The sequence below is a fragment of the Oryx dammah genome, unplaced genomic scaffold (assembly GCF_014754425.2).
Source record: "Oryx dammah isolate SB20612 unplaced genomic scaffold, SCBI_Odam_1.1 HiC_scaffold_24, whole genome shotgun sequence".
Taxonomy (NCBI): domain Eukaryota; kingdom Metazoa; phylum Chordata; class Mammalia; order Artiodactyla; family Bovidae; genus Oryx; species Oryx dammah.
The window spans coordinates 10,479,487-10,767,844 of record NW_024070208.1 but is presented as its reverse complement, the minus strand read 5'-3'; the positions used below and the strand labels follow the sequence as shown (position 1 = coordinate 10,767,844).

Genomic DNA, 288,358 nt, shown 5'->3' with positions numbered 1-288,358 from the left:
TATTTGTCTTTCCTTAAAAAATAAAAAACACTTTATTGAGGTACGACTGACATATAAAAAGCTGTATACATTTAATATATGCAAGCTCCAAGAATTGGGGCATAAACATACATCTTCACAACCTTCACGGCCATCAAGGCCATAAATATATCCATTGCCTCCCAAAGTTTCCTTCCACTTCCATTATTATTATTATTTGTGGAAGAAAATTTTTATCTCACAATTACCCTATGAAGTAAGTACTACTGTCACCATCTAGACTACGGTGAAACTGAGGTTCAGGGAGGTCAGGAACAGGCCTCCAATCCAGCCAAGGGCAAAGCCACGCCCCCGATGGCACACGTGCGCGTGCTCCCCAGGGCGCATGCTCCTTGGACCCGCCATGGCCCCCATGGAAGACTGTGGGCTTTGTGCAGGAGGATGGGTCCTGCCAGGGCTGAACCCGGGTAGCGGGGTACCCGGGCCAACAAGAGAGAGCTGGGATGCTAATGCTGTATGAACCAGGAAAGAGCTCTTTTCCTGCCCAGAGAGAGGGCGCTGGGGACCGGGTGCCCATGGGGAGCTGGAGGACCCTCGGGGCTCCTGTCCCAGCCTCGGTACTAGAAATGCTCTTAACCACAAGATTTGCTCTATGGATTTGTATTGGTATCATTTTCAAAGCACTGCATGGGGTGTTAGCTATGTGACTTTCAGAGTTTGAATGGGATTTGTATGGGGGTGAGGCAGCATGATTTAACTTGGTGTCACCATGAATATTTTTAGAGACCTTTTGAATCCTCTGTAATTACACTATCTGTGCTTTGGGCCTACTGTTATTGTTCAGTTGACAAAATACTCTTTGCTAATTACAATAAACAAAGGATTGCATTTCTCTTAAAAAAAAAAAAAAAGATTCGGAAGCTTTTCATTGCTTGAAGCAGCCTGAAATACCTACCCGGATGTTTAAAAATAAATGGCTAAGACAGGCACATCCAAGACAATTTTTATCACAATTGCATCTGTATTGCTTGCAAACAAGGAAGCCTTTTTTCACACGTTTCATCTGAGTGTGTCAGCAGAGATAGAGTGGGTCTGTGTGCAAAGTTTAAACTGAAGCCTGGATTCTGTATGGCCGAAGTTCAGTTCAACATTGTTGCCTCCTGATTTCAGTGTGCAGTGTAGATGGAATCCTGGGGAGTTTTCTGAGCTTTAGTGGAGAAGGAATTGCGGGTTGTAGTCTTCCATTTCATCGATGAGAGGGCCGGAGGAGACAGAAATCACAGGCTGGTGGAATTTTAGCTCTGCCATGTGCTATGTGACCAGTGGCAAGTCACCTTACCTCTCTGAGCCTCGAATGCAAACTGGAAAGAATGTCAGTAACCTCCCTTCCAGCATTGTTGGGAATGGATGGAAAGCACTCAGCACAGGGCGAATACAGGGAGTCTTTATCTGGAGTTGGCCATTATTTTTTAAGATGTGCTCAATAAATATGTGGTGAATGAATGAAGAATATCTGTTCTGATCGCAAGAGGCTTCAGGCAGCATTTTCAATTTTAAGTTATGCTAGGAAGAAAGCCTAATGAAATGCCAGCCTCCCCGAGGAACCTTGTAACTTCTGATTGTCTCCAGCAAGGCTGGCTGCGATGCTTCCTGTGTAACTGTGGCTGTCTGCATTTTGCAGCAACAGCAGCCGGCAGATCTGATGTGAGTGGAAGTGGAATTAGGTGGGGCTGATCGAGCAGGGCCGCAGGGGGCTGGCAAGTGCGTCTATAGCTATTCATAATGGATGCTGTTTGAACTCTCGCCACCAGGCATCGTTGTAAATGTTTGGTGCTTACAACCACAAGCCTACCAGCAGGCACTCTGATTATTCCCATTTTACAGATGGAAAAACCTGGGACAGTTTCAGTTAGGAAGTATCTTGAAGTGCCTTGGCTTGTAAGGGATTGAACTGAGATCTGAGCCCAGAACTGGTGTCTAGCTCCGGCTTTGGCCCTGACCACCGTGCTCTGTGGCCTCGCAGGTGGCGTTAGTGGTAAAGAACCCTCCTGCCAGTGCAGGAGATGAGGATTCAATCCCTGGGTCGGAAAGACCCACTGGAGGAGAACATGGTAACCCACTCCAGTATTTTTGCCTGGAGAATCCCATGGACAGAGGAGCCTTGTGGGCTACAGTCCATGGGGTTGCAGAGTCGGACACGACTGAAGCGAGTTAGCGCGTGTGCACACACACACACACACACACACGCATGCATTGTGCTCTATGTCCTCCCTGGAGCTTGCAGATCTGAGAATGCCTTGAATAGGATGGATGTGATGAGTTGGAAGGTAAATTGAGAAGAGGCTATTGGTTCTCTGATCCATAGAAGCTTTGCTAAGAAATGGACCCAGAGCAGAAAATTCAACTTGGTGCCAGGAGCTGGCCTCATTGAGACCTTCTGTGTGCATGGTGCATGTACACACACACACACACACACACACACACACACCTATTTATCATGAGGAAATAGAAAGAAATAGTACGAGGACTGTAGGAAAACACAGCATCACTGAACTAAGGAATTTGGAAGACAAGGAAATGCTGGAAGGCTCTCACAGATCCATCTGATCTCCTTTTACCCGTAAACATTTTTTCAGGCTTTCCTATCTGGGGAGCGGATACAGTCACAGTCTTTCCTAAAGTGTCCATCTCCCCTAGGAATGCGCTCCCACCTTAGGCGAGGACAGCTGACAGTCAGAGACAGACTCCAGCTCGTGTCCTGGTCTACACCCTCCTGCCTTTCCTCCTGGGAGCCCAGGGCTGTGTAAATCAGCCGCGAGGAGAGTTTAGCAATTAAGGAGCCTGACACCTGGGTGATTGCTCCATCCCTGGGGGTTTCTGAACCTTTTTGAGCCGTGAATCTCCGTGTTCAAACAAAATTCTACCCAAACACCTGGCGTGTGAGGCAGTGGGAAGCAGAGCTGCTCTGGTGGAAGCTGGGGGTGCTGGAGCCCTGCCCCCCTCCCACGGTGAAACCCTGGAGTAAAGAAGAGCGGTTTGAAAGCCCCAGTGAGCAACTCCCAGCTTTCCTTTGTAACCTGGAGAACAGCTTGTCCTTCTGCCATCCTCCGTCTTTCCCATCCTCTGCGTGATGGTGATATATTGGTTATGCGTGTTAGTTGCTCAGTTGTGTCCGACTCTTTGTGACCCCATGGACTGTAGCCCGCCAGGCTCCTCTGTCCATGGGATTCTCCAGGCAAGAATACTGGAGTGGGTTGCCATTCCCTTCTTCAGGGAGGATTGAGCCTGGGTCTCCTGCAGCATAGCAGGCAGGTTCTTTACCGTCTGAGCCACCAGGGAAGCTCATTGGTTATAAACAGGCATAACTAGAACACAGGGATCAAAAGGCCGTTTTAAACGACCAGACTTAACACTCATTCTGCTCCAAACTTCCCTAAGAAATGAAGGATGGTGTTAGAAAATTACTGAAAGATAGAATAGTTTAGAGATTGGGAACATGGATCGTGGAATTGGATTGTCTGAGTTCAAAGCCTAGCTTTTTTACTTGCTCCCACTGTGTGACCCTAAGAAAGTTTCTTAGCCTCTCTGTGCCTTAATTTTCTCACTTGTAAAGTGAGGATTAAATAATAGCAAACTCTCTCATTGGGTGGTTGTGAGACTTACCTTAACTGGTAGAGATTATCTAGAACAGTTACCTGAATTGATGGAGATGATTCATGGGAATTGCTCAATGAATGTTGGTCGTTTTTATTTCAATAATCTTTTCTCTTTTCCCGTGGGTGAACTCCAGTGTATCCTAAGATGTAAATGACAGACCTTCTGACAAGCAGGCTTTTTTGAGAGGAGGAAGACCAGAGAGGCAAAGGAAGAAGGTTGTCAGGGAGGGCACAAACACTGCAGAAAGGGAATCCTGTTCTGTGGAAGCTGTGACCCCCTTCCAGCATCCCAGACCGCAGGGCCTTGGGCAACTGAAGAAACGGGACAGAACCTCATACACACAGAAGGGAACAAAAAGACGCATTGAAATTTTATATGACAGCTTTGTTTTATGAACCAGCGCTTCTTCACCCAACCATTTTATAGCGGTAGTTTTCTTTCTCTTGCTTTTGGAGTTGGACTCCCCTTTATTATGGGAGATGCTGAAATATTTCGAGATATTCCAAGTCCTGTAGCCTTGCTGCAGAAGCTGGGCCAGGAGAACGTCACATGTTCTGACTGGAAGACTTCCCATGGGGTTCAAGAAGGCCGCGGGGCAGGAATGCCAGGTTACTCTGGAAATCACTAGCTGGCTAAATATAGCGGGTGCTTATGCTGTTATTCCCTTGATTTTTTTCTGATCACAGTTTACTGGAGGCTGTAACCTTTACAATTCTTAACAGCTGAGGGGCTGGAAAAACAGTTCTGGTATCTTCTTACATGAACATCTCTAAAGAATAATTAAGGGATCGATTTTGTAGAACCAAGCCTAGAGTGTAAGTGCTTGGTGTCCAGAGCCAGGCAGTCAGGAAATGAACAGACTTCAGGTGAGCTGAAGCAAAGACACTGGTACCCGGGGAACCTGGAGTCCAAGCTGGGCAGCACCACAGATAGAAGGGAGCCAGACTAGAAGATGCTGCTCATTAATCCTCTGATTTTTAAGAAAGCTGAGTGTATTGAGAGTTAAGTACAACATAAATGTAACAGGGTCTGGTGTTAGAATCTAAGGAAACGTTGGCCATCTATAGTCATGGGATACATATAATCATACATTGGGCAATGATAAATACATAAATCCAGGCCATCATAGGAATAATTATGATTGAAAAAGTGATAAATAATCTGCAAGGGATGTATGATGATCTAAAGATATATTTCTTTCCTGTTCCTCTCAATTTTGACTTTGACTGGACTTTGATTCCAGGGTCTGGTGGTTAGATAGCATCACCAACTAAATGGATATGAGTTTGAGAAAACTCTAGGAGATAGTGAAGGACAGAAAAGCCAGGCATGCTGCAGGCCATGGGCTCACAAAGAGTCGGAGACAATTTAGCAACTGAACACCACCAATAACGTACAATAGCCACGGGGAAGTGGGTTTATTCTGACATTTCTCAGTCTTATGTTTCCAGATTGGAGCACTGGGCTGGGTCCCCAGCCTAAATCCCACTGTGGCCACATGTTGACGTATTTGCCCAGGTCTCAGGGCAGAGAACAGGTTGAGTGAGGGGTGTCCTGTTAAAACCTCACCTTTTTTTCTTCCACGTGGAAATCTCACCTGGGCCTAGGGGACTTTACTCTTTGTCATAATTTGCTGTGTTTCAGGGGCCATTGTGCCTGAAAGAAATGAACTTGACAGTGTCGTTCCACTGATCACTCTAGGGGAAGAAAAGTTCAAGGGGGCAGTGAGGAGCCCGGCTGCCCGGGTAGCCCCTCTCAGCATTGGCTTCAGAGCAGAGGCAGCTGGCTTAGGTAATTAGACTCCGAATCCTGACGGAGGTACTTTGTTCAAAGTTCAGTCACAGTTCTGGGATAGAAAGCTCTGCAGGACCGCTTCCTTGTTAATAGCTTTGCTGACCTTCTCCAAAGAAAAAGTCATTAGAATGTTGAGTTATGATCTGTTTCTTGTAAAATCTCGCCAGTCCCCCATTTATAGCCCTGTATTTCAACCAATTCTAATTACCTCTTAGAATATACTTCTCGCAGCCCTTGGAGAATATTTCAAATCCTGATCTAAGCAATCAAGCATACTTCTGGGTTAGCAAGCTCACTGTGTCCTGATGCCTCGGAGAGACTCTTCACCTCTTTCTCAACAGCCACACCATCCTTATCTCCAGGGCTCCAAAGAGCTGGTCCTTTGGTTTCTTAACCTTGGAAGATGACCTTTCATGGAGGAGGCTGGGTGTCAGGAAGCTAATGAGGATGAGAAAAAAATTTTTTTTTTTTTTTTTGCCTTTTGCAGTCATTTATTGCATCTCCCCAGGGAGGTTCTTTTCTTTCTCTCTCCTTGCTGACATCATGTGCCGTCACTGGCCATCCTCTTCCACCGATGGAGAGTATGCTGGCTCCATTTAGAGTCCACTGGAGAAGGAAATGGCAACCCACTCCAGTGTTCTTGCCTGGAGAATCCCAGGGACTGGGGAGCCTGGTGGGCTGCCGTCTATGGGGTCGCACAGATTCGGACACCACTGAGCGACTTAGCAGCAGCAGCAGCAGCAGCAGGGGGGACCCAGATAATGGAGTCCTTGCCTCACTTTTGCTTTATTCCTGCAAAACGCCCACAAAGTGTAAAAAAAAAAGTCTCTGTTGGCTTATGAAGTCAAGAGCTCCTTGGTACATCTTGAACTTGGCTATGTCGGGTGTATTTTCTCCAGTGATGTATTAGGTTCTATCATTTCAGGCAACAACTCAAGCGACAAAGATTTTTGGATGTCTCTGTTCCTTTTAGGCTTTGAATGGGACTGAACTCACCAGCACTGCTGAGAGGAAACGTTTTTATAGACTTTCTAAATCTCTCCACTGCCGAGAAGAATTAAAAAAAAAAAAAAAAGCATTTCTCTCCTCTCTTTATTTCTAATCACTTTTTGTTTCTAACGGGACTGAAGCACCATGAGAAATGGCGCTCTTTTACGGCAAGGACTCATTTGCCCATAACGAACACTGAGTACAAAAGCAAATTAAAAAAACCCAACCCTATGCTTAGAGAGACCATTAGGAACGATTTGACATTTATTGAACAACAGATGGCGATTAAAAGCATAAAAGCTAGATTGCCTTGCTGGAAACAAAGGGTAGTTCTACTGAGGAAGTCTAACGTTTCAATTAAAATACCTCTCAATGTCAATTAAATCATATGAAGATAAGACTGAAAATGGTTTCTAGCTGCACTATGATCAATAGTGCGGTTAAAACCCTCATCAAGAAGCACCCAAGTTTTTAGTTTGACAGTTTGCTAAAAGATTAGCCAAAGCTTCAGGAAGCCATTTCCTTCAGCGTATGGTTCAAAAGGTAAACATTTAACCAGGAGAGATTCATACGTATTAAACAGATTTATTCCATCGCTGAGGAGGCTGTCTCCCTGCCTTTGCTTTGTTTCAGGTCTCATCCACTTTTCGGTATGGATAAGGCATTAGTGAGGTGTGGAAAAATAACCCCAATATTTCCACAGCAAATGTTGCTTTAATGATGCTTGTGTTCTGTAGGGAAACAGCGAGTTACGGTAGAGAGAGAAGTGGTTCGGTGGTGAGACAGACCTGGGTTTGACTCACAGCTCGGTCACGGTGAGCAAGTGTCTTAAATTGTTCACAATCTCTTTTCTCATTCGTAAAACTGTCATCACAAGATAACCTTTCCTGGAGTGCCTGGTACGTTCCTGGCTCTCGGTGAATGAGGGGAGCTATCTTTATCCCTCTTTTGGAAGAGTCTTAGACTGTAGAATCTCTTCTAGTAGGTCTTAACAAAACTGAGTTCAGTGGGATACTTGTTCTGCCAAAACATTATTCTCTGTTATAGGCTGAATTGTGTTTCCCTAAAATTCTTATTTTAGGGAGCCCTAACCCCTGGTACCTCAGGATGTGAGTTTATTTAGCAATAGGACTGTTGCAGATGTAAGTAGTCAAGATGAGGTCATATGTAGTAGGCTGAGCCCTAATCCAATTTGTCTATTTCTCCTTTTTATAAGAACAGACATCCACACAGAGGGAAAGGCCATGCAATCATGAAGGCAGAGATAGTGGTGACTCTACAAGCCATGGAATGTCAAAGATAACCAGCAAACTATCAGAAGCCAGTGGGGAGGCATGGAAGAGATTCTCCCTCACAGTTGTTAGAAAGAACCAACTCTGTTGATGCCTTGATCTTGGACTTCTAGCCTCCAAAACTGCAAGGCAAAAAATGTCTATTGTTTAAGCTCTCTTGTTTGTGATGCTTGGCTATAGCAGCTCTAGAAAGCTATATCAAATGCAACTGGTAAAGAGTGGTACCGCATCTTGCTTTTGAAGGTTCATAAAGCAGTTTACCAGAGTCAAGTCTGAGAAATCTTGACCTAAGAATTCTGTGTGTGTGTGTGTGTGTGTGTGCATGCGCTCAGTCATATCTGACTCTTTGGGAAGCCATGGACTGTAGACCACCAGTCTCCTCTGTTCATGGGATTTCCCAGGCAAGATTACTACTGGAGTAGGTTGCCATTTCCTACTCCAGAGGATCTTCCTGACCCAGGGATTGAACCCTCATTTCTTGAATCTCCAGAATTTGCAAGCAGATTCTTTACCACTGGCGCCATCTGGGAAGCCCTCAGGAAGGTAGAATTATCTCTACCTGTAACCCAGTGTTTCCCAAACATCTGACATTGAAGACTTTTTTGTCCACATAAATAACCTGTTTATATAATTTGAAACTCTGTTGGGCAGGAATGCTCTGGAATGCTTGCCTTTAACCCCTCCTCCTAGCTTACATCACCCCTTTCCTCTACCTCAGCTCCAGGACTTTCACTCCAGGTCTTGCTTCTTCACCAGCCACTACCCATCACCTACTTGTGTTCTCAGTACCATCCAGAAGGGCTCCAGCCCCTTAGTCATCACTGCGTCCCTTGGCAACCTTGCCTGATACTCCTACCTCCCTTTCTCACTTCTACTCTTGCAGGTGTCAGATGTTGCTTGAAAAAGTAATGAAACTGAGATAAATGATGACTTTGGATTTGGGGTGGCGCAATGTAAACTATCTCAAGCTGAGTCTCCACCTCTGCTCAGTCATCCTTTTTTCTTGTATTGCTTATTCATTGCTTGCACGCCTTCCTCCATGCCTGCATTCATTTACCTTCTAGTGTGTAGCCCACTATAAACCAAGTGCCATACTAGTCACAGTGTAAGTAGAGGAGCAAAGACAATGAATCCCTTCCTTGACTGCTGTTGATCTAGAAGAAGAGACTAGCTAATATTCTCTCCTAGAGAAAAAGCATTCACAGAAATAGTTTCATATTGAACAGAAAACCAGATATATTCAGGAAATGTTAAGTTCTCACCAGAGGTTGGGTTGCTAGATGGGGGAGAATAGAATGTTAAGCTAGAAAGGAGACGGGGATAAAAATATTACACACTAAGGCATTTGCCGTTTATCTCCTGGGGAAACGGGAGCCATTGATCAGATTTTCATTTAAGAAAGTTCACTGTGGGATTATAGGTGACTAATTTTCATTTTGTATTTTCAAAATTCTCTGCCTGTTTGCTTATGGGCAATATCATATGTATTGCAGGAATGCATTTTTACTAAAAGGATTAAAAAATTCAAAGATAGAGAACATCCCAGGTTTTCTTATCACTCTCCCAATCAACTTACAGTCCCTCCCAGTAAGTTTGGTTTATTTTTTTTTTTTGCTTCTCATTTATCTTTCTATGAAATTGTGTGTTTGAATATGTGTGCACACATATACATATGTACATCCATATGTATATACATACACACATTCATACATACACATGTGACTCAGATTTGTTATTTAAAAGACATGAATACAATCATGCTATGCCTCTGTTTGGTGACATGTTTTCTTCACGCTTGCAATGTCCTGGAATTCTTTCCACATGCAGGTTTATCTCATTCTTTACAATGCTTTCATAATATTCTGTAGGATAGATGTAGTTTATTTTAACCTCTCCCTAATTTTAGGAAATTGGTTTTATTAGCAGTATTTCAAGGGTATTTTGTACATAAATTTTAATGCACATGTAAAAATATTTCTTAAGACTCCTAGAAGTATTAGAATTGTTGGATCAAAGAGTATAGTATTTACATTTTTGAAAAATATTGTCAAAATGACTTTCAAAATGGGCTCAGTGATTCACTCTTCTGTTATGTTTTTAGTGAATGAAATTATCAAAATTTTAAATTTCTTCCAGTTTAGGGGGCCAAAAACTTTACTAAAAATAATTTTCTTCTTTATTATCAATGAGGCTGAGGATCTTTTCATATGTATGTTGCCCTTTCTTATTCATTATAAATTGCCAATTTTTATCTTTGCCCATTCAAAACATCGAAATTCTTTATCTCATTAATTTCTGGAAGCTCTTTATATAACTTGGATATTAATCTTCTGTTATTTTAATATGTAATATTTAAAACTTTCTTCCAATCTGGCACTGAAAAGATAAACTTTACTTATTTTGACTTTTATTTTAAGGCAATTTAAAATCTCTATAAAATATTATTAAGCTTTGATAATTATTTTTCCATGACTTCTAGGTACTGCACCTTGCTTAGGAAATATTTTATTTTTAAAAAACTTTTATTGGAGTATAGTTGATTTACAATGTTTTATGTGTACAGCAAAGTGAATCTGTTATGCATCATATATACATATACATATCTATATCTATACACCTTTTTCAGATTCCTTTCCCATATAGGTCATTCCTGAGTACTGAGTAGAGTTCCCTGTGCTATTTCCTGCCATTTGTAGTCATCTATTTAAAATATAATAGTGTGTATATCAATCCCAATCACCTAAAAGACACTTACTCCTTGGAAGAAAAGTTATGACCAACCTAGATAGTATATTCAAAAGCAGAGACATTACTTTACCGACTAAGGTCCGTCTAGTCAAGGCTATGGTTTTTCCAGTGGTCATGTATGGATGTGAGAGTTGGACTGCGAAGAAGGCTGATCACCGAAGAATTGATGCTTTTGAGCTGTGGTGTTGGAGAAGACTCTTGAGAGTCCTTTAGACTGCAAGGAGATCCAACCAGTCCATTCTGAAGGAGATCAGCCCTGGGATTTCTTTGGAAGGAATGATGCTAAAGCTGAAGCTCCAGTACTTTGGCCACCTCATGTGAAGAGTTGACTCATTGGAAAAGACTCTGATGCTGGGAGGGATTGGGGGCAGGAGGAGAAGGGGACGACAGAAGATGAGATGGCTGGATGGCATCACGGACTCGATGGATGTGAATCTGAGTGAACTCCGGGAGTTGGTGATGGACAGGGAGGCCTGGCGTGCTGCGATTCATGGGGTCGCAAAGAGTCAGACACGACTGAGCGACTGAACTGAACTGAATTTATCTCCTCCCTGCCTTCCTCCTGGTAACCATAAGTTTGTTTCTTAATCTATGACTGTATTTCTGTTTTGTAAATAAATTCATTTGTACTATTTTTTTTTTTTAAGATTCCACATGTAAGTGATATCATATATTTGTTTTTCTTTGTCTGACTTACTTCACTCAGTATGACAATCTGGGTCCATTCATGTTGCTGCAAGTGTCATTCTTCCTTTCTCTTTTACAGTTGAGTAATATTTCATTGTATATATGTACCACACCTTTGTTATCCATTCCTCTGTTGATGGACATTTAAATTGTGTTTTTCTTTTGGTGCCTTTATAGATTTAGTCTATAATAGAGTCTACTTTTTTGTACCATGTGACATTAGGATCTAAACTATTCTTTTTATTCAAAAAGGTTAACCAATGTCTCAATACTGTTTATTGAATAATAATTACTATTGTAATCAGAAATAAAGTATTTAAATACATATTAATTCAATACCATTTTACAAGAAGGATTAGAAGGGATGGAGAGGAACAATTAGTAGATGAAAAAAATACAACCTTAGTTGTTTAAAATATAACTCAGAGCCCCATGGTTTGTTACTACAGAGAAAATTTTTAGATAAGGAAGTCTGGTAACTTAAACTAAGGAATTATCTTAGTCACTGTAATAGGGTGACTGACAGAAGTGGGCATGAAATTGAGAGATCTTTAAGAACAGAACAGATAGTGATGTGTAACTGACTGAGGAAGAGGGATCCTGTGTAATACCCAGGTTTCAAACTCTAGTGACATTAAGTACCAAGGAATTTCCTGGACATAAGAATAGACTGAACACAATAAATATGCTTCCCAATCTATATTAATAAAAATGCTGGGTAAAACATTAAAAAATAGAAATTAAAAGAGACAGACATAAAAGCAAAAAAGAGATTTTCAATGCTAAACACAAAAAAGGAACCCAAAGTGGTTAGTAGGAAGGCTCACCTTGCTCAGCGAGGCCTGGAGCCTCCAGAGACTTCAGTGGCTGTGTTTTGAACGTCATCTTGGGGATGGAGTAAAGTCCACAAGCTCTGGGTTGGGGTGAGGGTCCCAGAAATTGAATGCCCTGTTATGGGGCTTTGGGCTAGAAATGTACTTCCCATTCTTGCTTAGTGAAAACAAAACAAAACACTGCTCACTACACAGATTTATATCCTGAAGCAAGCTTGCTGCTTATGCTAGGAGTGGAAACCATTGTACCAAGTCACAACTCCAGGATTGCATTATGTGCAGATAAAAAGGGTCCATGTTTATATATGTGGAACAGGAAATCTGAGACCATAAACCAACTTAAAAAGTGGTTTGAATTGGTCAATCCCATGGGGCTTGAGCAAAGAAATTGTAAAATAGAACAGTTGAATGGGTATGATATAGAAAAATAGAGATAGATAGATGAATGGATAGATAGACAAACTCCACACCTAGACTTCTAATAGTCCAAATGCAGAATATCAAGTGTAGTTAGAAATCCTGACAGTCCATGTGGGACAGGGGATGAAAAGGTTAACTATAATTACACAGTAATAAGATTGGCAGCATACTTCTCTTTGGCAGCAATAGTTGTCATCGGGTAGTGGAATACATTTCCAAAGTCCTAAGGGCAAATAATTGGGAACTTAGAAATCTATAATGAGCTGATCTATTATTTAAAAATAAGGCTTTTTGTACTTCTTGAATTTGTATCAAGTGCTTGTTTTGCCTGTTCAGAAAATTAGATAGAAGAGTGAAAGTAAGACAAAGGCACTTTAAGCTAACTAGGTGTCAGAAAGTTTACTGTTCACAGTAACTTAAATAGATGACATTCACTAAAAAGATTGCTAAATGATGTACTTTAGTTTGAAGAAAAATGTATTTGAGGAAGAAGTGGGATGCCAATAACAAAGGGAATGAATAAATTGTGGTGATGTAATCTAAATGAGAATTGAGAAGAAGAGTAATAATCAATGAGACTAATAATATTGTCATAATGTGTGCTTAAGACAAAATGAACCAAACATCAAACAAACTAACAAAACTAAGCACAATAGCAGGGGAGCTGGGTGGGAAAATGCTGAAGGGAATCAAAGTGTGCAAAGGTCCTAGTTCGATTTGGAAGGAAGGCAGATATATGTGGTACCTTTGATAGAAAAAAATAAATTTGACTCTGTATCTCTACATCTTTATGAATTACTAAAGAAACAAACATAGACTGCTTAACGGTAAACGGGTAAAGAAAGAGAAAGAAAATGAAGGAAGTGTGATTAATGGACACAAACTAGGACAAGAAAGTAAACAAAATAGAGGGAAAGCCCAGAAAATAGAAAACATCCGAGGAATTAATCAGTGGACCTTTGGAATAGTGTAGAGATGCCTGAAAATAACTTAAAATGGAACTTGGCTTGTTACTGAGGCACATCAAAATCAATGGGCGAATAGATAATCTGTAAAATACATGGTGTTGTGACATTTGAATTTTTACAAGGAAAGCAAATGAAAATTAGATGAATACTTTATACCAGACACGAATTCCAGACAAATATGTGAAAAATACTCCTGGGAAAAGTATGTAGAATAAAATGTAGAAAATATTGAAAAAAAAAATGTAAACTTGGGATAAGGAATGAATTCTTTAAAAAGATCAAAAAGCACACTCCATTAAAGAAAAAGTAGATAAATTTGACTCCACAAGGTAACCTACCATATAGACAAAGTTTAAAAACCACCTAGGGACTAGGAGAGGTATTTTCTGTGTATATGGTGGCATACTATCCAGAATAAATATACATTCCCTGCAAATGAATATGAAAAAGACAAATGAAAAACAGAAAAAAAAAAGTGTCAAAGCTTTGAAAGGCAAGTCACAGCAGAGATGTCAATGAAAAATAAACACAGGTTCGAAAAGTTCTGCATTTCACTAGTTATTTGCAAAATTCAAATTAAAACAAGGAGCAACATGTTCTACCGTCTGTTTGTCAAAAAATCAACCTGACACTTTCATGTACTTGTGAGCATATGGAAAGAATATGTAATAAGCCACTGAAAGAAAAAAATACCTAATGTTAAACTTGGTACTTAATTAGTTTTCCCTTTTGATTGTTTTGTTCACCACTGTGTACCAATCCTAATATGGGGATGGGTATGGGCTATTGTCAGAGTTCATGATGTGATTTTTAAATGAATGAATGAACCCTCCCCAAAGAAACCAGATATCCATGTCCTGGCTATTATAAACAGTGCTGCGATGAACATTGGGGTACATGTGTTTCTTTCAATTCTGGTTTCCTCTGTGTGTATGCCCAACAGTGGGATTGCTGGGTCATAAGGCATTTCTATTTGCAATTTTTTAAGGAATCTCCACACTGTTCTCCATAGTGGCTGTACTAGTTTGCACTCCCACCAACAGTGTAGGAGGGTTCCCTTCTCTCCACACCCTCTCCAGCATTTATTGCTTGCAGATTTTTGGATCGCAGACATTCTGACTGGTGTGAAGTGGTACCTCATTGTGGTTTTGATTTGCATTTCTCTAATAATGAGTGATGTTGAGCATCTTTTCATGTGTTTGTTAGCCATCCGTATGTCTTCTTTGGAGAAATGTCTATTTAGTTCTTTGGCCCATTTTTTTATTGGGTCGTTTATTTTTCTGGAATTGAGCTGCAGGAGTTGCTTGTATATTTTTGAGATTAGTTGTTTGTCAGTTGCTTCATTTGCTATTATTTTCTCCCATTTGGAAGGCTGTCTTTTCAGTTTGCTTATGTTTTCCTTTGTTGTGCAGAAGCTTTGGAAACAACCTAGATGTCCATCAGTAGATGAATGGATAAGAAAGCTGTGGTACATATACACAATGGAGTATTACTCAGCCATTAAAAAGAATACATTTGAATCAGTTCTGATGAGATGGATGAAACTGGAGCCAATTATACAGAGTGAAGTGAGCCAGAAAGAAAAACACCAATACAGTATACTAACACATATATATGGAATTTAGGAAGATGGCAATGATGACCCTGTGTGCAGGACAGCAAAAAAGACACAGATGTGTATAGCGGACTTTTGGACTCAGAGGGAGAGGGAGAGGGTGTGATGATTTGAGAGAATGGCATTGAAACATGTATAATAACATGTAAGAATCGAAATGCCAGTCTATGTCTGATGCAGGATATGACACGCTTGGGGCTGACGCGCGGGGATGACCCAGAGAGATGTTGTGGGGAGGGGGGTGGGAGGGGGGTTCATGTTTGGGAACGCATGTACACCTGTGGTGGATTCATGTCAATCTATGCCAAAACCAATACAGAATTGTAAAGTAAAAATTAAAAATAAATAAATTAATTAAAAAAAAAAAGAAAGTGAAAAAAAAAAAAAAAAGAAACCAGATATCATCTCTGCCTCTGCTTGTGAACTGAATGTTTGCATCCTTCTCCAAATTGTGCTATTGAAACTACCCCTCAATATGATAGTAGTACTAGGAGTAGGGAATCTGGCAGGTAATTAACATTGGATGAGGTGATGAGGATGAAGCCCCTAGGAATGGAATTAGTGCCCTAATAAGAAGAGATCCCAAAGAGCTTGCTTCCCTTTTCTGCTCTTCACTGTGTGAAACTACAAAAAGAAGTTGGCAGTCTACAAAGCGAAAGAATTCTGTTACCAGAACCAGACCGTGATCTCAGACTTCCTGCTTCCAGAACCATAAGAAAATAAATGTGTGTTATTTATAAGTCTATGATACTTTCTTTTAGCTGCTTGAACAGACACCCTCCGACACCTTATCTCATTTAGTTTGTATCTTTTTATGAACCTCACATTATTTTATCTCTGTTAGACTCAATTGTTAATATGTCTACTTGTCTTTATTCTCCATTCTCATGCTTCCAAAATGGTAAAATTTTTGAAGACAGACACTATTTATATCTGACTACTCCATAACTCATAGCATACTCTCCTGGATATAATAGGAGCTCAATAGATATTTGTTAAATTTAATTCAATAAAGGTAAAACCATGTAGTCCTCATGAGAAAAATGTGCTGGCTGTGAGAATTACTGTCTACCAGGGAATCTTACTGAAGATTCATGTATCAATTTAAGGACTCTGTAACCTACAAATGAAAAGGATATTTTTTACCCTACTTTGTATTTTAAGCTTTTCCCTCAGACATGGGGAAAAATATCTCATCCAATTTATTGATTTATTTTAGGGAAATTGTGCTTAAACGAGGGAATGAGAATTATGGTAACAAGTATCCTGAAAATGCATTGGCATTTTCTCAACATCGCCTTTCTTTAGACTAAAACACCTTCTTGGCATTTTGATTACTAAAGACACCAGGATCTGTGAATGACTTTAGGGTTCCTGGAAAGGGAGTTTTTGCTTAATTAGGTCTCACTGTATGAACTGCAGTTTGATTCACACTAGTGGGGAGAAAGAGCCAGGAAAAAGAGCAATCATGCTGCACCCTTCTGGCCTGTTTCTTCCTCACTTCTTTTCCTGCGTCTCTTTCTAAACCATCTCTCTTTTCTACTTGTATCCTTCCTTCTTGCTGCTTTTCACCCTTCTCTGGTTGCTCAATTATAACTTAGCTCCATTTAAAAAAAATGTATCTCTCGCCCCTATACCTGTTTTGGTTTTTCCTTATCTGGACACAATTTATCTTTCTCAGGGATGAGGAAGACGGTCATTTAGTATTGTACAGACACATCTTTGCCAAATCACCCTAGAAAGAATGATCGCTATTCAGTGAATGTACTCTGGTGATTAAGGGCAAGAGGGAGATTTAGCAACCCGGGATGCCTGGGCAGCACTGGGCAGAAATAATTGCTAATTAGTATCTTCCTAACTTGGGAGCATTAATTGGCTTTGGGGGGACCTTCTTTCCAGACTCTAAGTGTATTTTGTTCATTTTAGCTTGCTATATAGGATGAGAGAAGAATGACAATTAGAGAAATAGTTTCATTTCAGTAATTCAACCTAATGAAGACTTGTCATTTAAATGATTATTCAGTAGTTGGTCCTTGTTGTTCTGCCAAGTTTTCAGAAAAACAAACTCAGATATTCCTCCAACCTGAGAAAACACATCCTTTCCTTTAAAATAATTTAGAGAATTTTATTTTATTTGTGGATACAGGAATGCTCCTCCAAGAACTGTCATCTTACACAACTATATAAGCAGAGAGAAATGGAAACAGGGTATCTTTTGAAACATATCATTTTCATTTCAGAACACATCATGCAATCATATAAAATAAAGTGCTTCAAATTGATATCCTTAATTTCCTCCTAGAAAGAAAATTTGTCAGTTATTTTATGATTTATGGAGATGAAAGGCATATGTGAGAACAAGTTTTGTGATTAATTAAGTGAAATTACTTGAGCATAATACTTGTAATGATATTATCTTTGAATTAAAATGCTCTTGAATAAGATGGATGACATTTTCAATCAGCAGATTAATTAAACTCTTTTGTTAATTACACATAAGTCAATATGTTTGGATTACATATCAATCAATATACTGAAAGCAACATCCACTTTCTTTGCTCTGGAAAACTGCTTTGCTGACATTTTTCTAGCAGCTTTATTTTAGAAGTTAGTGTTCCTTCATTTTCTTTATATAGGAGGTCTCAATATTTAGCAGATGAAGAGGTGAAAATAATTATTGCAACAATTTTTTTTTGCTTTTTTTTTTTAATCATTGTGAAAGTCTTTTTTTGGGTTCTGATGATTGCTTTAATGACTATTCTCGTGACTGAATTTCGACTCTGCCCCACTCAGATGTTTCTGTCAGAACAAGGACACAATGGAACTAGAGATGAGGAAGTCCGCAGCTGCAGGCTCTGCCTGACACCATCAGATTTGAACTCTTATCTGCAGTTGTGCTTCCCACTTGCAAGCAGGGTGCTGACTACCATGAAATTTTCTATTGTGTTCAGCCTCCCGAAGGACACTCAGCTATTTAGGTACCTTATTCGCCCAATGCCAATTTACTCCACTCCTCTCCTCCCAAGTCTCATTTCCAGAGGCTTAATTCTTGATAAATTAATATTTGTCTTTGTAGGTAGAGGCTGGGGTTGGGGGAAAGTGCCTAGTGCTTTTTGACACAATACATAGGCAGGTAAATTTTCCTACAGTCTTGGGTGCACTTGTGGGCCACTGATAAACCCACATAGTGGTAACTTTTTTTTAGTGCTTTGATACATTGCAATAAAAACTAATGGTGTGGTTACTATATATAAAATAGATAACCAACCAGGTCCTACTGTATAGCACAGGGAATTACACTCAATATTTTTAATAACCTTTAAGGGAAAAGAATCTGAAAAAGAATGCACACATATATAACTGAATCACTCTGCTGTATACCTGGAACTAAAAAGACATTGTAAATCAACTTCACTTAAAAAAAAAAAAAAAGAAAGAAAGCACACAAATGGTATGGTTGAACAATCAACCGGGAACCTCTCCTATCCTCCTCCTCCAGTTTCTGAACATTTGTCTAATTTTATTCAATGGGCCAAATTCTTCTCTCACTCTGGCAAGAATTTACATGCTACAAATAACTACCCTTGAATGAGTGGGAGTTTTCCAGGCTCTCAGAGAATCCAATTTTGGGTTGTCATTTAGTTCCTGTCAAAGCCTGGCTAGACAATTGATACTTGAGAAACAGAGTTTATAGATGTGCAGTCTCCTCCATGTGCTAAGCTGTATCCTTGATCACCAGAATGTTCTAAATGTGGTCTCATTAGCTTAGCCTTTCCCAGTGGAAAGTATTTCATGAATCATGTTTCAGTGCCAGATCTTTATCTTTTTTTTTAAGCATTAATATTGGAAACACTGAAGTGAAGAATATTTCTGTAGCTTCTGTAAAAACTGCTTAAAGATACTGTCCATTATGTGGTTCAATGTTCCTGCACGAGAACTCATGCGATGGATTTCTTTTAAAATTTATCATCAGAAAAAAAAATTGTCAAAGAAGTGAAAGTCTTGCTTTTTTTTCAGACAACAATGCCATATCCTTTATTATTTCTCTTTATGCACTGGCTGTCGGGAGGCTCAGAATGATATAACCTGCTGTATCAGAAGAAGAGAGAGTGAGAAATCACAGCCAGTTTCCAGGAGGAGCATCGGAGTGAATCTCTTTGTCATCATCATATCTGTTCTGTTCATTTACTGATGCAGTGGACTTATGAAAAGACAGCTGTATTTCAGGCACCACACCAAGCGATGGGGAGAACACAGTCCCTACCTTGGAAGGGATTAGGGTCTAGGAGGGGGATGAGATAAGTAAATAGGTGAGTCCATGAGTCCAATGAAAGGAGTTCTAGACTAGAGGGATGCGTGAGGTGCTGCAGAAGAGGAGACATGGAAGAAGTCAACTCGGCCTGAAGACAGGAAGTTCTCAGGGAATCATGAAGGACAAGTCCCTGGGGTAAACAAGGTCAAGGTGGAGTGGAGCGCAAAGGCAGAAAGGGAGAAGCAGCAAAGCAGCCACCAGGGGTGAGGGCTGGGTTATGAAAGGAGGCTGGAGAGATGGGCAAATCCGGAACAGCAGTGACCTCAGTGCCTCGCCCAGAAGTTTGTGGTTTATCCTCCAGGGCACAGAGATTTGTATTTTAAGCAGCAGGACCAGATGTGAATTAAAAGACAAAACAAAACCTTCTGGCAACCTAGATAATTTGGGAAGGGGGCCAGATGAGAAGCAGAGGGTCCAGGTGGGAGGTTGTTGGAAAAGTCCAGGATATACAGGAAGGACCACCTGGGACTGGGGCCGGGGGCAGAGGAGAGGATGAAGTGGACAGGGAAGGTGGATTCGAGTCAACCAGACTTGGTGGCCACCAAGGAGAGGAAGCAGGCAGGCTGACAGCCCAGGTCTCTGGCTTAAGAGACTGTGGATCACGATGAAAGGAGAGAGTGAAGAGTGGGGGCAGGGACACCTGGATGGACTGGGAGATGATGTATGGGATGCTGGTGATGTGGAGTAAGGTGCCTAAGGCGTGGGTGATGAAGATGCTTTGTAAGCAGCTAGATTTAACGCTTTGGCCCTCAGGAGACATATATGAACTGAAGATACAGATCAGGGGAGTGGCTTCTACATTGGAGACACATTGACTTCCTCCGTCCCATAAGATCCCTTCAGAAGAGTGGGACGTGAGTGTATGGGGATGGGCAAGGCGTACAGGTGTCCTAAAGGCATGAGCAGAGGCATGATCAGCCTGGAAGGAAGGGACCTGGGAAACCGCAGTGCTCGCTTGTACTTCCCACTGCCTTTGTGGTCAGTCTATGAGTTTGACCCATGACCATCTTTAAGTTCAGTAGGTCAAAAGCTCCTCCTCCTCCTGGCATTACTTTCTACTCTATTCTCTCTTTGAAGCAGAAATTACCCATCTTCCAAGCCAGATTCACAGAGTCGTCTTTGAGTCCTAGAGTCCTCGAGACTTAGTTTCTTGTTAAGGCCTGCCCACGTCTCCACCCGCCGTCACTGCCTTAGTTCAAGCCTCCGACACTTCTGCCATGGCTTATGGCATCAGTACCCAGTGGGGCCTTGTCTCCAGTCCTGATCTCAAATTCAATTTGCTCACAACACTTCCATGGTGACGACCATACAGTGGAATCCTCTTTCCTGTCCAACAAAGTCCAAAGCCTTAGCTTGGGATTCAAGATCTATTAAGATTTAAGCAATTTGATGTGAGACAGTCATTTTGATGCCATTTATTTTTGCATATGCAAAGTACAAAGAAAGACAATCTCCATGGTCCAGCCTCCCTCAATTCCTTCCTCTTGTTTGAAGGTGAAATTGAGAGTTGCTCAGTCGTGTTGGACTCTTTGCAACCTTATGGACTATACAGTCCATGGAATTCTCTAGGTCAGAATACTGGCGTGGTAGCCTTTCCTTTCTCCAGGGGATCTTTCCAATCCAGGGACGAACCCAGGTCTCCCGCATTGCAGGCATATTCTTTACCAGCCAAGCCACAAGGGAAGCCCGAGAATACTGGAGTGGGTAGCCTGTCCCTTCTCCAGGGGATCTTCCTGACCCAGGAATCGAACCAGGGTCTCCTGCATTGCAAGCGGATTCTTTACCAACTGAGCTATCAGGGAAGAATTCTCTTGTTTAAATGTTTCCTTAATCTAAGGATGGCAGATGGAGACTCCCCCAATCCAAGGTCAAGAGCAGATATGGTACCATGTTTTGTGGAATTGTGGGATCTACCCCCACCCTTCCATCTTTGGCTCATTTCCTGATACTGAACTACAGTATTTTTTCTCTTATCACCATGCCTTGGCACATGTTATTTCTTTTGCCTGCAATGGCTTCCCCTTCTTCATTTTGATAGGTTTATACTGTTAGGACCAAACTGGAGCCAGAACAGGCTCTAAGGGGCAGGCTAGTCCTGAGATTTAGTCTCTAGGAAGGCTGAGGCACTGGAAACTCCCACAGGCGGTGTAGCTCGACCAATCAGAAAAATCCCCATGGCCCCCCCGCCCGGGCCAGACCTGAGCCAATCCGGATAGGGATGTGAGGTTTAAAAGTCCCGGGCACACGCACGTGCATGGTTTAGCCAATCAGCTATGCTGTTACAGGAACAAAGAACTGTCTGTATAAAAGTAGATGTGATTCAGAGCTCAGGGCTCTTGTCGGATTCCACTGTGCTGGATGAGACCTGGGCCCTAACTCGAGCTAGCAATAAACCCCTTTATGCTTTTGCATTGCTGTGGACGTCTTATTCTCTCAGTTTTGGGGACTCGGACTTCGGGCACAACAATACTAGAAATAACAGAGATGTAGTGAGTTCTGTGCAATAAGTGATGTTTTGTTCAGGTTACAGCTAAGCCAGATGTTGTTTGCTTTCTCTACCCGCTCCCATCTGAGCTAGGATTTATAAAATCCTTCCCATGGCTCCATTGAAGTTCAAAGAGACAGAAGGAGAGATCAGAACAAAGAACGAACAGTCACCTCTGGGTGACTAGAAGAGGCAGCCGCTATTTGCAGAGAGTGCACTCTGGAGGAAATCAAATCTCCTCAGAAATAAGCTTGATGACTTAAAGACAAATTTGGAACAATCGTTGACTGAACAACTGAAAATTTTCTGTCGTTTGAAGGAAGGCCCTGAAACAGAGAAGCGTCCTTTGCAGAGCACAGAGGTTTCAGATGTAGACTTTTGTAAAGCAAAGAAGAGGATCAGCAAATAATGTAGCTTCAAGGCAAAGAAAAAAGAATTTACACAGTATCTGTGGAGAGACATTTTCTCTTAGCAATATTTGGCTGAAAGTTTTACCTATTCTGAGGTGAGAGGGAATGGGTAGTTTACTGCGTTTTCATGTCTAATAAACTTGAAAACACAATCAGTTCCAAAGTAAGCATTGATTTAGTTATTCTCAGCTGGGGAGACAAAAATTAAAAGCTTAAAACCCTTTGGTAAAAATTAAAAGCAACTCTGAGTCATCAGGCTATTTGATAAGCTCAGGAAGGAAAAACTCCTATATGTCAAGCGCTTTGAATTTTGAAAGTACTTCTCTGATCAGATAAGGATATTTACATTCTGTGGTCACAGCGACAGAGCTAGCAAAGAACACAGTTAAAAGAAGAAGACAGGAGGGGAAGAGTAGTATTTAAATTTACACAAGCTTTGTCAGTTATCAAGTTTATTGGAAAGGAGCTAGAGGCTTCTTGATTCACTAATTATAAATTTCTCCCTGGGATGGTCATTTAATGCTAACTACAAGATTGCTGCTTAATATTCATAGAATGGCATCTTCCACTGCTGCACGTGCAAAATATTCTGTTATTTACTTAATCCATATTTGTTTTGCCGGAAATGGAATTTTTGTTTACTTAATTTGTAAAGAAAGGCAACTGCCTTGTGTTAATGTACGTAAAAATTGTTCTTGCCTTAGTTGGAAAATTCTTCTATCTCTGGACCTATTTTTTTTTCCTTGCAGGTTGCAAGTAAATACATGCCTTTGGCAGATTCAGATCTAAACCGAACAGGAGGATTGGTAGTTGCAACACACTCACTTTAATTTATGGAGTGTTTCTTGTGTGTCGAGTGCCTTATTGGACATGATAGTCATCGTCCTCTAAGCTCCTTGTACAAGTCAAGCTCACCAGGGAAGAGAGCCACTGGGTGTGGCATGGGAGAGGGGCTTCTTTAGGATTCCCCTGGGGCTGGCTTGTACCAGCTCCAGGGAGCACTGTGGGCTCTCTTCCCAATTCCAGTGACTTAATGTCGGTAACCTGAAAAGTGGGAGTATTTACCCCGCAGAAATTAGCGATGTCTACATATCGGGCTCTAGCAGGTGTATTACACAATTGTGGAAGGAGCTGGGAAATGAAGGTCTGGAAGAAGGAGCTGGAGGCTGAGGTGTCACTTACTGAAAGCACTGGTGGTCAAGGCAGGTCTTGTCGAAGAATCCAGAAGCCGAGTGTGTGCAGTTGTGGAAGGTAAAAGGGGAAGCTCTCTGTGGGGACCATGGAAGATCTTGCGTCCGTGTAACAGCTGCTGCTATGGATTTGCTGCTGAGGTCTAGGGATGGGCCACTGTTGCTGAGGACAGCTGGCCTTTGGGGAGAAGGAGACAAGTTTGAGATGGAGCAGAGGGACGTGAGAACCGGCTGGGACCCCCTGGGCCTGCTTGATCGCCATCACTGAAGGAGACCTTCAGTCCTGCCCTTCCCCTCCTCTCTGCTTCACACCCACCTCCAAAATTTTGGGCAAGTTCCTTTTTGGCCAATCTTAACCTGGAATCATACCGGAAACAGGTGTCTGGGAGACACAGTTCCCAAGTTAACCAAAGTGACACGGCACAACTCAATAGCTTCTTAATAATACAATGACACAGATAGAGTTATCCCCATTTTTCAGAAAAACAAACCAAAACCTAGGGAGGTAATCTGCTTGAAGATGCACAAATCTATCACTCGGTCTGTTGGATTCCAAAACCTGTCTTCTTAACCACTCTAGAGTCCTGGGAATGCATCTGTTTTGCATGTTTGTTTTTTTTTTTTTCTTCCTGTTTTTAAAGATATGAACTCCACATGAAAGAATGACATTCCCAAAGCGCTAGGTAAGCATTTGAGATGGATGAACCCATCTGACTCTGACAGTTAACCTTCCAGTGCACCGAATGGTTAGGCCTGGTGAACATTTTTAAAAACCCATCATAACGAGGCTGAGTTCAGTCTGGTATGCTCAGCTTGCCCTTAGCCTCTGGGGTTATACAGATGACCGAGAGGAGAGGATTCCTGCCATTAAGGAGCACATGATTTGTTCTGCAAAAACGGGCATGGCAATACTTCTGGTACCAGACCACTTTACATCCTCTTTCCCATTTACTCGGCCCCACCTGCCTCCAGGCTTTCATGGCTGCGTGATGGACAGCCTGGCAGACACCACCATAGTCTGATCGCTGCCACCACCGACTGTGCTTCTACCACTCTGCCTGAGCTCCAGCATGGGTGCCACTTTGTCCACTGAAGCAGGGGCTCTGGGGGCTTCTTGAGGCTCAGATCTGACTTGACCAAACTCATAGAAGTGCTGACTTCTCCAGCGCTTTTGGGCTCAGAGGAAGCGTGGCATCATCGGCTGTGAAATGGCTTCTCCAGCAGCTTCCCAAGGGACGGGACATCATAACTCAGAAGTGGATGGGGGGTTGACCCTGGTAGGGCCAATGATAAATGATAAAGACCAACGATAAACAAGAGCTGGTGGACCCTGGCAGCTACCTTCTTCCTCAGGTACGGTGGTTCACAGCTGAGCAGAAGTGAGGGGTTTGTGGCTGAACAATGGACTGCTTTTTCTAGGAAAACACAGCCAGGTCAGCAGTATACCACTGTGTTTCTGTCCACCATCTTCCCTTCCTCATTCTCCTTCCCTCTCCTGTTTGCTTCCCTGGGCTTTCATCTCTTACAAAACTTTGGCCTCTAATCTTTGCCGCAGACTCTGATCTCTAGGGAACCCAGGCAAAGATAATTACCTAAAAGTAAACACATGCTAAATAAATTACAACAGTGGCCTGTTTAAAGTACTACTGGGGAGGATTTCTAAAAGCTACATGTAATTCTTCACTTCCATTTTGATGTTTGTCTTATGTTTCACTATTCAAAGCAAAAATGTCTTTGATACTCAACTCATTAACTGATTTCTTAAACTAGTTCCTACGTTTTCACCTGCCATGATGTGGCAATGTATTGTGACCCACAGGAAATGTGCTGCATTTTAAAAGAGAGCTTATTAAGTCAAAAGGATGAGTAGAGTAGGAATCTCATATTGCACTGTGGGGATGACGTGATGGAGGAGGGAGTCTCCCTAATCACATCCTGTTGGTGGTGACCTACTCCATCCCAATATGATAATCTTATGAGCAAGAGTTGAAACATGACTTTATAACATCTATTAAAACTACTTGAATTACCACTATTGGGAGGTAAACAACTACACATTTTCTTTCATAGAGTGAATGGGTACTTTCTTTAGAAAACATATGCAATTGTTATTATATACGAGTATGGAAAAAAATGAAACCACTTTTCATCTAGAAGATCTGCAGTCAAATTGTACTAGCCTAGCTATAAAGGCATAGTGAGATGCTATTAAAATTAATAGAAGATGGCAAAACTAATAGGTAATGCAAAATGCAAAACTAATAATGCAAAACTAATCTTGCATTAAAGATTAAAATATTAGAAAAGCATATTTCTAAACTAAAGGATAACAGGCATGCGTCCATATTTTTAAATGATATTGTTTGGCTACTGCAGAATGGGTAAATTAGCTTCCTTTATTAAATGAGGAGAATTCTCCCAAATTGACTTTGGGGACAAAATCCCAAACTGCAAATAATTGAAAATAAAGGTTAAAAATGAATATGCTGATACAGCAGTCTCCTCGAACAGAATGTACCATCACTATCCAATTATACCAGGGTATACCAAGGGGAAGATGAAAAGAGAAACTGTCAGTTGCGACATTCTAACCATAAGGATTTTTAACAGAACCTTGTAAAAATGAAACAATGGTAAAAGGGTATATTTACCCTTAAGCATTGAGAGTCTTCACAATAATTAGAAAAAAAAAAGGAATTTTTTTTCTATCAAGATTTTACCTTTTTTTGGTTAGAGACAGAATCATTTCGATGGGAAATTAGCAGTCTCAGAGCAACTTTCAATTGTGCTAAATTATGGCACAATTCTGGTGCTGTATGTTATGAGCAGCCTTTAATGCCATTGCTGCAGGACAATCAGAGATTTTTCCAGTTCTTGGTACTTGAATTGCAAAGGAGAATATTAATAAGATAAAATCCTGGGATGGAAAATCTTTCAGCTCTGAAATTCTATGCCTGGAAGAATCATAAGATAGCATTTTCTCATAAAGTCCCTTTGCTTTAGAAGATCCACAATCCTGATTATTATTCAAACCTAATTTCAGCTCAGAAAACTTAAGTAAAAGACAATCTTCAAGTTCTGAGGATTATAAAAGATGACAGGACGTATGTACTTTTGATCAAAAATGCACCAGGGGCAACAGCTACCCACCAAAAGACAGCTCAGAGAGGCTGTCAGTCAGAATAACAGGAAAGGCAAGTCAGAGCAAATCACCGTGTCAGACTCCCGAGCAATAAAGCCATTACTCCTTAAATGCTGGGCAGTTAGGAAATGTTGCTCTACCGTGAAAATGACATTATGACATTCTCGGTTTGTTATTTCCCTTTAGTTTTCACTTAACATTTATATACTTGAAAAGGCAACCAAATTATACATTGTCCTTGTTAGGTTTTTGAAACATGGCATAGCGTTCATCTCATTCTTCAGCAAATATTTACCGAGTGCCTGCTATTTACCAGGCTCTATGCTAGGTCCTGGGGCTATAAAAATGATTGGATCTTGATCTTTGTCCTGTAGGAGCCTACAGTCCAGGGAGACATGAGACTTGGAGGTACAGTGAGATCATCTAACTTTGTAGATAAGGATTCTTGGGCTCTGAGAGGGTTAGGGGTCTATTCAGGATGAATCCTCCGACATGGATTTCTGCAACAGAGCCGTTTAGAATTTTATATTCAGTCATTTTTTTAAACTGAAAGTGGGGTCCCACTGCTCGCTGCACAGAAGCCAATAAAGAGACCAGGTTGATGGAAAGGAACGATTGCTTAACTTTGAACGTGGTAACTAGGGGTCAGGGGGAGGGCTGATGCCTAATCCAAAAGTCGACTGCCATCCCCCTACCCCCAATCAGCTTTTATAGGCTAAGGGAGGGGGCTACATTCAGAAAGAGCACAGTCACCTCTCATGACCCTGCTAAACTGGGGATCTGATCAGCGTCATCTTGATTGTCTTAAGTACAGTTAATCTTCAGTTTCGGGGTCAGTTTGTTCCCATTTCCTTGAGGCAATTCCATAATTGGAATTATGGCAGCTTATGTCATGGCTACGGTTTGGCAATCACATAGTTAACTTCTTCCATGTGGCAAGAGTTTCAAGTATCTATAAGACAGCTCATAGGATATGGCTCAGAATATTATCTACGGCCCTTGAGAAGGAACTAAGGTTCCTTGGCTTTGCTTACTGACTAAACTATTATTATTCTGTCCTGACTGCTTTTCTTTGCTTTTGCATTTTCTCCCTTCTCTAATTAAACTTATTTTTTGGCTAAAGTTTTTCCACAGACAAAAGACAGACTGAGTTCATGGAATGTAACGACTGTGTGATCTTACTCCATTTATTTGATTACTCATGATCACATAATTCATTGCGTACCTATTCTGGGCCATTCGTGTCCTTCCCCCACTGGAGGTCACAACCTCAGCCGAGAGGTAACTATCAAAATGGTGGAGATGCTACAAATCCCTTAAGCTACAACTTGGGTCTATAAATAGCATAGCTTAATTTTTTTTTTTAATAAGTAAGTTTACACAGTATTTCCGCACCCCATGATGGCACATTTAATATGTTCAATTTCAGGTGAATCCTGTTCATACTGGGTGTTTTTTCACTCTACCCCACCACTGTCTTGTTGCTGTGAAGTTTCCCCTGGAGTTTATGGCTTGTGAGGAGACTCATCTGGTCCTAGGTCATCACCTGCCTATGATGGCAAGAGGTGCCCAGTTTTGCCTCTGATTTTCTTGAGTCCTCAACCCCTCTGGTCTACAATTCTTGCGCTCCTGCAGTGAAGTCTCTTGTCAGGGGTTCCAGGCTTCTCCAGGCCCTCTCCTCAGACTTTCTTCTCTCCAGCAAACATTTATTAAAATATGTTTTCTTTTCTTTTAAAATCTCTTAGATTGGAAAACTTACTCTGACATCTTGCCTTCTTCTAAATTTGTTGCTTAACTCATGAATAGTATGCCTCTAGACTGTGTGGATCACAATAAACTGTGGAAAATTCTTCAAGAGATGGGAATACCAGACCACCTAACCTGCCTCTTGAGAAATCTGTATGCAGGTCAGGAAGCAACAGTTAGAACTGGACATGGAACAACAGACTGGTTCCAAATAGGAAAAGGAGTATGTCAAGGCTGTATATTGTCACTATGCAGAGTACATCATGAAAAACGCTGGACTGGAAGAAACACAAGCTGGAATCAAGATTGCCAGGAGAAATACCAATCACCTCAGATATGCAGATGACACCACCCTTATGGCAGAAAGTAAAGAGGAGCTAAAAAGCCTCTTGATGAAAGTGAAAGAGGAGAGTGAAAAAGTTGGCTTAAAGCTCAACATTCAGAAAACGAAGATCGTGGCATCTGGTCCCATCACTTCATGGGAAATAGATGGGGAAACAGTGGAAACAGTGTCAGACTTTATGTTTTGGGGCTCCAAAATCACTGCAGATGGTGACTGCAGCCATGAAATTAAGAGACGCTTACTCCTTGGAAGAAAAGTTATGACCAACCTAGATAATATATTCAAAAGCAGAGACATTACTTTGCCGACTAAGGTCTGTTTAGTCAAGGCTATGGTTTTTCCTGTGGTCATGTATGGATGTGAGAGTTGAACTGTGAAGAAGGCTGAGCACTGAAGAATTGATGCTTTTGAACTGTGGTGTTGGAGAAGACTCTTGAGAGTCCCTTGGGCTGCAAGGAGATCCAACCAGTCCATTCTGAAGGAGATCAACCCTGGGATTTCTTTGGAAGGAATGATGCTAAAGCTGAAGCTCCAGTACTTTGGCCCCCTCATGAGAAGAGTTGACTCATTGGAAAAGACTCTGATGCTGGGAGGGATTGGGTGCAGGAGGAGAAGGGGATGACCGAGGATGAGATGCCTGGATGGCATCACGGACTCGATGGACGTGAGTCTGAGTGAACTCCGGGAGTTGGTGATGGACAGGGAGGCCTGGCGTGCTGCGATTCATGGGGTCGCAAAGAGTCGGACACGACTGAGCAACTGAACTGAACTGAAGTTCCTTAGGGCTTTATCTCTTGACAGTGGGCTAGTCAAGTGCTAGGATTTTTAATCCCTTTAAACCATTGTCATAGAGATGATTCTTGAAAAACCACTTTGAAACGTGAAGACATAATTGCTACCTTTTTGTTTTAACAACCTAAACTGAGAGCAGTGGTAGACTAGGGTGGGGTAAGGGTTAGTTACGGCTCAAAACAATAAGCCTCATTCATTGTGTCTCATAGTGTCTGAGGGTCGGGCATTCAGATAGGGCACAGGGAAAGTGAATTACTTCCACTCCACTGTGTCAGGGGCCTCAGCTGGAAGTCATCAGCTCTGGGGGCTGGGATCATGGTAAAAGTTGTCCACGCAGTGTCTGGAGGCTGCTATTGGTTGGGGGGCTAGCTGGTGCAGTCAGCTGGAAGATCCTCCCATGGCCAGCCCATGGGATGTGCGCTTGGTCACGACATGGTGGCCGAGTTCCAAGGGCAAGAAAGAGAGAGAGACAGGGAGTCAGGCAGAAGCCATGTAGCCCTTTATGACAAACCTCAAGAGTCACAAAGCATCCTCTCCTTGGCAGGGCAGTTACAAAGGTCCAGCTACCTTCAAGGGGAGGGAATGGTGACCCCACCTCTGGAAAAGAGGCTTGTTCATGCCACACTGGACATGTGGAGTGGGAAATATATTAGTATGATCATATCTACAGAAAATATAATCTTCCATGGGGCCGGTGGGTGGGGGGTGGGTAGCTGGAAATATGGGGACTGGCAAACACTAGGTGATACTTTACAATATTATTTTGTCACATTTGGTCTCAACGTATGATTGCCATCCATGAGGGTAAATGTGGCCCCAAAGAAATAAAGCATGTACCAACAGAGACTCAAGCTGTGTCTGTATGTGTGTTTAATTTCTCTTTTTAGAATGAGAAGCCTTTTCCATATGAGTCCCACTAGGGAGCTGGGTTTGCCCTGGCAGGTTACAAAATAGGAGCAGTTACCTCTCCAGCCATTCTTTTTGTTTCCTGCCCTTTTTTTACTGTCTCCAGGGACGAGTTTATTTATGCTGGATTTTCCCCACATCTATCACCAATTCCAGCCTGTTTCCCCTTCTTTCAATATCACAATTTAATGATCTAGCCTTGTGCTGGGGAATTAATTGGGTTATCATGTCCTTAACTAATAATAGCCTTTTTTTTTTTTTTTTTTGCCCATGAATTTTAACAGCTGCCTAATTGAAGTATCCAAATGGAATAACTAATAATGAGAAACTTGGGCTTTGAAAGCCTGACTGCAGGACTCATTTTTGGATGAGACCAGGGTCCGGTGGGCAGAAACAACTCAATAGCTCCTAATCATGCCATGCAGGTGCCCAGGGCTGACCTGCTTTCAGGAAGCTTAACTAGAGGGGTAACAAGAATTGCCACCTTTTCATGCTTCAGTGAAGGGATTGATCTAGAGGAAAAATGGAGCCTAGATGTTCTCCTCTTGATTATTATTATATATTTTTAAATAAAATATTTTAAATTATTTTCTTGTGGTTATACAATGAATGGATGCCCACTTTGAAAATTCAAACATTTCCAGAATGTATAGAGAAAAAAATCACCTGAGATCTTACCACTCAGATTTAACTTTTGTATCATTTTGGCCAACTTCCATGTATTTACGTACACATGAGTACTTCCAGCTATACCCATACAGAACTTTGTATACCTATTATACTATACATATAGTTCTGTATCCTGCATTTCTTTCATTCAGCAGTGGATGATAGCTATTATGTTTCATGTCAATAAATATAGACCCATATCATCATTTTTACTGACTGCAGAATAATACTCTGTGAGACATACCATACTTTATTCAACTAATTCTATTGAACAACAATTATGTCTATTGCAATTTTTTGATATTATAATCAATGCTCTGAAGAACTCTTATATATCTATTTTTATGTACTTGTCCAAAGATTTCATTGACATATAGTCCCAAAAAGAGAATTTACTGGGATTCTTTCTTTTGAAAAGGACAATAGGGACTTGCCTGGTGGTCCAGTGGTTAAGAGTCCATGCTATCAATGCACGGGGCATGACTTTAGTCCCTGGTTGGGGAACTAAGATCCTGCATGCTAAGTGGTATGGCCTTAAAAAAAAAAAAGGGAGAAGGATAATAGGAAGCCATGGGGGAAAGCAATCCATACGAGCAGCTTAGTTTCGGAGACTTCATGCAACAAATATGTATAGAAACACTGTCCAGAGACTAAGCTAGATAGCTTGGGATAAAAAGATTAAAAATCTAAAAAAAAAACAAAACCACCAACTTTAAAAAGTTCTCTAGCCTAGTGGGGAAGATAGATCCATGTACAGATAGTTATTACAGTAAGGTCAAATTCCCAATAGAAGTATGAACGAAGTACCATAGGAAGGATTTTTAAAACAGGAGCTATTAAAACCGGGCAAGAGTGATGGGGGAGAATTAACAGCAGATTAACAAGTGAGCAAGTCATGTGCTTGAGAGGAGCTAAAAAGGTGAGTGTTAGTCTGTGTGGGTGGCCATCACAAAGCACCACAGTCCTGGAACCTTAAACAGCAAAAACCTGTCATCTCAGAGTGTGGAGGCTGGAAGTCCAAGATCCATGTGTGGGCAAGGTTGGCTTCTGGCGGTCATGAGGACAGGATCTGTGTGAGACCTGCCTGCCTGGCTTCTTCATCACCATCTTTGCAGGTATCTTCACACCATCTTTCCTCTGTCAGTGTTTATTTCTCAATTTCCTGTTCTTGTTAGCACACCAGCCAGATCAGTGTCCATCAACTGAGGGTCCACCACTCACTTCAACCTCATTCCCTCTTTAGAAACCTGACCTCCAAATACAGTCACATTCTGAGGTACTGGGGGTTAAGAGTTGAACACAGGAGCTAGAGGAGTGCATGATTTGGCCCTTAATAGTGAAAGGATGGCAAAATGCTTGCACAAAGGGTCAGGGTCAGACAAGTGTGTGGAAGACCAAGGAAGCTCCCTGAAGTAGGTAGAGAAGGTCCGGGGGCTGGGAGTGAGGAAAGGGGGTTGTGCTGGAGGATGTGTCTGTGCTGGGTTTTGTTGTTGTTCAGTTGCTAAGTCTTGTCTGATGCTTTGAGACCCCATGAACTGCAAGCCTTCTAGGCTCCTCTGTCCATGGGATTTTTTTCAGGCAAGAGTACTGGAGTGGGTTGCCATTTCCTTCTCCAGAGGATCTTCCCAACCCAGGGATCAAACTGGTGTCTCTTGTGTCTCCTGCACTGGCAGGCAGATTCTTTACTGCTGTGCTACCTGGGAAGCTCATCCATGCTAGGAGGAAGTCCTTAGAAAGGTGGGTCTTATTCTGCAGGGGGCAGAGAACCATGGTTGATTTTAAGCAGAAGTGTGGCATAATCAGGTTTGTGCTTCATGTGGGATCTTTCTGTGCTGTGGACGGACTCTCTAATTGAGGTCTCAGGCTCAGTGGTTGTGGGGTGTGTGTGTGTGTGTGTGTGTGTGTGTGTGTTTGGTATGCAGGCTTAGCTGCTCCAATGCAGGTGGGATCTTAGCTTCCTTACCAGGGATCAAACCAGAATCTCCTGCATTGCAAGACAGATTTTTTAACACTAGACAGAGAGGGAACCCCTGTCCTTTATTTAGATGTTGATGTCAGAATATCATGTGTCAATAAGGAGGTAGAGCACCTAGAACTCTCACGCACGGCTGGTGGGAAAATAAATAAATACAATAAAGTGGAGCCACTATTTTGAAAAACAAGTTGCTATTTCCTTTAAAAGTTATCTACCCATCTACCATATGACCCAGCATTCTCTCTTAGGTTTTAAGCCAAGAATAATGAAAGCATATATAGACAACAATTTGTCCATCATGCTAAGAGCAGCTTTATTCATAGTTACCAAAAACTTCAAATTCATGTGTCTAACAACAGGTGAATGGCTAAACAAGTTGTCATATACCCATTCAATATAATACCACTTAGTAACAGAAAGGAAAGAACTGTTATACCCACAGCAAATAGGGATAAATCTCAAAATAATTATACGGAGTGAAAGAATTCAGCCCCTCCCAGCCCCCAAAATACATACTATGTGGTTCTGCTTATATAAAATTCTACCGAAAATAGAAGTTAATCTGGGGATGATGGTTTGGGGTAGGTGGGGTAGAGGTGGGAGGGAGAGACTGAAAAGGGATATGAAGAAACTTTTGGAGGTGATATAATTGCTCATTGTCTTGACTGTGATGATGGCTTCTTGGGTGTATACAGATGTTTAAATCCATCAACTTGTGTACTTTAAGTGTAGCCATTTTATTGTATGCTACTTATACATCAATAAAGAGTCAAGCAATTATACCTAAATTTAAAAAAGAAAAAGAAGATCAAAATAAACGAGAAAGTATGTGGAATGGAAAAAAAAAATGGAACATAAACTCAGGGAAGGGGGAGTAGTTAGGCTTCCTACAAGAGACCATGAGAATCTGAATGAGGTTGGGTAGGTAGTACTCACTTGGATTTGCTCTCCTTCTGTTCTGAGACATGAATTTTTAGGAACTGAACTCCTGTGGACTGCAGGAATGCACTTTGTCTCTATGTGATGGCAGAGAATACCAGCGCTTTTTCCTCTCCCTCTCTACTATATGCTAGCAATAATTTTCGGCATTGGTAGTGGTGGTGAATAAGTTGGACAAATATCGATTGTGCTCATGAAATTGCTATGCTGCAGGAGACAAAAGGCAATATGTCAGGTAGAGTCAACTGCTATAAAGCAAAAGCAGAGTGATGGACCAAGTAATGGACGGGCATTGAGAGTGTGGGAGCTATTTCAGTGAGGTGTTTAGAAAAGGTCAGTCTAGAGTGGTGACATTTGAGCTCAGATCTGTGTGAAGAAGGGTGAGTTGAGATCAGGAGAAGGTAATCCAGGTGCAGAGAATGGCAAGTATAAGGGTCTTGAGGTGGTGATGGAAGTGCCTTGTCAAAGAGATGACTGGAAAGAATATAAAGAGCTGTAGTGGAGGCTTAAGTTCATTTTCTGACTTGCCACCAACATGTGCCTGAACCAGCTCCCTGGTCATTTATGCTAGATACTTCCTCTTACAACTGTGTTTATGCTAGGATGTTGAAAGAGTTAAATACTGTCTGAAATAGTATTCGTTTGGCTGTAGCTTAGATTCACTTTCCCAGCCCTCTCTCCTCTCTTTCTTTTTTTGCAAGGTCGGGGTTGGTCGTGGCATTTGTTGTAATGGAATTTAATCTACATCTCATTAACGTTCTAAGGTATGAAAAATGTCTTCCAAAGGTGTCTTTATTTACCATCTATCTTAATGCCCAGTGCTAGGTTGAATCCCATACTAAAACATATCTGAGTACTATGTGGGCTTCCCTGGTGGCTCAGTGGGTAAAGTGTCTGCCTCCAATGCGGGAGACTCAGGTTCGATCCCTGGGTTGGGAAGATCCCCTGGAGAAAGAAATGGCAACCCACTCCAGTACTCTTGCCTGGAAAATCCCACGGACTGAGAAGCCTGGTAGGCTACAGTCCGTGGGGTTGCAAAGAGTCAGGCACGACTAAGTGATCTTAATGCCCAGTGCTAGGTTGAATCCCATAATAAAACAAATCTGAGTACTATAACTGAGAAATGGGTCATCTCTAGCGGTTGAAAAATTAAGATCATCACTACATCCTTATAAATTCTGCCCTTAAAAATACAGTCTTGAGAGGAAGTGACAAACATTCTTGGTCGCCTATTCTGAAGTGTCCACCTGTCTTAATTAATCCTTTCAACAACGCTCTTTTTAAAACCATTTTGCAGCTATAGACACCAAGGCCGGGAAACACAAACTTGTCCAAGGTCACACAGGTAGCAAATAGCAGTGTCAAGATTTCAAGTCATGTCCACGGCCTCCTGTTTGGAGCTCCTGTCTCTGAGCCATGTCAGTCTTTAGTGCAACGCCTCCACATACATAAAGCCAAGCTGTCAAGGACTGAAGAGAGAGACAGTCCTTCTAAGAAAGCAAACACCTTCCTTGAGAAAGAAGCCCCAAGGCTTTATCTCTTGACTGTCAGACCTACCTATCCGTCTGAAGGCTTCAGAGGAGGCCATGCCTGGCTCAGTCACTCTAAGAAGAATTCTCCAAAGGGACTGCGGGCAGAAGGCGGCTGGAGGACGTGGCCGGGGCAGCCGGGTGTGATTGAACACTGCTTCTGTGTCGAAGGCCTGACGAAATTCTGGGACCTCTGGGCACTTGATTTTGGAAGTAATCCTGTCAGTTTCCTGATAATAGTAATAAATTAACCAAACGGTGGATTCAGTGGTATTTTACGTCCGGGGAGGTATTGCTTCACACTTCAACTTGATAGCATGATTTATCAAGAGATAAATCACAGCTGGGAACGCATGGATTTACTGATGTCAGGGAGATGACAAGCATATTCTGAAGATGTTACCAGTGATGGGTACGTACCTGACAAGCATACTTGAAAATCCCCAAACAAAAAAACTTCTCTTCAAAGGCTGAATAACTCTGATCTCTGCTTTAGATGTAGGTCATGGCAAGGACAGAAGGCGTTTGATGGTCTCATTACCCCACCCTCAAGCCATTATGACCTGAAAGTATTCATCAGTTTGGAAATGGGATTGTGGAGCCATCTCAAACATTTTCTGAAACTCTTCTGGAGAATTAGTAACTCTTTGAGTGTGGGGTTATGCTACTGTAAATACACGTGTAACTGCCACCTCCCCCCATCATCTGCTCCCAATCGATCATTGCATGTCTGTCATTCTTGTGTGGGTACCCATGACTAAGAAAGAGTTTAGATGATGGACTTGCTCACTGAGAAGGCCCGGTGATGTAAGGGAAGGTGGGATTACTTCCGGGAGGTTGCTCAGCAGAGTAATCAGAAAGTAGAATTCAGAGAGAGCTCAGGCAGAGGGCAGAGAAGGCTCGGGCTCTCAGGTTTAGATGAAGGCTCCCTGGAGATGTATCAAGAAGCCCGCCTCCAATAAGAGACAGACCCGGGACTCCAGGGCTGAGAATGGGTTCTGCCCTGCAAACCCTGAGATGCTTGTAGAACTGTAGTTTCAAGGAAAGGCATATTATTAACAGAAGAATGCTTGGTGAGGAATGGTTTAATGAAAGTATGCTTAAAGTAGGATTTGAGTCTTTTATGAGAAGATTAAGAATGGGCTTATTGTTGTGGGCAGGCATGGTAAGAAGAGGGAGAGCTGGATGTGACCTGTTAGCCCTTTACAGTGTCTTGCAGGAAAAATAAGTCTAAGCTGGGGGCTTCGACTTCATAAAAGAGGCAAGTTAAGGGTGTCTTGCTGCAAAGTCTGGACTGTGTGCAATTAAAAAACAGACATGTAACACTTTGCCCAATGAATCAAAGCCAAAATATAAATCATTAGAAAAAGTAGATATAGAAATAAGATTTAACTTCAGAAGCAAGCAAGCAGATAAGCTCATTAATGAATAGTCCACTCAAGGAACAAATAGGATTTAAAATGCTCCCAGCTTTTGGATAGTTTAAAGCTGGCCATAACTAGACAACTATGTACACAGATTAAAAGAAAATGGTGCGATGCAGTTTCCTATTAAATCACGTTAAAGTTTTCCAATAGCCCGAAGCAGCTGTCAGAATCCCAGGGAGGTGTTACAAAGAACTATTTTAAACCTCCAAATTCAGGGCACCTGAAGAAGCAAAGGTCCAGATCATTTTTCCCTTTTGGGGAAAAACAGCTTTGCCATATATAAATTGTGAAAACTGTTATAAACACATAACACCTCTACACAACAGTCTATGAGGAGCCCTCTAGGCTTAGATCAATTTTTTTATTCTAAAAATATTTAACTTGCTTCATGAGTCTTTTTTTTTTTTCCTGAGCAAATCCTGAATAAGTTTTTATAGGAAAAAAAGATCAAGTATGAGATAGAATTTCTAGACTTTGGAGAGATGTTTCATTTTTCAGAATAAATGCCTAAGACAAAATCCCCCTATCTTGGACCTCCAAATTCCAGAAAAATGCTTCAAAACAGCCCTAAGGCAGAGAAGTCATCTCTCACGTGCATTCTTCATATTGTCCAGACATAGAAGATGCTCACCGAACAGAGACACTTTCTCCCTGAGAGCCAGTCTTGAGTGTGGAGGTAAATTTTGATAGATGTCAAAGCACATGTTGGTCTCCGTGCTCTTACAGTCACCCACACTTCTAGTGAGCAACTGGAACCAAGTATATTCAAATTAAAGGAGACAGAAAACCCAGATTTGGCTGACTGCCAGCTTTCTATGCTATCCCTTTCTCAACTCCACGTTACATCCAAGGTAGGAAGGTGGGCAAATGGATGAGCTCTTCATCTCCTCTGTTATGGCCCTTCCTTACTACGGTAGGTGAGAAAAGGGAAACTGCTGATGGTATTTATTTTGTCCGACCCAGAAACATAACTGTCCCAGCTTTTCATCTTTCTTTGGACCAATTGATCCAGTTATTTTTGTTTTGTTTTAGAATAATTTTTTTTCTGCCTTTAGTTTGTTGAAGCAAAATTTGCAATGAGCTGCGACTGATTTATAGTAACACTTAAGCATATTACACGTCGAAAAATTAGATGGGAAGAAATGGCACCACTTTAAGTGAAGTATAACATATCAGTTACAGAAAAACAGGCACCTTGATGAATTTTTACAGACTACAAAATAAACAGTCCTATGAAAAATCTTTGGGCTTTTCAGGTGGCTCAGTGGTAAAGAATATGCTTTCCAAGGCAGGAGACACAGGAGATGCAGGTTCAATCCCTGGGTTGGGAAGATTCCCTGGAGTAAGAAATGGCAACCCACTCCAGTATTCTTGCCTGGAAAATTCCATGAACAGAGGAGCCTAGAGTGCTATGTAGTCCATGGGGTTGCAAAGAGTCAGATGGGACTTAGCTACCGGGTACACACACACACATGAAAGCCCCACCCAGGTGAAGAAACAAAATTATCAGAACCCCAGAAGCCCCTCACCCCCTCCTAATGCTGCCTTCCAATTCCTGTCCTGATAAGGCTGACCATTACTATTGTCATCACTATTTTGATAGGTCAGTTTCTCCAATTTTTTTTTTTTTTTACTTGAAATAAATACAGTCAAACAGTAAATCTTTTCCATCCGGCTTCTTTGATTCAATGTGATGGTTTTGAGAGTCTGTGTTGTTGGTGCCACAATTTTTCATTCATTTTCACTGCTCTCAAATTTCACTGGGTGAACATGCCACAGTTCATTTATCCTTCCCACTTCAGATGAACATTTGGGTTGTTTACAGTACTTGCCTATGATGAATAATTTTGTTCTGTGGATTCTTGCACATATCTTTTACTGAACATATGTGCCATCTCTGTTGGTTACATACTTAGAAGTGGAATTGATGGGCCAAAGACTGTGCATATGTTTAGTGTTAGTAAATACTAACAGTTTTCCAAAGTGATAATGGCAATTAACACTGGTTTGAGAGTTTGGGTTGTTCCATGTTCTTACCACTACTTGGTATTATGTCTTTTACATTTTAGGCATTCTGGTAGCTGTATGAATGGCCTCATTTCTGAGAATATACATTGTAAAACAAAATAGGTTCAAAACAAAGGAACATATTTTCATGTTTTGAAGATTAAATAATGTCCTCAGAGGGCCTGATCTCATTGGGGATGATCTCACTGGGAATACTGTTTAAAGATCATTTATGAACTGTGTTTTGAAAGTAGCTGGTCTTAATTATTCCATAAAAGATGTGCAGAGTTGCTTTAAAATGCAGGAGCTTAGAATTTAAATAAAAATAAAGCATTTTTCACTCTATTTTGTGTTTCGCAGGCATTTTGAAGAACTGTGATCAATACCTGATTGCAGGCAATTTGACCACTGGTTAATCTACATCAGCACAAAAATAGTGCTGCAAAAGGGAGTCTGTTCATATGCTAAATACTCGGAAGCATTTTTCCCTGAGGTAATCTAGATTCTGCTGTCACTTATTAATTCACTTTCCATTATTTCTACAAACTCAAAGTTGAGGAAAGAAGTCTCTGTTTCTTATTGCATGAGAGCTGTTAAAATTCATCAATCATTACTCTAAAATCACATTGAACATAGTCACAAAATGCCCAGTTCTGTGCTGACCATACAGCAACATCTGATCCCAACTGTTAGAAATGCATATGCTGGCAATAACAAGTCAAGTGGCCAAGAGGAGCTCAAACAAGGTGTTTCTTTTCCTCTGATGGGGAGAGTGATTTATTTGCTGGTTTTAAGACTTAGCAGCTGGTGCTGTTACTGTCCAGCTGCTGAGCAAAGTCTTTCCATAGCCAGCTTTTAGTGATTGTGTTCCATCATCTGCAAGCACCAACTTTCACACTCATGCTTATTGCCTCATGGTGGCAACATGGCTGCTATACTTCAGGCATCTCATGCATATTTAAGAAGTAAAAGAGGAAAAGGTAGAAATGAATCACCAGCCATCACTTGTCCATTTATCTGGAAAAGTAAATAGCCCCAGAACATTTCTGCTTATCCCTCTGTATTCGTTATCCATCACTGTGGGACAAATAACTCCCTAATCAGAGGTAAAACAGCAGCAACAGTGCAGGAATATGTCAGATGAAAATAAAAATTAAACCATTGTTATTTCACAGTTTTTGTGGATCAGGAATGACACAGAGACTCAGCTAAGAGAGTTTGGCTCAGGGTGTCTCATATAGCTCCAGTTGGGATGTTGATAGGGGGTGCAATCATACAAAGGCCTGACCAGGGCTGGAAGACCCATTTCTGAGATTGCCCACTGCCAAGAAGGCAACCGGCAGGAAGCCTCACTTACCCACCACATGGGCCTCTTCATAGTCTCCGTGTTGAATCCTTGCACCATAGCAGCTGGCTTCCCCAGGAACAAGTGATCTGAAAGAGAGCAAGGCATAAATCACATTATTTTATGAACCAGCCTTGTAAGACTAAGGCTGTTACTTCGGCCTTTTGAAAACGAGGAGTACTAAAGAATTTGGTGAACATATTTTTAAACCACTACTGCTTCACTGGGTGGGCACCCAAGTGGCACAGTGGTAAAAAGTCCGCCTGCCAAGGCAGGGGATGTAGGAGATGCAGGTTGGATCCCTGGGTCAGGAGGATCCACTGGAGGTGGAAATGGCAACCTACTCCAGTATTCTTGCCTGGAAAATCCCATGGACAATGGGGCCTGGCAGGCTACAGTTCACGGGGTCACAAAGAGTCGGACATGACTGAGCACACGTGCAACAATTTCATTGACCAAAACCGATTACCTTGCTGAGTCTAATTACAGTGGAATCCAGGAAACACATTTGTCACTAACAATGATTCCCATTTCCCCCTTGAACAAAACAGGGGCTCTCCTATCAGGAAAAAAGTGGAAAGGAGTATTGGGGAGGCAACTAGCTCATGCATTTGCATATAATGGAGTTTTGGAGATCTGGACCAAATAATTCTAGAGTTTATCTGAAGAAATGAATAATTTAGAGTAGGTATAAAAGTTTTGAAAAATAAGGCTTTTTAAGGGTGAGTAGACATCTATTAGACTTTCCAGTATAAGATGAAACATCATATAGGCAAATGAATAGAAAACAATATATAGTACATAAGTAGATGTGACTGTATAAGAAATTAGTACTGAAAGGGATGAAATATTTCCTAAATGGCATTGGAAAATAAGTGTTTGAGAAAGATTCATTTACATTCAACAGAGTAAGTTCTAGATGACTTAGAAGAAGAAACATGAAAAATGAAACCACTTTAAGAAACTAGAAGAAATTCTGAGTAATATTTACCTTACCGCAGATGGAGAAGGACTGTCTAAATACACAAGCCAGAAATAAACAGCAAAAGGAAAAAGACTTATTTTAATATTTAAATTACAAACTCTCTGTCAAAAATGTCATAAACATTTAAACACAAACAAGGAAATTATACATTATTGATATTTTGATGGGATATATTTATTAATAAGAAAAATACCTTAGCTTTGCTTGAGCTCTATGCCCCTTTTCTACTGAACAGATATTTCAGATTAAAAATAAAACAGTGGGAAAATATTAATATATAATGAGTTAATATAACTGATAATAAAACCTTTATACTTTCAATGGAATGGGCAAAAACATAAAACTACAGTTCACAGGACAGATGGAGCAGATGACTGGTAAACAGAAATAAATGCTCAACCTCATTAGTAATCATAATGATGCAAGTTAAAACAAAAATAAGATGTTTACCTGTCAGATCAACACAGGTCATCTAGTATAAATACTCAGGGCTGGCCAGAGTACAGTGCAAAGAGATTGCCTAATACTGCTGGCTTGTGTAAAGCAATCTGATGGTCTTCATCAACACTTTGAACATTTTTGTACTTTTTTATCTGATAGGTTTTCTTCTGAGAATCTAGTCTAAGGAACTAAATGAATTTAAAAGAGGATATATGAAGTGAGTGAGTGAGTGAAAGTCATTCAATCATATCCAACTCTTTATGACACCATGGATTGTAGCCCACCAAGCTCCTCTGTCGATGGAATTTACCAGGCAAGAATACTGAGTGGTTTCCTTCTCCAGGGAGTTATTATTTTATTATTATTAAAATAAATAAAATAAAATAAATTCATTTATTAAAATAAATAAAATAATAAAATTATTATTATTATTTCCTTCTCTAGGGAATCTTCCAGACCCAAGTCTCCTTCATTGCAGGCAGATTCTTTACCATCTGAACGTCTAGGGAAGCCCATATATAAAGTAGTATGTCTCAATATCATTTATAATGGAAACAAAAAGTAAATTACCTAAATGTCCCACGATAGACTCATGGTAAACAAATCATGGAATGTCCATATGATGGAATATTTGATTGTTGCTAAAGTATTTTAATGAATTTCAATGACTTTTAGAAAAATGTTTTTGATACAATTTTAATTATAAAAGCAACATACACAATACATGAAGTCTATATGATAGTATATGCATTATGGAATATGTATCATGTAAGAATAAAAAGTTTGGGAGAAAATAGAGCAAAGTACTTGCAGTGTTTCCTAAGAACTATCTTGAGTGGGTTTGTAAGATTATAAAAAAAACTTGTGTCTTATTTAAGTTTGTGAACTTCTCAAGTTTTCTAAAGTATATTGCTTTTTTGATCAGAAAAAGCCCTCAGTAAACTAAATGGATTGTTTAAAGCTTATCATCTAATCTATCTTACAGCCCTTGGGGAGTTGCAGTGTGTGTGAGTGTGTGGTTGTGTGTGTGTGATGAAGAGAGAAAGAAAGAAAGAGAGGGAGGGAAAATGGGAAGGAGAGAGAGAGAGAGGGAGTTGTGTATTATGGTTCTAGGGCACTTATATATTAAAAAATACTAAAGCTCATTTTGTCAGAAAGCGGTAGATTAAACCCTACAATACCACATTAACTCTTTCAGGCCACTGAGGGACCAATTATTGCATTATGCTAAGGGGTACTAAATTGTATGCTATTTGCCTGGAGGAGACCAAGCTTGTCCCAAAGCTCTAACTCATATCACCACTGGGAAGTGATTCAAATCTGGGAAGAAGCTGGTTTATTGAATATTAATTGAATGGGTGAATAAAAGAAGGAAAGGCAGAGAAGAGGGCTAACAAGCTAACATTTATTGATTATTTTCTGTTTGCCAGGGGCTCCCTTTCATTATTTCATTTAATTCTCATGACAACTGTATGAGGCCCATATTATTATTATTACCATTTTTGCGGGAGAAGAAAGTGAATTTATACCATGGACACATGAACACGTTCCTGCCTTTTGTATAGGAAGATGTTGCCACTGACCTGAGATGGTCACATATTTGCTTATGTGCTCTTGACTCTCCACGTTTTTCTTTCAAGTTAATTCATGGAATTCCACAATTCAAGGTGTTCCTTTTTAGACTGTGGCTTTTCTGGGTATAGTGGTCCCCCTCTTTCCACACTTTCAATTTCTGTGGTTTCAGTGGCCCGCAGTCAACTGCAGTCCAAAATATTAAATGGAAAATTACAGACATAAGTAATTCATATGTTTGAAACTGCATGCCTTTCTGAGAAGTGTGATGAACCCTACACGAGTCCTTCTCCATTCTACCCTGGAGGCAAATCATCCCTTTGCTAATGTTTCCATGCTGTGCACGCTACCTGTCTATTAGTAGAGAAAAAAACGTGATTTATGTTTTTGATATAACATAAAGGGGGCTTCTGGAGAAGGAAATGGCTACCCACTACAGTATTCTTGCCTGGAGAATTCCCATGGACAGAGGAGCCTGGCAGGTTACAGTCCACGGGGTCACAAGAGTCAGACACGACTTAGTGACTAAACCACCACCATCACCACCAAAGGGGGCTTCCCTTGTGGCTCAGCTGGTAAAGAATCCAGCAATGCGGGAGACCTGGGTTCGATCCCTGGGTTGGGAAGATGCCCTGGAGACGGGAATGGCTACCCACTCCAGTATCCTGGCCTAGAGAATTCCATGGACTGTATCATCCATGGGGTTGCGAAGAGTCAGACGTGACTGAGCGGCTTTCACTTTCTTTTCACTTTCATGACATAAAGGGTCTTCCCTGGTGGCTCAGTGGTAAAGATCTGCCTGAAATGCAGGAGGCCTGGGTTCTACCCCTGGGTTGGGAAGACTCCCTGGAGAAGGGGATGGCAACCCACTCTAGTGTTCTTGCCTGGAAAATCTCATGGACAGTGGAGTCTGGTGGGCTACAGTCCATGGGGCCACAAAGAGCTGGACACGGCTGAGTGACTAACATTTTCACTTTCATGCTTTTGGCACCAGATGGAGTTTGGTACCATATGGGCATCCACTGGGGGTATCAACCCCCCGGGGGTAAGGGGGCACTTCCGCATTTCACAGTTAACAGTATCCTGGGGGTGGGGCAAGTGTCAGGAGAAAGTTCTGGAGAAGGAAAACTCCTCAAGATAGCAATCACCACACTGAAAAGAAGACCACATTTCAAATTACTTTCTGAGAACTAATTTTTTTATGTTATTTTTATTGCGGTAAAAGTCTCATAATATAAAACACACATTTTAGCCACTGAGTCTGAATGAACTCCGGGAGTTGGTGATGGACAGGGAGGCCTAGCGTGCTGCGATTCATGGGGTCGCAAAGGGTCGGACACGACTGAGCAACTGAACTGAACTGAACTGTAAAGTTCAGTGGCGCTAAGGACATCCACATTGTTGTGCAGTTCTCTCCATCATCCATTTCCTGAGGTTTTCATCTTACTAAACCGAAACTCTGTCCGCATCAAACACTAACTCCCCATCCCCTCTTCCCACCATCCATCCCCAGCCCTTGGCATCTACCTTTCTGATTCTATGAATTTGACTATTCTAGGTACCTCGTGGAAGGGGAATCAAACGTTGTTTGTCTGCACAATGTATATTGGAATGCACTTTTAAGGTTAACTTGATATATGTCCGACAAGCAGACTGTATTTTTTTTTCCCCTATGGTATACAGTAGGTCTTCACTGGCTATCTACTACATACTCAGCATTATCCACACATCAACCCCAATCTCCTATTTCATCCAACCCTTCTCTCCACTTGGTGTTTGCGTGTTTGTTCTCTACATCTGTGTCTCTATTTCTGCTTTGAAAATAGGTTCATTTGTGCCGTTTTTCTAGATTCCACCTATCTGTGTTAATATATGATATTTATTTTTTCTTTTTCTGACTTACTTCACTCTATAAACTACTTTTAAGTTAAGAAAAAGTAAAATAAAGCAGAGGCTGGCAGATTATTGGGTGTCAAAGAATGGCAAAAAGGAGTGCCCCAAGACATAGAAGACAGCAGCTGGGGTGACTCCCAGTCAGTGACTCCAACCAACTGTGGTGTCATAAGTGTGCCTAGAAGCCATTCTCCTTAAGCCTCTGAAAAGCAAAAGGCAGCCATTTGCAAGATACTTGTCTGGGCTGCCTGGTGCAGGCACAGGCTGTTTTTGTGCCTTGGAGCAAAGAAAATTGGTTCATAAAGAGAATATATTCCTGATTCGTTTCATTAACGAGAAGCTGTAGCCCAGTAAGCTGGCTAGTACAGACTTGTAAATGGTACGTGAAACCGACAGAAGAAAATGCAATACTGGCGATGAATCCATTTCTTATAGGGATCCTGGGTGAGGGGAAGAGATGGCTTCTTTGAATATTTCAAATTTCTATTTACAGGACTTTTCCATCAGAGAGGTAGCACTTTCCTTCATAGGTGATGAGACACAGTTTTACACTGAAGACTACTTAATGTTTGGAGTACAAGGTTCCATATCCCTATACTTTTATTTTTGAAATAAGAATTTCAAGAAATAAATTGAAAGCTCTAAAAGAAGCCTTTTTATTCTTTTTTTGCTAGTGCCCCTAGTTTGGGCACATGTGTATTTAGGCTTTCAAACAATGAAGGGGGCAAGGGTTTCTTTCTAGAAAGAAAATCCAAACTAGTGACATCTTGAAATAGATTTACACCCAAATTATACATTGTAAGTCTACAAGCAACATGATTAAAAAAATCACCCATGCGGCCTTTTGTGTTGCGATCCTTTGTATGATACTGACTCTCTCACTGGAAGGAAGAAATGATGATTAGGCTTAAGCAAAGTGAAAAGATAGTTTCTCAGCTGGAAGCTGTTAATACTTTAGCTGATAGAGAGTTGGAGAATAACTCCTCTGTTGTGTATTTAAAAAAATAAATATACAAGCACTGGACTAATTCACAGGATGAGAACTCACAGGAGGGAGATACCAGCCAGGCAGATCTGAAACCAATCGTTTTTCTGCTTATGGGGATGTTGCTCTTTGGCCCTAAGTCTTGGGCTGACAGCTCTTCTGGGTGTTCTTTCCAGTCCTCTGGGCCTTGCTGTCTTTGAGTAAATACTGTATTGCCAAGTTAACCAAAGGCTTTATATTTTCACTTCCCCTGTGGCTCTGCTGGTAAAATATCTGCCTGCAACATGGAAGACTTGGGTTCGATCCCTGAGTTGGGAAGATCCCCTGGAGAAAGGAAAGGCTACCCACTCCAGTATTCTGGCCTGGAGGATTCCATGGACTGGAGAATTCCAAGTCCATAGGGTCACAAAGAGTCGGACACAGCTTTCACTTATATTTTTACAGCATTTTCATAGGAGACAGATAGTTATTGGAAACAGGCAGAAATCTTAGGATTCTAAACGTCTTCCACACTGAAAAAAATTAAATGTAACTTTTTTCTTATTGTAAAAGTGATGCACGCTTATGATAGAAAACTTAAGAACTGCAGAAAAGTAAAAAGAAGACTTTATCTAATAACCCTACTAAAGAGAGTGGATCACCAGTTAGCAGTGGGGTATATCTATTCTTCTACCTCTTTTTCAATCCAATAGGAGTATATTGTACAAAAGTTTTCTCTCATCTGGTACATGAGAGAAAGTCTTTTTAATCTTCTTTAATCCGCTCCCCTATCCATTCTTATGAGTAATAGCCAAGAGGCTACACTTTGAGATCAGAACCAATAGTAGATAGAATCCTGAATCTGCTTCTTACCATCTGGGTAACGCAAATCTCCATTTCCTCTTCTGCAAAGTAAAGATAATGGTATCCGGTTTTCAAGGTGATGGGAGGATAAAGATAATATGTGCAAAGGGCTTGGTACAGAGTAAATGTTTAGTAGCTATCAGCTCTTACCACGTTTCTTTCTTTCTTCGTTTTTGCACCTCTGCCGTATTAGTGCCGTTCTCTTTTGCTGGTCTCAGCAGCCTCAAGTCTCTGTCCCACACTAGTTCTGTGTACAACCATTCCAAACATTTTCTCTAGTCTGTGGTGCCCGGCTGCCCAGGCCACAGCCCTCCTGAGACCGGCAGGCAGTGCTCTGGACCCAGAGCTGCGTGTGTCGCCAGGGTTATCCATTCAACCTCGAGACTAGACACTGGCTTCATACCCAGGAAAACTGACTGCGTCCCATTTCTCATGTTGCAGAGTCAGTGTGATGGGCTTTTCCTGATGATTCTACCTGCCAGGAGTGGATGGGCACCTATCACCTTTGGATATCCTCTGAGTAACCTTGGCCATACGTTGTTAATCCCAGTTTTCTACTTTCCTTGCCTACTGATAAATGTCTTGACTGTTTGACCGGAAATCATGGGTGTAACCACATCCGTTGCACATGCAACTGAATCCATTCATTTACCTCGTCTCATTCCGCTGGCCATTCCTAAATGTCCTTGGTATGGTGCCTTTCACCAGCCCTACTGGGTGTTCATGTCACACAATCTTCTGATCTTTGTCCACAAGCTTTAATCTGTTCTGCTACCTTGACCTATTATCAATAATATATATTATTAAAATTATTTATAAATCTGCTGAAAGCTAAATTGTACAAATCCTCATGTTGCTCCCCATTCAAAAATATATATACCTTAGAAATTTTCCTTGACAGGTGAAGGAAGAAGTGAGGTTTTCCATCAGGGTATGATTACCTGAATTAAAGCAAAGCAGTACTAAATACGTTTAGGAGTGCTGATTATACTTCGTTTTAGATTATATAAAGACGAGATGTTCTGAACAGGTCAGAACAACTTGGCAGTAGAAGGTTTTGATTCCCCTGATTATATCCTACCGTCTCTTTAAGTAAGACAAAGAGTTGAGCCAATTGACAGTGAAGGTCTCCCTTGTCTGAGGGAGGGATCAGAGGACTAAGAGAAGAAGCTCCGTAACTGACAACAGCCTTTGGGGAGAGGGAGTTTAGGGATGAGGTTCTCTTCTGATTGGCAGGAGCAGAGACACCGTACAAGAAGGTTGAGCCCCCATGAAGGACCAGGGCTGAAGCACATTCCTCGTTTCAGTCTGGGCTGTTGCGAGTTTCTCTGGGACAAGATGGAGGTGTCAGCCTAGACACTGTTAAGACATGGATTAAGAGCTCACATATACAGTAACGGATCTGAACATATTCACATTGAGAGAGTGCGGAGTCTTGGGTTCAGCAGTGGGACAATAGGTGAAGAAGGGGTGGTAGCGGTACTGCCTCCTTTGCTCTCTTTGCTTGCTATACCCAGTAAGTAGAGGGATTTCCTTGCCTGAGAGCCTGGTGTAATGGAATGTTCCAGGTAGTTGACCAATGTGAATGGGTCTGGGGAGATTAAAAGAAAAATTTTATGATGGAAAATTTCAAACACATGCAAGATGCGAGAATAGTGTAATGAACCTATGAACCACTGCACAACTTCAGTAGTTTTCAACACTTGGCCTATTTTGCTTCATCTTTTGACTTACGACTTACCTTCCATGCCTCTCTGGTAACTACAATATTCTAAACCGAATCGCAGAGAAGAAATGTTCTAAATGCTTCAGAAGTCTCTAAAAGACAAGAACATCAAAATACCATAATCACAGCACTATTCATATCCAACAAAATTAGGAGTAATTCTTTAATACCATCTAATATCTGTGCCATGCTTAAATTTCCCTGATTGTCTAAAAAATTCTTTGGTTTGTTCAAATCAGAATCTAATCAGGTCCAACACATTGTATTTGATTGTTAGTTTTCATAAAACTCTTTAATTATAATAGTTCTGCCTACTCTGTAACCTATTTTAATGCTATTTGGTTTTTGAAAAACTACATCATTTTTCCTTGGGAATCAGGGCAGAATTTGGACCAGCTCTTTCTCCAAGTAGTAAGATTTTTTGGCTAACTGAGAGGTCACATGCAACAGTATAACTGTGCATCGGCAAGCATGTTAATGTCATCCATCATGGCTGGACCCAGATGACTGAGTGATTGATGGGACAAGAGAGACTAGTTTCAGCCACAAGATATGGAAGGATGAGAACCACTGCTCAAAGGCAATTTCTTATGCAGAGAAACTTAAATGACAGTCATGCAGAATGGCTGCCTTGCCAATGACCTCATTGATCATGTTTCTGTTCTTTTAAGACCCTCATCCTGACTCAGGGGGCCACAGAGTGAGCTTGAACTTCACAACTCTTCCTCTGTGTAGAGCACTCTCCCTCAGCTACTGTAGCTTGCTGGGTTTTGTTGGAAATACTCTGCCTTTTCTATGTGTAGATCGTCTCAGTGATTCCAGTCAGCACACTGGGGGTAGTCATCCAAGTGCCTCCTACCTGTCTGGGGCAGAACAGAGGTGGTGTATGACATTTGCAACGTCTCATCTTTCAATCTCAAATTCAAATAGACTAATTCTCTTTGCCTTTTAAAAGCTACTTAGCTGATTCTCTGGGCTTCGAAACCACACGATACTGCTAGGAACAAATTCTTTCTTGACATGAACTCTGAGTTAATCTCAGCCATTCTGCCATCTTTGGGGTTCTAAATCAGAAGTTTGGTGATAGAATAGCAAAACTGTGAATTCCTCCATGGTCCATGCCCATATGGGTTAATCAGTATTTCTTGAATATACTTTATATTTTTTCAGCATCACATACTACTCTTTTCTGCCTCCACTGAAACCTCCTTAAGGTTCAGCTAAGATAACAACTCCTGATAAATAACAAGGGCCAACTAAATAGCATAGGAAACTATATTCAATATCCTGTAATAACCTATAATGGAAAAGAATCTGAAAAAAATATATACATGTAACTGAATCACTTTGCTGTACACCTGAAACGAACATAACATTGTTAATCAGTTATACTTCAATAAAAACAGACAACTCCTTCATGAGGCCTTTCCTGAGCTCCCTGACCAGGTGTACATTCTTCTCTGAATTTTCAAGTTGCTAAGGTTCACAGGATTGAAAGCAGGAGGAGAAGGGAATGACAGAGGATGAGATGGCTGGATGGCATCATCAACTCCACGCACATGAGTCTGAGCAAGCTCTGGGAGTTGGTGATGGACAGGGAAGCCTGGCGGGCTGCAGTCCATGGTGTTGCAAAGAGTCGGACACGACTGAGCGACTGAACTGAACTAAAGTTTCACAGGAACCACTGGGACGAAAACCTGTGCAGAGATCAGAGCTCTCATTTATCCTCTCTCTTCTAATCCATTCTAAAGATTTGAGCTTCCATTTTCTTTTCAGAGGAACAGGCACTGTGAAGTTAAGCAATTCATGAGGCTCCATAAGCTTCATAGGGTGGCGGAGCTAGGCTGTGAACCAAGGCAGTGTGACTCAAAGGAAAAAGACACAGTCCTTTAGCCTTCAAACGTTTACAGTGGGAGGGTTCTAATGAAACAGAGATGATTTCCTTCCAGTCTTAGAATCCCAGACACATGTCATAGAACTGAATGCAATCAACAGTGGGTGCAGGAAAAGTTCTGGGCTGGGACCCTGCTGGACAAGGACACAGAGGAGGCCAAGACTGAGTACAGCGGTCCGAGCATGCGCCAGACAGGAAGGCGTGAGGGGCACTCTTCATGGAATCCTGAAGCCTCCTGCAGAGGGCGCTGTTGTGCATCCCGGCCCTTCAGAAGTGACCTCTAGGATTCCGCCTGTGGAGGCTGGTGAATTCGCCTTTTGTTTTTGTTTATTACCATTAGCGCTTCTAATGCAAGATGCCATTTTGTGGCACGGCCTCACTATCTATTAAGAACTGTTATGTGGAGACCTCAGCATATAAATAACCCTTTGGATATTTCCTTAGAACTTCCTTCCAAAGCCACAGATCATAACGGCAGCGACGAAACTGCTGAACTGAAGCCCGGTGGAATCATAGCCAAATGTTAGGATGGCATAGCAATTTCCACAAACATTTCTCTGGAGGTCTGGGAATGTTCAGAGTAACCCTCCATCTTAAACATTGTGTTTTTAAGCCAAATGGGTTTTCTGAGAACGAAGAGGTTTTAAGGGCTTCTCTGGAGATAAATGAGCATATAATCATCTGCTCTAGGGGGAAATGGTTCCAAATCGCTGGCATAAATCTGGGAAGTGGTTGCCTTAGAAACAACTAATGTTGTGTAACTCTTCCCTGGACAACTGTTTAGGGTCTCTATAATTTGCTCACTTCTACGCAAACCCTGAACCCTAGGTGAGAAATCTTAATCTCTCTCTAAATAAGAATGATAACGAATTACCCTTCTCATTTGCTTAGATATTAAACACGTGGTGGGGACCCATCCTCTCCTTGAGCAGAATTGTGCTAATGTCCTGGAGAGGAGATCCGCCTTGGCAGGACCATCGGGGGTTTGATGATGTTGGTTCTGATGTGCTCAGAACTGGGAAGTTTCCTGGGATGCAGAAGTTTCAGTGCTAAAGCTGGAATGGTTATTCACCATAGTAAGGGCATAAGGAGCTCTCCAAGCAAGGATACCCAGCTCCATGCTTCTGGGCTCTGGACAGCGCCTCACACTGCATTTTCAGTAGAGGACCATAGAACCTTCTGAACTGTCCAAGGACTGCTCCTTCAAAGATCCTTCCATGGAGGAGTTACAGTAGAGAAACTGTTGGAGATATTACACTGGCAGCTACAATTTGGTGCTTGCCAAGGGCTTTCACCATCTGCCTCTGCTGAGATTGAATCCTGCGCTGCTGCAGCTGCTGACCTTCGACATTTCCTGAAGGAGTTCCAGAGGAGGCTGAGGCACTCTGTGCTCCAGGGAAACTGGTGGGGCAGGTCTTTAGATATGTTGTCCCCTTCTCCTCCTGCATTCAATCTTTCCCAGCATCAGGGTCTTTTCAAATGAGTCCGTTCTTTGCATCATGTGGCCAAAGTTTTGGAGCTTCAGCTTCAGTATCTGTCCTTCCAATGAATATTCAGGATTGATTTCCTTTAGGACAGACTGGTTTATCTCCTTGCAGTCCAAGGGACTCTCAAGAGTCTTCTCCAACACCACAGTTCAAAAACATCAGTTCTTCTGCCCTCGGGTTTCTTTATAGTCCAACTCTCACATCCATACATGACCACTGGAAAAACCATAGCTTTGACTAGATGGACCTTTGTTGGCAAAGTAGTGTCTCTGTTTTTTAATATGCTGTCTAGGTTGGTCATAGCTTTTCTTCCAAGGAGCAGATGGCTTTTAATTTTATGGCTGCAATTACCACCTGCAGTGATTTTGGAGCCCAAGAGAATAAAGTTTGTCAGTTTCTGTTGTTTCCCCTTCTATTTGCCATGAAGCAATGGGACTGGATACCATGATCTTAGTTTTCTGAATGTTGAGTTTTAAGCCAGCTTTTTCACTCTTCTCTTTCACCTTTATCAAGTCTCTTTAGTTCTTCTTCACTTTCTGCCATAAAGGTGGCATCATCTGCATCTGAGGTTATTGATATTTCCCCCGGCAATCTTGATTCCAGCTTGTGCTTCAGCCAGCCTGGCATTTCGCAGGATGTACTCTGCATTTACATAAAATAAGCAGGGTGACAAGATACTCTTTCCCAATTTGGAACCAGTCTGTTGTTCTATGTCCAGTTCTAGCTGTTGCTTCTTGACCTGCATACAGATTTCTCAGGAGGTAGGTAAGGTGGTCTGGTATTCCCATCTCTTTAAGAATTTTCCACAGTTTGTTGTGATCCACACAGTCAAAGGCTTTGGTATAGTCAATAAAGCAGAAGTAGATGTTTTTCTGGAACTCTCTTGCTTTTTCAATGATCCAGCAGATGTTTGCAATTTGATCTCTGGTTCCTCTGCCTTTTCTAAATCCAGCTTGAACATCTGGAAGTTCTCTGTTCATGTACTGTTGAAGCCTTGCTTGGAGAATTTTGAGCACTACTTTGCTAGCATGTGAGATGAGTGCAATTTGTGGTAGTTTGAACGTTCTTTGTTCAAACTACCACATTGCCTTTCTTTGGGATTGGGATGAAAACTGACCTTTTCCAGTCCTGTGGCCACTGCTGAGTTTTCCAAATTTGCTGGCATATTGAGTGCAGGACTTTCACAGCATCATCTTTCAGGATTTGAAATAGCTCAGCTGGAATCCCATCACCTCCACTGGCTTTGTTCGTAGTGATGCTTCCTAAGGCCCACTTGACTTCGCACTCCAGGATGCAGTTTTCATTTTGCTCCAAATAAAACTTACCTTGCAGCTCTCATGTTTGTGCATCTTTGTAGTCAACAGCTCACAGTCAGATCCCGTTCAGCTCATTCCATTTCACTCAATTTATCAAGCCCATATGAAATTTCTATAAATATGTGACATTGTACTAGAGGTGGGAGTACAAAGATGAATAAGGCCCAGTCTTGTTTCCTAAGGGCTCTTAATCTAATGCAAGAGATGTAAGCAAAGAGGTACCTTTTAGTGTGGTGGATGCTGTAAAAAAGTGGCAGACAAGGTATAGGGGAGGCTATCAAAGTAGCCAACTGCTTAAGGTCAAGAAAACTTCACAGAGGAGGTGATGCTCCATTGTAGAGCTGGAGGATGAGTAGGCATTTGCTAGTTAGACAGGAAGGAACAATTCAGATAGAAGCAAGAACATAGAGCAAAAGCACAGAGACAAGAAAGGACCTGCCAAGTGGAAACTTCATGGTATATTTATGGGACAGCAGGTATGGCTGGAACATAGTATTTGAGATAGAAGGAATGGCAAGAGAGGAGGCTGAAGGCCGAAAGCAAGAGACAGACCATGAATGGCATTGTATGTAATTATAGTAATCACTGCTGGGTGCCTAACCCACCTCTTTCTTCCATTTGGCTGATTTTGTGCTGGCGATCTGTCCTCCCCCACGTCACCGTGGGCTTCTTTGAGCCTATCACAGTGATCTAACTTCTCTTGTCTGTGGTTTAAAATTTGAATTGAGACAGTGTCTAGCTGTAGATGTGAGGACCTGTGCAGCTGCTGAGATCTATATAGAGAGAAAAGCCCTCTGCTCCTGTTGGAAGTTGTCACATTTACGTTCGTGGCAGCTATCCTGTGACCATGAGGATAGCCGGCTTGAAGACAAGCTGACTGGCTGAGGATATTAGATCAGAAAACGAGAAGTGCCTGAGGCCTTGGAGTCACTTTCTCTTAGAACATTTGTTATATGAGGTAAGAATTTTTCCTATTCTTCTAGACATTTTGAATGTCTATTACTGGTGCCTGAAAGCATTTACGGATATGGTATAACTTTATATGCTAAAAAGTTGAAACTTTTGGTGACAGGAGAAATGGAATTATGTTGTTAAGGGTTTTATTTTAGAACATTGACTCCTCTCTATTGGTAGCCATATTTCTTGCATTTTTGTCCTTGATGAAGAAATTCATTTATTCATTCATTCAGCTACCATTTTTTTGAACTTTATACCAAGTACTACTCTAGACCCTTAGAGACAATGTCAAATAAGATATGCTATGCAGTCTTAGAAGATTTGCAATCTCTTGGTGGAGACTGGCAAGTAAATTAACTTCACATGTCCTAGCTATTGCAAGAAGTGCTAACACACACATTGGGGTACATTTGTCTCATTCAATTATGATTTTCCCAGGGTATATGCCCGGTAGTCAGAGTTTTGGGTCGTATGGTAGTCCTAACTTCCCAGGTAGCTCAGACAGTGAAGAATCAGCCTGCAATGCAGCAGACCTGGGTTCCAACACTGGGTCAGTAAGATCCGCTAGAGAAAGAAATGGCAACCCACTCCAGTACTCTTTCCTGGAGAATCCTGTGGACACAGAATCCTGGTGGGCTACAGTCTATGGGGTCCCGGAGAGCAACTACACACACACACACACACACACACACACACACACACAGAGAGTAGTTCTATCCCTAGTTTTTTAAGAAGTCTCCTTACTGTTCTCCACAGTGGCTGTATCAATTTACATTGCCACGAACCGTGCAAGAGGGTTCCCTTTTCTCCATATCCTCTACAGCATCTATTGTTTGTAGATTATTTCATAATGGCCGTTCTGACTGGTGTGTGGTAAGTCAGAAAGAGAAATACTGTATAGTAACACGTGCATATGGAATCTAGAAAGATGGTACTGATGAACCTCTTTGCAGGGTAGCACTGGAGATGCAGACACAGAGAACAGACTTGTAGATACAGGAGGGAAAGGAGATGTGGGACAAACGGAGAGAGTAGCATGGAAACATATTCACTAGCACAGTAGAATAGATGGCAAGTGGGAATTTGCTGTGTGGTACAGGGAACTCCACCCAGTGCTCTGTAATAGCCTGGAAGGGCGGGATGGGTGGGAGAAGGGAGGGGTTTCACAAGGGAGGGGACATATGTATATATAAAAAATACATGTATATGTATGGTTGAAAAAAATCAATACAAAAAATATGCATGACCAAAAAAAGAAAAAAGAAAAACCCACTTCAGGGTATATTGTATTGAGTGCTTTGGTAAAGCTACACCCAGGGTACTGTAGTAGTACAGGAGGGCTCCCAGATCAGTCTGATCAAGTGCAGAATGCTTACCGAGGGGATGATACTTGGACTGAACCGACTGAAGACTCCTGAAGCTAGAACTTCAGCAGTCATCCAGAGCACGCCCTCTGGGCCCAGGCACACTCACATCTTTGCCCCTCTTGTTTCTGCTGTGGTTTGAACTTCAATCCATTTCTGGATGCCAGAGACCCATTCTTGTGTGTGCCCTGCCTCAGCTCTGCTGGACATCGTTTCCAGCTCCTGTGTCTCGAATTGGCCAGTTCCTCTATTCCATCTCGCCTTTTTGTTTCTCATATGGTTACAGACTCTCTGCACATGTGCTCTTATTGTCTTGATTTCACAGATTTGGGGTTTTGCCTGCTGCTCCGAGACATATGCATGCTCAAGAGGTCCCTGGCTCATTATTTCCAGCCTGTCTGACTTCTCTCTACCCTTGCCCCTCATACGGTCTCCATATGGGCCATGGCATTTGCGGCCAGAGAACATGGGTTCAGTGTACTAATAATGACTGTGGGCTTCACCATGTAATCATTTTGAGACTTCTGTAAAAGGTCAGATTGGTTTAGAAAACTTTGGAGAAGGTAAAAATTAGGTAGGAGATAATTTCCATTTTTCTTTCTTGGCATTATTTCATGGGGGGAGCGGTGGTCTCAAGACTTTCCAAACACATGGAAAAACTGTATATGCACAGCAGTATAACTTCCCATTTACACAATTATTTGCATTATGAATGATGCTGCTTAGTGTGGGAAGAATATTAACAACCCATTTAACATTATGTAAAAGGCCTTTCTCTAGAGGGTGAAAAGGAAAGAAGGTTCTCTGGCTCATGCAATTTTCCTGAGAATTGATTAAGTGCATCAGCCCCAGTGGGGCAGGGAATTTGGAAAGGTAGAATAGTTTTTCTAATGGTACCCTGTAGGTTTAAACAGCTTAATGTTTATCCTCTAAGGTCACCGCACTTGCAATTCAGTAGGTAGAAGGGCTTTAAGTAAACAGCAGAGATAAGAAGTAGTACGTGCTACTTTTTAAAAATGAGAGATGGCTCACGTTAAGCTGCTCTCAAATATTGCATAGATTTTCAAAAAGAATAATAACTTGAACTTATAAAAACAATAGAGCTCATTATAAGGAAATCAAGCAACAAAAAAAGGTGCGAAGAAGAAAAAAAAAAAGTCACTCCACATCCCTTTACATAGAAATTATCATTGTTAACAATTGTAAACATCATCCCAGGTCTCTCATTGGGATGGCATTGCCTCTGTTCAGAATGCAAGGCTTAAGGCCTTCCACAATTCCCATTTCCTGGTTTCATTAAAGACAAGAAAGGTGATTTTCACTAACAGTCTAATTAGTTTGGTTATGTATGGGTTTTGCATACACAGTGCTGTAAAATGGCCCTTCTTATATATCTTTGTCCAGAGTAGGCAGCTCTTCTTTTTTTAATTGAAGTATAGTTGATTCAAAAGGGGCTTCCCTGGTGGCTCAGATGGTAAAGAATTTACCTGCAATATGGGAGACCCAGGTTTAATCCCTGGGTTGGGAAGATCCCTGGGAGAAGGGAATGGCTACCCACTCCAGTATTCTTGCCTGAAGAGTCTCATGGACAGAGAAACCTGACTGGCTACAGTTCATGGGATCGCAAAGAGTCAGATGTGACTAACACTTCCACTTCGATTCACTAGTTTCAGGTATACAGAAAGGATTTTAGCTAAATATATACACACATACATATATGGACATTCTTTTCCAGATTTTTTTCCATTATAGGTTATTATAAAATACTGAATATAGCTGCCTGTGCTATACAGTAGGTCCTTGTTGTTTTTCTATTTTATATGTAGTAGTGTGTATCTGTTATTGGAGAAGGAAATGGCAACCCACTCCTGGGTTCTTGCCTGGAGAATCCCAGGGACGGGGGAGCCTGGTGGGCTGCCATCTATGGGGTCGCACAGTCGGACACAACTGAAGCGATTTAGTAGCAGCAGCAGCAGCAGCAGCAGCAGTGTGTATCTGTTAATCCCAAACTCCTAATTTATACCCCCCTCCATTTCTTCTGACTGGGAAAAATTCAAGTAACTTTAAAACACTTTAATTATGAGATGAAAATGTGTGGGTTCAGAGTTGCACTGAGGTATTATTCTCCATGGTTTATACTAATTGGTTCATCCCCAGACTCCCATTTTGGGGAGCCACTCATTTTTATCAAATATTACTAAGCGTTTCATAACTGCAAGGATCTATGCAAATCCTAGTAAAAGACATAAAAATGTCTTTCTTACATTCTAAGATTTATAATTTAGGGACAAAGAGAAGTCATTCATTCCCTCGTTCATTTTACTAGTCATTTGAGGAGCGCCTGGTTTCTGGCAGTGTGCCAGATGCTAGAGCTAGAAAGAACATAGATAAAGATGTAGTCTCTGCCCCTAAGGAACTCACAGGCCAGTGGGGAAGATAAACACACGGACAAACAGTAATTCCATCATATACCACGTGCCTCTGATATGTATGTAAATAACAGCAACCACAAGGAGTAGCATCTGTCAAGTCGTTTATGAGAAATGCAATTAGTCTGTGAACATCACTTAGGAAGGAAGGAGTGAGCTCTTCCTAAGTGATCCCATTTGAAGTCTTCATGGAGGAGAAATACTGGAGCTGGTCCTTTCTTTCTTTTGGGGGGCTGTATTGGGTCTTCATTGCTACCTGCGGGCTTTCTCTAGTTGTCGCCAGTGAAGGCTACTGTCTAGTTGCGGTGTGCACCTTCTCACTGCGGTAGCCTCTCTTGTTGCGGAGCGTGCACTCTTGGGCTCACGGGCTTCAGTAGCTGTGGCGTGCAGGCTCGGGAATTGTGGCTCGTGAACTCTAGAGCACGGGCTCAGTAATTGTGGTGCACAGGTTTAGTGGCCCCGTGGTATATGGGATCTTTCTGGGATCGGGGATTGGGCCCATGACACCTGCATTGGCAGGCAGATTCTTAATCACTGGGCCACCAGGTTCTTAATGGAATTGCAGCCTTTTAATTGGCAGAGATGAATGGAGACTACTCTCAGAGAAGTCAAGGCCACTCTAAACCGGAGCACAGAGATGGGCAGGAAGGGAGAGAGACTAAGCAGGGCAAGTCATGCGGAGAGTGGGCGCTGAGGGTTCATTTTTGGTAGTTAAGATATGGTGGTTGAAATGTAAGTTAGGGTGAGACTGATAATGCAAAAATTTGGGTTTTTTCCTTGTTCAGGAGAAGTGACTGCAGGTTGCAATAAGTGCAGTGACATGATTGAACCAAGGTTTTTGGTGGATTGAATGCTATCCATAATCAGGATGAATTAAAAGAAGAGAAATGCAGAGGAACTAAACCTATGCAACACCTGGTATGTACCAGGCTCTTTGAAGTTACCACACTTCAATGCTCAGGGATATACCCCTAGGCAGGCACTTTTAATTTCCATTTTTAAGGTTAAGGACACTGAAGCTTGGCAGAATCTAGCTTTGCTATGATAGAACAACCTGTTGAGATTATTTCATCAAATGTAACTGAAAGTTTTTAAATCTTGATGGTGATTAAGAATCAACGTGGATGACGGCTGGTGGCTCTTGGTTTCTACAGTATGAGACAGCAGTGTGACAAAAGCCTGCAACAGCCATAGGGGTGATGGTTGATCTGGGGGGGTTGGCATCTTCAGACAGTACTTGGGATGTTGAATTTGGTTTTGAAGGACACACGGTGGAAGGGACAGGAATGAATTTGGGCACATTCAGAGGAGAGCAATGAAGCCCAGAAAGTGCCTGGAAATCTTGAGGTGCTGGAGATGCCGCATTCACTCAGAGGAAAGAGCCTGACACAGCACGTGACTTCTGGAATCACACCGCGTGCATGCTGCTCCAGGCAGATAAAGACCAGTGGGCGCTGCAACCGAGTTCTATAGAAGGAATACCCTTTCTAACAATGATGAAATGGGCTGCTGTGAGAGGTAATGAGCTCCCTAAGATCAGAAACGTTCAAGTATATGCCTCTTGTGACCCTCTAAGCAAAGATTCTGTGATTTTGTGATTTCCTAGTGTCTTGCAGGTAATCTCTTTATACAAGTACACGCACAGTCGCATCAAACAGTTGTGATCGATGACTCTTTCCTTTCCTCAGAGTCTCTTTTCAACCCTATCTAAGCTGGCTTCTGTCCCAAGCACCCCATAGAGACGATCTCTGTCAAGTTGCTACTACCTCTCTGTCGTCAGATGGAACCTTCTCTGCCCCTAAGCTCTTTAGGAGCATTTGGCAAACACAGTGATGACTCCTAGTTTCTGGAAGCAGCTCCTTCTCTAGGTTTCAATGACCTCACTCTAGCCCAGGCGTTTTCTTCTTACTCACTGACCTTCATCTCAGTCTCCTTTGCTAGTTCTTCCTTCTCCCCTCAAGTTCTACATGTTGGAGTGCCCCAGGGTTCTTCTTAGTATTCCCTTCTCTAACTCTATTAACTCTTTGTGCTGGTTTTAAAACATGTCTGAGGTTTCCTTGACTCTCCTCCCTCTGGAGGTGGGAGTCTATGTCTCCTTCCTGTGAATCTGGGTTGAACTGGTGACTCATTTGTAATGCAGTAGTAAAGATTGTTACTGATGGAGGTCTTGGCCTGCCCAGGATATAGAAATTGACTAGAGGCCAGACAAGAAATTCAGGCAAGACCTTATTTTTTTAGGGCCCCTGCTACAGCAGCAGATAGTGAGAACAAACAGCAGAGTGCCTGGCTTGCTCACTCCCTGAGCAGTGGCTAGCTTGTTCTTTATATGAACAAGTGAGGGTTGGGATGAGGGTAGGGGTGTGTTCTGGGGTGAGAGTGCCCCTTAGGTAGTGTTCTGTGTAGGGGGCATACGCAATACCCTGGTTTTGCTCCAGGCTCTTCAAAACTGGCAGTTGGGGATTTTTTTTTTTTTTGGTCTTTTTGTATCTTTTGTCCAGAATTTACCCTAACTGCACATGAAAGCAGTTATTTTTGGTCCCATACATCTTTGTGTTCTGAGACTGATGCTGAAGCTGAAGCTCCAATACTTTGGCCACTTGATGTGAAGAACCTACTCATTGGAAAAGACCCGATGCTGGGGAAGATTGAAGACAGGAGGAGACGGGGACGACAGAGGATGAGATGGTTAAATAGCATCACTGACTCAATGGACTGGAGTCTGAGCAAGCTCCAGGAGATGGTGAAGGACAGGGAAGCCTGGCGTGCTGCAGTCCACAGGGTTGCAAAGAGCAGGAGAAGACTTAACGATCACAACAGCAACGCTCGAGGAGAGGTATGTTCAGGGGCAAGCACTGCACACTGCAGTTTAGGATCCCGAGCCCCAGCCTGTCTCAAGATGATTCCTAAGACCAGAGGCTTGGTCACAGAAGGTGTGACGCTTCCACTTGGATCTCCTGGAACACTGGTCTTTGGAGTCCTAAGCTGCCAGGACTGAGGAGGCCCCTCTGGGAGAAAGCCCAGTTCTCTAGAGAGGTAACAGGCCACCTGAGGATCCAGGCGTTGTGTAGTATGTAGCTGTATTACCTTTGTGGAATTCACTTTTGAATAATTTCCATGTCTCAAGTCCAGACACCTTGTGGAACTTGATTTAACAATTCAGCAAATTCATAGATTGAATTTAATGGGCTGACTCTTTCCAGCCTTGCCCCATTCACATTACAGCTTCAGCAAAATCAATCCCTATTGATAGAATTACGAGAGATTTTTTAATACCCAACTTCCATGATTAAGTTTATGACAATAACTTACAGTTATATGGCACTTACAGGGTTGCAGAGAGTTTCAAACACTTGCAATGTTTAAGCTCATTTAATAAGCATGATATTCTCATCCTGCAGATGGGCAAAGTGAAGCACAGAGAGGCTGAGTCACCCAAGGTTGCCCAGATAGCAAGTGACAAAGTTGGAGTTTACATCATAGTCTAACTTTAAAGTCCTTGCTCTTAACTAGTGTACACTCCTGCCACTCATAGTGTATAAACCATAGTGCAAAATCCTTCCCTCACTACTCACTCAACACAGGAATAATCTGGTTGCTAGATTCACAGTATTTTTTCCAAGGTTTGCGGAACTTGCGGTCTCTTGATGTGTTTATTACCTTCATTAACTGCATTTCTACCATTTTAGGGATTGTGTTTCAATTATCTCAGGCTGAGAGAGGAGAAATGTTGAAATACAAGAAGAAACATTCTCTGAAGCACTCTTGGCAAGCCTTTGTTTTGCCCAAGGAACAGATCTTATCTCAAAGTATCTCTCAGATCTGCCCTGGTCTGTAGTCATGGGAGGGCTTTCAGAAGTTGTTCTGGCTTTTTGGCAGGAAAAGAGCTACTGTTACTTTGAAAGTGAAAGTGAAAGTGAAATCACTCAGTCGTGTCTGACTCTTTGCGACCCCATGGACTGTAGCGTACCAAGCTCCTCCGTCCGTGGGATTCTCCAGGCAAGAATACTGGAGTGGGTTGCCATTTTAGATCTGACCTAAAAATATTCCCTTGCTCCAGAGATGTTGTTGACTCAATGATGCTTCCTGTGTTATACATGGAGCACCTCCCCTTGGCTGTCAGTGCAGGCTCCCACTGTCTAACGGCTTCATTCTCCATGTGTGAGGAGCTATACCCATCTCTTTGATTCCTCCGGCCCATCTCACCCCCAGTGCAAACGTCTCTCCACACACATGTTGAGATTTAGCCTGTTGTTTTCCAGCAAAGAAATTCCTCCAGCCCTGAGGACGATGATCAAATGGCAGACAACGGGGACAGCGCCTGTAGCCAAGTCTTGAGATGAGATAAACATCACCCAGCTTCCTGTTCCTTCCCTTCTGAGAAGGAAGAGCAAGATCTGGAAATCCAGGAGGAAATCCAGGAGGAAAAAAGGGGCCAAATAGAGATGATATATTGCACATCATTCAGGGTGCCGCTGGGAGGACCATCGCCAGTGCTGCCTCTGCAGGAAACCGGCCTCTCCTGCCAGCTGAGCACAAGGGACCTGAGCCCCGACCACCACTGTGTTTGGTCCACGCCGTTTCTATGTAGGAAGTATACTGGGTTTTTGTTGTTGCTGTTGCTGTTGAAGCTGAACACTCACCTGAACAAATAGCAGATGCTGATGAATATTAATGTGTGCTCAGATGAATGCTTCCAACTGTCAATTTAATTTCTGTTTTACTATTCAGCTCCTGATTGTAATGAGCTACTTGAGGATGTGGAGTCACACACACCTGGCTCGGGGATGGGGCTGGAGTCTCCAGGGAGCGGAGCCTGGGTCCTTGGGCTTTTACCTCTGTTACAGGACCATGCTGGTGAGCCCAGGTGGCCCCTGAAAGTCACCCAGCTGTGCGCTGGCCCAGTGGAGAGCTGGCGCCTCCCTACGGAGAGGAAGGCACACACACATCAAACTGCCTTCGGAGGTGACCAGGAGCTGAGCCAGAGCCCGTGCTGGGGTTCCAGGCTCTGGGCTGCGGCGAGAGCCCTTCACAGCCTCCTTTTACCCTGCCTCGGTCCCTGTCTGTTGCTGAATGTTCAGATGCCTGAGAAACTGAATTCTAATTTTATCCTTACAGGTCCACGCAGGGAGGGGAGATGAGCCTGTCTTTGGAGTCGGGCTTACATGGATGCACCATGCTAAGTTGCTCCAGGCCTGTCTGGCTCTGTTTGACCCTGTGGACTGCAGCTTGCCAGGCTCCTCTGTCCATGGGGAGTCGGACGTATCAGGGTATGAATCCCAGCCCTGGATCTTACCTACTTCGGCGTATTTCTTGACCTTTCTGAGCCTCTGCTCCCCCCTTGTAAACACAGCCACTGAGAAGATTAAACAAGGGGCCCAGTTTCCATGCTTAGCAAGGGCCTGGCACGAAGCCCCACACAATAGATGAAGCCCCCTTTCCCTTTCCTTCAGAAGAATAAACCCGTTCTTGAATAATGTAAAAATTAAGCTTCAGTTTAATTATTGAGTTTTCAAATACCTCTCTGTCATAAATGCTTCTCTGTGTTTTCTGATTTCCTAGTTCTCTGTGTGCCTTATTAGTAATCTGGTAAGGAAACATGACCTATGTTTCTATTTTGAGTTTTCTGCCAGAATAATGGGAATGTGATGACTTTTTTTTTAAAAGGACACAAATGACACCCTATTCTATATTTGTCTTGTTCCTCAGAAGAATGGATTTGTCCCTCATAGAAAATCACTTTAGAAAAAAAGAAAATAAAATAACAACAACAACAAAAGAAAATAACCTTCTGCCACCCATCCTCTGCCTGCCTGGGGCCTGCTTTACCGTTTTCCCTTGTTGCTTCTCCCACCTTGCCCGCTGTCATCCCTCAAATACTCGGGGTGTTGGCACTTCACTGAGGGCAGTGAGGAGACTCCCTAGCAGAGCCTGCATACAGGGCTGCAAAGGCCAGTTGTCCTCTGGCTGAAACTTGACAGTGAGTGAGACTCCACACACACTGTGAGTCTCCACCTCCCTCCTGATCTCTTTCTAAACTTAGATGTTATGTGTTTCCTAGGACCACATATAAGCCAAGTAAATCATGCAAAATGCCAGGCTGAATGACTCACTAGCTAGAGTCAAGATGGCTGGGAGAAATATCAACAACCTTGTATATGCAGATGATACCACTAAAATGGCAGAAAGTGAAGAGGAACTAAACAGCCTCTTGATGAGGGTGAGAGAGGAGAGTCAAGAAGCTGGCTTAAAATTCAACATTCAGAAAACGAAGATCACGGCATCCAGTCCCATCACTTCATGGCAAATAGATGGGGGGAAAGTGGAAACAGAGACAGATTTTATTTTCTTGGGCTCCAAAATCACTGCAGATGGTGACTGCAGCCATGAAATTAAAAGACGCTTGCTCCTTGGCAGAAAAGCTCTGACAAACCTAGACAGCGTATTAAAAGGCAGAGACATCACTTTGCTAACTAGGGTCCATATAGTCAAAGCTTTCTCCATAGTTATGTATGGATGTGAGAGTTGGACCATAAAGAGGGCTAAGCACTGAAGAATTGATGGTTTCAAACTGTGGTGCTGGAGAAGACTCTTGAGAGTCCCTTGGACTGCAAGGAGATCAAACCAATCAACCTTAAAGGAAATCAACTCTGAATATTCATTGGAAAGACTGATGCTGAAGCTGAAGTTGAAATACTTTGGCCACCTGATGCCGAGAGCTGACTCATCAGAAAAGACCCTGATGCTGGGAAAGATTGAGGGCAAGAGGAGGAGGTGACAGAGGATGAGATGGTTGGATGGCATCATCGACTCAATGGACATGAGCTTGAGCAGACTCCGTGAGATGGTGAAAGACAGGGAAGCCTGGTGTGCTGCAGCTCACGGGGCCGCAGAGAGTCGGACACAGCTGAGCCACTGAACAGCAACACCAGGACTGCATAGCACGTACCTGAAACTGGCTGGCTTATAACATCAGAAACCTATTGTTTCACAGTTCCAGAAGCCAGATGCCCCAAACCAAGCTGCTCGGAGGGTCATGCTCCCCTCAAGTCTGTGGAAGAGACTGCAGCCCTAGCTTGTGGTGGTGACCACCCACTCTCGGGGTCCCGTGGCTTCTGGCAGCGGAACTCCAGTCTCTCCTTCTGTCTTCACATGGCATGCACCCTGTGTCCTCACAGTTTCTTTCTGTGCATGTCTGTGCCCCGATTTCCCCTTTTTACAAGGATATCAGTCATATTGGAGTAGGTCCCACCTTCGTGATCTCATCTTAAATTGCTAAATCTATAAAGACCTCATTTCCAAATAAGGTCACAATCTGAGGTACTTATCTCTTTTGGGGGAGTGAGTGAGTGAATGAGTGAAGTCACTCAGCTGTATCGGACTCTTTGCGACCCCATGGACTCAGCCTCCCAGGCTTCTCTGTCCATGGGATTTTCCAGGCAAGAGTACTGGAGTGGGTTGCCATTGCCTTCTCCAGGGGATGAGGGTACATAATTCAATTCATGACACATGTAAATTACCTCTCATTTTTCCCTTCTTGGAACTCTAGTGAATTCTTTTGGATTTTACCTCCATTTTAACCAAAACCACAAACCCCTTCACAATTTGGCCTTATCATATGCCCAGACTGGAACTTTTTTTTAAAACTGAAGTATAGCTGCTTTATAATGTTGTATTAGTCTCAGGTGTATGGCAAAGTGATTTTATTATATGTGTGTGTGTCTATATTCTTTTTCAGACTTTTTTCCATTATAGAATATTATAAGATATTGAGTATAGTTACCTGTGTTAAACAGTAGTTTCTTATTTTTTATTTTATATATATACATATACATATATAATAGTGTGTATCTGTTAATCCCAAACTCCTAGTTTGTCCTTCTTTTGGAACTTTTATATCTATCATCTTGTTGACTTTTCAAACATCCCAGAAAGGTTGGTATCTTTATTTTTGTTTTACACAAAAGAAAATGAAAACCCAAGTGACTTAAGATTCTCTCGGTGTGAAAGCTCAGTGTTTGAGTGGAGGCCTTCTGACTTCGAGTCTGTTGCATCGGGTCAAAACTGTATTGACTCAGGGACAGCCTTTACTTTCTATTCGACTGTGTATCTCTACCCTTGGCTCTAAGAAACACCGCGCCCTTGATCTCTCCTCTCCCTCAACACTCTGTCATCCTCCGTGCTTGTCTGTCTGTTTCAGTGACTTTGGCCCCTGTGCTCACAGGCAGACCCGGACCAGCAGTATCTGTTCTTTCTGGCTACTTTCTCTTTTGCCCTGTCCCATTTCCTTTTAAGGATTTCTCTCTTCCCTGTCCTTCTCCTTTCTGTCTCACTCTCTTTGTTGTCTTAATTCTTTAAGCCCTGTGGCATCCTGACACCTGGTGTCATTCATCCACACCTAAACTGAGCTGGCAGTCTCTACACTTTACCTTTATACATTTTGGACATCAACACAGTTCCTTACTGCTCCTTCTTGACATGTCTCTCTCTCTCTCAAAGCAACACTCATAGCTTCTGATGTGTTTTAAACAGCCTTGAGACATCACTTCATGCTGGAACGCAGCCCAGCTCCCACCTCTGTTGCTTCTTCCAAACACAACACTGGTCCCCTGGGGGATGCTGCGTGTTCTTTCCCCAGATGGAGAGGTGGCCTCCTGCTAATGTTATTGTTTGGTGTTTTTTCAACAAAACTTAAGGAGTGTAGCTGTCTGATTGCTCTCCTAATGAGCTTAGGGCCCTCCCCTGGAGAGCTACTTGAAGTCTATGAAAGAGTACCAGCCTCATAGGTCTGCCGATTAGGATGGCTACTCGAGCTACACTAAGATATAATCCAGCCATTAAAAAAAAACAAAAACCCTCCAGAAAAGGAGACTGAGTTACTCCCTTGGTAAAATTAAAAACTACCCTCAGTTTCAGAACTCATTTTCTTCCGTCTGTATTATATTGGCCCATGTCCTGAGTGGCCTAATTTTATTTATAACTTTTTAGGTACTATTTATATGCTGGAAAATGTCAAATCTAGTTCCCTCTTCTTGGTGCCTTCCCCAAGCTCCAGATCTCTATTTTTAGAGATCTGCCACCCACCTGGATAACTTGCTAGCACCTCACCCTGAAATGTCCCGTATCGTGGCTAAGTGTCCCCTCCCTTGTGTGGTCTGTATTGCCCGTCAACTGCTGCTGTATCCTCTGCTTCCCAGGCTATGCCTCCTCATCCTGCTTCTGTACTCATCAGTATAGCTCATTATATCTGTCTTCTGTGGATCCTTGTCCTCAACATTTCTCACCGAACTGGTCTTTTCCTCCAATCTCTCTTCATCCCAATCCAAACAGACTCCTTTCGAAAGAGTCAAGTTGACCACAGGGCTGTCTTTTGAAATTACTGCTGACTTCTCACTGCTTAGGATGTATCTCTAAACCCCATACATTGATTCTCCAGAGTTTCACAAATCTGGCTATGACCTACTTTTCATCTGTCGAGCTCTGTCTCTCAGCTGTCTCCTCACCCCAAGCACCCCAGACTTCTGCTTGATGGAGCTTCTCACTGTGTCTCGGGGACAACATAGTCTTTCATGCCTCGGTACGGTACTTTTGCATGTGCTGTTTCCCCCAGCTTGGGATACTCTTTCACCCCTTCTTTACCTGAGAAATTCCTTCTCACCTTAGTGAGTGAGTGGGTGAAAGTCTGTCAGTTGTATTTGACTCTTTGCCACCTCATGGACTATAGCCTGCCAGGCTCCTTTGTCCATGGGATTCTCCAAACAAAACAGCAATTTCCCAGGTGGGTTTGGTGGCAGTCTCCCCCATGGTACCTTGTATGTGGTTGTATAATGCCACTCTACGCTTTATAATGGGCTTCCTTGGTAGTTCAGTGGTAAAGAACCCTACTGTCAATGCAGGAGACCCGGGTTCCATCCCTGGGTCAGGAAGATCCCCTAGAAGAAGAAATGGTAACCAACTCCAGTATTGTTACCTGGGAAATATCATGGACAGAGGGGCTTTGTGGGCTACAGTCCATGGGGTCACAAAAGAGTTGGCCGTGACTGAGAGACTAAACAGCAACGAAGCTTTGTAACGATCTGTGTCTTCTCACTTGTCTTCTCCATCAGACCGTGAACTCCCCAGCATGTGAGGGCAACGTTTGGCATTCTATGGGAAAAGCCACAAGTGTCTTTGAATGATGGAAAACTTCATAACATCTGACTCAACCCTATGTCTTTTGATCTCTTTCCCTTCTTTCTTACTTTCCCTTTCTCCATAGCGAAGGAGCTGATGGATGATCAAAATCCACATTTTATAAGATTTCATAAATAAATATGGGGCTTCCCAGATGAGGCAAGTGGTAAAGAATCCACCTGCCAATGCAGGAAATGAATCTGATGCAGGTTTGATCCCTGAGTTGGGAAGATCCCCTGGAGTAGGAAATGGCAACCCTCTCCAGTATTCTTGCCTGGGAAATCCCATGGACAGAGAAGTCTGGTGGGCTACAGTCCATGGGGTCGCAGAGAGTTGGACACGACTGAGCACTTGTCAGCAGCAGCATAAATAAATATACAGATAAATAAGCTTGGTTTAAAAAAAAAGCAGCACTGGGATAAAGTTACAGATGTGGTTAGTACATCATCTGCCTCCCTGGGGCAGTACAGTCATCAAAGCATGGCTTCAAGACTTGTTCTGAGCTCACCAGCAGCCTGAACAAAAACGACAAGATTAGCTTACACACTTATTGGCATCCATATAGTAAAATCTTGCTTTGTAGAAGAACAAATAACTCTAAGTCTTGAGACCCAAGGTAAATTTCTCATAAGGGCACCATGTAACCAGAGAATCCCACCGTTCTCCCTTCTGATAACCTGTTAGCACATGGCAAGATGATTCCTGGCTGAGCTGAAGGAGCAGAGTGCAACACTTGCCCAGTGTCTACTCTAGTGAGCATTCATTAGGAAAATGTGAGCTTGTTTCCTCCTGGTCTGTGCCTGATGAACAGGGAAATGCAAAGGAGTGGGAGAGGCAATACCCCACCCTGGAATTAAGAGCTCTGACACTCAGTCACTCATTCGTGCACTCATTCAGGAGGCAGCAATTCTTAATTGAATGCCTATTTTCTATAAGGCCTTAAGGGAGATTTACCCTCCATCTCCTGCTGTGCAGCAGCTCCCATCTGAAGTCTGGCTGGATGGTACATTGTTGTGTATCAGCTCTTTCAATCAGAGGCCAGAGGCTACATCTGCCTAAATTGCTTTATACGGGATTCGGGATTCGATGCTTGAGCTGGAGGTTTCTGGGTGGCAGCTAATGGTTGTCATAGGGAGGAATAAAAAGGGCTCTTGGATGTGCTTCTTTTAAAGCGTCCAGGGAACATTTTCTGGCTCTGGAAAGATGGGTTTCACAGAGTAATTTTAGCCATTATCGACTGAGAATAAAAGCTACTTTAGGAAATTAAATTAGCCAGTCTTCCCTCCCAGAGTCTCCCTCCTTTCACATGGTGGAAGCCAACTCTATTTAGTGTGCCATGCAACCTCTCCTACCTCATCGTTCAAATCATTTAGTAAAATAAAAAGGCTTTTAAAACGAAGGATGCAAATATAAACACGAGTGCAATTAAGATCTCAACTCCATTACATTAATATAACTACTTTGCGTGGAGTTTATTACGATGCACATCAGGGTTTTAATGTTTTCTCCAGTTTAGTGCCATCCTTAGTTAGAAGGAAACATTGTGCTATATAGGAAACAGTTGCTTCTTGGGTTGGAAAAGAGTTTGAATAGGATTCCATTGTGATTAATTAAGCTCACACATGATAACGTAGAAAGAACCAAACAGTTGTTCTTCAAGTTGACAGTGTAGTTGGTGAACAAAAAAGATTTATAACACTAAATTTAAATTTTCCTGATGTAATAATATATTATGGAAATTACTCATCTTTATTTATTTATTTTTTTTTGCTGGAAATGTGGTGAGCCTTTATGTTTTGTTTTTGTTTTCTCCATGCAAAAAAACAGAGGCACACACAAGAATGAAGGAAATGTGAGAAAAGAAGGCTTAATGAGCAAAACAAGCCTTTATTTTCTCTCCATTACCCTCAAATTATTTCCCACAAACATTTTATCTGATAATTCTTCTTTAGAGTCAGCTCTAAATGTGTGCTACCTTTGTGAAGAAGGGCTAGATGTCTTTATCCTTGGATAACCAACAGCCCCCTTCCTGGAAATCATTCTCCAAACTGAAAAGCATCTCCCCTCTCCTTTCAGCACGTATGCTGACCTAACCCAGGCTCTCCTCCACTCAGCACATCTTTCAGGAAATAACCATTGTCAGCCCTTAGCATATGAGGCAAACTGCATCAGTGACATCAGAAACCTGTAACTAACATGTCTGCAAAGAGAATACAGTAAGTTCCCTACATACGAACCTTCAAGGTGTGAACTTTCAAAGCTGGGAATGTGTGTTCCATCAACGTGAGTCATGAGTGAAATTGCAGTTTGCCCTCCATCTCCTATTGCTGATGATCCTTCAACGCTACCATCTCCCACTTCCTCTCCCACCTACAGTCACTAGCTCTTCTTGCCTGTTCGCTCGATGCCAGCTCCTATGAGCCAGCTGTTGTACCGTACTACTGCATTTTTCAAAGTATTGTACTATAAGACTAAAATTAAAAGAAATAGTACTTGTTTTTATGTATTACTTGTGTGAAAAGGATTATAAACCTATTACAGGACAGGACTTCCCTGATGGCTCAAATTGTAAAGAATCTCTCTGCAGTGCATGATACCCAGGTTCGATCTTTGGGTTGGGAAGATCCCCTGGAGAAAGGAAAGGCTACCGACTCCAGTATTCCTGCCTGGAGAATTCCCTGGACAGAGGAGCCTGGTGGGCTACAGTCCATGGGGTCACAAAGTGGGCACACCTGAGGGACTAACACTTTTACTGTATAGCCAATTGTGTTAGTTGGTACCCAGGCTAACTTTGGTGGACCTGGGAACCAATTGCACTGATGAACATACTCGCAGAATGGGACTCATTTGTATGTAGGGGGCTTACTGCAATCAGTTCTGCTTTGAAAAATGTTGCCACTAGGCGACATCTATACTTTGTCTTTGCCTTGTCTTTCCATCTTCTCATCTCTTTCTTTGCATCTGTGTCTCTCTGTGTGTCTGTCCATCCCTCCTCAGTCAGTCTGTCCAGTTTGTCTCCCTCATACCCACTCATTTTGGCCTCCTTCTCTCCCGGCTCTCTCTCCTCTCCACCTTCCTCTCCTCTACAATTCTGAGTCTCCGGGTTGCAATCAAGACCCTTAAAACCAAATCAGGAGTGATGGTGCATGTCTCTGGAAAGTGTCTTCTGTTAACTGGCCAGACTCAGGAACAGCCATGAATGAGTAATGACAGCTCCCCAGGGTCAGCCTGGGCTACTCCAGGCAGCACATTCGAAGCCTTTCTGTGGTTGAGAAATGCACTGATTTCTCATCTGCTGGAAAGGTGCCTCCCAGGCTGCAGCTGGATCCACAGGACACTCACAGATTCCTCTCTGGGCACCACCCTGTGTCCAGGCTGTGCTGGGGAACCCACAGTGACCCCCACCAGCAGACCCTGCTGGAGAGGAGAAGGAGTCTAAGCTGGATATGGACACACCTCGAACCCTCCCTTGTCTTCAGGAGGCACCAAAGGAATGTTTCCCCTTTCAGCTCTCCTCCATTTGGGAAAAGGGGCTTCCCTGGTGGCTCAGATGGTAAAGAATCCGCCTGCAATGCAGGAGACCTGGCTCGATCCCTGGGTCAGGAAGATCCCCTGGAGGAGGGCATGGAAACCACTCCAGTATTCTTGCCTGGAGAATCCCATGGACAGAGAAGCCTGGAGGGCTATGGTCCATTGGGTTGTAAAGAGTTGGACATGACTGAGTGACTAACACACACACACACACACATATTTGGGAAGAAAGCTGACTTCTCACAGGAGACCGGCAGCTTTTATAAAGGAGCCCAATGGACTAAGACACAGTCATCATCCCCGTTTGCTCAAGATGTGTCAGCTCGAGAAGCAGAATTAGTAAATCATTCCGTAAATCCAAAGAGATGAAACATGATGGAAGCCTTAATGACCTGGCAACCTTGATGTCCCCTTTCTGTGCTTGTGATAATGTCCAGAACAGACGAATAGCAAACACCCATGGACCAACTACCGCCCCCTTGGCAACCTCCTAGACCTTGTTTTTAAGACAGTTAAAATGATTGATTTTTTACAAAATAAAACCTAAACCCATGTTTCAGCTTTCTGCCTCAATGAAGAATAGAGAAAAGGAGTTAAAAATACTTTCAAAGTCAAGCTATTTGTAGATTTATAAGTTCTTAAGAATTTACGCATTTACTTTTTATTGCTTCACAGCCCTTAGTGCCACATGTAAAATTAGAAGAAAAAAAAAAGGAAAAATGTATTTATTAACTATTATGTATCTCGTAATAGAATCCAAGGATGAGTGGGACATAATTCTTGCTCTCATAAAGCTTACTGTCTTCATGGACCTCTCAGGGATTCTGTAAGGAAAGTGCTGAATAAATATCACTCTCTTCCCTGCTAATCACAGGCATCCTAACTCTCACTTTCATCACGATGTAAGGACTTTCTAAGCAGGATTCTACATCCTAATGTAAGGCAAACCCACATTAGAATCCTTCCTTAGCTTAGATTATTCAAATTTTTCCTACTCTTTTGGGATCTCCTATCTCTGGGGTTGCAAAGAGTCGGACACGACTGAAGGGACAGCAGCAGCAGCAGCAGCAGCAGCAGGTAGAGGAGGCAAGGATAGCAAGGAGATCAAAGCAGTCAATCCTAAAGGAAATCCATCCTGAATATTTACTGGAAGGACTGATGCTGAAGCTGAAGCTCCAGTACTTTGGCCACCTGATGCAAAAAGTCAACTCATTGAAAAAGACCCTGGTGCTGGGAAAGATTGAAGGCAGGAGGAGAAGGGGATGACAGAGGATGAGATGATTGGATTACATCACCAACTCAATGGACATGAGTTTTAGCAAGTTCTAGGAGATAATGAAGGACAGGGGAGCCTGGCATGCTGCCGTCCATGAGGTTGCAGAGTCAGACTCAACTGAGCGATTGAATAATAACAAAAGTAGAGCAATTACATTTCTGTTCTCTTGTCTGCCTTTGTATATGCTTTTACCTCCAAAATGAGCAAGCAATGTTTGTTGAGTAAATGAGTGGGGGCCTGTATTGTTTTTCAATTATTGTTGTCAATCTGTCTTTTACTTGGGGTTCTAGGAGCTCTCCCAGTGGGGAAAGGCCATGTCTCTTTCATCCCTGTGTTCCCAAATAATACATGCTCTCAAAAACTCTTTGAGTTACATTCAATTACATGCTCTCTTTTTTTTTTTGGTAAGAAGGGAAGATTTTTTTCTTTGTGTTTGTTCCAGACATACTGGACGTAGGGTTGTGATGAGGCCTTATAAAGTATGGATCCTGGTAGAAATGAGTAGCTTAGAAAGGAAGTGATTTGGAGGGTGGAAAGTGGCAGCTGTCACACATCCATGCACAAATGCGACAGCACGTGTCTGGCCTGGGCGTTCTGCTCTGAAGCATCTCTATAGAGGTCAACATTTAGCATCAATTGAATAATCGATCAATTATTCAATAATAGATAATAACTAATTGATTATTAATAATAATTGATCAATAATGATACTATAATCGATCAATGATCAATAATAATGCTATAATCAATCAATCGATAATAATTAATCAATTTCTTCTCTTCTCCGGCCAGTGAATTGAAGGTGTTGGCTTTCCTTAAGCCTTCAGAGCTGCCCCTCACCTGACTGCAAGGATCCACCCATCCACGGCAGCTGCTTGTCCCTCGGCTCCATGAAGCCCCTTCAGACCTCCCTCCCTTCTGTCTGCTCTGAGTTTCCCTACACGGTCCTCTTGGCCCACACCCCTTCAGCTTCTCACTTTGTTTCAATGTTCTCTTCTTACCTTAGATGTGGTAGCCTGATTTTGGAATAACCTGCTTTTCCTAACTTAAACATTTTTAGGATACTACAGCTTTGAACAATCCCTATATTTTGTTCTTTAACAGTGGCCCAGAGGCATGTCACCCTACTCTCACCTCTGATCCCTTGACCCTTGACTCTGTGCCATATCCATAGAGGAAGGTGCTATTTCCCTAGTACCGTCTGTTGTTCAGACGGGTTCCAACTTTGGAGTGATGGCGGGGGACTGGGGGTGAACCCAAGATGAGCATCTCTCTTTCTGAACCAGAGGCCCACCTGGCCCTTCCCTCATCCCGTTGCTCTGGGGTAAGAAGTTTATGGGTGCCATTTGCATCCCCCTGTTAAGGACAGCCAGAAAGTTCATGCTGACTGCTCAGAGAAGCTGAGGAGTGCCATAAAGAATGTTCTTGGGATAAGAAAGAAACTAATGAGATCGCTAGCCTCAGGAGAAAAAATTCAGCTCGGGACAAAACTAAGGAGATGCATCTGACACCAGACTTGAACGTTATCTCTCCACCCCCAGACCATCAGCTCAAAGAGAGGGTAGTCTTAAGGGCAAAGACAGTGAAGGCCAAGGTTCCCTGGGCCTGGCGATGCAATGCCTTTTCATTTTGGGGGGGCCTTAGGCTTTGAGAAGCCATCTGTGATTTCTGAAGGCGGGGTTATGTGTCTGCACTAAAGGCCCTTCTAATACAGTGTCCCAACCTTCCTGCCAGCTCCCAGCCCATCGCAAGGTCCATGACTGTGAGATGGCAGAGTACCTGAGTACGGGGCTCACAGAGACAGTCCAGGAACTCAGAAAGGGCTTCAGGGCGAGTAGAGCAGGTAGTCCTTTTCTAGCATGGGTAGTCCACTCTGTAAAAAAGAAAGAAAGAAAGAAAAAAAAACCTTGTTGAGCTTCCCTGGTGGCCCAGGGGTAAAGAATCCTCCTGCCGAGGAGGGGGACACAGGTTCTATCCCCGGCCCGGGAAGATCCCGCAGGCCGAGGAGCAACTAGGCCCGTGTGCCACTGCTGCTGAGCCTCTGCTCTGGCGTCCACCTGCTGCAACTACTGAGCTCTCGCACCGCAAATACTGAAACCTGCACACCCTGGGGTGAGTGCCACAACGAGGGAAGCCCCCACGATGAGAAGCCCGTGCGTTACAACTGGGGAGTAGCCTCCACTCACCACAAACAGAGAAGGCCCTTGCACAGCAGTGATGACACGGCACAGTCGTAGCAACCCTCATCTCTTTCAATGGCTCCCACGTAACTCCCTCCCAGAATGTGACGCTGCGTGTGGACTCTAGGACTTATTTTCTTCTCCCAAAGTCTTCGGTATGCTCTGTGAATGAGCAGTACCTTCTTCTTGTGGATTTATAAGGACTGCCTCTCTCAGCCCCTGGCAAGCTCTTCAGAAAGGGTCAGTTTCCTTCTTATTACTTGCAAACAACCCTGGAAGAAGTGGCATTTTACCTTTTTCAACTGGAATTAGATAACAATCTGAAGAAATGTGTGATGGAGCTGGTGGAAGCAGGAGAGGATGCAGAGGGAATTAACGGAGTTAATATTTGAAAGGCACACAGCACTGTATAAGTGCTTGCTCAATAAATAAAATATTTCTGCTGTTTGTATTGTTGTCAGACACTAAGGCATCACACAGACTTGAATGTTACTTTCTAAACCACTGAATTTCTGATGTGGAAAAGAAAAAAAGTACCCCTCTAGATTTTTGGAAGCCCCCAAAATAAAACATGGAAGCGCTCTTGGCTCGAGGCTTATTCTATTTAACACCTTTCGATAGGACAACATCTGGATGTTATCATGGCTTGGCAAGACGAGATGTCGAAATTACAAATTCTGGAAACGCTGTGCATTAGGCACTCTTGTCTTTGCCTGTAATTGCCTTAAAGATATAAAAGAGCCTGATTGTAATAACTCCCCTAGTGTAACTATTCTTCATTTCTATTCTGCAAGAGAAGATAGCAGGAAGTGGTATCACTCTAAGGATATGAGTAAGGAGAGAGGGGAGCTAATCCTTCAATATGTGTGCCTCGCATCTCAAGTAAGTACCGAACAAAAGTGTGAAAGGATTATTAGTAATCATAGAAATATGTATATATATATGTCCCTATTAACTGGAATAATCTTTGCACTAAGATAAGAAACCCCTAAGACTTCCAAGGTGGGTGGCCCCAGGTCAGGAAGCATTTATTATTTATTTCCTCAAGTCCTGTTGCCCAATGATAGGGACAGAAATTTGGTAGAGCGGGTCTGTCCTTGCCAAGCAAGTGGGATGCTTGTTTCATTTTTAATCTGGATCCTTTGCCCTGACAGATAAATCTGAAGAGTGCTGTTGAGGATGGGGGGAGCTGGGCTGCCGGTGATGGCTGTGGGAAAGAGTGGAAGATACAGCAGCCTGGGACTACAGTCATCGTCACGTGACTGCAGGCCTTTTAGGGTGAAGCAGGCAGAACCAGCCATCTGTCTGACTTCAGCAAGGAGAAAGCTAGACTCAAGCGTGCACTGAATTCTTTCAGTGGACTCTGTCGCTGCAGGGAATGTGTTGAAGGCCTTTGGGCTGAACCGGGATGGTGGGGAAAGCTGAATACCATTCTTTCTGGCTGAGTTTGTTTTATCCATGGGTACCATGAAGCTTGGGCTTCCCAGTGGTAAAGAATCCACCTGCCAGTGCAGGAGACTCAGGTTCGATCCCTGGGTCAGGAAGATGCCCTGGAGAAGGAAATTACAACCCACTCCAGTATTCTTGCCTGGGAAATCCCATGGACAGAGAACTGTATGAACTGTGGGCTACAGTTCATACAGTTGCAAAGAGGCGGACATGACTTAGTGATTAAGCAACGACCCTGAAGCCTGGGGGAGTAGGCAGTGAAATGACTGCTTCTGTGCTGTGACCCAGCAGCTCTGGCTGGAAGTGGGATTCAATAAGCAAGGGCAGGTAGGGTGTGTCTGAGTAACTCCTGGTACATGTGTGTTCAGCCGTTGCAGTGGTATCCGACTCTTGTGATCCCACCAACTGTAGCCTGTCAGGCTCCTCTGTCCATGGAATTTTCCAGGCAAGAATACTGGAGTGGGGTGCCATTTCCTACTCCGTGGGTTCTTCAGGAACCAGGGATCAAACCCACGTCTCCTATGTCTCCTGCATTGCGGGCAGATTCTTTACTGGGTAAGTCATCAGGGAAGTAACTGGTCCTGGTGATGAAAAAAAGGGTGGATTGAGGAGGGGAGCATCTGGGAGCTGGAGTGGATGGGGTGGTGGATGATACAAGAGGAGACTGGGAGAAGGTTGCACGGACCTTTTCCTGAAATGTAGTTGAGATGGTGGGGACCCAGCAAGCGGGTATTAGAGTGGTACTGACGCAGCAGAGTGGGTAGGACTTCACTGTGGACAAGACGGAGACGAAGGAGAAGGAAGCATGAGGGATGGCCCTGGGTTTATGGGCTTCATGGTCGGGAGAAAGAACAGATTTGAGTTTGATGAGAAGATAATGAATTCTGTTTGGACATGTCAGCTATGGCACCTGTGGAATATCCTGACAAGACTCAGGATTTCCTGCAAAAAGCACTGTGGATTCTCATGTGTAGTTGGTTTACAATTATTTATTGGGGCTTCCCTTGTGGTTCAACTGGTCAGGAATCCACCTGCAATGAGGGAGACCTGGGTTTCATCCCTGAGTTGGGAAGATCCGCTGGAGAAGAGAAAGGCTACCCACTCCAGTATTCTGGCCTGGAGAATTCCATGGACTCTATAGTCCATGGAGTTGCAAAGAGTTGGACACAACTGTGATTTCCACAATGGCTACAAAATTCACTTGGGGTGGGGGCGGGGGGAAGGAACGATAAATAGATTTCCACCTTAGGAAGAATTTAAGTAAAAAGCTCTTTCGGAAAAAAAAAAAAAAACCAGCACAAAACTTTCTTCAAATTCATAAAAATCATACAAATTTCAATTAAAACTTGGAGCTATATTATTTTTTCCTCAATACACCCTAAAGCTTTAATTTAGACTATAGATCGGCATGACAGTCCAGTGTGTGTGTGTGTCTTTGTGTGTGTTTATTTCTGTGTTTTTATTGTTTTGAACAGGAAGACACTTTTTTTTATATGTGTGTAATTCCCAGATGGGATTCCCTGATGGCTCAGCAGGTAAACATTCCGCTTGCAATGCAAGAGTCACAGATTCCGTCCCTAGGTCAGGAAGATTCCCTGGAGAAGGAGATGGCAACCCACTCCAGTATTCTTGCCTGGAAAATCCCGTGGGCAGAGGAAAAGGTCACAAAGAGTTAGACACACCTGAGTGACTAAGCGTGCACACACAACAGTGAGCAATTCCCAAGTGAGTGAGATTTCTGTATTAAGCATTCTAAGAACTATACTATTTTACTATGGTAACCATTTATTACCAGGTCAAAAGCTGATTAAAAAACCTATATAAACTCAGAGAAAGGAGGTGGGATTCATGGGGTGAAAAGACAAAAAAATTATAATCCTTCCCTAGCATTTATTTCTTGTGCCAAACACTACGGCACTTCGTCATATTTTGTATTTTGTGTCTATTTTCTGTACATAAGTCTTGCTTCCTCTTGTATGCTAAGTTCTGAGAGGGCAGAAAATATTCCACAGGTTATTTATTCTTCACAGTTTAATAACAGGTTCCCAAGAAAGACTTCATTTGTACTGTTGTTTATTAGGCATCACTTTGACCCTACACCGGTCAAATAATCCTCGGAAATGATATGGAAAGCACACAGTATTTTATTTGAAGAGCTCATAATCTAAACAGAGTCAAACACGGGAAAAGTCCATTTTGATAAAATATGATTAGGTATTTTAAGTGCCTTTTTCTAGGCAGTTAAAGTGATAATCCTTTTTCTATGCAGACCCTTTGACTTTTCACATTTGATTTTTATTTTATATTGAGATATAGTTCATTTATAATATTGTGTTAGTTTCAAGTGTACAGCAAAGTGGTTCAGTTATACGTATACATATACCCATTCTTTTTGAGATTCTTTTTCTATATAGGTTATTACAGAGTACTGATAGAGTTCACTGTGCTATACACTAGGTCCTTGTAAATTATCTATTTTATATATAGTAGTCTGTATATGTTAATCCCAATCTCCTAATTTATCCCTTCCTACCCTTTCTCCTTTGGTAACCATAAATCTGTTTTCAAAGTCTGTGAGTCTGTTTTGAAGTCTGTGGGTTTTGTAAATAAGTTCAGACTCTTCAGTTTTGAGTGAGTCTTTGGGTAATGAGGCAGGAGTTACCATCTATTCTTCACACTGAAGTTTGTGAGCTGACTGGGTATCAGACAATGTGTGGGTTGCTCAGATCCTCAGTAGTGTTTGTATGCAAAAATCAAATGAATGTGCACTTATTATATGGAATTGTACTGGAGGGAACATCAGAACAGTCTAAAGCGTTCCAAATTTGACAAGAACATTGGGAAGATTAACAAGTTAATATTTCACAAAAATGCTTTGAAGATAGAAAGTGCCAACATAAGTGCTAATTATTATTATTAGCCCCTGACCTTTTTCCTTTTCCCTTTACTGTTGGATCTATCATAGAATTTCTTAACTTCAAGGGAAATTATTTTTCCTCAGATGAGCATTTTTTAAATGAAGTCAAATGTTAATATATGCATTTATGGAAATACCATTTCTTCCATTATTCTTTTTATCCCTCCCCTAGAGGGTGGAGATTGTGCCATTTATCTACTTTGTAAGGTGCCTGGCAATATAACACTCATTTTGTCACTCAGTAAGTGTACTGGCCATGGCTGGCTTACCTCTAAAGAGGCAAAATGCGTGTTTAGAATCCTAGCTGTGACTATAAACGAGTGAGATTTTAAAAAAGAATCAGAACTTAAGAAACTAAAGAGATTTGCATTTTAGAGTGGACGCCAGGGGAGACTGTAGAGTCTACTCTTACCAGAGATGCTGACATTATTCCAAATATTTTGGTTCTCCTCATTTGAAATTGCTTTCAGAAGCACTTTTACAAACCATATTAAAAGCTAGTGTCATTCCTTCAGGTCACATCTTATGTATGAAAAGATCATGAGAGATCAAAGTGGAAAATGTACCCAAAGGGACCTCTCTGTGTTGGTGTGTGTAAGGCTCCGAGAGTTAACAAGTTAGAAACCCATTGTAATTATATGAAGCAAACCATCCTAATGCTTTACCCACCATATAAGCTTGAGAAAATTTCAAACACAAACATCGAAAGGCTTTAGAGCATTTTAAAATTTAAATATTCTGCTAAACTTGGTTGCTTGGGATAAAAATAAAAACTGTGCATAAAAGGCATTCACTGGAGAAGGAAGAAAGGTAAACAGACTAGGAACACCACACACACACACACACACACACACACACACGCACACACACACCCTCCCTCAACCCATTCTTCTTCTAGTAACTTGATTGCCAACTCAGGTCCTCCCAGGCTTCTTTCTTTATTCTGCCTCTGGCAATGATAGCCAGAAAATTTTGGTTTCTTTCCATTTTTTCCCTCTCATCCACTTGATTTGTTGCCAGGAAAGAGAAATAGATAAAGGGCAGCTGAGACATGGAGTTGGCTGAATCATCGCAGGCTTTCATTCTTTCCCTTATCTGCTGCATCTGCTCAAGGCTTACATTGGTTTGCTAAGGCTTCTGTAATAAACTACCACCAACGTGGTGGCTGAAATAACAGAACTCTATCGTCTCACAGTTCTGGAGGCTAGAAGTCCAAGATCAAAGTGTCAGCAGGGTTGATTCCTGCAGAGGGCTGTGTAGGAGGACCCACCCCACGCCTTTCTCCTAGCTTCTGGGGCTTTGCTGGCAATCTTCGGCATTCCTAGGCTTGTCAGCACATCACCCTGACCTCTACCATGATGTTCACCTGCTATTCTTTCTGTGTGTGAGCCTGTCTTCACATTTCCCCTTGCGTAAGTATACCAGTCAAGTCAGATTGGGGTATACTCTAATGACCTCGTTTTAGCTTAATTACCTCTGTGAAGAATCTATCTCTAAATAGGTACTGAAGTACTGGAGGGCTAGGACTTCACCATACAAATTTGAGGGGGGGGACAGAATTCAACCCATAACAAACCTAGAATAGGGGTGTACAGAAAAATGAGAATACAGGGCAACTGCAAGTTTCACAGCTTGATCTTTTGTACTTTGGCACATATAAACAGGAAGTTATTCCTCTCACTTATACAAATTGCCATGCTTATAAGGACCTGGGCTAAGAAATCTTCATCATGTCCATTCCAGGTAGATTTCCATAGCACTTTACCTGCACCTCTCTTATGACCCTCACAATTTTCTGCTTTGTCCTATGGTTCCTTAGGCACCCAATTTATCTCACCTATGAAACTATAAACTCCTTGGAAGCAATATCTAATTCATATTTATTTATACTCTTTGAACTAGCAGAGTGCCTTGTCCATAACAGATACTCAATAAATTGTCACTGAATCTATAAATCCATGCTAGCTTTACAGTTACAGAGTTCAAAGAGTATACAAATTCATTGTCAAGCACTGTATCAGTCAGGATAGGTTATGCCGTGCTCAGTATCAAACAACTCCTAACTCTCAGTGACTCAGTTCAACAAAGTTTATCTCTTTCTCAGGCAAAATCTTCTGCAGGTCCAGACAGTTATCCAAGGTGGTCATGTTCAGCTGCAGGAGCAAAGCTTCCCAGGGAGCTCAGCATGAAGTTTCACGGTTTCCTGCGACAGGTGAAGGGATCATGGAAGAATCAGCACTGGATCTTAAATGCTTCAGCTGAAAAATGGCACATTACCCTGGAAAGTCTGCTGGCCAGGACTGGTGTCATGACACAGCTTCAAGGGGGCTAAGAAATGTTATCCTGTACATGTTAGGGACAGGAGGACTAGAAATGCGGCTGAACACTACTAATTTCTAACTTCAGTACTTTTTATTTCCCCTAAAAGTTATATTTTATATTAGCACTGTGTTTCGTACAACATTTTTAGAGCCCTTACTATGTGCCAGGCAATGTTCTAAAGGCTGGTGGTCTGACGTATAAGAGACGGACTAGAGGCTACATTCCAATATGGGTCAAGGATGACAAAGGGGTGACCAAATAAATACATGAGACATCTGCATAATGTAATCAATGCTATAAAGAAAACAGAGCAGGATAATATGGTGAGGAATAACTTTCTTGTGACCTCAGCACCAGTGTGTGTAAGGCTTAGTCTTCTATTGAAAGGTTAATGCTTAATTTTGCTTTCTCATATAATTTAAAATATAATATAATCATTCATATACTGTATTATACTGACCGAAACCTAATTGAACAGAACCTTTAAACTGCTAGAATTTGAAACCCTCTAATTCATGTTTCACTTTCATGCATTGGAGAATGGCAACCCACTCCAGTGTTCTTGCCTGGAGAATCCCAGGGATGGGGGAGCCTAGTGGGCTGCCATCTATGGGGTCACACAGAGTTGGACACGACTGAAGTGACTTAGCAGCAGCAGCAGCAATTCATGTTTAGGTATTAAAGTCTAGGAATGAGAAAATTAAATCACATAGAATATTTATACAAAGAAAAAATAATTTAAAAATAGAAACACATGCTATTTTAGTTATCTATTGCTATATAATAAACCACTTCAAAACTTAGTGCTTTAAAATACCACCAATAATATATTCACACATGATTCTGCAATTTGGCCAGACTTGGTAGGGAAAGCTCATCTGTGCTCCGTGTCTGCTGGGCTGGAATGTCCAAGATGCCTTCTTCATTCATGACTTCGTAGGATGGCTGTAATTGCAGAGGCTATCCAGGTGTCTTTATCTCTGGCTTCTCCCCTCTGTCTCTTTAGTTTGGGCTTCCTCATAGTATGGCAGCTGGGTCTCAAGATGGAGCATTCCAAAAGGATAAGCCCAGTGCATAGTTGCTTATTAAGCCTTTTCTTGCATTGCATTTGCTGATTTTCAAGGACAGGGAGGCTCAAGAGGAAAGGGAGATATATATATATATATATATATACACATATATAAAATTATGACTGATTTGATTGTTGTGCCACAGAAATCAACACAACATTGCAGAGTAATTTTCCTCCAATTAAAAAACAAAATAAAAACCCAAAGTTATCTCATGGTCAAGTGCAGAGTTAATCAGGGAGGCATCTTTACATGGTTCACTGGGACAGATAAATTATTTGTCTATCACTATCAACTCTCTGGACTCTAACAATTCTTGATCCTCCTATACAAACAATACATTCTACCCTTTCTGAGTCTCTTGAAGTCTAATTCCCCTAGAGATCACCCTGGTCTAATTAGAGCATCAGACTCAGGCTTGGAGTCTAGATTCTCATTCTCTAAGTCAGGTCCAGGTAGGATAAGGCTTCTTAGGTGTGGTTGTTTTCAAACTGAACACCTCTAAGGTAAATAGGTAAGTTATCTTTCTCCCTTCTGGCCACCACCACCAACCTATAATGGTGGAGTAAGGACAGGAAACAAAAACACATATTCAAAAAAGGGAAACGGGAGATATATAAAAGTCACTATTCTTGCTGTTGCTTAGTTGCTAAGTTATGCCTGACTCTTTGCAACCCCATGGGCTGTAGCCCGCCAGGCTCCTCTGTCCATGGGACTTCCCAGGCAAGAATACTGGAGTGGGTTCCCATTTCCTTCTCAGGGGATCTTCCCAACTCAGGGATCAAACCTGCATCTCCTGCTTGGCACTAGTCACAGGCCCATAGCAAACCTGGAATCTAGTTGGGTATATAATGCCAGCTTCATGGTTGGGACCTAGTTCTGGTGTCTGTTGGTGGTTCTCCATGGCTATAAGTGAAACAGAGCAGAACTCTACAGGGCTCCTGGGCATGAAAGCCTTTCTGTGTCCTCTGTTTCTTGTCTGGAGGAAAGAGGCTTCAGCCTCCATGACCTTTTTTGAATTCCAAGTGAAAGTGAAGTGAAAGTTGCTCAGTCGTGTCCAACTCTTTGCTACCCCATGGACTATGAATCCATGGGGTTCATGGAATCCTCCAGGCCAGAATACTGGAGTGGGTAGCCTTTCCCTTCTTCAGAGGATCTTCCCAATCCAGGGGTTGAATCCAGGTCTCCCGCCTTGCAGGCGGATGCTTTACCAGCTGAGCCACAAAGAAAGCCCAAGAATACTGGAGTGGGTAGCCTATCCCTTCTCCAGCGGAGCTTCCCGACCCAGGAGTTGAACTGGGGTCTCCAGCATTGCAGGAGACTTCCTGGTGGCTCAGATGGTAAAGCGTCTGTCTACGATGCGGGAGGCCTGGGTTGGATCCCTGGGTGGGGAAGATCTCCTGGAGAAGGAAATGGCAACCCACTCCAGTATTCTTGCTTGGACAATCCCATGGATGGAGGAGCCTGATAGGCTACAGTCCATGGGGTTGCAAAGAGTCGGACACAAATGAGCGACTTCACTTACTTACTCCTGCATTGCAGGCGGATTCTTTACCAACTGAGCTATCAGGGAAGCCCTTCTGAATTCCAAGTGAAGTCGCTCAGTCCTGTCCGACTCTTTGTGACCCCATGGACTATAGCCTATCAGGCTCCTCTGTCCATGGGATTTTCCAGGCAAGAGTGCTGGAGTGGATTGCCATTTTCTTCTCCAGGGGATCTTCTCAACCCAGGAATCGAACCCTGGTCTCCCACATTGTAGGCAGACGCATTACCATCTGAGCCATCAGGAAGCCCAAGAAAAGTTCAAATAGTTGCTGATCAGGGAAGGTAGAGGATACAGAGACAAGGGAGGAGCAGTCAAGAAAAAACAGTGCAGCCTTGAGGCAAGGTCCTGGTTTGGCTTCAAGGGATACATATAAAAATATCTTTGAGATCTTCTGCAGATGTTAAGTACCTGATGAGCATTCTTCATTCTAGAGAGAAAGTCACTGCTTGATGACCTCAAGAAACACAGATGCTCTTCCTAGAGGCCACCTGAGTCCAGATTAGAGGAATGCAGGCCCTGCACGCACTCTGATCCTTCTTAGCAACTGCACCTTTGAACAATTGCTATAAACTCCAAATTCCCCCATGCTGGGACACAGTTTTGAGGGCATTAGCCTGCTGTGTTCCTTTTTGCCTGACAAAGCAATGGAGGTATTCTTTTTTACTTCACCTAAAACTTTGTCTCTGAGATTTGATTTTTATTGGTGCACAGAGAATGGATTTTGGCATCACAATTGAGTCATTTTTTCAGTCTTCTTCCTGCCTGTAGAAAGTTGAAAGGATAGAGCCTTCTTTTAATTTTAAAATTCAAATTTTATTTTGAATTATTTCTGTCTCTTTTAGTCTAATCGGGCAATGTTGATATTGTATCATTTTCTTAAAAACTTTGTAGATTTCTTACAAAACTTATGGGTTCACTTCATTAGACAGTAGCCTTGTCATAAAGGAATTCAAGACTGACCCCTCTCTAATTTTTGCCTGCAAATCAGGGTATTGTAGGACTGTACCCTTAATATACTTAGAAGGCTTGTTTTTTCTTCTCACTAGCTGAGAGATTCTACAAGTCCTAGAGATTATTAGAAGCCCTTTTGTCTAGCCAAGAGTTTATGAGGTAGTACCCTAAATCATTCTGAGTTCTCATAAACAACACTTTGATTCAATCTTAACCTTGAGGCCCCATTTTGCTGATAGTGCCCTGGATTTGATATTTTCCCTGAAGCAATTTCTTACTTTGAAAATATTTCCCCAACACATACTGGGGATGAAAATCAGTTTTATTTTCAAACCCCAAACCCTTTACATTTTCTCTAAATTCTGCTTGAAAACCAGTTACTTTACCTCATCTTACTCCTTTCATAACTAATCTTCAGCAACTTAAAGATGTCAGATGCTATTTTCAACAGTCTGCATGGGTTCTTAGCTGGATCTCCGAGTTAATTAGGTATCCTTTTTATTTTCCATATTATTGTAGATGACAGTTTTGCTAATTAATCTCTGCATATATAACTCGGGTTTTCTTTTCTCTGGTTTCAAAAGGCATTTCCTCACTGTCTTTCTATCACTAAGAGTCTTTTTGAGGTTTGCCAGGCCTCTATCCACTGCACAGTTCCAAGTACCATATACTTTATGTATTTGTTATACTATCACTTCACTCCTGGGTTCCTATATAAAATTTTCAAGTTACCTTAAGGGGTTGTTTTACTAATTGTTTCAATAGTACATAACTCAGGACCCTTTTTTTCTAGCTTCCAATAGCTATTGCTTCACTGTCCCTCCATTCTCTACTAACACAGAAATACAAACAAAAATCTCTTCCAAGTTACTTCCTCAGGCCAACAAGTACACATTTAATTTGATCCCATATAGCTTCTGAATCAATAGTTACAGCACTGAATAGCCATAATTGCAGTTATTAAAATTTCTCAACTCCAAAATATTCAGTTTTCTTAGACTTAGAAAACTTTGCATCATCATTTCTTTTCTTTCCTCCTTTTCTCTCTTTCCTTTCTTTCCTTCTTTCTTTCCTCATTCACTCATTCATTCATAAAACATTTGCTGAATACTTCCTATGAGTCAGGCACATAGTTATTTGTCATTAAGTATAGAAATAAGTAAAATAATTTGCTTATATGAAGCTTTTATCCTAGGGAGGACCTAATTCTTCAGTCATCTAAAAAATCAAGTCAAGCAGAAAACCCATTTTGATTATTTGCTAGCCTGAGTGAAAATTTCAAAGTGAGAAAAGTTCATGTTTGATTCACTTCTCTTCACTTGTTGAACTCTTCCCCACGTTTGGAAATTTTCTCCCTGGAGTCCACCATTCTCAAATTTTTCCTGGGAAAACTTTGTCCATTGCTTGTTTCCACCAGAAAAGGCTTCAGGATCTACCCATAGTTTTTCTGCCTTTCTTTTTGTTAACACATTTATCTCTACCTTCTCTGATTTCCCCATGGCCTTGCTTTTGATTCAGTTTCCCCAAACTCATTTTCAGTAATATGATACTGAGTAATCATTGCTTTCATGGATAAAATGGTAATAGAAAAGAATATTCTAAAAATGTATGCCTCAACCTAAAGAGTGTCTAAAATTATCCCTGTGCCTATGATGGAGATATGTAGGGGTAAGTTGGCCCACATTGGAAAACATCTTGGTAGTTTAGTCACTAAGTTGACTCTTTCAGAAAACACCTTATGGTCCCTCAAGTTGCTGATGAGACCTGATTAACTCAGCAGTAGCATTGAAACTGAGAGGATACTATGGGGTTTCTGGGCACAGAAGTCTTTCTCTGTCCCCCATTTCTTGTAGGGAGCGGACTCCAACCTCCATGACCTCCCCTAAGTTCCAAAGGGCAGGTTTGAAGAGTTGGTGCTCCAGGAAGGGATGGGATGCAGAGTCAACGAGGAACAGTCAAGAAAGAACAGTGCTGCCTTGGGGCAGGGTCCTGGTTCCACCTAGAGGGATACATGTAAGTGTCTTTAAGCCCTTGATAGAATAAAAACTAGCAAATGGGATATTCTGCATACCAGAGAAGACCACCTGAGGCCAGATTAAAGGAACTAGAGAAACTCCTCAAGATTACCTGAGATGAGGTTAAAAGGTCCTGAAACCCTTGAAACATTGCCAAGAAGCTCCTCACCAAACCCTCCCGGGTTGGAACCCAGGTTTTGAGGGCAGGAGCCCACTGCGTCCTCCTCTGCCTGGCAAAGCAATAAAGCTATTCTTTTCTACTTCACCCGAAACTCTGTCTCTGAGATTTGATTTGGCATTGGTGTATAGAGAAGTTGAGTGTTCAGCATCAAAACTCCATCTCCCGGCCACCAGAACTCTGACTGCAAGCGCAAGTAAGTCTTGACCAGCATTTGCTCGTCATGTTTAATTGAAATAAAAATTATGTTAATTTATCTCTTTTGAATAATTAACATCTGAGAAAGTTTTCCCACCCTCCCCTCTGTTTTCCCTTATGAGGCTTTCTTTTAAGATAGTTTATGCCATCATCTGCAACAGCTGGCTTGGGTAGAAATGTAAGACAGTGAACGGCTCCCACTCTCTGCCTGTGGCTTCTCACCATATTGGGGTTTTATCTATGGAGACTAAACCGAGGTATCTGAACTCCACAGAGGAAGTTCAGTCAGGGAAGACAGTCCAGCGCCCGGCTCTCCATGAGCAGCTGGAGGACAGAAGCTGTGGAGTCTATCTCTGCCCCTTGACACCAGTGAGACCTGTCAGATTTGGAAACTGCTACATTTCTGTAAACATGAGCTGTGCTCAAGGGAAGAGAACATTAGGAAAGATTCAACCTCTTCAAATGATAGTTTCTTCATGTTTAAAATGTGGATAAGAACATCTGCCCAACCTTCCCAAACATGAATTGTATCTATAGCTCTGGCCATCCTGGAAATGGAGGCGTCCATCAGTTTCTGAGAGAGTTTCTGCAAACCAAAAGAGAAATATGTTCTTGCTGAGAGGGACGGGTCTAGCTGATTTTCTGAATCAGCTTGAATTGCTAGTGGTGGTCACATAAAGTTGCTTTTCTGTGCTTCTTGGCTTTTTGAAGAGCAAGCTGAGATCCAGAGACAGAGAGGGACTTTCCTTTGTACTTTTGTTACTATCTGGAAGAGTTTTATTTCTCTCTCTCTCTTTTTTTAGAGGGGTGGGGAGGTATGAATAAAAATAGTATCTAAAAATGTTCCCTTTCTCTGAGGGTAGTTAGGTGTGAAACAGCTTAAAACCATCATCTAACCAGTTATGACAAAACTGCTTCTTTTTTCAGGGAGGGAAGGTATAATCCTATTATCTTGGTGTGGTTATCAGTGCCACTTGAAATTCCAATTAGTGCTGCTAATCACCATGGTCTCCTCTGGCACTTAGCTGGCAAACAGCTCAGTCTAATTAATACTTTGGAGTGGTGGGTAAATGGCATCCTCTAGACACATTTTCTGAGTAAAATTCTGAGTTGGGGCTGTTTCACTGCCAACAGACAATTTATAAAAACGAAGAAATGATTTTGCATGAAACTATCAAAATAAGGTCCTTAAGAGATCTTGGCAAATCTGGGAAGAACTAAAGTTCCCAGAGATAAAGAAAGGTGGCATACTTGATGGCCAGTCAAAGGTATATTTCTCATCTAGTTATTATTTTTAAAAATGTATAAAACAAGAGAGACATTATTCATTTAAACTCAGACTTGTATAAAGAGTCATTACCCCTTGACTCATTAACAATGATTCTTTGCTTAGAAACAGGATAAAGTATTAATAACCCAGGACTCTGTGCTTTTTAATGCAAATGGCTTAGAGCCAGAGTCGCAGGCAAGTCTATTATAATCTCCTGGGTGATCTCCAAGTGAAATAACACCTTCTTTCTGATCAGCAGGCAGTTTAGATGGGAACTAGAGCTTGGCAACTCCTGTCCCTTCATGAAGAAATTCTCTATTAGTACCTGCCCTCTGCGCCACCACCCCCACCCCCACCCCCCATCCCCGCCCCAATTCGGAGTTCCACCGTCTCCTGTCCCAGAAAGGTCCTGGAGTTGACTTGGAAGTGGGTCGGCTTTTCATGGGGAAGCCAAGCCTGACCACGCACCCAGTGTTGGTTGACATGTTCTACGTGCGCCTTAACGGAAGAGGCAGACACACTCGCAACTTACTCAACCCCACTGTGACTTCTGAAGAATCCATTCTGCTGGTTATTGTCCCCTCAGTGCCTGAAGAAAAGCACCCATCATATTAATATTAAACCAAGGAGTAAGGGTCTGGTTTTCTTTCAAGGCTGTCTCTCTCCATGGTCCTGGTGGATTCCTATACTTCTGTTTCACAGAGTAACTCATTTATAATTAAACGATTGCTTTATTCTCTGTCTCTCTCACTTTTTTTTAAAGTTCATATTTGCAGAGACTTCCGGACTTTCCAAAACCAGAAAAGGATGTCGAGAAGAACAATGAGTCCCAAAGAGTTGCAAATTCCTTTTACTTTGAGCTCAAGCCTTTGATTGGGCGCTGGTCTGGGAAAAGGGGACACTTATTTTCAAGACAAGAATTCTGTGTTTAATTTTGGGGAATATGAAAGCACTGAATGTTTACTTAGGAAGGGATTTGAAACCTTTTGTAGGCTTTTTGAGTTTTTCAGATAAAGGAAGCCACACCACCCTTCTTAGGCAAAGTCGTTCTGCAAGTAGCTTTCCCAAGAACCAAGAGCCATTCCCCAATGGGTAAGCATTATTCTGTATAATTATGGATATTTTCCCTTCCAAAAATATTTTTTTTCTAGAAGCTGCTGTTTCAAAAGCTTTCAATTCTGTATGTCATTATCAAATAATCTTTTTTGTACCCGGGTGTTTATTATTGGATTGCAACAACGAAAAAGCTCTAGGGGTTTTGTCTCCTTTGGTATGCTAATTAGCCAGTTTCCTTTTGATCTTTTTCTTACTGAAAAGAGTGAAAAGCTATCTCGGTAGGGAATCTTAGTGCCTACATTCATCCCCTCATCTCCATAATCTGAGGATCAGAGGAAGACAACAATTTCACTGCTGAATGAGAGCTTCTAGAAGATTTAGTCAGAGCTCACTGCTGCCAAATAATCCCTCTGGCACTCAGAGGTGGGCACAGAGGAGGGAGATGCCGAGGGGAGAGAGGCATAGATATTTCTTGGGGCCCAGTGAGCTCCATCACTTTTATTTCTTCCCCAAGCATTCAATCGATGTCATTTCACCTGATTTTTAACTTTTAGATATTTTTCTCCTATTGATATGTTTTTAGTGACAACAGCTGAATATGTAGTTTGAGGAAGATGGCCTGATTAGTGGGAAAACAAGCAGCTGACAAAATCTGTTGGACTCCAAAGTCATCTTTCAAAAGATACAGTATGAATTCACATTTGCAAGAGCAACGGGGAGAAATGCCATGCCTCTTAGGAGCTGGGTGACCATTTTTGTGAATTATGCTTGGGAATGGAACAGAAGAAGAACTTACCAGATTTTTAGTTTGATTACTGTTTGGTCTACCACAGTTGTGAATATTCACCTTTTTATTAGGATTTAAGGATGTAGGACAAAGACTGGGAAGTCAAATGGGAAATTTCACCATTAATAACTAACATCTCTTGAGAATGCACTGAGATGGCAGCACTGTGAAGGGGGACACCTTCCAAGGCCCGAAACTGGACTCTTGTCTAACACTTGGAAATGAATTGTTCGAGAAGACACATGTGCTGACAAAGCAAGAGATTTTATTGGGAAAGGGCACCTGGGCGGAGAGCAGTAGGGTAAGGAAAACCAGGAGAACTGCTCTGCCTCGTGGTTCTCAATGTTGGATTTTATGGTGATGGGGTTAGTTTCGGGGTGATCTCTGGCCAATCATTGTAATTCAGAGTCTTTCCTGGTGGTGCACGCATGGCTCAGCCAAGATGGATTCTAGTGAGAGGGATTCTGGGAAGTGGACGGATACGCGGGGTCTCCTTTAGACCTTTCCCAAACTCTTCCGGTTGGTGGTAGCTTATTAGTTCTGTATTCCTTATCAGGATCTCCTGTCATAAAACAACTCATGCAAATGGTTACTATAGTACTGGCCAGGGTGGGTGGTTTCAATCAGTGTGATTCCCCTGACAGCACTACCTTATGAACACCCAGCAAGGTGACATGTAAATATTCTAGTCTCAGGAATTATACTCAGCCCATGTGGGCCTGCCTGCAAGTCTGCCCTCCCCCACACACAGATTATGCATACACACACAGACACACACATAAGCCTGCCCAAACACATACACATGCATTAGGTTGAACTGTATGAAATCACTGTTTTTGCAAGTAAAAATGCAATTTCATACAGGAACCTAACAGAATTTTCTGTTTGGAAGCTATAAGATAATCATGCTTTATTGAAAAAAAAAAAAATAGAGCTCATACATTCAAAAGACGATTGACTCCTTTAAAAATCATCCCCATAGAGGTCTGTTTTTGAAAATACTGTGAATCTTAGGGCAATTGTTTGTGTGTGTGCTAGTCGCTTAGTCGTATCCAACTCTTCGTGACCCCATCCATGGACTGTAGCCCGCCAGGCTCCCCTGTCCATGGGATTCTCCAGGCAAGAATACTGGAGTGGGGTGCCATTTCCTCCTCCAGGAGATCTTCCCCATCCAGGGATAGAACCAGAGTCTCTTATGTCTCCTGTATTGGCAGGTGGGTTCTTTATGGCTAGCACCGCTTGGGAAGCATAAATCCTAAACTTCAGGGTTTCCATTTCTTTACCCTTTGAAGATTGGCTTGAATTTTGGGATTTAAAAAAGAAGTCATTCAAAATCAAAGTAAAACAATTTGCACAGAATAAAACTAGTTTGAGTTTTTTTAAAAATAAGCAAATTGAAGTGATAAATAATGCAGCTTTTTGGGGTGTCGACTGCTGTAGCCATAGCATTTTTGATTTAGAGATCAACTGGTCCAGCCGTCTTTAATTTTATTGAAACTAAAAATCCTCAGGGATTATTAATAATGCAATTTGGTGCACTTTGCTAGAAAGAGTCTGATTTATTAGATGTAAGGAGTGACTTTGAAATCTGCATATTAAGTATGCTTGTGAGATGATCCTGAGGCAGGAGGCCCTCATGCTTGGAATTGCCACTTTTGTCTGTAGGGCTAGATACCAAAGTTCAGTGACTTGCTGACTGTTACCCTACTGCTCAGAAGCTGGCCCGGAAGCAGAACTGCAGTCTGCTGGACTCCCGGGAAAGCCTTAGAAAGGAACTTTTTGGTCTGAATTGCAGTCTAGTGCTTAATAAGCTGAGTGGTCCATGCTTTCTCTTTTGTAAAATGGGGGTAATACCAAACTCATAATGTTGTCCATGTAAATTGCTTAATATGGTGCCTGCATGTGCGTACGAGGTCAGTCACTTCAGTTATGTCCGACTCTTTGTGACTCCATGGACTGTAGCCCGCCAGGCTCCTCTGTCCATGGGATTCTCCAGGCAAGAACATTGGAGTGGGTTGCCATGCCCTCCTCCAAGGGATCTTCCCGACGTACGAAGCTGCGTTTCTTATATCCCCTGCATTGGCAGGCGGGTTCTTTACCACTAGCACCACCTGGGAAGCCCTTATTATGGTGCCTGGAATATAGTAAGTGCTCAATTAACACTAGTTATTTTTATCCAAAGATTTCCACGATGATTCCTTTATTTTCTTTCCTGTCCTAGCCCATTTGCATGACTCCAAGCCCCACTGCCCTCCCCCTGCCCTTTTACAGGCATTTCTATGTGGCATTCCTTCCCCCCTGACTTTGGAAACATCTTCGTTTCCAGTGCTGCCACCAAGATTAGAGAATCGTTGTTGAAAGGTAGCAATCAGTTATAACAACTCTCTGGAATTCTCCCTGAGAGAAACAGCTGGGGCTTTCCACATTTTGCCTTTATGCCCAATTAACCCCTAACTACAGCCCTTTTGGCTTGTTATTGTTAAAAATAAAAGTCTTCAGCTATGAGACTGAAGTGTGCAGAGACGGGAGATAGGAGCACAGAAACTCCCCGTTGGTGCCAGGTGACTGGGAAGGAACAGCTGGCGACATCTGCACTTGCCCACGGGCCCTTCAGACCTGGCTCAGCAGCCAGAGGCACCAAGGCTGGCGCCGGAGGGAGGAGGACTGCGCCAGGCACGCGTGTAAAGGGCCGGGAAGTGCCTGCGTCTCTTCCCCATCTGCTCCTTCACCCCCACACCCTCCCGTTTGCTCACAAGTAAATAGGCAATGGGCAACCAAATGCTGCCTGAGCTACCTGATGTTGCTAATTACTATGCCTGCTTAGAGCCAATTATCTCCACAAAAGCAAGCATCTTCACCTCACTTTCCAAACGGGTACTGTTTCCTCTGGGGCAGAGACAGATTGAACACTGGAGCTTAGCTCCAGCTAAAGGGTCCCTTCTTTGGCATGGTTTTCAAAGACACATTTGTTGTCTTTTTTCTTTCTTTTAATCTTTATTGTAGCTTCACAGATGCTGCAATTCCTAAAAACACGGGAAGTTCGATTGGGGTGGGATCACTGTGTAGATAGATCTTTATCTTTTCATCTGTGTAAAAAAAATACAACTGTTACACAATAGATGCAGAATGCGTATAATCAGTTTTACAAACCAATCAGATCTTCTTCCTAGTTGGAACTCTATTTCTCCACTCTCTCTCAAACATAGTATGGCTAAAAGGTATAATACAAACGTAGTATGTGGGACCTCCATGGAACACAGTTGTGTATATATTTATTCAAACTTTTGCTGGGAATTTACTCTAGGAATTCATTTATTTTAGTACAACTGGTTGGACAAAAACCGTTAGGCTAACTCTCTTCTCTTTAGTATCATGAAATGATGCTTACATAGGACAAATGAGGTGTAAATCTGTAATAATGATCTGATTTTCTGGTCAAAACATTTCACCTAAGGGAAAGATGTGCTATGAATAATACATACTCACTGCTGCTCTGATTATTGTCTTTGCACAGTTACTCACTGTTACCCCTTCGTTGGTAGGTACAGGCTGAGTTATTGCTCTCCAGTGTCAGTGTGGAAAGCAACGAAGGTAATTTATATGACAAGTGTAGGCATGGTTTCAGTCTCTTCTCTAAATGGAGGAAGTTGCCACAATGAAGCCAAACACCTGGAGAGAAAGAATGCTGACAAATGCATTTCTGAGCTGTGGAAACACCTGGAAAAGGCTGGGTTTTCCTGGAAAATGCTTCTATTTTTTCTCCTTTCTTTCTTTAGACAAGAGGACTCATATGTCATGATGAACATCCACAAATTAGCCAACATCTATGTTAGCTCGTCTGGAGGAGGGCACAGCAACCCACTCCAGGATTCTTGCCTGGAGAATCCCATGGACGGAGGAGCCTGGCCGGCTATAGTCCATGGGGTCGCAAAGAATCAGACATGACTGAGCGACTAGACACATCGTGTTAACCTGAGAGTTTTGCAGCATCTTTCCATGACTCATTCCTTCACTGTGGGTCCCAGTGGTGAGCAGGGGACACGGAGACCTGTTTCTGGGGGGGTTTCTAGTCTAGCTGAGGGGAACCTTGCAGGAAGAATGGAAGGGGTTTGCTCACTAACTGAAGTTCGAGAAGCAACACCAAGATACTTCAAGGCCTAAGGATGCTGCTTTTATTAGTCCTAATTTTGTGACTACAGATCACTTTCTTGAGATTTAAAGATGTCAAGTTTGTTTCCGATAGTGTCAAGACCTGACAGCTATCCTTAATATTTAGCAGAAATGTGGATGGGTGTGGGAATATGCTCAATAATAAACAAGACTTCAATTTTGGGGACTTTGTTGCTGCTGATGGCTACTCTAAAGTACAAATGGTGACTGGGCTGAAGCCTACTAGGTACCCCCTTTTCAGTACATGAGAGTCAGGTAATAGCTGGCCTAGAAATGATCTGTTCACCGAGCAGCTTTCACTAGATAATTGGATGTGTGTGTGAGAGAGAAAGACAGGGAGAGAAAGGGAGGGAGAGAGAAAGAATATGTGTGGGGGTGCATGAGTGAACATGTAAGTGGAAGTGTTTGCACACTTGGGTGTGAATGCACATATGTGTGAGTGCATGTGAACACGTATGTCTGCATGTGTCAATGTGTGTATTCATTATGTATGTCTCTTCATGCCCTGCAGAGAACTAAGAGACTCTTCTGGGAAAGTTATTCAAATCATACAGCAGTTGAGTAATTGCTGGCAAGTCATTGCATCCTTAAATACATTTTTGCAAAGGGGCTATGGAAAAGAAACTGCCCTTTTCAATAAGCTTTAGGTTCCTATCAGGCTATAAGGCCACATTTGGACAGTGTCCATAGTAATCTGTGCACTGGTCCATGAAGTGTTCACTTTAAATGTAAGGGTACTTTTAAGTGTAGTTTCAGTGTCTGCTCATAAACGGACTGAGCAATGTCTAAGTGGGAGGAGAGTCTTAGGCTCTTTGCCCACGTGCTCTGTACATCTGATGTGGGTGTATAACCTTTCTGCCCAGGGTATAATTATACAGGACACAGGGATATTTCAGGGTAAATATTTTCATTTTTTTCCTGATTAAAAAAAAAGTGCCTCTTGCTAACATTCTTTTGGAAAATGAACCCCAAGTAAAAGATGACTATTTTTCATTTCTTTCTCCTGTAACAATTCTTCTGGGCCTTGTATGCTACCTTCTCTTAGGGGCTGTCACATTCAGGGCTGATTTCGCACCCACTGTGTGCTAGCGGGTCTCACTCATTTCATACTGGCGCTTTGTTAGTGGTCTATCTAATTTAATTATCTGCGAGTTTGATTTTTTTTTTTTAATGGTAATCACTTAGATTTCTTCAGCATACACTTATTAAGCATATTTTTGGGCATTATCTGTAATCATAGGCCATGGGGAGAAAATGATGAATAATAACCTAGGGCCCTTAAGGTGCTTCCAGAGTGGAGGGGGGACAGTTCCTCTAAAAAAAGGGGACCGATTAAGTGAGATGGGAGGACAAAAGAGAGAGAAAGGAGTTCTTTTCTCAGCTTTGCAGAAGAGATGATGTACGAGATAAGGCTTGAGTAATGGGTATGGATTTGCTATGTGAAAGAATATAGTTGGGGGGAGGGGGGAACCATGCCAGGCAAAGGTCTGACTTTATAAAAATAAACCCAATTGCTGAATTCCCATCCTCAGAATAAGCAGCCACAACTCGGGCCCTATTTATCATTTTTCTCCTTCCTCACTTAGTATTCCAGTCTTGCCATTTTTCTTCTTGTCCTGTACCTGATTTCCTTTCAGAATCTTCTGAATCAAGCACTTCACTCAGTATAAAAAATAGAAGACATCCAGTCCAACAAGGAAGAACTCTATTCTGTGCTGTGTTTATTACCATGCCTTCCTTGTCTAAGACAAACTGATTTCTTCGTTTAGAATTGTTGTTGCTAGAGACCAAAATAATACTTTGTATTCTCCCGAGCAACTACAGTCTCTACGCAGTCACCCTGGAAAAGGAACAAACCCTGCCTTCCCATGAAGAGACGAATAGTTCGGGTAAAACATAGTTCTGACAAGAGCTTGTTTGAGGCTGTGTATCACCTCAAGAGACTCACATGAAGTCAAGGCTAGTTTGAAATGGTTCTCCATCTGCTTTACTATTTTATTTAGTGCTTTTGAATTGTGAGACACTGGGGCTTAAGTGTCCTTTAGATAGCTGAAGATGGACAGACTGATAAAACCAAACCAACCAAGCAAACAAAAACCACAAAAGCAAACCAAAAAGCAAAAAAAAAAAAAAAAAGCACCTTGTCAGATATGGCAACAAACTCAGACCTTTTGTGTATAGAAATGGATGCCAGAAGTGCCCCATTTGTAAGCAGGAAGTGAAGATTTATTGGAGTAAGATAATGAAGGCATCAGCTAGAAGCTAGGGCAAATATTCTTCTGAAAACAGGAGACATTCTGCTCCTTTCCATACTAGATGGGACTGCAAATCTACCAAGTTCAAAAAATGGCTTCCCTTTGGGCTCCCTGAAATATTTGAAGATATCAGTTGCACTAATCTTAGTTACAATGTTTTGCAGCAAACAAGGCTAAATTGTGGTTTAATTCCTGCATGTGTGTTCTTGATTTCTGTCTTGATCTATGCAGAGCAAAGCTTTCACTTTATGACTCCTGAGATGATCTGTTTTTTTTGTACTAACACCTGTTTGGTCCTCTGCACAAATGATAGTCTCCTTCCGCCGAAGAGGTGACTTCTACATGGTGTGAGAAGACATTTTACCTGTGAGATCTTACATCATCCCCCTCTTCTGTTTTCTCTTAATTCCACACCATGCAGTGCCACACAGGCGTGACAAGTGTGATGTAGAGACCCAGGGCCGATAAATTTACTATGATGTTTCTGCAGGAATGAGAGCCATCAGACCTGAGTTGGAGACAGGCGATTGGAGCCTCTGGTTTCCATTATCTTCCATACTTTCAATTTCTGCTTTGCTAATGTTAGAAGAGTCTGTGATGGGTTGACAGTTTTGATTGGTTCCACAAACTTTCATCATATGTATGTACTAGGCTTTGTTATTAGGGGTGTGTATCAGGGGGCAGTTGGAGGGATTGAGGGAACGGCATTATGGGCAGAGATAAACAAGAATGAGTCCTTTTCTACAAAGACCCTAAAAGTTTGAAGGCAGGAGGGTGACCTGTGAACAGGAAAGAATGAAATGAGTTTTATGGTAGAAGCATAAGCACAGAGCTCTGGCAACAGAGAGACGGGAAAGCTTTAGAAAAGCCATTTTTTCTTGAGCTGTAAAAATCCTTGCAAACTAGAACTCATTACTTCTAGCTTGATAGATTCTCTGGAGCTGTGATATGAATGTACCCAACTCCATTTCACATGTATATTTCAAAATTGCCTCTAGTTTTGGATTTTTGTGGTAATGTATTTTATAGACTGAACTGGTTCCAAAGGCAGGTAGCTCATAGTTAAATAGTTATAAAAGTGGAAGTAGTTAGATTTAAAAACTCAACCTTTTCAAATCTCCTTTGTCTAGATAGCTTTATCTTGCATGCGGTTCTTGAACATCAGTGCTTTTGACTGCGGTTCAGGAAGTTTCAATCATCAATTCACTTCCCTTGTTACTATTACACATTGTGTTTTCTTACTCATGAATAGCTTCAGGGAATCTCTGCAGTCACTGTAAGCATATGCAGAACTTTTCTCCCGATACATTTTTCTTAGAAGAGAGTCCATAATTTTCATCATATTCTCAAAAAGATCTGTGAACCAGACAACGTAAAACTAGTGATTGTATCCAGCCTCAATTGAAATACCAGTTAAATACTGATGACTCTCAAAGCTGTATCTATAGCCTAAATCTCCCCTGAGTTTTATTCTTATATATCCTAATGCATGCATGCATGCTGAGTTGCTTCAGTCGTGTCTGACGCTCTCAACCACATGCACTGTAGTCCGCCAGGCTCCTCTGTCCATGGGATTCTCCAGGCAAGAATACTGGAGTGGGTTGACATGCCTTCCTCCAGGGGATCTTCCCAACTCAGGGATCACATCCAGATCTCTTACGTCTCCTGCGTGGGTTCTTTACCACTAGCACCACCCGGGAAGCCCATATATCCTTATATTTACCACCTATCTTTGCTTCTTTGGGTCAATAGCCCAAACCCACCAATTCCAAGATTAAATTCATGATCATTCATCCTAAGTCATGCCTATATATTTTCCATCTTCTCTGATGGAAACATTCAGTTGGTCACCAAGGATAGAAAACTGAGACTCGTAATTGTCCTTTAAGGCAATTCAAGCAGCACTTGTTTCCAGAAGCTCCCGTTGCTTGCTGCTTGCTGTCTTCTGGGCTCTCGCAGAACCCTGTGCCCCTCACCATCAGCGTTGCTGTTCAGTCACTAAGTCATGTCCAGCTCTGTGGTTCCATGCACTGCAGCACGCCAGGCTTCCTTCACCGTCAGCACTCAGCTGTATATTAATGATCTGTTTATCTTTGTGGTTCCCTTATTAGTTGGTAAGCTCTTTAAGAGAACTGGCTATTTCTTACTTGGCTTTGTAATTCAGCACTGAGCCCAGAATCATACACTCAGTTAATGCTTAGAAATCAATTAAGAGGAGAAATTAGGGGTCTTCAAAGAACTTATATTTGGCTTCCCACGATTCAGATACAATGATAGTGGCTTGATGTAATCTGATTTCTGTCCAGTGTGGTCTGCTAACATGAAGCTATTTTTGAAGTCAGACCTTAATGCTGATTCTCTGTCACTCAGTAGGAAGATGGCAACTGTGTAGTAATAACCTATACTCTGTGCTTTTTTTCTAAACTTGGAAATCTTACCCAGAGGGGAAAAATTCTATTAAGTTAAACATTTAGGTTTTAAAAGTAATGTTTTAGAATCAAGTAATTAATAATTCACGATATCTTGTGTTAGACACAAGTGTAAAATTCCTGAGGCTTCATGAGTTCTGGCGGAAGCATAAAGGACAAGTACACCAGTAATTTGGCCATTGTTTAAGACAGAAACACTCTTCAAATAAGAGCTAATGGAAAAGGAGTTTAAAAATGTCCCTTCGTCCTTCACCTACCTGTCTGGCTCCTCCATTCATGGGATTCTGCAGGCAGGAATTCTGGACTGAGTAGCCGCTTCCTTCTCCAAGGTATCCTAATCCAGGGATAGAACCTGGGTCTCATGCATGGCAGGTGGATTGGATTCTTTACCATCTGAGCCACCAGGGAGGCCCTGACTCTAGCATAGAAAATCCTAAAGGTAAGAGGTTATGTGGAGATGCTTCTGGAGATGAGGCCAATGGGGGAGGTTACGGGAGGAGTGCCCTATACATCTAGATTTTGGAAAGACAGGGGTGAGCTTCCTCGTGGGCTAATCCGACACTCTGAGCCAAGTAGCAAGTTCAGAAGCATGTTGAGAAGACTCTGTCTAAGAGATCTGCTTGTCAGGGCAGGGTGTCTCCAACACAAAGGCTGAAAGGGATATATCACTGGGGCAGCGTTGAGAGGTGAGTGGCGATCTAGGAATGGTGTTGGAGACAGTGTGTGTGTTTTGGGGTGGGTATTTTCCCTTTAATTCCATTCGAAGTTCCCACACCCACCCTAGTGGTTGAGGAGCCAGAAACATGTTTGTGATGGAGAAGGCAAAGAAATAAGGAAGATCTAGATAAAAACTGAAAAAGTAAAAAAAAAATCGACTCTACCGAAATGATCAGACATCTGTTGTACTCAGTGCTATGGATGCTCTCCTGAATATCCTTTTCACCTAATGTATCAATCTGCCAGCTGCCGTGAAAGGTGGCTGCTAATAGTTCACAGCTGCTCTGTGCTGCTGAGACTTGCCCTTGGTCAAACAAGAACTACCTTGCCCTGAAAGTTGTGAATCTCCCGTTAGCTAAACTCAATACATCCAGTATTTTATAGAAATGATCAATTTTGTGCTGCTGGGATGGCATGTTAAACATATTATAAGTGTTTTGGAGGAAGGTCTGTTTCTGGTAATAGTGAAATAAAAAATCTAAACAAAATGTATTTTACAAAAAGTCCATTTGAAGCACTGGAGAGCTCCTAAAGCAGCTATAGTTTGAGGAGCCAAGATCTTCGAAAGAAAAGTGCCAAGAGAGGAATTTGACTTTTAGGGATGCTTTTCCCTTCAAGGTATTTGCCAATTCCAAAGAAGCAGCAGAGAAGCTGAGAAACTGAGCGGAAATTGACAGCTGAAAGTTGAGAAGTCAAATGGAGTTTCTGGTGGTATCATTGGCCAGGGGACAAAAAGCAGAATTTAGAGCTAGTTCAAAGAAGAAAACGCTGACAAATATTCCAGGATTTTAATAGGCCCCTGGGTGCTTTATACTGCAGGAGTGAGAGTGGGCCAGAAACAGATTAGCCCCACAAAGCAGAGCCCAGATTTGAGTGAGCTTATTCCCTGATGAGGTTAAGGTGATCTTTCTCTATTCTGTCAGAAGGAAAGCTAAAAGCTGTCTTAAAAGAGTTGACGTTCTCCAGAATCTCAAACTATTTCATATATGTTATCTAGAATTCAACACAAAATCACCAGGCAACGCTTGAAGGTAAACACGTTCTTGAAAGCAGAGAAAAAAGCAGAATAGAAACAGATCTGGAGGGGATCCAAACAATGAAGTCACCTGGCAAATTTAATGAATGTGGTTAAATTAGGAAGTTAGCTGAAGCAAACAATAAATAATCAAATGTAAAACGTGGAGCGTAAAAGAATAACACCTGAAATTATTAACTCAATAGATATGTCTAATAGCAGATTAAAAAGACTGCTTAAAAGAGAATTAGTGAACTGGGAGATAAGCCATAAGAAAATCTCAATACTAGAGAAATATGGGACTTAGTAAATAGATCAAACATATTTTTGAACACAATTTTTATTGAGGGATGCATTTAGAATCTCTCAATGAAAGAAGAGATTGGAACAAGCCATATTTAAAGGAATGATGGCTGAGAGTTCTCCAAAAATAAAGAAAGATTCAAGAAGCAGTACAAATCCATAGCAGGATAAAAATTAAAACTATCACACTTAGGCATATCATAGTAAAACTGCTATAAACCAAAGAGTCTTAAAAGCCAACAGAAGCCCAAATAAAACTGTCGTATGACTTATCCCAAGAAACAATGGAAGCCAGTTGGCAATGAAATTATTTATTCAACACTGAAAAAATTGCTTTAAATAATTTACTCAAAACTATCTTAGAATTCCATCCCCATAGAAATCTTCTTTAAAAATACATGAAATAATTCTAGACCAAAAAAGAATTGAGATAATTTTATCATTAGCTGACCTGCATTTTAGTAAATACTAGAGTGAATTCTGCTCTGGTATTTACTATATTTCAGAGGCATTGAGATAGAAGAAAAAAATGAAAAGCAATGTAAAGCCTAATAACTGGGTAGATCTAGATGAATATTTAAAATATTGAATAATAATAATATTGTTTTGTGGGGTTTAAATATCTACAGAATAGACACAGGACAAAAAATAAAACAAAAGGTTGGAAAATAGATAAATGGAATTATACTGTTCTGAAGTTCTTGAGAGTCCCATGGACTGCAAGGACATCCAACCAGTCTATTCTAAAGGAGATTAGTCCTGGGTGTTCTTTGGAAGGGATGATGCTAAAGCTGAAACTCCAGTACTTTGGCCACCTCATGCGAAGAGTTGACTCATTGGAAAAGACTCTGATGCTGGGAGGGATTGGGGGCAGGAGGAGAAGGGGACAACCGAGGATGAGATGGCTGGATGGCATCACTGACTTGATGGACGTGAATCTGAGTGAATTCCAGGAGTTGGTGATGGACAGGGAGGCCTGGCCTGCTGCAATTCATGGGGTCGCAAAGAGTCGGACACGACTGAGCGACTGAACTGAAGTCCTTGTATTATGCTGCAGCAAAAGTCAAGAATGCATATTTTATTCTAGGATGACCCTTAAGAGAATAATAAAAGTATAATAAATAAGATAATAAAAGTGGAAATTGAATAATAAAAATATTTAATTAAAACAAAATAAGGCAAGAAATGAGAACAAAAGGAACACCGCACATGTGAAAAGAGAAAAGTATAGTAATATGGTAGATTTAAACCTGTAAATAAAAGTCCAAATACTGCAATGAAAAGATTAGTACGGTCCAACTAAGGTTTTACAAACCTTCGTGCTGCTTATGGTAAACAACCTAAAATAAAGTTTGGCAGTTAAAGGATGATAGATACTCCTTATTCACGTTAACAAAAGAAAGCTGTTTTGTTTTTTTTTTTTTTCTTTTTTTAGCTAAACAGGCCAAGTAGACATTAGGGTGTAAGTCATTCAGTCGTGTCCAACTCTTTGTGACCCCATGAACTATACAGTCCATGGAATTCTCGATGCCAGAATACTGAAGTGGGTAGCCTTTCCCTTCTCCAGGGGATCTTCCCAACCCAGGGATCGAACCCAGGTCTCCCGCATTACAGGCAGATTCTTTACCAGCTGAGCTATCAGAGAAGCCCAAAGTAGACATTAAAGCAGGAAGAATTACTAAAAGGATAGCTCACAATGATTAAACGATTCATCTTTCAGGAAGTGGGGCTTCCCGAGTAGCTCAGCTAGTAAAGAATCCGCCTGCAATGCAGGAATCCCCGGTTCCGAATCCCGGGTCGGGAAGATCTTTGGAGAAGGGACAGGCCACCCACTGCAGTATTCTTTGGGCTTCCCTGGTGGCTCAGATGGTAAAGAAACCAGAAAGCATCATTGACAAATCTGCTTGGATATAATAATAAAGCCCCCAAATTTATAAAGTAAAAATTCAGAACCAAAACAAGAAAAGGCAAAGAAAGTCACACTAGTTTTAGGTAATTTTAATGTATCTCTTTCAATGACTGAGAGCAGAAGCAGAGGAAAATAATTAGTAAGGGTGTGTGTGCGTGTGTGTGTGTGTGTGTGTGTGTGCACGCGCACTTAATCAACTCAGTCGTGTCTGACTCTTTGTGAACCTTTGGACTATTGCCCACCAGGCTTCTCTGTCCACGGGATTTTTCAGGCCAGAATACTGGAGGGAGTTGCCATTTTCCTCCTCCAGGGAATCTTCCTGACCTGGGGATCAAACCTGCATCTCCTGTATCTCCTATATTGCAGGCTGATTCTTTACCTGTTGAGCCATACTTGACTCAGTTGACATACATTGAACACTGCATCCAACAACTGCAGTGAAACCTAAAACAAGCCTCAACCATTTTCCAAATATTAAATTCACACAGAGTATTCCTCCGAACACAGTGAAATTAGGCTAGAAATCAGTCATGAAACGATACCTAGAAAAATCCTCAAATGTTTTGGAAACTAAGTGATAGAATCAGTATTTGGGAGAGACTGGTTCCAGGACTCCTGAAGATACCAAAATCCTTTATATAAAATGACACATTTACACATAACCTATGTCCATTGTCCTGCATATCTACATCATCTTTAGATTTCTTATAATACCTAATGCAATGTAAATTCTATGTAAATAGTTGAACATACAATATAATGTGAAAGTGAAAGTGTTAGTCGCTCAGTCGTTTCTGACTCTTTGCGACCCCATGGACTGTAGCCCACCAGGATCCTCTGTCCAAGGAATTCTCCAGGCAAGAATCCTGGATTGCCATTTTCCTCCTCCAGGGGATCTTCGTGACCCAGGGATCAAACCTGGGTCTCCTGCATTGCAGGCAGATTCTTTACCACTGAGCCACCGGGGAAGCTCAGTCAAGACGCTAGCCCAAGGAAATGGAATCGCTTCTTTCTTTTTGCTTCTCTTCCTGTTAAAATTTCAATTTTGTATCTGCAGCACAGAAATGACACGGCAGGGCTTTTTAAGTGTCTGATAGTTTGTATGAATCTCATAGGTCAAATGGTCAACATACGGCAGCTTTCTGGGACCATAATGATAATAAGACTGGGAACCCTGAACCCTGTGCCCAGGCATACTAATTGCTTAGTACCCATTATTGTATAGATTGTGTATGTTCAGTTGCTCAGTCGTGTCCAATTCTTTGCGACCCCATGGACTGTAGCTCTGGAGGGCTGTCCATGGGATTTTCCAGGCAAGAATAGGAGTGGGTTGCCATTTCCTCCTCTACGGGATCTTTCCAACCCGGGGATGGAACTCGAGTTTTCTGTCTTCTGCATTGGCAGGTGGTCTCTTTACCACTGCACCACGTGGGTGGAGGTAAGTGATATTGCTATCATCCAACAGATCCATTGAATAGCCTGAGTCCTTTCCTTTTCTCATTCAAGTGAAATGTTACTCTTCCCTGGGAAAACTGTGGCAGATGTTTAGAAGCAGAGAGAAACACTTCACACCACGACTTATCCAAGCACCCTGTGCTGAGCAATTAAGAATCCTGCTATCTATTTGCTCAAATATGAAGGAAAGGGCTATAAAAAGAAAGTGAGACAAATTAGATGTTTTGTGTCCACACTAAGGGAAATGATGGTCCTTTAATGAAAGCATTTTCTTTTGTGCAAACTCAAGAAGATTGTTTCTTCTAAGGGAATATTACATGATGAAATAATAATACAATTATGTTCAGAAGTTATGACATAGGAGATGATGCTCTGTGCTTCTTTTCATACCCCTCTGATGAAGATCATGGCTTTCAATGCCAGAAGCTTTAAAGACTTTTCACATTAGAGACCTTTAGAAGCTCATGAGGCCAAAAGTTACACTGTGGCTTGAGTTACTGTGTTCTGAGGGCCCTGGTTTTCTGTTGCAGGTACCCATAAACTAAGTGTCATAGATTAATCACCCAGAGCTAAATCAGCGAGTTACGAAGATGTTGATTCCTCCCATAGCTTTAACCTCCAAGGCAAACTACCAGCCCATCAACTGCAAAACACTGCTGGCTTATATTGGAAATGCAAAATTCTTCCTTGATGTCAGGATGAAGGGGCTTCATTTGTAATATTGTGCTCATAAAACAAACTTCATCCTTTCCCAAGTAATTGGCTTCCTGCTGTCAGGAGCTCTAAAGAGACGTTTGACAGGAGTTCAAATTGGTGTGTTAGTACCTTTCTTATGTATCTCTTTCCATGTGCTGTTTATATTTCCTCCTGTTAGCATACCCTTCACTTGGCAAAGATGAATTTGGATTTTCAATGTCTTCTTGTACAGGCTTATTTAGTGATTTGTAGTTGCACAGAGTTTTCATGGCTTTGTAGCTGTAAAATTCTCAAGTAAGCCAGACCATGTGAAATCCGAAGGTCTTGGAAATCTGAGTGGCCCCAAACAGCCCCTGGTTTTTGACCTTTTCCTAGTCTGTGCTCGTTTGTTAGTTCTGAAAGACTCAGTTGAATTTTGTAAGATACAGAAGATAGTTCTATTTTCAGTGTCTTGCCCTTTAGCCTATTAGAGAGCGCAATTTGATTCTTCTTTCAGAGGATGGTTCAGACCTACACTGAATGATTGCTTTTGAGAGAAAAACATCCCAGACCCTAACGTGCTGAGACTGAAGTGGTTCTGGGGCACACATTAATAGGTAACTAAATCAGAATGAAAACATTTCTGAGGATGAATGTCATAGTAAAGCAATGAAAGAGTTGCAGAAATTCCTTGGAGTCAGGGCTGATTGGTGAAGTCAGGGCTTAGGGATGCTTTTACTGAAATAATGGGTGGGAGAGAATTCAGAAGCAGGTTTTCGCAACACCATTCCTTTCTCATCCCCGCCCACTCCTAAACCATGAGGTGGAATTGCAGTGCTGATGAAGTGTTCCTATTAAACTCTATAAAGAGTAACAACTAGGAAATTCCAGATATCTTCTCGTTATCAATTAGGAAAGTTTGCATTTAAAATCTGTGGCTGAGGGACTTCCCTAGCGGTAGTGGCTAAGAGTCTTAGACTCTGTACTCCTGACTCAGGGGGCCCAAGTTTGATCCCTGGGCAGGGAACCAGATCCCACATGCCACAATTAACAATCTCAAGTGCTACAACTAAGGCCTGAGACAGCCAAATTAATATAAATAAATATTAAAAAAAAATCTGTGGCTGGAACGCAGATCTTAAATACACTAGGTAAGGTAGCAGTTTAGAAGGCAAGACTAAATCCCATGAAAATCAGTTGGGATACTGCTTAACAAAGAGCACACTGGTGTAACCATTGAAAGACCCGGGTTCCAAGCTTAGTTCTTCCATTTACTTGTCAAATGACTTAATTAAAGCAAGTCACTTGATCTTTCTGGGCCTCAGTTTCTTCAAGTGTAGCCTGTAGATTTGGGACAATGTTAAGGAGTGTGAGTCTGTGAATTACGCCTAGGGTACTAATCAGGCTTGGAATAGCATGCTGCAAGTAACCAACATATATGGTCAGGGTTGCTATTTTGAGTATTTAGCAGCACAAAATGAAGGCTTTATATAAACAACTTCACCAGTATGTGCCATATAATTATTAAGTCCACTTATGGGAATGGAGCCCCAGCTGTTGGTGTCAAATTGTGAAAGCAGAAAAGACTGCAGAAATCACTTCATTTTACTGGTTATTGCATCCTCTGTTAGAAAAAGCACATTGTGATATTTAAGAACTGTTGCAGAAAGATGAGGCCAATGCAAAAGGGCTTATGGACACGATCAGATATCTCAGTGGAGGCAGTAGGCTGGTATCGCAATGGCACTGATGAATCATACCTTCCTATATCCACACCCTTTATTAGTTCTTTACCCACACTGACACTCACCTTGTCTATGTGGTCTGCTTTTGCAATAACAATAGGATCCAAGCACAGTCTAAAACAAATACTTTTTCATTAGGGTTTGCCCCATCTCTTGCTGCTTTTGAACACAGCCACTACAAAAGATGTCTCTTGGCCTGCTGGTGACACATGGCCCAGCTGACAGCCAGCACCATTCACCAGACATGTGAATGAGGCTTAGACTAACCAGCTCCATTTGAGCTGATGGATGACCATAAAAACATGAGCGACCTCAGATGAGACCAGAAAAGGAAACAACCAGCTGACCTCAGCCCAAATAGCTGACCCACAGTGTCACAGCAAATAAAATGGTAGCTATTTGGGACACTAAGTTTGATCCCTGGGTTGGGAAGATCCCCTGGGAAAAGGAAAATGGCAACCCAATCCAGTATTCTTGCCTGGAGAATCCCATGGACGGAGGAGCCTGGCGGGCTACAGACCATGGGGTGGCAAAGAGTTGGACACGACTGAGCACACACACACACACACACAGACACACACACAGGACTGAAATATAGCAGTGGATACTTGACACAACAGAAGAAGGATCTCCAATTTGTGAGTAGGGAAGGGAGTTTCCCAAGAGCTGATGGAAGGAAAGGTTTGAAGTGTCTTCAACCATTTTCTTCTTTGAAGTTGGAATCAAAGGTTTGTGTCTAGTTCTTACAGATTCTTGCTTCCTGAATGGACCAGAAAACTCCTCTGGCCCATCTTTCTTGTCAGTTTCTGGGAAAACACTGCTAGAGTTTCCTAATTCTTCTTAGTAAAGCGTGCTTTCCCTCTTATACTTCCTTTGTCAAAATTTTTCCCCTTTGAAATATAACAAAGATCATTTGACCTGTCCTTTTCTCATCGATTCAGTGGGTGGCTGCTAACAAAGAAATTTCATGAAATGTTACCAGAATCAAGAGTTCTTGGGAAACAGGTAAGAGGATAAGATTTTAAAATGCCTGAGAAAAATAAAATAAAATGACAGAAAAAAATAATGCTTTTCAAATGTCCGTAAAAAACCTGCAACCATCTTGCTTTCAGCCCTAGTTTGAGGCAACAAGAAAAAATCCATTTTATCATTGTCCTAGAGTCTCTGATTAGAGAAGGCAATGGCACCCCACTCCAGTTCTCCTGCCTGGAAAATCCCATGGATGGAGGAGCCTGGTAGGCTGCAGACCATGGGGTCGTGGGGGGTCGGACACAACTGAGCGACTTCCCTTTCACTTTTCACTTTCATGCATTGGAGAAGGAAATGGCAACCCACTCCAGTGTTCTTGCCTGGGGTATCCCAGGGACGGGGGAGCCTGGTGGGCTGCCGTCTGTGGGGTCGCACAGAGTCGGACACGGCTGAAGCGACTTAGCAGCAGAGTCTCTGATATGTTGCCTCTGGTGGTTGCAAGTCAAAACAAAGAGTTAATATAAAACATAGCTCTGAAAACTGCTGTTTTTTGTCAAAAATGACTCTAAAACTGAACAAATATATGAGGCAACTATTTTCTGGTGTTAAATAACAAGGTTATAATCCCCAAGAGAAGGGAGTTCTCTCCACGTGTACATCTGAGTCCCTGCCCAGGTTGCCAGTTGTAACCCAGTAAGTTGGATCCATGCTGAGGCTGGTGGTCCAGTCAACTTGAAGAGGCAGAGATAAGAGCTTGGGATCACTTGAGTGGATGCAAGCTGCAAATCTGATCCAGCCTGAGGAGAGTTCTTGTTAACACCCCAGGCATTCATCTGAGACACCAGAAAGGCCATACCTCAGAAGACAGGGCTGTGCATTGAGGTCAGGGCTATCCTGAATGCATGCTAAGCCACTTCAGTTGTGTCTAACTCTTTGCAACCCCATGGACTGTAGCCTGCCAGGCTCCTCTGTCCATGGGATTTCCCAGGCAAGAATACTGGGGTGAGTTGTCATGCCTTCTTCCAGGGGATCTTCCCCACCCAGGGATCAAACCTGAATCTCTTACATCTCCTGCATTGGCAGGCAGGTTCTTTTACCACCAGTGCCACCTGGGAATCCCAAGGCTACTCTAGACCCAATTTGTGCTGTGCTTAGTTGCTCAGTCATGTCCGACTGCATGCAACCCCATGGACTGTAGCTCGCCAGGCTCCTCTGTCCATGGGGATTCTCCAGGCAAGAATATTGGAATGATTTGCAATGCCCTCCTCCAGGGGATCTTCCCAACCCAGGGGTCAAACCCAGGTCTCCCACCTTGCAGGTGGATTCTCTACCATCTGAGCCACCAGCAAAGCCCAAGAATACTGGAGTGGGTAGCCTATCCCTTCTCCAAGGGATCTTCCCAAACCAGGAATCAAACTGGGGTCTCCTACAATGCAGGCAGATTCTTCACCAGGGAAGCCCAGACCCAACTTACTAAAGCCTAAAAATCCAAGCTTTGGCAAGTTCCACAGGTGAGACAGAGTTTGAAAGTTGAGCTCACTAAGTTATAGGAAATGAGAAACAACGAGAGGTTTCCATGGCCTAAAACACAGGCTAACAAATTTAAATTTGTTAACAGTCATTAATTTGCCTGTCAAAGACACTGCAATAAGAAAAAAGGTAAAAATTAAATACTGAAACCTATTGGTGTCATTTCGGCAGGGGCTCCGAAGAACTCTGGTACCAGAGTCCTTTATGTCTCAGTGCAGAGGAGAATTCAGCAACAGCAAAGTGGTAGATAAGAAGAGATTTATTAGAATAGGATGCTTGGGAGATTTACAGGCAGCTGGGTGAGAAATGCCATGTCCAAGAACTGAGGAGAAGGAGAAGAAGTTCTTTGTCTTTCTTGAGTAGATGTCATGCTTCCATCCTCAGCTCCTTCTCTAGGTTGAGCAGGGGAGTTTTCTTGTCCCTGCGTGGTCAAGCGAGGTTCACAAATTGCTGTTTTTCATCTGTGCAGAGAGCATGTCCTAGGGATCACTAACTTACTGACCTCACTGGGCAGAGTGTGGGTCTCAAGCCACCGTTGTTCCACTGCTCTGGGGCATGTCCTGTGCATCTGTTTCATGGTTTTGCTGCTAAGCAAGCCTGCTTGGTTTGTGGTTAAGCAAACCTGCTTTCTCGAGTAATTATTAACTCTCATATTTTTCTACTTATAATCCCCTAGTACGATGAACTAGTCACCTACTTTGTCCCTTCATTTTGTCCCTATTAATGCCTCTCATTAGCACAGATGCAAAAATAAAAATGTTAGCAAATCAAATCAAGTAATATCTAGAAAACAGATAATACATCCTGACTGCAATGGGTTTACCCAAGGAAAACAAGGCTTGTTTAACAGTTAAAAACTAATATATGTAATTCACCATGCTAACAAGATAAAGAAAAAAAAACCACATGATAATCTCAATCGATATAGAAAATAACATTTGGCAAAATTCAACACCCACATATGATGAAATCTCTCAGCAAATTAGTACTAGCAGAGAAGTTTCCAAATTTGATAAAGAACATTTAAAATATATCTACTAAAAATATCATAGCTAATGATAAAAACACGGAATGCTGTTCTCTAGGACTGAGAATGTGGCAAAGATGTTTGCTCTCTTCACTTATCTTCTATATTGTACTGGGAGTTCTCAGAGAAACTAGAGGACGAAGCTAGAAAAGGGACTAAAAGGGATAAGATTGAGAAGGAAGAGTAAGACTGTCTCAGTTCACGAAAGACATGATGGAAAAACAAGGAGTCTATAAAAAAACAAGCAAAGAATCAAGTAAACTGAACAATGAACCTGTTTCTTAGGATGTCCTCAGGATACATCCAAGTATAGGGCGGGAACAGAGACACAGACATAGAGAATGAACATGTGGGCCCAGAGGCAGAGGGTGATGGTGAGACGACTTGGGAGATTAGCACTAACATATATACACAGATAGAGAGTGGGACGCTGCTGCATAACACAGGGAGCTCAGCTCGGCGCTCTGTGATGACCTGGAGGGGTGGGAGGGAGGTCTGAGACGGAGACGTATGTATACACAGAGCTGATTCACTTTGCTGTACAACAACTAACACAACATTGTAAAGCAATTATACTCCGCTAAAAAATAAATAAATAAATGACAAAATAAACGACCTCCAGAGAATCTTACCCAGTACACAATAGTCAGCAAACATTTACTGAATATGTGGTAGAAAATGAATAGTATTATGATCAAAATCCAAAAGGAGTCCTGCTGATAACATAACAATCAAATCATCACAAATAAATATATAATTTATTACTTACAAAATCAACTGTGTGGCTCTATGTTAGTAACAAATAGATAAAAATAAATATTAAAGATATTTAGAACAGTATCAAAAAGCATAAAATACTTTTAAACATATGTAACAAAAGACAGGAAGGACTTGTGTATTGAAAGCAGTAAATATTTCCAAGAGAAATTTTTAAAATTTAAAATAAAGAGATATACCATATTTATGGGATGGAAGACTAAATATTGTTCAGATGTTTATTTTCCCTAAATTGAAACATAGAGTCAATGAAATTACACCCAGAATTGCAGAGGTCATTTTTATAGAAATTAAGAAGCTGATTCTAACATCTACACAGAAATGCAAAGGACCTAGAATAGTCAAAACAATTCTAAAAAGGAAAACAAGATCAAAGGACTTATGCTATCTGGTTTCATGACCTTTTATAAATGCTACAGTAATCGAGACAATATGGAATTATCATAAGGGTAGGCATATGATCAATGGAAGAAACAGAGAACTTGGAAATAGACCTGGATGTGTTCATTTTGACAAAAGCAAGAAGATCATTTAACAGGGAAGGGATAATCTTCAACAAATGTACTGGAACAACATATGAGAAAAAAATAAACCATGGCCCCTACTCCATACCATACAGAAAAATTCGTTTAAAAATAAATTACCACTTGGTGACTTAATCAGTCTACGGAAGTTTAAAGATCCATGTAAGATGCAATTACTGGGTCTTGTAACAAGTTGGATCTTGGGAAGATTTGCACTGCTCTTAGTTAGGGTTGTCATGATCAGACAACTTATCTGACACACGTAACATCTCCCAACAGATCAATGACAGGAAATTTAAAAAGCCCATCTGGAAAAGGGAAAGTCACGCTCGGTGACCGCTGTCCATAGCACATAAGCATATCCTGTTCGCCAAAAGATGCAATGACTCCCTAAGCAGCTGAGATGTGTGCTCCTGTGCTGGCCAGGATGGTCTTCCTAGATCCTGGTCACAAGTCTTTTTCCTCTGTGAACACATCTGACCTGGGCATTGGGGTGATATTACAGGAACTTTACCTTTTCTTTCTTTAAAATTAGGAATTCAGGAACCTCAGTCCTTTGTTTGTCAGGTAGTAGTTCAGTATTTATTTGCATTTGATCAACTCTATAATCAAAGCTGGAGACAGTGCTCAAATTTACTCCCAACCCAGGGATTTCTGTCTCCTAGCAACAGCCCTGAATGCTCCGTTCATGCCCTTAACCCTCAGCTTAAATGACTTCTACCTGGGCCTCTCCAGGGTCGTTCAGAACAACTTCTTAGGGTGGGAGTCACAGCTAATATATGCCTCTCTGCTCCCAAATAACATCTCCAGGGATGGCTTTTTGCCATGAGGTGATTTTAATTTTTCCTAACTTGGATCTTCGAGACTTAAGGGGAATTTAAGAGGGACAGGGGTACCTGAAGTCTCTGTGAGACCTCAATGTTATCTTCCTGATCATATTCGCCAACGATTTTTTTCTTTTGCACTAACTTTAGTTTGGTACAAATATTTTTGCTTTTTTTTTTTTTTTTTAAACCCTGAAGACTTGCTGAGATTGCCAACTTTCAGCCTTCTTGGATTCCTGGCCTCAGCCAGAAATGGAACTGCTTTAGTGATAATATATTTTCTTCCCTTTCTGCCCTCAGAGGGACTATGTACAAGTGGAGACTATCCTTTTTAAAAATGAATGTAGCCAAGCCCTTCCGACCTCTGACCTATCTCGTGTGGCTTTGATAGACACATGACCTGAATCCCAAAGTACAAGTCACGGCTTACCAGAAGCTGGGCAAATGCGCAGTAAGAATGCAGAGTAACCTCTTGACTTAGCATGTAAGTAAGTCTCCACGGACCTCCTCCCTGGGTGCCCTCAGCAAAGTACCCATTTTAGAATCTGTTCCTGACAATTCCTTTTCTAATATTGGAATTTGTTATGATTGTTTTGGAAACAACAGAAAGTACAGCTGCTAATTTTTTTGGACATAAAAGGGGAAGTTGCTGTTGCCCTTAAATGAAAAGTTCAGTGGGAGATCAGGCATGGCCGGATCTAAGTGCTCAGAGCCATTTCAGTATTTTTTTTTTATCATGTTGACCTCAGGCCAACACTCCCAACCTGGTGGCTCATATCCAGTTTACATATTAGCAACTTCAGAGGAGAAAGCCCCTTTCTTAGAAACTGTTTCTACAATCCTGGAGCTGATGCTCAGTGGCCTTCGTTGGCCTGAGTTGGGAAAAATGCATTTACTTGAGTCAATCTCTGTGAAGGGGAGGATGGGATATTTTAATTTGGCTAAATGTGGGTCACGTGGCCATCCTAGCACCAAGGGTAGGGGCATCTATCGTACCCTATTCACATGGACTGATTTAGTAAAGAGGTAGTTTCTCAAAGAAAATTGGATGCTGAACAGGCAAAAACAATGAATGTCCAATGTGTGCTGATAGGTCAGTATTGAAACTGACTCAAAAAACCAGTTTTGTTATATGTGGTTGCACTGAGTCTTGTGTATTATTCAATGCGTGCGTGCATGCTGTCACTTCAGTAGCGTCAGACTCTGTGATGCTGTGGACTGTAACCCGTCAGGCTCCTCTGTTCATGGGATTATCTCGGCAAGAGTACTGCAGTGGGTTGCCATGCCCTCCTCCAGAGGATCTTCCAGACCGAGGGATTGAACCCATGTCTCTTACGTCTCCTATATTTGGCAGGTAGGTTCTTTACCACTGGCGCCACCTGGGAAGCCCATATTATTAATAAGTATCGCTTTTTGCAGAAGTCCAGTCTTCTGGTTTAGAATTCAGATGATATAATGTGATAAAAATTATGCATTCTTGGGTGATGGGACCTTTACAACTGTTTCAGAATATTCATGAGTCCCTCTCATGTGGTCAGCAAGGGACTGGGCACTGGAACACAGATTTGATGAAGACACAATTAACACCTTGAAGGAATCATAACTGGAGGTAAGAAATATACCTTTAAGTAAATAAATCTTAGTGTGATATGCAAGTGTCTATAACAAAGGATTCAGTTGTCTTTTGAAACCCTACAAAATGGTAGGCACTGGGCTTTTTGCTCTTTCCACATTTTCTTACTTAAGTCTCAGGGCAATCCCTCAAAGCAAGCATTTCTCTCTAAGGACATAGAGGTTTGCAGAGATAAAGTCTTTTGTCTGTGGTCATTCAGCTGGGATGTAGCAGGGGCCTTGGGGAACTCTATTTGGGAATATTATATTCCTCAATATTTGAGAGTCAATGCAGGAGTCTCAGGAGGTGCGGGTTTGATTCCTGGATCAGGGAGATCCCCTGGAGTAGGGCATGGCAACTCACTCTGGTGTTCTTGCCTGGAGAATCCCATGGACACAGAAGTCTGGCAGGCTACAGTCCATGGGGTCACAAGAGTCAGATACAACTGAAGCGACTTAGCATGATGCACTTAGTGACCAAACCACCACCACCACGTAGATTGCAGAGGCAGCTACAGTGATCTTCTTGCTTCTTGTCTCTCTTTAATTCATTCTGCTACCGGGTGTGTTTTGAGGTAGGCAGAAGTTGTGTACCATATCATATTGCCTTGGTCATTTATTTGGCAAATATTGCACCCAATCATGGTTTAAAGCTTCCAATAAAACAATCCTTTATTTTTTAACACTTAAAAAAATTATTTATTTTTAATTGGAGGGTAATCGCTTTACAATATTGCGTTGGTTTCTGCCATACATCGACATGAATCAGCCATAGGTGTATACGTGTCCGCTCCCACTTGAACCCCCCTCCCTCTTCCCTCCGCCTCCCACCTGTGTAGGTTGTCATGGAGCACTGGCTTTGGGCTCCCTGTGTCATAGAGCAAATCCCCACTGGTCATCTATTTTACATATGGTAACAGATAGGTTTGCATGCTGGCCTCAGTTCGTCCCACCCTCTCCTTCCCCCACTGGGTCCACAAATCTGCTCTTTGTGTCTGCGTCTCCACTGCTGCCCTGCAAGCAGATCCATCAGTGCCATCTCTCTAGATTCCATATATATGCATTAATATATGATATTTGCTTGTCTCTTTCTGACTTACTTCACTCTGTATAACAGGTTCTAGGTTCATCCACTTCATTAGAACGGACTCAAATGCATCCTTTTACAGATGAGTAACATTCCACTGCGTATACGTACCACAGATTCTTGATCCATTCATCTGTCGATGGATATCTAGGTTGCTTCCGTGTCCTAGCGACTGTAAATAGTGCTTCAATCAACGTTGAAGTGCACGTGTCTGTTTCAATTATGGTTTCCTTAGAGACTTCCCTGTAGCTCAAACAGTAAAGAATCTGCCTGCAATGCAGGAGACCAGGGTTCGACCCCTGGGTCGGGAAGATTCTCTGGAGAAGGGAATGACAATCCACTCCAGCATTCTTGCCTGGAGAATCCCACAGAGAAGCCTGGTGGGCTACAGTCCACGGGGTCGCAAAGAGTCGGATGAGACTGAGCGACTAACACACACAGGGTATATATGCCCAGTAGCTAGGAATAAAACTACACCATCTGACAAAACAATTGTTTTCAAGCATTTCACCAGTGTTCACGAAAAACACTCACTTAACGTGATTTATCATACATAGTCCCCCTGCTCACATCACCTGTGGTTTCACCTGGTTTCAGTTACTTACGGTCAACTGAGGTCTGAAAATATTAAATAGAAAATTCCAGAAATAAACACTCCCTAGTTTTTTTTTTTTTTCCAACTTCATGCTGTTCTGAGTAAGATAATCTTGTGCCATTCTGCTCCATCCCACCTGGGATGAGAATCATCCTCTGTCTATTGTATCCTGCCCCTGAGTCATCTAGAAGCCACCGTGTTATCAGAGTGTTATCAGATAGACTGTCCTTGGTATCACAGTGCTGTGTGCAGGCAACCCTTATTTTACTTAATAATGGTTCCAAACTGCCAGAGTAGTGATGCTGGCAATTTGAATATGTGAAAGAGAAGCCACAATGTGCTTCCTTTAAGTGGGAAGGTGCCCCACTTAATAAGAAAAAAAAAAAAAATGATTGTATGCTGAGGTTGCTAACATCTATGGTATTAATAAATTTTCTATCCATCAAGTTGTGAAAGAAGAAAAAGAAATTTGTGCTAGATTTGCTGTTGGGCCTCAAATTGCAAAAGCTATGGCCACAGTGCATGAGAAATGCTTAGTGATCATGGAAAATGCATTAAATTTGTACAGCAAGATATTTAGATGGGGAAGGAGAAGGAAAGGGAGGGAGAGAGAAATAGCATTCACGTAACCTTTATTGTGGTGTTGTTAAAGTTGTTACATTTTATTAATTATCGCTGTTAAAATCTTACTATGCCTGATTTATAAGTTAAACTTTATCATAGATATGTGATGGTGCAGTTTAGTTGCTGAATTGTGTCCGACTCTTTGCGACCCCATAGGCTGTCTGTATATCTTTCCTTTTCTCCTTTGCCTTTCACTTCTTTTCTTTTCATAGCTATTTGTAAGCCCTCCTCAGACAGCCATTTTGCCTTTTTGCATTTCTTTTTCTTGGGGATTGGCTTGATCACTGCCTCCTGTACAATGTCATGAACCTCATTCCATAGTTCTTCAGGCACTCCATCTATCAGATCTAATCCCTTGAATCTACTTGTCACTTCCACTGTGTAATCATAAGGGATTTGATTTAGGTCATACCTGAATGGTCCAGTGGTTTTCCCCACTTTCTTCAATTCCAGTCTGAATTTGGCAATCATGGTTCATGATCTGAGCCATGGTCAGCTCCTGGTCTTGTTTTTGTTGACTGTATATAGCTTCTCCATCTTTGCCTGCAAAGAATATAATCAATCTGATTCTGGTATTGACCATCTGGTAATGTCCATGTGTAGAGTCTTCTCTTGTGTTGTTGGAAGAAGGTGTTTGCTATGACCAGTGTGTTCTCTTGGCAAAACTGTATTAGCCTTTCCCTTGCTTCATTCTGTACTCCAAGGCCAAGTTTCCCTGCTATTCCAGTATTTCTTGACTTCCTACTTTTGCATTCCAGTCCCCTATAGTGAAAAGCACATCTTTTTTGGGTGTTAGTTCTAGAAGGTTTTGTAGGTCTTCATAGAACCATTCAACTTCAGCTTCTTCAGCATTACTGGTCAGGGCATAGACTTGAATGGTTCGATATTGAATCGTTTGCCTTGGAAGTGAATAGAGATCATTCTGTCATTTTTGTGATTGCATCCCAGTATTGTATTTTGGACTCTTTTGTTGACTATGCTACTCCATTTCTTCTAAGGGATTCTTGCCCACAGTACTAGATACAATGGTCATCTGAATTAAATTCACCCATTCCAGTCCATCTTAGTTCGCTGATTCCTAGAGTGTCGATGTTCACTCTTGCCATCTGCTGTTTGATTACTTCCAATTTGCTTTGATTTATGGACCTAACATTCCAGGTTCTTATGCAATATTGCTCTTTACAGAATCAGGCTTTGCTTCTATCACCGGTCACATTCACAACTGGGTGTTGCTTTTGCTTTGGCTCCATCCCTTCATTCTTTCTGGAGTTATTTCTCCACTGATCTCCAGTAGCATATTGGGCACCTACTGACCTGGGGGGTTCATCTTTCAGTGTCCTATCTTTTTGCTTTTTCATACTGTTCATGGGGTTCTCAAGGCAAGAATACTGAAGTGGCTTGCCATTCCCTTCTCCAGTGGACCACATTTTGTCAGAACTCTCCACCGTGACCTGTCCGTCTTGGGTGGCCCTACACAGCATGGCTCATAGTTTCACTGAGTTAGACAAGGCTGTGGGCCATGTGATCAGGTTGGTTACTTTTCTGTGATTGTAGTTTTCAAAAAGCAAAGGAGATAAGGAAAGATATATCCATTTGAATGCAGAGTTCCAAAGAATAGAAAGGAGAGATAAGAAAGCCTTCCTCAGTAATCAGTGCAAAGAAATAGAGGGAAACAATAGAATGGGAAAGACTAGAGATCTCTTCAAGAAAATTAGAGATACCAAGGGAAATTTTCATGCAAAGATGGGCACAATAAAGGACAGAAATGGTATGGACCTAACAGAAGCAGAAGATATTAAGAAGAGGTATCAAGAATACACAGAAGAACTGTACAAAAAAGATCTTCATGACCCAGATAATCACAATGGCGTGATCACTCACCTAGAGCCAGACATCCTGGAATGTGAAGTCAAGAGGGGCTTAGAAAGCATCACTACGAACAAAGCTGGTGGAGGTGATGGAATTCCAGTTGAACTATTTCAAATCCTAAAAGCTGATGCTGTGAAAGTGCTGCACTCAATATGCCAGCAAATTTGGAAAACTCAGCAGTGGCCACAGGACTGGAAAAGGTCAGTTTTCATTCCAATCCCAAAGAAAGGCAATGCCGAAGAATGCTCAGACTACTGCACAATTCCATTCATCTCACATGCTAGTAAAGTAATGCTCAAAATTCTCCAAGCCAGGCTTCAGCAATACGTGAACCATGAACCTCCAGATGTTCAAGCTGGATTTAGAAAAGGTAGAAGAACCAGAGATCAAATTGCTAACATTTGCTGGATCATTGAAAAAGCGAGAGTTCCAGAAAAACATCTACTTCTGCTTTATTGACTATGCCAAAGCTTTTGACTGCGTGGATCACAACAAACTGTGGAAAATTCTTAAAGAGATGGGAATACCAGACCACCTGACCTGCCTCCTGAAAAATCTGTATGCAGGTCAGGAAGCAACAGTTAGAACTGGACATGGAACACAGTCTGGTTCCAAATCAGGAAAGGAGTATGTCAAGGCTGTATACTGTCACCCTGCTTATTTAACTTATATGCAGAATACATCATGAGAAATGCTGGACTGGATGAAGCACAAGCTGGAATCAAGATTGCTGGAGAAATATCAATAACTTCAGATGTGCAGATGACACAACACTTGTGGCAGAAAGTGAAGAAGAACTAAAGAGCCTGTTGATGAAAGTGAAAGAGGAGAGTGAAAAAGTTGGCTTAAAACTCAACGTTCAGAAAACTAAGATCATGGCATCTGGTCCCATCACTTCATGGCAAACAGATGGGGAAAAGTGAGAGACTTTACTTTTTTTGGCTCCAAAATCACTGCAGATGATGACTGAAGCCATGAAATTAGAAGACGTTCGCTCCTTGGAAGGAAAGTTAGGACCAACCTAGACAGCATATTAAAAAACAGAGACATTGCTTTACCAACATTAGTCTTTCTAGTGAAAGCTATGGTTTTTCCAGTAGTCATGTATGGATGTAAGAGTTTGGCTGTAAAGAAAGCTGAGCACTGAAGAACTGATGCTTTGGAACTGTGGTGTTGGAGAAGACTCTTGAGAGTCCCTTGGACTGCAAGGAGGTCCAACAGTACATCCTAAAGGAAATCAGTCTTGAATATTCATTGGAAGGACTGATGCTGAAGATGAAACTCCAATACTTTGGCCACATGATGTGAAGAACTGACTCATTGGAAAAGATCCTGATGCTGGGAAAGGTTGAAGGCAGGAGAAGAAGGGGACGACAAGATGAGATGGCTGGATGGCATCACTAACTCGATGGACATGAGTTTGCATAAACTCCGGGAGTTTACAGGGAGGCCTGGTGTGCTGCAGTCCATGGGGTCACAAAGTCAGACACGACTGAGCGACTGAACTGAACTGAACTGAGGCTGTATGTATAGCAAAAAACTTAGTACTCTGTATGATTTCAGGCATCGAGGGGTATTGGAACATATGATCCTTAGTTAGGGGGAACTACAGTAATAGAATGCGACTTCTCTGTAGCTCAAACGGTGAAGAATCTGTCTGCAATGCCGGAGACCAGGGTTCGATCCCTGTGTCAGAAAGATCCTCTGGAGGAGGGAATGGCAGTCCACTCCAGTATTCTTGCCCGGAGAATCCCGTAGACAGGGGAGCCTCAGGGGCTACAGGAAGGTTGCAAGAGTTGGACACGACTGAACAACTCACACACACAGTAATAGATTACATATCATTGTTGATATGTATTCAAGGTTGTTGTTCTTTCCCCACAAACTTCCGTGTTTTCTCACTGCTCCTTTAAAAGTGTCTAAACTCTTCAGCTTAGCATCATGGTTCTCCTCAGCTGTGCCACCCATTCAAGCTTGTCCTCCTAAAACCATCCACTCCAATCGACTGGTATACTCAGTGCCCAGAGAAGGCTTTTGTGCTGGCCTCTCCCTACAGCTTGGAACAACATTCCCAGGTTCTCTGCATTCCTGGTAGTTCTGGCTGACTGTGATGTTACCTGTCAAGTCTGCGACCTCTTCCTGGGTGCATTTGATATAACTTTCTCCATGCTCTCTGGCACTATGTCTTTTCTGAACTCTGATGGTTTATTTTGTAATGTTTAAATATTTTCTTTTCCAAGTGGCTCAGTGGTCAAGAATCTGCCTGCTATGCAGGAGACACAGGTTTGATCCCTGAGTCGGGAAGATCCCCTGGAGAAGGAAATGGCAACCCACTCCAGTATTCTTGCCTGGGAAATCCCATGGGCAGAGGAGCCTGGTGGGCTACAATGGGGTAACAAAAGAGTTGTACATGACTTAGCGACTAAACAACAGCAACATTTTCTTCTACAAGACTGTGAGCTTTATTATGTCACTGATACTTGATCAAATATCTGTTGATAAAGGACCTCAAAGTGTTTTGATTACTGGTGGTCATAGGCTTTATTATAGGGTAGGAATAGAAAGATTTAGATAAGAGGAAGAGAGATGAAGTTAAAAGAAGACAGATGAAAAGTTGCTTCTCAATCCATATTCTTTTATTCTTCTCTTGCTTTGCAACATTGTTGAGTAGGAGGCGGTTTTCCTTCCTGTAGGGTAGCAAGAATGTGAAGTATGGCCCTTGAGCCGGTGACCAAAGTCAGGTACCAAAGTCAATTTCTCTGGCTTATTTGGGGATTAAGGTATCCCTGAACCCAAAAGGTAAACAATTTTCCATTATTCATTGATTTAATTTCCTTCATGTTGTTGTTGTTTAGTTGCTACTTATGACCCCACGAACTGTGGCCCACCAGGTTTCTCTGTCCATGGAAATCTCCAGGCAAGAATACTGGAGTGGGTTGTCATTTCCTTCTCCAAGGGATCTTCCTGATCCAGGGATACAACCCTAGTCTCCCACATTGGCAGGCGAATTTTTTTACCTCTGAGCCACAAGCGAAGCACTAGTTGCCTCACAGAATCAGACTAATAAAATCAGCAATTTAAAAACTCGTTTTATCCACTGTTTTAAGATTACATAATTTTGATAATATCATTATTAACATAATGATCCTACAGGAAACTTTTCTCTAAGTGAAGATTATGTCATCCAGTCTTTTCTGTTAAGGGAGTTTGTGATTAGTGTTCCTATTCCACATTATTTCTCTGTGATTTTCTCTAGGTTAAAGTACTTAAAAAGTTGATAAATATCATTTGTTTTTAGGCTATGCTTGAGGACAGTATTTTGGCTGAATTCAGGGCTGAATTATTTTCCCCGAAAATCATTTTCCAAAAAGGACCAGCAATTTGCTGATAACTTTTCTTATAAATGACTGTACAGTTAAGATCTAATAACAAACTGATTATGCAGTGGGGTAACAGGAATGGGAGATAATGAATCTTCTTCTGAGAGCGCTTAGAACCGTTACTCTCATCTGAGGAGCTCACACTGCTGAAGAATAACTTTAGTTTTTTCAAGGTATGATTTTTAAAACAGGAAGACAAAAAAAAAAAACAAACCAACACAAAACTACTCAGCTGTTAGGTTGATTTGTTTTCTCTCCAACAGTCTTCATAGCTTCAATTTCTAGAAGTTGCTCCTTGAAGATAGAAACATTGCACTTGATATTGTTTTGCTCATTCGTCTCCAGGATGTTTGTTCAGTTGAGAAATGAAAATGGGTCTCAGTGTAGTACACAGAGTGATTTGTTCTAAATGGCATGGAAACTGTTTCTGGGCTACAGAAGTGTGTATGCAAGGTTCTATAAAAGGTGATGCTTTTTCTGACGTGTAGACACCTTGATCTAGCCAAGTATTCATATTAGGAACTCTCCCTTAAACATATGTCGCTGGTTTTGTGTAACAGTAGAAGGGAAATGTGCAAAAGGGTGCAAAAGCCCAGGCACTAATTTGAATTAGGGGCAGTTTTCCCCATGTTTATGGTGAAAGTGATGACCTTAGCTTCATATAGCATGTTTTAGTGTGCCAGGGATACTGGTGTTATTTGTTGAGCCAAAAAGAAAGCCTTTTATTAAAATGATTGGAATGCAGACCCTGTTTCACAGGTCTGGTTTCCTGGCATTTGGTGGTGGGGGCGGAACTCTAGCATGTCTGCCTGGTGCTTTTGTTTCAGGAACAAAAGCGAACACAGCAGGGGTCCACCCAAATCCTCCCCCTTCATCCTTTTAAAACCAAACTGAGCAAGAGGACCAAGTTACGACTTTATTCACATTTTGGTCTTCCTGTGGTGGCGGCGGTCCCCTTGGTCACACTGCTTATTTTGATCCACGTTTGCCCCCAGTAGAGATCAAAACTGCATTTTATGGGCTTAGAGTCTGGCAATATGCTGGCAAATGGGAAAACAAGCAACATAAAGCAAATTTCTGCCATGATGTTTTTTAACATTGAGACAGGTTTTTATTTAACAGAGTCAACAGAATGGAATGTGAGTACCACGGAGCTCAAGGCTGTAAACACGGCTTCCGGATGACATATCCCTAGGGGCACAGATCATACAGTTTCTATATTATTCAGTGTGTCATTCTATGGGCACAGAACTGATTTTTGCCTCAGAAAATGTCTCTTTCTTGAAACTCCAGCTGTCCTTCATTCATGAAGCAGTATTTTAATAAGGTGGTTGTTTACTAGGAAGTGAAGCTAACACTAATAATGAATCACTGACAATATAGCACATTTCTTATCATAGATGGTCTCCTTGCTGCCAAACAGCTGGAGGAAAAGTGGGGAAAATGCAATCAAGCATTTAAGCATCATAGCTGGATGTTTTCAAACATTAAGTGGCCAGATGTTTAGCATTGTGGAGGTAATGTGTATGATTGCCTGCCTTCTAAAATATTTTATCTGGGTCTTTTGATGTTCCGTAGATAGAGTCATGGACTAGTCTTCATTTTCAGGATGCTGAGCAGTTTTTCTGATCCTGAATGGCAACAATAATACTGAAGACTGTCGAGAGCCAGGCCTGGCAGGGACTGTGAGAGAGACTTGGACTGTGGTTAAATGGGTCCCTCTCCTGGCGAAAGTGCATGAAAGCATGTGCCTTTTAAAAGGAAGGGGTTGAACCGGTTTTCAGTCTTCCAGTAAGGTGCATCTAGGAATTAAGTTGGTTAAAGAGATCAGGTTGTCTTGTTTACCTCAAGACCCAAAGGCAGAATAACCAGATGCTTCACTGAAATACCCTGTTCTAAGATAGAAAGCACACTGTCAAAATATTACTGAAGACACTGGCTTATAAGAAATCTAGTCTCACTAAACTGAAAAGGGGTTGTACCCTTCTTCAGATTAATGCCTCATCTGAATTTTAAAAAGCAAGCTTTAAAAAAATCTAAAGTACAGTACGATCTTGTTGTCTATCCATGATATGTATAATAGTTTACCTCTGCTAATCCCAAACGCCCAGTCCTTCTAGATTCAGTATCTCATGATAAACCATAATGGAAAAAATATTTAAAAAAATGTCTATATATGTATAACAGTCACTTTATAACAGCAGAAATTGGCACAACTCTGTAAACCAACTATACTGCAATAAAAAAATTATAAAAAACTAAACAAAACGAAGCTCTTTCTCTTTTCAGAATCTCAGAGTACCCGATGAAAATCAACCCATGCTCCCTGCTGTACTTCTCCATCGGTTGCTGGTACTTGTAATTAGACTCATTGCCGAATGCTCCACTAAATTAAAACCCCTGGAAATTAATTATCTCATCAAAGGTGGCTCAGTTTCAGAACTGGGTTCGCAGATTCTGATGCTAAGATAAGTGCAACTGCTTCTTAAGAGTGATAGAAAGAAAAAGAAAAGTCATTTACTGACATATCTCTGCAGGAATCAATAACATTACCCAATGTGTAGGAGCCAAGAATAGCCTGGGCAGATTAATAACTCAGCCTGCTCACTGATTTTATTCAAGACGACTGGTTAAAGAACACTCTGCCTTGACGACAGCTCCATGGCACGAGGAACAATGTCATTATTACCATGTGGGGCTGTTTAGCATTTAGAACACTTCACACATAAAAGGAACCTCACACAGGCCTGTTGTGCTTTAGACAGATGGTTTAATGTTTCTTTAGCCTTCAGCCTATCAGGCCACCCGTGGTTTTCTTCAGCCAAGGGCTTTTTAAAAATAATTGGTCTATAGCAATTTTCTAACAAGACTGACTGCAATATATTTCCTTAAATCTTTTTCTTACACTTAACCATCCCTTACAGTGGTTTGTCATTGACAAACCTCCCTGACTGACACTGAGTCTTCATGTATAAGCAATTACTGACATAAAAGGAGAGGAAGGGGTGGAAATTTGGCCATTAATGGTTTCTTGGCTAGGGAAAAGCTCTTCAGAAATGATTACTTTGGAAAATCGTGCTTTTCTGATTAGACACTGCCTGGTTCTGAAGAAGCTGATCCCCTACAATCTCTCAATACAGGAAATGATAACCCAGTATAGACCGATAACCGTGGGTGGGGAAGGATACATATATGCGTTTGTTTCAAAATGGTGAAGCAGAATAGAAACTGGGGAATAAAGAGGCTGCGGCTCCCCTGCTCGGGCTGTCAAAGTGAGACTCCGGCACACCAGCAAAGCAAGCGGGTGCATTTTTATAGTCTAAACATCTGTAGGAATCTCAATGACCTACTGCACTGCCCTGGCCGCTGTTCAGCTCCCCAGGCCCTCCTGCGAGCTCTTTCAAGGGAACAAGACCCGGAGGCCAGGAGACTGTGGATTGGCTCCGGTGGAGGCTTATTTGCATATTTTTCTCTCTGCTGTCTCCCTGGTAGGGTTCAGAAGAGGCATGCTTGGGCCCAGGGCAGAGAAAAGCGATTACACAGCAGAAGAGGGTTTAGTGATCAGAAGTATTTAAGAGGGCAAGTGTCTCCGACTGTGCGCTCAGAAGGGCGGGTGAGGCCCAAGACCGTCTCACTGCAGGCTCAGGTTCCCCGCTGACACTTTACTTAGGGGTGGACAGGAGTCCCTGCTGCTTCTGTGGCTGCTGCTGGTGTCAGGGTATTGAACCGAGACTGTCAGTTTCTACACCTGTGAGGAAGAAGCCCCCAGCACCTTCATTAGTGTTCTGTGTGACCACGTCCTGTTTAATTCCCAGCGCTAGGTACCGAGCCGGTTCCGCCTGATTAACAGCTCGCTGAGTTAGGGCAACAGGATGACCGTCGGGGACGCGGGCCTGGACCGAGAGCGGCTGTGCAGCCAGGCCCCTCAGTGCGTGCTGGCCTTCGACGTAGTCAGCTTCTCCCAGGAGCAGTTCCGGCTGGTGCACGTGGAGGTGTCGGTGAGGGACATCAACGACCATGCGCCGCGCTTCCCCCGGGCCCAGATTCCCGTGGAGGTGTCCGAGGGCTCGGCGGTGGGCACGCGCATCCCCCTGGAGGTGCCCGTGGACGGGCACGTGGACGCCAACGGGCTGCAGAGAGTGCGCCTGGCCGAGCCCCACAGCCCCTTCCGCGTGGAGCTGCAGACGCGCGCGGACGGTGCCCAGTGCGCCGACTTGGTGCTGCTGCAGGAGCTGGACCGCGAGAGCCAGGCCACCTACAGCCTGGGGCTGGTGGCCCAGGACGGCGGCCGACCGCCGCGCTCCGCCACGGCCGCCCTCAGCGTGCGAGTGCTGGACGCCAACGACCACAGCCCGGCCTTCCCGCAGGGCGCCGTGGCCGAGGTGGAGCTGGCTGAGGACGCGCCCGTGGGCTCGCTCCTGCTAGACCTGGAGGCGGCGGACCCCGACGAGGGCCCCAACGCGACGTGGTGTTCGCCTCCGGGGCCCGCACCCCGCCCGAGGCGCGCCGCCTCTTCCGCCTGGACCCGCACTCCGGCCGCCTCACCCTGGCGGGGCCCGTGGACTACGAGCGCCAGGACACTTATGAACTGGACGTGCGGGCGCAGGACCGCGGCCCCGGGCCCCGCGCCGCCACCTGCAAGGTCATCGTGCGCCTCCGCGACGTCAATGACAACGCTCCGGACATCTCCATCACCCCGCTGGCCGCCCCGGCCGCGCCTGCTGCCTCGCCCTTCCCCGCCGCCGCCGCCGCTCTTGGTGGGGCGGAGGCCACCTCGTCGACCCGGCCTGGGACGCCAGAGGCGGGCGCCATCTCGCTGGTGCCGGAGGGGGCGGCGCGCGAGAGCCTGGTGGCGCTGGTCAGCACCTCGGACAGGGACTCGGGCGCCAACGGGCAGGTGCGCTGCGCCCTCTACGGGCACGAGCACTTCCGGCTGCAGCCGGCCTACGCGGGCAGCTACCTGGTGGTGACCGCCGCGTCCCTGGACCGCGAGCGCATCTCCGAGTACAACCTGACGCTGGTGGCCGAGGACCGCGGCGCGCCCCCGCTGCGCACAGTGCGGCCCTACACGGTGCGCGTGGGCGACGAGAATGACAACGCGCCGCTCTTCACGCGGCCGGTCTACGAGGTGTCAGTGCGCGAGAACAACCCGCCCGGGGCCTACTTGGCCACGGTGGCCGCCAGGGACCCGCAACGGCCAGATCACCCACCGGCTGCTGGAGGCCGAGGTGGGCCAGGCTGGGGGCACCGCGGCCACCTACGTCTCAGGGGACCCTGTCACGGGGCGGCTGCGCGCACAACGGAGTTTTAACCTCGAGGAACTGGCCAGGCTGCAGCTAGGGCTGGAGGCGTTGGACGGCGGCTCGCCGCCGCTGCGAGGCCGGGCCACGGCGGGGCTGCAGATGCAGGGCCAGGGCGAGCGCGCGCCCCGGCTGGTGACCCCCGCGGCTCGTCGATGGCTCAGCCCTGCTGCCTCTGCCCTGGGACGCGTCCCTGGGCTCCCTGGCGACCCGACAGCAGGCCAGGGACGCGGACAAAGGCCTTGACGCGCAGCTGACTCGCCTCCGGCTCCGCGGCGACGGCGGCCCCGGGGGAGCTATCGCTGCAGCGTCGGCGGTCCCCGCAGCCCGCCGGCCCGCTGACGGCGGTCGTCGCGGCGCTGGACGAAGGGCGGCTGGCCCTGCGGCGCTCGGGCGCGGTGCTCCCGGTACCCGCGCTTCCTGCACCACCTGGCGGACAAATGGTGCTGGTGCCACTGCCGGCGAAGCCGCTGAACAGGGAAGGGGCGCGCAGAGCGGCTCCTTGAGCTCTCCGTGGCCGTGGTCGGATTTTCGGCCAGCCCCTGCGGCCTTCTCCTGGTGGCCGTGGTGGCCCCGCCCGGGCCGCGGAGGAGGAAGCTTTGGGAGCGCGGCCGGAGCTGGTGCCACACGAGCAGTGAATGGCCAGGCCGCTCCAAGTCGCAGAGGGCCAGGGGCTGTGACTCTGGGGGCTTCGGCCTGAGCTGCTTCGTGGAGACACCGCCGCTTGCCGTTTCCTCAGAGGCCCCGGGAGGGCGAGTCTGCAGAAATTTCACACTCCGGGGACAGCGGGGCGTCTTTATGCTCCTCACCTCAGAAGGGGAGCGCGATCCCGTGGGCTTGGATAGCGCACCTCCAACTCTCTTAGTGTCATCGTTAACCTTTAGTGGATTTTCATCCTGGAAGCTTGGTGAAGATTCAGTGCCTATCAGGTTTGGGACTTCAAATGGCTGACTTTTGGGGGTTTGTTAATTATTTCCTTTGAGAGGAAAAGTTCTTCACAGATGAGGGCAGAAGAAGGCCTGATGGTCGTGGAAGACCCCCTGGAGAAGGGAATGACTACCCACTCGAGTGGAGAATTCTTTGGACTGAGGAGCCTGGTGGGCAACAGTCCATGGGGTCACAAAGATGCACACAGGACTGAACAAGTTCCCTTTCCTGCAGCACTGTAGATGACGGATGCTGTGCTTGCTGTCAGTTCTGATATCTAAGGGTGAAATATTATGAGCCGCTGTTCTCACTCTTCTTTTTAATCAGGGTTCAGTCTCACGTCCTTTTCATCCCCCATCCTGATGGGGAGAGGATAAATCTGCTGCAAGTTTAAGGTAATTGCAGAATATTTATCATTGTCTCTAAGCCACGGGTTTGACGTTTTGTACATGTTTATGGATAACAGAGTAATTCTTTCCTTTTCACTTCCAGGGCACATTCAAATCCAGATGAATTTAGTGTCAGAGATAGTGGGAAAGGACACAGTAACACGAATGACAGCAGTTCTGATATCAGTAGAGAGGGCTTCAAGAAAGTGCCTTTTTAAGTTCATACCTGTGACTTTGAAGCTCTTGTTTTCAAAGTCATAATGCTGTATGCATCAATGAATTATATAATAAAAGAAGCAAACAAAGGGGTCTTTACTGTACATTCATAGATAGGATGATGCTGATGGGTCAAGGGGTAAAGAATCCGCCTGCAATGCAGGAGACTCAGGTCCGGTCCCTAGGTTGGGAAGATCCCCAGGAGGAGGAAATGGCAACCCACTCCAGTATTCTTTCCTGGAAAATTTCATGGACAGAGGAGCCTGGTGGGCTACAGTCCATGGGGTCCCAAAGAGTCAGACACGACTGAGTATGTTCTGGACGGCTGGATGCTGAATGGAGGTAGTTTTTTAAATCACTGACTGTATAGCTGTTTCTATGTAATAAATACTTTGCAATTATTGGCTTATTTCATTTCAGTTCAGTTGCTCAGTCGTGTCTGACTCTTTGTGACCCCATGGACTGCAGCACACCAGGCCTCTCTGTCCATCACCAACTGCTGGAGTTTACTCAACTCATCTCCATTGAGTCAGTGATGCCATCCAACCATCTCATCATCTGTTGTCCCCTTCTCCTCCTACCTTCAATCTTTCCCAGCATCAGGGTCTTTCCCAATGAGTCAGTTCTTCGCATCAGGTGGCCAAAGTATTGGAGTTTCAGCTTCAACATCAGACCTTCCAATGAACACTCAGGACTGATTTCCTTTAGGATGGACTGGTTGGATCCCCTTGCAGTCCAAAGGACTCTCAAGAGTCTTCTCCGACACCACAGTTCAAAAGCATCAATTCTTCTGCGCTCAGCTTTCTTTATAGTCCAGCTCTCACATCCACAGACGACTTTTGGAAAAACCATACCTTTGACTAGACAGACCTTTGTTGGCAAAGTAATGTTTCTGCTTTTTAATATGCTGTCTACGTTGGTCATAGCTTTTCTTCCAAGGAGCAAGCGCCTTTTAATTTCATGGCTGCAGTCACCGTCTGCAGTGATTTTGGAGCCCCCCAAAATAAAGTCTGCCCTGTTTCCACTGTTTCCCCATCTATTACCATGAAGTGATGCCATTATCTTAGTTTTCTGAATGTTGAGTTTTAAGCCAACTTTTTCACTCTCCTTTATTGAGCCCATTTTTGTATAAAATGTTCCCTTGGTATCTCTAATTTTCTTGAGATCTCTAGTCTTTCCCATTCTATTGTTTTCCTCTACGTCTTTGCGTTGATCACTAAGGAAGGCTTTCTTATCTCTCCTTGCTATTCTTTGGAACTCTGCATTCAGATGGGTATATCTTTCCTTTGCTCCTTTGCTTTCACTTCTCTTCTTTTCACAGCTATTTGTAAGGCCTCCTCAGACAGCCTTTTTTTTTTTTTTTTTTGCATTTCTTTTTCTTGGGGATGGTCTTGATTCTTGTCTCCTGTACAATGCCACGAACCTCCGTCCATAGTTCATCAGGCACTCTGTCTGTCAAATTTGGAAAACTCAGCAGTGGCCACAGGACTGGAAAAGGTCAGTTTTCATTCCAATCCCAAAGAAAGGCAATGCCAAAGAATGCTCAAACTACCACACAGTTGTGCTCATCTCACCACTAGTAAAGTAATGCTCAAAATTCTCCAATCCAGGCTTCAGCAATACCCAAACCATGAACTTCCAGATGTTCAAGCTGGTTTTAGAAAACGCAGAGGAACCAGAGATCAAATTGCTAACATTTGTTGGATCATTGAAAAAACAAGAGAGTCCCCAAAAAACATCTATTTCTGCTTTATTGACTATGCCAAAGCCTTTGACTATGTGGATCACAATAAACTGTGGAAAATTCTTCAAGAGATGGAAATACCAGACCACCTGACCTTCTTGAGAAACCTGTATGCAGGTCTAGAAGAAACAGTTAGAACTGGACATGGAACAACAGACTGGTTCCAAATAGGAAAAGGAGTATGTCAAGGCTGTATATTGTCACCCTGCTTATTTAACTTATATGCAGAGTACATCATGAAAAACACTGGGCTGGAGGAAGCACAAGCTGGAATCAAGATTGCCAGGAGAAATATCAATAACCTCAGATATGCGGATGACACCACCCTTATCGGAGAAGGCGATGGCACCTCACTCCAGTACTCTTGCCTGGGAAATGCCATGGACGATGAGCCTGGTAGGCTGCAGTCCATGGGGTCACTAAGAGTAGGACATGACCACCCTTATGGCAGAAAGTAAAGAAGAACTAAAGAGCCTCTTGAGGAGAGTGAAAAAGTCGGCTTAAAGCTCAACATTCAGAAAACAAAGATCATGGCATCCGATCCCATCACTTCATGGCAAATAGATGGGGAAACAGTGGAAACAGTTGCTGACTTTATTTTTTGGGCTCCAAAATCACTGCAGAGGGTGACTGCAGCCATGAAATTAAAAGATGCTAAAGATGCTTACTTACTCCTTGGAAGGAAAGTTATGACCAACCTAGACAGCATATTAAAAAGCAGAGACATTACTTTGCCAACAAAGGTCCATCTAGTCAAGGCTATGGTTTTTCCTGTGGTCATGTATGGATGTGAGAGTTGGACTACAAAGAAAGCTGAGCACCGAAGAAATGATGCTTTTGAACTGTGGTGTTGGAGAAGACTCTTGAGAGTCCCTTGGACTGCAAGGAGATCCACCCAGTCCATCCTAAAGGAGATCAATCCTGGGTGTTCATTGGAAGGACTGATGTTGAAGCTGAAACTCCGATACTTTGGCCACTTGATGTGAAGAACTGACTCATTGGAAAAGACCCTGATGCTGGGAAAGATTGAGGGCAGGAGGAGAAGGGGACAACAGATGATGAGATGGTTGGATGGCATCACCAACTCGATGGACATGGGTTTGGGTGGACTCTGGGAGTTGATGATGGACAGGGAGGCCTGGCGTGCTGTGTTTCATGGGGTTGCAAAGAGCGACTGAGCGACTGAACTGAATTGACTTTCACTCTCCTCTTTCACTTTCATCAAGAGGCTCTTTAGTTCTTCTTCACTTTCTGCCATAGGGATGGTGTCATCTGCATATCTGAAGTTATTGATATTTCTCCCAACAATCTTGATTCCAGCTTGTGCTTCATCCAGCCCAGCATTTCTCATGATGTACTTTGCATATAAGTTAAATAAACAGGGTGACAATATACAGCCTTGATGTACTCTTTTTCCTATTTGGAACCAGTCTGTTGTTCCATGTCCAGTTCTAACTGTTGCTTCCTGACCTACATACAGATTGACGTATTTATTCCCCATAATAAACCCAATGAGGTAGGAAATGGAGGCATAGAAGGTTTAAGTAGCTCACCTAAGTGCTGGAGTTAAGATCTTAGGCCAGGAATTCTGGCTCTAGGTTTCCTGCTCTTAATCACCCTACTGTACTCCCTCTATCAATGCAAAGCATTAAAATACTGGAAAGCAGAATATTGTGATTGTTAATGCTAAAATCACTTAGTGTTGCAGCACTAAGGGTAACTTCCTCCATGTGGGCATTCCTGATAAGAACAGGATATGAATAGATCAATTTTGTATAGGCCAGTTTGTCCTTTACTGGGAACATATGGAAATGGAGTGTATATATATATATATATATATATATATAAATATTTCCTTTTCAGTTGTATTTATTCAATTTTTGGGGGGAGGGATTGGTTTTGTCTAGCTTTGCTCTGGTTAGAGAATTCTTCACCAACACAAGCTGATGCTATTCCGTCCATGTCCTGTAGTGTTTTGGTCAAATCCTCTGTAATGATGTCTGGTTCTGGAATGGTAGCTTCTGTGCGGAGAGGCATAGTCAGTTTTGAGGTGTTTCATATTAGTCTCCACAAAAGTGGGCCTTAGATGTTTAGTCCCTCGAAGCATATAGTGCCCTCTTGAAGATGAGTCCTGATGGTATGTCCTATTGATTCAAGCGCCTCTTTACCATCATGGGTATTTTTACCCACCCTACGGTTAGTTCCTTCAACATTTTTTTTTTAAACATGATATGGCATTTAAAAATATCTGTATCCTGGTCCCCTTCTGAATATTCTCTAGTCTGTATGTATCTTTCCTAAAATGAGGCACTTAGAGTTGAACACGGAACCAGCTATACTCCTGACCTCCAAATTCACGTACCTACTTGCTTCCTCCTCATTCATTTCTGTTTGCCACATGTTTAAAACTGAACTCTTGATTTCAAACCCATTCTTCCTCTAATGTTTGTATCTCAGGAAATGACACGTCTATTCAGTTAGTTGCTTGCTCTGGTCAAAATCCTTGGTGTCATTCTTGATTTGCATCTTCCCACACACAAGTTCCAATCTAGAAGCAAATCCTATTGGAAACTCTTTGAAACTATATTGTCAACCAAAGGCCTTCCTACTATCATCACTGTTGCTGCCCTACCTAGGGCACTTAACATTTCTTGCTTGGATGACTGCAGTAGTCTCCAGACTGGCCTCTCTGCCTCCCTTTTACAGACTGCCCTCCCTACAGAAACTAGAGTGATTCTCTTACTTCATGAATCAGATCATGTTAATCTATACCTCCAAAGATTTCTCATTTGTCTAAAATTCTTATCATGGTTTCTCATTATGACTGCTGGGTAACAAACTAGCCCCAAATGTGGCAGTTTGCAACAGTCATTTTATTAGGCTTATGGATTCTCTGGGCTATTCTGGACAAGACATAGTTTGTGCCTGCTCCAGTGTCTGAGGGCTTAGCTGAGAAGGTGTGATGGCTGGGAGCTGGAATCATCTGAAGGCATATTTAGTCATGTATCTGGCATGTGAACTAGCATGACTACAAGTTTAGGACTGCAGACTTGGAGGTGGGAAGAGGGTGTGCACATACGCTTTACACGTGGCTTGATTCCTCTCACAGCATGGTAGCCTTGGAAAGTCACATGCAAGGTTATGATGGCAAACATGAATGTTCCCTTGAACAAGACAAAGACGCGTCTTCTTTTTCTTAACCAGCCTCAGAAAACATAGTCCTTTCCATCATATTCTACTGGTCTAAGCAATCTTAAGCCCCCTCAGATTTAAAGGAAGGAGACCCCCACCTCTACACTGAAAAGTTACAAAAGAATTTAAGGGCCATGTTTGTAAACAAGCCACACGTGGCCCAAAAAGTTCTGTGTTACCTGGCTCCCAGTTGCTTCTCCCATCTGATTTCTCACCACTCTTCCCCTTGATAAGTTGTCTTTATATTGACTTTCTTGCTTTTTGGAACTGGCCGCTTATGTCTCTGTTTCAGAGTTTGGCTGCTCCCTCTGCCTGGTAAGCTCTTTCTCTAGATATCCATGTTGTTTGCTTTCTCCCTTCATTTAGTTCTTTGCTCAAATATCCATCTTCTCAAATGAGTCTTCCTAATTGCAGGTGGCCTCTAGCCATGGTCACTGTCGTTTTCTTCCCTGCTTCATTTTCCTTCATACATGATATTATTTTACATTATTTGTTTATTATTTGTTACTTGTTCCATGTTGAGTCACTGGCATCAAATATGTACTAATTTTCTTTCTTTCTTTCTTTTACTGAATGAATGGGTAAATGAAGATGTGACTTAACCAGAATGCACATTGCAACTGTATGACTATTTCATATGATATCATCACATTTTATACGAGGGTAAAATAATGTTGGTGTTTTGACAGGTTCCATTGTACTGCTTTATTTCGTGGAACATTTTCGCGTCATCTTAAAACTTGAAGATTTTACAGTAAATTTATCTTTCTGGATCATTTTATGGGAAATTAGCCTTTCCCCCCAAAAATCATATTCCTAGAACTCCTGTTTATTCACTTTTTAGGAAATTACCAGCTTATTCTTGCCTTAACTAAGTTTCCTCTACATGGTAATAGGCAGGCTCTCTGAATCCGTGATAGCTCAAGCATGTAGCTTTAGCAAACAATAATGTGATCAGGGCAATGCGTGCAATCCGAGAAGATAGCATTTCTCGGTAATAACAACCACATTTCTTCTTACCAATATGCACCAGCTGCATTTTAGTTGTTTACTGAGTGTTTAAATAAAACTGACTATGTGCCAGAAACTGTTCTCGGTGCTTTGCAAGTATTAAGTCACTTAATCCTCATAATAATGCTATGAAGTAGATAATGTCAACCCCATTTCACACATGGGGAAACTGAGGAAAAGTCTTATCGGAGTAATTTGATCACGGCCATCTAGCTAGAAGGGGTAGAGCTGGGTTTCCAACTCTGGAAGTCTGGCTCTGGCTTTTAATGTTCTGCTGTCTTTTCAGAAAGGGCTTTGAACACTTCTTTTGTGGGTCTGCTGAAGATTTAGGACTGATTTACATTCCTGAGGATGTTTCTCCCTTTGACTTTAAATGATTTATGATTTATGATTTGGTTCATACTCCATCTCTCTGCTGCATTTTCTTGTAAAACTTTTAGTGGGAGTATTGCTAGAATGACTTGCGGGTGATGGTAAGATAATTGAATTAGACGTTGGTAGTTGGAGATCAGAAGTTTAGTGAAGGTATTTTTGTTTGTTTTTGCATCTCACTTTTAATCGTTAACATAGAGAATGAATGGGTTAACCTGATCATCTTCAGAAATTTCATTTTAGACTAATTTTAACCATTCCTCCCTCCAAACCTGTATCAGAGATTCCCACAGAGTATTTATTAACAATTTACTTGCTTGGATTTTAATTTCCATTTCATTTCCTCAGTACACCAGCAGGTGGAGGCACAAGTCATTGGTAGAAAATCCAGAGGAGGAAAAAGAAAGAAGCAACCAGAAAGCCAGCCTCTGGGCATCTGAATGCTGTTTGTGTTTTCAAGTATATTGCTATGCGTGAGCGTGTGCTAAGTCGCTCCAGTTGCGTCTGACTCTTTTGTGACCCCTGGACTGTAGCCTGCCAGGCCCCTCTGTCAGTGGGATTTCCCAGGCATGAATACTGGAGTGGGTTGCCATTTCCTCCTCCAGGGGATCTTCCCAATCCAGGGATCGAGCCTGTGTCTTCTGTTTGGCATATGATTCTTCACTACTAGTGCCAGTAGAAGCGTTCTGATTATTTAAAACATTTAGAGCCATTTCATTTTCTATTTCCAAGTTGTTCCAATTGTTCAGGACCAAAAACATATGAGCATCCTGAAAGATTAATATAGGCATCTCAAGGCATCAAGACCCTTTCATCACATCATGAAAACAGCTACAGGCTGTACTCGCTTCAAGTACCTTTTGCCCTCACGTTTCCCAGCTGAGAAATATGAGTTTCCAACCAGAACACTCAGAACTCAAAGGATGTTATTTTCAAGTCCGTGCCTCCCCAAGTGAAGGGCCGCCAAGTGTGTATGACAGAGTTCAGAGCCGCAGGCCAGCATGCCACCTCCCCACCTTCTCGGGCAGGATGATGGATTAAATCAACCTGTAAAGGATGAATCACCTTCACACACCTTGGAAACAGCCACTTCTTTCTGAAATGCTGCAACTCATATAGACAGTTGCATTTGGGGAATATACACATTTATGTTTCTGTCAAGTATTTATAAGCCAAGTTGCCCTTACGAGCCTCCTGGTTTTGATAGACATTTCCCTAAATTATACAAACAGTCAGTGTCAGAGTATATGAGAATTTTATATAATCCAGGCTGTTTTACCAAAGAATTCTAGATGTAGTCTTTTTATGGCCACAAATATAATAAGTGAATCTATATTTCTAGGGGCATTTATGAATGTAAACAAAATACTTACCTAGCTGTTCATGTATATTCGAATGTTTACAGTTCTACTGGGAACATAACTTAACTCTGAATAACTTTAGGCTGAATGAAGAATCTGGACTCCAACTGTAACCAGAGGCCCTGTAGGAAGGAAAAAGAAGCTGTGTATAGCACCACTGGGCTTGTCGTTCAGTTACTAAGTCGTGTCTGACTCTTTGCGACCCTGTGGACTGCAGCATGCCAGGCTTCCCTGTCCTTCACTATCTCCTGGAGTTTGCTCAAACTCATGTCCTTTGAGTTAGTGATGCCATCCAACCATCTCATCCTCTGCCGCCCCCTTCTCCTCCTGCCCTCGATCTTTCCCAGCACTGGGGTCTTTTCCAGTGAGCTGGCTCTCGCATCAGGTGGCCAAAGTGGTGGGGGAACCCGGCTCATTTCTCTAGCTTGACATCTGAGAGAGTTGCCTGGTGCTTAGTGGGTAGAGCAGCGGCCGATTCTGGCAGCAGCGGCTCCATCAGACGCAGGGCTGCAGGGAACAGGGGTGGCAGGAGGAAGTCTTAAGGCCTCAGTCATCTGGGCTAAAGCTCCCGGTAGGATTCCTCCCCTCGCTGTGAATGTCTGTTAGGCAGACAGTGAGACAGAAGACCAGGGCAAAAAGAGAGGTCAGATCCCAGTGCAGTGACTGACAGGCTCCATGAACAGCTGACGAGATCCAGGGGTGGCAAGGCTGGGTGATGGGATGGAAGGAGCTGGGCTGTACCTTGTTCGCTGTGGGATTGGCTCAGACCATGGGGATAACAGAGTCTTTGCAAGGGCAGGCCACTAGTGTCTCCCCAAACAGTCTGGACTCACCAAGATCTGACCAGCATGGGCCGTCCGCCCAGTTCAATAATCACTTGCCACAGGTGCCTGCTGAAATTTAAACGAGTTAAAATTCAATATGATGAAGAATTCTGTTCCTTGGTCACATCAGCCACATGTGGCCAATGGCTATTGTACTGGGTGGAGAAGCTAGACAGCAGCTATTCCAGCCTCACGGTTCTGGTGGGTCTAGAAGGAGAGACAGGCTGGAGGACCAGCCAGGCTGGCTGTGTTGAGGGCAGTCAGTGACTCAGCATTCCTGCTTGGCATATTTCGGGGTGACTGGGTCCTCATCAGTTCTCCATGCTTGCCCGGTTCATGACAGTCAGTTTTTGATTGGCTCATAGAAGTATCTCAAAGTGGATCAACACACTCTATTATTTATTATAAGATGTTTGAAAAATGTCTAGTAGCAAGAACTCCTGGGAATTCCCTGGAGGTCCAGTGGTCAGGACTCCAGTGCCAGGGCGAGGTTCGATCCCTGTTTGGGGAACTAAGATCCCAGAAGCCTTGGTGGCTGGATATTTATTTATTTTTTTTTAAGATTTTTTTTTTTTACGTGGACCACTTTTAAAGCCTTTATTGAATTTGTTATAATGTTGTTTCTGTTTTATGTTTAGTTTTTTTTTTTTTTTGGCCACAAGGCTTATGGGATCTTAGCTTCCCAATCAGGGATTGAACTTCCCCTCCACACTAGAAGGGGAAGTCTTAAATGGACCACCAGGGAAATTCTTTGATCTTAAAAAAAAAAAAAAGAGTTCCCAAGGCTACAAGGTTTTCTGTAGGTCTGGGGAATTTCTAAATGTTCCTCTGTTGTTCTAGCCAGCACTTTAAATTTATAGTCCTCGTATCCAGTCCTGTAACCTTAGAGGTTTTACAGCAATGGTCATGATAAAATCACCCTACTCTTATTCCTAAACTTTCCTGAGAAATGATTCAGCTATTTTCATGATCAGTAATTCATTCTTCAGCTACACTAAGGCAAGAAGCTAGTAAGTCCTTTAAACTCCTTTGACTGCTGACCTCTCTTGGAAAATCATTGCTGTAGAAATCAGTTTCCAGGTCCTGTGATGTCTTCAGAGTCAGCTGTTGCTGTTGTTCAGTGACTCAGTCGTGTCCGACTCTTTGTGTCGCCATGGACTGCAGCACACCAGGCTTTTCTGTCCTGCCCTATCTCCTGGAGTTTCCTCAAACTCATGTCCATTGAGTCAATGATGCCATCCAACCCTTGTCATTCATCCTCTGTCGTCCGCTTCTCCTCCTGCCTTCAGTCTTTCCCAGAAATGAGTCAGCTCTTCGCATCAGGTGGCCAAAGTATTGGAGCTTCACCTTCAGCATCAGTCCTTCCAATGAATGTTCCGAGTTGATTTCCTTTAGGATCAACAGAGTCAGTATGTGGTCCTAAGTATCAGCTTTCCAGTGCTCCAGGTCCCAGGGAGAGTGGAGCAAATATGAATGAATGTACCTAGAATTATGTAAGATCTGCCCTCAAAGTGAAATCCACTTGCATCTTTTGGTCTACATGAAATAATATTTCAACTTCATTAGAGTAATTTGTTATGTAAATGAATTCTGTGGGAAACATTATTTAGAAGCTGAGAATCTAAGATTTCCCCTCAAATTTATAAACATAAGATTAGATGTTCTTGCTTTTCTCATAACCAGTTCATATGCATTTGTGATGTTAGCTTCTACCTTAATTATGATTCCTTAGACAATTTATAATTTCCAAATCCTGCTTGTTTATGATGGCATCCTCAATGAGACACTGCAGTGGGCAACATCTATCAAATGCTCTTATACAAGACTCTGTTCTAACTGCCTTACATGAATTATTGTATTTATGCTTCATAATTATCCTAGGAGGTAGTTATATTAGCATTCCCGACCTACAGATGAAGAAATGGAAGTCTAGAGAGAATGATTTGTCTGAGGTCATGTAGTAGGTGAAGGAAGTATGATATAACATTTAGTTCAGTTCAGTTCAGTTCAGTCGCTCAGTCGTGTCCGACTCTTTGCGACCCTATGAATCACAGCACGCCAGGCCTCCCTGTCCATCACTGACTTCCATTCACTCAGACTCACGTCCATCGAGTCGGTGATGCCATCCAGCCATCTCATCCTCTGTCGTCCCCTTCTCTTCCTGCCCCCAATCCCTCCCAGCATCAGGGTCTTTTCCAATGAGTCAACTCTTTGCATGAGGTGGCCAAAGTACTGGAGCTTCAGCTTTAGCATATAACATTAAAATACATGAATTTTAGGTTTACAGCTGAATGGATTTTTTAATGTACACACTTATGTTACTACCAACCAGATCAAGGAATAGAACGTTTCTAGCTCCCTTGATGGAGCTTTTTATGCACATTCCCAGGCAATAACTCTTCCCAAAGTAGCTTCTATTCACACCTCTTTCACCATCTGAGTGCTGCCTGTATTTGAACTTTATATAAACAGAACCGTACAGCGTATCCTCTTTGGTGCCTGGCTCACTGTTATGTCTATGAGCTTCATCCATGCTGTTCATTCTTTTTCGCTTCTATGTAGTTATTTCATTTATGAATTTGCCAAAATTTATTTATCTACCCTACAGTTGATGGACATTAGCATGAGTTCAAGTTTTGGCTTTTGTGAATTCATTTCCACATTTTTTGGTGGATGTAACACTCCCTTCCATGTGCCATATACCCAGGAGTAGAAATGTTAGGTCAAGGGTGAAAATATAGTAACTCTACCATGCTATCCTTCAGTACCACTGCTGGGCATGTATCCAGAGAAACCCATAATTCTAAAAGGTACATGAACCCCAGTGCTCATAGCAGCGCTATTCACAAAAGCTAAGGCATAGAAACAACCTAAGTGTCCATTGACAGGGGGATGGATAAAGAAGATGTGGTGTACAATGGAATACTACTCAGCCATAAAAAAATGAAATAATGTCATTTGCAGCAACATGGATAGACCTAGAGATGATTCTACGCAGAGAAGAAGTAAGTCAGAAGAGACAAAGATCCTGTGATACCACTTATATGTGGAATCTAAAAAGAGATACAAATGAATTTATTTACAAAGCAGAAACAGACTCACAGACATAGAAAACAAGCTTATGGTTACCAAAGGGGATGGCAGGGGCGGGGGGGAGGGAGATAAATTAGGAGTTTGGGATTAATGTATACACACTGCTATATGCAAATAGATGAACCACAGGGACTACTGGATAGCACAGGAGATTACACTCAGTATCTTATAACAGCCTATAATGGAAGCGAATCTGGAAAAGAATATGCATATAATTGCTCAGTCGTGTCTGACTCTTTGCAACCCGTGGACCGTAGCCCACCAGGCTCCTCTGTCCATGGGATTCTCCAGGCAAGAATACTGGAGCGGATTGCCGTTTCCTTCTCCAGGGGGTCTTCCCCACCCAGGGATCAAACTCGAGCCCCACATTTCAGTCAGCTCTTTTTATTGTCTGAGCCCACAGGGAAGCTCGTATAAGTATAAACACACACACACACACGAATAACTAAATCACTTAGCTGTATACTTGAAACTAACACAACATTGTAAATTAACTATACTTCAATTGAAATGTAATTTTTAAAAACTAAAAAACGGGTGATGGATCTAGAATATGATTGTCGAATTTTCTGACTTCACTGCTACCCATTGTACACCAGCCACTACGTCAAACCAGGTGTCACTGGCTGAGTGGTCTCTGTGATGTGCCAGACACTCTACAAAGCTCTGCTTTTCTGAGCAGGCTCTTGATAAATTGAGAACTTTTTGTATGCTTAACTAATAACCACAGGGGAAGTTTTGTATTTGTTCAACAAATAAGCCAGTCTTTTAAATGATCATCAACTAGCTGGTATATTACAATGTATGTGAAACATTTAGTAGCTTCCATCCGTGTAAAGACCATCTTAATATCCACCTTTGACAGACTTCTTTTGCTTGCGGAGATGTATACAGTAAAAGTAGAGGTAGCAATTGATTATGAATTTACTTGTGTCCTGTAATTAGCTAAGGAAGAAACAAATCCATTGGAGACTACCAATTTCCATAGTCTACACAGGCACAGGAATTGATTGCAGACTTGAATTTGCTGAATAAAAAGTGAAGCTAGCTAATCTCAATTTGTATCTCATCGAGTAAATGTCAGCTATTGATTTCTGTGGCTGACTCCTGATGAGGCCACGTGTCTGTCATGCTGTGAAGGCAGCCCAGCACAATCACTGTACAGTTTAATTAGGTGTGGGCTAGTCATTTCACTTGCTTGAGGAAGATGAAATATTTAGCTGTAGTGGCAGGAAAAACTTCAGCCAGCTGCCTGTCCTATAACCCTCTTTCAGACTCTTATTCATCTCAATTCATGTCCATTGATTCTTATTGTTGGATGTTGTACAGAGGAGCCCTTTTCTAAAGTGATGTTGGAAGACAGGGCTAAAACCGACTTTACAGGCTACCTGCATTCTCCCAAGCTTTCTTGAACTCTTGACAATGCTGTGTTACATGGTGGGGTAATGACTTGACCTGTGCATTACAGAACAGGTTTCCACAATGTGCCTGCTTTTCTTAAAGAGTAATCCACGCTGCCTTGCTCAGACAGGATTTCTATAGGATTTGACAAGTTGTGATGCCTTCTGACCTGGCGTAACACAGAATATGTAATCTTGCCCTGTACTCCAATGATGCAAAAAGTAACCAAAAGGAACAGTGAACATCATGCCTTCTTTATCAAAAGAAATATTAGAACCTCTTTGGTTCTGGTCTTCTCCCCTAAAATGGGGATAACAGTATCTACTTTATAGGAATTTTGTGGTAGCTAAATGAGATAGTACATATACAATGCTTAGAGCTGCATTTTGCCCATAGTTAGCACTTAACAAATATTTATTATCACCATCAGAAACATTTTTCATTTCCCTCTTGCCTTGTTTAAATCAATGTGTCAATAGTTTGTTATTCCAAATATTCTTCTTTTTTCTTTTTTTCCTTTCTGTTGGTGCGATTCAGTTTTTACATCCCTCTTGGTTGGCTATTATTTTTTTAAAACTAACTTTTCAAGTACACAAACAATATTAAAGTCGCCCGGGGATTGCAATTTCTTTGACAGTGGTGTAAGTCTCTGATTTACAAAAAAAAACAAAAAACAAAAAACAATGGTTTAGCAGAAGTATTTTTTATAGTAGTTCTTCTAACATTAGCTTTCCTGATGGTTCAGATGATAAAGAATCTACTTGCCAGTGCAGGAGATGCGAGTTTGATCCCTGGGTCGGGAAGATCCCCTGGAGAAGGAAATGGCAACCCACTCCAGGATTCTTGCCTGGAAAATTCCATGGACAGAGGAGCCTGACGGGCTACAGTCCTGCTGCTGCTGCTAAGTTGCTTCAGTTGTGTCTGACCCTGTGCGACCCCATAGACGGCAGCCCACCAGACTCCCCCGTCCCTGGGATTCTCCAGGCAGGAACACTGGAGTGGGTTGCCAGTTCTTCTCCAATGCATGAAGGTGAAAAGTGAAAGTGAAGTCGCTCAGTTGTGTCTGACTCTTAGTGACCCCATGGATTGCAGGCCACCAACCTCCTCCGTCCATGAGATTTTCCAGGCAAGAATACTGGATTGGGGTGCCATTGCCTTGAGGTGGCAAAAGAGCAAAACATGACTTAGACAGCAACGACAATGTGGTCTAGTCCATGCTTGGTTTTTAGTTGTTTCCTGCCACCTTCCTGCTTGTATTCCCTGTCCCAGTCTCAGTGGTCTGCCTGCCCTTAGAGGGAGATGGGACAGCCACATAGGTAATACCCCAAGCCCTGACCCCAGGCCAGGAGCCCGGCCTACCTCTCAGCTGGCCCTGAGGCTATATTACACCTGTGTGCGTGCTTAATCACTTTAGTTGGGTCCGACTCTTTGTGACCCTATGGGCTGTAGCCTGCTAGGCTCCTCTGTCCATGGGATTCTCCAGGCAAGAATACTGGCGTGGGTTGCCATGCCCTCCTCCAAGGGATCTTCCTGACCCAGTAACTGAATCTGCGACTCTTAAGTCTCCTGCATTGGCAAGTGGGTTCTTTACCGCTAGCGCCCCCTGGGAAGCCCTGTATTACACCTGGTAAAGGAATGGACGCCTGGAATGTGCCCATTACCTACTCACCTGAGTCCTTGTCTCCCAGCACCCTGCCTCCTCCTTCCAGTAGCTTGGTTTTCCATGTAGGCTTGTTGTCTGGGAGAGAATGGGCTGGACTTATGGAAACATGTATTCTGTTCCTGTGCAAATTAGGCTTTGCATTGCAGATTCATCGGCTTGCTATTTTGGTTTTAGACCTCAGAACCCTGAGGTGGCTTGAAGTGATTCTGCTATTCAGAAAAGGGTCTGTTTTCATAGTGCGGAAGAATCGGGTCTGAATCTGTCTCTCTGAGGGCTGGACCCTGTATGATGATAAATTGACAAGGGTAATGAATGCAAGTCCCGGGGTCCCCTAGGGGACAGCCTCTGGTCCTTCCCCAGGCAGTATGCCACCCTGATCCCTGTCTTGCCCATGTCAGAGCTCTTCCTAATTAAATATCCACATCAGCTGATGATGTAGTAATAACTGACAGCCGTCGGGCTCTTCATGTGTACGATGATGTCGCAGTCCCGAGAAGCAGGCAGCATTAGTGTCTTCTGCATGTAAGAAAACTGCAGTTACTTAAAGAAGTTACAGTACTAGGGAGCGGTATAGCCTCAGTGCCAGACCGCATCTTCTGGGTTCAGGGCATGTTCCATCTTGCCTTACTGCCTTTCCTTTAGCTTGTTAGTTCTTCATTTTATTAGGTCGATAGGTCTAGAAAGCCAAGTACTTAAAAACCCATTTTGGTAGTTTCTCTGCTCGAATCACCAGGAGCGGATGAACAATCTAAATGCATGTTCAGCCACTCAAAGATGTGATCTGTCCCCTGGCTGCGTGTCTCTCATCCATCATGCATGCTCCTGATAGAGGTGGCAGCCTGGCACAAAGGGGCGCTTTGCTTCCTCTCTCAGCGCCGCTTCCTTTGAAGCATGCTACTGTTCAGGGCCCTGTTGAGATTTTGATTAAAAAGGACAGATATTGTGCCACTTCCATTAATGTTCTATTTCTCCTGTAGCAAAATGTAGGCCCTTGCAACTTCCTCAGGGGAATTTAATTTTCCGTGTCTGTTGGCAAGTTCAATTTTGAGTTTTACATAAAACACTGGAAAACACTCAGCTGGCCTGGTCAGAGGTTATGCTTGTGATTCAGTGATTCTTTGAGGTCACTTTAACCCTTTTGCAACCCCATCCCCTCTTCTGAATTCCCAAAACTGCTAGCTTTCTCATGTAAAAGGAAACCACTTTTATAAGTGTAAAGGGCCTAAGGTATTTAACTTTCTTTTGCCCTCTTCTCTCTGGTTATGGTAATGCCATTTGATTTTGTTTTAATAATGTTCCCTAAAGGTAACAGAACCTCTGCAGGCTGAGAAATGATGAACATGTATTTTGAAAATGCTCAGTGCATGATGACTAAAGTCAAGAAAGCTCATTGTGTACCTGAGCAGTTTTAAAATGCTTCCACTATGGTGCGCCTTGTTTATATCTATCTATCTGTCTATATCTTGGTGGCCTAATATTGACCTCACTCCATGTATATACAATTCGAAATCATTAATTCTGAGACTTAATGCAGATTTATGGATTATATGAATCTGTCTTCTTGTTTTCTTTTTTACCATTAAAAAAGTATTTATTTATCTTTGACCGCACCTCGAGGCATGTGGGATATTAGTTCCCCAACCAAGGATCAAGCTCAAGTCCCCTGCTTTGAAAGCATGGAGTCTTAACCACTGGATTGACAGGGAAATCCTCTTACTTCTCTCTTTTGCCACTTGATATTGTTCTTTTTTTTTTCAAAACTCATTAGCACTTTTCTGGTGTTGAAACCAGAATAGGAGGGTGGGGAAAGTCAAATACATACATTTGACTTCTTTTGCAATTTGACCAAACCAGTGTTTTAGAAAAGTGTCAAATGAATCAAGCAACTGGCACACAATTTAGAGTTGCAGCTTCTATTAATTTTTTTCTTGGAGATGGGGTAGGGAGTAGGTATGAATATTACCTTTCATCTCCTATTATGAACTTACTCCCTAAGGAGACTATTTTTTTTTCCTAGGGTCCTAACTCTCATACTTATAATACTATGTTTTCAACTGCCCATGTTCCCTTAAAAAGATGAAGATAAACTTGGGAAACAGGTGAGCTAGATATTAAAGTTTGTGTTTTTAAAACAGCTTTAAGATGATTGAGCACAAGAGTCACATTTATAGACTCCATTTAACCGTAAATATAGAGAAAACTGGAAGACTCTGGTTTTATGTCTTGAGTTTTTGTTATTGTCTTGTTTTTTGAACAGCTATCTTAATGGGATCCTCAAAGTTGGATTTTAATCCCTGTATGCTTTCTAAGGCACACCAAAGAATGACTTAGTGGAAAAAAAAATGTTTCATAGTTTTCAGTTTTAGTTACTAAAATTACTTTATGAGAAAAAGCTCAAAAAACACATGTTCTCTCAGCCCTAAAGCTTATGTACATTAGATTGGACTTGAAAACCCCTTTACAGAGCTTCCCTTCTTGCTAAGCATCTGCTCTGCCCTGAGGGGAAGGGCACAGCTGAGCTTGGAGACAGTTGGGGACCCAGGTGTCTGTCAGAAACCATCTCTTCAGTTCAGTTCAGTCCCTCAGTGGTGTCTGACTCTGTGACCCCATGGACTGCAGCACGCCAGGCCTCCCTGTCCATCACCAACTCCCAGAGTTTACCCAAACTCATGTCCATTGAGTCGGTGATGCCATCTAACCATCTTATCCTCAGTCATCCCCTTCTCCTCCTGCCCCCAATCCCTCCCAGCATCAGGGTCTTTTCCAATGAGTCACTTCTTCGCATCAGGTGGCCAAAGTATTGGAGCTTCAGCTTCAATATCAGTCCTTCCAATGAATGTTCAGGGTTGATTTCCTTTAGGATTGACTGGTTTGATCTCCTTGCTCTCTAGGGGACCCTCAAGAGTCTTTTCCACAGTTGGAGAGGATTAATTCTTCGGCGTCCACCTTCTTTATGGTCCAACTCTCACATTCATCCATGACTACTGAACTCCTTCCTCAAACACTCGAGTGTACAGCGGCCTGAGAAGATGATGGATTTCCCACTGTTTTTGAGAGAGGAGATGGTTGACTGATGGTTGAGATAACCTCTCATGTATAGTTTTGTGTGAACCTGGGCTGGGCTGGTTTGGAAATGGACAGTATACACTGTGACCTTCTTCCACTCATATTTCCTTCTCCTGTTTCTTTTTGTTCTTCAGATCTGGTCAGATTAGGGAATATCAAAAGTCTGGTCCTTATGCAGCCCATCTGGAGAGAAAGTAGAGCAACTTTTTTTTTTTTTTTTCTGTCTGTCTAGGGCTTTAATGAGCATCTTGTTTCAGTAGACTTTCAGGAAATTCTTGTTAAATAATGAGACAGTTTATCAGAGAAAAGTGTGATGTGAATGAAAATTTTATTTAAATAGATTTAGTGTTCTTTTATGTCCATATTTTCTTTTAAAAACAATATGAGCATGATGAAGGCAAAGGTCACACTTCTTTCTTGACTAATTCGGGGTGAAAGGGAAAGTCAACACTTTACCACTTCTTCACCAAAGGACGAGGGAAAATTTAAATGATATTCTATATAGCTTGGTTACCCTTTGAATGTCAGTATGTTTTAAGTTCATTGTTTGTGTTATAAAAACTTTGGCATAAATTGATTACTGTAGAGGAGACTGTGTTCTGGAGACCTATAGAGCTTGTATTAGGTACTGGGCTTGAACTTGGATAGGATGAACTTGGCTTGGAAACCTTGGGATTCTCCACAAGGAGCAGTGACTTTGGGCTGTGATGGTCAGTCTGTGTGCCAGGCCCAGGCCCGATGTTCCATGTGGCTTCTAATCCTCGCAGACATCTGAAAGGAGACATCATTATTCCATCTGAAGACAGGAAAACATGCTCAGTGAAGTTAAGTGACTTGCCTAAGGGTGCCTAAAGTTGTTGTTCAGTTGCTAAGTCACGTCCGACTTTTTGCAACCTCAGGGACTGCAGCATGCCAAACTTCCCTGTCCTTCACCATCTCCCAGAGTCTGCTCAAACTCATGTCCATTGAGTTGGTGATGCCATTCAGCCATCTCATTCCCTGTCACCCCCTTCTTCTCCTGCTCTCAATCTTTCCCAGCATCAGGGCCTTTTCCAGTGAGTTGGCTCTTCGCATCAGGTGGCCAAAGTATTGGACCTTCAGCACCAGTCCTTCCAATGAATATTCAGAGTTGATTTCCTTTAGGGTTGACTGGTTTGATCTCCTTGCTCTTGGGACTCTAAAGAGTCTCAAAATCCTCAAACTTGGATTTTAATCCCTGTATGCTTGATTTGAAAGCCCAAATGTTTTTGCTTTTTTTCACCACCCCTTTCTGTCTTTTTGGTAAAGCCAGCAGTCATACTATTTATACTGTTTGGATTTGGAGTTTAGACATACATCAATAAACAGCAGTAAGTGTATCACGCACCATTAAACAGTGTTTCCCACACATACCAGTGAATACAGCCACACAACTGTAAGCCTCTCAGCACAATTTTTCACACATATATCAGTAACTGCAGTGTGTCTCCAGTGACTAAGGTCTCTTCTTGGAGCCTGGCCAGTTGTGTTTCAAAAGGTCAAGTGTCAAAAAAGAAAAAAAAAAAAAAAAGAACTTCAGTAATCTCCCCAGCAAGCTGGATGTGATTTGTTTTAGCATTTTTTTTTTCTCCTTTTAAGGGTTTTTGATTATTAGATGGTTATGCAGGCTTCTAGATACCATGAAAATATCTGTAGACCAAGTCAAACTGTTATTGATCTGCATACCTGAAATTAATTACTCTGCCTTCCCAAGAGCTCTCTCTTAGCAAACTAGCCTTTAGGTTTATTCCTAAGGCCAACTTGGGGAGAATCTGGAATAAGAAAAGTTATGAAATCAATTATCATAAGGATGTTTTCATTTATTGTTTTTCTTAGTTGTTTCAACTTTTGTTTTAAATATTTTTAAGCTTGCGTACTAAGTCACTTCATTTGTATCCGACTCTTTGCAATGCTATGGACTATAACCCACCAGGTTTCTCTGTCCATGGGATTCTCCAGGCAAGAATACTGGAGTGGGTTGCCTTGCCCTCCTCCAGGGGATCTTCCCGACCCAGGGATCAAACCTGTGACTCTTATGTTTCCTGCATTAGCAGATGGGTTCTTTACTGCTAGTGCTCTTGGCAAGCCCATTTTGAGGCAATGCTATATAAATACAAACCAAAAATTGTTTTATCTTCCTTATGGATTGACCCTTTTATCATTACAAAGCCCCAATTTAATCTCTAGCAACACTGTTCCTTTTTTTTCAATTTTGGAATTTTAATTGTGGAAAAAACACATAGTGTGAAATTTACCATCTTACCATTTTTAAGGCTCCAGTTCAATCATGTTAAGCATATTCATGTCACGCTGTTTCTTAAAATCTGCTTTGCTGGATGTTCATGTAAGATGTGGTTTTGTTTAGTGTTTGTATATCTGTTTTAATTTTTTTACTTTCATTGTTTTTGTTCCCATATTAGTGTGTCCACTATAAGCAGCATAGTTTTAAAAAAATCCAGCTTGGCAATTTCAGTCTTAGTATATTTAGTTCATTTTTATTGGTATAATTAACTAGTTCACATACTTAAGACTACTGTTTTACTGTTTTTTTTTCCTTTGTTTTTCTTCTTTCATACCTTCTTTGGAACTAATCAACACTTTCAAAAAATTGCTATTCCATTTTCTTCCTTTATTCCTTTATTTACTTGCCTTTATTTATTTTATAAAAAAATAAAATAAAGTAAATTATAACCAAAGGCAAGTAAATAAAGGAGGAACATGGAATAGCAAGTTTTTGAAATTGTTGCTTAGTTCCAAAGAAGGCATAAAAGAGGAAAAACAAAGAAAACAAATAGTAAGATGACTGACTGACTGAAGTTGCTCAGTCATGTCCGACTCTTTGAGACCCCATAGACTATAGCCCACCAGGCTCCTCTGTCCATGGGATTCTCCAGGCAATAGTACTGGAGTGGATTGCCATTTCCTTCTCCAGGGGATCTTCCCAACCCAGGGCTTGAACCTGGGTCTCCCGCATTGTAGACAGACGCTTTACTGTCTGAGCCACCAGGGAAGCCCAAGTAAAATAGTAGTCCTTATTTTATTTTATTTTAGTATTTAGGGATTACAACGTGCATACTAGACTTAATAAGAATCTACTATGAATTAGTACTTTTTTTAAACATTTCCTGGAAAATGTGAGCATATAGGACACTTTGCTTTGATCCCATTTCCTTGAGCTATTGTCATTATTTTAATTTTATATATACTTTATAATTCATAAGATGCTATTCTTATGGTTTTATGCAGTCAATATTTGTTTGGTTTGACATACCTGCTTATAGTCTATTACTTTTCTTGCTTTCTTTCATTTCCATTCTTCCACCTGGAATCATTTTCTTCTGCCTAAAAAACTCACAATAGTGTTATTTTGCTCTAGACATGCTGGCTCTGAACTCTCTGTATTTAATTTATCGAAAAGCATCTTTATTTTTTCTTCATTAAAGCAAAATCTCTATCAGAGTGTAATATACATACAGGAAAGGGCTCACATAATAAGCATCCATATCAGTGGATTTCTACAAACCGAATTCAGCTCAAGAAACTGACCGTTAGCGTGACCAGCATTCCAGGAGCCACCATGCTCCTTTCCAGTCACTGCCTCATTAAAGCGAGCTCACCCTCCTGATTCTGACATCATGGATTACACTGGACTGCTTTTGTGTTTTGTGTGTATGGAATCATACGTAAGATGCTCTTTTGAGATTAACTTCTTTTACTCAGTTATATTTGTGAGACTCACTCCTATTGTTGCATTTAGTCATAAAGAGTGGATGCCAACCTCTGTAGCATTCTGTTATGTGGATATACCAATATTCATTTATACATTTTACTATTTATAGACCTTTGGATAGTTGACAGTTTTGGTTGATTAATACAGTGCCATTATGAATATTTTTAGCACAGACTTCCTGTCCTTCTTACATGCAAAATCCATTCACTGTATCCCAGCAGCTCCAAAAGTCCTCACCAATTCTGCTGTCCACTCCAAGTCTAGAGGCTCGCCTCAGTATCATCTAATCATGGATGAGACTTGAGCTGTGCTGCAATCTTGAAGCAAAATTCCGTAACAGCTGTGAACTTGTGAAACTAGACACGTTATTTCCAAAACACAATGCTCAACAATACAAAATACAATACAATACGTGCTTCCAAAATACAACAGTGTGGCAAGCACGCTAGGAGAGACATTTCTATTCCAAAAGGGAGAAACTGGAAAGAAGAAAGAAATGGATCCAAAGCAAGTTTGAAACCTAGCAAGGCCAGTTCCATTAGATCTTCAGGTTCAAGACAATCCTTTGTGACTTGATTCTCCTCCCTCTGAGCTCACGCGGGCAGTGGCGTTGCTCCCCGAGTCCTAGATGGCAGCTCCGCCCCTGAGCCTCTGGCCGGGGGCCCTGCCTCCAAGGGTGGCAGCTGGTCGAGTAGGTTCTAGTGACAGCAGCCTGGCCCTCTGAAGCCAAGGAAAAGACAGCTCTGCCCCCTGGGCCTGTGCCCTGTGGACCCGCAGGGACAGTGGCAGACCGCCCATCTCTGAATCACCTTCGGGCGTGTTCATCCCTTATCTTGAAGGATAAGGCATGTGTGTGTGGCTCGGTCACGTCCAACTCTTTGTGACCCTATGGACTGCAGCCCGCCAGGCCCCTCTGTCCGTGGGACTTGTCAGGCAAGAATACTAGAGTAGATTGCCATGCCCTCCTCCAAGGGATCTTCCCTTCCCAGGGATCGAACCCAAGTCAGGAGGATTATGTCTCCTGCATGGGCAGGTGGCTTCTCTACCACTAGTGCCACCTGGGAAGCCCAGGATAAGCCATATTCACAGTGAAATAGCTCTATTGTTCTGTCTTGTAGAATCCCAGAAGTCCAGAAGCCTTCCTTCATTTTGTCCATTGTTTGTTTCCTTTAGCCCAAGCTGGCAGTGTTTCTCCTGGTGTAATCTCATCTCTGTTCCTGGCCTCTTCTGAGCTGGCTGCTGGACAGTCTCTTTATGGTGTGATTGTCCAGCCACACCTGTGGCTGGTGTGGACACACCAGCATTTTCAGCAATGTGGATAGACTGAGGATCTACCATATCTTTAGTTTCTGGTTCCGTTTTGCCTAACAATTTTTTTTTTTTTAAACTGTATCTCTCTCTTCTCACATTTCACTATAAGCAGTAAAGAGAAACCAGGTCATATTTTTTTCCTTCCACATGGATATCCAGTGACCCAGAACTGTTTATTGAAAAGATAAATCTTTTTGTACTAAGTTGCCTCTTTGCACTGAGTTGCCTCTTTGCCACTGTTATTAATCAGGGGACCATGTGTATGCGGGTCTCTTTCTGACATCTCTGTTATATTCCATAGGTCAGTCTGTCTATTCTTATATCATTACCACCTTGACTCTCTAACAGGGGTTAATATAAGTAGAATAAGATCCCAGTTTTGTTCTTCTAAATTACTTCTTTTAACTCTTTTCATTTCCCCAAAAGGAACCGGTGAATTATGTAAAAACAGTGGCTTGAATTTAATTTTGATGGTACTGAATCTGTAAGCCTTTTAAAAATATCTCTTATTCAGTGTTGAAGTCTTGCACATATTTCAGATTTAGTTCTAGAAATTTGATGTTCTTTGATGCTACGGTAAAATATATCTTTTCACATTTTTCATTTTTGTAGGTTGTTTCTGTTAGATGTATAATTCCAAGTTGGCAGTTATTTTCTTTGAGCAAGTAACTGGATTTAAATTAAAAGTGTTATTCCATTATCTCCTAGATGCTATCATTTTATTTTTGAAAAGCCAGCATCAGTCCTCTTGTTGCTCTTGAAGGTGATGTGTCATATTTTATTTGACTGTTTTTTTAAAGTTTTTTCTTTGTTTTTCATGGTTTTACTATATTAGTCTCCAAAGACGTCCCTATAATGAATCATCCTCCTAGTATTTTTATCCTTCCCTTCTGAAAACAAAAACCAAACTGATCATTGTAACTCGCTTTCAACCCATAGGGCACATCTGCTTTGACACTGTGATTTCTAAGGCTCAGGCCTAAGTCTTGCTGCTTGTCTGGGCTCTTGGGACACTCACTCTTTGGATACACACTTTGAGAACCTGACTGTTATGATGTGAAATTACTCTGGGACCATCATACTTTAAGAGAATCAAGCCACATGGAGAGGTGCCGGGGTCCAGCCCCAGTGAATCCAGGGTGATTCAAAGGTGGGGACGGAATCGGCATCCTAGGAAAAAACTTAATTACAGATATAGAGAGAGATTAGAAATGGATAGTGTAGTAGGAAATATCAGTGGAGAAAAAGAAGCTGAATAACTTGGTTTACGTGGAATACCAATCACCACCTACGTAGGCCACAGGCATCTTTCTGTTCTCCCGAAGGAGAGGAGGCACTGAGGCCTCCCCAGTCCGATCTTAGAAGCCCTGGCAAAGTTAGTAGGCTTGGTGCGTACCCTTGTACCAGATGGGAATTCAGCCAGGAAAACGGGGAGCAAGAAAGAAACGACATGGGGGAATCAGGAGAGGCGCTGGAAGATCAGTTCTGGGAGAGAGAAAAGGGGTGCAGGAGTTGGAGACGGAGAGGAAGAGAAAGACAAGTGAGGTGCCTGATGGAAGAGTGACTGGGCTTTTAGGAAGTCTGGCCCAGGAGAGCTCTCAGATGACTGCAGCCCTGCCATTGTTTAATGGCTGTTGTGCAAGAGACCCTAAGCAAGAACTGGGTAGCTGATGTTGGTCAATCTACAAAAAGAGCTATGAGATCTGAGAATAAATTAAGACATCAAGTTATGGGGTGGTAGTTACATCAGTTCAGTTCAGTTCAGTCGCTCAGTCGTGTCTGACTCTTTGCGACCCCATGAATCGCAGCACGCCAGGCCTCCCTGTCCATCACCAACTCCCGGAGTTCACTCAGACTCACGTCCATGGAGTCAGTGATGACATCCAGCAATCTCATCCTCTGTCGTCCCCTTCTCCTCCTCCCCCCAATCCCTCCCAACATCAGAGTCTTTTCCAATGAGTCAGTTCTTCATATCAGGTGGCCAAAGTACTGGAGTTTCAGCATCATTCCCTCCAAAGAAATCCCAGGGTTGATCTCCTTCAGAATGGACTGGTTGGATCTCCTTGCAGTCCAAGGGACTCTCAAGAGTCTTCTCCAACACCACAGTTCAAAAGCATCAAGTCTTCCGTGCTCAGCTTTCTTCACAGTCCAACTCTCACATCCATACATGACCACTGGAAAAACCATAGCCTTGACTAGACTGACCTTTGTTGGCAAAGTAATGTCTCTGCTTTTCAATATGCTATCCAGGTTGGCCATAACTTTTCTTCCAAGGAGTAAGCGTCTTTTAATTTCATGGCTGCAGTTACCATCTGCAGTGATTTTGGAGCCCAAAAAACAAAGTCTGACACTGTTTCCACTGTTTCCCCATCTATTTCCCATGAAGTGATGGGACCAGATGCCATGATCTTCGTTTTCTGAATGTTGAGCTTTAAGCCAACTTTTGCACTCTCCACTTTCACTTTCATCAAGAGGCTTTTTAGTTCCTCTTCACTTTCTGCCATAAGGGTGGTGTTATCTGCATATCTGAGGTTATTGATATTTCTCCCGGCAATCTTGATTCCAGCTTGTGTTTCTTCCAGTCCAGCGTTTCTCATGATGTACTCTGCATAGAAGTTAAATAAGTAGGGTGACAATATACAGCCTTGACGGACTCCTTTTCCTATTTGGAACCAGTCTGTTATTCCATGTCCAGTTCTATCTGTTGCTTCCTGACCTGCATACAGGTTTCTCAAAAGGCAGGTCAGGTGGTCTGGTATTCCCATGTCTGTCAGAATTTTCCACAATTTATTGTGATCATAGTAAGAGACAAATGGAACTGAAAATGATATCTAGAAGTAGGTGTGATTGAAATAAAACCTTAATGCATTTAGCATCACCTTTGGGACGAGGAGGAAGGAGGATCCTAGAAGATCCTCAATGGAAGATCCTCAAAGGAACTGTTAAAGCAATTGCAAGGACAGGGAAGAGGCTATTATTACCAGAGGCTGGAGGAAAGGCAACATGTGTTACGTACTGGCCGAAAATACAGAGTAACTGATGCCTGGTGTGCCATGACAACAGGATATGGGCCTGATGAAATAGTGTACCTGCATAAGGAGAGTTCCAGAAAGAATATCAATAGTGCTAGTTGGTTATTTTTAGCCATGAATGATAAAATATTATATAAGAGCAGGAAAGAAACTACAGAGGAACTTTTTCACTTTCTAGCAGAAATTAGAGAAAATATAAAGGATCCAGGGCTTACTAAGTGTAAAAATAAAACTGGATCTTATTTCCAGCCTCGACATATGGAAAAAGATCTCAATATCAGACCTGATCTCAGGATAAAGATTATCTCAAGGGAGCAGCTATAAGGCACATTGTTAAGATTTCAAAATGATGTAAGGGTGCACTCCATTAGAATTAGACAAAAATTTTCTCAGAATCTCAAGGGTGTTATTCTTCAGCTTCCTGACTTTCAACACAGGCAGACTGGGGCCTGGAACAAAAAAAGATTTCTGAGTGAAGTTTTGTCTAGTGGAGTGAATCCTACTACTGTTCACAGGAAGCCCAAACCTTTAAGAGAACTGTACTGATAGAAGCGTCATAAGCTTAGACCACAATGGGTGGAAGTAGTTCAAACTGAAAAAAACCCTCTGGGTCCCTAATCTTATATAAGCAGGAAGCAGGCTGAGACTACTACTTATCTGCAAACATGGATCATTTCTTGTGGAAAAAGAAAGTTTGCAATAATAACCAAGAAGGAGGAGACAAAATCCCGGAGGGTGGAACCAAACAGCCCTAATCAGGGAGCTGGCAACATATGCCCGAGTGAACTTCAGGACTGCATGGGATTAGTGGCTGCTACGTGACTCTTGTCCTCTTATGTGCCCCAACCTGACTTCTGACCCCCGCTTTTGAGTGGCAGTGTCGGTCAGTTGTAGTACTCTGGTGTTACCACAGTTATCGTGCTCTGGTGTGTTGAGCGTGTGGGGTGAATGATTTGTATTATTCGTAGGTCCTTAGATTGAGTGGAGCTCTATTCAGGGGTTGCACCTGAGGGGCGCAGGTGGCCCCAGTGGTAAAGAGCCCGCCTGCCAATGCAGTGGGTGTAAGAGACGCAGGTTCAGTCCCTGGGTCGGGAAGATCCCCTGGAGGAGGGTGTGACAGCCCCCCTTGTGTTCTTGCCTGGAGAAGCCGGACAGGAGGAGCCTGGCGGGCTGCAGTCCATGGGTTTGAAATGACTTAGCACACGCAAGCCTTATTGACATTTGGGCCTTATTTAAACACTTTATGCTTGGCTTCTTGTCATGGGAAGTGTAGGAACTAGCAGATATTTTGGGAGGGGTGTGGCTTACTTTCTTATACTCTTCTTTTGTCCAAGATCTTGTTTTGGCTGTTCCCAGATGCTTTTGATGCCTATAAAGAGATGTTTTTGCATTTCACTCATTTTATATTTGTTCTTAGAAGGAAGGTCAGTCTGATACAAGCTACTCTATCATAGTCCAAGAAGTCTGAGTCTCTTGTGAGGATGTTTTTTGAGAACATGGTATATTATATTATATGTTATATATAATATATAACATAAGTTATGTATATATTATTTATGTATAAATGAGTTATATAATTGTGAGAAATCTTTTAAACAAAATGAGGGTAACATTGGTCAAATCCTTTGATGAACAACCTACACTATTTTCTAAATGTGAAGTATTCATCCATGAAAAGTGGATGAATCTGGATTTCCAGGTAATAAATTGCTTCTTTCCAGACTCAACAGAGTTCACTGAAGTCCTAGGGAAAAAATGGTATTTACATATCAGGAACAAACACTTAATTCAGTGACAGAAGGGAGGTTTATGCTATCCTTAACATTCTACAGTTCAGGTTTTTTTTTTTTTTTTTTGACAACTAGGTGGTGCCCGTTCAAATATGATCAACTCTAATATTAACAGAATGAGAACTAGGTATTGTTTAATACAGTTTATTCGTCTAAGGAAGAGAGTCATATGCATCCTAGCTTACAAAGCATGTTAATTTCAAAATTGAATTCTTGGAATTTGGACCTGACAAGCGTAAAATAACAAAGTATGCCAGTACTAACCCCCTCCTGCCCCTCTCTTTCTAGAAGACGACTTCATTTCCTTTACTTATCATGTATCATTCTGCTACTTGTTCCAAACAAACTAGTCAGCAACCATAGTACTTCCATGGCTTTCCAGGTGGCGCTCATGGTAAAGAACCTGCCTGACGATGTGGAAGACATAAGAGATGGAGGCTTGATCCCTGGGTCAGGAAGATTCCTTAGAGAAGGATATGGCAACCCACTCCAGTATTCTTGCTTGGATAATCCTACGGACAGAGGAGCCCGGTGGGGCTGCAATGCATGGGGTCACAAAGAGTCAAACACGACTGAGGTGACTGAGCATGTATTCCTTAGCATGGAATCCACAGTTGAACTACAGGCAGGGGAATAATGAAATGTTTAATGACCAATCAGTCAGAACAGCTTCCTGATCAATGAGCTGCCTGATCAATCAGGAAAGGGATCAGACATGAGCAAGACACGGCTGTTTCTGACAGAGCGGCCCAACACCAAGTGGGGTTATGGCCGCCATGCTTTTTTTCACAGAGAAAACGTAAGAAAATGAGAAGCTAAAACAATTCTCCTACCAGGTCATATTGCAGTATTATAGAATGGACTACATTTTTCTTTGTCTTAAAAAGTTTTATTCTGTTTCCAGATATTTAAAACAGAAACTGCCATAAGTTGAAATGCTTTCTTAGTACCATTTATTTCTTAAGTTACAAAAGAATTTAGAAAGAAAAACTTTTCATCTTATCATACGCCTCCTTTTTTCTTGAAGGAAGTCTCCAGGGTAATGAAGTAGTGGGTGACTTCTGAGGAAGAGGAATGTGAACAAGGAGATAATTTGGTGTTTTCCTTTATCACTGAAATTGAAACAAAGTATGTGGTTGTATTAATGAAAAGAAAGCATCTTAGGCCAAAGAGAAAAAAAAAAGGAACTATGCTTCTCAAGATGTAGGAAAATATTTTCCATTTAATGAGATAATTTGCTCGAGGAAAATTTGAAATATTGAAAGGAAGAAAGATAAGTTAAATTATATTTTGTGTGGTGGGAGGGAGTAGAAATGGGGTAATTTGTCATAGAATCAGGATTTTGTGGCTCAGAAGAAAATTAAATGCCATCGGGTCCTCTTCTCTCCTATTTTACATAAAGAGATGGAGATCCAGAGAGCTTAAGTGCCTTGCTCAGGTCTACCAAGTTATTTACCAAGAAAAAGAGAAGAGTAGGAAAAAAAAAAAAAACATAGTTCCTGAAACAAATAACTTTTTTTTCCTTTTTTTTTTTTTAGGATTGCAGGTACCAGGGTAATGGATTAATTCTAAATTAAAAACAAACAAGCAAAGGAAAAAACTTGGGACAATCACATCCTTCTTCCCTGAGGCCTTCCTGCTGCTGTTGCAGCTGCCCAGATCCGTTCTTTGAAAATCCTATCCCAGGTCTAATGTTTGCTGCCCCTCACTGCAGCCCTCAGCGCTCTGTCAAGTGAGAGCTGTTACCCGCTAAATAGATTGTTGTTTAGTCACTAAGTCGTGTCCAATTCTTTATGACCCCGTGGACTGCAGCCCACCAGGCTCCTCTGTCCATGGGATTTTCCAGGCGAGAAAACTGAGTAGGTTGCCATTTCCTCCTCCAGGGGATCTTCCTGACCCAGGGACTGAACCAGCATCTCCTGCACTGGTAGGCAGATTCTTTACCACGGAGACACCAGGAAAGCCAGTTAAATATATAGAGGACGGTAACTGGAATTTTGGAGGTGACTTTTACCCCTCTCCATTTTGAGGAACTGGTATACTTGTTTGCTTTGCTTTAAACATTCTTAATTGTGGTAAAATACACATTTACTCCTTTAACCATTTTTAAGTGTATGGCTCAGAAGGATTCAGTACATTGCTGTGCGGTCATCACCACCATCCGCCTCCAGAACTCTCCGCGTCGTGCGTAACTGAAGCTTGGTCTCCATGAAACAGCAGCTCTCCAGCGCCTGGGAACCACCACTCTACTTTCTGCCCCTGTGGATGTAACCACTCTAGCTGCCTCAGACAAGCGGTGTGTCTTTTTGTGACTGGCTTGTTTCACTTAGCCTCAGGTTCTCAAGGTCCACCCACACTCTAGCGTGTGCCAGAATGTCCTGCCTTTTTAAAGTGCGTTAGTCTCTTGGTTGTATCCGGCTCTCTGCTACGCCATGGACCGAAGCCCACCAGGCTGCTCTGTCTGTGGGATTCTCCAGGCGAGAATACTGGAGCTGCTTTGTAAAGCTGAGTCATAGTCCATCTTGTGTGTACACTGCATTTTCTTTATCTCTTTGATGGATACATGGATTTTTTTTCCCACCTCTTCCCTTGTTAATGACCCATTTTGGAAATGCATGTGCAGTTCCAAAGTGCATGTTCAAGGGAAAATCGAAGACATTAGTGTTTCGTATGTTCCTCGTGTTACAGAGGCATAAACCTCATTTAATTTATGGACATAACGTCATATTAATTTATGGACATAATGCACTAGGATATATTTTTCTGCAAGCTTACTTAGTTTTGGGAGGAGAAAAGTGACTCACAGCAGTCTGGCCCTTGATGTTTGAGGCCATAGATACTTCTTTCTTTTTTTTTTGGTTGCGCCATGTGGCTTGAGGGATTTTAGTTCCCTGACCAAGGATTGAACCTGAGCCATGGAAATAAAAGTGCCGGGCCCTAACCCTTGGACCACCAAAGAAATCTCATAGGTATTTCTTAACGTGATAGAATTCATGACAGATGGAGATGGAAGGCATCTTAAAGAAAGCAGCTGGGATGGAGTTTGAGCATTTGGGCTTCACCATCAGAAACACCTAGGCTCAGGTTTCTAGGGCGTTTTTAGCCCTGTAGACAGGACTGTAGTTCTCAAGTCAGAATCTTATAGCCCTCCTTGAACATGTATCAGCTTTTATCCTAAACTCTTCCTTCACTAGGGCTTCAAGTCATCCCCAGGCATAAAGAGAAGGCATTTGCCATCTCATTCTCCCCTCTGACTTTATCTCTATTACACTATTATACAGGTGTCATTATTTTTTTTTAACATTTTGTATTCTTTTGTGGTTATAGCCCATTAACAAAGAATGCTGTGGTAGTTTCAGGTGAACAGCAAGGGACTCAGCCATACATTTGTATCCGTTTTCCCCCAAACTCCTCCCCCATCCAGAATGCCGCGTGACATGGAGAGAATTCCATGTGCTATACAGCAATGTCCTTGTTGGCTATCCCTTTTAAATGTAGCAGTGTGTATGTGCCCGTCCCAAACTCCCTAACTGTCCCTTCCCCTCACCGGCAACCGTAAGTTCATTGTCTAAGTCTGTGCGTCTGTTTTGTAAGGAGGCTCATTTGTATCATTTCTGTTTAGATTCCACACATAAAGGACGTTGCATGTCACATCACATGTTTCTCCTTCTCTGTCTGACTGACTTCACTCAGTATGACGCTCTCATGTTGCTGCAGATGGCATTATTTCATCTTTTTAAATGACTGAGCAATATTCCAGCGTGTATATGTGCCACGTTTCTCTATCAGTTCCTCGGTTGATGGACATTTAGGTCACTTCCATGTCCTGGCTATTGTAAACAGGGCTGCAGTGAACAGTGGTGTGCATGCCTCATTTTGGATCATGTTTTCCTCCAGCTAGATGCCCATGAGTGGGACTGCAGGGTCATATGGTAGCTCTGTTTTCAGATTTTTAAGGACTCTTCATACTATTCTCTATAGTGACTCTACTGATTTCCATTCCCACCAACCGTGTGGGAGGGTTCCCTTCTCTCCGCACCCTTTCCAGCATTTATTGTTTGTGGATTTCTTGGTGGTAACTGTTCTGGCTAGTGTGAGGTGGTATCTCATTGTAGTTTTGATTTGCATTTCTCTAATAATTAGCGATGTAGAACATCTTTTCATGCACCGTTTTATTCCTTTTGTCAATTAAAAAACAATCCCTGAATGCATATAAATTAATGAAGATGGATACCTGGGTGTCTGCTTTGTGCCCATGTATCTGATTCTCATCTTTAGTCCAGCAGGTAGGTTTGGAAGGTCTTTTGCGGTGTTGCTGAGGATTGCCCAGTATTTGGGAAGTATTCAAGAAAATACTTTTGAACTGAACTGACTCCTGTAGGGAAAGGAAATCACTAAGGGTGGGTTGGTTGGTTTGTTGGCAGGTGGGTGGTGATCAGATCTGGGGGAAGAGAATTGTTTTAGGAGAAGAGAACTGTGGCAGGAACACCAAACGGGAAGCTGAGGCAGCCATCAGGGTGATCTGGGCTTGAGCAGGTGAAGTAATGGGGCTGAAGCTGTGAAAACAATGGGGACGGGAGAACTGGGAGAGGACTTAAGACTGTGTGTGCTGCGACTCAAAAGAGTAGTTCCTGGAAACACCCCCTCCTCCTGGACAGAGGTTGTAGGGTATTGATATTCTTGTGTCCCATCCTTAACGGCCCCCTGCCCACCCAGAGCCTCCCAGCATCTCTCTCCCTTGGCTCCATTCATTGACGTGGAAGAGGACAGACTACGTGATGACTGTGATGAGGTTTGCCTGAGAGTTGGGTGGGTGGTGATGAGATGACCATCATTCGATCCATGTGACGTAGAGGTCAGGTGATTTGCCCAAGATCAATGAACAGACTGATGGCCACATTATGTGTCCTTATTGTGCTAAAAGCTCTAAGCCAGAATAGCTTCTACTTCATTACCCCCGTGGCCTCTTCCATTTCATAAAAATGTCTACACCCAGGACATGCTCAAACAACTTTCAAAAATGTCATTAAAATTAAGAAGATACTTAAAAGGACATACGAGAAGCCACATTCAACAAGTACAGAAATAAATTAGAGATGAGAAAATATTAAAATACCTGACCCGCATGGGTATCTGCATAATATTTAAAATTATCTCATCCATTTAGTTCTAGTGTTTGGTGTCCTAATCTGAAATATGAAAAATGTTCTCATGGAGAGGCAGGCGAACTGAAGGAGGATATCTTAATATACAGTGAAATACAAATTAAAAAGCTCTCTAAAGCTATTAGTAAAAGTATTGAAATACATTAGCAGGTGCATGGGTTCAACTTTGGATGAATGTTCTTTGAAATCGGATTCATCACCAAAATTAATCTGAGAGGTGTCAAATCTGTACTGGGTTAAAGAGGTGACAAATGGGAAGATTTCATTGAAGTTCCAAATTGTAAAAGGATCAGAATTAATAATCCTCTGTCAGGAGAAATCTGATCACTTAGGAGTTTAAGAAGCTTATGCTTCGTTAAGAGAGTGGAAAAGAAATCTGAAATATTGCTGGTGAAAGTAGTCTGGTCACCAGTTGGATTGATGTGGTTTGATAAATAACTTCAAATCAACCACAGGTAGCCACAAAGATGCGTGTCTGGAACTATCACACGAGTCAGGGTTTATCTCTTTCAACAGGCTGGTCAATTAATTCTCTTAGAATGGGGTAAGTACAGTACTTTCCTCCTTCATATTTTTTTAAAAATTGAATTATAGTTGATTTACAATACTGTTAGTTCCAGGTGTATAGCACAGTGATTCAGTTATGTATATTCATTTTTAAATTCTTTTCCTTTGTAGTTTTATTACAAAGTATTGAGTGTAGTTCCCTGTGCAATACAGTAGGTCCTCGGTGGTCATCTATTTTATATATAATAGTGCAAATATGTAAATCCCAAGCTCCTAACTTATCCCTCCCTCCCCTTTCCTCTTTGGCAACAATAAGTTTGTTTTCTATGTCTGTGGGCCAGATTCTGTGGTGTAAATAGAATCTGTATCTTTTTTTTGTTTTTTAGATTCCACATATAAGCAATACCATATGGTATTTGTCTTCCTCTGCCTGGCTTGTTTATGTAGTATAATACTCTCTAGGTCCATCCACGGTGCTGCAAACGGCATTGCTTCATTCTTTTTTATGACAGTAATATTCTGTTGTATAACATACATATACCACATCTTATTCATCCTCTCCTCTGCTGATGAACACTTAAGTTGCTTCCATGTCTTGGTTTCTTGTGAATAGTGCTGCTATGGAGATAGGGGTGCATGTGTCTTTTTGAATTACAGTTTTCTCTGGATTGGTAGAGCCATAATGGAGAACAGTGTAGAGATTCCTTAAGAAATTAAAAGTGAAGTTCCCATGTGGTCCCGCAGTTCTATTCCTGGGCAGTATGTCTGGAGGTAACTATATTCAAAAAGATGCGTGCTCCCTAGTGTTCGCCTCCCTCCTTGTATCTCATTCAGAGCTTCTGGAGGTCATGCCCTTTGGAAGCACCACTCTTCCTTCACCATCCGCTTCTATCAGTATCATAGCTCCTCATTCATATGGACTCACGTCAGGAAAACGAGCATAAGGAGAATGGGGAGTGGGGAACTGCGGATGCTGCAACCCTCCACGTATTTATCTGACTTCAAATACCTCAAGGAACACTTTTTCTTAGTCAGAAAAACATACCCCTTGACTATTTCACAGGCAGTTTCCCATGTTCCAAATGGTGAGTCCGAGTTTATTAACTAATTAACTTATTATTAATTTATTAACTAATTAACTTATTAACTAATACATGTGCATCTCTGCAACACAATCTCAAGGTTAGGCACATGGTCGCCTGGCAGCTCAGCGGTAAAGAATCTGCCTGCCCACACGGGAGACAGAGGTTCGATTCCCAGGTTGGGAAGATCCCCTGGAAAAGGAAATGGAAACCCGCTCCAGTATTTTTGCCTGGGAAATCCCGTGGACAGAGGAGGTTGGTAGACTACAGTCCCTGGGGCCACAAAGAGTATGACATGACTTAGCAACTAAACAACAACAAATGCCTGGCACCCTGCTTGGTTAGGCATGGGAACCAGAGGGAAGCGATATGGCTGATGAGTCTTTTGACCTGGGTTTATGATGCTTTTCTCTAAGAACAAAGTGAGCCTGCTGCCAGTTTTGCCTCTTGGTTGAAGCAGGGGGCTGCCTGAGGTTTAGCAGCCCTGGGATCAGCATGGTCCCCGAAACTGGATCTCTGAAGAATCGAACAGCTGTAGGAGGACTCAGCTACCTCAAGTCCTCTACTAAACCTCCAGTGCATCCCCTGTTCGTGCTTCTGACTCTAGGGATAGTTCAGTTGTGGGGCCAGAGTGTATTTTAGAGTCACTTGGTGGTGTACACATCCTTAGTTTTATCCCTCATCCAAAATAATGATGGCTTTCGGAGGCCATCCTTTGGAAAATGGCCTCTAAGTAGGTTGGAAGAGAAAAAAAAAATCTTACATCCTTTATGCTTCTGAGTACCTAATAGGTATCTGATCTATCATATTTCTGAAACAGAATTCTTAACGCCCCCCTCCACTGAACCTGCTAGGTGTTCCCATCTCAATAATGGAACCATCAACTCCTTAGTTACTGAGGCCCCAAATCTGGATGTTACCCTTAGTTTTAATGAGCTCATCCTCCCTTGCATGCTGGAATCTGTAGCACCTCTGTCTGTGGTTATTCTCACCTTAGGCCTTTGTACCTTCCACGCGCCTTGCTCAATCAGTGCCCAGGGCATGGAACCTTCCCCTAACTGGAAGCTGGGTGCCAAGCTGTCACTTGGCTCCAGATTATTCTTTCTCTTCTGGGTCTTTCCCCTCATTCTGGGTCTGGAATGAAATTTCTTGTATCACTTAAGCCTGTGCTTCAGAAGGCCCCTGGCTAGTTCCATCAGTATATCTGGCCCCTCCCTCGGTGGAAAGTGGACAGAGTCTTTGCCTGGGACCCACTGGCCAAGACTGGCACCCACTTCAAGTGCGTTTTTAAAAAAGTAAAATTTCTGGGTTTTTGGTCGTACCCTGGGGCGTGTGGGTTCTTAGTTCCCCAGCCAGGGATTGAACCTGTACCCCCTGCACGGGAAGTGCAGGGTCTTAACCACCGGACCACCAGGAAGCCCCCAGATGCAGCTTTACTGTGTGGCTTCTCTTTTCTGCGAGTGCTGTTCCAACTAGTGTCTCGCATGTTGAGTTCTTCTTGGAGACTTGGAACCTATAGGAGAGGCGGTGGGCTGTGGTCTGTGGGCGCCTACCGCTGATGGCTGGCATCTCTAATCTCTGCTGTTCTCCACGTGGTGGGAATCCTCATTGGGGCTTGGTAAGCAGATCTTCCTGAGCCACACACCACTGCTGACTCTGTCATCATATGTTTCCCTTAGAGCTTGGTGTGGTTGGCATCCCTTCTTTATTCAAGCACCACCTCCTCCAGGAAGCTTTCCACCACCACCCTATTTTAAGTTATCTAACTGAAAGTATTCACACATTCACTGTTGGTACATAGTATTGTTTGTGTGTCTGCCTCTTCCTCGAAAAAAGGTAATCTTCTTGAGAGCAGGGCTCTTATTCTTAATCGCTGTCACAGTCTCAGTACCTAGACTAGAGCCTGGCTCAGAGTCAATACCCATTACAGTGTTTATTGAAGGAGGCAGTGGACAACTTCTAATTATAAATAGATGAACCTGCAGATCTCTACTTCTCTGCCCCCCCCCCACCAGACCCCCAGGATCTTTCTCCCTTGACCCCATGGTATCACTCTGTTTACAATTGAATCATTTTACACTCACCTTATTTGGGCTACTGGATATATATTCTCATAGAGTGCAGGGTATATTAGTCTGAACTTCACCTGTAACATACATGCAAGATAACCTACATGCACAGGAAAACGTTGTAAACTGCAGGATACTGTGCAAATGCTGGCTTTTCTCATCGGCTTAATTCCTGAGTCCTAAGACTTCACAGGGACTGCTCGGCACCTTCATGGAGGGGTCAGAGCCTCCCACCTTTCTTCACCCTGAGCAACCTGACTTTTATTTCTTCTATGCTCTACTGTTAAAACGTCTGAAAATCACTGATTTCATCAAACCCGTGGCCTATGCATTAATCTCCTTCACAACATCTCTTACAGTAGGTTGTCCAGCCTTTTCTTGAATACAACCAGCAAGAGGGACCTCATTACTTGAGAAGGTAGCTCTTTTAGGACAATTCTATTTTAGTTCTCTTCTATGTTAGGACTGTTTCTTTTGTTGCTATTTCATAATTCTTTAGGTCAAGAGAGAAGAAAGACTAGCTAACTGATTCCACAGTTGGGTCCTCATTAATTAAAGCTTTTCTCTGTAAACATTTTGTATGCACAGATAGTCATTTTAGGCATTTTGGTGACTCACGCCTAGAGTAGAGATGAGTAGAGTCATTCTGAGCAGAGACGAGGGTAGGCATTCTACTCCCTACTCCACTTTCATTTTTACATCTTAGTAATGAGATAAAACCATGAAGTGAATCTGGGTTACAGCAAGCAATTCAGCAGAGAGTACAGTCATTCCTCCTCATCCAGGGTTTGTCACTTTCTCTGCTTTCATTTACCCACCAGCAACTGCAGGTCACAAGTATTACGTGGGAAATTAAGAAAGAAACGGTTTATAAGTTTTAAGTAGCATGATGACATCTCCTGCCATCCGACTTCATCCCACCTTGCCCGTGAACCACCTCTTTGTACTGCCTGGTAGTCACTTAGTAACCATCGGGATTGTCAGACTGATGGTCTGGGGTATCCTGGGGCTTGTGTTCAAGATACCCTTATTTTATTTAATAATGGCCCCAAGGTATTAATACAAGAGTACTGATGCTGGCAACTCAGATATTCTTTTAATTGATGTGCCTAATTTACATGTAAAACTTTATCACAGGTATGTATGTGTAGGAAAAAAGGTGGTATAGCTAGAGTTCAGTGCTATCTGTGGCTTCAGGCATCCACTGGGGGTCTCGGAACATATGCCCTGTGGGTAGGGGAAGACTGGCTCACAAGATGTGGGACTGAGAAATAGGGAAAGAAAGGAACAGACGTGGATTTCTGAGGGCCTATTCTCTGCTGCTGCTGCTGCTGCTAAGTCGCTTCAGTCGTGTCCAACTCTGTGCGACCCCATAGACGGCAGCCCACCAGGCTTCCCCATCCCTGGGATTCTCCAGGCAAGAACACTGGAGTGGGTTGCCAATTCCTTCTCCAATGCATGAAAGTGAAAAGTGAAAGTGAAGTCGCTCAGTAGTGTCCAACTCCTAGCGACTCCATGGACTTGCGGCCTACTAGGCTCCTCTGTCCATGGGATTTTCCAGGCAAGAGTACTGGAGTGGGTTGCCATTGCCTTCTCCTGCTAAACCGCCATATATGTTTCCATATGCAATACTTACAGAAACCAATCTTAGATGCAATTATCTTGAAGCCCAGATACATTTAAAGAAATGGTATAAAATTCACAGCTAGAAAGTAGTGAAGTTGAGATTTCCAAGTTTGTCTGATTCTGAAATTTGAGTTCTTTCCTCTGCTCCAGAAGTTAAGTTCTGGGCCTTCAGGGACTCTGGCCACTACCAGCATTGTCGTCAATATTGTTACAAAAACACACATTGTTTTGCAGTCACTAATGTCTACTTAATGATTTTTCTGGCCTCAGTTTGCTTACCTGCAAAATGGGGATAATAATCACAGCTTTACAGGGTTGTTATGAGGAAAAAAATCAGTGACAGGTTATGCACTTGGTGTTTGCTTGGTCCATAGTTAATTAGCATGGGCTATATGGCTACTTTTGATTCTTCTCATTATTCCATGAGGCTTCCCTGGTGGCTCAGTGAAGCATCTGCCTCCAATGCAGGAGACCTGGGTTTGATCCCTGGGTTGGGAAGATCCCCTGGAGAAGGAAATGGCAGCCCACTCTAGTAGTCATGCCTGGAAAATCCCACGGATGGAGGAGCCTGGTGGGCTGCAGTCCATGGGGTCACAAATAGTCAGACACGACTTCACTTTCACTTTCATTATTCCATGCCAGGTCCTTCCCCGAGTCAGGGAGCACAAGGGCATTCACACATGGTTAGCTGAATGAGGAACGCAGGAAAAAAAACGTGTGTGTTAGAACATTTAACGCCTTCTTTGCCTTGGAGCCTGACTGATGAATTGGATCATGAAGCCAGGGCCTCTGTGTGGGTGTGGAGGGAGGGGACTGTGAGGGTGGTGGAGGGGAACACTCTAGTTGCTTCCAGGCTGAGAAGGACATGGGTGGTGCATACAGCTTGCATTCGGCTCTCCAGACGCCTGGATGTAGGTGGCGGGCAGCTCACTTGACGGGAACCCAGACCCGCTCAAAAGCATCACTGCAACACGGGTTCTATCCCTGCTCTATTTGTGACCTCCTGATATGGGAAACAAACCCGTTAAACCAAATAGGATTAAGCTGCAAAGCCTGGCTGGTCTCCCTGCTGGTCTCATGGGCTGTGGAGCCGAATCTCTGAGCCCAGACTGTCCCACGGCCCCAGAGAGCTCCAGGCCCGGGCCCGCCAAGCACCACACACTCCTCTAATGTGTCACAATTACCCAGACAGCTGTGCTAAGTAACTTTCCACGGATCCGCTCAGCAAACTCGCAGCGTGTTCAATAGCCCTCAAAATTTGTCATTTGGAACCTGCGGTGAGCTGGTAGGGCGGTGCTTATATCGAGCTGCGGCAGAGTAAATGCAGTCACTTCAAGAGATTGCATGTCTCCTTTGAAGTGGAGCGCAGGTGGAAGAGGCCGGTTCTTTCAGCTTCCCTCCTATCTCAGTTTAGCACGTGGAAGGGGGAGGCGGGGAAGTTGCAAAGACAGCACAGGTGCGATGGCTGCGGAGCTGGATCGTGTCCATCGCCTAGGGGCTGGGGTGGGCTTTGTTGGGACGTTGTTTTTTGCATTAGCACAGCAGGGACCCACCAGGCAGCCTGCGAGTACCTGGTGAATTTTCCATTAGCACTGCCAGGGGTGCTGGGCAAGGTGCCCAGTGTCAAACACGGCTGGTGACGGGGCTGGGAATGTCACTCGTCTCTGGGGACACCCTTACTACGACTCAAACACTCTGCGCGTGCTGTCTCGGGGGAGTGGCGTTTTGGAGCCCAGATGGAAGCCATCTCGTTATTTACCCAGAACACAAGCCAGAAGCTAACCCAGGTCTGCAAAATGTCTCCTGTCTTGATCCAGAGCGCTGCTGCTCAAGCCGCTGCTGTGCACCCAGGGAGAGGTGAAAATGAGCCGGGAGCCAGCGGGCGGCTTGGGGGCTTCCAGCCCTCTCTCCAGGGCGCCAGTCAGCCCTCAAGGATGGGGTGCTGATGCAGCCCCCTTCGCTTGAGAGGCCCTCACTGCAGTTAACAGAGAAGGCTGCGAACGAAGCTGCGCGAGGCTCTGGGGGGCTCGTGTGTGTCAGCTCCTCCGCGGACAGCAGAGTTCTCTCCCGGTTACCCAGGTGCCCGGACTGGGTTCCTCGGTCTCGGAGGCTGCTGTGTCCTTCGGAGGCACCCTGCTTGGCTTATCACCCAGGACAGTGGCCACTCGACGCCGTGGGTTGTGCTGCCCTTTCTTGGGGCAAGGGCAGAGAAGCGTCGCTGACATACAAGGACTTAGTCCAGCCTTCTCTGGGACGGGCGGCATTATAAACAGAGCAGCAGTGATTAGAGAACCACTCCAGTCCTCGTCTTCTGCCCGCCGTCTTCCCCGCTTCGCCCCCACTCGGTGGACGGTCCCTTTCCTCCCTGAAGATGCTCTGCCTGTGGCGCGCTCCACGCTCCTTCGGGCCTCCTGCTTTCGCTCGTGTGGTTTCTTCTGTCGGTGGGCGGAGGCCCTCCTCCCTTCTCCCTGACCGTCCTGCAGGACCTGGCTCCGCGGTCATCTCCGTGAACGCGTCCCCAACCCCATAGGCGCTGCTAGGGCTTGGAAACGTTTCCGCGCGCTTTGAGCTTACCTGGGTTGTGTTGCCTTTCACGTGTACTCGAATTATTTATTCACTTGTCTGTCTGCTCTATTACCTTGTTAGCTTCTCTAGAGAAGGACCGGTATCTTACTTATTTTTGCATCCTCAGGGCCTCCAGACAGTAGATACCCTTTGAAAGTTTGGGGGAAAAAGACATACACAGTCGCTTGTGCACTGGTTGTGGGTTCTGGCTGTGATTCCACCGGGCTGTGCATCCTTAATTAAGACATAACTTGTCTCCCTTCTGGCTTCTCATCTGTTACAAATAAACAGGCATGAGAACAGTACAGACCTACCTGAGGGGACCTTGTGTGAATTAACAAACTCGGGACTTACATGCAAATGTCCCTTGGAATGGCTGTTGGACTTTGAGACGAGGCTGAGCTTGTGATGATCGGGAGGCAAGCAGGCGGCTTCGGTCCACTTAGGAAGAGATAATCAAACACACAGTCTCGCTGACAGCTGCTGATCACAGACACCATTAAAAAAAGAAATGGTCACAGTGGCGGGTGACAGAGAGGCAAGGTTTCTGCGTGGCAAGTTAGTGCCATCAGGAAAATTGCGACGGCGCGGGGGCCTCGCCCTTAAGGCAGGGCCCACAGCTACCCCTGGCCGTGGGTGAGGGCTGTGGAGGGGTGGAGGGGGCTTCTACAGGCAGGCTTTTACATTTTATTAAAAATAATTGGAGAAGTTTACATACATTTCTTGCCAACATGCAACTGTCAGGCATGGGTGGAGAAGATGCCTTCTTTCAAATTGTGAGAAAGTCTAATGTCATGGCAAAAAAAAAAAAAAAATCAGGAGTCTGATGATTAAATGTGGAGAGCTGTCATCTTGGCATTATATTAAAATAACTTGCCTCCAGCAAGTGCACGGTATTTCTTCCTTTAAATCTGTCATTTCTCGGGAGGCCGTTGCTCTGGTTGGCTGCACCGGTGGCTTTGTAGCCATGGCAGTGTAACAGCAACTGGGACTCTTGGAGGCTTTCTGGGGGGCTAGGGAGGGGGGGCTGATGTGTGGGAGTGTGGGCTCGTTCACCACTGCGTGGCTGCAGCAAGCCATCTGCAGACTCCTTTCTCTGTGACTTAGTGGGGCTCCTCGGCACCCGAAAGCTTAAGTAGAACACAGGCAGGCATGTTATTTTCAGCAGTGCTCCTCAGACAGCGATGGCAGGCTGCAGGCAGAACGAATCGCATTTGTTTATGAAATCCGTTGCTTAACTGGATGATCAGTGTCTCATTTCAGCCTCTAGTCACAATACTTTTAATGATGTCCACACCATGCTGGGTTCCCATGCAAACCATGTGGAGGGGATAGAACAATGGAAAAAGCTTCCATCGGGCGGAAGGGGAGGGTGATGCCTGGGTTGGGGAGCATCCCTCTTTGCTCCATCTGTCGAATGCAGCAGATGGATCTCTGCACGTGTCCCTTTTCTCTCGCTTTCGCTCAAGAGGCCATTTAACCTCCTTACCTAGTCAGATGATTCCTGGGGATCTCAGAGAAGGACCTCCTGCTTCCCTGACGCCTTCATACAATAGAGCAACAGGCTAGCGGAATCTTGAAACGATATTAACACTTGTGTTTGTAACACTTTTTGGCTTTTGGAAGCACCTGTGCATGCCAAGTTGCTTCAGTTTTGTCTGATTCTCTGCAACCCTGTGGACTGTAGACCGCCAGGCTCCTCTATCCATGGGATTCTCCAGGCAAGAATACTGGAGCGGGTTGCTGTTTGGAAGCATGTTCTCATCTACATCGTATGTGTCCCTAAAAGAAGAGAGCAGAGTGGCTTGGAGGGCGGTGGTGTTGTGTATTCACCAGCCTCCATGGTTTGCAAGGTCTGTCGACTCACATTGTGGCTGTGTTGTGGTTTTGATCCTTGTGATGTTCATCCCCATAATACAGAGTGAAGCGAGGAGACGGCATGGCTGGTGACTGAGAGGGTGGGGTTTGGGCTCAAATGCCTTCTGTAGCTTACTTCCATGTGACCTTGGATCAGCTATGCAACCTGTTAGAGTTCCGATTTCTTCCATAAAATGGAAGCAATCATCACTCCCTCAGAGATCACTTGGAGGATTAAATGCAACTGGACATAACTAAAGCATTTAGTCAGAGAAGGAAATGGCAACCCACTCCAGTGTTCTTGCCTGGAGAATCCCAGGACAGAGGAGCCTGGTGAGCTGCCATCTATGGGGTCGCACAGAGTTGGACACGACTGAAGTGACTTAGCAGCAGCAGCAAAGCATTTAGCTGGGCTTTCCTGGTGGCCCAGATGGTAAAGAATTAGCCTACAATGCAGGACAGCTGGGTTTGATCCCTGGGTCAGGAAGATCCCCTGGAGGAGGGCATGGCAACTGACTCCAGTATGCTTCCCTGGAGAATTCCATGGACAGAGGAGCCTGGTGGGCTATGGTCCATGGGGTCGCAAAGAGTCAGACATGACTAGGTGACTAACACTTTCACTTTTCTTTTAAAACATTTAGTCTAGAGGCTAATTAACAGTTGGAATCTATTATTACTATTAGCAATGTTGTTCTAGAAATCAAGATTCTGAGGCTTGGCCAATGGCACCACGGTTGGGGTTAGAATGATATACACCTGCTTTCTGAAGAGCCTGGTTCTCATCACTCTCTTCCCTGCCTGGCTGCCAAACGCCTAAGGAACGTGCAGATTTTCCACCTTTCAGCAATTCCAGAGACAGCCTGCAAGGATATAAAAAGCAAGTGAAGAGCCTGCAGAAACGCAGGTGCAATTTAGGGTCCCTCTGACGGAAGTGCCGCGTTTCTTCAAAGCCCTTAAATGTCACCTCGCCTCACTAGGCCTGGCTGGAACGCCCCCACTATTGCCTCTTCTGCCCAGGGGTGACGTCGCCTGAGTCATCTGAGTCTGAAAGAGGGATTCACCTTGACCTCCCTCTCTCCCAGAAGAAGACATGCCACAAATGAGGCCATCAAAAAGCAGCCCAGTTCCTCCCCCTCGGCTTGTCTCAAAGCCCTGGCTCTGACCCCCATCGATCAGCCATAAAACACAAAAATCAACAGAGTTCTGCTTTTCTGTTTCATTCAGGAGAAAAAAAAAAGTCAACATTGACTGGCACGGTCAGCCAAGCTCACGGAAACGGCCAGTGAAAATGGGAGCGTCTGCAGACTCCTGTCTCAGATCCTCTTAAGCTTCTTCTTTGTCCTGGTCCCGGATGACAGCTGTGGAGCAGGGCACATCCTGCTGCTAAGAACTAAGTAGGAGAAGTGCTCGCTGTCGTTCCCACGTGGAGGGTGCTTCCAGCGACTCGGTGACTGACAGCTTGAATAAGCGGTTATTTCTCTGGCTCAGGCGCGTGGGGGCACAGGCCACCCACTACCTGACCGTATGCAGCTGAGCTTGGTTCTCTGGGGTCAGCTCACTGCCACTGTTACCTGTTAAGGTGAAAATACAGTTGAGTTGACTGATGATGAAGCTCTGATCGCGTTACTCTTCCACTGAAATAATTTTTGACTGTGCTCCAGATCTCTGGGGCCAGGTCAGATGCCTTCCCCGGCTGCTCATGGCTCGTCATGGGCTGACCCCCATCCACCTGCCCAGTTGGGTTTCTGATTACTGGGCTTCGTGAGCCCTGGGAGGCAGGCAAGCCGAACTGCTCCCTCAGAATCTGCCCCAGTGCCTTCCCACTTCTGTGCCACCGCTTCCATTTGTCCCTCCTCTGGGATGCTCATTTTCCTGCCTGTCCACATCTGTCTTTGTTTGCTTGGGCTGCTGGGACAAAATGCCATCGACTGGGTGCCTTCAACAATAGATATTTGCTCCTTGCAGTTCTGGAAGCTGAGAAATCCAAGATAAGGGTATGGCAGATTTGGTTCCTGCCTGGCAGACAGCTGCCGTCTTGCTATGTGTCCTCATGAGGAGGAGAGAGACTGCTCTGGGCTTTTTCCTGTTCTTGTAAGGACGCTAATCCCTTCACGGCAGCCTCACACTCATGACTTCATCAGCACTTAATTACCCACCAAAGGCCCCACCAGCAAATACTATTATGGGGTGGTGGGAGTGAAGGCTTCAACATATGAATTTAGGGGGGACACAGACGTTCAGTCCATAACCATGTCAAAATCCCAGCTATTCTTCAAACCTCATTTTAAATACAACCTCTTCCGTGCAAAGTTCCTTGTTTCCTCCAGCTATAAATAATCTCCATCTTCTCAACGCCTGTAAGTTGGTACGTAAGCCTATCAGGGCAGTTATGCTTTCCATTGTGTATTACGTTTCTGTATGAGTTTTGTTTCCTTTACTACATTCTGAGCTCCTTGTGGGCAGGGGCCATCCTTTCTTTTCTGTGAGTCACTAACACTTAGACCCTGCTCCTGTGCGCCCTGTGTGTGCATGCTCAGTCGTGCCCATCTCTAGGCGACCCCATGGCCTGTAACTCACCAGGCTCCTCTGTTCATGGGATTTTCCAGGCAAGACTACTAGAGCGGGTTGCCATTTCCCACCCCAGGGAATCAAATCCACGTCTCTTGTGCTTGCTGCATAGTCAAGTGGATTCTTTACCACTGTGCCATCCGGGAATAGTCCACTTAGTAGTAAGAGCTTGTTGTTAAATAAAGAAATGCTCCCGTCTACAGGAGAGCCTCAGAAGGGCTAACGCAGGACTTGTGCTCGTGACAAATATATTAGCAAGGCCAGAGTCCATTCTGAATGCCTCATGCCTCACTGGCTGTTAAATAGATAGATACCCTGCACCCCCCCCCCCCCCCCACACCCTGCCCGGGTTGAAGGACTGACTCAGTTTGTTTTCCTTTAAGGGGATGAATTATATATTGCTCTCCCATGTCAGTGAGGAGTCTTGTGGTTGCGTGCATACATACACGCCCACCCACACTTACATGGAAATCATTTGGCCAAACTCTCTCGAAAAAAATCTGTTCTTCTTGGTGCAACTTCTGTTGTTATTAATAGGATAAAAAGTCCATAAACAATGTTTAGAAGATGTTAATGATTCTAACTCCTTCTATGGACTCCTGAACGAATGCTAAGACCTAACACTGGATCATGAACCCCAAACATCCTAAAAAACGCATCATCCTACCAGGAGAGGCTGATCATTACATACAGTTTTCGCAGGGCCTGGCCTTCCAGAACACGTGAGAGATGGCTAATGACCGTCGCCTCCACCACTAGCACAAACAAGTCTATCCATCTTTTATTCAGATGGACTTCAATTATTAATTTTATTTACAGCATCCACTCTGTATTCTTCTGGGCCTGAAGACTGAGGCCCAGAAGGCTCTGCTGCCTTGGGTATTTCTAATTTGTACTGCCAAGAAACGATGACCTGCATATTACTACTTTCTAGAGTGAAATAATTACTCAAGATACACATTCCTGTGGCAGCCCGCAAGTGGAACTTCATTTAAGGACTGTGAAGGCAGTCTTCTCTGGGAAGCTGTTACTCGGGCCACGTTGGGGCGGCTCCTGTTTGCATATCTGCAGATGAAGGAAGGTGCTCGCCTGCTTATTTCAATTATATGTATTTCCATTTCACTAATGAAACATCACCAAAGCCCAAGAGGGAATCTACAGGTTTTCCTGGCTGCTGATCCCTTGCACCAAAATGCAACTGTAGCCTAAAAGCACCAGAGATGCCCTTTAGTGCCAGGGTTGCAAGCTATGCTACTAGCCACAGGGGCTCAAAACCAAGTGCCAGGCACCGAGCAGAATACAGAGAAGGATCATCACCATCCGGCCGCCGCCACCCGAAGCCTGACGGCGAGAACAAGGCCAGATGGCCTCCTAAGTGTTGGTATTAGAACACCCGCCTCCTCCTCTTCGCCCCAGAGCGGCTCTTTTTATTTTCATTTCCATGCTAACAAGGTAGACCTGTCCTAGCGTGTGTTCTGAAGAGGTTCTTTCATGCTCAGGGCCTGGGGAGCTTTAACATAGTTAGATGTACTCTAACAGCAGGTTGCCATCAAAAAATTCTATAATAGGATTAAAATAAAAGAGAAATGCGCTCGCAGTGGAATGGCAATGATGATTTAACGTGTTTCAAGGGCTTGGTGGGAAGGTGCAGTGCAAACAGCAGACGGGCCTGCTGTGTGGGTGTGTCGCCTTCTTAACAAACAGGGCTCGGTGTGAGATGGGACATGTTCGGAGTCTGGCTTTAGAGGGTGTCCGAGTGCTGGACGGCCAGGCTTTGGAGAAAGGGCCGGCTCACTTATTGGAGAAGCTCATGGTGATTCATGCTTGCTTTCGTGCTTGCTGTCTGTCCGTCCCACCTCGGATGGGAGCTCTCAAAGGGAGGGCGAGCTGTCTGCCTTGTTCGTTCTCCCTTCCCAGCGTCCACGGCTGCACCTGGTGCATCCCGGGTGTGCGGTGAATATGAGTTGCTTGAAAGAAAGGGATCCAAGCAAGATTGTTCAAGGGGGACTTTGGGCAAGTTTTTAATAATATTCAGCATCCGTTCCTGCATCCCTGAGTGAGGAATGGTGATACAGTGACTTTCTAGCCTTCTCTTCAGGACGTCTGAAGAACTGAGGCCTGGCCCTGGTTTCCAGCTCTGGCATCCTTCACAGATAGATGCTTGCCATGAATCTGCTAGTAGAACCTCAGCTTCAGGACCTGCGGGGGCAGGAGTGCTTTTGGAGGTTTCTGCCTCTTCCTTGTCTCTGGAGATACAGCCTGTGTTGGGCTCTAGAGAGACGGCAGGTGGTGGTGGTTTCAGGGGAGCGTGTGCGTGCATGCTAGGTTGCTTCAGTCATGTCTGACTCTTTGTGACTCTATGGACTGTAGCCCACCAGGCTCCTCTGTCCATGGGGATTCTCCAGGCAAGAATACTGGGGTGGGGTGCCACTTCCTCTTCCAGGGGATCTTCCCAACCCAGGGATCGAACCTGTGTCTCTTATGTCTCCTGCATTGGTGGGTGGGTTCTTTACCACTAGCACCACCTGGGGAGCCCATCAGAGGAGAGGAGAGGCTTTCAGAATACCCTCAGAGGGGCACCTGGAATGAGCTGGCTGAACCACACGCCTGCTGCTCAAGCATCCGTGTCCTCCGGGACCGCAGGCGTGAGATCTCGGGGGCGCCGTTACTTGCAGAGTCTGGAGAGGGGCACTTGGTGTCTTTGTCCTCTCCCTGATCCTCACCACCTTCCCTTGGGCTCCTGAATCTGCCACCTCCTAGGAAGTCCCCTGATTGCAAACATCTCCACTCATACTGGTACCTGCAAGCTCGCCACCTTTCCTGGCTGGTTTTCTTCAATCTCTGTGCTGGTGACCCTCCATCTGCCCTGCCCTCCACCAGCTCCCATTTCCTTCCTTTCCCCATCCTGCCCTGTGCTTGGGAGGCTGGCCCCACCCTGGCCTTCTTGCCCCTCAGTGACCGTTTGGGTCCTGCCAGTGTGAGGTGTTGGCGAGAGATCAGAGGGTGGGGGACAGGGTAGATGAAGGTGTCTCGTCCCCCTCGCTCTCCGCTTCGGCACCGCGGTCTGGCGACGGAGCTGTTCCTCTCCCTCTGGAGCTGCAGGCTGATGGTCCTGCCTCTAGGCTCCAGCTCTGGCCATGCTCTTTCCTGCTGCTCCTCCAGACTCAGGAATGGCAGTGGCTCCTTGCTGTGCCGTGTCACTCCCTGTGGTTCCCTTAATGCTCCCTGGACGTCCACAAGCAGTCTCATAGTGAAGTCTCTTACTTGAACTACCTGATGGAATTCTGCGGTTGCTAGGACACCGATGCATGCCGTGTGCTCAGTCGCTTCAGCCACGTACGACGTTTTGTGGCCCCCTGGACCGTGGCCCACTAGGCTGCTCTATCATAGGATTCTCCAGGCAAGAATACTGGAGTGGGTTGCCATGTCCTCCTCCTGGGGACCTTCCCAACCCAGGGATCAAACATGCATTGCAGGCGGATTCTTTACTCACTGAGCCACCTGGGAGGCACCCAGATAAACACTACACGGTGCCTATCTCAAAGAAACCTCAGTGTAAAGAATTTTCTCTATCCTCTCTGCACAGCAAGCTTCCCAAAGCATCCTGCACAGTTTTAGGGTGTTCTTCTGGATTGTCCTGAATCCTTGCTCCCCATTGTCTGAGAAATCTTGTCCACCTCCGGTGCACTCAGCTTCCCCCATAGATCGATGAGCAGCGATCGAATTCATTCATTGGTTTGAGAAACATGTCCTGAGCACCTACTCTGTGCTAAGCCCTGCTCTAGGCATGAAGTGTAGTAGTGAACAAAGCACTCAGGGACTGATGCCCTTGTTAGACGATGTTTCTCTGGGATCCGATCTCTGCTCTCAGCTCCTCGCCTGACCTCCAGAGCTGTAATCCTGGTTTCCCGATGAAGGCCCCACACGCACTGCAAGCTTATCACATCTGAACCCCGATTCATTAGGACCCAAACCCAGACTCTTCTCTCTCCTTCTGAAAGTGGGACATTACCACCCCCAACCCGACCCCCACTCTCTGTTCTACTCAAGTTAGTCACATAGAATCTCCTTTCTCCTCAATTTCAATAGCTTCTTTCAGTTTGGCTTCAGATTTCTCTCCCAGATCTCTGTTTTTCTTTTCATGTCTAATTCTCTGTCCTCAGTGAAGGCTCTCACCCTCTCTCACTTGGTAACGGCCTACCTGCTATTTCTGGCTGCTTTTCCCCTCTTTCACCTTGCTCATCACCACTGCCAAAGTTCATCTCTGCAGGCGTCCTTGCTTAGAGAGTTCTGCCAGCTCCTTGCTACTACCTCTTGGCAAGACAGTTTCCAACTAGTACAGACCGCCAGACTCCTGGAGGCCTACCACCCACCATGTGGACTCCGCTCAGTTCCATGGACCTGCATGGGCGCCCTGGCCTCCCCGTCTTTGCTCTGGGGCTTTTCCTGCATTTTCATCCCTTCCCTTCTCTTGTTCCTTAAGCACCTATAGATGTTACCTTCTCAGTAAGAGTTTCCCTAACCCTTCCCCCCAGAATGAACTCCTTGGTCCATTTACCGCCCGTGGTCTTTGTTTTCTTAGTGACTGTGTTGCTGCACAGCTAGCTATATCACTGCTGTGTCTCCTTCTAGCCTGGAAGCCCTTTGACCCTTTCTGGGTTTTGGGAATCTTTGCTGTTTAGCAGAGGCAGGTGTAGAAGGGGTGGGTGTAGAAGAATGATTTCTAATATGTACATTAGAAATGTGTATTTTCTATATAATATCATGTTCTTTCCAGCAAAAGCTCTTTCTGAGGCCCTGACCCTTCTTGCCACCAGCTCAGCCCACTGTGGGCAGCAGCTCTTGAGTTTCTGGTCCATAGAATGTATTCTTGCCTCCAGCTTGTGCCTCTCATCTCTATTACAAGAGCCAGTTGATCTGATCGCCGAGAGCTGGAGGGGCATCCAAGGTTTAGCGCACTGAAGTAACATTCTGGCCTCTGTCTGACTCTCCCTTTTGGAGGGAGTGATAAGGTATGCAGATGTGTGAGGACCCTGGCCCCCGAGATCAGGAGGCTCCAGCCATCCCAAGGAAGACAGCGGCAGCAGCTAAAACTTTAAGCCCTGTTTCTGCACAGTCGGAATGTCACCCAAGCTCTGGGGCTGCTTGTCCAGCCCCAGGTCCCCTCCCTGGTGCCCCCACCCCATTCTGCTGGTACTTTTATCTTCCTCCAAGTCTGGCCCAAAGGTGGCTGTGGGGCAGCTCGTCTGCCTGGGGAGAGAGGGGGAAGAAAGCGGGGGATGAATACCCTAGAGTAGTTCCTCTGTCATCAATGTCCGCCTGGAGATGGTCTTGCTAATGGTATCCTAGCCAGGAGCATTATTGAAATCTTTGGCTCTGGTTCCCAAACAGCTTGGGAGTTGGGCCAGACCAGGCCTCTGCAGCTTGGAGTGCCAAATTTTAAAGTGCTGTGAGGTTGGAGGCTGGCCTTAGATGCAGCATTTCTTTCTCTGGGGTGATCAGATCAACTGACTTCCTAGGTTCAGCCTCAGTCCTTTTCTAATCCGCCACCCCACCCAATAAGCAACAAACAAGTAAGGATTTGGTGAGGTCCTTGGCACCAAGGGGAAAGCCTTTCCTGCAGGCGCCTTGGTGGGGTTGCCGGATGACCTGCGGTTGCCTGTACCTCCGTGAAGGACCCACCCATCAGTGTTCATCTCCAGCATCAAATGGTCACTGTGAGGTGCAGAGCTTCCTCACTCGGGGCTGGGGCCTGTGGGAAGAGTAGGTGGAGAGGGGGATGCCTTGAAGGGAGGGAAGGAAGGGAGGAGGAAGGACGGGGATAATGAGGTTCCCTTCAGTTCAGTAAGAGCTTTAAACCGGTTTCGATTTTCTGAAACTAAATTTGGTACCACATGGCGCATCTACAGCAGGCACTTCACAGCATCTCGGCACAAAGTAGGTTTACAGCCACTGAGATAGTTTGTCAAATTCCTGACAGCCCCCCAAATGGAGCTCACGGCAGAGAGAGTTTCTGACATGGGGAGAGAAACATCCACCCCACCCCACGCCCTTTCATCTCACCAAAGGAGCACACGGGAGATTTCAAAACACAGCAGAGGAGAAAGAGCAGTGGAATTCCATCCCTGAAACCTCACAAGCAGGGGCCCCTCTGATCCTAAGTTCTGCTCTCACTGTGACTGGATTCCCGGGGATGAGGCGACAGCTAATGAACACGCTGTCAGCCAGTCTCCAGCGTTCTGCCAAAGGGATTCTCCTCCGGCATGGAGGAGATTCCAGGAAGGATTTCAACTGCAGAGCCTAGAAACTGTTAAAAATGCAGACGTGTCTGTCTTCTTTTCTTTGCAATATGAAGGCTAAAAATTATTGAATAGAAACCAGAATGTTTCCATCTATTCCTCACACAAAGAGGATCGAAAGACTGAGAAATAGCTCAATTTCTCTGTCTTCTTTCAGGTTAATGTGGAGGATGAATGAGCTTACTATGGTTCTAATACGGGTATTGTTCAATTTGAAGTAAAAATGCATTTTTCAGATGAGGCTGCATTAATTTGAGCAAACATATCCTTTTACTTCCCTTTTGCAAATTTATTTAATAAATGCTGACTTTTAGTTTCAAATATCAATACACTGTATAAGTTTCATTTTCTTTTAGTAATTGTAATTTGAGTAAATTGCCCTAAATGAATACTTGCTTCCCTCTAAAAACCCTGTTCTTTTGTGTTTCTACTGAATGAACAGTCTGGGAAATGCCCACTAGATGGCACTGTCACTGCATAGCTGAGGAAGATCTACGCAGGGGTTCCAGAAAATAAGGCTAGTTTATGTCTTAGCCGACCTGGAAAATCCAGAAGGTGGCAGATTTTAGCTATTTATGAAAAGGCAAGCGTGGAGAACAATGTTGCCTTTTTGGAAAAAATTATTTTTATTTATCTTTCCAGAAGGAGATTATGAACTGAATAAAATTATCGGTGATATTTAAAATATTTGAAAATGTTTCCCATTTTTAGAGTATGTAATACAAGCTGAAGGGCTAGCAAAGCAAACAGTGACACAAAATCAAGGTGAAATTGACCAATAAATTGAGAACTCCATTACGGGAACAATTTGCCCGAGTTTGAGTCACAGTGTTTGAGTGATAACCTAAACCTGTCTAAACTTTGTGAAACATTCAAGGCGAAGATGGAAGGAGATAGTGAGGGAGCCGGGAGGGGGCGGAGGCCCGCCCGCGTGGGCGCTGATGTTTGTATTTTTTCACCAACTTTTCCAGGCTCCCAGAGGACCTCCAGCAGACCTGTGCTTTAGAGTTCAGTTGTTTTCAAGGTTACTGATTACCTGGAGGGATCCTGGTTTTAAAAATGAAAAATGACAGCTTGAATACAATAGTCGAATTTAGAGGGTCCGTGCACCCGAGGCAGCTTCTCTGGCTCCTGGGGGGCACTTGCGAGGAACACAGACCCACATCCATTTCGTGGAAGACGGCACCACCACAGTCTCCACGCCTCACCTGAAACCTTGGGGGAAAGTGCGCTGAGTTGATTTGAAGGGAATACCTGCGTCTTAGTGGATTTTGGCCCGGAGCTGTACGGATGGGCTTGTCTTTTCACCTCCTGCAGGAAATACACATTCATGAGGCGGTGCTGGGGGCGGCAGGACCGCAGGACAGAGGGCTGGCGGCTGGGAAAGTCATTCCTCCGAGTGACAGCTCTACATGGCTCTTGGCGCTCCAATATGTCAGGGAACTGCTGTTCCGACCGGCATCATTTATCTCATTTAAATATTCCAGAGAGAGTAGCCTCAGCACTCAAGTTAGATTCATTTTCGTCTTCGCGTTCCAAAAGGGCCTGGCAGCCTCTCTCAACTGGAGGCTGGCGCGGGGGGGGGGGGGGGGCGCAACGAAAGGAGAGAGAGAGAAAAGAAATGGTGAGGAAATGCAGCAAATGAGTGATATATAAGGTGAACACAGAATTCAATATCTAAGATGAGGACACATATGTCTTGGGCCCCAGATATACAGCTGCGAGCTGATGGAGAAACAGGCAGGAAGAGAGGTAATCTTTATCTCTGTCCCCAACCTTTAGAAATACCGAAGGCTAAATCACCCTGAGAAGAAAGCAGGAAATGAAGACTGCTCCCAGCCACCCAGGAGATAGCAGAGGGCAGGCCACTTGCTGAGTGCACTTCTTTTTCTTTCTTTCTTTCTTTTTTCTAACTCACCCCTTGACGTAAGGGCCAGTTGATACATTGAAAGCTCAGTGAAGTGTCTGGGTCTAGGCTAAGGTTCTGGGTTCCAGGTTTATTTAGGAAGACTTGAACTTGGATTTGCCACCTGAAATCTTTGCAAGCAGCAAAGCATGGGGAGTGATGGCATCTGTCCCTAGAAAACCATGTTAGAACACTCACTTCTTTTTTCTCGCATGTCCAATGCCCGGTCACGTACGCATGAGTTTATGTGCCCACCAAACACCTTCTTTCGGGTTACGCATTTCTTTTGTTCAGTTTATCACCACAATTTGTCGCTGTTCTGTCACTAAGTCATGTCCAATTCTTTGCGACCCTTTGGACTGTAGATGACCAGACTCTGCCCACGAGGTTCTCCAGGCAGGAATATTAGAGTGAGCTGCCATTTGCTTCTCCAGGGTATCTTCTTGGGCCAGGGATCAAACCTGTGTCTCCTGCATTAGCAGGCAGATTCTTTACCACTGAGCCCCCCTGGGAAGCCCAGCCATCCCGGGAACAGGCTTTCAATAGTTTGGAGTAACAGTAGTAGAGTGATGAGAGTGAACTTTGGTGCTCGGTAGAAAGGAGCCCATTCTACAATACACAGTGTTCTGTGCATCTCCTCCTTGACCATGTTTGGAGCTGCCTCCCCACACAGAGACTCTGTGATCAAAGAAAAGGGCTTTGGTGGCCACTGACTTGGGAAGCATGAAGTCTGTTATCTGTGATAATCCCACAAGCCTCATTATAGCCAAACTGATCCATTGGAATTGATGTTCTATGAGTTTCCTTGAGTTGCCTGGAAAATATTTCAATGCTCCAGGAAGTTGACTTAGCTTATGGCATTTGCTAGTAAAGTGCTCCTTTAGGGAATCATGTTGGTGTGGTTCAAGTAGGTTTATGAGAGCATTTTGGCAATGGCTATTTATCCTACCCAATGTTGAGGAAGTATTAATTTATAAATGCCCATGAGGAAGGAGAAAAGGGGCATACAGGTCATTAGTGCAGTTCACCTTATATATCTGGTCCTTTTTCCTTTTGACCCATGGTGGGGTGCTCTTTTCTGCCCCCTTCCAGCTGAATGTGGCTGTATGGTTTGCACTGGCCAAAGAAACATGAATGTCACTTTTAGGCTGAAGCTTTACGAACCTGAGCTGAATGGCTATAGTTTGTTCCCCCTACCTAAGTCACTGTGAGGAATTTTGGAGATGGAACTTTTCATCAGCCTGAGTCCCTGAAGTGATCACAGAGAGAAAGCCCCCCGCCCAAAATTATGTGGCTGTAACTCCAAAGTGGGCATTTAGCGGAAGGAAGAAATAAATGTTGTGTACCAAGATACTCAGCTTGGGGGATTACTTGTTACCACTGTGAAACCTGGACTCTTCGAACTGATGTCTGGTAATTGCATTCTGATTTGTTTCCCATAGGCTGAGTCAGGGCATGTCACTGCTTCCATTTCACAAGGTTCTGTAACATGTGATCTTCATTATTTTTCAAAGACTTTTCCCCTCTGCCTCTTAATAGTGAGATTCTTTTGGTTCTTCTGACAAGGAGCCCTTCATTGGTCCTTTACATACATGTTCTACTTCCCTGGCACCTTCTGATCTTCCAGCTTCTCCTGCTGTCTCCTCCCATTGTTAGGTGCTGGCTGTGACATCACTGTTACAGGGACATCTTGCGTGATTTTTTGACTGCCTCTTCTTTATGTTCCCAAACACCTTGTGGTACCTTATCAGTATTTAAACATCGTATTATAATTGCTTTTTCTGATATGTCTCGCTATATGACATTTTCTTGTATCTTTACTGTTTGGTTCCAGTGTGCAACTAATAATAAATGCTTTATTTAAAAAATAGCATGGCTGACAGAACAGAGTATTTAATAATGTGGAATTTGAATTTCTTTCACTTCTGTTCTGCCCTTTGTATCTTTTGTGTTCATATTCTCGAAGTTGGCTGAAACGAGAGCATACTGTTGGGAGAAGCCCAGCAACCAAGATAGGCACCGGTGATCCAGACTCAGATGGGGCCGTGCCTTTGACTTTTCACCTGAAGCTCAGCCCTGGGGCCACCTCGAGCTCCTCAGAAGCTCTGCAGGGTCTCCCATCCTTCTGGACTACTGCTGCCCTGCTGCACCCTGATCGCAGGTCCTCCAGCCACCACAGCTGCCCCTCTGCCGATCGTGTTGTTGTTTTTATTGTGGTCTTGGTGTAGGCCACAGGAAGATCAGAGCAGTTAATACAAGTGACGTGGGGTAAAAAATGTTCTCCTCTGTCCCTGAAATGGTACCGAGTGTTAAGACCTTAGGGATGGGAGACGTTTAGAGACAAGTGCTCTTCTTTCTCTGGACCTGAGAGGTCTGCCACCAAGGCAGCTGTCCAGGGTACTGGCCTACTAAACCTTCTTGATCTTGTTCCTTATTCCTCATCTCCTCAGCTATGAGTTAGCAGTCAACATTAACTTCTTCTTACCATGCTTCGATTAACTTGTAGTAACAATATTGATGCCATCGCCATCAAAAACAACAGAGTTAGCATTTATGAGCTGCTTCGATGTTCCATGAACTTACCTAAGGGCTTTAAATAAGCGCAGTTCCCTTTTAATGCTTGCAACAGTGTTTGATATGGAGTTGGTACTATCACTACTGACATATAAAGAATTAAGGCTCAGCTTGGTGAAGCAGCTGGGCAATGTCACACAGCTAGTAAGTGGCAGAGAAACTTCAATTAAGGTTTTTTGATTCCTTACCACAGGTTTTCCCTTTGTGTTCTTTGTCCTGGAGACTAAAACACCTTCAAGTAATTCTATAATTTCAGCATCAAATTAAATTAAAGGAGATGATGTTTTGGTTGGAGGTTCTCATCTGGCCTCCTTCATATCACACAAGAAAAGGGTCACCTGTTTGACTTCTAAAATCCAGTTTCAGATATTGCCTAAATCTGGAAGACTGTCACTGACTTCAGATTCCTTTTGGCACCCCTCTGGGAGGAGAAATTTTCCTGGAGATAATATTTTGGCTGGTACGGAGGCAGCAAAGGGACTTTTAAAAGGAAGCATATGGTCCTTTGGCATTATTATTCTGGGGTGCTGAGATCTAATGAAACAAGGAAAGCATTGAGAGCCAAGGTCATTATGAATATAATTCAGATTTTAAATTGCAATTTGTGGAAAATATTCCTTCAGCCAGTTGAACCAGGTTAAATCGCTACAGCAATTATATTTACAGGCAATTGCTTGGCCCTGTACTTCCCTTTGCCTGTGCGGACACAGTAAGCTTTTGAGTTAGTAGGCGGTAGGGCAGCACATAAAAACTGAATATTGTTATTGCCTCATTAAGAGAGACCCTGATTCTTTTAAGTCTGCTCTAACAAGAGCCTTTGGAAAAACAAGAGAAATTTCCGAATATCTGATTAATTTAGATTGAGCAATTAATGGAGTGATATAGTTAACAGTATACTTAGTATCACTCATTAGGTTGGCTGCGTGGGAGGCAGCCTCCGACTCAGAAAGGAGGCTGTTAGAATTGAGTGCCACCGCGTATCTGCAAGTCACCGTGAGTCGTGTAAGCAATCAGGTTCCTGTCGTTGAGGCTTACAGAGGTTGAAAAATCTACTTTTTGGCAGTGCTGGTTTTCATTCTAGCAGAGGATGAAATTGCTAGAGAAATAATGTCATTTCTACAGTTCAGGTTTTCTTTAGCTTCCAAAGCTAAGCTGCTGGTGGGGTGGCTGCTCTCTGTGCGCCCCACTGGGGGCTGAGTGGATGGCCCCTCCAGCAACTGCTACACTGCCCCCGGGGCACAGGGTCCTGAGATCCGAGGAGACCATTGCTGGATATCCACACCTGAGTGGTCTTGGCTGGGCCTCTCCCTGGGTTTCCATGGAGGCAGTCCTTGAAGTTAAACCACAAAGAAACTGGTCATTATTTAGATATTTCTAAACACGTCTCCAAATACCTGAACTAGAGCCCCATGCGATGTTTAATTAGAGTGCCTAGATGAGACTGACCTGTTACTGTAGGGTCATCCTGAATGGCTCTAATTAAAAATGGATTATCTGATTGATGACAGGTTACTAGAAGAGAGGGCACACCATCATTTCCCTTCTCCCTTGTAATGGCGCTGAGGGGAGGGACAGCTCGAGTGGTGGGAGGGGCGTTGAAGCCTGTTCAGACGGAAGCCACTGAAAGCTGGGCATCCAGGGACTTCCCTGGTGGTCCAGGGGTTAAGACTTTGTGCTTCCACTTCAGGGGGCATAGGTTCAATCCCTGGTCGGAGAACTAAGATCCTGAATGCCCTGCAGCACAGCTAGAAAGTAAGAGTAAATGCATTTTTAAAAGAAAAAACTTTTTTTTTTTTTTTTTTTTTAATAAAGAAAATTGGTGAAGTCCTGAAACCAAGTGTTTGAAGCAGCTTAAGCAGCAACTGAAACCACAAGGGGTGGGAGTGAGCTGGTCCTGGGAGAGGACCTTTCATTAGATTTGGGAATGAGGGATGAGCCAGGAGCCATCTAACAAGAGCTGCTGGCCTCCAAGGATAGCGTCTGATGCCTACAGTACTCAGTGGGTCTGAGTTGGTCCGTTCATAGCGGCGGGGCCCTGAGAGGCGGGGGTTGGAGTATGTGAGAGCCAAGTGGGAGGCAGAAGGGGCCACGAGGCGTTTACACACGTGTCCAAGCTCCACCTGCTCTGCATACAAGAAAACAACCCTGGCTTCTGGGGAAGAGGGTTGGTGAAGCGGGGGGCCCTGGGGACCCTGATCGTGCTAGGATTCAGAGCAGGTCTGCACACCTAGGCTCAGAAGTTCTTGGGAACTATCCCCAACAGAGGAAAAGAACACAGGAGATCTGTCTTCTGGATGGGACCAGCATGGGAGGGGTGAGGGGTCTGTGGGACCACTCAGGGCTCCCTGGGGGCAGCAACCCCGAGACTGCTGGATTTGAAAGAAACTTGTTAGGGGGCAATGTAGGAACATTTTACAGACTCCTCACATTTCAGGGCTGGAGCTCATGCTTTGATTTGAGATCATGGAGAGCAGACAGAGACCACTACCCTGCAGGGTGGTTTGGAGCAGAAGGTGGGCCTTTCCAGAAATGCAAGCTGCTGTGAATTGACAAAGACAGAGATGTGCAGAGAAGACTTCTGCTCAGTTACTAAGAACAGTTCCTCCACGTCCCATACAGCCCACCTTTTCCACTGGCCGGGCCCTTCACCTCCATCGAGGTGCCCAGCAAACAGCTGCTAAGTGAAGACGCCAAAAGCAACATCCGAATCCTTTACGATGTTAGTGTCTTTAGATAATGACAACCCAGAAATCATCCAGATTTTTAACATACAGTTGACCCTTGAATGACATGGGGTTTAGGGGTGCTACTTTCCAGGTAGTCAGAAATTACATAATTTTCTGCCTCCATATCCATGATTCTGCATCTGGGGATTCAGCCAATTGCTGTTTGCATAGAGCTATAAATATGCATGTAGAGGAAAAAAATCTCGTGTATAAGTGGACCTGGACGGTTCAAACCTGTGCTGTTCAAGGATCAAGTGTGTAAAGAATTCATTCAGAAGTTACCAACCATATGTAAACTTTGGAGCTGAATACATCCTATTTTTCAGATTTCTCTAGAATGTAGTATCTGGAGCTTGACAGAACTGGTTTGAATTTTAGGCTTGCCACTCACAAGCTAAATCATGTTGGGCAAGTGATTTCTTTGAGAAACCTCAGACTCCTCATCAATAAAATGGGAATCAGAACATTGTCTTTGTGGGTTTGTGGAGCTGACATATACAGAATGCCTGGCACAGAGTCCTGGCTTAGTAGCTGCAAGTGGCTTGTACATGCATCAGTGTGTGCTAAGGAAGGCAGGTCAGGGAACTCGGACCACACTTTGCTGTGAACTGAGAATTTCAGCAACAATGATCAAATGATCTTATTCTTTCTGGCTTTCTGCTGTTGATCAAAATCCACATGGAAACTCTCCATTACAGGCCTGGTATTTAGATTTGAACACATTAGAGACCGTATGTGCTGGTGATTCCTACATTGCTTCCTGCCTCCTCGCCTCCAGTTGGGGTCCTGGGGGTAAGCAGACCCATGAGCCAAGTGTTTATATCTGAATGGGATAGTGTGAGAGTAAAATGATATGCACCGCACATGCCAGAAACACCCAGAGATACTGCATCCCCAATGACATTCTTCTAAAGGGAAAAATTCGGTAAACTGCATTTTGTTCAAGTGTATGCCAACACACTTGAAAAAACCAGAAGGTTCAAAAGAGAAAGTGGACCTGCTGTATTTAAAATGGATAACCAACAGGGACCTGCTGTATAGCTTATGGAATTCTGCTCAATGTTATGTGGCAGTCTGGATGGGAGGGGAGTTTGGGGGAAAATGGATACATGTGTATGTATGGGTGAGTTCCTTCCCTGTTCACCTGAAATTATCACAGCGTTATTAATCAGCTGAACCCCAGTACAAAATAAAAAGTTAAAAACAATTAAAGAAACCCAAGAAACAAAAGGAAATTCTCCTTATCTAGATCAGAAAGCCTTGCAGAGGTTAATTTTCCAACAGTTGCAGCTCTTCTAAAGGCAGGATGATTATCGCAAGCTAGACCGCTGCTCTGTGGCCGCCAGCTGCTTCAGGCCCTCACACCCTCCCAGCCCAAAGAGGGGCTCTTGTTTTGGGGTGTGACGGAGGGAGATGGAGAGTGAGATGGTGAGTTCGAACTGGGGAGATAACTCTGTGTATGATGGCTCAGAAACCAAGAGAGCAGTAAAGAGATGGGCGGGAGGACTTCAGCTGACATCAGACGCAAGCGGGTCTGCTTGAGCCACTGTCCTGGTGACCGTCTGTGTCTGGGAAGCACTCAGCTGGAACAGGGAGGAATGGAACTTGACAGTAACCGTTCGTCAAATGCTCTCTTCTGAGTAACAACACACGTAGGTACGAAGAATGATGGAGACAAAGCTAAAAGAAGTGGGAAGGGGTCTAATGTCCATGTACCTGGAGAAAGAGTTTTGTCCAATAGAGAACCAAGGAAGAACCTCTTAGCTGATGATCAATTCTTTCTATCCTTTAAAAGGGCTTGAAGTTCAATGTGATTCTGCAGGAAACTGAGGATTTCTTCATTGAATTGGCATTAATTACTTTTTAAATGTAAATTTTCAGCTGCAAGCCTTTTTTAATATTAAAAAACATCTAAGTACATCAGAGTAAATCAAAGACTAATTGGTGACCAAATTATAGGGTTTAAAGCACTTTTTTTGGCCATAAATGAGTGAAAAATATTTAGCAAATGTGAATACACACTTTTTCTTTTATTAATAATGAATCATATGGTGAGAACCCTTTTTTTTTTTTTTTAGCAAAATTCAGATTTCTGTTTCAGACTGAGAGCTCTAATTCTGTTAGGTGGCACTTTATATTTAATCAGTGCTTTCTCCTCTGCTGGTGTCTCCTTGTGTCCAGACCAGGACTGGTCCGTCAGGATGGCTGTCATCACAGGCAAGGATGGAAATGGATAACTTTAGTGGGTCTTGGCTCTTGCGTGCTAAGTTCCTTCACTTGTGTCTGATTCTTTGTAACACCATGGGCTGTAGCCTACCAGGCTCCGCTGTCCATGGGATTCTCCCGGCAAGTATACTGGAGTGGGCTGCCATGCTCTCCTCCAGGGATCTTCCCAGGATGGCATTAAATAAGACCATCTAGAAGTGTCTTACGCAATCCATCACTCCAGTATTCTTGCCTGGGAAATCCCATGGACACAGGAGCCTGGTGGGCTACAGTCCCAGAGAGTCACAAAAAAGTCAGACGCGACTTAGTTACTAAACAACAACAACAACAAACGTCTTACTGGAGCTTCCACTTAAGATGTAAGCATGGAGGGCTGCAGAGCGCTTGGGGCTTTGGTCAGAGGCTCTTACAGGACCCGAGGCAGATCCTGGTCAGAGAATCCACTCCAGTGCTGTTTGTCTGGCTTGATGACAGTTTCAGCCCACTTCCTATCAGCCACAGCTATTTATATTCAGAGGCACAGATTCCACAGCTGTACAGAGTGCCTGCGAGTGACTCAAATCAGTCTCTCCTCCCTTCTCCCTTTCCATCTCAGGGAAGATGAACAAAGTTGTTGTTCAAGATAATCGTGGCGAAAAGGCAGACTCGTCAGGGGGTGGAGGAGGGTTCTCTTGTTCCCTTCGTAAGCTTCCTCTTCTGTCAGAGATACTGTTCCTTTCTCACCTCTCATTCCCAGATACCCTCATCCCTTTTATAACGAAACGAGTTGGTGCTGACCTTGACTTTGCAGAAAAGGTATTTTACTCTGGGTCATCTCTACAAAGACTCTGCAGGTTTCTGGGTTAGGGTCATTCTATAAGTCAAGCTACTAACTCTGGAAGAGGAGAAGAGACCTGGGGGCAAAACCAGAAAGTACTGATGGTTTAGGGCCGTGTAGTGTCGGGAAAGGCATTGTTTTGTGAGGCCAAAACACTTGTCAGCTGTGGAGAGGACTGGAACCCAGGCCAGGCTCAGCCTCGGAAAGGCCAGGGTGGCACAGGCAAGTCTAGTCACCCTTCTGGCCTCAGCTTTCTCATCTGTGAAGAGAGGGCGCTGCTCGAGAGGACCTGTTGTGTCGCTTTCAGCTATGAAATTCTGTGATAGCACAAGGATCATTTTCCCTATTTCTGTGAAACAATAACAGCTCTGGGTTTGGAAAATGATCTGACAGCCTTGTTCCCTGAATGAAAATGTGTCTAAGCATTTTGCTGAGAACAGCCCAGTCTCCCGCCTAGAAAAACAACGCCCCCCACCAAATGCAAACGCGGTGGTGGTGGTGGAAATGAAGAATAATACCATCACTTTGTATTTTTACCTCTCGTGATAAAACAGTAGTTTTAGAAATCGTAAAAATGTACCAGTTTGACAAATGGCACATTTAAAACCCGATTTAGCAAAGGGGTTTTACCTTTGTAATTTTAAAACTGTCACTTGAACTAAAAATATAGGCAAGCAAGTTGGCCTTTCATATTTAATGTTTTCTTTTCTCCCTTTTTATTTGCAATTTATTCTGTTCAGCTTTGATTAAGGAAGTAGCAGAAATGGAATGGAGAGTGGCCAGTCCTTGGCTAATTCACTTTTGAGAAGATGGTAAATGTGACTCTTCCCACCAGTGCAGACTGAACTTTCTCAGCACCAGTCCTGGTTGGCTTTGGTGCTTTAGCCATGTCTCTTATCCTTAAATATTAACACAGAATCACCTAAGAATATTGGACTTAAAGAGGACAAGATGACTGGAGGCGTGCTTTCTCCCCTGATGAAAATCTCAAGATTCCACATGTTTGTTAGAGTAAGTATGTTATGGCCCCAGATTAATTGGTAATTATAGCAGGTCAGAAAGAATTTGAAACAAAAATGAGAACCCGGGATGTCCTGGAGTGCAGGATATTAAAAGCTGCTACGCAGGATTAAAGGAATGTTTACAGATGTGTTTTTCCATTTTCAGGCGAGAACTTAGGCAAGTTGCTGCATTTCTTTGAACTTTAGTGACCTGATCTATAAGAGGACAGATTTGGAGTAGCTGCCAGCAAATGCTTCTGAATGTTCAAGTCTTTAATTAAAGCTTTTTTCTTACCCTTGTGCAAGACTTGGCTCAGGAAAGGTGCTTACCTATTGTTGGGATCCAAAGAGTTAACGATTCATTCAGAGGGGCATCGGAGTGCAGAGGGAGAGCTCAGAACCAGGTTGTGGGGCTGGTCCTGGGCATTCTGGGTGTGGGAGGGGCCGGGGCAGCTCACAGATGGCTTCCCTGTTTATCAAATGGGGATGATAAGCCTCACTCCTAGGGTGCTTTTAAGGCTCAAATGCAATAACCGAACTGCGAGCTCTTGAAAGACAGTGTAAGTGGAAAGTATTTGTATGAAACGCTCTTTCTAAAGAGTATTGATGGAAACATCTTTATGCAGCCGCGTACATCGGTACTGAACTGTTGATTCACTTCTCAGCTGTCATTAGCTGCTGATTCCAGCCTGTTGGTCTAGCCTGCGGGCACAATAGAGGAGCTCCCAACAATGGCCGGTCTCAGTGATCCGGTGCAGCTAGGGGCTCGCCTCCCGGAAATCACTGCCCTCCGGTTCCGCGGATCAGCGACTCAAGCTGCAGAGTCTCGGGGTGATCGACGCGTCCACCCTGAGGTGAGCGTGCTCACTGTAACTTCCTTCATGGGTGTCAATTGAGACTCGGCTTGAACATCTCCAGTGTGGAAGCGGGTAATTGAGGTGAAGGGAAGAAGACCTATCTATAACATTGAACAATCTCCCTCCTTTTCAGCAATCTGCTTCCTTTTCAAGATGACTCTCTCTTCGTGCAGAGATTATGAGAGGTGCCTTGCGCCCTCAACTCATTTAATTCTTATCACCACCCCTGCAAGTTGATTTTCAGTATCCCCATTTTTAAGATGAGGGAACTGAGTCTGAAGGGGGTAATCAAATGAAGAAATGGAGTCCCTATACTGTAGAAGTGGGTTAAAATAGAAGGTTGTACTTGTCCATGTATCATAACAGCATTTCTTGAGAAAACTGTCACCATTGACAGATTCCCGTCCTCCATCTTTTTAAGAAATATTTATTAATTTTAAATAAATAAACTGTATTTTATTTACTAGCACAGGCCCAGGCTGTGCTGGGTCTTCATTCCTGCCCGCAGCCTTTCTGTAGCTGTGGTGAGCCAGGGCCATGCTCTGGTTGTGGTGTACGGGCTTACTGTGGCGACTTCTCTTGTTGCAGAGCATGGACTCTAGGGTCCACAGGCTCAGCAGTTGAGGTGCGGGGGCTTTGTTGCCCCACAACTTGTGGACTCTTCTGAACCAGGGATCGAACTCATGTCCCCTGCATTGACAGGTGGATTCCCAACCCCTGGACCACCAGGGAAGTCCCCCTTCCCATCTCTTTACAGCTCTGTTGAAACAAAACTATTTCTTACTACTCAGAGATGGCTACTGAAAGTGTGGTCCATGTACCGGCATGATGGACCTCACCAGGAGCTTGTTTGATTTATAGGAACTTGACCCCACCTCAGGTCTCCTGATCCAGAGTCTTCATTGCTCCAAGACCTTCAGTGGTCCATAGGCACACTAAAGTTTCCAGATTGCTGACTAGGGCATGCAGAGCTGGCCCACTTCCTCCGTTCCGAGAAGATTCTCTAAATATCTCTCCTGACCACACTACAACCTTTGTCCCAGGTAGAAACATATGCCAGGGACACCTTTAACTCTCATCTTTTCTTACATACCTCAGAGTCCTGTAAGTTTCTATCAAGTTTCCTTGTCTAACTTGAGAGCTGATCCCTTTTCTGACTTTCCAAATATAAGTTTCATAAACTGTCCTGCTCTGTGCCCTGTGAAAAATGTCTGGATATTTTCCATTCTGTGAATTGTAGGTGATACCCCTCACAATTATCTGTCAATTAGTCATCAAAAGTCAGGTAGAGGAATTTAGACTTTGTGGGCTAAATTTTGATGCATAAGAATAATATAGAAAATGGTGAAATACACTGAAACAGGGAGATTTATCTTGTGGTGTTTTGTAGTGTGGTTTAAGAGGGAAGAGAATGAGGTTCTGAAAGTAATTGCAAATTATAGAAAATAGAGCCCTTTGAAAGGTTTTATTGGCTGTCATCTGATGTATTGACTCATGGGTTTCATATGATGTAAATTTATTCCCTTGATAAATGAACCAAATTTTGTCAAGATCAGTCAACTGATTTAAAACTTATTATGAAATAAACACACAGACATATGCAATTTATAGAACAATTAATTTGAAACTTTATCCAGACTGTTATTATTTATATTATGTCTGCCATATATTTATAACTGAACATTTGTGCCATTATTAATACACTGATCATCAATGCCAATCTTCTCTAATAAGGGCAGAATCTCTGTCTGTTAATTGGCTTTTATAGATGCAGCTGTAATTGATAAAGTGTAGCTCCTTTCCCTCTTCTGAATGTTTGCCATGGCATACAAAACACTCTTTCTTCCAGGAAGATACCAAGTCCCTTTAACCAGAGAATTCTGTCCGGTCAACAACACCAAGGACAGAAGTGAGTAGGAGGCCCTTCCAGATGGGAGGGGGTTGGCTCCCTGCTCTCTGAGCTGTCCTCTTGTTTCTTGCCACTTCCCCCATCTTTTGTCTCAGCCAACAGGGGGGTGTCCTGTAACTCCTCTCTCCACGTCCTTCCTCTAATGTATTTCTCGTCCGCTGCTGATGGTGTCCAAAAAAATACTTTGAAATCTCATACCTCCCAGAATGATAAAAGCAGAATTATGGAAAGAAACTTTAGAACCACCAGGCTTGGGTTGTTGGTTTAAATATCCCCCAAATGATACAGAGCCAGCACCATCTATTGGCCATGTTTCTGGAGGCAGACATTCTGAAGCCTGAGAGTCAAACAATATTTTCAACCAAAATGACATCTGAAGAGAACCAGCCATGTAACAGTCCGCATCCAGGATTCCAGCTGTAATCTCTCACATGTATATTTCATTATGAATAACTCTCTTGATTTTTTTTTAAAAATCACAACTCTCCTCTCTGAAGTGTGAGTTGAAATTTCAGTCTCATCTTTTGACCACCTCGGGGGAGCTCTCCCATGCGATGCTGGAGCCGACTCTAAGAAACGCCAGCCCCTGGCATTGCAAGGAGAAATGAGTTATGACTTCATGTTGAAACTGTTTCTCTGACTTGCTTTCCATTGCTTTTGTTATTACAGTCACACATAATGGCCTGCCACAGAGAATCCTGCCCCTCTGCCTGACTGTTAAGCAAAAGTTCCTTTGTTCAGTACCCTGGCCACCTGTAGATGGCAGGAAGGAAGAATTTAACACATCCCCTTGCCTGAGGTTTGCCATTCTAGGAAATACTTGCAAGATTAGTGGCCTTTTTACTTTGTTTCCTCACCTCCCTGCATCTCTGATCCATAAAAACCTGGCATCCAGACCCCTACAAGATGGTTATTTTGAGACATTAGTCTGCCATCTTCTCAGTCAGCTAGCTTTCCAAATAAAGTTGTTATTCCTTGCCTCAACACCTAGTCTCTCAGATTCACTGGCCTGTCTTGTGGTGAGCAGAGTGAGCTAGGACTTGGTAACACTGGGATACAATGAGAAAATGTCTCCTTTTGTTGCTTGTCCTCAACAGAGAGACTTTTTGGCTTCTCACCCAGTAAGAGAGTAGCATTCATGGTTAGCAGTGGAATGACTCCAGGAATAATAATTGAAAATATTGTCAATATAGATGATGTTCAATATAGAATTCAGTCAGTAGAGGGTCTGAATCCAAAAGAAATGAAAAGACTTATTAATGTCTCTGATCTTTGTACAACTTGAAATAAAAACTTCAAATTACCTTCCCATCAACTAAATGACTTAATTGCATTGGAGGAGAGTCTAGCCAAAAGAGGGCTTGCTTCTGCATCTTTGATGTTTCTTACACCATTTCTCATCTTTCTCGTGGACAAGGCAAATAGCAAAAATCACTTGTAGTCTGTCCATCAACTCCTCACATGCTAGATGCTCTGAGAGGAGTGAGAGGCATTTTAGTTGACATTTATTAGTCTGGGAGGGACAGAAAGCTTTGATGGAGCAGAGGCTGTCTTCTGAGTTGCCAGGTCTGAGAGTGAGGCTCCTTATCAGTAGAACCTTTGCCTCTGATTCGCACCTTCGGCTGGACTTTGGAGGCCTGAGGCACAACAGGGGTGGATGAACATGTGTTTGGGAGGCTCATTTATACTCATGGCTGGGCAGGATGTATCTCATTCCTATTGTAACATCCATTATTTTACACATAGTTAATTCCTTATTGTTTATCCCGAGATTGTGATGTTTGCTATGGAAACTCTAAAAATAGGGACAATATCAATCTATGTGATCTATGAGTGGGGAACATTGGTCTGATACATTAGATCAGAATCAGTCATGTTGCAGTACAGAGGCAGTAGAGAAAGGGATGTGATATCATTCTTTAGAGACCTTTCAAGTGGCTGTGGGTAGAGTGAGACAGGATTCTATCAAAATCTTAAGACCCATGGGAAAGGAGGTAGGAGCAAGCAAAGAGTGATCCCTGAGCCCCATAAATGGCTAGTGGACTAGCTCATCAGCACAGAAACAGGTACAGAGAGGTATTAGATTCAGAAATATATTCAATAAAAGCTCATCCACAACCTTGAGTGCCCATGGTAGGTCAGGCCCTGGATGAGGTTAGGGAAGTGGTGTTGGGCCAGGAAGTGGACCATGGGGTCCACCAGTCCTGGAAACCCAGCCTTGCTTAAGCACTTACTAGCATTGAGTTTGATCCCTGGTTTGGGAAGATCCCCTGGAGAAGGAAACGGCTACCCACTCCAGTATTCTGCTCTGGAGAATTCCATGGACTGTATAGTCCATGGGGTCACAAAGCATTGGACACAACTGAATGACTTTCACTTTCACTTTCTTTATTTAGCATTCCCACCTTAAGTAGGATAAGATATGCCATCTTGTTTAGCACCCTTTTCTTTTTTTTCACTTGTAAAATTAAGATCAATTGTTTGGAGGATTTAGTGAGTATTTAGGAGTATTCCACGTGCTTAGTACATGAAAAACTTTAATAAACATTAGCTTTTTCTCCCTTCCCCTACTTAGGAGCTCTGGAGGGTTACTGACAGAAATCAGATGATGTGTTTATGATCTTAAAGGGTTTACCTTCCAATAGGGAAGAAAGACACACACAACTGACAATCATGGGGGTGGTGGTGAATGAAATAAGTGTGTTAATAAGAGAGGCAGAAGGATATAGGAGGAAAAGCTATGATTGATTCTGCTGGGAAGGGGGCTGCGAAAGATTTTTAGGGCAGGCAACATTAACCCAGGTCCTGAAGGATTTGAAACAGTTGCTTCTGATCTTGCTGATGAGAAATACCCAGAAATATACACTCAGAGCCATCTACTCAGAAAAAGAATGTGGAAGAACAAAGCTTATTAAAAAAAAAAAAAAAAAAAAAAAAAAAAACAGATGTGTAGAGATTTAGGAAGCAAAGGAAGGAAACCATGTCAGAGGAACTCTCAAGGGTAGGGCAAAGTCTAATTACCCAAATTGAAATCTGGCCTTTGTAGCAGACCTAAGACTTCTCTTGAACCCATAAAGACCTGGTGGAGTAGCGGAAGCAGGCCTGAAATAATTAGCTTTGTATTTCAGCTCTTGTTTGGGAATTCTTGGTTTGTATCAGCCTTTCCCCAGAAAGCAAGAGAGGTATTTGAGAGTGGCTAGAAAATTGCCTGGATAGTAGCAGGGTAGGAAAATGTAAAATCAATAAATAATCAGGCTGAATTTTAATTGAATATATCACTAAGGCCCTGCTGACATGTAAATTTTAAAAACTACTCACTAGAGTAAATCAGTCCTTTCTCCCTTGTGGAGACTGGGTTTCAGGAGATGCATAAAGGCTGGCTTCCGTATCCCTTCCTTGGCAGATCGCACATTCTGGATTTCCTTGTGTGCACAGAGGCCTGTGTTCAGCCACCTCCCTGTCTCTCTCTTTCCTGCATAAGGGAATACGTATTTACTTTGGGGAAAAAAAAATCGGTTAACCTAAAATTCATGTAGAAACAAAGATCTGAGAGAGGAAGGCCGGCTGCTTTGATGTTGAACCAGTCCCTGAGGGGAGAAATGTGGTTTCCTCTCAGAAGAGGGTTTAGGCTCCATCAGCTCATCACTGTCACTCTGCTTCGCGAAATCTCAAGGCCGAGGAGGGTGTCACATTTGTATCCTAGAGATCAGTCTTGTTTTCATTTGACTTGTACTTTCTGTAAATATTTTCTTTGTACTCTCGGGTAGCATTTGGCCCAGTGATGTCTTGAATTTTGAGTAAGATTCAGGAGTACAGAGGCACACAGGAGAGCCACTTCGACTCAAACTGGGGCTGAGGAAGCCCCCGCTCCCACCCTGCACCCTTCTCCCTAGGGACCAGTGTAGATGCTGTGGAAGGAATCAAAGTGAGAGAGCCCTGGAACCTTCCTTGACTATTTTCCTCCCCGGCAACTCATTTTGTATTTGGTTTTGCAGCCCTGTATTTTTGTAAGGATGGCTCTTGTCACCTTAACCTCTGCACAAACAGTTGCTCAGCTGAAGAAAAAGACTGTATCTGAACAAATTTGTTTCTACATGGATTTAATTAGGAACCTACCAGGTGCTCAGTTCTGAGCTTGATGCTGCCAGGATATAGAAGATTTATGAGACACAGCCTTTGACTTTAGAGGGTGCCAGCATGCTATAGAATGCTGGTACATAAACTTCAGTGAATTCGAGTCTCCTGCAGAGATTGTCAAACCATGCCTGGAGATTCTAATTCTATAGGTCTGGGAAGAGGCCCTTGAGCCTACCTTTTAAGAGGTGAACCAAGTACATCTGATTCAGGAAGTCCATGGTTCTGACTTTGAAAGACACTAGCAGAGTGGGCTTGTGTGTGTGCTAAGATACTCCAGTCACGTCCGACTCTGCGATCCCAAGGACTTGGGATCCTCCGTCCATGGGATTCTCCAGGCAAGAATATTGGAGTGGGTTGCCATGCCCTCCTCCAGGGGATCTTCTTGACCCAGGGATCGAACCCACATCTCTTACATCTCCTGCATTGGCAGGTGGGTTCTTTACCACTAGTACCACCTGGGAAGCCCCAGGATGGACTTAACATCTTCATCAGCAGAAAGACTTGCTGTTTACAGACCCACCCTGGTATATATTAAGCAAATGACTTGGCGTGAGATATTTACCTTTCCCAACCTTTATTTCTTCATCTATAAAATTACAACAGTGATGTCAAACTCAAGGTAATACTGTAAGAATTAAGTGAGACAAATATTAGAAGAGTTTCTGGAACATTCTAGAAAGATAGTAAATACATTTTCTTACTGTCTTCCTCAACAATCTAGTTGGGAAGATAACACAGCCTATCTTTACTTTAGCTTTCAGGTTATTTCTTGTCTTTAAAAATGATAATGATATTTATCATCATCTGTCATCTCTTTGTATCACCTAAACTGCATTGTAGCTGTCTGTCTGTTTGCTTGTTTCTAACTGAAGGCCCTGGTGATGCTAATTGGCTCACCACCCCCAGGAACTCTGATGTGCCACTTCAGGCCACCAGAAATTATAATTGCATGAGATCAAAAGACAGAATCTGGATTTGGGGTTGAAGAAAGATGGGAGAGAAAGGCTGTCCAAAGCTGCCCTCAAATCTTGGCGAAGTTTTTCTGGGATGGGCAAGAATGAACCTTGGATGAAAGAGAATCTAGTGGAGAGCTAAGGACATAAACTCTACTTTAGGACCTAGTTAGGGTCTAGGGCATATTGAAGAGAGACAGTAACACATCTTAAAGGACTATTTCCTTGGCTCACTTCAGGCCAGATCCTGATAGCTGGTTCTGGACCTAGATCTAGTCCATAATCTTGCTGGGACTAGAGGGAAGTCTTTGCTGGCTGCCAGAAAGAACCATTGAGCAGCAGTCTCTGGGGCCTACAAGGAAACTATCCTATTGCAGAAGAGAGCTTATAACTTGGGATCAAAATAGTTAGGGCCAGGAGGAGGTGCAGGTGGAATTGAGTGTGGTGACAGGGCCATGGTAGAGGGAAGCTGGAGGATCTAGCTAGAGGATCTTGCAAAACTGTTGAGGATCTTGCTAATGACTCTCCATCATCTTAGAACCAGGCTTAGGTGAAGCACCTGAGAAGGACTGAGAAGATGTGGGTGATTCTTTTAGATCAAGAGTAATGCTTGAAAGTCAAGAGACCCAGCCAAGCTAAATGACTTTTGGGATATCACACTCACTTTTGATTCTAACTCCATAGTCCTTCCAGACCTCAATCATCACAGGCTGTGGAGGGGGAGGACTCTGTTTATTGGAGTGTGCTCACTCCATCAGAATGGGGCTCTCGATGAATCCAGAGCTGCAGCCATTTGAATGCTTCTCCATTTGGCCTGACTCAATACGTCTTTCACAGAGAATTGCAGAATGTTCGAAAGGGAAAGGGCTTTAGGAATGATCTAGTTCAGTCTCCTTATTTTCCTGATAAGGATGCCAACTCAGAGAAAGCCTATGACCTTCTTAAGGTCGCAGCTGCACAGTAACAGAGTTGCACTCAAAACCAGGCTTCCCATGCCACTCATATTACCAGGTCGTGCTTTTCTCATGGTGTTTCCTCTTGCCTGAGTTCCCTTTGATTTCCCTGGAAGCCTATATGGACACACTTGCTCAGGCTGGGCAGTCCATCGCTCATCACTTAAAATATAACAGGCTCGCTTTGCTCTCACTCTTCCCATGCTAACCACGAAGTACAAGATGGAGCTGCCACTCACCGCTCACGCCGATGACAATTTCATTAACTGTGTTGCTGGGTTTCAGCGAGCCACTCATTTCAGTTGTGCTCAGCTCATGCTAGTGAGAAGTGCATAAGGATTTCTGAGCAGTTCATAATGAGAAAATCAGGGTTAAAGTTTCAACAAAATTAGTGTTAGATATTCAGGAATACTTAAAAATGCCAGGGTCTGAGATGCCACAATGGAAACAAATACAGTGGCCCTGGCAAGTAGCCTCTTGCATTTACACACTCACCTTTTGGGAGGATGCTTTGGGCAGTAAGCAGCCTGGTAAGTGTAGTCTTTGAAGCTGCTGGTTCCAAAAGATAAGCATCTCTCACTCAGCAACCTGATATGGTGAAATGTGGGATGGAGCTGGGTTTTTTTTTTTTTTTTTTTGGCCTGTTATGTGGGATCTTAATTCCCCAACCAGAGATCAAACTTGCACCCCCTGCAGTAGAAGCACAGAGTCTTAACCACTTGACCACCAGGGAAACCCCTGGAACTGGAAGTTTTGACCACACAACTGTGGGCAATGTGACACCTGAAACCTTCAAGGGTTGGAGAGATTTCTGATCTTCCTTGCCCTCTCCTGCCCCTCAGTGACTGTCTCTGGTCTACCTGGAGCTGAAAGGTATCTGAAATTCCACGAAAATATTGTCATGCTGCTGTCAAGTTAGGGGGATAGGTTTCAGCACCAAGGCCAGTAGATGAGGGTATAGATGCAGGATTTTTCCGTTCAAATGGAAACTGAGGGCTATGTACATCTTCATGCCCACAGTCCTGTGTTTTATGCCTCTTCAGCCTTAGCCACTGGAGCAAATAAAGCTATTTTCCTCCCCATTTAGTTTTCTTAGACTTGCTGGAAGAGGAAGCTCCAGATAGCATCTCATTTTGAATAGATCAAACAGCCTTGATATGTATAGTGTAAATGCCTCCTGTCCTTCCAGCGTCCTCCCCTGTTGTAGTGTTAATTGAGCTGCCAATAGTTGGTCAGATCTCCTACTTGGGGAACTATGTGAAATTAAGGCTCTGACATAAGATGAACTCTTTACTTCTTTCTATTTTTCTTTTTGGGTCTATTTCCTACTCTTCGGTTTCAAAGAAAGGAATAATAATACCTCACCTTCATATGCTTTTTCTAACACCTTCAAAGGGCCTTTGTACTCATCAGGATCTATATAACGTAAACTAACAAGGTCTATTTCTTGCTGACACTGCGTGGGTTGGCGGGGATGTCTGCGGTCTTGTCATCTTCACTGTTGGTCATCCTCGAGTATGCCCAGTGCTGTGGAAAAGAGAAGGCGGAAGTGGTGAAATTACGCTTTGCTCTCAGAACTTCCACTCAGAAGAGTGGAACCACTAAGAAGTTATTAGCGAAAGAAAACTGCATGGGCAGGTATAGTTTTAAAGGGTAAGAGGTTGCAATTCTACCACACAGCTAGGAGGAAAACAGGTGACGCTTGTTGAGCTGCAATGACTAGAAAGTCTTCCTTAAATTATCTCATTTTATTTCTGAATATTTGCAATAACTCTGGTCACAGCCAAAAGAGAATTATAGATTTATTCTATACCTTTCAATGTAATATTTCCAAACTTTTAAACATCACAGTTGGACATTTTTTTTGACGAGGGGTTACCTGGCATGGGGATGCCTATTTTTTATTTTGTTAACTATCTTCTTTTTACCATCATTTGATAAAAGAAAATTCTGGAGTTGTAAAATTATGAGAATTCATAAATTGTAGGAAGCATAGGGACTTCCCGGGTGGTCCAGTGCCTAAGACTCCATGCTCCCAACGCAGGGGACCTGGATTCTCTCCCTGGCCAGGCAACTAGACCCCACATGCTGCAATTAAGCATTCACATGCTGGAACTAAAGGCAAAGGTTGAAGATCCCACACGCTGCAACTAAGACCTGGGACAGCCAAATAAATTATTAACTAATTTTAAAATGTAGGAAGCATATAACTTCAGACCAAAGTTTAGTCCTTCAGATGCCTCTAACTTTATGAAAAACTCTCAATATTGCCCTTCTCGGCCACCTGCCAATGCAGGAGACACAGGTTCGATCCCTGATCTGGAAAGATGCAACATGCCACAGAGCAGCTAAGCCCAGGTGCCACAGTTGTTGAACCCCTGCTCTAGAGCTGGGGAGCCGCAACTGTTGAGCGCTGGTGCCACAACTGCTGAAGCCTGCTCATCCTAGAGCCTGCGCTCAGTAACAAGAGAAGCACCCATAGTTTTTCCAGAGAGTAGCCGCTCTCACTGCAACTAGAGAAAAGCCCGCGCTGCAACAGAGACCCAGCACAGCCAGAAATAAATAATAAAAGAAAGAACAAGATAAATAAAACTATTTTTTTTAAAACGTGAATAGAAAACAAACTGCCCTGTATTTTTCAAAAGTATTGCTCTTAAGTTTTCTATACCTTTCTGATAACTTTTGTGATCTAGTCATTGAGAACTTCTTCTCTGAAAGGTTGCAGGGTTAAGTTATAATATCAACCCCACGTATGTAGGGCTTGCACTCAAGGAGCTGAAATGTTAAATGGACCAATGAGAGATAAGAAAGGAGGCAGGTTTTATTAGCTAGGCATGTGGAAAGTAGATTATCAGGTTGTGGGGTGAAAATAAACTGCTGTCTCACACACTGGTTTGGAGAAGGTTTGACTGAATGGGCCAAGATAGAAGGAGTGGAGGGGTGAACAGTCCCCTGGACACAAGGTTTGTAGCTAGGGTTAAAAGCCTTGACCTTGGGACTTTTCAAAGCTGTATTGACAAAAGGCAACTGAAGTTAGAGGTATGCATGATAAACGCCTTGCACCGGAAGTCCTGAAATAGCCAAACGCTTGGACAAGCTGCTTAACCTTTAGAGGCTGATGGCCCCTGTACCATCTGCGTCTGTGTGGTTTGACCATAGACTGTGGCGTCTGCTCTGGGGAACAGAGGAGTAGAGATGTTTGGGAGCTTAGTGGCCTTCCTGGATCCCGAATAGTCCACCTAGAAGATTACCTATTCTGTTGATCGGTGAAGGAGGCTATAGAAAGAGCCACGTGAGAGAGATGCTTTCCTTTGAGATAAAGCAGAATTCGGCTATTAATTCATTGTGAAAGTGCAGGAAAGACAGGAGCTGAAGATTAATCTGTGGCTTCTGTCTTCAGATCAGGCTTGCTGACACTTGCACACACTGGAAGCATAATGATAAGGTTGCCAAGAGATTCATCTGGAAAGAGGGAAAAGAAATCTATCAGAGTAGGGAGTGGTATCCAATTTCATAGTCCTCTCCTCTTTCTTTCGGAAAACACTAATCAAGGAACTACCGCAGAAGCTCCCCTTTTACACTCGAAGACCTCTGTATTTTGCAGAGAACACCATCACAATCACTGGAAGCGAGGCCTTGGACGTTAGAATATGCTCAGCAAAATCCAGCTCAGTGGTGGAGTGGTCATTCTGGGAAATGTGGATTGAGTTAGACAAACTATTTTTTTGAGAAAATAATCCAGATTACTCCCAGACATGTTAAGGTTTTATGTGAGTGGCTATCAGACAGAAATGTAAATTCATAACTACCAAGGTGTATTACAGAACATGTGGGGAACACATGTATGAAAACATCTTTACCTTAAAAAATACAAGAATAATTTGCATTTTTTGGTATGGATTTTATTAGTTCTTCTGTGAAGCTACCAGGCTAGTCCAGAATCTCTGATAGAAAGGGCTTCTGAATTCTTGCTCAAAGCCCTTGCACATTTAGGTGAAGTGGCAGAGCCCAGACACTCCCGGAATGGGTGTGTGACAGCGCCGGGCTTCGGTCTGTCTCTGTTCACTGTGGGCCTTTGGGGCAGTCACTTCTGTAGATCTCCACTTCCTCAGGCAGAAGGTCAGAGGGTTGGGTTGGATGACCCGTGTGATCTGCTCTGATTCTGTGATTTCATTTGTTGGCAATTCTCAAAATAAAAGTATAAAATGACTCCTGGAAAAACTGTATGAATTTCCATATGGTTTGAGTCAACAACAATGGTTGGACTTTGTGCCCATCCAAAATCCTTTCAGAACAGCTTGTGTCTTTTCTTTCCATTTGATTACACAGGATTTTTTCAGTGTAAATAAAAATTCCTTTTTAAAATTAAGCCTTCCCCTGCTGTCTGATTCATTCACTGATGTTACAGCCCACAGCTTGAGATATGACATTTCCTTTCAGTCTGGTAAAATTGTGATGTCACAAAATTTGAATTGATGTATCCAACTGAATTAAGCAGAAGGAGCAGGATAATTACAAATGAGAATTCTCCTCTCTACACACATATGTGTCTAGGTAATCAGCAGTGATGGGAAAGGAAATATAGGCAAGGCACTGGGCAAAAGCTTACCAGGCTGTAGCTGCAAGTAAATGCATTTTTAGACAGAGCATCTAGTTTTAGAGATTATAGTGAATCCTCAAATATGGCCCCAAAAGAAGCAATTCAGCATTACCTATACGTTGTGTACCACCACCAGCTAAATCATATCCCTTGGCCTTTGGCCCTTGATTCCCAAGTTTATTAACCTCAGAAGTGCTAATATTCCTTAGATTTGGAATTTACTTTTTGTATATAAAACCAGTTATCTTTTCTTTTAAAACATGATACTGGTAGATAGATCTGAGAAATCTTTGTGATTTTGACCAAAGAATTTTATTCTAGTTCATGGATGGTGGGTCTATGTTTCCTAGAGATTTTTTTTTTCCTAATTAAATTTACAACATTGTGTTAGTTTCAGTTGTACTGCTAAGTGATTCAGTTTATGCGTGTACCCATCCTTTTTCAGATTCCTTTCCTATATAGATTATTATGTCTCATAAAGACTGATATTGAGAAATGCACACTGCTTTAGCACCAACCAAGACAATATTAACAGTATTTCAGCTTCATGTGAAAGAGCCAAAGGTGACATAGATGTTTTTGGTCTTTTATTTTTTATGTGAACTCTTGGTGACAGTGCTGAAAATCCAGTGCCATTTAAACAGGAGCAATCTGGCAGGTAGATGTAGATCTCTTCAAAGAGGGTTGGCCCTTCAGTTGATTGTTCATTGTGGCAATTTTTAGATAGTTTTAGAGCAAGACAATCAAATCAAAGATAGGATGTAAGAGTTAAGTTATACGAAAATTTTCCACTTAAGTGATACATTTGTAGTCCTGCCACTGGGGAGAAGAGAGATGGTTCTATTATTAGCATGCCAAATGAGTCTTACCCATATCTCAGTCTTAAGAGTTGTAAATACCCAGCTCCTACTGTTTCCCAGAATTCAATTATCCCTCTTGATTTCACTATTTCTGAAGCTAGGGCAACTTTCCCCCTTATTTTTGAGGCATGAAACATTCAGTTCAGTTCAGTTCAGTTCATTCATTCAGTCGTGTCCGACTCTTCGTGACCCCATGAATCGCAGCACGCCAGGCCTCCCTGTCCACCACCAACTCCTGGAGTTCACTCAGACTCACATCCATTGAGTCAGTGATGCCATCCAGCCATCTCATCCTCTGTGATCCCCTTCTCCTCCTGCCCCCAATCCCTCCCAGCATCAGAGTCTTTTCTAATGAGTCAGCTCTTTGCATGAGGTGCCCAAAGTACTGGAGTTTCAGCTTTAACATCATTCCTTCCAAAGAAATCCCAGGGCTGATCTCCTTCAGAATGGACTGGTTGGATCTCCTTGCAGTCCAAGGGACTCTCAAGAGTCTTCTCCAATACCACAGTTCAAAAGCATCAATTCTTCGGCGCTCAGCCTTCTTCACAGTCCAACTCTCACATCCATACATGACCACCGGAAAAACCATAGCCTTGACTAGATGGACCTTAGTCGGCAAAGTAATGAATATGCTGCTTTTGAATATACTATCTAGGTTGGTCATAACTTTTCTTCCAAGGAGTAAGCATCTTTTAATTTCATGGCTGCAGTCACCATCTGCAGTGATTTGGGAGCCAAAAAAATAAAGTCTGACACTGTTTCCACTGTTTTCCCATCTATTTCCCATGAAACATTAGGTTGATCTTCAGTATCTTCTCTTTTCTTCTATACTTTTCACCTCTAATCATTTGGCAATTTCTAGCAATTTTTTGTTTCAAAATTTTATTTGTCTGTTTTTTCTACTCCTCTGGCCAGCAACCAAGATTAGGCTATAATGACTTTACACACAGATTATGACCCTGGGCTGATCCAGCCATCTTCCTGCTTCCAGAATTTTCTTCATTCTCAATCCATTTTGCACATTATGGACAGATTACTTTTATTACAGAGTCATTTCACGTCATTCTTCTGCTTAAAAAAATTTCTTTAATGGCTTCTGATTCTACAGAATAAAGTTTCAAACTGTGGATCTAAAGTTCCCATTTCTAGCCCCAATTTCTTGCTTTTCACATGTCAACACTAGGGTCCAGCCAGTAACTAGAAAGTAGAACAAATAGACATTTCCCAAACATATATTCAGTTTCTCATCCCATGGGCTTTACAAAAGATTGTTTTAAAAATTCCTTAGATTTTCAAAACCATGAGGAGAAGCAATGCAGAAATATTGAGAAAAGGAATGTCTTATGTGGGTTCCTAAAATAAGAAAGAGAAAAATTAAGGAAATCTGAAATAATAAGATATCGGCATTGTTTCAGCGGTTAGGCAGATGGTTCACTCTAATGTGGGATGACAGTGGGGGACACTGTGAGTAGGAAGGGGGGATTTATATGGGAACTCTCTCTGTACTGTCTTTGCAACTTTTCTGTAAATTGAAAACTATTCTAAAATTAAAACCTATTGAAAATCAACTTGCTATGAATAAAATATTTTTAAAATAATTTAAAAAAAAAACTGAGTTGGATAAATAGAGGAACCAGAGTGTGAAAGACACAGATAGTCAGGTTCAATTAGAAGTGAAGTGGTGTGGGCAGGGAGAGAGTGAAAGACATGGGCTGGCCGCTGCATGTCAGACAAATAAATGCAAGGGTTTCTTTCACACTGTTTAGCCCAGTTACTGATTTGCAGTGTAATTACAGACTACTTTAGATGGAGGAAAAGAGTCTGAGTTCAGCTTTCTCTTTGAAAGCGTTGAAGGTAGTCCTGAGGGTGCCTCTAAGGGCTTGGGGACCTGGCTACTCAGTGAGTCTCTGGATGGGGCTTTGTGCAGCCCTCTGAAGAGATTCTTGTTGTTGCTTAGTTGCTCAGTCTTGTCTGAGTCTTTGCGACCCCATGGACTGTAGCTCGCCAGGCTCCTCTGTCCATGGGATTCTGCAGACGAGGGGTGCTCAGGCCTTAAAAGAAAAGGTGCCTGAGTGTGTGTCTGCTTTAGGGACAGGAAGATTGTTGACAGGTTCTGAGGCCTCCCAGCTCTTTCTTAGGTGTCCAGCGACCAGTCAATGTTGCCCTCAGTTTGCCTAAACTCTAAACAGGATTTTTTCCTGACTCTAGATCCCTGATCTCCCTTTCTTAGAGCTTTTGTTTTATAGAAAACTTGCAACTGTAAATTTTGTCTTTGTTGCCTTTTGAGGTACAAATATGCTGCTGTCCAGGAATGTCTTTCTTCAGGACCTGGAAGCCATCCCTCTGGAATGCTGTCATCAGGAAAGAGAGGCCCCTTGTCCCCCAGTCTCCAGTGGAGGGCAGGAGTCTAACTTCAGTAAATGAAGGCAGCTGCTTCCCCCCGCCACCACCACCACCCCAGCCAGTGTCCTCCAGCACTTTTCCACGAGCTCACCCCAGGGTTTAAAAATCCTCCTGCCTTCTGTTTTAGTGGGGTTGAGTTCAGTTTTCTCCCTTATTTCAGTAGGTTTGACCCCTATTGTGATAATCTCCAGGAAAAGCTTCTTGCTGTTCTGAACACGTGTCCAGTGAAATGTGTCTTTCATGCCAGGAGGAGATTCTGAGTGAGGCATAACCAGGCTGGAAGTGGAGTGGGGAGCAGGGTTGGGACAATGGTTTTAGAGCTTGAGATACTTTCAGAGGACTGCATGCAAATTTCGGAAAACTCCTTTAAGATACCAAGAGACTATGGAGTTCCGATATCTTGCTGGGGAGTACGTAGTGCTTAATTTAAATGTACCTTCCTCACTAATGTGCTTGTGATCAGTGAGCTGATGTCCTCCTACTGGACTATCTGCTGAGATTTCCTTAGGATTCTGAGTGGAGATTCAAATGCGAAGACACAGGACAACCAGGAATAATCTGGAACTTGCAATATACAGTTATCTCTGATACTTCATTTCTGAACTTCCTGATTTAGGGACAATGCACACATAAGTGTAATATGCTTGGGAGGTGTGTGTCTTCCTTTGAAGCTGTTTATGTCAACAACTGGGCAAACCAAGACATATGGGCCAATTTAGCCGCTGCCTCTTTTGTAAATAAAATTTTAATGGCTCTTAGCCAGCTTACACATTTTTTGTACCATCTATTGCTATTTTCACACTTCTGTGGTAGAGTTGAGTCCTTATAGCAGCAGTGGTATGGCCGTCAAAACTTAAAATATTTATTAGTGACCTTTTATAGAAAAACACTGGCCAACCCTTGGTTTGCATTACCAGTTAGTCAGACTGTGCTAATACAATGTCCTCTTTCCAAGGGAGAAAAAGTTTGTTTACTGACGTATCAACCAACTACTACTACTACTACTAAGTCACTTCAGTCGTGTCCGACTCTGTGCGACCCCATAGATGGTAGCCCACCAGGCTCCCCCGTCCCTGGGATTCTCCAGGCAAGAACACGGGAGTGGGTCACCATATCAACCAACACAATTCAATAAATATATAAAAGTAGCATAGCATGATTATTAATATTGATACTATGGGTTATGGGAAGCACAGCATAACAGAAGCACAAGATATTAAGAAGAGGTGGCAAGAATACATGGAAGAACTGTACAAAAAAGATCTTCACGACCCAGATCATCACAGTGATGTGATCACTCACCTAGAGCCAGACATCCTGGAATGTGAAGTCAAGTGGGCTTTAGAAAGCATCACTATGAACAAAGCTAGTGGAGGTGATGGAATTCCAGTTGAGCTATTTCAAATCCTAAAAGATGATGCTGTGAAAGTGCTGCACTCAATATGCCAGCAAATTTGGAAAACTCAGCAGTGGCCACAGGACTGGAAAAGGTCAGTTTTCATTTCAATCCCTAAGAAAGGCAATGCCACAGAATGTTCAAACTACCATACAATTCTACTCATCTCATAAGCTAGTAAAGTACTGCTCAAAATTCTCCAAGCCAGGCTTCAGTAATATGTGAACTGTAAACTTCCAGATGTTCAAGCTGGTTTTAGAAAAGGCAGAGGAACCAGACATCAAATTGCCAACATCCGCTGTATCATCGAAAAAGCAAGAGAGTTCCAGAAAAACATCTATTTCTGCTTTATTGACTATGCCAAAGCCTTTGACTGTGTGGATCACAATAAACTGTGGAAAATTCTGAAAGAGATGGGAATACCAGACCACCTGACCTTCTTGAGAAACCTGTATGCAGGTCTAGAAGAAACAGTTAGAACTGGACATGGAACAACAGACTGGTTCCAAATAGGAAAAGGAGAACATTAAGGCTGTATATTGTCACTCTGCTTACTTAACTTATATGCAGAGTACATCAAGAGAAACGCTGGGCTGGAGGAAGCACAAGATGAAATCAAGATTGCCAGGAGAAATATCAATAACCTCAGATATGCAGATGACACCACCCTTATGGCAGAAAGAGAAGAAGAACTAAAGAGCCTCTTGATGAAAGTGAAAGAGGAGAGTGAAAAAGTTGGCTTAAAGCTCAACATTCAGAAAACGAAGATCATGGCATCCGGTCCCATCACTTCATGGGAAATAGATGGGGAAACAGTGGAAACAGTGGCTGACTTAATTTTTCTGGGCTCCAAAATCACTGCAGATGGTGATTGCAGCCATGAAATTGAAAGACGCTTACTCCTTGGAAGGAAAGTTATGACCAACCTAGACAGTATATTAAAAAGCAGAGACATTACTTTGCCAACAAAGGTCTGTCTAGTCAAGGCTATGGTTTTTCCAGTGGTCATCTATGGATGTGAGAGTTGGACTATACAGAGAGCTGAGTGTTGAAGAATTGATGCTTTTGAACTGTGGTGTTGGAGAAGACTCTTTTATCCCCTGGACTGCAAGGAGATCCAACCAGTCCATCCTAAAAGAGATCAGTCCTGGGTGGTCATTGGAAAGACTGATGTTGAAGCAGAAACTCTAATACTATGGCCACTTGATGCGAAGAACTGACTCATTTGAGAAGACCCTGATGCTGGGAAAGATTGAGGGCAGGAGGAGAAGGGGACAACAGAGGATGAGATGGTTAGATAGCATCACCAACTCAATGGACATGGGTTTGGGTGGACTCTGGGAGTTGGTGATGGACAGAGAGGCCTGGTGTGCTGTGGTTCATGGGGTTGCAAAGAGTCAGACATGACTGAGCAACTGAACTGAACTGAACTGGGTTATGGAACCAGATACTCAACCTGGCTTTGCCATTTACTAAGTGGATGGGGAAAGGCTACCCACTCCAGTATGCTGGCCTGGAGAATTCCATGGACTGTATAGGCCATGGGGTTGCAAATAATAGGACACAACTGAGTGACTTTCACCATCAACAACTGGATGGCAACTCAGCTTGTTAGTAGCCTCTGTGTGCCTTAGTTTCCTAATTTGTAAAATAGAGATAAGTCACTGGGTCTGTAAAGGAATTAAATGAGTTAATGAATGTGAACACTTACAACATTACAGTTGGTGTCATATATGTATTAGCCATTACTATTAATAGCAGCTTGGTGATGGACAGGGAGGCCTGGCGTGCTGCGATTCATGGGGTCGCAAAGAGTCGGACACGACCGAGCGACTGAACTGAACTGAACTGATCATTACTATAGTTAGAGTCTCTCTCTTTTATGAAGAAGGATAAGAACCAACTTAGTAATTATTGCTTAAGCCATGCTGTGACCTATAACAGTAAATGCTCAGAATATCCTGTAAAGAGATGTTTACTTCTTATCCATTTGATTTTCTGCGCTGTCGTACCCTTTACTGACATTTTACCACTTTGTGTCTCATTTCAGTAGGGACTTTCTCAGGTTGCTAATAACCAATGTCATATACTGTGTTTATGGAAAAGCTTGTGACATTCAATGGGATGAATTACTAATGGTGGAATTTCATGCATAATAGTGGCCAAGAAGATAGAAATGATCCCATTTTCCTTCCCAAATTATAATACATTCCTAAAATTTACATTTCCTTTCAAGTTCATTTTATAATTCCTAACCACCATCTCTTCTGTTTGTCCTACCTGCTAACTCTTCAGATTTGTAGTAAAGGAGCCCTGAACCCACGTTGCACTTCTGTTTCCTGAGCTGTAAAACAAGGTAAAGCATCTCTTTCTGCTTATTTCATTGAAGCATTTGTAACATCAACTATAACTGAACTCTGAAGTCCTTCTGTATAACACCTCTGATTCTGTCTACCCCTCTCCCTCCTGCCAAATTGTGGACAGTGATTGTGGATATGAAATTAAAAGATGCTTACTCCTTGGAAGAAAAGCAATGACAAACCTAGACAGTGTATTAAAAAGCACAGACATCACTTTGCTGACAAAGGTCAGTCTAATCAAAGCTATGGTTTTTCCAGTTGTCATGTACAGATGTGAGAGTTGGACCGTAAAGAAGACTGAGTGCTGAAGAGTTGATACCTTTGGACTGTGGTGCTGGAGGAGACTCCTGAGAGTCCTTTGGACAGCAAGGAGATCCAACCAGTCAATCATAAAGGAAATCAACCCTGAATACTCATTGGAAGGACTGATGCTGAAACTGAAGCTCCAATTTTTGGCCATCTGATGCAAAGCCTAGATATTCAAAAGCAGAGACATTGCCAACAAAGGTCTGTCTAGTCAAGGCTATGGTTTTTCCAGTAGTCATGTATGGATGTGAGAGTTGGACTGTGAAGACAGCTGAGTACCAAAGAATTGATGCTTTTGAACTGTGGTGTTGGAGAAGACTCTTGAAAGTCCCTTGGACTGCAAGGAGATCTGAACAGTCCATCCTAAATGAGATCAGTCCTGGCTGTTCTTTGGAAGGAATGATGCTAAAGCTGAAACTCCTGTACTTTGGCCATCTCATGCGAAGAGTTGACTCGTTGGAAAAGACTCTGATGCTGGGAGGGATTGAGGGCAGGAGAAGGGGATGACAGAGGATGAGATGGCTGGATGGCATCACCAACTCGATGGACGTGAGTTTGAGTGAACTCTAGGGGTTGGTGATGGACGGGGAGGCATGGCGTGCTGCAATTCATGGGGTTGCAAAAAGTCGGACACGACTGGGCGACTGAACTGAACTGAACTGATGCAAAGAGCCCACTCACTGGAAAAGACCCTGATGCTGGGAAAGACTGAAAGGCAAGAGGAGATGGGGTGACAGAGGATGAGATGGTTGGATGGCATCATCAACTTAATGGACATGAGTTTGAGCAGTCTCCGGGAGATGGTGAAGGACAGGGGAGCCTCGCGTGCTGCAGTCCGTGGGGTCACAGAGAGTCAGAGGGGACTTAGTGATTGAACAACCCCCTCCTGCAGGGTTTTCATCACAGTGCCTCTGGGGTGCAATTCCAACCCTCAGCTGAGTTTCAGCCTCAGAGCTTTGGCTCTTGCTCTTCCTTTCGCCCGGAAGCCTCTTCCCCTGAATGTGTTTTCTTTCCAGTCTATTAGTGGTTACTTAGTTGTCAGTTCTCCCCAAAGACTCCCTTGACCATCATATTTAATATGTCACCATTTATCACTTTGTAACCTCTCACCCTACTTTGTTTGTCATCACAGTGCTTGTCATTACCGATCTTTCATGTTTATTTACTGTTCTCTGCCTCCCCTTCAGATTCTAAGCGCCATGAGGATAAGATTCTCTCTATTTTATTCGCTGCTGTGCTCCCGGGACTGAGAAATATGGCTGGCACAGGCAGGTATTCAGTATAAATTTGTTGAATAAATGAAAATACAGGAGGCTTTGCATGTTAACTTGCTTTGAAAATCACAAAGTTGGAAGGCAATTTAAAAGGTGAGGCTGCATAATGTTGCTTTTTCTATTTCTTGCCACTGCTGCTGCGGCAAGTCCCTTTCTTCTTTCCCGACTTGCCTGCCCTCTTGCTGGACCTCCTTCACTGGCCCCTGGCTTCCTTTCATCAACTTTCTCTCACCAGTTTTCCATCTAATTTCCAATCTCCTCTGAAATGTCACTGTTTCTCTCTTGCTTCATAATCTCCCATCACTCTAGGTACTCTGTAACTCTATCACTGAGAGTATAGCAATGCTTTGGAGAGCAGAGCCATTCTGGAGGTACAACTAAGCAATGGGCAAAAGATTTAAAAAATCACAGCGTCTTGTGAACTGTTATCAATTTATAAACTATCAAATCACCCCCAATTCATGAATTCCATAACAGCTTTGGAGAACCCTTATATAATGGCTAGATAATCCTATACATGATTTGAAGTGTAGTACTCCCTTCAGATAAGTCATTTCTGACAAATATATCACGATAAGGTTGGGAGAGAAACCCCGGTGAGGACAGATTCATAGCCTCTATTGTTTCCAGGTTCCTTGATTCCTGGTTCTCTTCCCCAACTCTCCCCATCCTTTGCTGAATTTGGAACAGGGGTAGATTCACCACCCGGAACCTGGCTTCAGGGCCCACCATGATCCTCTAACTTGAATTCTTTTGATTTTAAATAAAGATATCCAAAAACATCCTTAAGGAACTCAGGAAAACAAAGAATCTTGACAATAGCAACAAAAAAGACAATGAAACATTAGGAAGGTCTAGAGTCATGTTTCCGGGCCAGTTGAGGTCTTTTTTGGGATCACATAGGCTTTTTATTAATGGCACCTCACTCCAGTGTTCTTGCCTGGAAAATCCCAGGGACGGGGGAGCCTGGTGGGTGCTGTCTATGGGGTCTCACAGAGTTGGACACGACTAAAGCGACTTAGCAGCAGCAGCAGCAGCAGCAGGCTTTTTATTAAGGTTGATGCCTTGCTTCTCAGGACTATAAGAAGCATGGTCCTGATTTCTAAGCATTTGAAAATCAAGTCCCGCTGTCTGATCTCCCAAGTAGAGGATCTGAGAAAGGAATTTACATTAAGTAGAGAAAGATAGGCCTGCAGACTTAGCGGTTGATTTTAACATCATTCCTTAAATTGTCTCCAATCCTGGCTCCTCAGAAATGTATGCCAGGCTTCTAAGGAGAGAGCTAGTAATCAGAAGTGAGTCAGTTTTTAGAACCAAGGATAGAATTTATCTCTGCCCTAGGGCACTGTAGCAGATGGTGAGGCAGTTCCCGGGGGCATGGGATGAGCATGGAGGTAGCTGGGTGTTACACTTCAGTGAGGCATGCTGGGAGAGTGATTAGGAAAAAACCAACACGGAAATGATCAGGCAATGCCAGCGCTGTACCTGGAGCCATTTGGTCGTGTGGAGAGGAGCAGAAATCTTCAGAAACTGGCTAGGAAAGAGTTATAGGATGTGGAGCCTCTCTCTGACCCCTTACCGAAGACCCGGTGACGGGAGCAGATTTATTGCTTCATTTTTATTCCCGAGGCTTCTTAGTATTTCCAGGTTTGTGCTGGGAAATAAGGATTGAACTGAGAAGTGGGTTTATAGACAGGCTCAGTTTTCTGGGCACTCAGGTCCCATTTCTGCACCTACAACGTGTCCTGTATTTTGTCCACCTACTCTTTGGCTTCTGACAAACAGGCCACCCCAAGTATTATTTAAAGACATTTAAATAATATAATAAATAAATAATAAGTAATAATAAATGCTTGTGCGTCAAGCATTGTGCTATCTGCTTTTCTAATTTACTTAATCCTTCCCACATTCCAGGAACTCAAAATTGTTTGATCCTAATTAGATCTGCTCAGGTTCACACGGATCATAAAATGCAGATCTAGGATGTGACCTTTGTGTTTTTTGATTGCAAAATCCAAGCATCTAGCCTCTGTCTTCTATGGATTTTTTGATCTGTTTATAAAAGAGCAGATATATCTTTTATATCTGATATAAAAGAGCAGTCCATGGGGTCGCAAAGAGTCAGACATGACTGAGCAACTCAACAATAAAAAAGCAATTTGCATAGAGTTTGGCTCATTGCAAGCTCTCAAAAACATTAGGACAAATATTTCTTATTATGCAGATAAGACTGGCTGACATACCTAGAGCTTTACAAGTAGATTTTTCACTAGCTTTCTAGAGAATAACCACCAATATGGAAGCTGGGAAAATGTTTCAGGTAAAACAAAGTCAAAGCAGTCTAGAAACCAGAGTTCTTGACAGAGTTATCCAGGTGGGAAATAAATTTGAATTCAGTCACATTTAAAAAAAGTCTCTATGAAAGCAAGCAAGCTTTGAGCCCCCTGGGAGTTCTCTAGGCATCAGTCATCACACTGCTTCCATGCCTACCTCTGCTCTCCCATCAGTCATTCAGAATCTCTGGTTTCTCTTTCCTCTCAGCCTGCCTTCCTGCCAGCCATCTCCTATCCTCTTTGACCACAAGTCTAAGGCCAGGTGGGGAAGGCGAGCATGAGGTTTCCCACTCAAATCCTTTGGGAGGAAGAAATTTTGCTATCAGCCATCTCTGCCTCGCTTCCCAGGTGGCGCTCATGGCAAAGAACCCACCTGCCAAAGCAGGAGACATGAGGCATGTGGGTTCCATCCTGGGTCTGGAAAATCCCCTGGAGGAGGGCATGGCAACCCACTGATTCTCGCCTGGAGAATCCCATGGACAGAGGAGCCTGGCAGGCTACATACAGTCCATGGGGTTGCTGAGTTGGACACTATGGAAGCGATTTAGCATACACACATATATCTCTCCTTCAGTTAAGAAGGTCAGTGTTGTTTTTTTTTTATAGGACTTGCTTGATTTTCAGGATCTGAATCCACTTAGCCCTTCCTCCCAAGGAAGATAAATTGCGAAGGTTGCAAGGTACCTTGTTTTACCTCAGTGTCTCAGGGATGCTCTGAAGTCAATTAGAGCCACGGAAGGCAATTACTTCTTAAACAGCACAGCTTCCTTGAATTCCCTCCATCTGCCTGAGCAGGGCCAGGGGAGGGGGTGGGCAGGCAGGTAGGACTCTGCCAGCTCCTGTCCTTCTTCAGTCACCTGGTCTACCTAGAGGATCGCTGTGAATAAGGAAGAAGGAATTATTACACTGTCTCCCTTCAGGCAGGGTTAATAATTCCCCAGCCCCTCTAATTTTAGATTCCCTGAGTGTGCTCAGAGCAATTATAAGTAAAGAAAACACCCAGCGCTCCTGCACTAATAAATTATAGAGTGCTCACCTAATTAATAAGGTAACAGTGCCCTGCCGAATTATAATCATAAGGTATGAGCCATTTAAACAATTCATTCTTAAAGAATAGCTAGTAGAACTGAACTCAGTGAGTGCAATGGGAAGGCATAGCTCAGGACTGAAGGCAAGCGTGCCGAGTTCTGACAGGGGTGATGGAGTGCACACGCTCGTGTTTCCAGCAGTGGCCTGGGAATCAATGACTCAGACTTTCAAAGGACCACAGCGTTTTGGACGATCTCAGGCAAATCGCTTGGGCATATTAATTCAGAAAGACTCTATTTCGCCATTTCTGAAATAGTCCTATTAAAAGCTGAACATTTTCCTTTTGGTGGTGCTTGGGAAATTGTATGACACACCATATACTTAAACAGAACTGTGACCAATAATTATGGGAATATGAAGCTATCTCCTTAAGATCGTTTCATCACCAAGTCTTGGTGATTTGGAAAAGTAGCACAAGGCAACTCTGTGCAAATATTGTTTTGTTGTGAAGCCCTCCTGCTGGTGTACTGCAGGTCAGAGCAAGGCTAGAATTTTCCATTTTCTTAAAACACCCAGGAGCTGTCCTTCAGTCCAGGGAAAAAAAGTCCGTGAAGATTGTTGTCTTATTCTATCATTTCTGCATTGAGACTCAGTAATGATATTAATACACTGCAAAATGTACTCTGGAGGATGCTTGGCCTGGAAGACACTTCTCCAAACATGCATTCATTCAGAGGGCTGATTTCACTTCAGACTTCTGCAAATCAAGGAAATGTGAAGCATCATTGTAAGGTTAATGCATCTTAAATGATTACCTTAAGGGGCATACAGTCATGCTCAATTGCTTCAGTCATGTCCGACTCTGCAACCCCATAGTCTGTAGTCCACCAGGCTCCTCTGTCCTTGGAATTCTCCAGGCAAGAATACTGGAGTAGGTAGCCATTTCCTCTTCCTGGGGATCTTCCCAACCCAGGGATTGAACTCATGTCTCCTGTGTCTCCTGCACTGCAGATGGATTCTTTACCCACAGAGCCACCTGGGAAGCCCCACCCTAAGGGTAAGAGGCAGTAAATACATTGTGATTCTCATTCCTTGTAGGTTACATATTTTCTCTTTCTAATGTCCTCTGTTGACGCACTCTTGCTTTCTAATCCTGTCTCATCTCTGTGATTCCTCTGCTGTTCTACACTTTGTAGTTTATGTTGAATCTTCAGGAACTCTGAGGACATGCTCTCATCACAAGGAACCCTCTAGGGTATACTCTACTCCTAACTAGATCTCCCATGAGTGATCTAGAATGCCAGATCATACCATATGCTGGGGATAACACTTGAGAAAGTTGAAATCTGCTAGAACTGAGCTGGGGTTCCTGAACCTCTGACCAGCTCTATATTGCTACCAGTTTCAAGGGAATAGACAGCTGTGATTATTCCATGAAAACCATAGTTTCCTGATGAATTAGGCTGCATCACTCAGAGGGACAAGGACTTCCTTCACTGGCATTGGTAGGTCTAAAATACAAGGAGGAAATAGTGTACTTCTAGAGTAAACCTCAAAATATAAGCATTATTTCTGTTTGAGGATCCTGCCTATTCCCACTTCTGTGATTCTCAATATAGACTATTAAGTTCGGATGTCGGTTGAAAGCTTACTCCCTCAGCTGTGCAGAATGAATCATTGGTTCATATGGTTTATAAACCCAAGTTTTAATTTCAGAGCTGAGTTAAGGAGATCCAAGCCTGCCATTGTGCCAGTTCAGAATGGCAGGGATGTAATGCAATGTAATACACATCCATTGGGAGATGGCATGAGAGTCGCCTCCCATAACTTAATCTTTAAAGCTACTTATGGAAGGCTTTTTGTTGAAACAGACAGCGTTTCTGCAATTAAATTACCATACATTAAAAAGGTTTCATTATGGCATGATTCTATTATTAAAATAGGCAGCAAATAAGCAGTGTGGGCTGCCTGGCTGTAAGCCTACATTACTGAGACCAGCATTCTTTATAATAGGTAAAAGAATATTAACCTTTAGATAGCTCTAAATTAACACATTCTCAAGAATATGTGAATAGAAACTTGTGCTCCACAACTCTCAAAACGTGAGAGAGAGCTACTGAGAAGACTGATCTTGCAAATTACGTGGCAAGAAATGTAATTGGCTGCTAGCAACTCCATTCTGTTGCGGGATGGAGAGAAAGAGGATACCAGGTAGCTCAAGGCTGTCGGGATTAGCAAGGCTTTGAAGCTTTCCTAATGCCAGAATGATAGCTGGTCCAAATTTGTCATCTCTATCAGCCTCCATCAGTCAGCCTCCCTATCTCACATAAAGGCATTTATCTTTCAAAAGACTGCTGGACTCCAGTGAAACTTAGTGGACCCAGACAAATGGAATGCCTTCTCAGGAGCTTGTCATAATTCTCCATGTGCAACCCTTTTATGGTTGGCAGGAGCTGTTTTTGTGGACTTTGGGTTGCCAATTTGAGATGGACTCAGAGCTGTTTAAATAAATACTAACCCAGATTTAAAGAATGATTTTATAAAATCAGTAGCTTTGCTTGACCAGATTGATCTTTCTTTATGTGTTTTTATTTAGAAGGTTTGTCAACTCCAACCCACTGGGAAAAAAACCTTCCAAACTTTTCAACTCTTGTTTTATTTTGCGCTCACTATTTGAAAAAGTAGCTGTTGGGAATAATAACGGAAATAAAATTATATCAGACAAATAGTTGTTTCCAAACCATGTGCCACGGGAAATAATCAAAACTCTAGTGTTGGAAAATCAAGTATGTTGACATTAATATTAATATAGTTTTCCTCTTCCCACTAACATTTTAGATTTTCCCTCTAAAGCTTTTCTTGTTTAAGGTTAACAACCCTATTTTTGAGTCATTCAGCGTTTGTATTTTATAAGCTGCTAACTGTTGTCTACCAAGTATGTTATGTAATTTCATTAGAGTCTGTGTTTGTTTGCATATACATACATTATTCCTCCTCAGTAATGGGGGTCAGTATATTTTAATGTATTAATCTGTTTATGTTTGCATATATTTTTTCTCTACTCACTAATAGGCTGCCATTATATTTTTATATATTTATATATTTTATGGTGATGTTTGCTTTAGTTAAAATGTACACATTCTATTTCAAAACATAATTTATTTTTTATGGATTTCACATATAAAACATTACTCATGAAGCAGACAACCAAAAAACACTAGCAAATATATAACTGAACTACCTTGCCCACAACCTTTTGCAGCACCGATCCACTGGGAGAATTCTCACCTATCATGACTTGGTTGTAATCGTTGCTGTCAAGGGCTTTTGCAAAGACTACAATGAAGTCATTATAGGTGCTTTAATCATGGCAATATTCTGCCTATTCTTGGCACAGCCTATAATAGTGATACAGTCACCTCTTTGGAAAAGATTTATAAGCTTAGTGTTTTTTGTTTGTTTGTTTTGTTTTTATCTAGTGGTGATATTTCTATTTCTTGTATCAAATACAAACTATGTCTCTTGACTCCTTATTACACAAGATGAGATTTATGTTTTTCTTTTTCCAGATAAATTAAGCGTATGTATTATAGTTCAGGTTCATAAAATCTGGTTATAAAATAAAACCTTCTTGTGCTCTCCCACCCCTTACAGGCTCCCCATCCACTTGGTTTATCCCTCAGAGGTAATCATCTCCTCTCATTTCCCCACAACTCTGGGCAGAGGTACTAACAGCTGTGATGTTGTCCTCAGGCTAAAGAGATCAGCTCCCTGAAGGAGCTGAATCAACCATTGGGGAGGACCAGGCCTGACAGGCCCACTGTTTCTATTTTTAATTCTTCTGGCTATTTCTAGGGCTTTCCTGGTGGCTCAGCTGGTAAAGAATCCGCCTGCAATGCGGGAGACCTGGGCTCAATCCCTGGGTTGGGGAGATCCCCTGGAGAAGGGAACGGCTCCCCACTCCAGTATTCTGGCCTGGAGAATTCTATGGATTGTATAGTCCATGGGGTTGCAAAGAGTTGGGCATGACTGAGTGACTTTCACTTTCAGGTGTTATCAATGCAACTTGGAATACTGTGCTTTTATATCTCAATTCCTGGATTTCAGACAGGATCTATTACCATGCTGTTGTGAAATGAGGAATACAACAACCCGCATAAGTCCTTGTCTGTCTCTCTTTTTACCCCTATCAGTTTGTTACTTATTATTTTTAGATCTTCTCCTGGCTACCTCTATGATTTCAAGTGATAAGGAAAACCTCAATTTCTTGTATCAAATACAAACTAAGTCTCTTGACTCCTTATTACACAAGATGAGATTTATGTTTTTCTTTTCCCAAATTCTAACAGCTAGACCATTATTTTTACATTATATATTTTTAATATTTCAACTTCATAAGGTTCTATATAGGTGTAATTTTTCTTTTAAGCTCAGTAGATTCTTTCAAACTAGATTTTTTTTTCAGAATTGGGGAAATTTATTTTTACTTTTGGAAATTATCATCCATCTTCCATCTTTCTAGTTTCTCTTTCTGGAACTTTAATTAGATGAATACTGGATATCTTGAGCGACATTTTCATTTTTTGTTGTAATATTGCTCTGGTCTAAGGAGAAGGAAAAGTGAAGGTGAAGTCACTCAGTCGTGTCCGACTCTTTGCGACCCCATGGACTGTAGCCTACCAGGCCCTTCGGTCCATGGGATTTTCCAGGCAAGAATACTGGAGTGGGTTTCCATTTCCTTCTCCAGGGATCTTCCTGACCCAGGGATCGAACCCAGGTCTCCCACATTGCAGGCAGACGCTTTACTGTCTGAGCCACCAGGGAAGCCCGATAAGGAGAATACCTCATCTTTATCTTTAAGGAGAGTAACTCATCTTTATCTTCCATGTCTTTCACTGAATTTTTCATTCTGATGATCAAATTTTTCAGTTTGCGTTCTCTCAGATTTCTATTGTTAAATAGTATCCTTTTCTAACTAACAACTGAATTATCTTTTCAGATCTCTGTGAGTTTGCTCAGTTCAGTTCAGTTGCTCAGTCACGTCTGACTCTTTGTGACCCCATGGATTGCAGCATGCCAGTCTTCCCTGTCTACCACCAACTCCCGGAGTTTACTCAAACTCATGTCCATTGAGGCAGTGATGCCATCCAACCATCTCATCCTCTGTTGTCTCCTTCTCCTCCCACTTTCAATCTTTCCCAGCATCAGGGTCTTTTCAAATGAGTCAGCTCTTCGCATCAGGTGGCCAAAGTATTGGAGTTTCGGCTTGAATATCAGTCCTCCCAACAAATATTCAGGACTGATTTCCTTTAGGATGAACTGGTTGGATCTCCTTGCAGTCCAAGCAATTCTCAAGAGTTTTCTCCAACACCACAGTTCAAAAGCATCAATTCTTTGGCACTCATGTTTCTTTATAGTCAAACTCTCATATCCATACATGACTACTGGAAAAACCATAGCTTTGACAGGACAGAACTTTGTTGGCAAAGTAATGTCTCTGTTTTTTAATATGCTGTCTAAGTTGGTCATAACTTTTCTTCCAAGGAGAAGTGCCTTTTAATTTCATGGCTGCAGTCACCATCTGCAGTGATTTTGGAGCCCCAAAAAATAAAGTCTGACACTGTTTCCACTGTTTCTCCATCTATTTCCCATGGAGTGATGGGACCAGATGCCATGATCTTCGTTTTCTGAATGTTGAGCTTTAAGCCAACTTTTTCACTCTCCACTTTCACTTTCATCAAGAGGCTTTTTAGTTCCTCTTCACTTTCTGCCATAAAGGTGGTGTCATCTGCATATCTGAGCTTATTGATATTTCTCCTGGCAATCTTGATTCCAGCTTGTGTTTCTTCCAGTCCAGCATTTCTCATGATGTACTCTGCATATAAATTCAATAAGCAGGGTGACAATATACAGCCTTGATGTACTCAGATTTGGAACCAGTCTGTTGTTCCATGTCCAGTTCTAACTGTTTCTTCTAGACCTGCATACAGATTTCCCAGGAGGCAAGTCAGGTGGTCTGGTATTCCCATCTCTTGAAGAATTTTCCACAGATTGTTGTGATCCACAGAGTCAAAGGCTTTAGCATAGTCAATAAAGCAGAAACAGATGCTTTTCTGGAACTCCCTTGCTTTTCCACTGATCCAGCAGATGTTGGCAATTTGATCTCTGGTTTCTCTGCCTTTTCTAAAACCAGTTTGAACATCTGGAAATTCACGGTCCACGTACTGTTGAAGCCTGTCTTGGAGAATTTTGAGCATTACTTTGCTAGCGTGTGACATGAGTGGAATTGTGCAGTAGTTTGAGCACTCTTTGGCATTGCCTTTCTTTGGGATTGGAATGAAAACTGACCTTTTCCTGTCCTGTGGCCACTGCTGAGTTTTCCAAATTTGCTGGCATATTGAGTGCAAGCACTTTCACAACATCATCTTTTAGGATTTGAAATAGTTCAACTGGAATTCCATTACCTCCACTAGCTTTGTTCATGGTGATGCTTTCTAAAGCCCACTTGACTTCACATTCTAGGATGTCTGCCTCTAGGTGAGTGATCACCCCATGGTGATTATCTGGGTTGTGAAGATTTTTTTGTACAGTTCTTCTATGTATTGTTGCCACCTCTTCTTAATATCTTCTGCTTCATACCATTTCTGTCCTTTATTGTGCCCATCTTTGCAGGAAAAGTTCCCTTGGTATCTCTAATTTTCTTGAAGAGATCTCTAATCTTTCCCATTCTATCGTTTTCCTCAATTTCTTTGCATTGATCAGTGAGGAAGGCTTTCTTATCTGTCCTTGCTATTCTTTGGAACTTTGCATTCAAATGGGTATATCTTTTCCTTTTCTCCTTTGCCTTTAGCTTCTCTTCTTTTCTCACCTACTTGTAAGGCCTCTTCAGACAACCATTTTGCCTTTTTGCATTTCTTTTTCTTGGGTATAGTCTTGATCCCTGCCTCCTGTACAATGTCACAAACCTCCATCCATAGTTCTTCAGGCTCTCTATCAGATCTAATTCTTTGCATATATTTGTCACTTCTACTGTATAATTGTGAGGGATTTGATTTAGGTCATACCTGAATGGGTTAGTGGTTTTCCCTACTTTCTTCAATTTAAGTCTGAAATTGGCAATAAGGAGTGCATGGTCTGAACCACAGTCAGCTCCCAGCCTTGTTTTTGCTAACTGTATGGAGCTTCTCCATCTTTGCCTGCAAAGAATATAATCAATCTGATTTTGGTGTTGACCATCTGGTGATGTCCACATGTAGAGTCTTCTCTTGTGTTGTTGGAAGAAGGTGTTTGCTATGACCAGTGCTTTCTCTTGGCAAAACTCTATTAGCGTTTGCCCTTCTTCATTCTGTACCTTAAGGCCAGATGTGCCTGTGATGCCAGGTATTTCTTGACTTTTGCATTCTAAGCTAAGTCGCTTCAGTCGTGTCCGACTCTGTGAGACCCCAGAGATGGCAGCCCACCAGGCTCCCCCGTCCCTGGGATTCTCCAGGCAAGAACACTGGAGTGGGTTGCCATTGCCTTCTCCAATGCATGAAAGTAAAAAGTGAGTTTTGCATTCTAGTCCCCTATAATGAGAAGGACAATTTTGGGGGTGTTAGTTCTAGAAGGTCTTGTAGGTCTTCATAGAACCATTCAACTTGAGCATTACTGGTTGGGGCATAGACGGATTACTGTGATATTGAATGGTTTGCCTTGGAAATGAACAGAGATCATTCTGTTGTTTTTGAGATTGCCTCCAAGTACTGATTTCAGACTCTTTTGTTGACTACGATGGCTACTCCATTTCTTCTAAAGGATTCCTTCCCACAGTAGTAGATATAATGGTCATCCGAGTTAAATTCACCCATTCCAGTCCATCTTATTGGAGACTTCTGACATAACGTGGTCCACTGGAGGAGGGAATGGCAAACCACTTCAGTATTCCTGCCTTGACAATCCCATGAACAGAATGAAAAAGCAAAAGGGTATGATACTGAAAGATGAACTGCCTAGGTTGGTAGGTGCCCAATATGCTACTAGAGATCAGTGGAGAAATAACTCCAGAAAGAATGATGGGATGGAACCAAAGGAAACACAGCACCTCGCTGTGGCTGTGACTGGTGGTGGAAGCAAAGTCTGATGCTGTAAAGAGCAATATTGCACAGGAACCTGGACTGTTAGGTCCAGGAGTCAAGGCAAACTGGAAGTGGTCAAACAGGAGATGGCAAGCGTGAACGTCAACATTCTAGGATTCAGCGAACTAAAATGGACTGGAATGGCTGAGTTTACTAGTTGCATTTTTAAAACATCTCTTATTTCCTGAATCATCTCTGTTCCCTCTGGTATAACTTCTCCAGTGTGTCTGTCGCCTTCTGCGCTGTCTGGAGTGCCTTGCTGGTTAGCTAACATTACTGTCTTCAGTGCTAGGCGACTGTCCAGGGCTTCCTCTGGCACTGTGTGTGTGTGCTTCCCCAGGTGGACTCCTCGTACAAGGAAGTGGCTGCAAACTCAGCATCTGTGGGCCAAGAATGTCTGCTCAGTCTTTCCCAAGTGGCTTATTCGGGGTTTTCTGAGAGCTAATCTCCCACTTCCCTTTGGGTGCCGGCGCCACCCCCGTTAACATCTCTGCATGGAGTGATGGGGAGACAAGCGTGCTGGGCAGACTTGTTATCCTGATTGGTGTTCCACTCCTCACACTTTCAGGGTCCAGACTTCTCCAGTTTCTGGGATAAAAATGTGGCTTCTATCTTCCCTGTAGCCCTCTCCTAAGCCTTCATCTGCTTACATTAACTTCCATTGGATCGTATATGTCTGTCTTTCAGAAATTCAGCAGGGCCCCCAACTAGTGAAGATCAACCTCTTATTCACAATGCACTTTTGGATCAGTCTCCCTTTGATCCAGCAGTCATGCTGTTTCATGATGATTCTTATTTAGTTCGTGGGGGTGAAGTGGGGGTTCAGTCTACCTTTGAAGTCACCTGTGAGGTGGACACAATTTATGATCATGCCAGACTGCAGCTGTTGGGAACACTGTTTTTATGTGATTTAAAAAAAAAATTGACCATACCATGTAGCATGTGGAATCTCAGTTCTCCCACCAGGGATGGAACCCACACCCCCTGCAGCAGACACACAGGATCTTAACCACCAGCAAGGAAGTCCTTGACAACACTGGGCTTTTTGAGTTTCTTCTTGCTTCTTTCAGAGGCAAATAGCATCAAAGCCCAGGTACTTCTAGAAATACATTTAAAATGAGAAATGTACTCTTGTTATGAGGCATGTGAACACGTACAAAAGTAGAATAGTATGATGAACCCCTATTTGGTCATTACCCAGTTTCAACAAATATTTCACAAGCGATCTTGCTTCCTCTTCACCTTTATCCACTCTAGTCCCTGCCTGAAATTACTTTCAAGCAAATGTAGGCAGCATCTTGGAATGAAAACTAGCAATACGGGAATGGATTTTCAAGCCAGGCTTCAGAGGCCACTTTTGTCCTTCCTGAGCCCTGTCTGTTATTAAGTGAATTACTTCCTGTGGCTGCTGAGGTCTGGGCTCCTCCTCTTGACCTAGATAGACACAAGTAGCCAGTACGGATAGCTGAGAAGGGGTTTTTTTCCCTCTCAATTTTAATATCTTTTTTCGTGAAAAGGTAAGTTATTCAATTAATATTTGTAAATATCAAAAGCAGTTAAGTAGAATCTAATAGTTTTAAAGAGGTACATAAAACAGCTTCTCACACTCTGGCAGCAGAACTGTTATTTTCAGTCCTGAATGCAGGAGAAAGTACAAAAGCGGCTTTAGGAGTATGCAGGCCCACGCTCACTGAAGGCTCCCAAGGCAAATGTGGTGGAGAGTCACATAAAAAGCCAAGCACGGCTTTGATAGAAAATATTTCTGAAGGGATCTAGCATTATTTTTTGTTTTGAGGCTTAGAAAATATAATTCTACCTAAAATTAAAAAGAGATCCCTATGACATGGGTGGTGCCTGATGTGTCTTGGTATTACTATCTTTTCTTAGAGTTTCAGCTATTGTGTCTACATGGATAATTCCCATAGAGCACTATTTTCAGCTCGGATTTGCTACCCTAAATTGCAGGCTTTTGATCTATTTATTGGAAGCACCCCTGATAGCGCATGTGCACGTGGGCTCTGTCACTTCAGTCGTGTCTGACTCTGTGCAACCCCATGGACTATAGCCCGCCAGGCTCCTCTGTCCATGGGATTCTCCAGGCAGGAATACTGGAGTGGATTGCCATGCCCTCCTCCAAGGGATCTTCCTGACCTTGGGATTGAGCCCATGAATCCTGCATCTCCTATATTGCAGGTGGATTCTTTACTCACTGAGCCACCTGGGAAGCCCATCCCTGACTAAGGAAGTAACTAGTACAAGATAGGTACTCAGATATTGATTGTAACGGACTATTAGACATTTCCAAATGGATATCATACCAGAATTTTACATTCGTTTTCATCTCAAGGCCATCTTCTGCTGGTTCCAAGGTCGCTTGGTTGAGCATATGCTGACTGTGGCCCCTTCTTGTCCTTTATCTGCTATACCCAGTTGGCTATCAAGGCCTGTGTATACTTCCATGCATTTCCACATCCATTATCTTACTTTAACCCCATCAACTTCTGCCTAGACTAAGGCAGTAGCCTCCTGACTAGTCCCCTTGCTCCCATCTCTCCTCTCACATTTCATCCTGAGATTGAGTCTCAAAAATGCACTGATTGTCACTCCCCACCCCTACTTCTCACCAGGAATTCTCAGAAGTAGAAACACATTTGGCTGCAAAACCACTGTACCTTTGCAGGCTTCAGGCTACTTATCTCAACTTAGTCACTTTGTTTATTGGTTTCTCTTCCTTCTTGTCTGCTAATCCCTTGTGAATAATCCTCACAAGGCTTATTTTGTCTACTAATGTATCCGTCTGCAATGCCTAACACAGTGTTTGAGATCTAAGAGGCCTCAGACTAAAAGAAACGAATAAATGAATGAATGCTCTTCACTCTGCTTTGTAATGCTGAAGTGATACAGTCTGAACTGTTTGTTGTTTTCTCAATTGCAAAATGGTATTATGTCCTATGTCCTCATTTTGGTTGCTCTTCTTTCTCTTTGGAATATTCCCATCCCCCTCATTTCTGACTTCAAGACTCACATCTTCTGCCTACCCCTTTCTGAGGTCCACCCTCCAAGGATTCCCTAATACTTCACTCAGGCGGTCTCAGAGCATTTATCTCATCCTTTCTCATTTTGTCATTGTTCATGCATGAATCTGGGCTGGAGGAAGCACAAGCTGGAATCAAGATTGCCGGGAGAAATATCAATAACCTCAGATATGCAGAAGACACCACCCTTATGGCAGAAAGCTAAGGAAAACTAAAGAGCCTCTTGATGAAAGTGAAAGAAGAGAGTCAAAAAGTTGGCTTAAAGCTCAACATTCAGAAAACTAAGATCATGGCATCTGGTCCCATCACTTCATGGCAAATAGATGGGGAAACAGTGGAAACAATGGCTGACTTAATTTTTCTGGGCTCCAAAATCACTGCAGACGGTGATTACAGCCATGAAATTAAAAGACACTTACTCCTTGGAAGGAAAGTTATGGCCAACCTAGACAGCATATTAAAAAGCAGAGACATTACTTTGCCAACAAAGGTCTGTCTAGTCAAGGCTATGGTTTTTCCAGTGGTCGTGTATGGATGTGAGAGTTTGACTATAAAGAAAGCTGAGCACCGAAGAATTGATGCCTTTGAACTGTGGTGTTGGAGAAGACTCTTGAGAGTCTTGGATTGCAGGGAGACTCAACCAGTCCATCCTAAAGGAGATCAGTCCTGAGTGTTCATTGGAAGGACTGATGTTAAAGCTGAAGCTCCAATACTTTGGCCACCTGATGTGAAGAGCTGACTCATTTGAAAAGACCCTGATGATGGGAAAGATTGAGGGCAGGAGGAGAAGGGAACAACAGAGGATGAGATGGTTGGATGGCATCACCAACTCAATGGACATGGGTTTGGGTGGACTCCAGGAGTCAGTGATGGACAGGGAGGCCTGGTGTGCTGCGGTTCATGGGGTCACAAAGAGTTGGACACGACTGAGTGACTGAACTGAACTGAACTGAATGCGTGAATCTTGGCTTTCTGTTAAAGATGTAAGCTGCTGGAGACTGGGGAATATGTCCCCATTTTGGAGGAACATTATTGCTACTTTTTTGTATCTTCTACAATGTGGTACCCACTAAAGATGTTTGAATCAGTCACACTTACATTCACTGGTAAATGAGAAGTTGAGATCTATAAATATTTTACCCTTTTCATCTCCACTTACTCTCCAAATCCCAAATATGTTCTTTATAATGTCAATCACTGACTGGCCATTGAGTTTTCTTCTATTTTCTGTACATTATATATTTATGATGTGGTGAAACTTATCACTGGCATTGGGATTTACTGACCCAACACGCTGTGTTTTTAGACTCAAATCCTGTAATTGACCCTTGGGTTTCTATTCACTCATTATTAATCTGGATAGATACACTCTTCTGAAAACCAGATCCAGCTCTGAGAAAAACACTGTGTGGAACAGCTTCTGAATTTCATGTCTGTAATTTGAGATTGCATCAGCCTCTCCAAAGTATAAAACATAAGAATTCAGGAGCCAGCTCAGCCACCTGCTAGCACTGTAACTTTGGCCAAAGTATTTCACCTTTTTCTGAGCTGGCGTTCTCATCTGTAAAGTGGGGATGACAATAACGTCTAATTCACAGGTTTGTTGTGAGGATCAAATGCCTTTATACAAATGCATCAATTATAGCTGGCATGCTGGAAGCCAGCAGACAATGTCATATACATTCGAGGCTATAATTCATGGAAAGTCATTGGACAGAAGCTCATTTAGGGAGCTCATCCATTCCTGGGCAGGGACCTCATACCCTGAGTTAGATGTGAGGGGCCATCATGACCTCTCTGATTAGAGCCTTTCCCCTTCAATGGTTTTTGAGAGGAGTGTCAACTCTTAACCTCATCTGGTATAACCTAGGTGATGTGGCCTCTATATTCCTGCCTTGCCATGTTGAATATCCTTTGCTTCCTACACATGTATGCTGAGTTGCTGAGTCGTGTCCAGTTCATTGCAATCACATGAACTATAGCCTACTAGGCTCCTCTGCCCATGGAATTTTCCAGGCAAGAATACTGGAGTGGGTTGCCATTTCCTACTCTAGTGGATCTTCCAGGGATCGAACCTGTGTCTCTTGCATCTCTTGCATTGGTAGGTGGATTCTTTACCACTGCATACCTAGGAAGCCCCTTTGCTTCTTATAAAGCGCTATAATTTCTCATCTCCAGACTATCATGGATGCTATTTCCTCTGCATGTAACCCCTTTCCAACTTTCATGTCAGTTCTTCAGGAATATCTTTTGTGATAATCACTTCTCCATCCCTAAAATTAGTGTATTTCCTATGAATTGTGATAGCCAAAGATGACTTTAAGAATATTTAATAATCAGTGTCAAATGGGCGTGAACCTTACGATGGCTGTGGCACTGGGACCAGGTCTTGAGAGCCCCTGGCATTGTTCCTTTAGTGTGTGGACCACCAGGCACTCTTGGGCATTGTAACAGAGAGGCTTGGGGAGCAGGCTGAGGTGAGGAGGCCCTCTGTGGCTCAGAGCAACAGCGATCTTCCAGGTGGTACGGAAGTAGCAAACTCTGTTAATAACTGGGCTCCATGGCCATTCTTAAGAGCTGAAGATCAGTCTTGACTCTGACCCATTTTACTGCCTCTATCAAAACGTTTTCTATACTTATTCTAATTGTCTATTTTTTATAGCTATTTCCTGCCAAACTCTGAGTCACAGTCAATACATTCTTTAAATGATTATCTTAGGTTGGTTTCCCTTGAAAGTAGTGCCTGAATCAAAGACTCAATGCAGCCAGTTTCTTTGGAAACTGCTCCCAGTAACCAGGAGTGAAGGTGTTAAGGACAGTAAGAGGAGAAGGAGGAGAAGCCCATGTTAGGGGTGTGTTTTCTAAGTCACTGCCATAGGTAATGGGGCTTAATTCACCTCCTTGGTGGCAAACAGAATTTCTCTTAACACTGTCTCCTCAAGGAGGGGAGGCTGGGACATTCACCCCCAGGCTCACATCCTCCCGGGTGGAAGACAGCTGCTGGAAGCAGTAACCCCCTCTCTTCCTGATCGCATGTGTGGGGACCAAGGACACCTGTCAGTGTGAGGAAGGGCCCTGGGGCAGAAGCAGAAAGGTACAGGGTGTGTATCAGTGAGGGTGAATCTGCACTCGCATGGAACGGTCTGCTCTAGCTGCAGCTGAAATTCAAGGGGGCAGGAAGAAACTTGATATTCCCCAGAGCTCCCTGTTACAATAGTTTACCTGAGCTTTCTCTAATGCAATTTAAAACGTATCTTGCTAAATTTTCATGTTCTTTCTCAGCTCTTTCTCAGAAGCTTCTCTTCCACACACATGAAGATTTAACAACCAAATATTGAGCATCTGATACATGTGAGATTTGAGATTTTATTGATGGTTCCTGTGATAGAGCAGAGATCAGATCTCATTCTTGCCCTCTATTGAGCCTCATGGAGAAGGAAATGGCAACCCACTCCAGTATTCTTGCCTGGAGAATCATGGACGGAGGAGCTTGGAGGGCTACGGTCCACAGGTCGCAAAGAGTCAGACACGACTGAGCGACTTCACTTCACTTTCACTATTGAGCTCCATCAGGTCCTGACCCAATGCTACCAAAATGGCTTCAGAGCATGACTTAGGGCTTCAGATTTAGTTTCATAGAACATTGGGTGGCATAATGGAGACTAGGGACTCTTAATCTAACTCTTAACCTTGATCTTTCTTACCCATCCTATACCCAGGTTTCCTCCCATCTTAAATGGAAGTTATGCCACCTACCTTTCCCTCCTTCAGCATTATCCTGAGAGGGCAAAGGGAGGCAATGCCCATGTAAGCAATACAACCAATCCGAGTTAAAAGTAGTACTGCCAAAGCACTCTTTTTGAAAATATGAATAAACAGATGAAATAAAAACAGTTGAAATGTGTTATCATATCTAAAACCTTCACTCTTCTCCCTCCAATTTTGAAACTTACAGGAAATAAGGTGTCATAAGGTGTCAATCTCCAACTACCACACAAGGAAGATTAGCTCAGGTTTAATGTGGTGGAAACCAATCCCATAGACTAGACTCTTTCGTAGAAGAATAAAAAAGAGAACAAAAACTGCTTATTGAGCATCTGCTGTGCATGAGTGTGAAGTGTGTTCCAGGTAACTTCACACAAGTACTCTCCAGGCTGAGCTCTACATGGGTGTATCTTGTCATTGGTGCCTACCTTTGACCTATGATGTCCATGGAGCCTCTTATTGTTCAGTTGCTCAGTCATATTCAACTCTTTGTGACCACGGGCTGCAGCATACCCAGGCTTCCCTTCCTTCACTATCTCCGGGAGTTTGCTCAAACTCATGTCCATTGATTTGGTGATGCCCTCCAGCCATTACATCCTGTTGCCCGCTCCTGCTCCTCTAGGTGCTTCTTTTCCTTTAGCTCTTTCTCACCACGCAGTGCTCAGTGGATGCAAGACGTTGCACCTCCTGTGTTAGCCCCTGCCTCCCATGCCTTCACACCCTGCAATGAGTCAGGCTCATCTGTCGACAACTGGGTGCTGTGGGCGTGCTCAGTCGCCCAGTCATGCCCGACTCCTTGTGGCCCCATGGGCTGTGTAGTGTAGCCCACGAAGCTCCTTTGTCCGTGGGATTCTCCAGGCAGCAATCCTGGAATGGGTTGCCCTTTTGTCCTCCAGGGCATCTTCCTGACCCAGGGATTGAACCTGCGTCTCTTGCCTCTCTTGCGTTGGCAGGTTTGTGGAGGATATTGATACTATGAGGAATTTCTATCTTAATTTAAATAGTGATTCCAAGGCTGAAGATTTCCGGTAATAGCATTCAGGGGGAGAGAAATTTGGAGGACAAAATGGACATGTTGCTACTTCTCAAGTGGCATCACCTGTAATACCTCTCCACAGGACTTACCCTGCTTCCACCAGAAATGTCAAGCAGCCTGTGTCATAGTTTGACTCTGTGGGGAAGGCAGAATTTCCATCATCATTATCAATTCTCTCGTGTCTGACTGCATAAGACAATGACCTTTTCAAGTGTTAAAATGGGGTATTAGCAAAAGTAAGAAGAGTAAGGCAGAGAAAAGGTCACCTGAAATCAACAACATTTTACTTGTGAGTGCTCTAGGTTTCCAGGCAAGTGGAGATAGGCTCAATAATAGTATCTCTCTCTCTCTCTTTTTTTTTTCTGACTCTACTATATTGGCTTTGGATTTCCAGTCTACCGAGGCAGTCTTCAGCAAAAGGGTAATGAATGATAAATCTGACCTCAAATATTGACAGTGTTATCCCTGTCTCAGAGTCATTCATTTAGTTTTCAAGAACGTTTTCTCTTTTTAAAAGGACTTTAAAGCTGAATATTCCATTTAATCTATTGTGATTATTCACATTTCAATTACAATTATCACTACTCAAGTGTCTTTTGCATGTGTGTATAGCACAAGTTTCCACCTTTCTTCAAAACCATTGTGAAGACTGACAAGTGCAAAGAACGTTCCTATATGTTTAAGTTCTGGTTAAAACATTTTACTGTAGGAAGTGTTCATTTTTATCACCTGAAACTACATTCAAGTAATTTGGTTTCTGTTTCCACAACAGTGTCAAGGTACATCATCAACAGAATTTATTTGCTTTTGTGTTTTATTTTAGAACTCTTCCACCAGCTCAAACCTGGAGTTGAATTTTACAGTCAATCTTTTCTCCTAGACAGAGGTACATTTCTTAAAACTGCACTTTATGATTTTATAATTTAATATTTCTGATGAGGAACAGAACCTTAGGTGAAACACTAATAGCTCTTAAGAAACCTTTTATTTGACTTTTATATTACAAAACAGGCTCAGAATCAGCAAAGATATAGAATCTGACACATTGCTAGGTACAAAGAAGTCAACCCAAAATGTGACTAATTGATCCAAAATGATTGGAGGAGAGAGTAAAATCAGCTTAGTTGAAATTCACATGACCATATGGGATACAGAATACTGCCACTTCCAGGTTAGGAAACTCCGTCTCCTCACTAGAGAAATTTATATAAAGAAACTCAAGTGCAAGCAAGCACTGCACATTTTTTTCTTCTCTTCTTCTAGTAGCTTTTGCTTTGGTTGGACTTAGCAAATATCAGTAGAGAACCAGGCAGCTCTTTTATCATGCCTTCCTAGCCTGCCTCATTCTCCACATTTTCATGTACCAAGCTCAATTATTCATTCACCTGGAGTATGTTTACCACTTTGTGTTCAGAGAGCAGAATTCAGACTGCCTCTTTGACATTGAATGAAGCTGATTTCCCTCTTACAGTTAAACTAGGATAAGTGATCAAATGGATTTGGAAAACAAAGCAGCATTTTCAACACATATTTCCTTACACATTAGACTCACTAGATTATCTGCATCAAATATGGGTGATCAAATACAGGTGGCAAATGCTGTATGCACTGAGGCTCAAACTGTGAGCTGTCAAACGATGCCTGTTTAACAACTTGTTTCCCATCCATCCATTACGGGACACATACAAGAACCAAGACTAAACTTTTAGAAACTTGAGGAGAAATTTGACTTCATGATTTTGCATCTGTTAAATCTATTCATAAAAATAGGTCATATCTTGTTTTTTTTTTTCTGTTTTTCTAAAAAATCACTTTTATTATATTTCAGTAAAGTAGAGCTCCTCTGTGAATTGGGGGAAAACCTGAAAACTGATCCTTCACCACAGGGAGAGAAATGTCAACATACTGTTGCCCTTCCTTAGAAATTCACAATATACACGTGTGTGTGCTTGGTCCTGTCCGACTCTTTGTGACCCCATGGACTGTCGTGTAGCCCACCAGACTCCTCTGTCCATGGAATTCTCCAGACAAGAATACTGGAGTGGGTTGCCATTTCCTACTTCAGGGGATTTCTCCCACCCAGGGATGGAACCCATGATGTTGCCTCTTCTGCACTGGCAGGCAGGTTCTTTACAAGTGTGCCACCTAGGAAGCCCCTTCACAATAAGTAATGCATAATAAGTTGAAAGCTCTGAGAAACCCTGCAGGAGAGAGACCCACCGCACTCATTGTTTCTAATATTCACTAGGCCTTAGAAACTGCATTTTTTCCCCTTCTGGGGTCACTTCTATTAATATGCCATGTAATGAATGTTCTACAGAACACATTGTGGAAAATGTTGAATTATGATGAACAGTGTTTGTAAAGCACTTTGTATTTTAAAAAGCACAGTAATATATTACCTTATCAAAAGCATATTTAAAGTGGAGTCAGTAGGCAAATATCACACTCTAACATTACCACATAATCCATATTCACAAATGTATATTTTAATGATTTAATTGGGACATGAAAACTGGTAGCACCTACTCATGTACCTTCAGGATATTTGAGAGAGTTAATCTGTGTAGGGATAAACTAATTTTATTTTGAACTAAGGAATAAGAAGTGAAAGTGATGGGGGAGGGAGATTTTGACTGTTTATTTGCATCAAAAGTAGAGGGACACTGAGCCCAGTTTCCATGTTGGAGGCAGTGGTCACACTGTGAATTCCCATGATGTTCCTGTCTGTGTCTTTAGCTCTTTACAGTTTGGATGGTGTTTGGAAAACCTCAAAGCAGAGTCTAGAGATTTGGTTTACACAGCCCGGAGGCTAGGTTACTGACTTCTGAACTAACCCATACAAGAAATCCAGTTTCTCAGATTCCCAGTGACAGAGGGGATTATACTATTTTACTAAAGCAGCAGATAATCTGAACACAGTCAAATCAAAACGGCAACACGGAAAACAAGAACATAGTTAATTTCTCCAAGTGAGGAAATTAAAGTCAAGGTGCATTGGATAGTGGTGTGTGGAAATGTTTTCTGGGAACCATGGGTTGACAGCGCACCCAATAGGGTGCTCTGTCACTGGGGAATTGTCTACGGTCCTGGGTTAGCTGTAGCCCTTTAGCGTTGGAAATATGGTATTATTGGTGCTTCACAAATGACGGGTGTTAAGATACTAATTAGTGACGTCAAAGCTCACAGCAACCCTGTTGACTACACTCAGATTATTGGTAGCACAAGGGTGAAGGCTACACACTCGAGATGCAGATTTCCTAGGCTTGCATCCTAGCTTCTCTACTAACAAGCTGTGTGACCTTGGCAAAGTGACTTAGCTCTTAGTCCTGTTGAGAGGACTGAAGAACATAATAGATGTAAAGTGCTTAGAACATTGTCTGGCATCCAGTAAGCAATGGATCATGCTTAGCGGTTATGATTTGCATTGACAAATTCAATGTCAACTGGACTATGTATTTAAACTGGCTTGATTAGCTTATTTCACCCTGTAGACAAACTACAGAAGAAGCCAGACTATCAGCAGCTGCTTAGTCATTATGGCCGTGGAAGGAGTTACTTCTGTCTGTGTGCTTTAGGGCACTATTCAGCCTATATAGCACTATACAGGTTCAATCCTCGGGTCAGGAAGATCTCCTGGAGGAGGGCATGGCAATCCACTCTAAGGCCACTCCAGTGCCCTTAGAATCAGCAAGCAGAGACAGTCCTTGTCGAGTTCACAATGCAGCTGGCTATCTACTTCCAATAGGTTATGGAAATAACTCTCAGGACAAGAGTTACTGTGCTGAGAGATAATCTGCTTCTTTATCGTGCCTGTATATACTTATGTTTTGACCCCCTATTTGCTAATTCTAGAGTGCACAGCTCAGAAGACAACTGTATTTTCATGCTTACACGGATCATTTTACGGTTGCCCTCCTACACATACCTATGTACTCATGTATCCAGACTCAACGTGTGTCTGTGAATTGAACAGTAAAGACCAAGAAGTTTTTTTTTAGCAAAACAGCCCGTGCTTAAAAGAATCACTCAGATCACTTAAAATTTACAGAAACAAAGTCACAATTTCAGAACAGATTTCACTGAGTGCATTAAATTCCTGCTGTTGCCTATTAAATCAAAACCTGAGGATTTATCCAAATGATCACGTGTCTGCTTTTTCAATTTGGTAAAGTTTCTAAAGAAATGGATTGAGATGGAAAAAATTCATGCCCACCAAACAAGCACTTTCAGAACAGTCCTGAAAAGTTTGGGTCTTTTGTCCCACTCCAGCCAATCATCGAGTGTGAGGCTCCTGGAATGGGAGGCTAGGAGCCCTTGTCAGTGACGTGAACCTGTGTGAGATAAGAATTGTGCACAACCATTCTCACTCATGGTTCAGCCTGTTAAATAGTGATATTTTTATGACCTTGTTAAACAATGTTGAATGGCTACAACTAAGCTGCTCTTTCTATAAATAAAGTGGAAAAGCTGGGATTGCTTTTGTTTTACTATTTAATATTAAAAGTCAGTATCCATGATTGGCTGTTATGTGGCAGTGAAAAATCAGGAGATTCATTTGTGTCTGGATTGCTGCAGAGCCAAATATTAAGGAGGGTGAATATTTTTATTCTTAATTATCCCTATTTAACAGGCCAGATAGATTTTGTGCATCACTCATGTCCCCTGAATCCTAAGATTAGACTATATGAAAATAAACTTTTAATTAGCAATCTAGTGAAGAAAATAGACTCATATTCAAATATTGCATTATGTCTTTTTTCCCCCTTCTTCTATTGCCTTTTAAAAATAATCTCCATCATTTTTACTTGGCAATGAACCTCCAGCATCACACTCAAAATTAACTTATAGTTTTCATTAAGTGCAGTCTAGACTGTCTGTCTTTACCCCAATCCAAAGCACAAACAACTTGATTTGCCACTTAGCCCAAACTTCTTCCTAAAGAGAAAAAGCAAAAGTATGTATGATTGCTTTTAAACCTTAGATGAGGTAAGCACAGTATTCAATAACTTCATCAAATCAGGTATAAATTTTATGGTGCAAATGCCAGGCTTCACAGGTCAGCGAGCTTTTTCAAATGGTACACAGGCTGCCTATATCAAATTTGTACAGAAGAATTGATTTTGGTGGTTGGAATAAGGCCATTTTCGTCTTGCTGCAAGCTTTCCAGAAATAATAGTGTTATGTTAGAAGATAAATTATAAATAGATGACCACTTTTAAGTATTATTCGGAATGCTAACAACTATCATAATAGACTTTCTACAGCAAAGTTAAATAGCAGGTGTCAGCTTAATTTTTAGGGCTTCCCGGGTGTCTCAGTGGTAAAAAATCCACCTGCCAATGCAGGAAATACAGGTTCAGTCCTTGGGTCAGGAAGATCTCCTGGAGGAGGGCATGGCAATCCACTCCAGTATTCTTGCCTGAAGAATCCCATGGACAGAGGAGCCTGCTGGGCTACAGTCCATAGGGTTGCAAAGAGTCGGACACGACTGAAGCGACTGAGCATGCTCGCTTGATTTTTAGTTCTCTGGTACTTCTCAGGGGTTGTGTGGATTCGTGAAGAAACAGTCGTGTTTCATGTATAGCCTTGTTTTCTTTCTGATATCCCAGTGTTACTGGCAGGACAGTCAGAGGAGCAGGCAGGGTCTTTGGGACCCCGGCAGTTAGCACCCCTGGAAGGTGAGGAGAAATACGTTCCCAGAATGGAGGTTCTTGGTGTATTTTGCTCTGTGTGAGGATTAACTGACAGAAAGATGGGTGAAGGATGTGATCGGTAGTGGCTTTCCAGGTGGCCCAGTGGTAAAGAATCCGCTTGCTAATGCAGGAGACGCAAGAGATGTGGGTTAGATCTCTGGGTCAGGAAGACCCCCTGGAGAAGGGAATGGCAACCCACTCTAGTGTTCTTGCCTGGGGAATCCCATGGACAGTGGAGCCTGGTGAGCTACAGTCCACGGGGTCGCAAAAGAGTTGGACAGAACTTAGCGATTGAGCGCACGCAGTCGTGATTGATAACGCACCATCCTCACCCTCTCCAATGGGTCAGGTGTCCTTGTATCTCCTCTAAGAGGGCTTTCATTGTCTGCAGGGTTTAGGAACTGAAGGCGTGGACTGCTGTGTGAAAACAGAGGTCTGTAGAAAGAAGCCTTCTCCAGGGGCTTTAAGCAAATGTAGTCATTTCTGACTCTGTCTCCCTGTTGTCCTTTCAACAATCCTCTGATATTTGTTTGCATGTTTGTTTCCCTGACTAGGACAGGAATCTCTGCCACCTTCATTTTCCTCCTGGTTTCTAGAGTTTGGCACATAATAGGTGGTTTTCCATGTTAAGTACCTCTCAACCCATGCACCTTGGAGCTGAGGATTAAAATCTGGCAAAATCTGATAAAATCTCAAACATGGAATATCTGCTAATATGAACACAGAACTCAGATGAGTCCATCTAAGCTCAGCTTGAAAGGAATTCAGAAATGGTGTTTATTTTCATAAAAAAGTGAAACAAACTTTACTTCCATCCCTAATAAGAAGGAGACTCATTACTGATTAAAAGTTTATTTTCTGTTCCCACAGTATAAACACCTGCTTGCTACTGACTTTTGCTTTATCGATGAGGAAGCTACATGGATCTCAATAATCCTTGAACTTTTGGCATATTTATTTATTTTGTTTTAGTCTTTGCATTTCAGAGTGCTGATGTTTTTGCTCTTCAGATGCTCAACAATATAGATTCAAACTAGAAGGGTGTTAGTGCTATGAAACTTACAACAGATTTAAATTCCAACCAGGACACTACAGAAAAAAACTTCCAAACCTCACCTTGTCTTCTCAGTGTCTGCATAATAAAACATGTACAACTGGGACATTAGTGACCACTGCATCTGAAATGTAAGCAAGGAAATGTAAGAGAACCATCTCGAATTACCTTCCATCCCACTATTAAAATGATCTCTGAGGTTCATGGTAGTTTATTTCATTGTTAAGCAGACACTGTGTCTTCTTTCTCAGGGTCCATCGTGCCTTCTCAGGGAGTTGTCTGACAGTCAGCTCTTAAGGATGGCATAAAATTCACTGGCCTCAGCTGAACCTCCATTGCAATCTTGAGGCTTCCTCTCATCACTTAGATAATAGCAGTTCTCAGATATTTAATATAGCCCTCAGCATTGAGGCGTTCAGTGCCCCTCTAGGCAAGGCAGTCCCTTATAACAAAAGGGGGCTCAGACCCTTCCTCACATCAGTCACGTGGCCAAGGGCTTCCTTTCTCTTGCTCATCTTCTGTCCCACTTCCAGTCCTTTGAGGAGCAAGTGATCCTCTGCCTGCTCTTTATTATAAAAATGTGGAGCAGAAAGGGACCTCAGAGATCATCTGTAAGTGGGAGGATGGTTCAAGAAGGAGGGGACATATGTATACCGATGGCTGATTCATGTTGAGGTTTGACAGAGAACAGGAAAATTCAGTAAAGCAATTATCCTTCCATTAAAAAATAAATTAATTAAGAAAAAAAGATCATTTGTAAGCTGATGGATGAGGAAGCTGAGGCCTGGAGAGGTCACGTGACCTGCCTGAGGTCACATAGCCGGTTAGGGGCAGGACCAGGCTTGAACTGGACCGGGTCTTCTGACTTTCACACCAGGGACTTTTCTCTTCTACCAGGCTTAGGAAGGGGCAGGGGCAGTAGAAGCATTGGACAGTCCACATTGCATTTTACAAAAGCAAGAGGTTCCTTTAAGTTATTTTCTCTCTTGTTTTAAAAAGGTGCTTGTTTAAATTTTCCCAGTTCTCCCACTTTTATACATGGAAGGCTAACCTGATACCTTGTGCAGAAAACTGACAGACTATTTTCGACAAAATAAACAGTGTAAAGTGTCACACAAGTATTTAGGGACATTCAAGGGTCCTCTGTGTTTCAAGCACCGAACAGCTTAGTGAACATGCTTGTCCTGGTTGTCGAGGGAGAGGAAGATAAGGGGAGAGACCTGGGCAACAAAGGAGGAGCAACGTTGCAGTGAGCGCCTGAGTGAGGCTTGCTGTTGTGCTAGGCTTATTTTCCCTGGAAGTATAAAAATGCAGAATCACCATGCCTGATGCTCTGAGAGCCAGGCAGCCAGCAAGACTCATTTCTCTTCCCTTTTTTTCCTTAGTTTTTTTTAAATTGGAGGATACTTGCCTTGCAATGTTGTGTTAATTTCTGCCGTACAACAATGTGAATCAGCTCATCAGTTCAGTTCAGTTCAGTTGCTCAGTCATGTCTGACTCTTTGCGACACCATGAATTGCAGCACACCAGGCCTCCCTGTCCATCACCAACTCCCGGAGTTCACTCAGACTCACGTCCATCGAGTCAGTGATGCTATCCAGCCATCTCATCCTCTGTTGTCCTCTTCTCCTCCTGCCCCCAATTCCTCCCAGAGTCTTTTCCAATGAGTCAACTCTTTGCATGAGGTGGCCAAAGTACTGGAGTTTCAGCTTTAGCATCATTCCTTCCAAAGAAATCCCAGGGCTGATCTCCTTCAGAATGGACTGGTTGGATCTCCTTGCAGTCCAAGGAACTCTTAAGAGTCTTCTCCAACACCACAGTTCAAAAGCATCAATTCTTCGGCGCTCAGCCTTCTTCACAGTCCAACTCTCACATCCATACATGACTACTGGAAAAACCATAGCCTTGACTAGACGGACCTATGTGTGCTAATATATGATATTTGCTTTTCTCCTTCTGATTTACTTCACTCCATATGACGGACTCTGGGTTCATCCACACCACTACACATGACCCAGTTTTGTTCCTTTTTATGACTAAGTAATATTCCATTGTCTATATGTACTACATCTTCTTTAGATATTCATCTGTTGATGGACATCTAGGTTGCTTCCATGTCCTGGCTGTTGTAAATAGTGCTATAGTGAGCACTGGGGTACATGTGTTTTTTGGAGTCGTGGTTTTCTCAGGGTATATGCCCAGTAGTGGGATTGCTAGGTCATACAGTAGTTTTAGTCTTAGATTCTTAAGGAACATCCATATTGTTCTTCATAGTGATTGTATCAATTTACATTCTTATCAACAATGGAAGGGGGTTCCCTCTTCTCTGTACCCTGCCCAGCATTTGTTGCTTGTAGATTTTTTTTCTGATGGCCATTCTGACCAGTGTGAGGTAGTACCTCATTGTAGTTTTGGTTTTCATTTCTCTCATAGGAAGAAACGGCTTTGCGCGATGTTGAGCATCTTTTCATGTGTGTGTGAGCTATCAGTATGTCTTCTTTGGAGAAATGTCTGTTTAGATCTTCCACCCATGTTTTGATTATGTTGTTTGTTTGTTTGTTTGATATTGAGCTGCATGAACCGCTTCTATATTTTGGAGATAAATCCTTTGTCAGCTGCTTCATTTGAAACATTTTCTTCCTTTCAGGAGGTTGTCTCCACAAGACTCATTTCTAAGCCTCCAAGTAAAATGTCAACAAGACCCTTCATGTCTCAGCAAAGATCCCAGAAGACAAGCCATGCATCTCTTTGTTTCACACAGACCCATAGGGAGTGGGGCTATGGTCCTGGGTCTCACGGTGGCAGGTCTGGTCCACACAGTGAGGCTGCTGCCTGTGTGCCTGCTTGGAGGAGGCAGGTGGTGTGCAGCTTACTGGGGGAACTACCTCACTTCTAAATGTCTCGAGGTTGGGCTCTATAAGTAGGGAGTTTGAGACTAAACCAGGCTCGATAGAAGGGGACACTGTTTCTCTTACCTCTGAACCTTGTCTCCTTTCCTTTTCTCTCTCTTTTCCCCTTTTCTCTCTCTTTTCCCACAATCCCTAAGTGCCCTACAGACTGAAAGGCTGGCACAAACATCTCTTACAAGCTCTGTTCTGACAGTTGATGTGATGGGAATGTGCCAGTGATGCTGAGCCAAATGTGAGTTTCAGATCATTTAAAGGTGAAAACAGCTACCTGAGTGAGACCACAAAGACACTCTTCTCTTCTCCTCTTCACTTGGTAAAACTCCAATCCTGCTTTGCTTCCACTCAGCGATTCTCTGGCCTTTGGATGTGTCCTGATGTGCATGGAATGAATAAAGCCGTTAATCTCTATTCGAGTCATTTCTTTTGACAGAGGGAGTAGTGATCATAAATTAAAGGTTTTCATCTTTGACTTTTAGGGTGAGCTTGGGAAAGACACATCTCAGGACGCTATATGAAGTGTTACAATGAAGCTGAGTTAGAAAGTGAGAAATATAGGAGGTATGATTCAGAGCCAGGAGAAGAACCAAGGGAAACTGGATTGAAACAACTACTTTCAGAAAGTGGGTTTGTATCCAGAGTCAGTCAGACTCAAAATGAGGATGCAGTCCTGTCTGCTTCCAGGTATGCCTCGAGTCTGGGTGTCCCCTGCTGCCCTCACTTCCGACTAGCTGGCTACAAGGCTGGGGGGTCCTTGGAGAATTACTGACGTTTGATCCTCACTAGGACAACTCCCAGAACTCAGGGAAGCACTGTACATTTTACCCATGAACTGCACAGATTTGCTTATATGCAGATATTTTTTCAATAAATATGTGGTTGGCCCTCTGTGTCTATGGGTTCTGCATCAATTAACCAAGCATAGGTCTTCTACTGTGTTTATGATCTGTGGTTGGTTGAATCCATAGATGTGAAATCCAAGGATATGGAGGGTCAACTATGGGACTTGAGCATCCGTAGGTTTTGATATTTATGGCAGGTCCTGTATCCAATTCCCCAGAGATACCAAAGGAGAACTATACTCACAGTTGCAGTTTTATTAGAGTAGGGGGATACAAATCAGAACCGGCCAAAGGAAAAGATGCCTAGCGTACAATCTGAGACTAGTAGAGTTCCAAATATGAAACTCCAAGGTCCTCAGCAACACAGCATTTTCCTGATATCAGTGTGTGGTAATACGCAGAGAATTTTCCACCCAGCAAGGTCAGTTAGCTCTGGTGTCCAGAGTTTTTACTGAAATTCATTACATAGGCATGACTGACTGAGCAATTATCCATGTGACTGAACTTCGTTCTTCCCCAGGGGTCAGCTGATTTCATGTGACCCAAAACTCCTGCGCTAATCACAGGGTTGGTCTCTCTGGTGCAGGCAGCCCCCACCCTAAGCCTATCCCCCGATTTTTGGTCTCACCTGACATCATTTTGGCATAAACTACCAGGTACGCATCACAGGTCACCTGAGCATGGACAATTACGTGTGTCTAAGGGATCCATCACCACCAACAAAGACACCTCTGTCACTCAGGAAATTCCAAGAGTTTAGAGGTTGCCTCCGCACAGTTGGGTTGAGGCCAGACTTCTCCTCGAGTAAGGTTCATTCTTCACAGTGTGCCTTGGCAGTGGGGGTTGCCCCAAGGTTCCTACACGTATGAACCTGCCGGGTTGTGAAAGGGTGGGTGCAGAGGGAAGGGATGGGTGCTGGGACCACATTGCTGTCAAGAGACTCTTGTTCACCTGCCATGGCCCAGATCCACATGTGCTGAGCTGTGCTCAACATGAACCCTGGTGGAGATGCCATTTGAGTGGAAATGACAGTATTAAGCGTATTTGGTCAAAATAGTCCAATCTGTGGGCTTGGCCTAGTTTTTATGATCAAGTAGGTCACCAGTGACTGGGAACCCATAATCTCAGTTTTCATCCTCATGCAGATGAAAACAGAAATACCTAATGGTATCTGAGTAAGAAACATTGTTAAAAGTAACTCTCAAAACTCTTAGTCCTTTGTAGTAAGGTTGGGAGAGAATGGGTTTGGAAAACTTGTCAGGTTATCTCCAAATAATTAGCATTTGTGTTTTGATGTGCTCTGAGGTTTGCATTTGCTTACAGAGACACTCTGATTTAGCGAATGGTCAGCAATCTTGTTCTGTTTTTCTTTAAAAGTGGGAACAGGCAGTTTGTCTTTGAGACTAATGCAAAGCAAGAGGCTAAGCTTGCTTTAGCCTCATTACCCTACCTGGTGATGGGGACCGAGTGACTTATGGTGTTTCAAAGAGCTTTTCTTCGTAAGAAGTCAGTGAGGGGAACTCACAGTCACCCTGAATAGGAAAACAAGTAGGCACTGCTTCCCTCAAATCACCTGGAGGTAAGGTAGGGCGCAGATGTGTAGTGCTGAGCATAGCAGGGTAAGGCCAGGAAGCTCTGGGCATTGTGTGTCCCCTGTCCCTTCTCAGGACTTATAGCCAGGGAGATTATAATACTAGATGATGAGTCTTCAGTTAATAAGGAACTGCTTTTAAACCATCTCTGGGATGGTTTAACACAATAAACCCTGTGTGTGGATTCAGAAGAGCCATTCAGAAGACTGTCTCACTTCCCAGCTGTGTATCCTGAGTCAATCCACTAACTTTTCTAACTCCTTTCCCTCATCTCTAAAATGGGAATAAACCTATCTACCTTACTTGGTTATTATTAGAATGAATGAACCCATGCGTATCAAATGTCGAGCACACAGTTTCTAAATGGTGGGTGTTCAGTAAGCATCTTTGCCTTGTCTCTCTGCTTCTTTTGACCCCAGCATGTCATGTTCTGAGATCTCTTGCTACTCAAAAGTTTTTGAGCAGCCTTTTTGACAGCCTTTTATATTCTGTATTTTCTCTAAAAATCTCATGCAGTCTTGCAAACCCAACTTTTGCTTAATTGCCTCCTCCTACCACTGCTTTTGGTAAGTTCTGTATAACTCAGTTTGAAGTTTAACCCTGTTTGCCCCTTTTCAAGGGAACTGCCCTTGGCCGTGGTTGTTGGGGTGGGGGGAAGCTGTTCCTGAAGAATTGTGCAATTTAGGAAAATTAAGTTTCAGACCAGCCATGTGGCTTTGACAGCTTCAACTGCTCAGTACTTAGCAATAATGGAGAAAATGCCAGTAAAAATGACAAAACGACAGAGCCCTGACCTACCAGGTAATTGTATATTGAATATGTCTTGGCTCAAACGAGAGGATTTTGCTTAAATGAACTAAGGGCAAAACTGCATGTTGTAAGTCATACAAAACAAGACTGGTGCCCTGGATAATTAAAGATGCAAAAGAGCAGCTCAAGTTGTTTGAAAATGGAAAGTGAATATCACTGGCTTTAAATGGGTGAGCTGATGAGGATAGGAAGGGCAGACAGTTTCTATTTAATGAATAGATTTCAGGCTTGTATTTGGGTACGAACAAAGACAGGCAGTCATTCAAGCCTAGCACTATTTTTTATATTAGGGGGGAAGAGATGAGAGATGTTGGTTATCCAGAGCCCACAATGGCTCTTATCATCCTCCAGATGCACAGAGAGGGGTAAAGAAGGTAAAGAGTTTGAGGGCGATAAGTACAAAACCGCAGAGTGAATTTTTGCAGGAATGAGGATTAGAGCCGTTAAGTGCTCTAGTCACTTGATCCTGCTAATCTTTGTTCTCTAATGTGAAAAATTCTTGGGCTTTGGGAGAGACTACCATAGGTTCTTATATGAAGCAGGCTTGACTGTCACTATGTAATCCCCACATATTTGAGCCCTATCTCTTCTCTAATCACAAGGAGGCAGCTAGGGAAGGTGGGCAGAGAGATTACCTCCCATTTCACAGCACGTTGTGTTTTTGTGTTGCAGCTTCTTTAATTACTGAGAAGTAATTCACTGAATAGCACCCAAGTGGCTTGAAAGAGTTAATGCAGTTTCCAGAAGTGTCTAACCTTCTCCCCGGGAGTAGCTTAAGTGCAGAACAAATCTCTCTCAATAAATACTAAACAACAAGAATCAACTGATAAGGGTCAAACTCCACAAAACAAAATAGAACTAGTGGCCCATTTAATCCAGCACCTTTTCAATAAATCCTTTTTCAACATAAAAGTGCTGTTGGCTGGCAATTTCTACGAACTGATGACCATTCTTCCTCACTCCTTTGAAGTTGGTCAGTATTCATTTATTCCCTTTACTCATTTCATTCACCATTAATCCATTCATCCACCCCCCATCCATTTATCCATCTTTTTTTTCTTTGCTCTCACATTTTTTTTTATTTTTAAAAGGTTCCTTTATTTAGTTTTGCTTTTAAGAATGACTTTTAATTTCAGAATAGATTTAGATTTACAGAAATGTGAAAATAGTACAGGGATTCCACATACTCCATACTTAGTATTTTCCCTATAATTAACATTGTACTCTTACATGGTACATTTGTTGCAATTAATGATCAAATATCAATACATTGCTATTAACTAAAGTCCACATTGTATTCAGGTTTCCCTAGTTTTTTTTTGGCCATACCACGGAGCATACGAGATCTTGGTTTCCTAACCAGGGATCGAACTGGTGTCCCCTGCACTGGAAGCACAGGGTCTTAACCACTGGACGGCCGGAGAAGTCCCTTAGTTTTTAACCTGCACCCTTTTTTCTGTTCCAGGATCCTATCCAGAATGCATGACATTTTGTTGTCATGTTTCCTTAGGCTCCTGCATCCATTTTACTGTGTCTACTCTGCAAAGTTTTGTGATAAATAAGACATGGTCCTTCTCTATCTCTCTCATCAGAAGATGGCGTGAACTGAAAATCCGTAGCACATTCTAAGAGAAGTCTGTAGAGGGTCAGTGGGCATTGTCTCTTCCAGGAGCCCTCATGGACCAGCATTCTCCCGCGGCTCCATGTGTTTCCCCATGAAGGATCTGTTCAGTTCCAATTTTTGCCCAAACTAGCTTTTTCATAATTCGGCTTCATTTCCTGTGAATTTTTGGTATGTTGTCATTGATGGGCAAATGGGAAATAAACGACATAACATTCCAAACATCTTCAGTGAATTAAGTCCTTGTTTCTGATAGCTCATTAAAATTTTGCAAACTAGGAGGACCAGTTGCCCGGGTTTGCCTCAGACTGTCCTGTGTTTGATCCCTGGGTTGGGAAGATCCCCTGGAGGAGGGCATGGGAACCCACTCCAGTATTCTTACCTGGAGAGTCCCAGGGACAGAGGAGTCTGGCGGGATACAGTCCATGGCGTCTCACAGAGTGGGACACTACTGACACGACTTAGCACATACCTATGTCCTGGTTTTTATACTTAAAGACCTAGTTCTTCAGCGAACCCTTATTCCTGGCCTCAGCCCAGAAAGTGCTGCATGCCTGGGGAACCCCCTCAGCTAACTGGCCACTGGGACAAGAAGTCTTGGAAGCTATCTTTCTAGGGCTCCTGCCCTACTTAGTTACAGAACCTCCGGCAGTACAGCAACTGTATGGAAAAATTACAAAAGGTGAAGTGAGATGGGAGGGTCTCTGAGATCACACCAGCTTTCTGTAGAATGGACGGCAGTGCAAGCCTGCTAAGTCGTGTCAGTCGTGTCCGACTCTGTGCAACCCCATGGACTGCAGCCCACCAGCCTCCTGCGTCCATGGGATTCTCCAGGCAAGAGTACTGGAGTGGGGTGCCATTGCCCTCCTCCAGGGGATCTTCCTGACCCAGGGATCCAACCTGCATCTCTTGTCTCCTCATTGGCAGGCGGGTTCTTAACCTCTAGCACCACCTGGGGATCCTTGAGGAGGTAGAGGTCTTGGCAGTATCTTCGCAGGAGCCCGGAGAGGTAACCGATGGGACAGAAATGCAAACACAGGACTGAGCATCTGCAAAGCCCCCTCTTCTGGCAACTGTTAGGGGTGGAGTCCTCGCGCCGGGGTCCAGGGATATGGGGTGGGTGGCTGGAAGACCTACCACCCCTTAGAGATGACTTGTGTTGGCTGTTTAACCTCTCTGTGCTTCAGCGGCTTCATCTGTAAAACGAGTCAGTGCCTTTCCTATACACGTCTCAGTGTTGGTGGACACAGTAGGCTAGTGTGTGAGAATCATTTGAAATCCAGGAATGGTCTGCAAATGTGACTGACTTCCGTTATCCGGTAGCAATGCGATGTGAAAAACAAAGCAAATCTGCAAGTGCATGGTGCATGGCTGCAATTCGTGGACACTCCTGGTTGCGACGAAAGGCCGACTGGTCATCACAAGCGATGTCTTCCTGTGATACAGCCAGGGACCATCTCTTGTACAGAGCTGAATTGTGTGAATGACACAAGAGCAACCTGATCATTATTTTTCGTGACATTTGCCCAAGTCAGCCACAGACCACAGACAGCATGAACTGAATTTTGAAAACTGTACCGAAATTTAACATCCATCTTTTTTGCATTTTTTTTGGTGTTTTTGTTTGTTTGAGGAGCATGATGTTGCATTTCTATTTTGTTCTCTTTCTGCAAAATCACAGGGAAACTCTCAGTTCTGATATCTTTCTAGTCTTATAGCCCTTTTGAAATCAAGAATATAAAATACTTTTTGGATAGAACATAATATACTACCTTTTGCAGAAAATCTATGTCATACCTTCCCACTACTTCCTCCCCCAGCAAACACTCGGTTACACTGTAATGTGTTTGCACCAAAGAAAATTACTGACCCCGTGATCTGAACAACAAAATGTTCTCAAAATATATTGCCTCATCTGTTAGGTTTGATTAAACCATTTATCAGCAAAAAATAAAAATTGCTTTTCTTTGCTTAGCGTGTCTGGAGATTCAGGAGTACTTTGTGGCATTATTGTTATCTCAGCATTTGTAGGTGAACTGCATACTATTACTAGTTTACGATAATATGGAGGCAAGCTAAAATTAGGAGGAAGATTGTCTTATTCTATTTGCACTCTTTGTCACATCTAAGTGTGATTCTGACTGCATTGTTGGCTAGACTAAGCATTCAGTTGTAATGTTTATTTATGTATTTACTTCTATTAACAAAATCATATCATCCTTCCTCCACCCTGCTATATAGGCACTGAATTCTTTTTCCAACCATGGAGATGAATGTATGGTGTGCGCTTCCTTACTTTAGTGAAATACTTGGCTAAAATTCAGAATGTGGCCGGACACTAAGCAGCAGAGATTTTCCCTGTCTAAAGCTCATTAATTCCGAAGGCCTCTGAATCGCTCTCTTCATCTTTTTACCTCTATTCCCTACTCGTGGAGTTAGTTACTGCAGTGAATGTGAATTAGATGGTTGCACAGTTTGATCCTCTACAACTCTATCAAGGTTATGTGGTCCTCACATGCGTGGTCAATTTTGATAAGTTTCTAGATGAAGCTGCATAAAGTGTAGGATGATTTGAGCAAATTGTTATTCAGCCCTCATAATAGACATAGTGCCTGAAGAGTGTATGAGACCAATGGTACATTTTTAAAAATTGAGGTGTAGCTGATTTATAATGTTGAGTTAGTTTCAAGTGTATAGCAAAGTGATTCAGTTTCATAAATATATATATTTTCTACACACATATACATATATATTAATATACATTTTCTGATTCTTTTCCTTAATAGGTTATTACAGAATATTGAGCATATTTCCTTGTGCCCTCCTCTGTTCACGGAATTCTCCAGGCAAGAATACTGGAGTGAGTTGCCATGTCTATCTCCACGGGATCTTCCCGGCCCAGGGATGGAACGCATGTCTCCTGCATTGCAGGCAGATTCTTTACGGTCTGAGACACTTGGGAAGACAACGCCATGTTGAGAGAGCCACGGTACTGAACACTTGTTGCTTCTGTTTGAAGTTTTTGAAGAGGCTCTATAGAGGAGTTTGTTAATATTCATTTATTTTTCCAGCATTTATTAAGCATCTACAGTGTGGTGGGTACTATGTACATCCTGGAGATGAGATCAAGAGACACAGTACCTGAAGAGTTTAATAGCTAAGGGGTGCTAGACTTGCAAATACACACCAAGACAACTGCTCTAATTGAGTGCCTAAACTGCAGAGACACTATGGCTGCCAGAGAACCATAGTCTGCCTAGGGTTGTCAGGGGAGTTTTCTTAATGAGGATAGAATTTGAGTTGAGACTTGAAGGTTGATGAAAAGTTAAGACAAATGACAAAATAAAAATACTGCAAGGGTGTGTTTGGGGAAAAATGGACCAAAGTCTGCAGGCAAAAGAGAGCTTGGTTAGTTCTGTATTGCTGGGGATTAAAGCGTGTGTGTGTGTGTGTGTAGTGAGTATGGAAGGATTGTGTTTGGGGGAGGCTGTGGGCTGGGTGGGACAGCAGGAGTCAGAGTCAGGCTGATCGCAAAGGGCCTTGAATACTAAGCAATGGAACTTAGCTTATATTCTGTACAAGAGCCTTTTTCTAAATCAGTGCAGAGGTTGCAACAAGCATGAGTGGGGAGGAAGCAACTGTGTATCTCCAGCAGTCTCACTGGCACCTATTCTAAATGCACGGGCTTTCTGGGTGGGGCTGAAAGTAAAGACTCCACTTGCCAATGCAGGAGATTTAAGAGAGTCAGGTTCGATCCCTGAGTTGGCAAGATCCCCTGGAGAAGGGCATGGCAACCCACTTCAGTATTCTTTCCTGGAGAATCCCATGGATAGAGGAGCCTGGTGGGCTATCGTCCCTGGGGTTGCAATGAGTTGGATGTGACTGAGTGACTTAGCATGCACGCACCTCCCCTGAGCGACTATCAAAGCCCGGTGTGCCCCTGAGAATACATCAGATAGGAGTGGAAGAGCTCTTAGATGACCTGAGCAAGTCAGCAGCTGTGAACTGAACATGAACTGAGCAGGGACCTGGATTAGATTTCCATGCTCATTTTACTATCTAGCCTCAGAGAGGTAAGCGACTTCCTCCCAGGGTAAAGATCTATTGATGTTGGAGGCAGGATCTATTCAGATTGACAGTGAAGAGGGACAGGATGGAGAAGGAGCTGGGTGCAGACCCAAGAGTGGGAAGCTGAGCGCTGGGTGGTTGGAAAGAGAGAAACTGGTAAGTTTGAAGGGAAGGCAAAGAGCTCCCAAAAGGCTAGAGAAAATAAAAGATGGTGGAAAGCCTCAGATTCCTGGTTAAAGAACCCAAGAAAGTTTCTAGAGACTTACTGCAAAGTTCAGGAGGGAGTGGTGATTTGGCTGTAACATCGCACAGCAATGACACTGCCCTGGCCTGTGGATTTTTTCCCTTTATCATCAACGTGAATCAGCCACGGACTGTTCCTAGTCGCTCAGTTGTGTCCGACTCTTTGCAACCCTAACGACTGCAGTCCACCAGCCTCCTCCATTCATGGGGATTCTCCAGGCAAGAATACTGGTGTGGGTTGCCATGCTGTCCTCCAGGGGATCTTCCCAACCCAGGGATAGAGCCCACGTCTCCTGAATTGTAGGTGGACTCTTTACCACCTGAGCCACCAGGGAACCCCATGCATTGGCCATAGGTATACATACATCCTCTCCCTCTTGAACCTCTCTCCCACCTCCCACACGATCTCACCCCTCTAGGCTATCACGGAGCAGGTTTGAGCTCCCCTGTGTCATACAGTAAATTTCCTCTGGTTATCCAGTTTTACATATGATCATGTATACATTTCAATGTACTCTCTCAATTCATCCCACCCTCTCCTGCACCTGTGGATTTTAAACTGAGTGATCTAGTTGGGGGATTGGGAACCCAGACCCATTGTAGGGGAATTCAGTGTACCATAGTTCTTGCCTTTTCTCCAAACAATGGCATCAGTTATTAGAAACTTGAGAATTCTCAAGGGTACAGACTCTGAGAAAGGTGCTGCTGTGTAGACAGGTCGCAACTCAGTTATTTCACTCACTTGGATGCACAGTCCTTCATAATTCATGAGTGATGCTGCTATAAAATATACAGAGAAAGGTACGCACTGCTGTTTGTGAAATAGATAAACAAAAAGGACCTACTGCATAGCACAGGGAATAATATTCCACGTCTTATAAAAACCTATAGTGGAAAAGAATCTGAAAAAATATATATATGCATGTCCAGTCTTTGACCTTCCATGTCATAGGAGCTTATGAACAAGTTTCATCATGACCAAAACCAAACAAAATGGAACAGCATTAACGCTGAACATGTTAAAAGAATGGAGTAGTTGGGATGGTCAATATTTTAATGTATAACTGAATCACTTTACACATTAAACTAATACAACACTGTAAATCAACTGCATTTCAATACAAACAAATAAAATACGTAGAGGATATGGCCACAAAAGAGGAAATATCTCACAGTTTAAAAAAAAACAACCTGGCTGAGGACTGCAACTTCTTGTCCCCTGGGCTTTATCTTAGCCCTTTCTCACATGGATTCTTTAATTCAGAAATGACTCTACCCCAGGAGGTTTGTGATCTTTTTTTTTTTTTTACCACTTTATTTGTTTAATTGAAGGATAATTGCTTTACAGAATTTTGTGGTTTTTCTGTCAAACATCAACAAGAGTCAGCCATAAGTACATCCACGTCCCCTTTGTCAACGAACTTACTCTTCATTGCTCTAATATTTTGACAAAGCTGGCTCTTGCTGTGGCCGTCAGCTTTTAATCCTTGCCCCACACTTCAGCTTGACACACTCTAGAAACTTCTCCTTTCGATTCCTTGACATTCTGGAGGCCTCCAATGCACAAGGATCAGTACTAGGAGGCACAACATATCACTCCACTTATCACATGCCGAAAAGAGGAAAACATTTCCTTTCACACAGTTTACTGAGATTTTTTAGTGTTTGGCATACTAAGAATATGGGCCCTGAAGTTTCCCTGGAGGTTAAAACATGTACTTCTTTGTTTGGTGTTTATATTAGTATTTTCCTTGGACATGTTCTCTGCCTTAGACAGCATCTGTGAAGAACTGTCATCTTTTTACTTGACCTTTGCAGTCACAAAGACATGGCCAAATGCTTGGCTTAACTGCTTTGAGTTCTTGAAATCTTTGCCTAAAGATAAATGTGACAACCTAAGTGGAAGAGCCTGGGCTTCCCAGGTTGCTCAGTGGTCAAGAATCCACCTGCAATGCAGGAACCGCAGAAGACACAGGTTTGATCCCTGGGTTGGGAAGCTCCTCTGGAGGAGGCAATGGCAAACAAACCCCTCCAGTATTCTTGCCTGGGAAATCCCATGAACAGGGGATCCTGGCAGGCTACAGTCCATGGGGTCACAAAGAGCCGGACATGAGTCTGCACTCAGGCAGGTAGAAGAGCCTAGTCTTTCCCTGACTGTGTCATAGGAGGTTATGGGCAGGCTTCTTCATTATAATCCAAAACAAAACAGAACAGAACATCATTAATGCTGATAACTTGCTAGAAGAATGGAATAATTGAATTGCCAATATTTAAATTGAATTTTGCCATTTATATTTTGAAAGGAGGCAAACCATACTCTGTTGCACTTCACTGCTTTATTTTTTTTTATTTTTTACTTTACAATATTCATCATCTTTAAAAAAAAATCTCTCTCACTTATTTTGATTTACTTTCTGAAAAACAATCTGGCTGTAGAGCTTTGATTAGAGGTGAGGCATGCTTTAAATGCTGAGACAAGATATTAGAGCACAAGATAATGCCTGAAACCACACTTTTAACATTTAATTTCAGCACTGTCCAGAACAACTATAAGACTGGGGAAAGGTGAGTAATAGATTTGACAGCTGTACTCTAAAATGGACCTTATTAGTGAAACATAAATTATAAGCAGGCTTTTCCTATCAGCACCCCGCACAGTTAATGATAAGCAGTCAATGAGATTTATATACCCTTAGCATTTTTATAATGAGTCTGTAGCTTTGATGACAGTTTACTGTCAAACATTATGCTTAGAAATTTATAGCATTTGATTCAAACGAATAGACAGTTTAGCTTCATTGCAGTCTGTTCTGATTTCCCCTTTGCACGAGGCACCCACCTTTGCTTCTCTCTTTTTCTTTTCTTTTTTTCCTTCCTTAGACTAAGCTCTCAAACCCTCCCCTGGAAATGAAGTAGGCACACATTGGCCAACTGAAAGTGTGTGTTAACTTCAAGGGATAGGTTTCAGTGGATTGCAAGAACAGGCAAGAGGAGTCTAAAGAGAAGGCATGTAACATTACAGATTCACAGATGCACCAGGATGCTGCAGGGAGGTTGTGAAGTATGGTCAAAAGACACTGGGTGGAGAGAAGGACCTTTACGTCTGAGAGAGGAGTGGCCGATGCACACTCTTGGAGGGGAGATATCTCATTTCTTCCTGGGAAGCGCCAGGTGCCCAAGCATCTGTGCCTGGCGCTGCCTGCAGCCCACGGGACAGGTGCCCAGTAAAGGCTGCTGACAGATTGACTTCAGCTGGACAGGGCCACCGACACCACCCAGAGGGGCAATCTGCAGAGCCCTGCTGCGCCCGCAGGGCCAGTTCACCGCATAGGTCACGTAGACACAGCTGTCCCATCTGCTGGCTGTCCCTGCACAGCAGGGCATGTGACTTCAAGTAGCAGGTGGCTGGTTTTCAGGAAATATAACTGCTGCTTGGAAAATGTGGTCTTTCAGATGAACACAGGTGTCTTCCAAAGGTGGTGTTCCTTGAATAATATTTATGCAGCATCTTCACAACAGCTCAGATGGGCCCAAAGCATTCCTCTCTCTTACATCCTAGGCTCTCTGTCCTGGTTCAGATCCTTTCCATCCACTTTACCTTCCCAAGAGGGCTTCCCTGGTGGCTCAGATGGTAAAGAATCTGCCTGCATTGTGGGAGACCTGGGTTCAATCCCTGGGTTGGGAAGATCCCCTGGAGAAGGAAATGGCAACCCACTCCAGTATTCTTGCCTGAGAATTCCACAGACAGAGGAAGCTGGAGAGCTACAGTCAATGCAGTTGCAAAGAGTCAGATATGACTGGGCAACTAACACACACACACACACACACCCCTCCCCAAGAACCACGTGACCTCTGACTGAACACACCTGTGTTTGAGGCCCGGGTTGGCTGTCATCTGCTGCCCACCTATTCTTGATCTGACCAACTTTGCATCTCAATTTGAACATCTTGGACCTAGAATTCCCTGAGCCTGGACTTTTGGACTCCGTATCGAATTATTACCTTGCTTTTTGAGTCCTGCCTTTCCTGAAGGAAATTGGAGTTGGCTTATCTCTTTGCTTCTTCATAGATCATATAGTTTCTGTTCAGAACCCTTCTAGAGTTTCAATCTCAGACTGTGCTAGTGACTGTTTCACTGGTGATTAACCCCAGGGCCCAAGCAAGGACCCGGGTTGATGTTCAGACACATGCCAGTATTTTTAGGAAAATAAAATTTTGCTTTCATAAAAATAAAAAATGAAACTTTAAAATTTATTTTTATGACAACAAACATAATTTTTTATGGCTAATAATTTTGGGAGAGAACTAGCCTAAAATTCCTTCCTGACATAAATCATAAAGATATATATTTTCTTTTAAAATTAAAAAAATTTTGGTTTTCTATTTCAATGTTTAGTCTAATGAATCCAGTTTTTGTGCATATATTAATTAGGACCCCAGTTTCCTTTTTTTCCTCCAGTGTGGCTAACCCAGTGTTGATCAGTTCAGTTCAGTCACTCAGTCGTGTCTGACTCTTTGCGACCCCATGAATCACAGCATGCCAGGCCTCCCTGTCCATCACCAATTCCTGGAGTTCACTCAGACTCACGTCCATTGAGTTAGTGATGCCATCCAGCCATCTCATGCTCTGTTTTCCCCTCCTCCTCCTGCCTCCAATCCCTCCCAGCATCAGAGTCTTTTCCAATGAGTCAACTCTTTGCATGAGGTGGCCAAAGTACTGGAGTTTCAGCTTCAGCATCATTCCTTCCAAAGAAATCCCAGGGCTGATCTCCTTCAGAATGGACTGGTTGGATCTCCTTGCAGTCCAAGGGAGTGTTGATAGACACATGCTATTTTAATAATGATTTCAATTATAGTAACATCACTGCTTATTTAGGCCAGACTCTGAGCTACGCAGATTTGGGGCTCCAAAATCACTGCAGATGGTGACTGCAGCCATGAAATGAAAAGACGTCTACTCCTTGGAAGAAAAGTTATGACCAACCTAGACAGCATATTCAAAAGCAGAGACATTACTTTGCCAACAAAGGTCCATCTAGTCAAGGCTATGGTTTTTCCAGTGGTCATGTATGGATGTGAGAGTTGGACTATAAATAAAGGTGAACACAGAAGAATTGATGCTTTGGAACTGTGGTGTTGGAGAAGACTTTTGAGAGTCCTTTGGACTGCAAGGAGATTCAACCAGTCCATCCTAAAGGAGATCAGTCCTGAGTGTTCGCTGGAAGGACTGATGTTGAAGCTGAAACTTTGGCCACCTGTTGCAAAGAGCTGACTCATTGGAAAAGACCCTGATGCTGGGAAAGATTGAAGGCAGGAGAAGGAGACGACAGAGGATGAGATGGTTGGATGGCATCACAGACTCAGTGGACATGAGTTTGGGTAAACTCTGGGAGGTGGTGATGGACAGGGAGGCCTGGTGTGCTGCAGTCCATGGGGTTGCAAAGAGTTGGACACAACTGAGCGACTGAACCAACCGAACAGCTAGGTATGTTACATACGTTATTGTTTAATGTGCACTATAGCTTTGTGAGGTAGTATTATTATCCACATTTTATCAATAATGGAACTGAATCCCTAATGTGTCAGAGCACATATTTAAATGCAAAGTTCAAGATTCTTTCAGGAACATCAGAACCATCAGTGGGAGATGATGTAATTCAGAAAAACAAGGAACTCTGATGTCTCATCCCTCCCCCCATTCCGTCTTGCTGTCTTGTTTTGAAGTCTCAGCTGATAAATTTATCTTCCTCTTCCATTGGAATACCAGTTCATGCGATTATTCTTGCCTCCAACTTGATTGATGACAAGAGTTACATTTAAATAATGCCTCGTTTAGGAAAGAAAGGGGAGAGCGAGCTTTGGAATTCTCCAAGGCCTGAGTCAGGTGAAGCAGTACACTAGATGCCAGGCTGAGAGGGCTATCCTTAAGGAACAAGGAAGCTGGGAGTTTTGATGTATTCACAGGAAAAACGGCAGTGTGCCTCCTGTTAGGAAGAAGGGCGCTGACAGAAGCAGTCTCCACACTTAAATTAGAGCACCATGGTGAGGGCAGGCGTTGAGGAGGAGTGGTTGTCAGGGAGAATTATGAAAGCAAGGGAGTGCCATGGTGACAACTTTGGAAGACATGAAAGGGTCTTAAAAGGGTCATGGGCGGAGGGCACCATTTCCCCAGTGTGCCCCAGAGGTCATGTAGCTGAAGGCGCACATCCCCAGTGACCACGTGGGATGCAGAGCAGAGGGTTCCGAGCCAACAAGTGAGAGGCACATATTCTGTCATTGAGAAGCTTAGACGCAGGCGAGATGTGTGATCAAGTGGTTATTGTTCAGACTGGGCTAGAAAATCCTTTCTAGCCTAGAACCAGTATTCCTGTAATACAGCACAATGTGCGTGTCTGCCAGTGTTTGGGGTTCTTTAAATCCAATATTACGAAAGTCGCTGACACTTTATTTATAGAAGATGAAAAATAATGCATTGGTTTTCAAATGCTTTTTCATAAACATATATGTGCATCTCATATAGCCTTTCTCCAAGGTTTCAAAAAATAAACTTTTCCTGAGAAACTAGGAGAGGGTACATGGAATGGTTCTCAACAAAAATATTAATATTCACATTAGAGCTAAAGCTCACTAATTTGCATTAATAACTGGGAAACCTATTGCAAATTGCCAAATTAGTGAGAAAGCCAACAACCAGGGATCCAAAAAAAACCTAAAGATAGCACCAGAAAATGAACCTCTCCCCATAACTTCATTAGTGCTATTGAATTTTAACTACTAAGGGTAATTTCTCGTCTCTGGTTTGTCTATCTTGTAAATCTCTGTGCATTTAAAAAAGCAGTATTGGGATTATTAAAATAGAATTCATTTTTTTTACATATGGTTTTGGTTAAAAAATGCATATAAAGCAAATAAAACAAAACCCTTAGAAAAAAGAAATAAGATTTGTCTAAAAGAGGTTTTTTTTTAATCATTGTTTTCAATTTTAATGCAATACATAACTGGATTCATTTTCCCTTTTAGTTATCAACCGGGATATACAAAAGCTTAGCAAAAATATTGCACAAAGACTCATAAGCATCAGTGACATCTCTCAACTAATCAAGGGTCTTATTTGCGAAAGAGGAAATTTTCCAAAGCACTGTTACATGAAAATGGAAACTGAAGTGGGAGTGAGGAGAGGAGCTGCCATTTGTTTGAGGCAACAGCTGCAGAAGGGACCTGATGGATAGCACCTAAGACCAATTAGAACCTTAGCCACTGATACACTGTGAATTTCCCTTATTTTTAAACACTCACTTTCACATCTGATTTTGTATCCGAAGTTTTGTATTCTTTTTCTTAACTGTATAAATTTCTGCCCTCACAACATCTGAGTTTTCCCTGGAAGTTTGCGCCAAGAGGGTTACCAAGGAGGGTTAGTGGAGGGACAAGAGAGTAGAATGAGATAGGGTCTGAGAACGTGAAGGTTTAGAGAGGAAGAAGGCTCTGTAAAACATCGAAGGAATGAAATTTGGCTTCAGAGAGCTCCGAGGATGCAAGACTTGTTCTCATCCTCCTTGTCTCTCTTCCCTCTGCAGAGTTCTCCTCTCCTGGGAGGCAAGAGGGTCTCTACCTTGCCTTCCCCTAGCAGAATATCAGAGCTTCACCTGCCTGGATCTCATGGGGGATGAGCAGAAAATGGGAGTCGAATGAATCATGTCTCAATTTGTACTGGTTTGGTAATAGATACTCAGAACCACATGCGACAAAGAGTTTTGAAAATAACCCCCATCTTGTCTCACTCCATAATCTTGTGTCTCTTACTATGCAATGGTGAAGGAGAGGGAAACCTGGCATGCTGCAGTCCGTGGGGTTGCAAAGAGTCAGACAAGACTGAGTGACTGAACAATGTTTGTTAAGCTTGGTTTTAAGCTTACCTCACTCAGAAAGTCAAGTAAGGATGTATACACCAGGTGCAATTAGTCAACTGTGACTCGATCTGGAATTGCACAGGCTTGGCCAACTCTGCGAAATACAGAGGGCAACAGAGCAGATGTTGGGAAATGCTAGATCTGGAGAACGTAGGCTAGGGTCTGTTCCACTTCCCCTGGCAACCTCTAGACTAACAGTAGGTTAGTAGGTTTAAAGAGTGCTCTCTCTCCTCAGGGATTATAAAGCAGGAGACTGACTCTGGCAAATGAAGCTAGACTGAGGACCAGGAAGTCTAGAGAAAAGTCTACCAGATGTAACTACTCATCACGTTGTTGTTGTTCAGTCACTCAGTTGTGTCCCACTCTTTGTGACCCATGGAGTGCACCACACCAGGCTTCCCTGTCCTTCACTTCTCCCGGAGCTTGCTCAGACTCATGTCCATCGAGTCAGTGATGACATCCAACCATCTCATCCTCTGTTGTCCCCTTCTCCTCCTGCCTTCAATCTTTGCCAGCATCAGGGTCTTTTCCAATGAGTCAGTTTTTCATATCAGGTGGCCAAAGTATTGGAGCTTCAGCTTCAGCATCAGCCTGTCCAGTGAGTATTCAGGGTTGATTTCCTTTATGATTGACTGGTTTGATCTCTTTGCAGTCCAAGGAGATCTGGAGGAGAATCTCAAGAGTCTTCTCCAACACCACAGTTCAAAAGCATTGATTCTTTGGCACTGAGCCTCTTTATGGTCCAACTCTCACATCTACATGTGACCACTGGAAATACCATAGCTTTGACTATATGGATGGACCTGTGGGCGGGGTAACATCTCTGCTTTTTAATACACTGTCTAGGTTGGTCATAGCTTTTCTTTCAAGCAGCAAGTGTCTTTTAATTTTCATGGCTGTAGTCACTGTCCGCAGTGATTTTGGAGCATATGACAGCTCTGGACCAGAAAGAAAATGTACATTCCAGGTGTAGAGGTTGGCAATGGAGGTTTTACATCACATATAAAGGTTTTCTATAAAATATCATGACACTATGTGATTTAGCCACAAAATGACACTGTATGATTTAGTCATACACTTCTGAAAGCTAAAACAGAACCAAGAAAGAGATGCAAATAATTATTATATTTAAAGAACTTCTGATAGAAGAATTATTTGTGTTCATGGCTAATTTTAACTTTCAGTTCAGTTCAGTCGCTCAGTCGTGTCTGACTCTTTGCAACCCCATGAACCACAGCACTCCAGGCCTCCCTGTCCATCACCAACTCCCAGAGTCCACCCAAACCCATGTCCATTGAGTTGGTGATGCCATCCAACCATTTTAACTTTACCTACACCTTAAAATGCACTGTTCTTGACAATATAATGGAGACTATATTCTCTGAAGAAAATAGGAATATGAATAATACTTTTCAAGGGAAATGGGCTGTTTTTAAATAAAATAAATAAGTAGAAAAGGAAATGAAGACTTTTTGCTCATGATTATTTAAGCCAAATTGTATGAGTTGTTATTTACTTTACAGCTCCAAGTATTTGAAGTGTTGAGCTTATTGGCAATGTCTTATGATTACCTCCTCTACTTTTACAGCTTTGATAACTTCCTTGGGCTGTTTCCCTGGAGACCATGAAGGTAATGGTCAGAACAGGTGCACTTAGTCTTCATCACTCTTATAAGGATGCTGTTGGTGTGAGTGGGTAAAAACTTCTTGTAATGAAATCCCATTCCAATTACTACCGTGTAGAACTTAAAGCATCAGCAGAATACGGTGGGAACACTTCAGCATCTTCTTTTTTTTTTTTTTTCACCCAGCTCAGATATTATTACTTTTTAAACTTTTGTCTGCAGGAATCCATCAATGTCCTTTTTCAAACTCTCTAAAACACTCTCCAAAGAGGATTCAGAGACAGGTAATTTTCTCTTATTTGAGTTTTCATGGAATTTTAGTTCAAGTTTTATTGTATTTTTAAGAGCCCTCTAGATGCCCATAGAGAGAGTCGAGTTAAGATACACATGCTACAGCGCATTCATAACCTTAACATATTCTTTTCAAAGAATAATAGGAGTAATCATTCCTTTGTTCAGAAGAGAGGCAGCCCAGGCTCTTCAATACATCTAAAGGTTTGGGGAAAAAATGCCCTTAGCTTGTTACATGGTGTTTCAACAAAAGTCATTACAAGTGTTTATAATATGCATTAACAAATAGACATGGTGAATTTTCTATGATGTTGACAATAGAAACATCAGTTTTTTAAATCCGTCTGGAAAATTTAAATGGGAAGACAATGGAAACAGTGACAGACTTTATTTTCTTGGGCTCCAAAATCACTGTGAATGGTGACTGCAGCCATGAAATTAAAAGACGCTTGCTCCTTGGAAGAAAAGCCATGACAAACCTAGACAGTATATTATAAAGCAGAGACATTACTTTGCCTACAAATGTCCATATGGTCAAAGCTATGGTTTTTCTAGTAGTCATGTACAGATATGAGAGCTGAACAATATAAAAGATTGAGTGCTAAAGAATTGATGCCTTGGAACTGTGGTGTTGGAGAAGACTCTTGAGGGTCCCTTGGACTGCAAGGAGATCCAACCAGTCAACCCTAAAGGAAATCAACCCTGAATATTCATTGGAAGGACTGATGTTGAAGCTGCAGCTCCAATACTTTGGCCACCTGATGTGAAAAACTGACTCATTGGAAAAGATCCTGATGCTGGGAAAGACTGAAGGCAGGAGGAGAAGGGGACAACAGAGGATGAGATGGTTGGACAGCATCACTGACTCAATGAACAGGAGTTTGAGCAGACTCTGGGAGACAGTGAAGGACAGGGAAGCCTGGCGTGCTGCAGTCCATGGGGCTGCAAAGAGTTGGACACAACTTAGTGACTGAACAACAACAAAATGCCTTGATTCTGTTAGGACAGTAAAAGGAAGGCTCTCTTTCACTTGAAATATCCTTTCATGAAGCAACACTCTGGCAGTCCAGTCACAGACTGAAGGAGGGAAGAGACTAATATTTGTTTCCAGAAATGTTTGCTGACATTTAGCAACTGAAGTTTTTTTGTTTCTTTATGCTCTATAGTCATGTTTGAAAATCTTAAAGCCTGATACATCTCTTGTTTCTTCATTTTTTCCTTCTCATTTCCAGATATGTTTTTAAAATAAAGGCAAGAATGTTTCTCTGTAGATATATTTCATTGAAATACTTTGTTCAGCTTCCATCTTCAACTTCTCCTCTCTCTCAACAGCTTTTCTAGAGAGCAATGACTGAAAATTTGTAACAATGAACAACGAATGGAAAGTTCATCTGCACTTACTGTTTTCTTGATCATGAAATTTCCAAATTGAAAATAATTACCCTAATAAGGGTATTTCTTAATAGGTAAGAGATAGTTAAGGTAATTCTTAACTATCTTGTTGAAAATTGTTTCCTACATTTTGTTGTTCACATGGTTCACTCAATGGAGATGAATTTCTTTTACCTAGTGAAGGCATGATGTAGAATTTTGGCATAAACATAAATTCATCTAGTTTGCTTATATGAATGCCCTCTGCTTATAGGCAAGTTCACCTGCATAAAATCTAGAAAAAAACATTTAGGGCCATTTAAACTCAATCCATGAATCAAAATGTTGTTTCAGTTCAGTTCAGTTGCTCAGTCGTGTCCGACTCTTTGCAACCCCATGAACTGCAGCACACCAGGCCTCCCTGTCCATCACCAACTCCCGGAGTTCACCCAAACTCATGTCCATCGAGTCGGTGATGCCATCCAACCATCTCATCCTCTGTCGTCCCCTTTTCCTCCTGCCCCCAATCCCTCCCAGCATCAGAGTCTTCTCCAATGAGTCAACTCTTTGCATGAGGTGACCAAAGTACTGGAGTTTCAGCTTTAGCATCATTCCTTCCAAAGAAATCCCAGGGCTGATCTCCATCAGAATGGACTGGTTGGATCTCCTTGCAGTCCAAGGGACTCTCAAGAGTCTTCTCCAACACCACAGTTCAAAAGCGTCAATTCTTCAGTGCTCAGCTTTCTTCACAGTCCAACTCTCACATCCATACATGACCACTGGAAAAACCATAGACTTGACTAGATGGACCTTTGTTGGCAAAGTAATGTCTCTGCTTAAACACCTACAATAAAGAAGATCGGATGCTATCCTTGTTAAGGACATGAAGATACGTTCGGCTCTGTTCGGCTTTTAAGCAATTTGTAGCAATTATTGAAGACAAATGATTACAAGAGGCAGTAAGAAGATGTCAGTTTTGACAGTGTGAACTGCCAGAGGACAGAGAGCTCATGGTGGAGCTATGTTCAGAGAAGGCTTCCTCAGCTGAACTTGATAAATGAGGTGTAAATAAGCTGTGGTCCCTCTGAGTAGAGGTATGTACAGGTCTGTAAGAGATACACACAGGGTAGAAGGGAAGGTTCATGCTGCAGGTGGAGAGCGGTGCACTATTAAAAACATCATATGCAGAATGTTGCAAAGAGTATCTGGGTTGAGTGGGAAGGGCAGTGAACAGGTCAGTCAACCTTGAGGAGAGAGAGCCCAGACAGGAGACCATGAAAAAACACCCAGTGAATTCATTTAAATGTTATTCAGATGAGGATTTTCAGCCGTGACTTAAAGTCAGAATAAATAAATTCCTGTCCAAGTGGAATTAACCCTGTTGTCTCAGTAATTGTTTCAAGTTTCTGTTTCAAGACCGGATGGCTAAACAGTCCCAGCTAATGGGCTTTATTTTGTTTGCCATGCTTTTGACAACAGCAGGGAGATGCATGTTTTCTTTTTAAGGTGTGTCTATCTATCAGCCAGTGTCAAGGTTCTCAGAGGGACCCCTCAGTGGAGGGGGAACACGTGGCCTTACATGTGAGCCCCTCCATACACACCCACACATATGCAGAGCCATTTGTACGGATCCCTTCTACCCTGCATCTATGTGTATTTTGGAGAGAGTTTACATAAGGACTGCTGAACAGCCAGTGTATGGTAAATAGTCCTGGCTCCACCAGACCCAGGGGAAGGGTTTGCTTTGATGTGCATCTCCTCCTGTTATTTATAGGCATCTTTGATGATGAAAATAAACGGACCAACCATTCCGCAGTCTGTTCCTTTCTTACAAACGTGCATGGTCTTTGATCACAGCTCTAGGCTATAATCTATAATTAACCTATATTCAGAAACTGTGAAAACCACCCAGGTTTTTTGTTTTTTCTCTGTTGGTTTTTTCAGGTGAACTCTGTGAGCCGGTGTCACTACACATCACCAACTTTTCTAAGACCAAAGTCAAGAGCACACATTAAAATAGTGCTCCAGTAATTGTTCTGCAAAGGTTCTTAATTTATAGGTGGAACAATGGCGTATAATCTTGCCTTTCACAATGTACTCCTGAACAAAATTATTTAAAGTCATTTGTCTGGTAAGTTGCTGAACATTTCATAACAAATCATCCTTTCTAGAAAATAATTCATTGGGAGACATATTGATGACAGGTTTGGATTTTAGAAAATGGTAATTTATAGGATCGGCTCCCTTGTCTTGATGACCTTCTCTAGACTGTACTAGTATTTTACTTATTCTTTCCTCTTCTTTGCCTTCCAACGTATCAGAGAATAATTCATATCTTTGCTAACCTTTGCAAATGATTTCCCCAAAGGTTTTCCTTCATCAATATCAGGGAAAACTAACCCATCGTCACCATCTTTTAAAAAGTAATTAGCCATGAATAATTGTTCCATCCTGACATCTGAATTGATTTTCTTTTTCTTTTATTTGAAATTAGATCTATGAATTGTGACTATGCTAGAATGTTGTCACCCTTTCATTTTTGTTTCTTACTTTGCTTTTCTGTGAAGGCTCTGGATTTGTTCTGTAGAGTTTAACACCATGCTGAACATTCTCCTAGTTTTATTATATGTTCTGTTCCAAAGTATAAGGATGGATTTTCCTAACCAGCTTTATTAGATTCAACTCTGGAATATTTTACTTAATGGATTATTTTCCTGACAGTTCCTATGCAACATTTATATGGGAAATGCATGCTGCTTGATTAAAAATATTCCCATGGGATATTTTTTCCCCAGGATTTTTCTTGAAGTTACCTTCTGGCTGCATAAAAGTTAAACTCAAAAAATTACCTTTTTAGGGGGTGTGAGCTGGTCACCCTGTAACAAACGCAAGACCCTTGAACACAGCCATGGAAGAGGGCCAGGACAGAGGATAAAGGAAAATTAAACAGGCCCTGCCTGCTTAGCTCCTGTTTCTAACACTCAGCTGGGATTTAGTCTCTCTGCTCCACTAAAGAGCTACCCTGGAAAATTATTCAAGAACTTTGGCTGTTTCAGGCGCCAAGAGGTTAGTTATGGCTCTGCTTGCTGGTCTCCATTAGTCACTGATTTGCTTCTGGGCATAATTCGAGGGATTAATTTTTATCTACAAGTCCCTGTAAGGTTGGGCCCTGGTTATCCTGGCAACAGTGTTTCTACTCACTCCAAAGGCAACTAAGATTCACAAGGGAGATTCCTTGATAGAATTATATATGACGAGCAGCCAGGGCTCTGTGCTTAAATAGGTAACCTTAATGTTGTGTGACTAGCATTGGCAGTAAACAGGTATTTTATGTTCTGCCAAGATTTTACTATCAGATGATACCCTCTCCTGTTAGCTTTTTAATGAGACAAGGTCTTTTCCCCGCCGTTTGCTATATTGGAGCCTTGCTTAGATTTATGTCTAATTCAGAAGCAGCTGTTCCCAGTGGCGTCCTGGTACTTAGAGCCTGAACCATGTCTGGAGTTAGCAATTTGAAAAGCCTTTGTAGCTCGGGTACTGATCTTATATGATGCTGGTGGCTTGGTAAATACTCATGGAAGCAAACAGAAGTGAAAATAGCGCAGAACATTAGCAGAGTGCTGGAAGTCTGGGCTATGCCTCAAATTTAAAGCCAAACTCAGCCATCAAACCACTCTCTTTCTTGGCAAAGGTCATCTCTTTCTGTTTCAATTTCCTAAGTTAGAATATAGGGATTATACAGTTTTCTAATCTTTAGCTTCTATAGGGAATGACTACGATTACTCATTGGAAGTGAGGTTACAATTAGAAAGTTTGCAACCAGAACACTAGAGAAAGTAATACTAATTAAAACCATATATACAGAAGAGGGTCTATTTTATAGTAATCTGCAAATCTCCTCAATAATACAAATGCAGCTGAATTTGACCTTTTGCTGTTTTGGTCACCTGGTTAAATGAGGTCTACTTTTCACTGTCCTGACAACTTTTAAGAAAATGAAACAAAATATGGATCTAACAAACGACGCTGGAAGAAGAAAATTTCACAAACTCTTTGCCTTGTCTGGGAGTTTCTAGGCCAACGGCCCTAACTTGTTACCTTCTGAAAAAAATTTTGCCCACCTGATTAGAAGAGCTGACCCATTGGAAAAGATCCTGAGGCTGGGAAAGATTGAAGCCAATAGGAGAAGTGGGCAGCAGATGATGAGGTGGTTAGATGGCATCACTGACTCAATGGACATGAGTCTGAGCAAACTCTAGGAGATAGGGAGGGACAGGGGAGCCTGGCATGCTGCAACCCATGAGGTCACAAAAAGTAGGACACAACCTAGCAACTCAGCAACAAAAACAACAATCAGGAAGAAAGGAGAAATAAAGAGAAAGCTGACATGTAGCTTCTTGATCTAAAAAAAGTGATTTTTCTTTTTTCTTTTGACCAAATCTGGTGCTTGGAGAAGGTCACCACCACCCAGCCCCAGTGCTTGCCTGAACCTTGGCACTCCCCGAGCTATCTGAGTGGACTGATTTGCTGATATGGTGAGTACTCGGCGAGGGGTAACCACCTGCCAGGGCAGGCACAGGACTGTAGCAGCAGATAGACAGGACCTTCACTCTCACAGATCTCAGAGTCCTCAGGAGGAGACCAACAAAACGCAGTATCATGAAAAACAAAGAAAACGACGGGCCACTCTAAGGCAGGGAGAGCGCCCATGAGGTGCTGAGGGAGATAAGGGTGCGTCTCTTCTCCCTAGGATGTCTGCTCTGAGGAGGGGGATATTTTAGCTGATGCTTAAAAACCAGAGAGGATCCTCCCTGTGGAAGTTGCTGGCAAAGTGACTCAGGCAGGAGAAAGGGCCTGCGAGAAAACCCGAGACCAGAATAAAGAGGGCCTGGGTCTGCAGGGTAGGCCATCTGAGAGGAGCCAGCTTGCTGAAAAGGATTCTGGGATCATCCCAAGGGCAGCGGAAGCCTCTGAAGAGCTCTAAGTGGAGGGCTAACACAAGCTGACCCTCTCTTCACATTTTGCTGCTTCGCAGAGGATGGGCCAAGGTTTCCGCCTCTTGAGGAGCTCTTACATGCGCTCTCTGCTCTCCACGGCCAAGGTCACCTCTCACCTCTCACCTCTCCAACCCAACAGCCTCTCGACTAGTCTCTCCAGTCCAGCCTTCCTGTTTAATCTACTCTCCACGCTGCAGTCAGAGCCATCCCTGCACAGCACAGACTTGGTGTTGCTCTGCTCCAGCTTAGACACCTGTAGCGGTTGCCTGATGCTCATGGGAAGAAGACCACACCTTCCCCTGACTGATGCCTGCACCAGCCCAGCCCCCGCTGCCGCCTGGGGAAGGAGAGCTGAGCCCTCCCTACCGCCTTTCTGGACTCCAGCCACCCAAGCGCTTATGCCCGTTTCCTGAATGTGTGATCACGTGGCTCCCTGCCCCAGTGCCTTTGCACATTCTGTCACCCTAAACACCTATTCCCCTCACCTTTACAACTCCTAGTTCCCCTAGTTCAGGGGGTTCTTTAATGTGCATCAGAATCAGCTGCTCCATTTCCGAAATGGGAAAAGAATGCAGATCTCTCTAGGGACGTAGTGAGACGTGTATAGCCAATTCCTAAAAAGTAGAGAAAAAAAATTGTTCTTAAAGTCCACACCTCCTACCTCTGTTGCCATCAGGAAGTCTGGAGCTGGGATCTTGTAGTCAGGCGGTGAGTAGCATCTAAGCATGTGATGGGCCTTCCCTGGTGGCTCAGATGGTAGAGTCTGCCTACTGTGCAGGAGACCTGGGTTTGCTCCGTGTGTCAGGAAGATCCCCTGGAGAAGGGAATGGCAATCCACTCCAGTATTCTTGCCTGGCGAATTCCATGGACAGAGGAGCCTGGCAGGCTACAGTCCTTGGCATCACAAAGAGTCGGACATGACTGAGTGACTAACAGATACAAGCATATGGTTCTGGAATTGTTCAGTCGCCAAGTCGTGTCTGACTCTTCGAGACCCTAAGGACTGTAGCATGCCAGGCTCCCCTGTCCCCACCATCTCCTGGAGTTTGTCCAAGTTCGTGTCCGTTGAATTCGTGATGCATCCAGTCTCAGCTCAAAACAGGGAAAAGGCTGCGTGCCCTTGGAGTGGAAGGCTGGCCCGGAACTCGGAGCTGTGAATAATTACGCCCCTCACTAGCGCCATCTCTCTGTGAGTCACAGAATGGGCATCCCCAGCACTGCTGAGGCTTCTCGAGTCTCTTCAGTCTTGCCCGACTCTGCGACCCTGTGGACTGTAGCCCGCCAGGCTGCTCTGTCCTAGGATTCCCCAGGCGAGAAGAGTGGACTGGGTTGCCGTGCCCTCCTCCAGAGGATCAGATCTTCCTGACCCAGGGACTGAACCCACCTGTCCTGCATTGCAGGCGGATTCTCTACCGCTGAGCCACCACCTACCTAGTAACTATGAGGATTCAGAGGTAAAACATGTAAGTTCTATCAGCAGTGTCTGACACAGTATTCAGGGATGCTATTAATTTTTCATTATTCTGTTTTCTATCTCTTATATGCAGCTCATTCAAAGAACTCAAATGACTCTAAAGAGTGGGCTCCCCTTTACCTTAATCTGTGGGGGTACAGCATGGAAAGACTGGGCCATCTCCAGAAGCACAGGTGACCCACTGGGATTTCCGGGTGACTGAAGTCGGGCCTGGGCATCTGGTCTGTTTGTGGTGTGTGGACCGCAGACTCCCAGGCTAGAATCCAGGCCCTGGGCTTGCCCCCGCTGCCTGGCTTTGAGAGAACTCACTCACCTAGGGAGGGGGTCATACACCCGATGGCCATCGCCTTTCTCATCTCTGTGATTGTGTGCGTGTGCCATTTTTGTTCTGAGACGGCTGGTTTTTTCCTTCCAGACTAAGTCCGGTTGTCACCGACTCCAGGCAGCTTTCCGCACAGTTGGGTAACTGACGCCCCGTGTGCTTCCTACTGCAACCCAGACTTCCTTGTACTGGAAGACTGATGGCTATGGGTTACAACTGCCGAGGGTACCTTTCCATCACCCTCGCTAGACTGCAGCCAACTTGAGAGGAGCAATCCTTTGTGTTCCCACTGCTTAGGACAGGTTAGACATTTAAAATAAGCTCCGTGGAGTGTTCGGCTGTATCAGAGCAGCTTTCTTCCGTGACCAGAGGGGTGGAGCCTCAGGAAGGATCAGTTATCCCTCTGGAGCAGCAACCCAGAACATCAGAAACTAATCGAGAAAGAGGATTTAGGGCAGAAAGATAAAACATGAAGCTTCTCTACAATTTTGCTTAGAGTTAGGATGTTTTGAAGAACTTTACTGACACACATTTTGAAGGAGGTACTCCGAGGATTCCAGTGGTTGACTTCAACACACTTAATTATTACACTGAGTTCTTAACAGGTGATCAACACAAACTCTTAATTATGCAGTGCATCTTTGTAGTTATATGCAGAAAACTGCTTACGGGACTTTCTTGACAGACCCTCTTCCCATAACTCACCCTTTACTTATACAGCATATGCTGATCAAGTTTATACTTCAGACAGTGACAAACAAAGGAACCCCAGCAAAAAGGAACACAGCTGGCAATGCAAGTGAAGCATTAACTCCCCGGTGTCTACCTAGCAGAGTGGAGCATTCCCCCAGGCCCAAGAACTGAGAAGGAAGTTTGTCCTACAAACATATGCATCCGCAACCTCCCCTCTGATTGGCAGCTTGTCTCTGTATGGGAATACTGAACTTTTCTAAAGCTGTCACCCCCGTAGTGAAAATAGGTAGCCTCTATGGAGAGGTGAGGTATAGAATAATGGACTATTCCATCAGCATCATACTGCAACCTGGGCTTGCTTCTTTTGGAAGTGTGATGGTTATGGGTTGTAACTGTAGAGTGTACAGTTCTATCACCCATACTAGACTATAGCCAACTTCAGAGGGACCTGCCCTCCAGTGGCTGCTTAGCCATCTTTCTGCCTACTTGAATGGGGTGCTCCTGAATTTTCTGGTCCCCCACGTTCCACACACATGGCAGGCTTGCACTTTTCCACTCTCCTCCCAACAGCAGGCTTTGACCTGTGACTCGTTTTTGCCAATGGAATGTGGACAGAAGTGAAATGTGTGGCTTCCTTCTTTCTGCTTTGGTGAAGTGGGGACTCTGCTCCCTTGGGTCCCTGACGGGATGCATTGGGCAGAGCCTTCACTGTTGGCTTACATCAGGCACAAGCGAGAAATAAACTTTGCAGTGTAAACTATTGAGATTTGTGAGCCTACCCTTTCCTGACTGGCATACTGGAAAAGAGCAAAGTCATTCAGTCTGCAGATGTATATGTGAATCTATATTCTTTCCCCAAGCACGGCAAATTCTAAATTATTGTATTGGTTTTATGTTATCATCACAAAGATTCCCCCAATCAGAAAGACAAAAAAATGGTAAGATTTTCAAATTTTTATTTCTGGTACATTTTCACTGCTTCATTAAACATCACCATATAAAGCTGTTAAGTGCTAATTATTTGTTAAAGTTTTAAAGTTATAATGATCACAATAACCATGACTAACGCACTAATAAGGATTTGGGGGTTGCATTGCAGGACTCAATTGGTAAATTTTGTGAGCAGGTGACAGAGGATGATTAAAAAGAAATCTACGGCTCCTGTACCAGAAAGAGTGATTTGTTATCTTGTTTTGACAAGTGCAGTTTAGCTTTAATTGTAAGTGATAACAGTTCATAAGGGGAGTGGAAATGTTCTGGGATTCATTTGAGAAAGGTGATCCAAAACACCTCCAGACTGCACACTGTTCTTAAGTCTGCTGAGAAATGAGGCGTGACATCGCCAAGTTTCCATGGGAAATGATTATGTTTGTAGATTGAGAGAGAATGGACCAAAATCATTCTATTGTATATGCTGCTTGACTGACACACAGATTTGCCTAATCAAGGACGTGGAATGCCAATAATTGAATGTCTTCTATTTTTCATTTTTCAGAAAACTACTCGATAATTCAAGTTTCTTTCTCTCCCCCCAGCAAGAATCACTCACATGCCCTGTGTTCATTTCTATTCTTCCGTTATGCTTCGGTGGTAATCCAGGGTTTTTTCCCTGGTTAACTATGTGCAGTTTGTTCCAAACCAGCGCAAACTCCTACCTTCTCCGGGTCTTCTTGCTTCTTTCTCATGTGTGATATTGGGAGATTTCTTAACTTCTGGAAATGTGATGGCTATTGTTTGGAAACCTCTAATTGAGCTGTTCCGGAACCAAACCTGGGTCCACTGGCTGGCGAACAGTAAAGCCAATCCACTGATCCCAGGTTGTGGTGGAGGAGAGTGCAGTGTTTATAGCAAGGCACCCAGCAAGAGTGCAGGGAAGCTAGTGCTTGGAACACGCAAACTCCCTGATGGGTTTCAGGAAAGCAGTTTTTAAAAGCCAAGTGAGGGAAGGGCATCCGAGGGTGTGTGATTAGCTTGTGCACAATTCTCTGATTGGTTGATGGTAACAGGACAGCATCGCAGGGTTTAACATTATCCATCCTCAGGCAATGGGAGGTCTGGGGACTACCTGCTTATGGTCAGCAAGTAGTTAATTTCTTCTATTTGCTGGTGGTTTTAGCACCTGCAAAGCACCTCAGAAAATGTGCATCAGATACTATAATCAGGGTTTGATCCCTGGGTCGGGAAGATCCCTTGGAGAAGGAAATGGCAACCCACTTGAGTGTTCTTGCCTGGAAAATCCCATAAACAGAGGAGGCTGGCAGGATACAGTCCATGGAGTTGCAAGAGTTGGACATGACTTATCGATTAAAGCACCACTAGGTACTTCAGACAATGGCATCCCACTCCAGTACTCTTGCCTGGAGAATCCCATGGATGGAGGAGCCTGATGGGCTGCAGTCCATGGGGTCGCTAAGAGTCGGACATAGCTGAGCAACTTCACTTTCACTTTTCACTTTCATGCACTGGAGAAGGAAATGGCAACCCACTCCAGTGTTTTTGCCTGGAGAATCTCAGGCCTGGGGGAGCCTGGTGGGCTGCCGTCTATGGGGTCGCACAGAGTCGGACACGACTGAAGTGACTTAGCAGCAGCAACAGCAGGTACTTCAGAGAGATGCTAAAGCAAGGGATATGGGGAGGGATTTGTCCGCATAGGATCCTGCCTGGTTACAGAGCCTTTACAAAATGTAAATACCACCCCACAACAAACCTACCACCGTATGCCCAAGAAATTATCTATGTCTCTTATCTAGCCCAGGAAAAAAGAAAACATGCAAAATTAGAAACTGAAAACTGAATTATGCATTAACTATTTGACATCAAAACCTTTCCAAATGTCTTAAGGTATTTTTGTTTAATCTTAGATTTTGTTTTCTTCCTAAACATAATGTCATCTATTTTTCCAATACAAGTAGGCTTAATTATTATTACAATAACATAAACATTTGCATATAAATTATATATCAGAATGAAAGATAACCCAGAAAGCAATTGGATATAGTTTTCTACCTTCCCTCATTCTATTACTTTCAATTCAGGTGATACAATCTCTCTTTAAACTTCTCCCAGGATTACTTTGCATTACTCCTTATTTGTTCCTTGAAAAGCTTCTGCAGATGAAAGGTTATTTACTATAGCCCTTGCACTCGCTAAAACTTAATAGGAAAAATACTTGTAAGCAGCACAGTGGTATCTGTCAGAAAAGCAATAATTTGGTTTCAGAAAGCTGTCTGATCCTTTCCTTAGACTCTGCCAACTGATACAAAATTGCCTATTGGTGACTGAAATGGACAAAAAGCAAATGTGTCCAGGAAAGGGGAGCTTAGAGGTTCTTAACTTTCTTTCTTCCTTTATGGAGGCATCCATCTCAGGCTGGAGAGTCCCACCTCAGAAGTGTGTGCTGGGGCCGGCCAGCATGTCAGCAATTCTGGGAGGTAGATGTGTGGTTTGAGTGGCCACAGAGGTCATTTTGACACAGCCTCGTGGTGAAAAGCAGGTGGCAGGGGGCCCTTCTCCCCCTTGAAAATCCTTGTTCTGGTTTTGATGGAGAAAATGTCATGTGTGGAGGTGGAAATTACTTAAACCCCTAAGTTCTCCTTAAACTGAAATATTTTAAGTGCATTTTGTCAAGTTATTGAGAATTTCAAATAACTTATTTTTTATAGCCATCTAAAACACACACAAAGCCATCACAAATATGAGTGTCAGGAAGGGACCCTTTACTCCGTCAATCTTAAATAAGTGGACCCCCATCCTCCTGCTGTGCAGAGCAACTTCCGAGGAAATGGCAACATAAAAGAGGCCTCCAAGGGTTCTGATAAGGCTGTGGTAGTTCCTGATGGTTTCCAGGTGCCCTGTGTGCCTGGTCTGAGTGGTTTACCAGTTGCTCACTTGGTTCCTTTGGTTTCTGGATTTACTAAAGTAACAGCTAAGTCTGTGCATGAGCCTTTTCCAGTTGTTTGTTATTTTTTAAGAGATTTTTCTTTTGATATGTACCATTTTTTAAAAAGTCTTGATTGAATTTGTTACAATATTGCTTCTGTTTTATGTTTTTTATTTTTTTGTCTGTGAGCCATTTGGGATCTTAACCAGGAATCAAATTGGTACTCCCTGGGTTGGAAGGCAAAGTCGTAACCACTGAGCCACCAGGGACGTCCCTTCAATGTTTCTTTTTTTCTTAATATTTGAATTATTCCTGCCTCCCTTATCTAATACACCTTTCTCCCTCTCCCACAGCATTCCTGTCCCTAGTTATTTTAAGGCCTCAATAGAAGATAGACTTTTACTGCCTCAGGGCTTCTCAGCTCTCTGATGTGTTCACGGCCTTCCAGCCCAACGTTTCCTGAGGCTTTTGCTTCCAACCTTGATTAGGGCCTTGTCTGCGTTCCTCCCCTTGTCTGGAATGTCCTTTTGGCTTCCTCTGCACCTGTGATCATCAGTACGTCCTGAGAGGCTTCCCAGCCCAGGGAATGGCATCACCTCCGCCATGTGGCCTGAGATAAAAATACAGTAGGGGGCAGTCTTATTGCTTTTTTTCCTTCTTTCCACCACCTATCCACCAGCAACCTCTGTCATTCTATTACCAAATACATTCGCCACCTTCTGAGGACTTCTACCATTTCCCCAATGATGACTCTCTCCAAGTTACCACCTGCCCTGAATGACCACAGAGGATCCTTAACTGGTCTCCCTATTTCCATCAGTGACTCACAGGAAACATTTTCCAGTTAGCAGCCAACATGATCTTTGCAAAGTATAAATCGGATCATGCTATTATCATCTCCTGCTGAAACCTCCCTGGTGGCTTCCAATGGCTCTGGTTAGTTGGTCTTAGGTGCCTCCTAACCTCCCTACCTGCTTCTCTGGTTTGTTATGTTCCTGCTTCACAGGCCTTCCTTCTTTTCTTTAACAACGGAAACATCTTCTCCGCCAGGACTTGGCATTTGTGGTTCCATCTGCCTGGAATCTACTTAGCCTCGCATCTTTGCCTCTTAAAATTCAAGTCTAAGCTCAAATGTCATCACCTCAGAGAGGATGTGCTGAGTCACCGTGCAGAAATAATCCCTCCTACCTAGTCTCTCTGTATCCTATTAGTGAGTTTTCTTTTCACTGACATTCTTATCTATCATCATTTGCATATTGTCAAGCTCCCCTACACACAAACATGGATATTATTCCTATTAACCATTCTGTGGATCCCTTGTGCCCAGATCAAGGCCAGCCTATAAATATTGGCTGTCTGAGAGAAGACTTCTGAAATGCTGCTTCCTTCATGAATGCCCAGGGTCTTTGCTCCTGTATGAGCATCTGCCCTGCATCTCTGAACTTGTTTCTCCTGTTACAGTTGAAGCTTTTCAAAGGCCTGGGCTCTATTCGGGCTTCCCAGCTGGCTCAGCTGGTAAAGAACCTGTCCACCAATGCAGGAGATGTAAGAACCACAGGTTCGATCCCTGGATCGGGAATATGTCCTTGCGGAAGGGGAGGCAGCCCACTCCAGTATTCTTGCCTGGAAAATTCCATGGACAGAGGAGCCAGGCAGGCTACAGTCCTTGGGGTTGCAAAGAGTCAGATACGACTGAGGTGACTTAGCACGTGCTCTATTCAACTTCTTTTCCTCCAGAGTGCTTTTTGTGGGGTAGACCTTTAATATATATTCACTGGATTCAATTATACTCTTTTTGTTGTTAAATGAAATGGAGTAAAAATTTTTAAGCAGCACTTTGTAGTATCTGAGGGAAATAGGAAACAATTAGCAACAGTCTCCAACAGTTACTCCACAGTGGGTTCATTTTCAGATATTAATTCTCCAGTATGCCTTATTTCAGATTTTCCAATGCAAGAGCTCTCACTACAGAATCTGCTAACAGTTGATTGGTTCCAAAGGGGAGGAAGCAAGACTGGTAAAGAGATGAGCAAAGGGAAATGCTCGTGTTCTCAAAGATTTTGCCAGTACTTACCGTGTGTCCTGAATTTCTGACCGTGTGTAGGCAGGGGCATGGATTGGAGGTCTTAGGAAGACAGATAACTGTCTATAAGCAGAGGTAAGAGAAATAAGCAGAAAAAAGGAATGAGAAAAAGAAGACTGATGTTCAAAATTCAACTTTTGAGTCAGACTAGGAAGGATATGAGCTTCCCAGATAGCTCAGCTGGTAAGGAATCCACCTGTAATGTGGGAGACTCCAGTTTGATCCCTGGGTTGGGCATATCTTCTGGAGAGGGGATAGACTTCCCACTCCAGTATTCTTGGGCTTCCCTGGTGGCTCAGATGGTAAAGAATCCTCCTATAATGTGGGAGACCTGTGTCTGATCCCTGGGTTGGGAAGGCCCCTGGAGGAGGGCATGGCAACCCACTCCAGTATTCTTGCCTGGAGAATCCCATGGACAGAGGAGCCTGGCGGGCAGCAATCCATGGGGTCGCAAAGAGTTGGACACGACTGAGCGGCTAAGCACAGCACAGCACAGCACAGGGAGGATGTAGAAAAGGTTTCCTAAATATCTGCAGTGGCACTGGTTACTGGGCTCTCCATAGCAGGTAAAGAAAAGGCACTCTCAACCCTCTGTAATGTGTAAATTGCTTTTAGTCGCTCTCCCCAGGAAAGCAAGGCATGTCAGCTTGCAAGTTGTTAGGCTGCCAATCCTATTGTCAGGCAACTTGGACATTTGAATTCAGATGTGCTGAAATTCCATTTAGGGGTTTTCTGCCACAAATCCCTAACATCTAAAGAGACCTCTGGCTAGAAAACGAGTAAGCTTCACACATCAAATCTCTTCAAATATATTTAAACAGCTCTGCTCAAAAGATCCTGGAAGCAAGTTACAAATTGAGGTATTCAACAAGGGTGAGGACAGGTGAGAGGAAGGGTAGGCGGTGATTCAGTGAAGAACATCAGTCATGCTTTCAGAGCAGAGTCGTTCTTCCATTTATATTCGTTTCACAAATATTGGTGGCAAGGCGGTGGATCACAATGCTTTAGGATTTAGGCTTGGAGTCAGAAGGCTTAGTTTAAGTCCTGGCCGTCTTGTCTATTGGGATAGTTCATTCTTTGTGTCCACTGGGCTAGGCCAGGTTATTCAATCACACACGAAACTAGGTGTGGCAGTGAAGGTATTTCGTACACGTGGATAATTTTTACAGTCGACCTTACTTAAAGGAGATTATCCTTGATAACCTGGGTGGGCCTCAGCTACTCAGTGGAAGGTCTTAAGAGCAAAACTGTGGTTTCCCTAAGGAAAAAGGAATTCCACCTGTGGACTTCACCATAACCACCTGCCCAAGGGCTCCTGGCCTGGTGCCAGCCTGTCTTACAGATTACAGACTTCTCAGCCAGACTCCATAATTGCATAAGCCAGTTCCTAGACCTCTCTATCCCATAACTATATCTATATCTGTATATATACACACATATACATGTATATTGGAGAAGACAACGGCACCCCACTCCAGTACTCTCGCCTGGAAAATCCCATGGACGGAGGAGCCTGGTGGGCTGCAGTCCATGGGGTCGTGAAGAGTCGGACATTACTAAGTGACTTCACTTTCACTTTTCACTTTCATGCATTGGAGAAGGAAATGGCAACCCACTCCAGTGTTCCTGCCTGGAGAATCCCAGGGACAGCAGCTGCCGTCTATGGGGTTGCACAGAGTCGAACACAACTGAAGTGACTTAGCAGCAGCAGCAGCAGCATACATGTATATGGGACTTCCCTGGTGCCCCAGATGGTAAAGCATCCACCTGCTATTCAGGAGACCTGAGTTTGATCCCTTGTTTGAGAAGATCCCTGGAGAAGGGAATGGCTACGCACTCCAGTATTCTTGCCTGGAGAATTCCATAGACAGAAGAGCGGGGTGGGCTACAGTCCATAGGATTGCAGAGTCAAATTGTATATAACTGAGGTGATTTAGCATGCACGCACATGTATATATGTGTGTATATGTATTTATATACACACACTGGTGTGTGCGAGTTAAGTGACTTCAGTCCTGTCTGACTCTTTGTGATCCCATGGACTGTAGCCCGCCAGGCTCCTCTGTCCATGGGATTCTCCTGGCAAGAATGCTAGATGGGGTTGCCATGTCCTCTTCCAGGGTATCTTCCTGACCCAGGGATTGAACCTGCATCTCTTATATCTCCTGCATTGGCAGACAGGTTCTTTACCACTAGCACCACCTGGGAAGCCCCTACACACACTGGTATTCTATATGAGCCAGTGAAAGTTAAGTGAAGTTGCTCAGTGGTATCCGACTCTTTGCAACCCCATGGACTGTAGCCCAGTAAGTTTATATATAAACTAGAATGTGTGTGTGTGTGTGTGTGTGTGTGAGAGAGAGAGAGAGAGAGAGAGAGAGTTTATTAGTTTCAGTGCTCTAGTAGAGCCCTGGCTGATTGATCTAGTAACTGTGCCAACCTTGGGAAAGTTACCTTACCCTCTCTGTGTCTTGGTTTCTTCATCTTTAAAATGAGGATATAAATAGTGCCATCTCACAAGCCTGTGGAGAGGACTAGGTGAGTGAACAAATGCAAGGTCCTTAGACTGGGGAGTGACACACGGTAAGCACTCCTCTTAATTATTAAGCAGCTATTGTTTGCTTATGGTCTTGCTGGGGAGAAATAAGAATAAGGAAGATGAGAGGCCTGAGATTAAGAAGCACGCCATTCCTCGGAGGGTGATACAGCATAATCACAAGCATAATTTGTTAGAGTGTAACCCCAGTGCACACTCCTAATTGGGGAAAGGTCGGTGTATAATGTTAATAATACTACTGATGAAGGTAGATAGTATTCATCTACTGTCTGCTAAGGATGGTACAGTTTCACTTGTTTTCTTCATTTTCCTTTATTCACTTGTTATTTCATCTAACAATCATTCACTGGGCTCCTATCACAGTTCAGTGGTGTGTTCAGGCGTGTCTGACTCTTTGTGACCCCATGGACTGTAGCCCGTCAGGCTCTTCTGTCCACGGGATTCTCCAGGCAGGAATACTGGAGCCAGTCGCCATTTCCTCCTCAAGGGTTATATATCAATATAGACTGAATTCTAGATGCCAAAGATATAGTAAAAATTAGATAGAAGTGGTCCCTCCCTCTTTGTATACTGGAGCAGGTTGCTATTTCCTTCTCCAAGGCATCTTCCTGACCCAGGTATCGAACCCAGATCTCCCACATTGCAGGCAGACACTTTATCATCGAGCCAACAGGGAAGCCCATATATTCTAGTAAAAACTACAAATATTACATAAGTAAAACAAATGTATACTAATAATGCAGTTAAGTATGGGCAAGTTCTATGAAGAAAGATGAAGCATGGTAAGCACGGTGAGGGGGCACCTGGGGACATTTAACCTGAGACCCGAATCATGAGAAGCCGCAGCTTTTGCAGATATCTTGGGGAAGATGATTTTAAGAGAGCAAGTGGGAGGGCCTTTAAATGAGAATAATCTTGACACGTTGGAGGGAAATAAAGACCCTTGTGGCCACAGCAAAGTGAGCAGTGGGGAGAGAAGGAAGCAAATGAAGTAGGCAAGGGAATTAGAGCCTACATCTTATAGGCCCTGTAGGCAATGTCAAATCATGTTACTTTTATAAGTGTGATGGGAATATATTGCTGTGTTTGGAGCAGGGAAGGCAATCATTTACTGTCAGGGCCGGGTGAAGTGTGGGCTGTGGTGGAGCGGGGCTTGGGGGCGAGAATGGCAGGGAGACTGCATGTGCGGCTAGCAGAGCAGAACAGGTTGGGGCGATGCTGGCTGCTGAGCAGGTGGGAGGCATGGAGGAGATCACAGGGGCTGGTATTCGGGATGGGGCTGGGCCTGCAATGAAGATGCCGCTGCTGTCTTGCCATGTCTAAGCTTCACAGAGCCCCAGAGGCCTATATCTGAGTCCCCTCACTGCTGCTGGAGATGCCCCCAGCTGCTGCCACTGCTGCTGAGTCGCTGCAGGCATGTCCGACTCTGTGCAACCCGAGATGGCAGCCCACCAGACTCCCCCGTCCCTGGGATTCTCCAGGCAAGAACACTGGAGTGGATTGCCATTTCCTTCTCCAATGCATGCATGCATGCTCACTCACTTCAGTCGTGTTTGACTCTGTGCCACCCTATGGTCAGCAGCCCACCAGGCTCCTCTGTCCACGGGATTCTCCAGGCAAGATTACTGGAGTGGATTGCCATTTCCTTCTCCAGATATGCCCTCAACCCAGCAGCACAGGCTCCCCATCTGGCCAGTTCCTGAAGCAGTCAGACCGGTCCATCCAGTCCTCCAGGAGCAGGTTTCACTGTCCTGCCAGCCTGTAAGATTATTCAAACAGCCAGTCACTTAGGGGAAGGGCCACTGCACTCTCTCGGTACTGCAAGCCCGTCCCCCGCACTTCCCCCTGCTTGTTCATTTCATCCCTGAGCTGACCCCCTGTGGCCCTGCATGGCAGGTGTTGTCCTGCCCTGGGTGGTTGAGTATCTGTGTCTAAGAACCTGCTGCTCACTTCCTCTGTCTGCTTGGGTGTCCTGTGCTTGGCCGTCTCTTCTGTTTAAGGCAAAGGGTCCATCCTCGCCAATGGAGTGAAGAGAAAATGATCGGAACAACTGATGTCAGAAACGGAACGGCCCCACCGCGGCCAAGGGCCTCCGTCAGCTTGCATAACTGCTCTCTGCCAGCCGACTGGCTCCTGACGCGGCCAGAAGGTCTGTGCCGTGAGTGATTGGATTGAGTTGGAACCTGAAAGCTGTGACTCTGTGCAGCCAGAGAGCTCAAATGCTCTGTGGGAATTTGTACAGAGAGAGAGAGAGAGGAAAAAAAAAAAAAAAAAGGGAGGCAAGCACTGCAGGAAAAGGCCGGGCTTTAACAGAAGATGGTTGCCGTCCACTGGCTTCTGGGTTGTGGGCCCAGGTATCTTCTGCTGCACCACTTGGCTGCCTCTGTCACAGCAGAGGGCCTCATTCTCAGGGTTATACAACAGAAAAAGAAACACAAAGACACCCGTGACACCCCTATGGCATGGCAGAGGGCTTCCTTCAAACCTAGACTTAAGCCCAGGGTTGGACAGTTAAGGAAAGTGAAAGTGAAAGTCGCTCAGTCGGGTCCAACTGTTTGCAGCCCCATGGATTCTCCAGGCCAGAATACTGGAGTGGGTAGCCTTTCCCTTCTCCAGGGTATCTTTCCAACCCAGGGACCGAACCCAGGTCTCCTGCTTTGCAGGTGGATTCTTTACCAGCTGAGCCACCAGGGAAGCCCACAGTTGAGGAAACCATTGCCTTAATGGTTTGGGCATTAAGGGAGGGCCTTAACGCCCTCGCCCTGGAGGAGAGCCCTCATGCTGGCCGAGAAAGGGGCTGAGAGGAGGCCCATGTGCTATCCCCAGTCCTGCCAGCTCCTCGAAGCAGGCTGCCATGGGATGGGGAACGGGGGACGGCTGTCTGGCCTGGGTCTTCTCAGGCTGAGATGGCAACAGGAGCCACTTCCGGAAGGTGAGAAGTTGAGACGTTTTTATAACGGTTTTTAATTTTTTTTCCACTTTTACAATAAATGTATCTAATTGCAATTACATATAAACATTTAAATAGGTTTGTATTTATACACACATCACTGTAACCTTAAAGCTGCGGTTCTAGGCACTTAGGTTTCCATACCCAACACTCAATATCATTCAGATTACTGACTTTGTCCCATGGGCCGCCGGTAAGCATTATAGATTATAGTATAATAGCAAAATCTTTGCGGTTATGCATTTGGTTAATATGTTCTGTTCAGTGCCTTTGTCAACGGACTCTTGAGTGGTAGTTTGTTTTCACCTCTGAAGGAATATGGTCACCTTTACCAGGCTGTCCGCAGAGCCCTTCAGCTGCCTTCACCGTGCCATCTTTGCAGGGAAGCCCTCTTGTTTTCTTTCTGAATATAGTTGCTTTACCCTGCTGTACAGCATAGAGAATCAGACCTACATATACATGTGTTTCCTCCTTTGTGGAGTTCCTTCCCATTTAGGTCTCCGCAGAGCACCGAGTTCCCTGTGCTCTACAGCATGTTTGCATCAGTCGTCTGTTTTATGCATGCATGTGTGCGTGCTAAGTCATTTCAGTCATGCCTGACTCTCTGTGATCCTGTGGCCCATAGCCCGCCAGGCCCCTCTGTCCCTGGGATTCTCCAGGCAAGAATACTGGAGCGGGTGCCATGGGCTCCTCCAGGGGTCTTCCCGATCCAGGGATCGAACCCGCCTCTCTTAGGTCTCCTGCATTTGTGGGCGGGTTCTTTACCACTAACGCCATCTGGAAAGCCCCCATTTTATACATAGTGGTGTTTATATGTCAATCCCAATCTCCCAAATCATCCCACCCACTCTCCTTGCTTTCCCTCCTTGGTATCCATGTTTGTTCTCTACATCTGTGTCTCTATTTCTACTTTGCAGATAAGGTCATCAATAGTTTTCCTAGTTCTACATATATGCATTAATGTATGTATGTTTTTCTTCCTCTGACCTACTTCACTCCATATGACAGTCTCTAGGTCCATCCACATCTCTGCAAATGATACAATCTTGGTCCTTTTTATGGCTGAGTCATATTCCATTGTGTATATGTACCACGTCTTCTTTATCCATTCATCTGTCAGTGGACATTTAGGTTGCTTCCAGGTGCTGGCTATTGTAAATAGTATACCAGTGAAGATAGGAGTGTATGTATCTTTTTGAATTAGGATTTTCTCTGAGTATAGGAAGGTCTTAGTTGCCATCTGCCATTCTTAGAAACATGGATTTGACATTATGTTGATGACATTCTCCTCTGAAGACACTCATTTGACACATTAATTAAGGGCATACACACAAAATAATGTACAAAAAGGGGGTGGGCAATTGCCTTATACATACAATGTAAGATGCTGTCACCTTGGTGAAATTTTAAAAAAATTCAGTAAATCAAGAGATGATCCATTCTTAAGACGATCAAGAAACAGCTACTCACGTTTTTAGCACCCAAATGTTAACAGAAGCCCAACATCTTTTAGTCATTTGGGGCCTTGGAAGGTCACAGCATTCACTTTCAAACATGCTACTTAACCCATTTCTGTTGTTACATGCAAATCTGTCCACCTTGAATGTGCCGCATCCAACCAAAGGCTCTAGAATCTGTTCAAATTAAAATCAACAGAAATTCCTTTTAGTGTTCCCAGAAAGTCCTTCACTGCAGAGGTTTTAGAAACCTCCTTTCAGGGGGGTGCGTCTCTGGACTGCCTGTCATCGTGGGCCATAACTTATCCATGGGCTCTCATGCTAGAAACTGCCTTTCCCCGGCCCTGTGCTGTATACCATCAGGGTGGAATTCACTTTCTACTCATTGGGCTGTCTTGGAAATAGAAGCTCCATCAAACCCTGAGCCCATGACCCTCTGGGCTCATACACCAGTTGCTCATTGTGCCTTGGGTCATGAAAGCAGCAGCCTGCAAGCGTAGCACTGCTACCAAGGCTGCCTTCCTGGAAGACGAAGCCAAATGTGGACCCTTTAGCACATGCCACTTGTAAGAGGAGGTGGCCTCCCCTGCCACCAACCCCTTGCCCTATACCAGGGTCCTGGAGGAAGACAGCAATTTCCCTGAGGGCCCCTTGGGATTAATGGTGAAAGTGAAAGTGAAGTCACTCAGTCGTGTCTGACTCTTTGCAATCCCATGGACTGTAGCCCACCAGGCTCCTCCATCCATGGGATTCTCCAGGCAAGAATACTGGAATGGGTTGCTATTTCCTTCTCAGGAAGATCCCAGGGGATCTTCCCGACCCAGGGATCAAACCCAGGTCTCCCGCATTGCAGACCGACTCTTTAACCTCTGAGCCACCAGGGAAGCAGTGGGATTAATGCAGTTAGCAGCAATAGGATTTTATGGACTTTACAGATGAAATCACACCATCTATATGATGGAATTCGGTGGAGTATTACTGTTTTCCACTTCTTAACCAGGATGTCCCTGATAAAGGCTGGGATCCAAGCCTCAGCACAACTGTCCAAATTTCTGGCAGTCATCTTAGCAGTGGATGTCTCAGCCAAAAGATGATCTCATCTACACCTTTTACAGACTCTCAGGCTGTTGCCTAAGGGTTGCCCCATTCTGAGAATCTCTTGCCTAACAGACACCCAAAATACACAAGATAACATATGTCCCTACCCATGCTAAAACCACAACATAAGGCTTCACCAGACACTCCTTGTCCTCTTGGGAGTAGTTCTAGAAGTTACTGAGGGTGATCAGGGCAATTATTTCACTTCAGAATACACAGTGCTATGAGAAAGTTCAGTGGAATGTCTACCTTCCCATAGATTCAGGAAGCTGGTTTAATTGAAAGACCTAATGGGCTCCTTGAAAACTCCCATTTAAGTTAAAAACTGGCAAGTGACTTATCCCTGGGTCACCACCCTATCCACTGTTAGCCCACAGTTCAAGAACCCTTCAGTCTGCTCCCAGTCTGTGTGGGATGTGACTCAGGTCTAGCTAGCCACAGCATCAAGTTCAAGGCTGGTGCAGGAATAGAACACCGGATCCACTTCCATCCACAGATGTCAGGCTGAAGTCAGCCCAGCACAGTGATCAGGGGCCCAGACTCTGGGTCCTGACTTCTGCATCCAAATGCTGCCTCTGTCACTAACTAGACGAATGGCCCGTGCAAGTTACCTCACTCCTCTGTGTCTGAAATAATGAGAAATTATGGTATAATCAGTGAGTTAACATAAGGAGAGGCCTTGATCAGCGTCTGGCTTGGAGTAACTTTGTCAGTTCTCATCATCTAGTGAGGAAAGAGAAGCACTCTTTCCTATTGAAACTGGAGCCAAGATGATGCTGTAGCCTTGGACCTGTTGATGGCCGCCTTGCTGCCATTTGGAATCTGAGAATAAAGCCACCTGAGGAGAGGGGCAGATGGAGACACACTGACTCTAGGTGATAGCTCTGATCATTTTGAGTAAATCTGAGTGAACGCCTCATCAGTCGTAATGAAAGATTCATAATCAGTACACCTTTGAGTAATGTTTCCCTTCAGTTTGATGTGTATCTCCTTTCCTTGCTTTAAGTCTATGACTTGTCTATGTCATTTCTCTTTGTTGTGCTTGTTGTTCAGTCGCTAACTCATGTCTGACTCTTGTGACCCCAAGGACTACAGCACGCCAGGTTTCCCTGTCCTTCACTATCTCCCGGAGCTTGCTCAAACTCATGTCCATTGAGTCGGTGATGCCATCCAACCATCTCATCTCCTGTCGTCCCCTTCTCCTCCTGCCCTCAATCTTTCCCAGCATCAGGGTCTTTTCCAATCAGTTGGCTCTTCACATCAGGTGGCCAAAGTAGCTTCAGCTTCAGTCGTTCCAATGAATATTCAGGGTTGATTTCCTTTAGGATGGATTAGTTTAAGTGAATTGTTGATGCTTTCAAACCGTGGTGCTGGAGAAAACTCTGGACCCTGGAGAGTCCCTTGGACAGGAGGGGGATCAGACCAGTCAAGTAATTTCCCTTATTATGTCACAATTGCTGCAGGTGCCAAGCAAGTCACCTGGCTTGTTTCCCTGATTTCGGTCCCTGAACTCCCCCACTTCTGTGATGGGCGGGAAGGACCACCGAGTCCACTCTCTCCCGGCCCTCCGCGTGAGAGGAGGTTGACAGCGCTCAGTCCCAGGCCTCACTCTTGTTTTTCTGCTTTATTAGTTTTCAGACTAAAAACACAGCGCTGTTTACACATTATTGCTCTGTCTCCTCACTCCTCGGTCAACTGCTGCTACAGAACAGGAGAGAAGAGGGGATGGGAAAGCGTGAAATGGATGTATGTGGCCAAGAGACCCCGCAGCCCGGGATCCAGGGCGCCGAGCCCTCCCTGCAGCTTCCCCCGACACCCCTTCCTTCTGGGCTTCCGGCTGAGCCGCTGGTGCCTCGGAGGCAGAGAGCAGTTGCCAGTGGCTGACCTTCTCCTGTGACGGCGCCCTCTCAGCTGCGAGCACAGGGTGTGAGCCTGCAGACATGCATGCACGGCTCTGCGAGCACAGGGTGTGAGCCTGCAGACACGCATGCACGGCTTGCTGCGCGTGTCGACCGGCTCTTCCTCCCCGGCTTTGGAGACAAGGAAGCCGGGCCGAACGAACACGCGGAAGGGTTTTGAGCCGCGCTGGAGCTACATGACCTCAGCAGTGGAGAGGAGAGAGCCTTCTCTGAGAGTGAATGGGAGGCTGGGACACGGGATGGTGCACTCGGGTCGGGAAATGGGGAAGCGTGTAACCGAGGTCGAGAGAAGACTGGCCGGCTGCCCGACGGCGCCTCCCGTGGAGACGTGCACCAGCCGCCCACCGACCTCCCCAGCTTCTTGGCGTCCCCTTCCTTCACACTCCTGGTCCAGCCACGCTAGGTTTCTCTGGGCCCTGGATTCACCCAGCCCTCTGACCTCTGAGCTTGCACAGCTCTTTCCTTTGTGCCCAGCAAACTCTTAGGTCAAGTCCCAGCGTGGGTGTTGTTTCTGCTGGGACACTCCACCCACCTCAGGCCTTGGTTAACTCCCTGCCGTTTGTACCTGGAACCCCCTCCCCTCCCCATCACAACCCATGTGTGTGTGCATGCTGAGTCGCTTCAGTCATGTCTGACTTTGTGTGACCCGATGGACTGCAGCCCGCTAGGCTCCTCTGTCCATGGGACTCTCCAAGCAAGAATACTGGAGTGGGTTGCTGTGCCCTCTTCCGGGGTGGGGGGGGGCGGAGGGGGGTCTTCCTGACCCAGAGATTAAACCTGCATCTCTTATTCTTTACCACTAGCACCACCTGGGAAGCCTCTCATCACAACACACATCACACTGGATCGTTGTCATTAATGAGGTCGTCTTGTCTTTTTCCACTGCTAGACCGTGTGCCCAGGAAGATGAGGATGGTCTTTAGTCCACATTCATAGCTGCAGTAGTCAAGGACCCAGCACACTTTCTAGCCATACTAGGCTCTCAGTAAACCTTTGTTGAATAACAAACTCTGGTGTGAGTCCTAGACTATTCTTAGGGCCCAAGACGATAGTTCTAGATCTTTCCTTTTGCAGTGAATTCTACCTGTTGAATCAGGTGACTTCTTCCCACCCTGACACGTAATGCCAGGTAAGGGCATTGGTCCATTTTTATGTGGCTGTGCAGCATATCTGAGCAAGGGCAATCAGCATAGAGTCACCCAGAGGGAATCTGTCAATATAGAGTCTTGCCTTGTAATGTAGACAATTGGGATAATAATCCATATAACTCAAATGTAATATTTTTTTCTCTAATATAAAAAGATTTTTTTTTAACCTCCAAAGGGCAACTGCATTATCCAGAAAGTTACTTCAACCCCTGGCTTCATGTTAGGTGATGCTGCCTGGACCTTTACCAGCCCTTCCTGAATGGATTCAGTGACTGACTTTGAGGCAGCTACTGGATAACTCCTTACCTATCTTCCGTGCTGTCTAGTCTCAGAAATTCCTTTTAAAAAAAACTTATTTACTTATCCTATTTTTGACTGCACTGGGTCTTTATTGCTGCACGTGGGCTTTCTCTCATTGTGGCAAGCAGGGACCACTCTTCATTGTGGTGCCCAGGCTTCTCATGCTGGTGGCTTCTTCTTTGCAGAGCACAGGCTCTAGGGTGTTG

General features: G+C 43.3%; 1 protein-coding gene across 1 annotated transcript; it reads left to right on the top strand.

Annotated features, from left to right (window-relative positions):
- The first annotated feature begins 126,370 nt into the window (after window positions 1-126,370).
- Window positions 126,371-128,044, top strand: LOC120882891 (protocadherin-8-like). Its single transcript, XM_040266710.1, is given in 3 exon segments — window positions 126,371-126,956; window positions 126,959-127,685; window positions 127,687-128,044. Coding segments are annotated over 3 exon segments (1,671 nt in total).
- The last annotated feature ends 160,314 nt before the right edge of the window (window positions 128,045-288,358 follow it).